Below are 228466 nucleotides of genomic sequence, written 5' to 3' on the forward strand. Positions count from 1 at the left end.
GCCAGAGAGAGTGAAAATAATCCTAAAATATTCTTTAACTACATAAATAGTAAGAAACTAAAAAATGATAGTGTTGCCCCCCTTAAAAATAGTCTGGGTGAAATGGTGGATGAGGAAAAAGCCAATATGCTAAATGACTTTTTTTCATCAGTATTTACAAAAGAATATCCCATGGCAGACAATATGATCAGTGATAACAAAAATTAAAATTCCCCATTAAATGTCACCTGCTTAACCCAGCAGGAAGTGCGGCGGCGTCTAAAAATCACTAAAATTGACAAATCTCTGGGCCCGGATGGGATACACCCTCGAGTACTGCAGGAATTAAGTGCAGTCATTGATAGACCATAATTTTTAATCTATAAAGACTCCATAATAACAGGGTCTGTACCACAGGACTGGCGTATAGCAAATGTGGTGCCAATATTCACAAAGGGGACAAAAACTGAACTCGGAAATTATCGGCCAGTATGCTTAACCTCTACTGTGGGTAAAATCCTGGAGGGCATTCTAAGGGATGATATACTGGAGTATCTGAAGAGGAATAACCTCATGACCCAGTATCAGCACGGGTTTACTAGGGACCGTTCATGTCAGACTAATTTGATCAGTTTCTATGAAGAGGTAAGTTTCGGATTGGACCAAGGGAACCCAGTGGATGTAGTGTATATGGACTTTTCAAAAGCTTTTGATACGGTGCCACACAAAAGGTTGATACATAAAATGAGAATAATGGGGATAGGGGAAAATATGTGTAAGTGGGTTAAGAGCTGGCTCAGGGACAGGAAACAAAGGGTGTTTATTAATGGAGCACACTCGGACTGGGTAGCGGTTAGCAGGGGGGTACCACAGGGGTCAGTATTGGGCCCTCTTCTTTTTAACATATTTATTAATGACCTTGTAGGGGGCATTCAGAGTAGAATTTCAATACAGTTATATGAAAAAGTTTGGGCACCCCTATTAATCTTAAGCTTAATGTGTTATAAAAATTGTTTTTTTTGCAACAGCTATTTCAGTTTCATATATCTAATAACTGTTGGACACAGTAATGTTTCTGCCTTGAAATGAGGTTTATTGTACTAACAGAAAATGTGCAATCTGCATTCAAACAAAATTTGACAGGTGCATAAGTATGGGCACCCTTATCATTTTCTTGTTTTAAATACTCCTACCTACTTTTTACTGACTTACTAAAGCACTTTTTCATATAACTGCATTTGCAGATGACACTAAACTCTGCAGGGTAATCAATACAGAGGAGGACAATTTTATATTACAGGATGATTTATGTAAACTAGAAGCTTGGGCTGATAAATGGCAAATGAGCTTTAATGTGGATAAATGTAAGGTCATGCACTTGGGTAGAAGTAATAAGATGTATAATTACGTGCTTAATTCTGATACAGGAAAGAAATATATCTTGGTACCGTGTTAGCCAGTAGATAGAAAAATATTTAGAATTGAGAGTCCACTGAGGACTCTCAATTCTAAATATTGTGCTTAATTCTAAATCTCTGGGCAAAACCGTCAATAAAAAAGACCTGGGTGTATGGGTGGATGACAAACTCATATTCAGGGGCCAGTGTCAGGCAGCTGCTACAAAGGCAAATAAAATAATGGGATGCATTAAAAGAGGCATAGATGCTCATGAGGAGAACATAATTTTACCTCTATACAAGTCACTAGTTCGACCACACTTAGAATACTGTGTACTGTTCTGGTCTCCGGTGTATAAGAAAGACATAGCTGAAGTACAGCGGGTGCAGAGAAGAGCGACCAAGGTTATTAGAGGACTGGGGGGTCTGCAATAACAAGATAGGTTATTACACTTGGGGCTATTTAGTTTGGAAAACGAAGACTAAGGAGTGATCTTATGTTAATGTATAAATATATGAGGGGACAGTACAAAGGCCTTTCTGATGATCTTTTTAATCATAGACCTGAAACAGGGACAAGGGGGCATCCTCTGCGTTTGGAGGAAAAAAGGTTTAGGCATAATAACAGACGCGGATTCTTTACTGTAAGAGCAGTGAGACTATGGAACGCTCTGACGTATGATGTTGTAATGAGTGATTCATTACTTAAATTTAAGAGGGGACAGGATACATTTCTGGAAAAGTATAATGTTACAGGGTATATACACTAGATTCCTAGATAGGGCGTTGATCCAGGGAACTAGTCTGATTGCCGTATGTGGAGTCGGGAAGGAATTTTTTTCCCCAAAGTGGAGCTTACTCTTTGCCACATGGGTTTTTTTTGCCTTCCTCTGGATCAACATGTTAGGGCATGTTAGGTTAGGCTATGGGTTGAACTAGATGGACTTACAGTCTTCCTTCAACCTTAATAACTATGTGACGTTTCTACCAGGAACGGTGTTATGAAAGGCAATTCAGTACCACAATGGACATAGCGGTCAGAGCACATACGGTGATCTGACAATAACCCAAAATCATAGAACGAGCTCTGAGACGTGGGAACTCTGCAGACCGCAATCCCTAATCCTCTCCAAACAACACTAGAGGCAGCCGTGGATTGTGCCTAACTCTGCCTATGCAACTCGGCACAGCCTGAGAAACTAACTAGCCTGAAGATAGAAAATAAGCCTACCTTGCCTCAGAGAAATACCCCAAAGGAAAAGGCAGCCCCCCACATATAATGACTGTGAGTTAAGATGAAAAGACAAACGTAGAGATGAAATAGATTCAGCAAAGTGAGGCCCGACTTTCTTAACAGAGCGAGGATAGAAAAGGTAACTTTGCGGTCTACACAAAACCCTAAAGAAAACCACGCAAAGGGGGCAAAAAGACCCTCCGTACCGAACTAACGACACGGAGGTACACCCTTTGCGTCCCAGAGCTTCCAGCAACAAATTAGACAAGCTGGACAGAAAAAATAGCAAACAAATAGCAAAGAAGAACTTAGCTATGCAGAGCAGCAGGCCACAGGTATGATCCAGGGAAAAGCAAGTCCAACACTGGAACATTGACAGGAAGCCAGGATCAAAGCATTAGGTGGAGTTAAGTAGAGAAGCACCTAACGACCTCACCAGATCACCTGAGGGAGGAAACTCAGAAGCCGCAGTACCACTTCCCTCCACCAACAGAAGCTCACAGAGAGAATCAGCCGAAGTACCACTTGTGACCACAGGAGGGAGCTCTGCCACAGAATTCACAACAGTACCCCCCCCTTGAGGAGGGGTCACCGAACCCTCACCAGAGCCCCCAGGCCGACCAGGATGAGCCACATGAAAGGCACGAACAAGATCGGGAGCATGGACATCAGAGTCAAAAACCCAGGAATTATCTTCCTGAGCATAACCCTTCCATTTAACCAGATACTGGAGTTTCCGTATAGAAACACGAGAATCCAAAATCTTCTCCACAATATACTCTAATTCCCCCTCCACCAAAACCGGGGCAGGAGGATCAACAGATGGAACCATAGGTGCCACGTATCTCCGCAACAATGACCTATGGAATACGTTATGTATGGAAAAAGAATCTGGAAGGGTCAGACGAAAAGACACAGGATTAAGAACGTCAGAAATCCTATACGGACCAATGAAACGAGGTTTAAATTTAGGAGAGGAAACCTTCATAGGAATATGACGAGAAGATAACCAAACCAGATCCCCAACACGAAGTCGGGGACCCACACGGCGTCTGCGATTAGCGAAACGTTGAGCCTTCTCCTGGGACAAGGTCAAATTGTCCACTACATGAGTCCAAATCTGCTGCAACCTGTCCACCACAGTATCCACACCAGGACAGTCCGAAGACTCAACCTGTCCTGAAGAGAAACGAGGATGGAACCCAGAATTGCAGAAAAATGGCGAAACCAAGGTAGCCGAGCTGGCCCGATTATTAAGGGTGAACTCAGCCAAAGGCAAAAAGGACACCCAGTCATCCTGATCGGCAGAAACAAAGCATCTCAGATATGTTTCCAAGGTCTGATTGGTTCGTTCGGTCTGGCCATTAGTCTGAGGATGGAAAGCCGAGGAAAAAGACAAGTCAATGCCCATCCTACCACAAAAGGCTCACCAAAACCTTGAAACAAACTGGGAACCTCTGTCAGAAACGATATTCTCTGGAATGCCATGTAAACGAACCACATGCTGGAAGAACAATGGCACCAAATCAGAGGAGGAAGGCAATTTAGACAAGGGTACCAGATGGACCATCTTAGAAAAGCGATCACAGACCACCCAAATGACTGACATCTTTTGAGAAACGGGAAGATCAGAAATAAAATCCATAGAGATATGTGTCCAAGGCCTCTTCGGGACCGGCAAGGGCAAAAGCAACCCACTGGCACGAGAAAAGCAGGGCTTAGCCCGAGCACAAATCCCACAGGACTGCACAAAAACACGCACATCCCGCGACAGAGACGGCCACCAAAAGGATCTAGCCACTAACTCTCTGGTACCAAAGATTCCAGGATGACCAGCCAACACCGAACAATGAACCTCAGAGATAACTTTATTGGTCCACCTATCAGGGACAAACAGTCTCTCCGCTGGACAACGATCAGGTTTATTAGCCTGAAATTTTTGCAGCACCCGCCGCAAATCAGGGGAGATGGCAGACACAATTACTCCTTCCTTGAGGATACCCGCCGGCTCAGACAAACCCGGAGAGTCGGGCACAAAACTCCTAGACAGAGCATCCGCCTTCACATTTTTAGAGCCCGGAAGGTACGAAATCACAAAGTCAAAACGGGCAAAAAACAGCGACCAACGAGCCTGTCTAGGATTCAACCGCTTAGCAGACTCAAGATAAGTCAAGTTCTTATGATCAGTCAATACCACCACGCGATGCTTAGCTCCTTCAAGCCAATGACGCCACTCCTCGAATGCCCACTTCATGGCCAGCAACTCTCGGTTGCCCACATCATAATTTCGCTCAGCAGGCGAAAACTTCCTGGAAAAAAAAGCGCATGGTTTCATCACTGAGCAATCAGAAGCTCTCTGCGACAAAACAGCCCCTGCTCCAATCTCAGAAGCATCAACCTCGACCTGGAACGGAAGAGAAACATCTGGTTGACACAACACAGGGGCAGAAGAAAAACGACGCTTCAACTCTTGAAAAGCTTCCACAGCAGCAGAAGACCAATTGACCAAATCAGCACCCTTCTTGGTCAAATCGGTCAATGGTTTGGCAATACTAGAAAAATTGCAGATGAAGCGACGATAAAAATTAGCAAAGCCCAGGAACTTTTGCAGACTTTTCAGAGATGTCGGCTGAGTCCAATCATGGATGGCTTGGACCTTAACAGGATCCATCTCGATAGTAGAAGGGGAAAAGATGAACCCCAAAAATGAAACCTTCTGCACACCAAAGAGACACTTTGATCCCTTCACAAACAAAGAATTAGCACGCAGGATCTGAAAAACTGTTCTGACCTGCTTCACATGAGACTCCCAATCATCCGAGAAGATCAAAATGTCATCCAAGTACACAATCAGGAATTTATCCAGGTACTCTCGGAAGATGTCATGCATAAAGGACTGAAACACTGATGGAGCATTGGCAAGTCCGAATGGCATCACTAGATACTCAAAATGACCCTCGGGCATATTAAATGCAGTTTTCCATTCATCTCCTCGCCTGATTCGCACCAGATTATACGCACCACGAAGATCTATCTTGGTGAACCAACTAGCCCCCTTAATCCGAGCAAACAAATCAGATAACAATGGCAAGGGGTACTGAAATTTAACCGTGATCTTATTTTGAAGGCGGTAATCTATACAAGGTCTCAGCGAACCATCCTTCTTGGCTACAAAAAAGAACCCTGCTCCTAATGGTGACGATGACGGGCGAATATGCCCCTTCTCCAGGGATTCCTTCACATAACTGCGCATAGCGGCGTGCTCAGGCATGGATAAATTAAACAGTCGACCTTTTGGGAATTTACTACCAGGAATCAAATTGATAGCACAATCACAATCCCTATGCGGAGGTAGGGCATCGGACTTGGGCTCATCAAATACATCCCGGTAATCAGACAAGAACTCTGGAACCTCAGAAGGGGTGGATGACGAAATTGACAGAAATGGAACATCACCATGTACCCCCTGACAACCCCAGCTGGACACCGACATGGATTTCCAATCTAATACTGGATTATGGGCTTGTAGCCATGGCAACCCCAACACGACCACATCATGTAGATTATGCAACACCAGAAAGCGAATAACCTCCTGATGTGCAGGAGCCATGCACATGGTCAGCTGGGTCCAGTATTGAGGCTTATTCTTGGCCAAAGGCGTGGCATCAATTCCTCTCAATGGAATAGGAGACTGCAAGGGCTCTAAGAGAAACCCACAACGCTTAGCATACTCCAAGTCCATCAAATTCAGGGCAGCGCCTGAATCCACAAATGCCATGACAGAATACGATGACAAAGAACAGATCAAGGTAACGGACAGAAGAAATTTTGACTGTACTGTACCAATGGTGGCAGACCTAGCGAACCGCTTAGTGCGCTTAGGACAATCAGAGATAGCATGAGTGGAATCACCACAGTAGAAACACAGCCCATTCAGACGTCTGTGTTCTTGCCGTTCAACTCTGGTCAAAGTCCTATCGCACTGCATAGGCTCAGGTTTAAGCTCAGGTAATACCGCCAAATGGTGCACAGATTTACGCTCACGCAAGCGTCGACCGATCTGAATGGCCAAAGACATAGACTCATTCAAACCAGCAGGCATAGGAAATCCCACCATGACATCCTTAAGGGCTTCAGAGAGACCCTTTCTGAACATAGCTGCCAGCGCAGATTCATTCCATTGAGTGAGCACGGACCACTTTCTAAATTTCTGACAATATACCTCTATCTCATCCTGACCCTGACAAAGAGCCAGCAAATTTTTCTCTGCCTGATCCACTGAATTAGGTTCATTGTACAGCAATCCGAGTGCCAGGAAAAACGCATCGATATTACTCAATGCAGGATCTCCTGGCGCAAGAGAAAATGCCCAGTCCTGAGGGTCGCCGCGCAAAAAAGAAATAACAATCAAAACCTGTTGAACTGGATCACCAGAGGAGCGAGGTTTCAAGGCCAGAAATAATTTACAATTATTTTTGAAACTCAGAAACTTAGTTCTATCTCCAAAAAACAAATCAGGAATAGGAATTCTTGGTTCTAACATAGCTTTCTGATCAATAGTGTCTTGAATCTTTTGTACACTTGCCGAGAGCTGATCCACAAATGAAGACAGACTTCTAATGTCCATCACCACACCTGTGTACTGAACCACCCAAATGTCTAGGGGAAAAAAAAGGCAAAACACAGTGCAAAGAAAAAAAAATGGTTTCAGAACTTCTTTTTTTCCCCTCTATTGAGAATCATTAGTACTTTTGGCTTCCTGTACTGTTATGAAAGGCAATTCAGTACCACAATGGACATAGCGGTCAGAGCACATACAGTGATCTGACAATAACCCAAAATCATAGAACGAGCCAACAGAAGCTCACAGAGAGAATCAGCCGAAGTACCACTTGTGACCACAGGAGGGAGCTCTGCCACAGAATTCACAACAGTACGGTCTTTGTCAAAACCTCACTTGCGCCAGGATGATAAATGGAGGATAGAGAGAATGTAGGGAGTGAATCCCAATAGGGCAGTTCTAGTAGAAGTTCAGGGAAATCATGTCCGCCTTGTTGGTCAATGATCTCTGAGGGTGGGAGGCAGTTCACATCAAAACAGCAGCTCTGGGAAGCTATTCCGACTTCATGCAAATAAATACAAACAGAAACTCTCCAAAAACTCACAAGTTCAATGGATGCAAGAATTGTGAAGGTGATATCAAAGAAGGGGTCCTATGTTAACATGTAACTTGACCTGTTAGGATGATTTGGAGTAAAGCTCCTTTCACACTAGCGTCGGAATCTCCCCGTCGCAATGCGTCGGGGAGAGATTCCGACGCTAGCGTTTGCTGCATTGCACAATGGGTGCAGCGGATACATTTTTCCGGCGCATCCGCTGCCCCATTGTAAGGTGCGGGGAGGTGGGGGCGGAGTTCTGGCCGCGCATACGCGGTCGGAAAAAGCGGTCCGTCAGGAGAAAAAAACGTTACATGTAGCGTTTTTTTCTCCCAACGGTCCGCAAAAGCACGACGCATCCGTCGCTCGACGGATGCGACGTGTGGCAATCCGTCGCAAATGCGTCGTCAATACAAGTCTATGGGGAAAAACGCATCCTGCAAGCACTTTTGCAGGATGCGTTTTTTCTGCAAAACGACGCATTGTGACGGATTGCAGAAAACGCTAGTGTGAAAGTAGCCTTAAATAGCTTTTTTGGTCAGTGAATGTGACCTCCTAAAGCTGCAAATCCAACAAATGAGCATTTTCAGTTCTTTAACCCCTCTGTGACCTTAGACGTACTATCCCGTCGAGGTGCCCTGGGCTTATCTGACCCTGGACGGGATAGTACGTCCAGCACGATCGGCAGCGCTCACGGGGGGAGCGCCGCCGATCGCGGCCGGGTGTCAGCTGCTTATCGCAGCTGACATCCGGCACTATGTGCCAGGAGCGGTCACGGACCGCCCCGGCACATTAACCCCTGGCACACCGCGATCAAACATGATCGCGATGTGCTGGCGGTGTAGGGAAGCATCGCGCAGGGAGGGGGCTCCCTGCGGGTTTCCCTGAGCCCCCCGCAGCAACGAGATGTGATCGCGTTGCTGCGAGGGTCTCCTCACCTCCCTCCCTGCTCGAGCCCCGGATCCAAGATGGCCGCGGATCCGGGTCCTGCAGGGAGGGAGGTGGCTTCACAGAGCCTGCTCAGAGCAGGCACTGTGAAGGCTGCAGCGCTGCTAGTCAGATCAGTGATCTGACAGAGTGCTGTGCACACTGTCAGATCACTGATCTGTGATGTCCCCACCTGGGACAAAGTAAAAAAGTTAAAAAAAATTTTTCCAAATGTGTAAAAAAAAAAAAAAAAAAAATCCAAAATAATGAAAAAAAAAAAAAATATTATTCCCATAAAAACATTTCTTCATCTAAATAAAAAAAAAACCCAATAAAAGTACACATATTTAGTATCGCCGCGTCCGTAACGACCCGACCTATAAAACTGGCCCACTAGTTAACCCCTTCAGTAAACACCGTAAGAAAAAAAAAAAGAGGCAAAAAACAACGCTTTATTATCATACCGCCGAACAAAAAGTGGAATAACACGCGATCAAAAGGACAGATATAAATAACCATGGTACCGCTGAAAACGTCATATTGTCCCGCAAAAAACGAGCCGCCACACAGCATCATCAGCAAAAAAATAAAAAAGTTATAGTCCTGAGAATAAAGCGATGCAAAAATAATTATTTTTTCTGTAAAATAGTTTTTATCGTATAAAAGCGCCAAACCATAAAAAAATGATATAAATGAGGTATCGCTGTAATCGTACTGACCCGAAGAATAAAACTGATTTATCAATTTTACCAAACGCGGAACGGTTTAAACGCCTCCCCCAATAGAAGTTCATGAATAGCTGTTTTTTGGTCATTCTTCCTCACAAAAATCGGAATAAAAAGCGATCAAAAAATGTCACGTGCCCGAAAATGTTTTCAATAAAAACGTCAACTTGTCCCGCAAAAAACAAGACCTCACATGACTCTGTGGACCAAAATATGGAAAAATTATAGCTCTCAAAATGTGGTATTGCAAAAAATATTTTTTGCAATAAAAAGGGTCTTTCAGTGTGTGACGGCTGCCAATCATAAAAATCCGCTAAAAAACTCGCTGTAAAAGTAAATCAAACCCCCCTTCATCACCCCCTTAGTTAGGGAAAAATAATTTTTTTTTTATTTATTTCCATTTTCCCATTAGGGCTAGGGTTAGGGCTAGGGTTAGGGCTAGGGTTAGGGTTAGGGCTAGGGTTAGGGTTAGGGCTAGGGTTAGGGCTAGGGTTAGGGTTAGGGCTAGGATTAGGGCTAGGGTTAGGGCTAGGGTTAGGGCTAGGGTTAGGGCTAGGGTTAGGGCTAGGGATAGGGTTAGGGCTAGGGTTAGGGTTGGGGCTACAGTTAGGGTTGGGGCTAAAGTTAGGGTTAGGGTTTAGATTACATTTACAGTTGGGAATAGGGTTGGGATTAGGGTTAGGGGTGTGTCAGGGTTAGAGGTGTGGTTAGCGTTACCATTGGAATTAGGGTTAGGGGTGTGTTTAGATTAGGGTTTCAGTTATAATTGGGGGGTTTCCACTGTTTCGGCACATCAGGGGCTCTCCAAACGCGACATGGCGTCCGATCTCAATTCCAGCCAATTCTGCGTTGAAAAAGTAAAACAGTGCTCCTTCCCTTCCGAGCTCTCCCGTGTGCCCAAACAGGGGTTTACCTCACATATAGGGTATCAGCGTACTCAGGACAAATTGGACAACAACTTTTGTGGACCAATTTCTCCTGTTACCCTTGGGAAAATACAAAACTGGGGGCTAAAAAATAATTTTTGTGAGAAAACAAAAAGATTTTTTATTTTCACGGCTCTGCGTTATAAACTGTAGTGAAACACTTGGGGGTTCAAAGTTCTCACAACACATCTAGATAAGTTCATTGAGGGGTCTAGTTTCCAATATGGGGTCACTTGTGGGGGGTTTCTACTGTTTAGGTACATTAGGGGCTCTGCAAACGCAATGTGATGCCTGCAGACCAATCCATCTAAGTCTGCATTCCAAATGATGCTCCTTCCCTTCCGAGCCCTCCCATGCGCCCAAACGGTGGTTCCCCCCCACATATCGGGTATCAGCGTACTCAGGACAAATTGGACAACAACATTTAGGGTCCAATTTCTCCTGCTAACCTTGGAAAAATACAAAACTGGGGGCTAAAATATAATTTTTGTGGAAAAAAAATATTTTTTATTTGCACGGCTCTGCGTTATAAACTGTAGTGAAATACTTGGGAGTTCAAAGCTCTCACAACACATCAAGATGAGTTCCTTAGAGGGTCTACTTTCCAAAATGGTGTCACTTGTAGGGGGTTTCTACTGTTTAGGTACATTAGGGGCTCTGCAAACGCAATGTGACGCCTGCAGACCATTCCATCTAAGTCTGCATTCCAAATGGCGCTCCTTCCCTTCCGAGCCCTCCCATGCGCCCAAACGGTGGTTCCCCCCCCACATATGGGGTATCAGCGTACTCAGGACAAACTGGACAACAACTTTTGGGGTCCAATTTCTCCTGTTACCCTAGGGAAAATACAAAACTGGGGGCTAAAAAATAATTTTTGCGGGAAAAAAAATTTGTTTTATTTTTATGGCTCTGCATTATAAACTTCTGTGAAGCCCTTGGTGGGTCAAAGTGCTCACCACACATCCAGATAAGTTCCTTAGGGGGTCTACTTTCCAAAATGGTGTCACTTGTGGGGGGTTTCAATGTTTAGGCACATCAGTGGCTCTCCAAACGCAACATGGCGTCCCATCTCAATTCCTGTCAATTTTGCATTGAAAAGTCAAACGGCGCTCCTTCCCTTCCGAGCTCTCCCATGCGCCCAAACAGTGGTTTACTGCCACATATGGGGTATCAGCGTACTCAGGACAAATTGTACAACATCTTTTGAGGTCCAATTTCTTCTCTTACCCTTGGAAAAATAAAAAATTGGGGGCAAAAATATAATTTTTGTGAAAAAATATGATTTTTTATTTTTACGGTTCTGCATTATAAACTTCTGTGAAGCACTTGGTGGGTCAAAGTGCTCACCACACATCCAGATAAGTTCCTTAGGGGGTCTACTTTCCAAAATGGTGTCACTTGTGGGGGGTTTCAATGTTTAGGCACATCAGTGGCTCTCCAAACGCAACATGGCATCCCATCTCAATTCCTGTCAATTTTGCATTGAAAAGTCAAATGGCGCTCCTTCCCTTCCGAGCTCTCCCATGCGCCCAAACAGTGGTTTACTGCCACATATGGGGTATCAGCGTACTCAGGACAAATTGGACAACAACTTTTGGGGTCCATTTTCTCCTGTTACCCTTGGTAAAATAAAACAAATTGGAGCTGAAGTAAATTTTTTGTGTAAAAAAGTTAAATGTTCATTTTTATTTAAACATTCCAAAAATTCCTATTAAACACCTGAAGGGTTAATAAACTTCTTGAATGTGGTTTTGAGCACCTTGAGGGGTGCAGTTTTTAGAATGGTGTCACACTTGGGCATTTTCTATCATATAGACCCCTCAAAATGACTTCAAATGAAACGTGGTTCCTAAAAAAAAAATGGTGTTGTAAAAATGAGAAATTGCTGGTCAACTTTTAACCCTTATAACTCCCTAACAAAAAAAAATTTGGTTCCAAAATTATGCTGATGTAAAGGAGACATGTGGGAAATGTTACTTATTAAGTATTTTGTGTGACATATCTCTGTGATTTAATTGCATAAAAATTCAAAGTTTGAAAATTGCGAAATTTTCAAAATTTTTGCCAAATTTCTGTTTTTTTCACAAATAAACGCAGGTAATATCAAAGAATTTTTACCATTGTCATGAAGTACAATATGTCACGAGAAAACAATGTCAGAATCACCAGGATCCATTGAAGCGTTCCAGCGTTATAACCTCATAAAGGGACAGTGGTCAGAATTGTAAAAATTGGCCCGTCATTAACGTGCAAACCACCCTTGGGGGTAAAGGGGTTAAAACATATCAAATGTATAGAAATTCTACTGTGGCTAATAATTTGGAACAGTGCATTTTGAGTTTTTATGCATTTTGGAGATTATTCTGTTATTATTGGGAGGTTTCTTCAATAAAATTCGATGTATACTCTAACGGGTGATGACTTTTATTAGACTGACTGTCACTTGCACCGATCATTTAGGAAAATCAGAGAAAAATATCATTTGCATAATAATTTAGAACATGGTGTATATATTTCACCCTACAACCTCTCTGACTGACAGATTTAATGTGAGTCTGATCAGTTTTTAGTGTTCTGATTGGATAGATGAGGCATTTAATATGGGTAGAAAGTGGTTAGCTATGTCTAGGTGGCCAAGATGGCGCAGCAAAGGCAGATATTACAGTCTCCCCAAGTTTGTCAATCTAGCCATGAACCTGGCAGTGGGCACAGGGCAGTTCAGGAGCTTGTAGTCGGGTCGGGTGCGTGTGACACAAATTAACCCGTGAGTAGCAACTAATCAGCTGAGACCAAGGACATATGGGGAACCATCAGAGACCTAATACTGAAGGTGTAGACTTGGGCACCAGGAGACTCCTCAATAAGATGCTGACCAGATCTGAAAGACTCGTCACAACGTGCAGGACAGAAGGTACAGTGCACTATCGCGACAGCTCTGTCGGGAGGATCGCTTACACAGCAGGTAGGAAAGGGTGGCGCACCGTTCGGCGGTCCCGTGTGCAGCCCGCAGGGGGCGCTCCCGCCCTCTCTACACATGACAGCTCGCGGTCACATCTGTGCGGGAGTCGTAGCTGGATGCAGAGAAGGAGCCGGAGCCTCTGACTTGTTGATTTCCATCAGGAACCTGCAGAAACATGAAAATCCGGGAGCAGCGAGAGCGGAGAGAGGCCTGAAGGAGCCGGAGGCAGGAGCGGCGGCAGCACCGGGAGGCGGCTGGATGCTGAGCCGGTCATCCGGAGCCCGTGCATGAGGTACAGCCGCTCATTTCAGCCTTGTAGACTTTAAAGGCGCAGGGTGTATTTATTGTGCAGGCGGCAGGGACGTGCGCGGAGCGGCAGCTTCTCCTGCACCCGGGCGGCATCGGCAGTGACAGGTGGAGGCCGGATCCGTCCGTGACTGACAGACCAGGGAGCACCGACAGCGGGACACCGCAAGATGGCCACCAACATCTACCCTCTACAGAGGGCAAAAGATGCCACTCCGACAGGTGGCCAGACAACCACCCCCATCCTCCCATCACAGGACTGGACGTGGACACCACTGCCCCCATCATATCACTGGACGTGGACACCACTGTCCCCATCATATCACTGGACGTGGACACCACTGCCCCCATCATATCACTGGACGTGGACACTACTGTCCCCATCATATCACTGGACGTGGACACCACTGCCCCCATCATATCACTGGACGTGGACACTACTGTCCCCATCATATCACTGGACGTGGACACCACTGCCCCCATCATATCACTGGACGTGGACACTACTCTCCCCATCATATCACTGGACGTGGACACTACTCTCCCCATCATATCACTGGACGTGGACACCACTGCCCCCATCATATCACTGGAAGTGGACACCACTGCCCCATCATATCACTGGAAGTGGACACCACTGCCCCCATCATAATAATAATAATAATAATCTTTATTTTTATATAGCGCTAACATATTCCGCAGCGCTTTACATTTTTTCATACATTATCATCGCTGTCCCCGATGGGGCTCACAATCTAAATTCCCTATCAGTATGTCTTTGGAATGTGGGAGGAAACCGGAGTGCCCGGAGGAAACCCACGCAAACACGGAGAGAACATACAAACTCTTTGCAGATGTTGTCCTTGGTGGGATACGAACCCAGGACTCCAGCGCTGCAAGGCTGCAGTGCTAACCACTAAGCCACCGTGCTGTCCCCATCATATCACTGGACGTGGACACCACTGTCCCCATCATATCACTGGACGTGGACACTACTCTCCCCATCATATCACTGGATTTGGACACTACACTCCCCATCATATCACTGGACGTGGACATCACTCTCCATCATATCACTGGACGTGGACACTACTCTCCCCATCATATCACTGGACGTGGACACTACTCTCCCCATCATATCACTGAACGTGGACATCACTCCCCATCATATCACTGGACGTGGACACTACTCTCTCCATCATATCACTGGACGTGGACACCACTGTCCCCATCATATCACTAGACGTGGACACCACTGTCCCCATCATATCACTGGACGTGGACACTACTCTCTCCATCATATCACTGGACGTGGACACCACTGTCCCCATCATATCACTAGACGTGGACACCACTGTCCCCATCATATCACTGGACGTGGACACTACTCTCCCCATCATATCACTGGACGTGGACACTACTCTCCCCATCATATCACTGGACGTGGACACTACTCTCCCCATCATATCACTGGACGTGGACACTACTCTCCCCATCGTATCACTGGACGTGGACACCACTGCCCCCATCATATCACTGGACGTGGACACCACTGTCCCCATCATATCACTGGACGTGGACACCACTGTCCCCATCATATCACTGGACGTGGACACTACTCTCCCCATCATATCACTGGACGTGGACACTACTCTCCCCATCATATCACTGGACGTGGACACTACTCTCCCCATCATATCACTGGACGTGGACACTACTCTCCCCATCATATCACTGGACGTGGACACCACTGTCCCCATCATATCACTGGACGTGGACACCACTGTCCCCATCATATCACTGTACGCGGACACTACACTCCCCATCATATCACTGGACGTGGACACTACTCTCCCCATCATATCACTGGACGTGGACACTACTCTCCCCATCATATCACTGGACGTGGACACTACTCTCCCCATCATATCACTGGACGTGGACACCACTGTCCCCATCATATCACTGGACGTGGACACCACTGTCCCCATCATATCACTGGACGTGGACACTACTCTCCCCATCATATCACTGGACGTGGACACTACTCTCCCCATCATATCACTGGACGTGGACACTACTCTCCCCATCATATCACTGGACGTGGACACCACTGTCCCCATCATATCACTGGACATGAACACTACTCTCCCCATCATATCACTGGACGTGGACACTACTCTCCCCATCGTATCACTGGACGTGGACACCACTGCCCCCATCATATCACTGGACGTGGACACCACTGCCCCCATCATATCACTGGACGTGGACACCACTGCCCCCATCATATCACTGGATGTGGACACCACTGCCCCCATCATATCACTGGACGTGGACACTACTCTCCCCATCATATCACTGGACGTGGACACCACTCTCCCCATCATATCACTGGACGTGGACACCACTCTCCCCATCATATCACTGGACGTGGACACCACTCTCCCCATCATATCACTGGACGTGGACACCACTGCCCCCATCATATCACTGGACGTGGACACTACTCTCCCCATCATATCACTGGACATGAACACTACTCTCCCCATCATATCACTGGACGTGGACGCCACTCTCCCCATCATATCACTGGACGTGGACACCACTCTCCCCATCATATCACTGGACGTGGACACCACTGCCCCCATCATATCACTGGACGTGGACACCACTGCCCCCATCATATCACTGGACGTGGACACCACTGCCCCCATCATATCACTGGATGTGGACACCACTGCCCCCATCATATCACTGGACGTGGACACTACTCTCCCCATCATATCACTGGACGTGGACACCACTCTCCCCATCATATCACTGGACGTGGACACCACTCTCCCCATCATATCACTGGACGTGGACACTACTGCCCCCATCATATCACTGGACGTGGACACTACTCTCCCCATCATATCACTGGACGTGGACACTACTGCCCCCATCATATCACTGGACGTGGACACTACTGCCCCCATCATATCACTGGACGTGGACACTACTGCCCCCATCATATCACTGGACGTGGACACTACTGCCCCGATCATATCACTGGACGTGGACACTACTCTCCCCATCATATCACTGGACGTGGACACCACTCTCCCCATCATATCACTGGACGTGGACACCACTGTCCCCATCATATCACTGGACGTGGACACTACTCCCCATCATATCACTGAACGTGGACACCACTGTCCCCATATCACTGGACGTGGACACTACTCTCCCCATCATATCACTGGACGTGGACACTACTGCCTCCATCATATCACTGGACGTGGACACCACTGCCCCCATCATATCACTGGACGTGGACACTACTGCCCCCATCATATCACTGGACGTGGACACTACTGTCCCCATCATATCACTGGACGTGGACACTACTCTCCCCATCATATCACTGGACGTGGACACTACTCTCCCCATCATATCACTGGACGTGGACACTACTCTCCCCATCATATCACTGGACGTGGACACCACTGCCCCCATCATATCACTGGACGTGGACACTACTCTCCCCATGATATCACTGGACGTGGACACTACTCTCCCCATGATATCACTGGACGTGGACACTACTCTCCCCATCATATCACTGGACGTGGACACTACTTTCCCCATCATATCACTGGACGTGGACACTACTCTCCCCATCATATCACTGGATGTGGACACCACTCCCCATCATATCACTGGACGTGGACACTACTCTCCCCATCATATCACTGGACGTGGACACTAATCTCCCCATCATATCACTGGACGTGGACACCACTGCCCCCATCATATCACTGAGACGTGGACACTACTCTCTCCATCATATCACTGGACGTGGACACCACTGCCCCCATCATATCACTGAGACGTGGACACTACTCTCCCCATCATATCACTGGACGTGGACACTACTCTCCCCATCATATCACTGGACGTGGACACCACTGCCCCCATCATATCACTGGACGTGGACACTACTCTCCCCATCATATCACTGGACGTGGACACTACTCTCCCCATCATATCACTGGACGTGGACACTACTCTCCCCATCATATCACTGGACGTGGACACTACTCTCCCCATCATATCACTGGACGTGGACACTACTCTCCCCATCATATCACTGGACGTGGACACTACTCTCCCCATCATATCACTGGATGTGGAAACCACTCCCCATCATATCACTGGACGTGGACACTATTCTCCCCATCATATCACTGGACGTGGACACTACTCTCCCCATCATATCACTGGATGTGGACACTACTCTCCCCATCATATCACTGGACGTGGACACTACTCTCCCCATCATATCACTGGACGTGGACACTACTCTCCCCATCATATCACTGGATGTGGACACCACTCTCCCTATCATATCACTGGATGTGGACACCACTCCCCATCATATCACTGGACGTGGACATTACTCTCCCCATCATATCACTGGAAGTGGACACTACTCTCCCCATCATACCACTGGACGTGGACACTACTCTCCCCATCATATCACTGGACGTGGACACTACTCTCCCCATCATATCACTGCATGTGGACACCACTCCCCATCATATCACTGGATGTGGACACCACTCCCCATCATATCACTGGACGTAAACACTACTCTCCCCATCATATCACTGAACATGGACACTACTCTCCCCATCATATCACTGGATGTGGACACTACTCTCCCCATCATATCACTGGACGTGGACACTACTCTCCCCATCATATCACTGGACGTGGACACTACTCTCCCCATCATATCACTGGATGTGGACACCACTCTCCCCATCATATCACTGGATGTGGACACCACTCCCCATCATATCACTGGACGTGGACATTACTCTCCCCATCATATCACTGGACGTGGACACTACTCTCCACATCATACCACTGGACGTGGACACTACTCTCCCCATCATATCACTGGACGTGGACACTACTCTCCCCATCATATCACTGGATGTGGACACCACTCCCCATCATATCACTGGACGTGGACACTACTCTCCCCATCATACCACTGGACGTGCACACTACTCTCCCCATCATATCACTGGACGTGGACCCTACTCTCCCCATCATATCACTTGATGTGGACACCACTCCCCATCATATCACTGGACGTAAACACTACTCTCCCCATCATATCACTGAACATGGACACTACTCTCCCCATCATATCACTGAATGTGGACACTACTCTCCCCATCATATCATTGGACGTGGACATCACTCCCCATCATATCACTGAACGTGGACACCACTGCCCATCATATCACTGAACGTGGACACTACTCTCCCCATCATATCACTGGACGTGGACATCACTCCCCATCATATCACTGAACGTGGACATCACTCCCCATCATATCACTGAACGTGGACACCACTGCCCATCATATCACTGAACGTGGACACTACTCTCCCCATCATATCACTGGACGTGGACATCACTCCCCATCATATCACTGAACGTGGACATCACTCCCCATCATATCACTGAACGTGGACACTACTCTCCTCATCATATCACTGAACGTGGACACCACTGTCCCCATCATATCACTGGACGTGGACACCACTGTCCCCATCATATCACTGGACGTGGACACTACACTCCCCATCATATCACTGGATATGGACATCAGTGTCCCTATCATATCACTGAACGTGGACACCACTGTCCCCATATCACTGGACGTGGACATTACTCTCCCCATCATATCACTGAACGTGGACACTACTCTCCCCATCATATCACTGAACGTGGACACAACTGTCCCCATCATATCACTGGACGTGGACACCACTGTCCCCATATCACTGGACGTGGACACTACACTCCCCATCATATCACTGGATATGGACATCAGTGTCCCCATCATATCACTGAACGTGGACACCACTGTCCCCATATCACTGGACATGGACACTACTCTCCCCATCATATCACTGAACGTGGACACTACTCTCCCCATCATATCACTGAACGTGGACACCACTGTCCCCATCATATCACTGGACGTGGACACCACTGTCCCCATCATATCACTGGACGTGGACACTACTCTCCCCATCATATCACTGGATTTGGACACTACACTCCCCATCATATCACTGGACGTGGACATCACTCTCCATCATATCACTGGACGTGGACACTACTCTCCCCATCATATCACTGGATATGGACATCACTGTCCCCATCATATCACTGAACGTGGACACCACTGTCCCCATATCACTGGACATGGACACTACTCTCCCCATCATATCACTGAACGTGGACACCACTGTCCCCATATCACTGGACGTGGACACTACTCTCCCCATCATATCACTGGATATGGACATCACTGTCCCCATATCACTGGACGTGGACACTACTCTCCCCATCATATCACTGAACGTGGACGCTACTCTCCCCATCATATCACTGAACGTGGACATCACTCCCCATCATATCACTGGACGTGGACACTACACTCCCCATCATATCACTGGACGTGGACACTACTCTCCCCATCATATCACTGGACGTGGACACTACTCTCCCCATCATATCACTGAACGTGGACATCACTCCCCATCATATCACTGGGCGTGGACACTACTCTCCCCATCATATCACTGGATATGGACACTACTCTCCCTATCATATCACTGGATGTGGACACCACTGTCCCCATCATATCACTGGATATGGACATCACTCCCCATCATATCACTGAACGTGGACACTACTCTCCCCATCATATCACTGGATATGGACATCACTCTCCCCATCATATCACTGAACGTGGACACTACTCTCCCCATCATATCACTGGATATGGACATCACTCCCCATCATATCACTGAACGTGGACACTACTCTCCCCATCATATCACTGGATATGGACATCACTCTGCCCATCATATCACTGAACGTGAACACTACTCTCCCCATCATATCACTGGATATGGCCATCACTCTCCCCATCATATCACTGAATGTGGACACTACTCTCCCCATCATATCACTGGATATGGACATCACTCCCCATCATATCACTGGACGTGGACACTACTCTCCCCATCATATCACTGGACGTGGACACTACTCTCCCCATCATATCACTGGACGTGGACACTACTCTCTCCATCATATCACTGGATGTGGACACTACTCTCCCCATCATATCACTGGACGTGGACACTACTCTCCCCATCATATCACTGGATGTGGACACTACTCTCCCCATCATATCACTGGACGTGGACTTCACTCTCCCCATCATATCACTGGACGTGGACACTACTGCCCCCATCATATCACTGAATGTGGACACTACTCTCCCCATCATATCACTGGATGTGGACACTACTCTCCCCATCATATCACTGGACGTGGACACTACTCTACCCAGCATATCACAGAACATGGACACTACTCTCCCCATCATATCACTGGACGTGGATACTACTCTCCCCATCATATCACTGGACGTGGACATCACTCTCCCCATCATATCACTAAATGTGGACACTACTCTCCCCCCCATCATATCACTGAACGTGGACACTACTCTTCCCTTCATATCACTGAACGTAGAAATCACTCTCCCCATCATGTCACTGGACACTACTCTCCCCGTCAGAATACTGGACGTGGACACTACTCTCCCCATCATATCACTGAACGTGGACACTACTCTCCCCATCATATGACATTGAACGTAGACACTACTCTCCCCATCATATCACTGAACGTGGACACTACTCCCCCATCATATCAATGGACGTGGACACAACTCTCCCCATCATATCACTGAACGTGGACACTACTCTCCCCATCATAATGCTCGATGTGGATAATAATCTCCCCATCTTATCACTGGATTTTGACACTACTCTCCCCATCATAATAATGGACATGATCACTACTCTCCCCTTTAGACCACTGGACGTGGACACTACTCTCCCCATTATATCACTGGACACTACTCTCCCCATCATATCACTGGACGTGGACATTGCTCTCCCCATCATATCACTGGACGTGGACACTACTCTCCCCATCATATCGCTGGACATGGACACTACACTCCCCATTATACCACTTGGTGTGGACACTACTCTCCCCATCATAATACTACATGTGGTCACTACTCTCCTCATCAAATCACTGGACGTGGTCACTACTCTCCCCATAATAATGGATGTGGACACTACTCTCTCCCTATCAAAATTACTAGACTTGGACACTATTTTCCCCATCATATTGCAAGACGTGAACTCTACTCTTTCCATCATACTACTGTATGTGAACACTACTTTCCTCATCATATTACTGGATGTGGACACTACTCTCCTCATCATATAACTGGACATGAACACTACTCTCCCAATTATATTACTGGACATGAACAGTACTCTCCCCATCATATTACTGGAAGTGAACCTTACTCTCATCATATTACTGGATGTGAACACTACTTCCCCCATCAAATTGCTGGACGTGGACACTCCTCTCCCTTTCATATTACTGGATATGGACACTACTCTCCCCGTCATATAACTGGACACGAGCACTACCCTCCCCATCATATTACTGGATGGGGACAGTACTCTCCCCATTGTATTACTAAATGTGGAGACTAATATCCTTAACATATTTCTCAACATGGACGGACACTACTTTCCCCATCATATTACGTGGACATATTGCTGGACAAGGACACTTCTCTGTTCATCATATTACTGGATGTGGACACTACTCTCCTCATCATGTAACTGGAAGAGGGCACTTCTCGCCCCGTCATATTTTGTGGACATATTACTGGATGTGGACACTACTCTCACCATCATATTATTGCACGTGGACATTACTTTCCCCATATTACTGGACATGGACACTACTTTTCCTAACAATTTGCTGTACGTGGACACTATCCCCATCATATTCCTGGGTGTGGACACTACTTTCCCCATCATATTGTTGGACGTGGACACTACTCTCCCATCATATTGTTGGACGTGGACACTACTCTCCCATCATATTGTTGGACATGGACACTACTCTTCTATCATATTGTTGGACACGGACACTACTCTCCCCATCATATTGTTGGACATGGACACTACTCTCCCATCCCGATACTGAACGTGGACACTACTCTCCTCATATTGCTGGATGTGGACACTACTCTCCCATCATATTTCTGGATGTGGACACTACTCTTCCCATCATATTGCTGGATGTGGACACTACGCTCCCCATCATATTGTTGGACGTGGACACTACTCTCCTATCACAATACTGGATGCGGACACTACTCTCCCCATCATATTGCTGGATGTGGACACTACGCTCCCCATCATATTGTTGGACGTGGACACTACTCTCCCATCATATTGTTGGCCGTGGACACTACTCTCCTATCACAATACTCGACGCGGACACTACTCTCCCCATCATATTGTTGGACGTGGACACTACTCTCCCATCATTTTGTTGGACGTGGACACTACTCTTCCATCACAGTACTGGACGTGGACACTACTCTCTTCATTGCTGGACATGGCCACTATCCCATCACATTACTGGATGTGGTCACTACTCTCCCCATAATATTGCTTGACGTGGACACTACTCTCCCCATCATTATTGGACGTGAGCACTACTTTTCCATCACATTACTGGATGTGGGCACTACTCTCCCATCATATTACTCGACATGGGCACTACTCTCCCATCACATTACTGGACGTGGGCACTACTCTCCCATCATATTACTCGACATGGGCACTACTCTCCCATCACATTACTGGACGTGGGCACTACTCTCCCATCATATTACTCGACATGGGCACTACTCTCCCATCACATTACTGGACTTGGGCACTACTTTCCCATCACATTACTGGACATGGGCACTACTCTACCATCACATTACTGGACTTGGGCACCACTCTCCCATCACATTACTGGACATGGGCACCACTCTCCCATCACATTACTGGATATGGGCACTACTCTCCCATCACAGTACTGGATATGGGCACTACTCTCCCATCACATTACTGGATGTGGGCACTACTCTCCCCATCATATTACTGGACGTGGACACTACTCTCCCCATCATGTTACTGGATGTGGACACTACTGTTCCCATCGCATTACTTTACATGGACACCATTTAATCACAAGACTGGATTTACCCTTCTGGTCACACAATAGTTTTACCATTAGTTCTAAACAACCCTATATAGAGACAGCACATGATTCGTTGTTGTATTAGCACCTGTTTTTTTGTTTAATTTTTAGTGTTTTGTTGTTGTTTTTTGCACCAAAGTCATCTTTCCATTTGTGTCTTCGCTGAGGTCTATTCTTTTTGTGTTCATCTGCCTTTTTTACGTTCGCCATTGTGGCCGGGGCTTTGAATTTCCAGATTTTTTTTGCCCGATTTATCATTTGCGACTTTTCAAAAAGTTGCCAAGTTTTTTGCAAATGTCCTCCATCCACCCCACGGAGTGATTTTATGTATGCCTGAATTTTTTGCAACATTTTACGAAGTGTGCGACTTTGTATTCTAAAAAGTTGCAAATACGATTAGAGACAGAAAAACAGGTATTTTTTTTACTTTGTCTAAAGTTCATGAACCATGTGAGTCATTTGGATGATCTTGGTGCAAAAAAAAAAAAATGTCAGCGAGTCTCACAGAGACCTATTGAAAAGTGACTTAAAAAATCCACAAATGATGAATCATGTTCGTAGTGTGCGGCGGTAACATCGTAAGGTTGTCTGTGGTACTGCACACCCTGATAGGTTGTAGTGGTATAGGACATCTAATATCTGTAGTAAGTTACACAATGGGTAGCAGTAATGTAGTGATGACTCCTGCTGTATCCTACAGTCTATATCCCTACTATATATACAGTAGGTCACCGGCAGAGGAATCATGTTCATAGAACCCCACTTTACAATGTATAACTATTATATAGGGCAGAAATATACCTATGAGTATAGTACCTGTAGGGCACGAGCAGACAACGACAGGTATTGTAGGCCGGAAGCCGAGTAGTAATACATGCGGTATTCTATACGGTCTGTACATACATACACACCTCTCAAATTTATCAGCTTTCTGTACAAAGCAGTTCTCGATGTTACCCTCAGTGATCCTTGGTATTACCTTCTCCCTGTACAGAGCAGGCCTCAGTGTTATCCTGTCTTCGGTGTTGCCCTCTCCCTATACAAAGCGGCCCTTAGAGTTACCCTCTCCCTATACAGAGCAGTCCTTGGTGTTGCCCTCTCCCTATACAAAGCAGCCCTTAGAGTTACCCTCTCCCTATACAGAGCAGTCCTTGGTGTTGCCCTCTCCCTATACAAAGCAGCCCTTAGAGTTACCCTCTCACTATACAGAGCAGTCCTCGCTGTTACCCTCTCCGTATATAGAGCAGCCTTTAGTGTTACCCTCTACCTGTACAGAGCAGCCTTTAGTGTTACCCTCTACCTGTACAGAGCAGTCCTCGGTGTTACCCTCTCCCTATATAGAGCGACCCTTAGTGTTACCCTCTACCTGTACAGAGCAGTCCTCGGTGTTACCCTCTCCCTGTATAGAGCGGCCCTTAGTGTTACCCTCTACCTGTACAGAGCAGTCCTTGGTGTTACCCTCTCCCTATATAGAGCAGCCTTTAGTGTTACCCTCTACCTGTACAGAGCAGTCCTCGGTGTTACCCTCTCCCTATACAGAGCAGCCTTTAGTGTTACCCTCTACCTGGTCAGAGCAGTCCTCGGTGTTACCCTCTCCCTATATAGAGCGGCCCTTAGTGTTACCCTCTACCTGTACAGAGCAGTCCTCGGTGTTACCCTCTCCCTATATAGAGCGGCCCTTAGTGTTACCCTCTACCTGTACAGAGCAGTCCTCGGTGTTACCCTCTCCCTATATAGAGCGGCCCTTAGTGTTACCCTCTACCTGTACAGAGCAGTCCTCGGTGTTACCCTCTCCCTATATAGAGCGGCCCTTAGTGTTACCCTCTACCTGTACAGAGCAGTCCTCGGTGTTACCCTCTCCGTACAGAGCGGCCTTTGGTGTTACCCTTTACCTGTACAGAGAAGTTCTCAGTGTTATCCTCTACCTGTACAGAGCAGTCCTTGGTGTTACCCTCTCCCGAAACAGAGCAGTCCTCGGTATTACCCTCTCTTTATACAGAGCGGTTCTCGGTGTTAGTATTACCCTCTACCTGTACTTAAGAGTCCTCTGTGTTACATTCTTCCTGTACAGAGCAATCCTCAATGTTATGCTTTCATTGGTATTACCCTCTACCTGTACAGAACAGTCCTTGGTGTTACCCTCTTTCTGTACAGAGCGATCCTCCGTGTTACCCTCTTCCTATTCAAAGCAGCCATTAGTGTTACCCTCTCCCTATAGAGAACAGTCCTCCGTGTTACACTCTCTCCATGCACAGAGCAGCCATTAGTGTTACCCTCTCCCTATAGAGAACAGTCCTCAGTGTTACCCTCTCCCTGTACAGAGCAGCCATTAGTGTTACCCTCTCCCTATAGAGAACAGTCCTCCGTGTTACCCTCTCCCTGTACAGAGCAGCCATTGGTGTTACCCTCTCCCTATAGAGAACAGTCCTCAGTGTTACCCTCTCCCTGTACAGAGCATACAGACGCTGTACCGTCCTTGGTGTTACCCTCTCGCTGTATTGTCCTCAGTCTTACCCTCTTGATGTACCATCCTCGGTGTTAACCTCTCCCTGTTCCGTCCTCGGTGTTACCCTTTCCCTGTACCATCCTCAGTCTTACCCTCTTGCTGTACTGTCCTCGGTGTTACCCTCTCCCTGTTCGTCCTCGGTGTTACCCTTTCCCTGTTGCGTCCTCAGTGTTACCCTTTCCCTGTTCCGTCATCTGTGTTACCCTCTCGCTGTACCGTCCTCAGTGTTATCCTCTCGCTGTACCGTCCTCGGTGTTACCCTCTCACTGTAACGTCCTTGGTGTTACCCTCTCGCTGTTCCGTCCTCGGTGTTACCCTCTCCCTGTTCCGTCCTTGGTGTTACCCTTTCCCTGTACCATCCTCAGTCTTACCCTCTTGCTGTACTGTCCTCGGTGTTACCCTCTCCCTGTTCGTCCTCGGTGTTACCCTTTCCCTGTTCCGTCCTCAGTGTTACCCTTTCCCTGTTCCGTCATCTGTGTTACCCTCTTGCTGTACCGTCCTCAGTGTTATCCTCTCGCTGTACCGTCCTCGGTGTTACCCTCTCGCTGTAACGTCCTTGGTGTTACCCTCTCGCTGTTCCGTCCTCGGTGTTACCCTCTCCCTGTTCCGTCCTTGGTGTTACCCTTTCGAGGTACCATCCTCGGTATTACCCTCTTGCGTTACCGTCCTCGGTATTACCCTCTTGCGGTACCGTCCTCGGTGTTACCCTCTTGCGGTACCGTCCTCGGTGTAACCCTCTTGCGGTACCGTCCTCGGTGTTACCCTCTTGCGGTACCGTCCTCAGTGTTACCCTTTTGCTGTACCGTCCTCGGTGTTACCCGCTCGTTGTACGGTCCTCGGTGTTACTCTCTCCTTGTACCGTCTTCGGTGTTACCGTCTCGCTGTACCATCGTCGGTGTTACCCTCTCGCTGTACCGTCCTCGGTGTTACCCTCTCGCTGTATCGTCCTCAGTCTTACCCTCTTGCTGTACCGTCCTCGGTGTTACCCTCTCCCTGTTCCGTCCTCAGTGTTACCCTTTCCCTGTACCGTCCTCAGTCTTACCTTCTTGCTGTGCTGTCCTCGGTGTTACCCTCTCCCTGTTCCATCCTCGGTGTTACCCTTTCCCTGTTCCGTCCTCGGTGTTACCCTTTCCCTGTTCCGTTGTCTGTGTTACCCTCTCGCTGTACCGTCCTCGGTGTTACCCTCTCGCTGTAACATCCTCGGTGTTACCCTCTCGCTGTACCGTCCTCGGTGTTACCCTCTCCTTGTTCCGTCCTTGGTGTTACCCTGTCAAGGTACCAACCTCGGTGTTACCCTCTTGCGGTACCGTCCTCGGTGTTACCCTCTTGCGGTACCGTCCTCATTGTTACCCTGTCACTGTACTGTCCTCGGTGTTACTTTCTCCTTGTACTGTCTTCGGTGTTACCCTCTCCCTGTTCCGTCCTCGGTGTTACCCTCTCGCTGTATGGTCCTCGGTGTTACCCTCTCCTAGTACGTCTTCGTTGTTACCCTCTCCCTGTACCGTCTTCAGTGTTAACCTCTCCCTGTACCATCCCCAGTGTTACCCTCTCCCTGTACAGGACACCACTTGTGTGTACAGATAAGCCCCCTCTCAGTGCAGGGCAGGCAGTGAGCAGTTCAGCACCTCTCGGTGTGGACAGCGCCGGGCTGCTGCTGAGCTGATTATTACTGTGGCTGGTGATTAGGGGTAAAGCTGTTCCGCTTATCTTCTAGGTCACAGCAGACAGAGATGTCCCGGCAGTCGCCCATCCTTGTGCTGCTGTCAGGATGGAGGTGAAGGGACACAGGTGACCGCACCGCCTGTACAGAACTATCAGCATGCCGGGCTGGATGAACAAGCCCAGCTCTCGCTCCACTGCCTCTCTGCCACCGGAGCCCATGGACATTGTGCGCAGCAAGGCTTGCTCTAGGAGGGTAAAGCTGAACGTTGGGGGTTTAGCCCATGAGGTTCTGTGGCGAACCCTAGACCGGTTGCCGCGCACAAGGCTGGGGAAGCTGCGGGACTGCAACAGCCACGAGGCCCTGATGGAGATCTGTGATGACTACAGCCTAGAGGAGAACGAGTATTTCTTCGATCGCCACCCAGGCGCCTTCACGTCTATCCTGAACTTCTACCGCACTGGCAAACTGCACATGATGGAGGAGATGTGCGCGTTATCCTTCAGCCAGGAGCTGGACTACTGGGGCATTGATGAGATCTACCTGGAGTCATGTTGCCAGGCACGCTACCACCAGAAGAAGGAGCAGATGAACGAGGAGCTCAAACGTGAAGCGGAAACCCTGCGAGAGCGCGAGGGTGAGGAGTTCGACAACACCTGCTGCGCCGACAAGCGCAAGAAGCTCTGGGACCTCCTGGAGAAGCCCAACTCGTCTGTAGCGGCCAAGGTAAGTGCAGCACAAGTGGGAGGTGACAAGGGTCATATCCGCGGGGTTTAAATGCAGTGTATGATCTCCAGGCCAGTCTATGATCTCTGGGATATTGCAGGTGCAGTGTTTGATCTCCAGGCCAGTACGGTGCAGTGTATGATCGCTGGGTTAGTATAGGGGCTGGGTATGGTCTCTTTGCCAGTGTATTATCTCTGGGTAGTTTGTATGCAGTGTATTATCTTTGAGATATTGTAAGGGGAATGTATGATCTCAAAGTTAGCGTAGGAGCAAAGTATGATTTCCGAGTTAGCTTAGAGACAGTGAAAATCTCAAGGTTTGTGCAAGGGCAATGATTGATTTCTGGGTTAGTGTATGGGCAATGTACGATATCTGGGTTACTGTAGGATGCTATGTATGAGCTCTGTGGCAGTATGGGCATGAAATGATCTGTGGGTTGGCGTAGTGGCTATGAATGATCTGTTTGTTAGTGTGGGGGCAGTGTATGATCTCTGGGTCACTGTATGTGCAGTGTATGCTCTCTGGTTCACTGTATGTGCAGTGTATGATCTCTGGGTCACTATGTGCAGTGTATGATCTCTGTATCACTGTATGTGCAGTGTATGATCTCTGGGTCACTGTATGTGCAGTGTATGATCTCTGGGTCACTATGTGCAGTGTATGATCTCTGGGTCACTATGTGCAGTGTATGATCTCTGGTTCACTGTATGTGCAGTGTATGATCTCTGGGTCACTGTATGTGCAGTGTATGATCTCTGGGTCACTGTATGTGCAGTGTATGATCTCTGGGTCACTGTATGTGCAGTGTATGATCTCTGGGTCACTGTATGTGCAGTGTATGATCTCTGGTTCACTGTATGTGCAGTGTATGATCTCTGGGTCACTGTATGTGCAGTGTATGATCTCTGGGTCACTGTATGTGCAGTGTATGATCTCTGGGTCACTATGTGCAGTGTATAATCTCTGGGTCACTGTATGTGCAGTTTAGTGTAGGGGCAGTGTATGATCTCTGGGTCACTGTATGTGCAGTGTATGCTCTCTGGGTCACTGTATGTTTAGTGTAGGGGCAGTGTATGATCTCTGGGTCATTGTATGTGCAGTGTATGATCTCTAGGTCACTGTATGTGCAGTGTATGATCTCTGGGTCACTGTTTGTGCAGTGTATGATCTCTGGGTCACTATGTGCAGTGTATGATCTCTGGGTCACTATGTGCAGTGTATGATCTCTGGGTCACTGTATGTGCAGTGTATGATCTCTGGGTCACTGTATGTGCAGTGTATAATCTCTAGGTTAGTGTAGGGACAGTGTATGATCTCTGGGTTACTGTATGTGCAGTGTATGATCTCTGGGTCACTGTATGTGCAGTGTATAATCTCTAGGTTAGTGTAGGGGCAGTGTATGATCTCTGGGTCACTATGTGCAGTGTATGATCTCTGGGTCACTGTATGTGCAGTTTATGATCTCTGGGTCACTGTATGTGCAGTGTATGATCTCTGGGTCACTGTATGTGCAGTGTATGATCTCTGGGTCACTGTGCAGTGTATAATCTCTAGGTTAGTGTATGTGCAGTGTATGATCTCTGGGTCACTGTATCATACAGTGACCCAGAGATCATACACTGCCCCTACACTAACCTAGAGATTATAAACTGCACATACAGTGATCTAGAGATCATAAACTGCACATACAGTCTGTATGTGCAGTTTATGATCTCTAGATCACTGTATGTGCAGTTTATAATCTCTAGGTTAGTGTAGGGGCAGTGTATGATCTCTGGGTCACTATGTGCAGTGTATGATCTCTGGGTCACTGTATGTGCAGTTTATGATCTCTGTGTCACTGTATGTGCAGTGTATGATCTCTGGGTCACTGTATGTGCAGTGTATGATCTCTGGGTCACTGTATGTGCAGTGTATAATCTCTAGGTTAGTGTAGGGGCAGTGTATAATCTCTGGGTCACTATGTGCAGTGTATGATCTCTGGGTCACTGTATGTGCAGTTTATGATCTCTGGGTCACTGTATGTGCAGTGTATAATCTCTAGGTTAGTGTAGGGGCAGTGTATGATCTCTGGGTCACTGTATGTGCAGTGTATGATCTCTGGGTCACTGTATGTGCAGTGTATAATCTCTAGGTTAGTGTAGGGGCAGTGTATGATCTCTGGGTCACTATGTGCAGTGTATGATCTCTGGGTCACTGTATGTGCAGTTTATGATCTCTGGGTCACTGTATGTGCAGTGTATGATCTCTGGGTCACTGTATGTGCAGTTTATGATCTCTGGATCACTGTATGTGCAGTTTATAATCTCTAGGTTTGTGTAGGGGCAGTGTATGTGTATGATCTCTGGGTTAGTGTAGATGTTGTGTATGATCTTTGTTGCATTGTATGATCTCCTGGTTAGTGTAGAAGTTATGTATGATCTCTGTGGCTGTGTATGGTTCATTGTATAATCTGTGGGTTGGTGTAGAGGTTATGTGTGATCTCTGGGACAGTGTATGTTTTCTGGTATAGTGTAGGATAAGTGTATTGGCAGTTTATGATCTCTGGGTTAAGTTTAGAGGCTGCGTATGATCTGAGGCCAAGTGTATGATTTATTGGTTAGTCGTAGGTAGGCAGTTCATGATCTCTGGGCTCAGTTTATGTATGAGCAATGAATGAACTATGGCATAGAGTAGGTGCTCTCTGTTATAGTGTAGGGGCAATGTATGATCTCTGTGACTGTGTATGATCTCTGACTGTGTGTGATCTCTGATTAGTAATGGGGCTATATATAATCTGTAGTGCAGTGTGTGATCTCTGGTGCAGTGGATGATCTGCGGGATGTGGTATGATATCCAGGGTAGTGTATGACTATTGAGTCAGTGTAAGATCTCTGGGGCAGGGAATGGGAATGTGTAGTATCGCTTCAACAGTGCATCTGTATGATATCATGGGCAGTGTATGATCTCCAAAGTAGTATAGGATTCTATGGGACAGTGTTTGATCTCTGCAGCAATATATGGTGTCTAGATTATGTGTGAACTATTAGGCCAGTATATGATATCTGTATGAACTCCTGGGTTAGTGTTTCATCTCTGAGTCATATGGGACCTTGGGTTAATGTATTATTGCCATAAATAATCTCTCGGATAGTTCAGGGGTAGTGAGTGATCATTGTGCCAGTGTATGATCGCTTCTGCGTTGTATAATCTTTGGGGCTATATGTGATATATGGAGCAATATATTATCTTTGAGGTAAATTCCATTCCTCATGCCATTGTATGATCTGCGGTCTGTGCAAGTTGTCGGAGGCAGCGCAGAATTTCAAGAGCTGTGTATGATTTTCAGGTAAGGTACACCTTTAAGGCTGTGTAAGATTTCTAGGCAGTGTATGATTTCCAGGGAAAGTGTATAATTTGTGAGGTTGTTTAGGATTTCCAGGCAGTGTCTGACTTCTGGGACAATGTAGGATCCATTTGCTATGTATTACCTTCAGGTCCTATCTTTAGTGTAGTATATGATCTCCGGCTGATTCTGATCTTTGAGATACTGTAATATTTTTGAGACCATGTATAATCTCCGGATCAGTGTATGAACTTCTGTGACACGGAATGATCATTAGGGCCTTGTACAATCTCCAGACAGTGGTTTACCGGGCAGTTTATGATATTTGGGACATCATATGTACTCCTGGGGCAGTGTAAAATATCCCAAGCAGTGTATGATCATCAGGCTCATGTAGGATATTGAGGTCTGATAAGACACTGATGAAAATTTAACTTGCGATACATGGTGAGAGTTCTTCTCCCTTACTAGGTTCATATTGTGTATAATATTGCATCCAGAGGAATGTGCAGGGCTCTACTGGGGTCTGATGTTGGGGTCACTATGCTGTGAATGGCTGCCAGTTGTCTGCCCACTAAGATCGGGCCTTAGAGATGGGCTGGCCATACACAGTAGATGGCTGTTGGTCGAACAATGCTTTGGGTGATAGCTCGGCTGACAGCCATCTCAGCTGACTCTCCCATACACAGGAGAACTCACTCGGTCGAGCGCTCCTGATTCTCTATGAGAAAGCCACTGGCCAACATGTATCTCGGGGATGACAAGGCGATTGGCAGTCTGAAATCAGACATGGGCAATTGACATCTCTCCCAATGATCTATCGGCTGGCACCCTCAAACACATTAGACCGTCGACTGAAGACCAAACCTGTCAATATCGGTGGGTTCAGCCAACTTTAATGTGTATGGGGGCCATCAGTAGGGGCTAAGGTCCATAGTGTCAAATCATGGGATGAATATTTTCTGTCTCCCGCTGGAGATCCTCTCACTGCAGGAATAAGCATTCACCAATGCAAGTAAGACTTGGTTTAGCTATAAGATGTGACCACCAGCACTGGTCTGAAAATCCCAGAAAAGACTGGGACAGGTTCCTTTTGCATATTGCTTGGAGTTATTGGGGGTAAAAATACGAGATCTCTGCTGGGTAGCAGAGACCAGTTCCCTATGGGGATCACTTATGAGGCAGCAGGTGAAGCTGGGGCTCCTTGGTTAGTATTGGAATATGTGGGGGGCATCTTAGGGGTTATTACAGCTACGGTCGAATTTTATCAAAACTAATCTCTGCTCTTAAGTTTCAGGAGCCTGTAGTGAATATTATTTGCAGACCAAGCACGATGACGGAAACACATGACACCTCTCTACACAAATGTAATATTATCTTGGTAATTTAAACCATCGAACAATAGCAACCAATGCAAGTGAAAGACAAGCCGCAGACCGGGTCGGGACACAGAATACAGTCACGGAACACGAAACCTCCAGCCTGACAGATATCCCCCTGGCATTGTGTCTACTGCCCTGGCAGAGCCGCTATGCTTCAATGTCACTCCTCACTCTTTATTATACAGACGAGACATAGATAGTACAGAATAGAAGACCCCTCCCATCCTGTGCCCACTCTGTTAATCTCTGAATGGTGCCATATTGTGCTGTTTATATGTGCCACCTCCACATTACATGTGCAGCATCTCCCATTCTACATCCACAGACATTGATAGGGAGTCAGCCCCTGTTTTCCCCATACCAGTTCCCACTCGTTAGGGAAGGATTTCTACAAGATTTTGGAGGTGTCTGTTGGATTATTATCCATTTATCTAGAAGAGCATTTGTGAGGACACACTGATGTTGGATGAGAGGGTCGGGCTGTTTTCCCAATACAATTGTCCAAAATATGCTGCATTCTGAAGCATTAAGATTTCCCTTCACTGGAACTATCCTAGCACCTAGCCTGACGTTCGACATTGTGCTTGGTGCTTGGCTATGAAGCTCCTGGCTGGGGCGCAGTGTTTGTGTTAATATTAATAGAAGGGGAGTTTTGGACTCTGAACTTATGGAGCCAGAACAGCGTTGGTGAGTTTTCTGCCCTCTGCCCCTCACCAAGTCGGTGACCCCGCTCTGTAGCGTTATGTAGCTGAGTTGCTGTTGTTCCTTCCACTTCTCAATAATATCCCTCAAAGGTGATGGGGGAATATTTAGGAGGGAAGACATTACATAAACTGACTTGTTACACCGGTGGCTCCTATTGCAGAACCTATTAGGTCGAGCCATGTTGTACACTGGGGTTGAGGGGCCGGATATTGTGCATCGGGGTCAAGGGGCCGGACGTTGTACATCAGGGTGAGGGAACGGACGTTATACACTGAGGGTGAGGGGCCAGATGTTGTATACTGGGTGGCAAGGGGCTGGTTGTTGTACACCAGGTTCGAGGGGATGGATTTTGTACACCGGGATCGAAGGGCCGGATGTTTTACATGTGCGTTGAGGGGCCGGATATTGTATACCTGATGGCACGCAGCCGGATTTTGAAAACCAGAGTCAAGGAGCCGGATGTTGTACACCGGAGTCGAGGGTCCAGATTTTGTACACAAGGGTCGATGGTCCGGATGTTATATACCGGTGTCGAGGGGACGGACTTTGTACACTAAGATCGAGGGAACGGACATTATACACAGCGGAAGAGGGTGCCGATGTTGTATACCGGGTGGCATGTTGTACCATGTTGTAATATCCGGTTGAGGGACCGGATATTATATACCTGATGGCAAGGGGACGGATTTTATTCACCAGGTTTATAGGGCTGGATGTTGTACACCAAGGTTGAGCAGACGGACGTTGTACACTGGGGTCAAGGGAACAGACGATATACACAGAGAATGAGAGGCCAGATGTTGTATATCGGGTGGCAAGGGGCGGGATGTTGTACATCGGGAGGCAAGGCGCCGGATGTTGTACATCGGGGGCGAGGGGCCGGATTTTGTACATTACGGGCAATGGGACTGTATGATCAATATGATGATCTCATCTAATGATGGGTAAGAATTATGTCTTATCCATGTAGTCTATATCCTCCATGTCTTGAGATGATCAAGTGACAGTGCACCATAAAACCTGTGTATGGAAAGTGGTAGACTATGAGGGCTTTACAGTGTGGTGAAGGAGTTAGTCCACTCCGCGATGGTTGGAACATGTATGGGTGACCGGAATGCTCCTTTATCACCTTATTGCGTGTGTCCCAGCCCGTGACTAAGATAGTATAGTCTGCCAATTCCACTAGTTCGTCTTTTACATGATGGATTCTACTGCGCTCACACAGGGCACTGACCCACCCATTACGGATTGGCGGTCTGTCAATCACTGAGCTGTCGTCAATCACGGTGATAATGAGCTGTGTATAATGGATCATTGTCACATCCCAGCCACAGCGAGAGATGACAGATAAAGGCAGTATCATGTCCCCCATATCCACACAGGTGGGATGTGGAACTTCAGGCCCCGCGTCTCAGCCTGCTAGGATACACATCAGGGAGATGGCACACAACAGGCCACATAGGTAGCATCATGCAGAATATTTTTTACATGGATTTTTCTGCCTTTTTTTTACCCTGCTTTGATTTTTTTTATCCTGGTTTGTGACTAATCTGTAATAATAAGATGAGGTGGAACAATAGAGTGTGGGCTTTTTTTTTCGTGTTTACACTTTAAAGAATAGTCATCAAAGATTGAGGTATAAACTGGGTGTTTACAACCCACTTGCATGTTTTGCCCCACCTACTTGTGGAAAACACGACAGAATAGCCACATTTTAATGGTTTTCTTACATCTATTGATAAACACGCTGAAAAAAATGCCACATGTGCACTATAGTTTTCGATGTGGATTTAGGCACGGAATCTGTACCAGAAACTGGGCCAGAAAACTCTGTGTGAACATTCCCTAAATGTGTGTGCAAGCGATCCATCCTGCTGTCCTCATCAGTGTGTACAGTGTTCACTGTATATACAGTATGTCCATGTCAGAGGGGAGCACTGTATACCGCATGCCTGATGTTATGTGGTCTGTCTGTCTGAAATGTGTCCCTTACATGGGGGGTGTCTGTATGACGTGTGACATTAGGTGAAGACATCCAAATCACACAGGGAACCTCTCTGATATCACACTTGTCTTTATATGTCTTTTTTACATGTGTGTTTATTACACTGGAAGCTCCTGTATTACATATATGATTTTTTACTGGCGTAACGCCTGATATTAGATGGGGAAAATCTTCACTTATATGCCTAATATTACACAAGGGAACGCCTCGATTACATTTGCACTACGGTGCGAGAGGAAGCATCAACTTTACATTTGTGATACCAGACCAAGTAGTATCTGTATTACCTGTGTGATATTACATGGCGAGCGTTTGCATTACATGTATGTTATTACACAGGGAATAACTGTAATACACAGGATTTTCGAGGTCAGGAGCTTGCATTACATGCGTGATATTTGATAGGAAGGCATCTATTACCAGTGCGATATCACTATAGTGTGCATATAACATTACATGAAATACACAGGAAATATCTCTTTACATGTGTGATAATAAATGTGGAGAGCGTATATATATATCAGATGTATGATATTACAGGTGGAGGGCATATGTATTACATTTGGAGAATGTACAGTATGTATTACATGTGTGATATTACACCTGGAGAGTGTATGTATTACATGTGAGATATTACATGTGGAGAGCATATGTATTTCACGTCAAAAACGTATGTATTACATGTGTGTGATAATACATGTGGATTGCATCTGCATGTGATGTTACATTTGGAGAACGTATGCATTGTATGTGTAATATCACATGTTACATTTTGATATTACATGTATATTACTGTACATACGTATTACATGTGGAGAACTTATATATTACATATCAAGAATATATATATAAAAAAAGATTAATGAGACCACCTTGACGATGGTTGATGGTCCCACACTATTTGGCCAAATTCTGTGCAAAGCGTCTCAAATATTTTTCCTAATGTTCAAAAAGCCATTTTGCTATTCATATTTCATGTATTTCATATTCGACATGCTTTGGCACAGTAGAGTGCAACTTTTTTTTGTATATTGTATATGCAGGTAGCTGCTCCTGATATGCACCTATTCACACTAGTTTGGATGTGCCAGTCGTTTTTCTGTCATATGAAGAATATATGTCATATGTGTGAGATTGGTTATATGTTGAGATTGCGTATGTATTATGTGTAATATTACATGAAGAGCGTGTATATAGTACATATGATGGTACATGTGGAGAGTCTGTGTTATATGTGCGATATTACATGTGGAGAACGCATGTATTACATACGGAGAGTGTATGTATTAGGTCTGTGTTATTACATTTGGACAGCGTATGTATTACATGTGTGATACTACATATGGAAATCATATATATTTCATATGTGCTATGTGTGAGCAGCATATGTATTTCATGTTTGATATTACATGTGGAGAGCACATGTATTACATGTGTGATATATGTGGACAGCATATGTATTACATTTGACAATGCATGATTACAGTTGTGGCCAAAAGTATTGACACCCCTGCAATTCTGTCAGATAATACTCAGTTTCTTCCTGAAAATGATTGCAATCACAAATTCTTTGGTATTATTATCTGCATTTAATTTGTCTTAAATGAAAAACACAAAAGAGAATGAAGCAAAAAGCAAAACATTGATCATTTCACACAAAACTCCAAAAATGGGCCAGACAAAAGTATCGGCACCCTCAGCCTAATACTTGGTTGCACAACCTTTAGCCAAAATAACTGCGACCAACCACTTCCGGTAACCATCAATGAGTTTCTTACAATGCTCTGCTGGAATTTTAGACCATTCTTCTTTGGCAAACTGCTCCAGGTCCCTGATATTTGAAGGGTGCCTTCTCCAAACTGCCATTTTTAGATCTCTCCACAGATGTTCTATGGGATTCAGGTCTGGACTCATTGCTGGCCACCTTAGAAGTCTCCAGTGCTTTCTCTCAAACCATTTTCTAGTGCTTTTGAAGTGTGTTTTGGATCATTGTCCTGCTGGAAGACCCATGACCTCTGAGGGAGACCAAGCTTTCTCACACTGGGCCCTACATTATGCTGCAAAATCTGTTGGTAGTCTTCAGACTTCATAATGCCATGCACACGGTCAAGCAGTCCAGTGCCAGAGGCAGCAAAGCAACCCCAAAACATCAGGGAACCTCCGCCATGTTTGACTGTAGGGACCGTGTTCTTTTCTTCGAATGCCTCTTTTTTTCTCCTGTAAACTATATGCTGATGCCTTTGCCCAAAAAGCTTCACTTTTGTCTCATCTGACCAGAGAACATTCTTCCAAAACGTTTTAGGCTTTTTCAGGTAAGTTTTGGCAAACTCCAGCCTGGCTTTTTTATGTCTCGGGGTAAGAAGTGGGGTCTTCCTGGGTCTCCTACCATACAGTCCCTTTTCATTCAGACGCCGACGGATAGTACGGGTTGACACTGTTGTACCCTCGGACTGCAGGGCAGCTTGAACTTGTTTGGATGTTAGTCGAGGTTCTTTATCCAACATCCGCACAATCTTGTGTTGAAATCTCTTGTCAATTTTTCTTTTCCGTCCACATCTAGGGAGGTTAGCCACAGTGCCATGGGCTTTAAACTTCTTGATGACACTGCGCACGGTAGACACAGGAACATTCAGGTCTTTGGAGATGGACTTGTAGCCTTGAGATTGCTCATGCTTCCTCACAATTTGGTTTCTCAAGTCCTCAGACAGTTCTTTGGTCTTCTTTCTTTTCTCCATGCTCAATATGGTACACACAAGGACACAGGACAGAGGTTGTCAACTTTAATCCATGTCAGCTGGCTGCAAGTGTGATTTAGTTATTGCCAACACCTGTTAGGTGCCACAGGTAAGTTACAGGTGCTGTTAATTACACAAATTAGAGAAGCATCACATGATTTTTCGAACAGTGCCAATACTTTTGTCCACCCCCTTTTTATGTTTGGTGTGGAATTATATCCAATTTGGCTTTAGGACAATACTTTTTGTGTTTTTTCATTCAAGACAAATTAAATGAACATAATAATAACAAAGAATTTGTGATTGCAATCATTTTCAGAAGAAACTGAATATTATCTGACAGAATTGCAGGGGTGTCAATACTTTTGGCCACAACTGTACATGTGAGATATGTCTATGTTGTTTGTGTGATGTTACATTTGGAGGAAGCCCATATTACATGCGTGATGTTGCGTTGGGGAGTCTGTATTACCTGTGTCATTATATAGCGAAGGAGCGTCTGTATTGCAGATGTCATATTGCAGGGAAGTGTTACATAACTGATATGGAACGGAGGAGCATCTGCATTACATGAGTGGTGTTATATGATGGACGTCTGTGTTACATGTATGATCTTCCTGTCTTACATGACTGACCTGTGACTATGGCTAATATTACTGTATATAATTTGCAAGAGTCGCACATTATCTTATGCATCATCTTTAGTCATGGAGATTATTTTTTATTAGTAAACCTGGGGCAGAGCATGGTATGTGGATAATATTCAGAGGGCTGATGTACTTTATTATAAAAATCCGAATAGGGACCAAAAAGATGAGGCGCTATATTATTATACATGGAACAGGGTCATGGAGAGTGAGTAATAGCCAGAAAGATGATCTACTATGTATGATATTGTATATGGAATGAAAGTACCATACTATCCTCCAGGGTGGATTTGATTTAAATCACGATTTAAATCACGATTTAAATCACTAGTCAGTAAGGTTTGATTTAAATCAGTGATTTAAATCAAAGTTTCTACCTAAACTAGTTCTTGCTACTTTAACATGCAAGTAGATGAAGATTTTTAGAATCACTTTTTATATTACTTTTTTCCAGCTTCTGTCCGGTATAAAAAAAGTGATCCATATTTATTCAAACAATTGAAATTCCCATGTTAGTGCAAACAGGTAGCAGGGAAACAACATGGCGACGTGTTTCGAATGCAAACAGCGTTCTTCCTCAAGGCCTGATGGGCAATTACTACCCACAAGTCTTATAAACAGACAAGGATACATCCAATAGGTCAATAATCACATAGTGTTTAAAACAGACATTTAAATGCAATAAGGACATGTACAATAAAACACATTACTGGACATATTGAATGACAAAAAATATAACAATTAGAGAAAAGCACGATGTGCATAAAAAGCCTTAATAGTGAAACTTGAGATCTCGACGCAGATTTAAACCTTCAGGGAATCTACGGTAGTCTCTAGATTAAAGATCCAGAATGCTTCTCTGGTAAGTAAAATTCTGCTTATATCTCCACCACGAGGAGGCTCCTTAACCCTTTCTATGCTAAAAACCTGGAATGAAGACAGTTGTCTCTGGTGACAGGAAGGGCTGCCACTAGAAATTTCGGGGCCCCATACTGGCAACATTTTTGGGGCCCCTTTGAGACTCCACCCAGGCTCCACCCCTCGAACTGTCACATGCAAGGGACAAATACAGCAACACCATGTCCAGACCACATATTACCACCACATAGTGACTGAATACTACATTACTGATCATTAATAAAAAAAAACAATACTATCACCATCAGTGCCATTATACACAGGAGATATGTGCTTAATATGCAGTGTCTGTGCAAAGGTAATACAGTGATCACCGGTGGTATTATACACAGTAGCTCTGTATATAATGTATTGGTAATACAGTGATCACTGGTGACATTATACACAGGAGCTCTGTGTATAGTATACAGTGTATAGGGTAAAAGCTCACCGACACAAAAAGAGGACTTAGAAATCCTCCAAAAATTGAAAAAAGAAGTGACAGAAAAATGCAGAGATGTTTACCTGCTGAAGCCTCCAACTGAATGCATTAGCAGGGTGCGGTGGACACAATTTATGATGGCAAAAACACGGGTGCAAAAAATACCGATGAAACAACCACTTTCAATCCAGTGTTGGCTGTTTGGCATTAGTGCACAAAAAGATAAACGATAATAGTCTGTTTGTGGCGTTGATCACACAGGCAATGCAAAGCATCTGGTTTACAGCCTATTACTGACGCACATATATGCGGGCCGCCCAGTGCCACAAAATGCATGCTATGTGAATAGAGGCCAACAGTTTACAGAGCCATCTTGGTCCGACCGCACCCTGCAAGATAAAGTGCAAAAAAAAACCACATGTCAATGTATGTAAGGTATTAGATTATATTGGGGCCTCAATACGTAAGCTGGCAACCCACTTCAAAGGTCCCCAATATAAACTAATACCTTACATACATTGATATGTGTTTTTTTTTGCACTTTATCTTGCAGGGTGCGGTCGGACCAAAATGGCTCTGTAAACTGTAGGCCTCTATTCACATAGCATGCATTTTGTGGCACTGGGCGGCCCGCATATATGTGCGTCAGTAATTGGCTGTAAACCAGATGCTTTGCATTGCCTGTGCGATCAACGCCACATACAGACTATTATCGTTTATCTTTTTGTGCACTAATGCCAAACAGCCAACACTGGATTGAAAGTGGTTGTTTCATTGGTATTTTTTGCACCTGTGTTTTTACCATCATAAATCGTGTCCGCCGCACCCTGCTAGTGCATTCAGTTGGAGGCTTCAGCAGGTAAACATCTCTGCATTTTTCTCTGTGACTTTTTTTATACAGTGTATAGGTAACACACTGGCTCACCAGTGACGTCTTTAGGTGAAGTCCTTCATCTTTCATCCAGCACAGACCGCCATCACTTCTTCCAGCCAGGACTTGTCTCTGCAGGAAATAACACAGTTATCTCGAGCTCCGCTTGCAGAACACATTACTTAGTTTTTCCCAACTTTTACATTACATCACATTAAGAAAAAAAGGCGACATAGTGTCACTCTACACAGTAACAGGACCGCCCTCCCATTTAAAACAGTATCCTCAAAAAATAAAATAAATACATGACTGCAGTAATATCCCTTAAATAGCCCCTATGGTAATAATATTCCCCATCCTGGCCCCTGTGTGTCTCATTCCTGGCGTCAGCCATATGTTCTCCCATCCTGCCCTCATGAGTATCCATCCTGCCCCATATGATCTCCCCATCCTGACCCATCTGTCTCCATCTTGCCCCATGATCCAATCCTGCCCCCATGTCTTTCATTCTGCCCCGTGTCTCCAATCATGCCCCGTATCTCCATTCTTGCCCCACCTGTCTCCAGTCCTGCCCCCAGTGTGTCCAGCATTCTGCCTCAGTGTGTCCAGCATTCTGCCCCCAGTGTGTCCAGCATTCTGCCTCAGTGTGTCCAGCATTCTGCCCCAGTGTCCAGCATTCTGCCTCAGTGTGTCCAGCATTCTGCCCCCAGTGCTCCAGAATTCTGCCCCCAGTATGTCCAGCATTCTGCCCCCAGTGCTCCAGCATTCTGCCCCCAGTATGTCCAGCATTCTGCCCCCAGTGTGTCCAGCATTCTACCCCCAGTGTCTCCTTCATTCTGTGTCAGTGTGTCCAGCATTCTGCCCCCTGTGCTCCAACATTCTGCCCCCAGTGTCTCCAGCATTTTACCCCCCATGTGTGTCCAGCATTCTGCCCTCAGTGTCTCCAGCATTCTACCCCCAGTGTCTCCAGCATTCTGCCCCCAGTGCTCCAGCATCTATGCCCCCAGTGTCTCCAGCATCTCTGCCCCAGTGTGTCCAGCATTCTGCCCCCAGTGCTCCAGCATTCTGCCCCCAGTGTCTCCAGCATTCTGCCCCAGTGTGTCCAGCATTCTGCCCCCAATGTCTCCAGTCCTGCCCCCAGTATGTCCAGCATTCTGCCTCAGTGTCTCCCGCATTCTCCCCCAGTGTTCCAGCATTCTGCCCCCAGTGTGTCCAGCATTCTGCCCCCAATGTCTCCAGTCCTGCCCCCAGTGTGTCCAGCATTCGGCCCCCAGTGTCTCCAGCATTCTGCCCCAGTGTCTCCAGCATTCTGCCCCAGTGTCTCCAGCATTCTGCCCCCCAGTGTCTCCAGCATTCTGCCCCCCAGTGTCTCCAGCATTCTGCCCCCAGTGTCTCCAGCATTCTGCCCCCAGTGTGTCCAGCATTCTGCCCCCAATGTCTCCAGTCCTGCCCCCAGTGTGTCCAGCATTCTTCCCCCAGTGTCTCCAGCATTCTGCCCCAGTGTCTCCAGCATTCTGCCCCAGTGTCTCCAGCATTCTGCCCCCCAGTGTCTCCAGCATTCTACCCCCAGTGTCTCCAGCATTCTGCCCCCAGTGTCTCCAGCATTCTGCCCCCAGTGTGTCCAGCATTCTGCCCCGGGCCCCTGGATTGCCGCTCTCAATAATAAAAAAAAAAAGTTCTTCTTACCTGGCCGCGCTCCTGCGGCGAAGTAGAAGCTCCCTCCACTCAGCTGAAGCGCGCACTTGCTGGCAACTGACACTGACGTCAAACACCGGCAACGTGCGCGCTGCTGCTGACGTCAGCTGCCAGCCTCCGATTGGCTGGCGGCTGTTAACTATTGATGTGCGGGCGCGTGCCCGCACCCGCACGTCAATAGTGTTGCCGCAGCGCCGCTAAGAGCCCGGTTTAGCCTGCCGGTAGGGGCCCGGTGAGCAGATGAGACGGGGTCCGATGCAGGCCCCCTCTGCCCACCGGGCCCCATACACAAGTCAGGGCAGTAATGCCCTGATGGCGACCCTGTTGATAGGTAATGAAATATCTCGCCGTAGAGGAGATATTTCTATTAGAGAGATTATTAACTTTAGAAATGTAATTTAAAATGTTTGTTAATATGGACTTTTATTTTGCGGCTGGTGGATCCAATAAAAAGCACCGTAATTGCCAAGTAATGCATTGATTACAGTATGCTATGTTTTTGGAGTTGCAATTAATACACTGCTCAAAAAAAAAAAAAAAAAAGGAAACACTAAAATACCACATTCTAGATATCACTAAATGAAATATTCCAGTTGCAAATCTTTATTCATTACATAGTAGAATGCGGTGAGAACAATAAAACATAAAAAAGATCAATATAAATCATATTTAATATCCCATGAAGGTCTGAATTTGGAATGAAACTCAAAATCAAAGTGGAAAATCAAATTACAGGCTGATCCAATTTCAATGGAAATGCCTCAAGACAAAGAAATGATGCTCAGTAGCGTGTGTGGCCTCCACGTGCCTGTATGACCTCCCTACAAAGTCTGGGCATGCTGCTTATGAGGCGGCGGATGTACTCCTGAGGGATCTGCTCCCTAACCTGGATTAACACATCAGTCAACTCCTGAACAGTCTGCGGTGCAGTGTGGCGTTGGTGGATGGAACAAAACATGATGTCCCAGATGTGCCCGATTGGATTCAGGTCTCGGGAATAGGCAGGCCAGTCTATAGCATCATTGCCTTTATCATGCAGGAACTGCTCACACACTTTAGCCACATGAGACCTAGCATTGTCATGCATCAGAAGGAATCCATGACCCACTGCATCTGCATATGCTCTCAAAATTGATCTGAGGATCTCATCCCGGTACCTAATGGCAGTCAGGGTCCCTCTGGCTAGCACATGGAGTGCAGTGCAGTCCTCCAAATAAATGCTTCCCACACCATTACTGACCTACTGCCAAAAAAGTCATACTGGAGGATGTTGCAAACAGCAGAACGTTCTCTACGGCATCTGTCACGTGCTCAATGTGTACCTATTCTCATATGTGAAGAGCACAGGGGCCAATGTCGAATCTGCCAATATTGGTGTTCTCTGGCAGATGCCAATCACCCTGCACGGTGTAGTGCTGTAAGCACAACACCCACTTGTGGACGTCAGACCCTCATACCACCCTGATGGAGTCTGTTTCTGACATTTTGTGCAGCCACATGGATGTTAGTGGCCTGTTGGAGGTCATTTTGCAGGGATCTGGCACTGCTCCTCCTTGCATAAAGAAGGAGGTAGCGGTCCTACTGCTGAGTTGTTGCCCTCCTATGGCCCCCTCCACGTCTTCGGTTGTACTGGCCTGTCTCCTGGTATCTGCTCCATGTTCTAGACACTGTGTTGACAGACACAGCTACCCTCCTTTCCACAGCTTGCATTGATGTGCCATTCTGGATGAGCTGCACTACTTGAGCATCTCCTTTGATTTGTAGACACCGCCTCATGCTACTGTACAGTACCTCTAGGGGTGTGAGCAATGACAAAATGCAATAGTGACCAAAACAACAGCCAAAACGGAGGAGAACAGAGAATTGGTCTGTGGTCACCCCTTGCAGAACCACTCCTTTATAGGGGTGGTCTAGCTAATTCCCTATAATTTCTAGCTGTTGTCTGTTCCATTTGCACAACAGCAGGAGAAATTGATTCACAATCGGTGTTGCTTCATAACTAGACAGGTTGCTTTCACAGAAGTGTGAATGACTTGGAGTTACATTGTGTTGTCGGTTTCCTTTATTTTTTGAGCACTGTATATTGTTTTATCTGATAGCTCTGAGTGTTGTTGAAGTTTGCAAATGTGTTGCTAGGACACGCGTATTTGCACATTTTGCATTGTCTCCACATCTGTAAAAACCCTTATAATTAAGCCACGTGATATTAGGTTTACTAGAACAAAAATAACTAAGTGAGAACATTACCCAAAGAAGGTACTTTTTTAGCAATAATGTTACAGCTAGACTTCAGGATGGAGGCCAGAATCTTGTATTCATATGGTATAGGGAGAAACTGTGGACTAAATTGAATAAATAGAAGATGTTTTCTGGAATTAGTAATATTATCTAAAGAATTATTACTATCATTATGTTTAATCAAATTAGTTTTATCCCTGGAGGTAGCAATATTATATCCATCCAGAATAACTCCTATCTATCAATCTAGCTTCTACATTATCTATCTCATATCTGCGATTCTAATCATTGCAATTACGAGAAACTCTGGTGTGCTCACCCACAGGTATGGATTTAAAGAGGCTTTAACATGAACAAAAGTTCATTTTAATCAATAGATCTTGGAAAAATAATAATTTCCACAATTGGATGTGTTTAAATAAAATGTTCCTGTGCTGAGATAATCTTATAAATGTGCCCCTGCTGTGTACTGTGTAAGGGCTGTGTCTGACCGTACAGGGACATGGTCTGATCATATCACAGCTCCTGGCTCCTGGGCAGGATACAGACATTACAGCACGGGATTATAGCTGATTCAGGAGCTGTGGAATGATCAGACCATGTCCCTGTACGGTCAGACACAGCCATTACACAGTACACAGCAGGGCACATTTATAAGATTATCTCAGCACAGGAACATTTTATTTAAACACATCCAGTTGTGGGAATTATTATTATTCAAAGATCTATTGATTAAAATGAACTTTAGTTTGTGGAAAAACCCATTTAAACCCCTTACCGACATCAGGCTTAAAGGGAAACTGTCACCCCGAAATTCGCAGGTGAGGTAAGCCCACCGGCATCAGGGGCTTATCTACAGCATTCTGTAATGCTGTAGATAAGCCCCCGATGTTACCTGAAAGAGGAGAAAAAGACGTTATATTATACTCACCCAGGGGCGGTCCCGCTGCTGGTCAGGTCAAACGGGCGTCTCCGGTCCGCTGCGGCGCCTCCCATCTTCATTACAAGACGTCCTCTTCTGATCTTCAGCCACGGCTCCGGCGCAGGCGTACTTTGCTCTGCCCTGTTGAGGGCAGACAAAGTACTGCAGTGCGCAGGCGCCGGGCCTCTGACCTTTCCGGCGCCTGCGCACTGCAGTACTTTGTCTGCCCTCAACAGGGCAGAGCAAAGTACGCCTGCGCCGGAGCCATGGCTGAAGATCAGAAGAGGACGTCTTGTAATGAAGATGGGAGGCGCCGCAGCGGACCGGAGACGCCCGTTTGACCTGACCAGCAGCGGGACCGCCCCTGGGTGAGAATAATATAACGTCTTTTTCTCCTCTTTCAGGTAACATCGGAGGCTTATCTACAGCATTACAGAATGCTGTAGATAAGCCCCTGATGCCGGTGGGCTTACCTCACCCGCGATTTTCGGGGTGACAGGTTCCCTTTAATAGTACGCCGATGTCGGTCTCCCTCTCTTTAATGTGTGCTTCGGCGGTGAGCCCACATCTTTCCCGGGATATGTCAGCTGTTTTGAACAGCCGACATGTGCCTGCAATAGCCGCTGGTGGAATTGCGATCCACCCGCGGCTATTAGCTAGTTAAATGCAGCTGTCAAACGCTTACAGTGGCACTTAAATGGAGCTTCTGGCAATCGAGCCGGAAATACACACACCGGTGACCTGCGTCTCGTGATCGTGGATCACCAGTGTGTCGGCATGACAACCCGAGGTCTCCCTCTATGGTTGTTAATGCCGGATTGCTGTGAGCGCCACCCAGCGGTCGGCGCTCATAGCAAGTCAGCAATTCTACTACATAGACGCGATCTGACCATCGCCTCTTTGTAGCATAGCCGATCGGGCTATGGCAGCTTCTATTCGCCTATGGATACCATTGAAGCATGCCAATAGTAAAAAACTGCTTTTAAAAATATAAAAAAATATAAAAGTTCAAATCACCCCCCTTTCACCCCATTCAAAATAAAACAATAAAAATAAAATCAAACCTACACATATTTGGTATCACCGCGTTCAGAATTGCCCGATCCAACAATGAAAAAAAGGTTAACCTGATCGCTAAATGACGTAGCGAGAAAAAAAGTTGTTGCGACATTGCATTAAAATGCAAAACCGGGCGATAAAAAGATCGGATCTGCACCAAAATAGTATAATTAAATTTTTTTCCCTTTTCTAGTACTCTGCATGATACAATCAATGGGGTCTTTCAAAAGTACAACTCGTCCTGCAAAAAATAAGCCCTCACATGGCCATATTGATGGAAAAATAAAAAAGTTTTGGCTCTGGAAAGAAGCAGAGTGAAACACGAAAACGCAAAACCGAAAAAAACTCGGGGTTAAGGGGTTAGTAGTATGTTCCGGGTGATTGTTGAAGGATTTTGTTTCCAGCAGTCGGTTTTCTGTACATGGATGTATTAACATTTTGATCAGAAGGGCCAGTAAGTTGTAGACCCAGAAAAGTAATAGTTGTAGAATGAAAATTAAAAGTAAATCTGAGATTATAATCATTAGTATTCAACAAAAGAAGAAATATCAGAACCACACCAAATGAACGAGAGACCTGGAACGCATATGGTCTCAAGAGGAGGCGGAAGTGAGGTAGGTAACATATTTCCGCTTCTGCGCTGGGACGCACGCCGTACCATCGCCACTACCTGGCAGTATGAATACATGTAAGAAACCATTTAAAACCCAGTTGTTTGCCGCCATCTAGGTTAGGGGCGGTGCTTATTATAGCAGCGTTATCAGCGGGGTATTAAACTCCACCCGTGTGTGCCCGCCAGCTATGCTTTTTATCCATTATGGCATCTGCATTATTGCCATCTTAAAGACCTCCTGATGAAACGTACAACGGCGAAACACGTTGAGGCACGTCCTGTATTTGATAATTGATCTTTTATCTATTTTCCTACTGATTGGATGCGATATAGGATGTTTTGATGTATTATTGATTTTTTGCATTTATATGTAGTGGTCTGGAGCATACCCAGCTGATTTATTGAACAAGCAAGTTATGCTATATTAAGGTCAAGGATCATATAGGCCATGTATTTATCATATACTGTGCCAACATAGAATTGAAACAACTGTGTAGGGTGACACCCAAAGGTGACTGCTCTTGTGAGGTTGTTTCTTGCTTTGGTTTTGATTGGGTTTTCATATTGTTTTTTTTTTTTGACCATTTGTTTTTTGGTTTCTTCATTTCTGTTCTTTATATCATTGTTTTCTCACCTTTAATATAGGGTGAGTGAGGGCAGTGAGGGATAGCCCACGGTGAGTGGGGGTGCCAAAATCGAATATCTAGGGTGCCAGCCTCCACAGCAAGGCAGGATACAGATAGGCCTATAATAGGGTATGTGCTAGACCTTGGTCAAATTATTTATCTTGGCTATTTTTTGACAATAATATCACTGGGAAGGTGTTTTTTAGTAATTTAATGAATAAAATGACTTTTAAGGGAATTCATGTTCGCTACCGTATATTGTATAAATTCTCGTTCAAACATTTAATTTTATATATGGAGTGTCGGTAATATCTGTAGAGGTGATATACTATGTATGATATTATATATGGAGTGTGGGTAATATCTGTAGAGATTATATATTATATATGGAATGTGAATAATATCTGGAGAGATGATATACTATGTATAATATTATATATGGACTGTGGGTAATATCCAGAGAGATGATATACTATGTATAATATTATATATGGAGTGTGGGTAATATCCAGAGAGATGATATACTATGTATAATATTATATATGGAGTGTGGGTAATATCCAGAGAGATGATATACTATGTATAATATTATATATGGAGTGTGGGTAATATCCAGAGAGATGATATACTATGTATAATATTATATATGGAGTGTGGGTAATATTCAGAGAGATAGAGAGATGATATACGAAGTATGATATTATACATGGAATGTGGTTAATATCCGGAGAAATGATATACTATATATTCTATATAGAATGTGGATAACATTCGGAGTGATAATATACAATGTCAGATATTATATATGGAGTGTGTGTAATATCAAGAGAGATTATATACTATGTATGATATTATATATGTAGTGTGGTTAATATCCGGAGAGATTATATATATTACTAGATGGTGGCCAGATTCTAACACGTCGGGTATTCTAGAATATGCATGTCCAAGTAGTATATTGCACAGCCCACGTAGTATATTGCCCAGCTATGTAGTATATTGCCCAGTCACATAGTATATTGCCCAGCTATGTAGTATATTGCCCAGTCACATAGTATATTGCCCAGCTATGTAGTATATTGCCCAGTCACGTAGTATATTGCCCAGCGACGTATATTGCCCAGCGACGTAGTATATTGCCCAGCGACGTAGTATTCAGCCCAGAGCCACGTAGTATATTGCCCAGCCACGTAGTATATTGCCCAGCCACGTAGTATATTGCCCAGCCACGTAGTATATTGCCCAGTCACGTAGTATATTGCTCAGCCACGTAGTATATTGCCCAGCCACGTAGTATATTGCCCAGCCACGTGGTATATTGCCCAGCCACGTAGTACATTGCCCAGCCACGTAGTATATTGCCCAGTCACGTAGTATAATGCCCAGTCACATAGTATATTGCCTAGTCACATAGTATATTGCCCAGTCACGTATATTGCACGGCGCGAGCAGCTCAGCGGACAACGGAGGGTGAGTATAGCAGGTTTTTTGTTTTTTTTATTATTTTTAATATTACATCTTTTTACTATTGATGCTGCCTATGCAGTATCAATAGTAAAAACTTGGTCACACAGGGTTAATAGCAGCGGTTACGGAGTGCGTTACCCGCGGCATAACGCGGTCCGTTACCGCTGCCATTAACCCTGTGTGAGCAGTGACTGGAGGGGATTATGGAGCGGGCGCTGACTGCGGGGAGTATGGAGGGAGCGCCGGGGACACTGACTGCGGGGAGCGGGGAGTATGGAGCGGAGCGCCGGGGGAAACTGACTGCGGGGAGCGGGGAGTATGGAGCGGGCGGCGGGCACTGTGACTGTAGGGGAGCGGGGAGTATGGAGTGGAGCGCTGGGGACACTGACTACGGGGAGTATGGAGCGGTGCGTCGGGAACACTGACTGCGGGGAGCGGGGAGTATGGAGCGGGCGGCGGGCACTGTGACTATAGGGGAGCGGGGAGTATGGAGCGGAGCGCCGGGGACACTGACTGCGGGGAGTATGGAGCGGAGCGCCGGGGACACTGACTGCGGGGAGCGGGGAGTATGGAGTGGAGCGCCGGGGACACTGACTGCGGGGAGCGGGGAGTATGGAGCGGGCGGCGGGCATTGTGACTGTAGGGGAGCGGGGAGTATGGAGCGGAGCGCCGGGGACACTGACTGTGGGGAGCGGGGAGTATGGAGCGGAGCACCGGGGACACTGACTGCGGGGAGCGGGGAGTATGGAGTGGAGCACCGGGGACACTGACTGAGGGGAGCGGGGAGTATGGAGTGGAGCACCGGGGACACTGACTGCGGGGAGCGGGGAGTATGGAGTGGAGCACCGGGGACACTGACTGAGGGGAGCAGGGAGTATGGAGTTGAGCGCCGGGAACACTGACTGCGGAGAGCGGGGAGTATGGAGCGGGCGGCGGGCACTGTGACTGTAGGGGAAGGACTAATCGGACTGTGCCTGTTGCTGATTGGTCGCGGCAGCCATGACCGGCAGCTGCCGAGACCAATCAGCGATGCGGGATTTACGTTACGGAAGTTGAGGACAGAAAGACGGAAGTACCCCCTAGACAATTATATATATAGATACCTGGAATGTGGATTATATCTGCAGGAATGACATATTATAATATCATACCTAGGGAAGATCAATGGAATGTGGATTACATCCGAGGAGATGATGCGTTATATTATTATACCCCTGTGTTATACGGTATGTGGTAAAGTAGTGGAATATGGATAACATCCGGAGAGATGATTTGTCAGCTTATTATACATAGGACAGAGTCATGGTGTGTGGATAATATCAGTGATGACGATGTATTATATTATTATACACACATTGTACCTGGAGCACAGTCATGGGATGATATCAGAAAAGATTGCTGTATATTTTTATACATGGAGTAGAGTCATAGAATGCCAGTAATATCCAGACAGATGATGCATCATATTATTACACTAGGGCAGAATCATGGAGTATTTCATAGATAATGTTCGGAAATATTATTTTTTATATTATTGTACAACGAGCAGAGTTATGTAGAGTTAATACCATTTGGAGACATTGTCTATTGTATTATTATTATACATGGAGCAGTGTTATCATATCCAGTGAGATTCTACTTTATATTATCTACTTTATAATTGTCTAAGGGTCACTTCCGTCTGTCCTTCTGTCTGTCTGTCTGTCACGGTTATTCATTTGCTGATTGGTCTCGCCAGCTGCCTGTCATGGCTGCCGGGACCAATCAGCGACAGGCACAGTCCGGAAGAAAATGGCCACTCCTTACTCCCCGCAGTCAGTGCCTGTCGCCTGCATAGTCCCCTCCGGTCACCGCTAACACAGGGTTAATGCCGGCGGTAACGGACCGCATTATGCCACGGGTACCGCACTCCGTTACCGCCGCTATTAACCTTGTGTGTCCCCAACTTTTTATTATTGACGCTGCCTATGCGGCATCAATAGTAAAAAATGTAATGTTAAAAATAATTTAAAAAAAAAAATAAACCTGCTATACTCACCCTCCGTAGTCCGCTGAGCCGCTCCCGCCGGCCGCCATCTTGCGCTGCACTTTCCGGTGGCAAAGATGGTATGGCAGAAGGACCTGCCATGACGTCACGGTCATGTGTGACCGCGACGTCATCACAGGCCCTGCGCGCCTGCGGTAGAAAGACCTGCCATGACGTCACTGTCATGTGATCGTGACGTCATCACAGGCCCTGCGCCCATACCAACGCTGGGACCGGAAGCTGCCATGGACTACAAGGGGCCTTCGGAAAGGTGAGTATATGTTTATTTTTTATTTTTTCACCTGTGACAAACCTGGCTGGGCAATATACTACGTAGCTGGGCAATATACTACGTGACTGGCCAATATACTACGTGGCTCTGTGCTGTATACTACGTCGCTGGCCAATATGCTACGTGGCTCTGTGCTGTATACTACGTTGCTGTGCGATATACTATGTCACTGGGCAATATACTACGTAACTGGGCAATATACTGCGTGGCTGGGCAATATACTACGTGGCTGGGCAATATACTACGTGGCTGGGCAATATACTACGTGGCTGGGCAATATACTACGTGGCTGGGCAATATACTACGTGGCTGGGCAATACACTACGTCGCTGGGCAATATACTACGTCACTGGGCAATATACAACGACACTGGGCAATATACTACGTGTCTGGGCAATATACTACGTGGCTGGACAATATACTATGTCGCTGGGCAATATACTACGTTGCTGGGCAATATACTACGTCGCTGGGCAATATACTACGTGGCTGGGCAATATACTACGTGGCTGGGCAATATACTATGTGGCTGGGCAATATACTACGTGGCTGGGCAATATACTACGTGGCTGGGCAATATACTACGTGGCTGGGCAATATACTACATGGCTGGACAATATACTACGTGGGCTGTGCAATATACTACGTGGGCTGTGCAATATACTACGTGGACATGCATATTCTAGAATACCCGATGCGTTAGAATCGGGCCACCATCTAGTTATACATAGAAGAGGGTAATAACAATTATCATTCCCTGCTTCATGTACAATAATATAATATATTGTCTTGCTGAATATTATAACCCTTCTCCATCAATAATAATATATTGTCTATCTGGGTTTTATAACCCCGCTCCGTGTGTAATATAATCTCGCTGGATACTATAACCCTGATCCATGTGTAATAACATGTTATATCGTTTCACCGGATTCTATAACTCTGATTTGTGTATAATAATATAATATGTTGTCTCACTGGGTATTATATCTCTGTTCTATCTTTAATATATCGTCTTGCTGGATATTATAACACTGCTCCATGTGTAATATTATATTATATTGTCTCGCTGGATATACGGTAACCCTGCTCCATGTATAACAATGTAATATACAGTCATGGCCAAAAGTATTGACACCCCTGCAATTCTGTCAGATAATGCTCATTTTCTTCCTGAAACTGATGGCAAACACGAATTATTTGGTTTTATTATCTTCATTTAATTTGTCTTAAATGAAAAAACACAAAAAGAATTGTCCTAAAGCCAAATTGGATATAATTCCACACCAAACATAAAAAAGGGGGTGGACAAAAGTATTGGCACTGTTCAAAAATCATGTGATGCTTCTCTAATTTGTGTAATTAACAGCACCTGTAACTTACCTGTGGCACCTAACAGGTGTTGGCAATAACTAAATCACACTTGCAGCCAGTTGACATGGATTAAAGTTGACTCAACCTCTGTCCTGTGTCCTTGTGTGTACCACATTGAGCATGGAAAAAAGAAAGAAGACCAAAGAACTGTCTGAGGACTTGAGAAACCAAATTGTGAGGAAGCATGAGCAATCTCAAGGCTACAAGTCCATCTCCAAAGACCTGAATGTTCCTGTGTCTACCGTGCGCAGTGTCATCAAGAAGTTTAAAGCCCATGGCACTGTGGCTAACCTCCCTAGATGTGGATGGAAAAGAAAAATTGACAAGAGATTTCAACGCAAGATTGTGCGGATGTTGGATAAAGAACCTTGACTAACATCCAAACAAGTACAAGCTGCCCTGCAGTCCGAGGGTACAACAGTGTCAACTTGTACTATCTGTCGGCGTCTGAATGAAAAAGGGACTGTATGGTAGGAGACCCAGGAAGACCCCACTTCTTACCCCGAGACATAAAAAAGGCAGGCTGGAGTTTGCTAAAACTTACCTGAAAAAGCCTAAAACGATTTGGAAGAATGTTCTCTGGTCAGATGAGACGAAAGTAGAGCTTTTTGGGCAAAGGCATCAACATAGAGTTTACAGGAGAAAAAGAGGCATTCAAAGAAAAGAACACGGTCCCTACAGTCAAACATGGCGGAGGTTCCCTGATGTTTTGGGGTTGCTTTGCTGCCTCTGGCACTGGACTGCTTGACCGTGTGCATGGCATTATGAAGTCTGAAGACTACCAACAAATTTTGCAGCATAATGTAGGGCCCAGTGTGAGAAAACTGGGTCTCCCTCAGAGGTCATGGGTCTTCCAGCAGGACAATGACCCAAAACACACTTCAAAAAGCACAAGAAAATGGTTTGAGAGAAAGCACTGGAGACTTCTAAGGTGGCCAGCAATGAGTCCAGACCTGAATCCCATAGAACATCTGTGGAGAGATCTAAAAATGGCAGTTTGGAGAAGGCACCCTTCAAATATCAGGGACCTGGAGCAGTTTGCCAAAGAAGAATGGTCTAAAATTCCAGCAGAGCATTGTAAGAAACTCATTGATGATTACCGGAAGCGGTTGGTCGCAGTTATTTTAGCTAAAGGTTGTGCAACCAAGTATTAGGCTGAGGGTACCGATACTTTTGTCTGGCCCATTTTTCGAGTTTTGTGTGAAATCATCAATGTTTTGCTTTTTGCTTCACTCTCTTTTGTGTTTTTTCATTTAAGACAAATTAAATGAAGATAATAATACCAAAGAATTTGTGTTTGCAATCATTTTCAGGAAGAAACTGAGTATTATCTGACAGAATTGCAGAGGTGTCAATACTTTTGGCCATGACTGTATCATCTCACTGGATATTATAACCTTGCTCCGTATACAATAATATAATATATTGTCTTTCTGGGTATTATAACCCTGCTCCATGTATAATAATATAAGATATCTTGTTGGATATTATCATCTTTCTTTATGTTTCATAATATATAGTCTCGCTGGATGTTATAGCCCTGCTCCATGTATAATAATATATCGTCTCGCTAGATATTATAACTTTTCCCCCAGTATTTATGGTCATAGAGTGTATCAGCACAGTCTTTCCATATAATCTAAGGCCATGTTCACACAGTGCGTTTTTTACCGCGGAACCGCGGCGGTTTTGCCGCTGCGGTTCCGCAGCTGTTTTCCATGCAGGGTACAGTACACTGTACCCTATGGAAAACAGGACACACTGTGCACATGGTCCGGAAATTGTAAAAAAAAAAGCCGCGCTGAATAGCTCCCGGAAAAAAGAAGGAGCATGTCAATTCTTCTTCCTGAACCGCAGCGGTTCTGCACCCATAGACCTCCATTGTGAGGTCAAAATCGCAGTAAAACCCGCAGATCAAAAATATATCTGCGGGTTTTACTGCGATTTGATGTGCAGAACCGCTGCAGCAGGAAGTGCGGGGGAGCGGGCGGAAGTGCGTGGGCGGAGTGTGGCTTCCCCCCCGTGCTCCGATCCCGCCCCCCCGTGCTCCGATGCCCCCCCCCCCGTGCTCCGATGCCCCCCCCCAGTGCTCCGATGCCCCCCGTGCCCTAATCTCCCCCCCTTATACTTACCCGGCATCCCGGTGTCCGTCCGGCCGTCTTCTCCCTGGGCGCCGCCATCTTGCAAAATGGCGGGCGCATGCGCAGTGCGCCCGCCGAATCTGCCGGCCGGCAGATTCGCTCCAAAGTGCATTTTGATCACTGAGATATAACCTATCTCAGTGATCAAAATAAAAAAATAGTAAATGACACCCCCCCCACTTTGTCACCCCCATAGGTAGGGACAATAAAAAAATTAAGAATTTTTTTTTTTTTTTCACTAAGGTTAGAATAGGGTTAGGGTTAGGGGTAGGGTTAGGGGTAGGGTTAGGGTTAGGGGTAGGGTTAGGGTTAGGGTTAGGGTTAGGGGTAGGGGTAGGGTTAGGGGTAGGGTTAGGGTTAGGGGTAGGGGTAGGGTTAGGGGTAGGGGTAGGGTTAGGGGTAGGGGTAGGGTTAGGGTTAGGGGTAGGGTTAGGGGTAGGGGTAGGGTTAGGGGTAGGGGTAGGGTTAGGGGTAGGGGTAGGGTTAGGGGTAGGGTTAGGGGTAGGGTTAGGGGTAGGGGTAGGGTTAGGGTATTTTCAGCCATTTTAGCCCTAAAAAGCTTCCTAGGAAACACACAGTAAAAAAAGGATAAAAAAACGCATCAAAAAACGCATCAAAAAACGCATCAAAAACGCATCAAAAAAGGACAAAAAAAGGACCTGCGTTTTCTGCCAAGAGCTGCAGTTTTTTAAAAAAACTGTCCTGAAAAAAAAAGGATGGAAATCCTGAACGTGTGAACATACCCTAATAAACAGAAGGGAGCTGCTATACTTGGGGCAGTGGCCCCTCAGCTCTGGGGCCCTCTTGGGCATTGCGATAATTGTGTGGATGTGGTAAGTATGGGGCGGCCATCCCCGCACACGGGGGGCCTGGTTGTGCCTCGGTGCAGAGCTCTCCTCCTTCTCCACACTGTATACATCACCAGAGGAATGTACAGTGGGCATCGGCAGGAATAATCCCTCCGTTACCATCATCCATTATCCCAGGACGGCGGCCTCATCTCACTGCTGCAGCTCAGTCTTGGCAGCCGCCTCTGTTCTGTCCCTTTGACCAAGTTCTAAAAAGGAATTATTTATGTTTCCTGCATATTTCGGGCCACGACTGCCAAAAATGGCAAGTGACAGGGGAACATGCTGATAGCACGGATGTGCAGAGCCTGGAAATCATGTGCCGGCTCCCAGAGTCAGAGGGAAACCTAGCAGAGCCCACATCACACTCCTGGGGATGTTCTCCACTGGATCCTTAACAGTTCACATGCCAGGAGCTCCAGGCGCTGGTACTGTACCCACCACTGAGGCCTTAGTAGTGTACACCCCTCTATGCAGACAGGGCGTCAACAAGTAGAAATGCAGCGCCCCAGAGATCTGGTCGTTGCAGTATGACACTCTGCCACTAAGGGGAGTGATGGTACGTCTGATGGCACTGAAGGAATCCTCCTGACCAGGTATCACCAGCACACATTACACTTCACACTCCGGCCACTAGGGGGAGCAAAAGGCTTTATTTATTGGGCCCCTCCTCACACTGGTAAAACTAGGGGTTGGATAGAAAGTTAGTCAGAAGCTGACTGGGTTGGATTCAGGCAACATCCCGTGGCAGGGGGTGTTGCAGGGAGAAGGCACAGGGGGGTCCCTGTCAGGCGTGGGAACCTGGCAGGTGCCTAGCGAACAGAACAGAACGTTACGGAGCCGCACCTGCACTACCTTGCGGCGGTATCCTAAGAAAGAGACAAGAAGCGAAGGATATTGTGGAACAGTGTAAACGAGATCAAGCAAAAAGGAGTACCAGTAGGAGTCGTGCCGTGAGACCGAGGCAACATCCTACTGAGGCGCGTAGCCGGTGACCGGAACACCGCGGGAGTAACTGACTGTAGGCCTTAAGGTACCTCCACACATAACGATATTGTTAACGATATCGTTGCTATTTGTGACGTAGCAACGATATCGTTAATGAAATCGTTCTGTGTGACAGCGACCAACGATCAGGCCCCTGCTGGGAGATCGTTGGTCGCTGAACAAAGTCCAGAACTTTATTCGTCGCTGGACTCCCTGGAGACATCGCTGGATCGGCGTGTGTGACACCGATCCAGCGATGTCTTCACTGGTAACCAGGGTAAACATCGGGTAACTAAGCGCAGGGCCGCGCTTAGTAACCTGATGTTTACCCTGGTTACCATGCTAAAAGTAAAAAAAAACAAACACTAGATACTTACCTACCACTGTCTGTCCTCCAGCGCTGTGCTCTGCACTCCTCCTGTACTGTCTGTGAGCCGGAAAGCAGAGCGGTGACGTCACCGCTCTGCTTTCCGGCTCACAGCCAGTACAGAAGGAGAGCAGAGAAGCAGAGCGCAGCGCTGGAGGACAGACAGCGGTAGGTAAGTATCTAGTGTTTGTTTTTTTTTACTTTTAGCATGGTATCCAGGGTAAACATCGGGTTACTAAGCGCGGCCCTGCGCTTAGTTACCCGATGTTTACCCTGGTTACCGGCATCGTTGGTCGCTGGAGAGCGGTCTGTGTGACAGCTCTCCAGCGACCAAACAGCGACGCTGCAGCGATCCGGATCGTTGTCGGTATCGCTGCAGCGTCGCTTAATGTGAAGGGGCCTTTACTTCAAACTCCGCAGGACAGTTAATTATAGGTTGGCTGTCTACCTTAAATTTCCTAAGAAGACATAGGGGGCAACAGTGGGAGAGGGGCGTCTCTAGGGTCTCGGAAGACCTCCAGGCCTTCCCATCATACGGGTGCGTCCTAGCCAAAACATACTGGGGAACGAGAAACTAGCAACATCTGGAACTAAAGAGAGAGAGAGCTGTAGAGAACGAACGACCGAGAACAGCAGTTGTGAGGACAATTCCGAATGCTCAGCAGGGTAGGACTACAACACACAGGCGCTAGTGGTAGGCAACGATTTCCATCTGCGAGGGAAACTCTGGAAGTGCCCATCAGGGCGGCCTGTCTCTGATAGCCCTGTTAAACGTGCTCTGGATTGAGGATCCTGAAGTCTTCAGTAAAGAGGTAAAGAGACTGCAACCTTGTGTCCTCGTTATTGCCTGCACCTCACACCATCACCATCCACCTTACTGGGAAGCCCTGGGGACATACTTCACATGTGGGAAGGTATACCATCCAGCTGCCATTCCATCACCCCAGCGGACCCCACAGCAGCGTCGGTCACCCTGACCGAACACCACAGGTGGCGTCACGAACCCCTGACAGACTGTACCACCTTTATTGGATGCCCCTTAGCAGGGTCGTGGACCGGGTCTAGCCACTGTGACAGCCTCAGAACCGAACCAGAGAGGCCCGGTACCGAGAACGCGCGGCCCTGTGTCTGGGGGCGATCCAGAAACCATCACACGAAATTACATGGAAGAATCCCAGTACTCGCTTACACTTCGGAGAGCGAACTCTCATTCTGTTCTGAGACTGGACCCCAATATACAGCCTATACTCCAGTGAGTGATACCAATACGCACCGTGTACTAATATGCACTCCAGAGTGAACCCCGATACACACCCTATACTCCAGAGACTGATTCTCGTTATGCACTCCAGAGAGTGACCCCAGATATGCACCCTATAGTCCAGAAAGTGACCCCCAATAGGTACCTTGTACTCCAGAGAGGGTATCCCTTTATGCACTCTGAATGCCAGAGAGTGAACCCCAATGTGCACCCTATACTCCAGAGAGTGAACCCCAATACATGTACTGTACTTCATAGAGAAACTGAACCCCAATATTCACCCTTTACTCCACTGAGTAAAACACAATATGCACCCTGTAGTCCAGAGAATGAACCCAATACACGCTCTGTACTCCATGGAGAGGTACTTAAAATGATGTAAGAAATGGTTTAAAACTTAATTAAAGGAGGCAGCAAGGCTCTACTGGGAGCAGATGAGGCACCAAGGGTCCGTACTGAGAGCAGAGGAGACAGCAAGTCTCTGTACCGGGAGCAGAGGAGGCAGCAAGGGTCCATACTGGGAGCAGAGGAGGCAGCAAGGGTCCGTACTGGGAGCAGAGGAGGCAGCAAGGCTCTGTACTGGGAGTAGAGGAGGCACCAAGGGTCCGTACTGGGAGCAGAGGAGGCAGCAAGGCTCTATACTGGGAGCAGAGGAGGCAGCAAGGGTCCGTACTGGGAGCAGAGGAGGCAGCAAGGGTCCGTACTGGGAGCAGAGGAGGCAGCAAGGGTCCGTACTGGGAGCAGAAGAGGCAGCAAGAGTCCGTACTGGGAGCAGAGGAGGCAGCAAGGGTCCGTACTGGGAGCAGAGGAGGCAGCAAGGGTCCGTACTGGGAGCAGAGGAGGCAGCAAGGCTCCGTACTGGGAGCAGAGGAGGCAGCAAGGGTCCGTACTGGGAGCAGAGGAGGCAGCAAGGGTCCGTACTGGAAGCAGAAGAGGCAGCAAGGGTCCGTACTGGGAGCAGAAGAGGCAGCAAGGCTCTGTAGTGGGAGAAGACGAGGCAGCAAGGCTCTGTGCTGGGATCAGAGGAGGCACCAAGGGTCTGTACTGGGAGCAGAGGAGGCAGCAAGGCTCTGTACTGGGAGCAGTGGAGACCACAAGGTTATATACTGGGATAAGTGGAGACCACAATGCTTTGACTGGATACACTTATAAATTTTATTGTGAGCCTGATCAAAAGTAAAGGTTTTTCCTTGTGACTTAAAACTAAACAGAATCTTTAAAGATAATGCACAGAGACCGCAGTAATAGTCTGGCTACAGAAAGATGACTCGACTAAGCAGCTGCATTAAATCCTATGTAGGAGCTGCAAAAGCACACACAGTCTTAGGGTGCACAATCTAATATATAAAGCTGAATGTGTGTGTGTATGTGTGCATGTCTGGGATTGGCATCTGCACCGTCGCAGCTACAGCCACAAAATTTTGCACAGTCACACGTCTGGACCCCTGAGAGCGTCATAGGCTATGTTGTGAGGCGAAATTTTAACCCCGCGCGTTCCAATTCACCAAACAATTTTGCCCCTATCTACATAATGGGGAAAAAGTGAAAGGAAAAGTGTTGGAGGCAAATTGACAGCTGCCAGATGTGAACAAGGGGGACTTGAAGAGTGAGAGCGATGGCGCCAAAGAGTATATACCGTACAGTTGCTAAGGTGGGACCCCGACATGGGATACTCACCACATACGGGGATATGAACACACACACAAAATGCGCCACGCACTACCACGTGCTTGAACACATTACCCTCAGCACACATTTCACCACACATACACCAACCTCACCACATAAAAGTCGAAACACAAAAGTCGCCACTCAAAACTCGCCACGCGCAAAACTCACCACATGCAAAACTAGGCTCACGCAAAACTCGCCACACGTGCAAAACTCACCTCATGGAAAACTCGCCACACGCAAAACTTGCACACGCGGAAAAATTGCCACATGCACAAAAGTTGCAACACATGCAAAAGTTGCCTCACACAAGACTTGCACATACTCAAAACGCACCATACATAAAACTCGCCACGCACAAAACTCGCCATGCGCAAAACTTGCTGCACACAACTTGCTACACTAACCTGTCACATGCAACTCGACACACAAAAAGTTGCTACACGCATGTCACCACACAAAACTCATCTCACAAAAGTCGCTACATGGATGTAGCCACATGCAACTCAACACACAACTTGACACATGAAACTCGCCCTAAAACACACACAAGTCTGGTATTATCCTTCAAAAATAAAAATCTGATTAATAAGCAGACAAACTACAAGAGCAACAAATGTACCATATAGGAAATACGGCAGCTGTCAGTCACATGACCTGTCTATTATGTGTATGTGTGAGCTTATATATACTGCCAGGGGGGAGGGCTTCCTGTTGGCTGGGGATTTATCAGGCCGCCAATTTAGCTTACAAATACTGAGGTAAAAATACTGACCAAATAACGTGTGAACGAGGTCTAATACAGGAGGAGATGACATGCAGGTATATACTATATACAGGAGGAGATGACACACAGGTATATACTATATACAGGAGAGATGACACAGGTATATACTATATACAGGAGGAGATGACACACAGGTATATACTATATACAGGAGAGATGACACACAGGTATATATTATATACAATACAGGAGGAGATGACACACAGGTATATACTATATACAGGGGAGATGACACACACATATATACTATATACAGGGGAGATGACACACAGGTATATACTATATACAGGAGGAGATGACACAAGTATATACTATATACAGGAGGAGATGGCATACAGGTACATACTATATACAGGAGGAGATGACACACAGGTATATACTATATACAGGAGCAGATGACACACAGGTATATACTATATACAGGAGGAGATCACTTACAGGTATATATATATACAGGAGAAGATGACACAAGTATATACTATATACAGGAGATGACATACAGGTATATACTATATAAAAGAAGAGATGACACATAGGTATATAGAGGAGGAGACATACAGCAGGTATATACTATATACAGGGGAGATGACATACAGGTATATACTATATACAGGAGATGACATACATGTTTATACTATATACTAGACTGGCCCGATTCTAACGCATCGGGTATTCTAGAATATGCATGTCCCCGTAGTATATGGACAATGATGATTCCAGAATTCGCGGCAGACTGTGCCCGTCGCTGATTGGTCGAGGCAACCTTTATGACATCATCGTCGCCATGGCAACCATTATGACATCTACGTCGATACTGTGCCCGTCGCTGAATCAGAAACGTGAGATGTGTACGTCCTTTATGACATCGTCGCTGTGCCCGTTGCTAATTGGTCGAGGCCTGGCGGCCTCGACCAATCAGAGACGCAGGATATCTACGTCCTTTATGACATCATCGTCGCTGTGCCCGTTGCTAATTGGTCGAGGCCGTACGGCCTCGACCAATCAGAGACGCAGGATTTCTACGTCGATGCTGTGCCGGTCTCTGATTGGTCGAGGCCTGGCGGCCTCGACCAATCAGAGAGCCGGGATTTCCAGGACAGACAGACAGACAGTCAATATAGAGGTATCAGGAGGACTGATCAATATAGAAGTGTCAGGAGGACTGATCAATATAGTGTTGGCGCTATATAAATAAAAATTATTATTATTATTATTATTATTATATAGAAGTGTCAGGAGGACTGATCAATATAGAAGTGTCAGGAGGACTGATCAATATAGAGGTATCAGGAGGACTGATCAATATAGAAGTGTCAGGAGGACTGATCAATATAGAAGTGTCAGGAGGACTGATCAATATAGAGGTATCAGGAGGACTGATCAATATAGAAGTGTCAGGAGGACTGATCAATATAGAATGTCAGGAGGACTGATCAATATAGAGGTATCAGGAGGACTGATCAATATAGAAGTGTCAGGAGGACTGATCAATATAGAGGTATCAGGAGGACTGATCAATATAGAAGTGTCAGGAGGACTGATCAATATAGAAGTGTCAGGAGGACTGATCAATATAGAAGTGTCAGGAGGACTGATCAATATAGAAGTGTCAGGAGGACTGATCAATATAGAAGTGTCAGGAGGACTAATCAATATTGAAGTGTCAGGAGGACTGATCAATATTGAAGTGTCAGGAGGACTGTCAGGAGGACTGATCAATATAGAGGCATCAGGAGGACTGATCAATATAGAAGTGTCAGGAGGACTGATCAATATAGAAGTGTCAGGAGGACTGATCAATATAGAAGTGTCAGGAGGACTGATCAATATAGAGGTATCAGGAGGACTGATCAATATAGAAGTGTCAGGAGGACTGATCAATATAGAAGTGTCAGGAGGACTGATCAATATAGAAGTGTCAGGAGGACTGATCAATATAGAAGTGACAGGAGGACTGATCAATATAGAAGTGTCAGGAGGACTGATCAATATAGAAGTGTCAGGAGGACTGATCAATATAGAGGTATCAGGAGGACTGTTCAATATAGAATGTCCGGAGGACTGATCAATATAGAGGTATCAGGAGGACTGATCAATATAGAAGTGTCAGGAGGACTGATCAATATAGAGGTATCAGGAGGACTGATCAATATAGAAGTGTCAGGAGGACTGATCAATATAGAGGTATCAGGAGCACTGATCAATATTGAAGTGTCAGGAGGACTGATCAATATTGAAGTGTCAGGAGGACTGATCAATATTGAAGTGTCAGGAGGACTGATCAATATAGAAGTGTCAGGAGGACTGATCAATATAGAAGTGTCAGGAGGACTGATCAATATAGAAGTGTCAGGAGGACTGATCAATATTGAAGTGTCAGGAGGACTGATCAATATAGAAGTGTCAGGAGGAATGATCAATATAGAAGTGTCAGGAGGAATGATCAATATAGAAGTGTCAGGAGGAATGATCAATATAGAAGTGTCAGGAGGAATGATCAATATTGAAGTGTCAGGAGGACTGATCAATATAGAAGTGTCAGGAGGACTGATCAATATAGAGGTATCAGGAGGACTGATCAATATAGAAGTGTCAGGAGGACTGATCAATATAGAAGTGTCAGGAGGACTGATCAATATAGAAGTGTCAGGAGGATTTATCAATATAGAGGTGTCAGGAGGACTGATCAATATAGAAGTATCAGGAGGACTGATCAATATAGAAGTGTCAGGAGGACTGATCAATATAGAAGTGTCAGGAGGACTGATCAATATAGAAGTGTCAGGAGGACTGATCAATATAGAAGTATCAGGAGGACTGATCAATATAGAAGTGTCAGGAGGACTGATCAATACAGAAGTGTCAGGAGGACTGATCAATATAGAAGTGTCAATCAGAGACGCAGGATTTCTACGTCGATGCTGTGCCCGTCGCTGATTGGTCGAGGCCTGGCGGCCTCGACTAATCAGAGACGTGGGATTTCCAACACAGACAGACAGAAAGACAGACAGATGGAAAAACCCTTAGTCAATATAGAAGTGTCAGGAGGACTGATCAATATAGAAGTGTCAGGAGGACTGATCAATATAGAGGTATCAGGAGGACTGATCAATATAGAAGTGTCAGGAGGACTGATCAATATAGATGTGTCAGGAGGACTGATCAATATAGAAGTGTCAGGAGGAATGATCAATATAGAAGTGTCAGGAGGACTGATCAATATTGAAGTGTCAGGAGGACTGATCAATATAGAAGTGTCAGGAGGACTGATCAATATAGAAGTGTCAGGAGGACTGATCAATATTGAAGTGTCAGGAGGACTGATCAATATAGAAGTGTCAGGAGGACTGATCAATATAGAAGTGTCAGGAGGACTGATCAATATAGAAGTGTCAGGAGGACTGATCAATATAGAAGTGTCAGGAGGACTGATCAATATAGAAGTGTCAGGAGGACTGTCAGGAGGACTGATCAATATAGAGGTATCAGGAAGACTAATCAATATAGAAGTGTCAGGAAGACTGATCAATATAGAGGTATCAGGAGGACTGATCAATATAGAAGTGTCAGGAGGACTGATCAATATAGAGGTATCAGGAGGACTGATCAATATAGAAGTGTCAGGAGGACTGATCAATATAGAATGTCAGGAGGACTGATCAATATAGAGGTATCAGGAGGACTGATCAATATAGAAGTGTCAGGAGGACTGATCAATATAGAGGTATCAGGAGGACTGATCAATATAGAAGTGTCAGGAAGACTGATCAATATAGAAGTGTCAGGAGGACTAATCAATATAGAAGTGTCAGGAGGACTGATCAATATTGAAGTGTCAGGAGGACTGATCAATATAGAGGTATCAGGAGGACTGATCAATATAGAAGTGTCAGGAGGACTGATCAATATAGAGGTATCAGGAGGACTGTTCAATATAGAAGTGTCAGGAGGACTGATCAATATAGAAGTGTCAGGAGGACTGATCAATATTGAAGTGTCAGGAGGACAGATCAATATAGAAGTGTCAGGAGGACTGATCAATATTGAAGTGTCAGGAGGACTGATCAATATAGAAGTGTCAGGAGGACTGATCAATATAGAAGTGTCAGGAGGACTGATCAATATAGAAGTGTCAGGAGGACTGATCAATATAGGAGTGTCAGGAGGACTGATCAATATAGAAGTGTCAGGAGGACTGATCAATATAGAAGTGTCAGGAGGACTGATCAATATAGAGGTATCAGGAGGACTGATCAATATAGAATGTCAGGAGGACTGATCAATATAGAGGTATCAGGAGGACTGATCAATATAGAAGTGTCAGGAGGACTGATCAATATAGAGGTATCAGGAGGACTGATCAATATAGAAGTGTCAGGAAGACTGATCAATATAGAAGTGTCAGGAGGACTAATCAATATAGAAGTGTCAGGAGGACTGATCAATATTGAAGTGTCAGGAGGACAGATCAATATAGAGGTATCAGGAGGACTGATCAATATAGAAGTGTCAGGAGGACTGATCAATATTGAAGTGTCAGGAGGACTGATCAATATAGAAGTGTCAGGAGGACTGATCAATATAGAGGTATCAGGAGGACTGATCAATATAGAAGTGTCAGGAGGACTGATCAATATAGAGGTATCAGGAGGACTGTTCAATATAGAAGTGTCAGGAGGACTGATCAATATAGAAGTGTCAGGAGGACTGATCAATATAGAAGTGTCAGGAGGACTGATCAATATAGAAGTGTCAGGAGGACTGATCAATATAGGAGTGTCAGGAGGACTGATCAATATAGAAGTGTCAGGAGGACTGATCAATATAGAAGTGTCAGGAGGACTGATCAATATAGAGGTATCAGGAGGACTAATCAATATAGAGGTATCAGGAGGACTGATCAATATAGAGGTATCAGGAGGACTGATCAATATAGAAGTGTCAAGGGGACTGATCAATATAGAGGTATCAGGAGGACTGATCAATATAGAAGTGTCAGGAAGACTGATCAATATAGAAGTGTCAGGAGGACTAATCAATATAGAAGTGTCAGGAGGACTGATCAATATTGAAGTGTCAGGAGGACAGATCAATAAAGAGGTATCAGGAGGACTGATCAATATAGAAGTGTCAGGAGGACTGATCAATATTGAAGTGTCAGGAGGACTGATCAATATAGAAGTGTCAGGAGGACTGATCAATATAGAGGTATCAGGAGGACTGATCAATATAGAAGTGTCAGGAGGACTGATCAATATAGAGGTATCAGGAGGACTGTTCAATATAGAAGTGTCAGGAGGACTGATCAATATAGAAGTGTCAGGAGGACTGATCAATATAGAAGTGTCAGGAGGACTGATCAATATAGAAGTGTCAGGAGGACTGATCAATATTGAAGTGTCAGGAGGACTGATCAATATAGAAGTGTCAGGAGGACTGATCAATATAGAAGTGTCAGGAGGACTGATCAATATAGAGGTATCAGGAGGACTGATCAATATAGAATGTCAGGAGGACTGATCAATATAGAGGTATCAGGAGGACTGATCAATATAGAAGTGTCAGGAGGACTGATCAATATAGAGGTATCAGGAGGACTGATCAATATAGAAGTGTCAGGAGGACTGATCAATATAGAAGTGTCAGGAGGACTGATCAATATAGAAGTGTCAGGAGGACTGATCAATATAGAAGTGTCAGGAGGACTGATCAATATAGAAGTGTCAGGAGGACTGATCAATATAGAAGTGTCAGGAGGACTGATCAATATTGAAGTGTCAGGAGGACTGATCAATATAGAAGTGTCAGGAGGACTGATCAATATAGAAGTGTCAGGAGGACTGATCAATATAGAAGTGTCAGGAGGACTGATCAATATTGAAGTGTCAGGAGGACTGATCAATATAGAAGTGTCAGGAAAACTGTCAGGAGGACTGATCAATATAGAGGTATCAGGAGGACTGATCAATATAGAAGTGTCAGGAGGACTGATCAATATAGTGTTGGCGCTATATAAATAAAAATTATTATTATTATTATTATTATTATTATATAGAAGTGTCAGGAGGACTGATCAATATAGACAACATGGAGAGGAGTCTTCTGCTCACGGAGCAGACGCTCAATGGGACAGATGAGGGGGGGGATGGTGGGATGGAGCTGCAGGACGATGAAGTAGCAAGCTGGGTGACAGTTAGGAAGCGGCGTAGAGGGAAGAGTGCCAGGGAGGCTAGTCCTGATCTGGAACACCCCAATAAGTTTGCTAAGTTGGCAGATGAGGGGGGTGCCAGTACAGGGGTAGCACTGCTGCAGCCAGGCATGTCCTCTGAAAGCCGGAGGAGTGACTGCTCCAGTAAGGAGGGAAATAGGAGAGCAGGGCAGGCCAGACAGGTGCTGGTAGTGGGCGACTCAATTATTAGGGGAACAGATAGGGCAATCTGTCACAAAGACAGGGATCGTCGAACGGTGTGCTGCCTACCTGGCGCTCGAGTCCGACACATCGCTGATCGGGTGGACAGATTATTGGGAGGGGCTGGTGAGGACCCAGCGGTCATGGTGCACATTGGCACTAATGACAAAGTTAGAGGTAGGTGGAAGGTCCTTAAAGATGATTTCAGGGAATTAGGCTGCAAGCTGAAAGCAAGGACCTCCAACGTGGTATTTTCCGAAATACTGCCGGTACCACGTGCCACGCCAGAGAGGCAACGGGAGATTAGGGAGGTTAATAAGTGGCTCAAGAATTGGTGTAGGAAAGAGGGGTTTGGGTTCCTGCAGAACTGGGCCGACTTCTCAGTTGGCTACAGGCTCTACGCTAGGGACGGGCTGCACCTCAATGGGGAGGGTGCAGCTGTGCTGGGGGAGAGAATGGCTAGAAGGTTGGAGGAGTGTTTAAACTAGGAATTGGGGGGGAGGGTATTCATTTTATAGGAGGGGAAGATAGTGCAGACAGAGTCCTGGGCACAAATAAGGAAGTTGGGGGTGGCGGTGGCATGGGGGGTGGGGTCAGAACAGTTAATAATTTAAGAAATAGAAGTACAGAGAGGAACATAAAGTGCATGTATACTAATGCCAGAAGCCTCGCCAACAAAATGGACGAATTAGAACTAATGTTGTTGGAGCATAATTATGACATGGTGGGGATATCTGAAACGTGGCTGGATGAGAGCCATGACTGGGCTGTTAACTTGCAGGGCTATAGCCTGTTCAGAAATGACCGTACAGATAAGCGAGGGGGAGGGGTGTGTCTGTATGTAAAATCATCCTTAAAACCCATCCTGCGCGATAATATAGGTGAATTTAATGAAAATGTAGAATCCCTGTGGGTGGAGATAAGGGGAGGGGGAAAAAATAATAAATTACTGATAGGGGTTTGTTATAAATCTCCAAAAATAATGGAAGCAATGGAGAATATCCTCGTAAAGCAAATAGATGAAGCTGCGACTCAAGGAGAAGTCATTATTATGGGGGACTTCAACTACCCTGAAATAGATTGGGGAACAGAAACCTGCAGTTCCAGCAAAGGTAATCGGTTATTGACAATTATGAGAGACAATTACCTTTCACAACTGGTTCAGGACCCAACAAGAAGGGGGGCACTGCTAGACCTAATATTAACCAACAGGCCAGACCGCATATCAAATATAAGGGTTGGGGGTTACTTGGGAAATAGCGATCACAAAATAATAAGTTTTCATGTATCCTTTAAAAAGATGTGTAGTAGAGGGGTTACAAGGACACTAAACTTCAGGAGGGCAAATTTCCAACGGATGAGAGAGGATCTTGGTGCAATTAACTGGGACGATATCCTGAGACACAAAAATACACAGAGAAAATGGGAGACGTTTATTAGCATCCTGGATAGGACCTGTGCACAGTATATACCGTATGGGAATAAACATACTAGAAATAGGAGGAAACCAATATGGCTAAATAGAGCTGTAAGGGGCGCAATAAGGGACAAAAAGAAAGCATTTAGAGAATTAAAGGAAGTAGGTAGTGAGGAGGCATTAAATAAATACAGAAAATTAAATAAATTCTGTAAAAAGCAAATCAAGGCAGCAAAGATTGAGACAGAGAGACTCATTGCCAGAGAGAGTAAAAATAATCCTAAAATATTCTTTAACTACATAAATAGTAAGAAACTAAAAAATGATAGTGTTGGCCCCCTTAAAAATAGTCTGGGTGAGATGGTGGATGAGGATGAGGAAAAAGCCAATATGCTAAATGACTTTTTTTCATCAGTATTTACACAAGAAAATCCCATGGCAGACAAAATGTCTAGTGATAAAAATTCCCAATTAAATGTCACCTGCTTAACCCAGCAGGAAGTGCGGCGGCGTCTAAAAATCACTAAAATTGACAAATCTCCGGGCCCGGATGGGATACACCCTCGAGTACTGCAGGAATTAAGTACAGTCATTGATAGACCATTATTTTTAATATTTAAAGACTCCATAATAACAGGGTCTGTGCTACAGGACTGGCGTATAGCAAATGTGGTGCCAATATTCAAAAAGGGAACAAAAACTGAACTCGGAAACTATAGGCCAGTAAGCTTAACCTCTACTGTGGGTAAAATCCTGGAGGGCATTCTAAGGGACGCTATACTGGAGTATCTGAAGAGGAATAACCTCATGACCCAGTATCAGCACGGGTTTACTAGGGACCGTTCATGTCAGACTAATTTGATCAGTTTCTATGAAGAGGTAAGTTCCGGATTGGACCAAGGGAACCCAGTGGATGTAGTGTATATGGACTTTTCAAAAGCTTTTGATACGGTGCCACACAAAAGGTTGATACATAAAATGAGAATAATGGGGATAGGGGAAAATATGTGCAAGTGGGTTGAGAGCTGGCTCAGGGATAGGAAACAAAGGGTGGTTATTAATGGAGCACACTCGGACTGGGTAGCGGTTAGCAGTGGGGTACCACAGGGGTCAGTATTGGGCCCTCTTCTTTTTAACATATTTATTAATGACCTTGTAGGGGGCATTCAGAGTAGAATTTCAATATTTGCAGATGACACTAAACTCTGCAGGGTAATCAATACAGAGGAGGACCATTTTATATTACAGGATGATTTATGTAAACTAGAAGCTTGGGCTGATAAATGGCAAATGAGCTTTAATGTAGATAAATGTAAGGTCATGCACTTGGGTAGAAGTAATAAGATGTATACTTATGTGCTTAATTCTAAAACTCTGGGCAAAACCGTCAATGAAAAAGACCTGGGTGTATGGGTGGATGACAAACTTAAATTCAGTGGCCAGTGTCAGGCAGCTGCTACAAAGGCAAATAAAATAATGGGATGCATTAAAAGAGGCATAGATGCTCATGAGGAGAATATAATTTTACCTCTATACAAGTCACTAGTTCGACCACACTTAGAATACTGTGCACAGTTCTGGTCTCCGGTGTATAAGAAAGACATAGCTGAACTGGAGCGGGTGCAGAGAAGAGCGACCAAGGTTATTAGAGGACTGGGGGGTCTGCAATACCAAGATAGGTTATTACACTTGGGGCTATTTAGTTTGGAAAAACGAAGACTAAGGGGTGATCTCATTTTAATGTATAAATATATGAGGGGACAGTACAAAGACCTTTCTGATGATCTTTTTAATCATAGACCTGAAACAGGGACAAGGGGGCATCCTCTGCGGTTGGAGGAAAAAAGGTTTAAGCATAATAACAGACACGGATTCTTTACTGTAAGAGCAGTGAGACTATGGAACTCTCTGCCGTATGATGTTGTAATGAGTGATTCATTACTTAAATTTAAGAGGGGACTGGATACCTTTCTGGAAAAGTATAATGTTACAGGGTATATACACTAGATTCCTTGATAGGGCGTTGATCCAGGGAACTAGTCTGATTGCCGTATGTGGAGTCGGGAAGGAATTTTTTTCCCCAATGTGGAGCTTACTCTTTGCACATGGGGTTTTTTTGCCTTCCTCTGGATCAACATGTTAGGGCATGTTAGGTTAGGCTATGGGTTGAACTAGATGGACATATAGTCTTCCTTCAACCTTAATAACTATGTAACTATGTAACTATGTAAGTGTCAGGAGGACTGATCAATATAGAGGTATCAGGAGGACTGATCAATATAGAAGTGTCAGGAGGACTGATCAATATAGAAGTGTCAGGAGGACTGATCAATATAGAAGTGTCAGGAGGACTGATCAATATAGAAGTGTCAGGAAAACTGTCAGGAGGACTGATCAATATAGAGGTATCAGGAGGACTGATCAATATAGAAGTGTCAGGAGGACTGATCAATATAGTGTTGGCGCTATATAAATAAAAATTATTATTATTATTATTATATAGAAGTGTCAGGAGGACTGATCAATATAGAAGTGTCAGGAGGACTGATCAATATAGAGGTATCAGGAGGACTGATCAATATAGAAGTGTCAGGAGGACTGATCAATATAGAAGTGTCAGGAGGACTGATCAATATAGAGGTATCAGGAGGACTGATCAATATAGAAGTGTCAGGAGGACTGATCAATATAGAATGTCAGGAGGACTGATCAATATAGAGGTATCAGGAGGACTGATCAATATAGAAGTGTCAGGAGGACTGATCAATATAGAGGTATCAGGAGGACTGATCAATATAGAAGTGTCAGGAGGACTGATCAATATAGAAGTGTCAGGAGGACTGATCAATATAGAAGTGTCAGGAGGACTGATCAATATAGAAGTGTCAGGAGGACTGATCAATATAGAAGTGTCAGGAGGACTGATCAATATTGAAGTGTCAGGAGGACTGATCAATATTGAAGTGTCAGGAGGACTGTCAGGAGGACTGATCAATATAGAGGCATCAGGAGGACTGATCAATATAGAAGTGTCAGGAGGACTGATCAATATAGAAGTGTCAGGAGGACTGATCAATATAGAAGTGTCAGGAGGACTGATCAATATAGAGGTATCAGGAGGACTGATCAATATAGAAGTGTCAGGAGGACTGATCAATATAGAAGTGTCAGGAGGACTGATCAATATAGAGGTATCAGGAGGACTGATCAACATAGAAGTGTCAGGAGGACTGATCAATATTGAATGTCAGGAGGACTGATCAATATAGAGGTATCAGGAGGACTGATCAATATAGAAGTGTCAGGAGGACTGATCAATATAGAGGTATCAGGAGGACTGATCAATATAGAAGTGTCAGGAGGACTGATCAATATAGAAGTGTCTGGAGGACTGATCAATATAGAAGTGTCAGGAGGACTGATCAATATAGAAGTGACAGGAGGACTGATCAATATAGAAGTGTCAGGAGGACTGATCAATATAGAAGTGTCAGGAGGACTGATCAATATAGAGGTATCAGGAGGACTTTTTCAATATAGAATGTCCGGAGGACTGATCAATATAGAGGTATCAGGAGGACTGATCAATATAGAAGTGTCAGGAGGACTGATCAATATAGAGGTATCAGGAGGACTGATCAATATAGAAGTGTCAGGAGGACTGATCAATATAGAGGTATCAGGAGGACTGATCAATATTGAAGTGTCAGGAGGACTGATCAATATTGAAGTGTCAGGAGGACTGATCAATATTGAAGTGTCAGGAGGACTGATCAATATAGAAGTGTCAGGAGGACTGATCAATATAGAAGTGTCAGGAGGACTGATCAATATAGAAGTGTCAGGAGGACTGATCAATATTGAAGTGTCAGGAGGACTGATCAATATAGAAGTGTCAGGAGGACTGATCAATATAGAAGTGTCAGGAGGACTGATCAATATAGAAGTGTCAGGAGGACTGATCAATATTGAAGTGTCAGGAGGACTGATCAATATAGAAGTGTCAGGAGGACTGATCAATATAGAGGTATCAGGAGGACTGATCAATATAGAAGTGTCAGGAGGACTGATCAATATAGAAGTGTCAGGAGGACTGATCAATATAGAAGTGTCAGGAGGACTGATCAATATAGAGGTATCAGGAGGACTGATCAATATAGAAGTGTCAGGAGGACTGATCAATACAGAAGTGTCAGGAGGACTGATCAATACAGAAGTGGCGGCCTCGACCAATCAGAGTCGCGGGATTTCTACGTCGATGCTGTGCCGGTCTCTGATTGGTCGAGGCCTGGCGGCCTCGACCAATCAGAGAGCCGGGATTTCCAGGACAGACAGACAGACAGACAGACAGAAAGACAGACAGACAGACAGACGGAGAAACCCTTAGGCAATTATATATATAGATAGGAGGAGATGACATACAGGTAAATAGTATATACAGATGAGATGACATACAGGTATATACTATATACAGGAGGAGATGACACATAGGTATATACAATATACAGGAGGAGATGACATACAGCAGGTATATACTATTTTCAGGGGAGATGACATACAGGTATATACTAAATACAGGAGATGACATACAGGTATATACTATATACAGGAGATGACATACATGTTTATACTATATATAGGAGGAGATGACATACAGGTAAATAGTATATACAGATGAGATGACATACAGGTATATACTATATACAGGAGGAGATGACACATAGGTATATACAATATACAGGAGGAGATGACATACAGCAGGTATATACTATTTTCAGGGGAGATTACATACAGGTATATACTAAATACAGGAGATGACATACAGGTGTATACTATATATAAGGGAGATGACAAACATATATATACTGAGGGGAAAATGGGAGGTGTGAGGTGAAAATGAGGGGTGTGAGGTGAAAATGAAAAGGTGTGAGTGCAAAATGAGAGGAGTGAGGGAAAATAGTGGAGTGATCGGAAAATGACAGATATGAGGTCAAAATGACAAGTGTTAGGGCGGAATGAGAGGAGTGAGGGGGAAAATAAGAGGAGTGAGGGGGGAAAATGTGTAAGCTAATATATACTGCCAGGGGGGAGGGCTTCCTGTTGGCTGGAGATTTATCAGGCTGCCAATTTAGCTTACAAATACTGAGGTAAAAATACTGACCAAATAACATGTGAACGAGGTCTAATACAGGAGGAGATGACACACAGGTATATACTATATACAGGAGGAGATGATACACAGGTATATACTATATACAGGAGAGATGACACACAGGTATGTATTATATATAATACAGGAGGAGATGACACACAGGTATATGCTATATACAGGAGGAGATGACACACAGGTATATACTATATACAGGGGAGATAACACACACATATATTCTATATACAGGGGAGATGACACACAGGTATATACTATATACAGGAGGAGATGACATACAGGTATATACTATATACAGGAGGAGATGACACACACATATATACTATATACAGGAGGAGATGACACAAGTATATGCTATGTACAGGAGGGGATGACATACAGGTATATACTATATAAAAGAAGAGATGACACATACAGTAGGTATATAGAGGAGGAGATGACATACAGCAGGTATCTATATATATAATTGCCTAAGGGTTTTTCCTTCTGTCTGTCTGTCTATACTGTATATAGGTATATACTATATACAGGAGATGACATACATGTATATACTATATATAGGAGGAGATGACATACAGGTATATAGTATATACAGAAGAGATGACATACAGGTATATACTATATACAGGAGATGACACAGGTATATACAATATACAGGAGGAGATGACATACAACAGGTATATACTATTTACAGGGGAGTTGACATACAGGTATATACTATATACAGGAGATGACATACAGGTGTATACTATATATAAAGGGAGTTGACAAACATGTATATACTGAGGGGAAAATGAGAGGTGTGAGGTGAAAATGAGGGGTGTGAGGTGAAAATGAAAAGGTGTGAGTGCAAAATGAGAGGAGTGAGGGAAAATAGTGGAGTGATCGGAAAATGACAGATGTGAGGTCGAAATGACAAGTGTTAGGGGGGAATGAGAGGAGTGAGGGGGAAAATGAGAGGTATAAGGGAGAAAATGAGAGATGTGAGGGAGAAAATGAGAGGCGTGATGGGAAATTAAGAGAAGTGAGGTGCTATAACTAACCACAGATATTTACTATGCCCAGGCAACGCTAGTACAAGATATAAATCAATGACCCAGTGATGGAGAAGGGTGATCAGCTTCACTGAGAGGTCAGGTTAAAGCTGCTACCCAAAGAAGTCTATATAGAGGAGATGGAATGGGAACAACTTCAGGAAATGAAAGGGACATAGATACACACAGGCTGGTACTGCTTCCCATAAGTGTTCTGCCATTTTACACAAGTGCTGGATTTACAGCAACACTGCTCATTACTGCTCTGTATCTCTTCAGCATATGTGATGGGTAGAGAGAGGAGCAAGGTCTCCTTTTCTGTATGTGTGCAGTGTAAAGCAGCCAGCTTGGAGCTGAGGAATGATAAATTAGCAATGTACACACACAAAGCCGCCTACTGAATATTTCCTGAAAACAACATTTATAGTTCAGCATAGCCACAAGTGACATTATGTATAATCGGTGCTTTAGATGTCCTTGGCCCTATTGCTGATGTTTGAGAGACAAGCCACAGGTGTCTTTCCTCTTGCACCTTGTGTGGCGTTCCTCAGTAATTGCTGCTGATGGTGGCCTTCTCTAGCAGCCTCCTCACTGAAGGTTGCCGTCACCTATAATAACCTGAAAATTGTGATCCTGCTCCCGGCTTCTGCTCCAGTATTTTACACAGATATATCGGGGCATCAGTATTCTTCATCAAGGTCGGGAATGGTCTCTAGAGAGAGAAGAAACATTGGCAGATCTACACGGTAGCTTTCAATGAAATCCAAGCTGTCGGTATAAATTATTGGCACCGCTCTCATTAGACTAATGGGGCAGGCGAGAATGTGCATCATCTGCAGCTCTTCACAGAAATATAGCGTGAATCAGACCATCTCCCATAATGCACCTCCTCTCCAGCCTACAGTACAATGCAAATATAACATGCACCTGGTGCCTTCGTAGAACATTTACATAGTAGATGCACAGGAATCTACAGCACTCAGTGTGTCTGGAAATACTGTCACAGCAATGTAACCTGACCCTGTATTAATGATCCCAGAGACCACAGACCCCAACACTGTATGTATGATCTACAGACCCCAATACTGTATGAATGAGCCTAGAGACCTCAGATTCTGACACTGTATGAATGGTCTGGAGACCACAGACCCTGACACTTTATGAACCCAGAGACCACAGACCCCGACACTGTATGATCTACAGACCCCAATACTGTATGAATGAACCCAGAGACCACAGACCCCGACACTGTATGAATGAGCCTAGAGACCTCAGATTCTGACACTGTATGAATGGTCTGGAGACCACAGACCCTGACACTTTATGAACCCAGAGACCACAGACCCCGACACTGTATGATCTACAGACCCCAATACTGTATGAATGAACCCGGAGACCACAGACCCCGACACTGTATGAATGAGCCTAGAGACCTCAGATTCTGACACTGTATGAATGGTCCGGAGACCACAAACCCTGACACTTTATGAACCCAGAGACCACAGACCCCGACACTATATGTATGATCTACAGACCCCAATCCTGTATGAATGAACCCAGACCCCGACACTGTATGAATGAGCCTAGAGACCTCAGATTCTGACACTGTATGAATGGTCTGGAGACCACCGACCCTGACACTTTATGAACCCAGACACCACAGACCCTGATACTGTATGAACCCAGAGACCCAAGACTCCAACACTGCATGAATGAACCTGAGACCACAGACCCTAATGTATGAATGATCTATAGAACACAGACCCCAACAGTTTATAAATAAACCCAGAGATAACAGACCCTGACACTGTATGAGTGAATCCAGAGACCACAGACCCTGACACTGCATGAATGTTCTAGAGCTCACGGATCCCAGCACTGTATGAATGATCTACAGACCATGGATCACGTCACTGTTTTAGTGATCCCAGAAACTACAGATGTTGACACTGTATCAAGGATCTGAGAAACCACAGACCCTGACACTGTATGAATGATCTAGAGACCACAGATCCACTGACTGTTTTAATGATCCCAGAGACTACAGACATTGACTCTACACGAATGGTCCAAGAGGCCACAGACCCAGACACTACATAAGTGAACCTGGAGACCAAAGACCCTGATGCTGTATGAATGATATATACAAACAAGCGGGGCAAACAATACACTCGGCCATATATATATATATGCAAATCCAAAAAAAGCAACTAGGCCCAAGAGCTATATAGATATAATGTAAATTTTATTAAACACAAATTTAAAAACCAGCATAAAAATATTAGATAGTATGACGACACAATTTAGAAAAGATACAGACAACAAACTAGTACCGCAAACAAGAGGCAGGATATTGCACTAAAATAATCACCACTGGAAGAATGTACAATGAATGTAACCAGAAATACAATACATATAAAACTTAATAAGTGTATGTGACAAATATAAGGAAATACAATATATAATATTACCCAGCTGGTCAAGACTCTGAATATCATATAAAAATATCAAAAGTGCATTGTGCCAAAGTGCAATCAATCAGAAATGGTATGACCCAACAGTAACTGTGCAAGCATATATAGACTAAATTATTTCCCAAGTGGGGAATACACTAATGTTATAGACTTTAAAGGTGCCAGTCAGACATGTATATATATATAATAATGCACACTAATTAGTCCAAATGGAAACAAAATTAAGTAAGATTATCTAGCATAATGGGAACTGTGATCAAATACTAATGCAGAGGAGATATAGAGAGTCATCCTGTACCTGAGTGCGGGAAGAGAAACCCCAACGTACGTTTCGCACACTTGCTTCCTCGGTTGACGCCCCCCATTATTATATATATACATGTCTGACTGGCACCTTTATAGTCTATAACATTAGTGTATTCCCCACTTGGGATAAACTTTATCCTGTGGTCAACATGATCTCCATGTCCATTTGGCACATGCCCTAATAAAGACTTCATTGTTTTACTGGGCTGGGTGAGTGCAAACCTTCTTTTTTTCTTTCTTTTTTTTTTCTGTTATAACACATGAGCCCTGCGCCGAATCAACACTAGCATCACTGTCCCCGAATTCGGACATATTGAAGATCAACAGGAAGTCAGGGCTGCGACTGCGATTGGGCGCTTGGCTCACGTGCTATGTCAACTGCACAATAGCTGCAGGAACACGAGTACCATAGCTGGAAAAGCGCCGGCATGGGAGGTGACTCTAGGTGTTTTTTTATTTTATCTGCACCAAACATTCAGATCGTGAAGTAGTGGACAACCTCTTTACCTTCTCCGTCTTTTCCACACCTGTGATACAATTCTCTCATGTGAGAGAATTGGATCACAATAAACTGACACTCGGCTGAAACTCTCTCTGATCAGAGTATGAGCCAAGTGTCATCATCACCATAATCCATCCAATTCTCTCAGAAGAGAGAATTATCCCTTGTGTGAGCGAGTCCTTAAAATGATAATATAAGGCCAGGATGAGGTCTGAAATAAATTTGAGAGGAGATAAGGACAAGGTCAACAAGAGGTTAGGAAGAGGTAGGGAGAAAGTCAGGATGAGATTGACATCGGTTTAGGACAAGATCAAGAGAAAATAAGGACATGGTCAACGGGAGGTTAGGACGAGGTTTGGAGGAAGTTGAGATGACGTTGGGAAGAAATCAGGACAAGGTCAACATTATGTTAGGACAAGCTTGTGAGGAGGTAAAAGCAAGTTGGGAGGAAGTCAGGATGAGGGTGACACGAGTTTAGGACAAGATCAGGAGGAAATAAGGACAAAGTCAACAGGAGGTTAGGACGAAATCAGGAGAAAGTCAAGACAAAGTCAACAAGAGGTCAGGACGAGATCAGGAGATTGTCAGAACACAGTCAATAAGAAGTTAGGACAAAGTCGGGAAGTGTACAGGTTGACAATGGTATGAAGTCAGGACAAGGTGGACAAGAGGTAAGGACAAGGTTAGGACCAGAGGACCAGTTTTCACTATGCAGCCATAAAGCCCTCAATATTCTTGCCTCTAGCTCACTGTAATGAGACTGTGACTTCCTTCAATACAATCGCCATAAAACTCACGATTCCTGCATGCTCTGCTGCTTGCACTGCTCCTATGTTTATGAGGAATAGTCACCAGAATAGCTAGAGGCTTCCTGCACCATGGTCACATAATGAAAGCAGAGGAATCCTCCACCTGATCTTCCTTTCACCTCATCCTAGCCTCTGGAAGTTTTCATTCATTAATATTAAGCAGAGATCTTGAAAATGGTGAGTAACTGAAATATCATGAACAAAAATGTCTTTGGTAACATCTCAAAGATGACGTCCTTTGTTATTTACACACCTGTGTATGATGTGCTTGGATCGCATATTACAGATTGCATGTCTGGATTATATCTGCTGTCATGAGATTATAAACAATGGGCCTGGTTTATGTAGTGTGTGCTGTATTATATACACTGTGCTGACTTTATGTCAGCGGTGCTTTGCTTCTATATAGTGCACTGGGGTTAGTTATGGTGTGATGGAAATATACATACAGTAGCGGGTTGCTGAGATTATGTCTAATGTACTGGGATTATTTTGGAGTACTGGTATTACGTCATTTGTACTAGAATTAGGTTGTGCTGGGATTTTTGATGTGGTGCTGGGATTGTGTGATGAGAGCTGAGATACATGGTGTACTTGTATTTTATACATGGTGCTGGAATTATATACGTAGTGTTAAGATTGTATAATTGGAGCTTGGATTATATGCATGGTTCTGAGATTGTATGATGCAAACTGAGATTATAAATGGTGTTCTAGATTTATATATGGTGTGCTGAGATTATATACATGGTGCTGGGATAATATAAAGTTGTGTGAAAAAGTGGTTGCCCACTTCCTGATTTCCAGTTCGTTTGCATATTATCACACTTAGGCCGGCGTCACACTCAACGTATGAAAATACGGTCTGTTTTTTTATGGCCGTAATACTCAGAAATGTCCCCAAAATAATGATCCGTATCTCATCCATAGGCAGGGTGTGTCAGTGTATTTTGCGCATGTCATCCTCCGTATGTAATCTGTATGGCATCTGTACTGCGAGATTTTCTCGCAGGCTTGCAAAACGGACCATGGGCTCAAATATTCATTCAACATATATACTGTCTATATATACAGACAGGCAGCTTTTTGTATCCTTCCCCTGAACAAGTATGTTGAATAATCTTTGTTTTCAGATCATTAGACAGTTGTTTTGAGGAGCCCATGATGCCACTCTTCAGAGGAGATTCAAACAGGAGAACAACTTGCAAGTGGCCACTTTAAGCCAGTCTCACACGTCCAGATAATTCCGGTACCGTAAAAATCGGTACCGGAATTATCCGTGTCCGTGTGCTCACGTGGCACATAAGTGTGGCACACGTGCGGCATCCGTGTGCGGCATCCGTGTGCCGACTGGGTACCACACGCACCGTGCAGGAGACAGCGCTACAGTTAAGCGCTGTCCCCTGCATCTGGTGCTGAAGCCGCCATTCATTTCTTCTCTCCAGCAGTGTTCGCTGGAGAGAAGATATGAAAAATCTTTTTTTTTTTGGTGTTTAAAAAAAAGATCCCTGTCCCCAACCCCCTCCCACCCCCTGTGCGCCCTCCCGCTGTTAATAAAATACTTACCCGGCTCCCTCGCTGCTTCTTCTCCTCGCCGCAGCTTCTCCTGTATGAACGGTCACTTGGTGCCGCCCATTACAGTGATGAATATGCGGCTCCACCTCCCAAAGGGATCTTTTTTTTTTAAACACCAAAAAAAAAAAAAAAGATTTTTCATATCTTCTCTCCAGCGAACGCTGCTGGAGAGAAGAAATGAATGGCGGCTTCAGCACCACGCTGGGGGGACAGCACTTACTGTAGCGCTGTCTCCTGCACGGCACACGGACTGCACACGGACAACATCCGTGTGCGGTACGTGTTTTACACGGATCCATTGACTTTAATGGGTCCGTGTAATACGTGCGCTCCCACGAACACTGACATGTCTCCGTGTTTTCCAAATGGACACACGGTCTGTGAAAACACGCTGACATGTGCAGAGACACATTGATTTTAATGTGTCTACGTGAGTCAGTTTCTCCGGTACGTGAGGAAACTGTTACCTCACGTACCGGAGCTACTGACGTGTGAAACCGGCCTTAAGTAGCTTTTCTCATGACTGCATACACCTGGCTATGAAGTTCAAAGCTCAATGAGGTTAGAAAACCAAAAAAAGTGCTTTAGTAAGTCAGTAAAAACTAGGTAGGAGTATTTAAAAAAAAAGAAAATGATAAAGGTGCTCATACTTATGCACCTGTCAAATTTTGTTTGAATGCAGATTGCACATTTTCTGTCAGTACAGTAAACCTCATTTCAAGGCAGAAACATTACTGTGTCCAACAGTTATTAGATATATGAAACTGAAATAGCTGTTGCAAAAAAACAATTTTTATAAAACATTAAGCTTAAGATTAATAGGGGTGCCCAAACTTTTTCATATAACTGTATATATACAGTTAGGGCCAGAAATATTTGGACAGTGACACAATTTTTGCGAGTTGGGCTCTGCATGCCACCACATTGGATTTGAAATGAAACCTCTACAACAGAATTCAAGTGCAGATTGTAACTTTTAATTTGAAGGGTTGAACAAAAATATCTGATAGAAAATGTAGGAATTGTACACATTTCTTTACAAACACTCCACATTTTAGGAGGTCAAAAGTAATTGGACAAATAAACATAACCCAAACAAAATATTTTTATTTTCAATATTTTGTTGCAAATCCTTTGGAGGCAATCACTGCCTTAAGTCTGGAACCCATGGACATCACCAAACGCTGGGTTTCCTCCTTCTTAATGCTTTGCCAGGCCTTTACAGCCGCAGCCTTCAGGTCTTGCTTGTTTGTGGGTCTTTCCATCTTAAGTCTGGATTTGAGCAAGTGAAATGCATGCTCAATTGGGTTTAGATCTGGAGATTGACTTGGCCATTGCAGAATGTTCCACTTTTTGGCACTCATGAACTCCTGGGTAGCTTTGGCTGTATGCTTGGGGTCATTGTCCATCTGTACTATGAAGCGCCGTCCAATCAACTTTGCAGCATTTGGCTGAATCTGGGCTGAAAGTATATCCCGGTACACTTCAGAATTCATCCGGCTACTCTTGTCTGCTCTTATGTCATCAATAAACACAAGTGACCCAGTGCCATTGAAAGCCATGCATGCCCATGCCATCACGTTGCCTCCACCATGTTTTACAGAGGATGTGGTGTGCCTTGGATCATGTGCCGTTCCCTTTCTTCTCCAAACTTTTTTCTTCCCATCATTCTGGTACAGGTTGATCTTTGTCTCATCTGTCCATAGAATACTTTTCCAGAACTGAGCTGGCTTCTTGAGGTGTTTTTCTGCAAATTTAACTCTGGCCTGTCTATTTTTGGTATTGATGAATGGTTTGCATCTAGATGTGAACCCTTTGTATTTACTGTCATGGAGTCTTCGCTTTACTGTTGACTTAGAGACAGATACACCTACTTCACTGAGAGTGTTCTGGACTTCAGTTGATGTTGTGAACGGGTTCTTCTTCACCAAATTAAGTATGCGGCGATCATCCACCACTGTTGTCATCCGTGGACGCCCAGGCCTTTTTGAGTCCCCAAGCTCACCAGTCAATTCCTTTTTTCTCAGAATGTACCCAACTGTTGATTTTGCTACTCCAAGCATGTCTGCTATCTCTCTGATGGATTTTTTCTTTTTTTTCAGCCTCAGGATGTTCTGCTTCACTTCAATTGAGAGTTCCTTTGACCGCATGTTGTCTGCTCACAGCAACAGCTTCCAAATGCAAAACCACACACCTGGAATCCACCCCTGACCTTTTAACTACTTCATTGATTACAGGTTAACGAGGGAGACGCCTTCAGAGTTAATTGCAGCCCTTAGAGTCCATTGTCCAATTACTTTTGGTCCCTTGAAAAAGAGGACGCTATGCATTACAGAGCTATGATTCCTAAACCCTTTCTCCGATTTGGATGTGGAAACTATCATACTGCAGCTGGGAGTGTGCACTTTCAGCCCATATTATATATACTGTATAATTGTATTTCTGAACATGTTTTTGTAAACAGCTAAAATAACAAAACTTGTGTCACTGTCCAAATATTTCTGGCCCTAACTGTATATATATATACATATATATATATATATGTCATTGAGACACATATATATAGATATTAATATTTCATACAGCGCTAGATAGCAGAAAAGCCGGTGATTCAATTGCCAGATTTTCCTATCTCCTTTTCAAACCCTACATGATATGAGACATGGTATTCATACAGTAAACCATCTCATATCCCTTATTGTATTACATATTCCTCTTTAGTAATGTTAGAAGTGTATGTGTGTAAAATTTGGGTGCTCTAGCTATTAAATTAAAGGGTTAAATAGAGGAAAAAACTGGCGTTGGCTCCCGCGCAATTTTCTCTGCCAGAGTGGTAAATCCAGTGAATGAGGGCAGATATTAATAGCCTGGAGAGGGTCCATGGTTATTGGCCCCCCTGGCTAAAAACATCTGCCCCCAGCCACCCCAGAAAAGGCACATCTGGAAGATGCGCTTATTCTGGCACTTGGCCTCTCTCTTCCCACTCCCATGTAGGAAGAAGCATCACGCGAAACGCGCGTCGGGGTTTGCGGACACAGCACGCCACTGCGCAGAGCACTTTAGGAGAAGGCACGGAGCAGGTAATATGTATGGGGGACGGGACGCACCGCTTATTATATTATAGCCGAACGGCATAGATTATAGGTGTTGCATATATAGCTGTTAGTGTTGTCCTAGCCTCTAGGAGTACGGGATACAGTGTGGTTTTGGCCCATACAGCCTTTATCTATTGACGGCTTTACGGTATTCATAGTGGCTGTCTTTCAGAGTTTTACAAACCTGCTGTATGGTAATTTCCCACCCTTACAGTATACTTACCTGGCTCTAGTATCCTGATTTCTGCTGACCGCAATATGGGTTGTTTTTGAGGCACCTTGTTTATGTCTATATATGTGTGTTTTGTATTTTAAGTGTTAAATAAAAGCATTTGGTTTTTAAAAAAATGTATTTAAGTGGCACTTCTTGGATCATAGTTTAGTATCTGTGCTCCTGATATGATATAACTGTTATATGAGGTGTTGCCCACTCCCCAGTAGGGGTTATGGGCTTGGGCGTTATGCTTATAATAAAAACAGGTACAGTAATCTTGAACAATACAAGTCGCAACTGGTACAGGAGGAGAGAGGACCCTGCCCGCGAGGGATCACAATCTACAAGGGATGGGTGGGGACACAGTAGGTGAGGATAGAGCTGGTCGTGCAGTGGTTTGGTCGATCGGTGGTTACTGCAGGTTGTAGGCTTGCCGGAAGAGGTAGGTTTTCAGTTTCTTTTTGAATTTTTCGATGGTAGGTGAAACTCTGATGTGTTGTGGTAGAGGGTTCCAGAGTAGGGGTGATGCGCAAGAGAACTCTTGTATGTGATTGTGGGAAGAGGAGATAAGAGGGGAGTAGAGAAGGAGATCTTGTGAGGATCGGAGGTTGCGTGCAGGAAAGTACCGGGAGACAAGGTCACAGATGTATGGAGGAGACAGGTTGTGGATGGCTTTGTATGTCATGGTTAGGCTTTTGTACTGGAGTCACTGGGTAATGGGGAGCCAGTGAAGGGATTGACAGAGGGGAGAGGCCGTGGGAATAGCGGGGGGCAGGTGGATTAGTCGGGCAGCTGAGTTTAGAATAGATTGAAGAGGTGCGAGAGTGTAAGAGGGGAGGCCACAGAGCAGGAGGTTACAGTAGTCGAGGTGGGAGATGATGAGGGCATGGACTAGGGTTTTTGCAGATTCTTGGTTTAGGAATGTACGGATCCGTGAAATATTTTTGAGTTGAAGGCGGCAGGAAGTGGAAAGGGCTTGGATATGCGGTTTGAAAGAGAGATCAGTGTCGAGGATTACCCCGAACAGCGAGCTTGTGGGACTGCGGAGAGTGGGCAGCCATTTACTGTAATGGATAGGTTCGTTGGGGGGGTCACATGAGATGGGGGAAAGACAATGAATTCTGTTTTGTCCATGTTAAGTTTTAGAAATCTAGCGGAGAAGAAGGATGAAATAGGGGATAGACATTGAGGGATTCTAGTTAGTAGGGAGGTGATATCTTGTCCAGAGATGTAGATCTGTGTATCATCAGCATAGAGATGATACTGAAAACCGTGAGATTCTATGAGCTGTCCCAGGCCAAAAGTGTAAATGGAGAAGAGCAGGGGCCCTAGAACTGAACCTTGCGGGACTCCGACAGATAGGGGGCGAGGTGAGGAGGTGGTGTGTGAATGGGAGACGCTGAATGTTCGGTCAGTTAGGTATGACGAGATCCAGGATAGGGCCAAGTCTGTGATGCTAAGGGATGAGAGGGTCTGTAGTAATAGGGAAAAATCCACTGTGTCAAAGGCAGAAGACAGGTCCAGGAGGAGGAGGAAAGAGTAGTGTCGCTTGCTCTTGGCGGTTAATAGGTCATTGGTGACCTTAGTTAGGGCAGTTTCAGTGAAGTGGTGTTACTGGAAGCCTGATTGTAAGTGGTCGAAGAGGGAGCAGGAAGATAGAAGGGAGGACAGTTCAAGATGGACGTGTTGTTCTAGTAGTTTTGAGGCATAGGGGAGAAGTGATATAGGGCGATAGCTAGATACAGAGGATGGGTCAAGAGAGGGCTTTTTGAGGATAGGTGTGATTGAGGCATGTTTAACGCTTGAGGGGAAAACACCAGTTGTTAGTGATAGGTTGAAGAGATGGGTTAGGGTTTGGATTAAGACTGTGGCGAGGTTTGGGATGAAGTGGGAAGGGATCGGGTCAAGTGTACAGGTGGGGAAATGCGATCTTAAGAGTAGAGTGGAGAGTTGATCTTCTGTATGGTGGAGAAGTTGGTTTTGGAGGTGTGGAGGGCTTGGTAGTTGGGAGGAAGGGCTCTGGGGGTTGTCGACTAAAACTGTCTCTGATGTTCTCAATCTTTTGCTTGAAAAATGAGGCAAAGTCTTCAGCTGAGATGATTGGGGAGGGAGGAGGTGCTGGGGGAGGGAGGAGAGAGTTGAAGGTGTTGAATAACTGTTTAGGGTTGTGAGATAGGGAGGATATGAGAGATGAGAAGTAGGTTTGTTTAGCTGTGGCGAGTGTGGCCTTGAAAGTAGTGAGGGACTGTTTGAATGCGATAAAGTGCTCATTGGAGTGGGATCTTTTCCATCTCCGCTCTGCAGCCCTGGAAGATTGCCTCAGTTCTTTGGTCAGGATGGTGTTCTGTTGATTTTGCGACCTTTGGTATGTTTGAGAGGGGCAAGAGATTCCAAAGCTGCAGTTATTGTGGTGTTATATAGAGCGGCAACGTCATCCGCATTGTGTAGGGAGTTAGAGTTAGAGAGGTTAGATGGGGAGCCGAGGCGGGTGAAGATGAGGTCCAGTGTGTGACCATCTTTGTAAGTGGCTACAGAAGACCATTGAGTGATGCCGAATGAGGACGTGAGAGATAGAAATTTAGTGGCAGCTGAGAGGGAAGTGTCAATGGGTATGTTGAAGTTGCCCACGATGATAATGGGGATGTCCGCAGAAAGGAAATGAAGTAGCCAGGTGGTGAAGTGGTCAAAGGAGATGGTGGCTGGCCCTGGGGGAGGTAAATGATAGCCAGTTGGAGGTTGGTGGGGCCATAGATGCGCACAGAGTGCACCTCAAAGGAAGGGAGGGTAACAGAGGTTGGCAGTGGGATTGGGGTGAAGGAGCAGTTATCTGACAGGAGAAAACCAACTCCTCCGCCATGCTTGCTGCTGGGGCGGGGTGTGTGAGAAAGGTGGAAGCCACCATATGAAAGTGCAGCGGGAGAGGCTGTGTCAGAAGGGGTGAGCCAGGTTTCGGTGATGGTGAGGAAGGAAAGTTTGGTAGTAACAAAAAGATCGTGGATGTAGGAAAGCTTGTTGCAGACAGAGCGAGCGTTCCACAGAGCTCCTGTTAGTTGGACAGGGGAAGTGGGGGCTATAAGGTTAGAGAGGTTACGGAAATTTGTGATAGAGCGTGGATGGGTGGTAGAACTGACTGGGGGGATGTGGTGAGGAGGACCAGGATTTGGAGAGATATCACCAGCAGTGAGAAGGAGCAGAGAAAGTGTTAGCAGGTGGGAGCAGGAGAGGACATGAGGTGGCTGTCTGTGCTTGGAGCCAGAGGATTGTATGTTAAGGAACAGTTCTGAGGAGGAGATGAGATGGATGGGGAGGATTGAAGAAGAGATGAACAGTTCTTTACTAGGAGAAGGGATTAGGGGCGTTTGCAGAAAGTGAAGAATTATAGGGGTGAAAGTGAAAACAGAAACATTGTTTACAGCGACTGGCCAGTTACCTTCAGTTCCAATTCTGGTTTTAATTCTAAATTAATCTTCACACTTCTAGGACACACTTATAGGAATCACACTGCAGACTAAAGTCAACGCAGACATGTTCTATGCAATATATGTACAACTAAGTACATTCAGGTGTGAAGCAGAGAGGAGTGGTCTCTGCTCATCTTGGTCAGAGAATTAAGGGTGGACCAGATGCATACAATCAAGCCTGAGTAAACAAGGTCATAGATAACACAGGGTAAGCTGGGGTTAGCTGAAAAGGCATACCATGTGAATGCTAGGAGCAGAGGAAAGTCTGTATGGAAAGTTGGGTGATGTACTATGTGCACTTCATAGACAGACAAGGCAGGAGATCAGGCTGGAGAGCTGGGTGCATGAACATACCATGTGAATGCTAGGAGCAGAGGAAAGTCTGTGTGGAAAGTTGGGTGATGTACTATTTGCACTTCATAGACAGACAAGGCAGGAGAGCAGTCTGGAGAGCTGGGTGCATGAACATACCATGTGAATGCTAGGAGCAGAGGAAAGTCTGTGTGGAAAGTTGGGTGATGTACTATGTGCACTTCATAGACAGACAAGGCAGGAGAGCAGGTTGGAGAGCTGGGTACATGAACATACCTGTAGGAAGAATAGAAATGGTGGTTAGAGTGCGATGGTGGCAGAAACTATACCCGCCTGAGATTGTGAACACCTTGGGCAATCAGAGTTAGGCCTCAGTCCAGCTTTAAATAACCTATCAGGGGATCTATATGCTCTATGAATCACGTATAGCTGCGATAACCTCCCAGGTTCACTCATAGAGATCTTAGGCACGTATTCTAAAATTGATTCCCATCTATCATCATTTATCTCTCCCAGTTCAGCTTCCCATTTCCCTCTAGCCTTAATAGGATGTTTACCGAGAAAAGCATATAGCAGGTCTCTGTAAACCTCCGATATCGCCCCCCTCGTTCCACTATTCTAAAGAATAAAATCCAACATAAGATCCACTTGTATCACTACAGGCCTCCTTCTACTTTGCGTCTGATATGCGTGATGAATCCGTTTATAATGATACAGATCTAAACATCTGAAACTGGATCCGTTATTTTCACAAAACGACGCATTGTGACGGAAAAAGAAAGACGGAAGTGTGAAAGAGGACTAACATAAAGCATTTGTGAGACAAACAGCTCTCAATTTACAAAGTGAACCACACTCGGGAGGAGATAGGTTGAACAGCCTTCTCTCCCGACTCATCAGCTGCTCACAATCAATCTGTCATGGCCAATTAACCCCTTTTCGTCCTATATGTACTAAAGCATTATTCCAAGTTTATCTCTCAACCGTTATGTGTCTGATAGCCACCTTACAATATGTAGTGCTGGGATGATATAATGGGTGCCGAGATTTTTATGGTATACAGAGATTACCATATTTTTCAGACCATAAGACGCACTTTTTTCCTCCAAATTTGTCAAGAAAGTGTGGGATGTGTCTTATGGTCCGAATGTAACATGTGGGGAGAATGTCGCCTCTGCAGGAATCTGACGCTGGGGAGACCACGTGGTCCCGATGCTTAAAGTGAAGGAACATTCATTAGCCGCTTCCCCATCTACCTGTCAGCGCCAAGTAGTGGGTGGGGAGCAGCAAATGAATATTCCTTCACTTAAACAGTGGACCCACATGGTTTCCCCTGTGCCCGCAGGATGCGTTTTTTCTCCATAGACTTGTAAAACCGACGCATTGCGACGTATGGCCACACGTCGCATCCGGAGACTGAGTTATCTCCTGTGGTCATCTACAAACTCTGCTGTGTCCTGATGTCAGGCTGAGCCAGGCATCCAGATGTAGCAGAGCTGGAGATCGTCGTGTGACACTCGTTATTTAGGACTACGTCAGACAGGAAGTATTTGTTTTTGTTTATTATTTTATTTTTATTACAGGAGATCGAGGGCATTGCATGGATTAGGAGTATAATAAAAATGGAAAACTGTGTTTAGTGTTTTATTTCAATAAAATACTTTATTCTGGCTGTGTCTTTATTTAACCTGTAACAACTATAGGCAGGGCCGGCGTCAGCACCCGGCGTACCCGGGCAATTGCCGGGGCCCTGACAAGACGGGGGGGCCCACTCATACTGTCTGGGATCAGGGCCGCCATCAGGGCATTACTGCCCTAACTGGTGTATGGGGCCCGATGAGCAGAGGAGGCCCGCATCGGGCCCCCTCTGCTCATCGGGCCCCAGCGGCAGGATTCAGTTAAACACTACAGTTAAAAGCTGAAGAAGGAACCCGGCGTTGGAAAGTGGTTTGGTCCTCATCACATCCTGTACATGCTGTGGTGTGGTCACATGGGCATCATGTGCCGACTGACGTCATGCAGGTCCTACACTTGCTCTCAGGACGCTGCACTTACACACCGTGACCGGCTCACTGCGGACCACTGGAGCGAGGCACACGGAGTAGCTGTCACCAGCGGGACAGCGCTCCCATCCATCAGTCTTATCTAGACTGCAACATCTTCTTACTATGTCAGGAATACAATTTACAGAACACAGAGGGGATTTTGCTACAAAGACAAAGGTACTGCCCCTCCTCTAACTTTTTATTGCCTTGCTAATAGTGGTTAGAGATAACCCTGACCTCTTCTTTGCTGTATACAGCTATCTATTTTTTGGAGTCTGCACCAGTGCACTTTAGAAGTGGATCTCTCATGCTAATTGCACCATCTATGGGACACTAACCCTATGTACTGAGGTCTGTGCCCGATTATTGCCTGCTACTAGCCATCTCTCTACCTGACCGCCAATCTAACCAACATTTTAATGTATTTAAGCTACTGACTGGTATTTGCCGTAACCTACATATGGTCTTATATGTTTTAACTGTTTTAACCCTATTTGCATTAAATTGTTTTAATTCCATAGGAGGATAAGCGCAAACACTCTTCATTGAATGGTTAAAAGCCGCCAGCCAATCAGCAGCTGGCAGGTGACGTTAGTGCGCACATCGCCAGTGTATGATATCATTGTCATCTGCCAGCAAGTGCGCACTTGAATTGCGTGGAGGGATCATCGCCGCAGGAGCGCGGCCATTTAAGTAGACAGTTTTTGTTTTTTTTCATTGAAAGCAGCAGGGGGCAGGATGGGAGACACAGGGGGAAGAATAGAGACACAAGGGGCAAGAATCCTGTATATATACACTGATGCAATGCAAGGCTTGTGCATCGCTCTCACATAATTGGCATATTGGGGGTTGACTTATATAAAGCCCCTCTGCTGTATGGTATTGTGGAATTTACAATAGCTATCACTCATGTAAGAAGTGAAATCTTTGGCATTGTACTATAGCTATATTTCTCTGCTGTATCTGTGCATCATGAATCGTGGTATGTGTTAAAGGGGTAGGGCCCACTGAGACTCTTTTGCCCGGGGCCCTCAAAAACCTGGAGCCGGCCCTGACTATAGGATTAGTAATGGATAGGTGTCTTATAGACGCTTCTCCATTACTAAGCCGTGGGCTTGATTTCACTGGACAATACACAGGTGACTCAGGCAATGAAATGACAGCGCTCCATCCAGGTGTATAGTCCAAACGAATAAGTTTATTGAGCCACCGAACAGCAACGTTTCGACCCAATGGGTCTTTGTCAAGCATACCACAAAGTGAACAGGTGCGGCTTTAAATAGTGTGTGTGTCACACAGGGCACAATCACCATCAAGCCGCCCTCTAACATATTTTACATGCATTAAAAAATACAAAACAAACATCAAACATATACATATTAAAAGATTCCAACCATCAATATTAGCAATATATGTGGCAGGTCGATATAACCCTGTAGTATAAATAAACACAAGTAAACAAAGGATCTCAAGCAGTCGAATTCCGGTCCCAGGATCATCATAGTAGCGTTGTCCAATCCCCAGAGATCCACATGGCTATATGTAAACAAGGCAGGGCCAATGAGCTCCAGGCTTCCATAATTTTCAAGCCCCCTACTAGCGCCAATCACTGGTTACAGGAAGTGCCTTCCGACCAATCCAATGGCTCCTATCAGGACAAAAAAACCTTCCTACGTCACTGCCAGGGAATCCCTGGCTATAATCTGAAGCCTCACGGCGCAGCACTGAGGGGACGCACGCGCACAACCGCCTGGATCAGCCCCCACACGTGACCGTGCTAGGAACCGCCCCCAAACAGAGCGCGTCATGCGCCCACCTCCAGCAGCGTCCAAAGAGACCAGAAGCGGTTGCCAAGGTGACAAAAACCAAGGAATACAGAGCCGCTATCTGGGTCTCCACAGCGCAGCATTGAGGGCGCACATGTGCCCAACTGTCCGGGACAACCCCCTACACAATACTGTGCCAGGGGCCACCCGACAGAGCGCATCATATGCCTACCCCACGCGGCTCGCAGAGCAACCAGAGGCGATAACCCCGGAAACCTGGCAACTAATAGCATCAATTTCATGGCACAAAAATGGCAGAGTAAACACATGGTTCAAGGGAGACAACATAAGAACACAGTATATCCCCAATACAGAAATATACAATATACTATAACTATATATATCAATTTAAATGCCTACATAAGACATATCACAGATTTATACAGTAACTACATATCAAAAAAGAGGGCCAGAACTACCCACTAAGCCACAGTCGAGGGACACAAGGAGGGGAGCCGGACGTGATATCATAATGTATAGTTGATCGTCCAAATATAACTCCAAGATGACCCATCCTTCTGACAGCCGACTGTAGCGAAGAATATCTAGAACAGAAACAAAAAATATCATAACAGGGAAAAAAACAAAAATTATACCCAACCTATACCACTATGTTCAGACGGAGGAAACATTAAAAACAAAAAACCAATGGTAATGCTCCACAAACCTAGCGGGCACAGGTATGTAAATTAAAATCAATATTAAGACCCTTAGGTTGCAGTGATCCCAGGGTATAGATCCACCGAAGTTCCTTTTGTTTGAGAATTTGCAATCTATTACCCCCTTTTCTTAGTACAGGGACGCTATCAATCACCCTAAACCTCAATTGGTTTACTGAGTGTCTGTTTTCCCAAAAATGCTTAGGGACTGGTAATTCTGTTAAACCCGTTCTTATCGTGCTCTTATGTTTATTGATGCGTGACCTCACCTCCATGGTTGTTTCACCAACATAGGTGAGTCCTCACGGGCACACAATCATGTATACAACATAGCTTGAAGCACAGGTATACCTTTCTTTCAAAAGAATCTTCTTCCCAGTATGGGGATGGTAAAAAAATTCTCCTTTCAGCATGTTGTTGCAACAAGAGCAGCCCAAACACGGAAAATTTCCGTAGTTGACTGCACTTAGGGTACTCTGAATCAAATTCTTAGACGTCCCTATATCAGATTTAACAAGTTTATCTCTAAAGTTGCGTCCCCTTCTGAATGACATCATGGGGTATATTTCAAAATTAGGAACAGACGGAAGACCCCGCTGCAACAAAGTCCAATGTCTCCTCAAGACATTACCAATGCGATTGCTCGCTGCATTGTATGTAGACACAAAAGGAATTCGCTCACATGTTGAACTGACCCGAGTTTTATTACAAATACTCGCCCGAGAGCAGCTAGCAGCTTTTTTCTTATATCTAGCCACCTCCCTTGCTGGGTAACCCCTTGAGACGAATTTCCTACACATTTCATCGAGTCTACCATCTACTCGCTCCTCATCAGACACAATTCTCCTCACCCTCAATAGCTGACTCCAGGGGAGGGAACTCACCATTCTCCTGGGATGATTACTGTCAAAAGCTAACAGTCCATTCCTGTCCGTCTCCTTAACAAAAATGTCAGTACCCAGTTTAGTGCCACATTTATACACTAGCGTGTCAAGGAACTGCACCTGTGTTGTTGAATGTGTCAGGGTAAACTGTAATTCAGGGTATATATGATTCAAGTCCCTATGGAAGTCCTCCAACTCCTCTACAGTCCCCTCCCATACCAGAAAAATATCATCAATATATCGCCACCAGGCTCTGACGTGGCGCCAGAGGATGGAATTGTACACGAACTCATCCTCGAGCAACGCCATGTAGATGTTAACATAAGTGGGGGCCACGTTGGACCCCATGGCGGTGCCCCTTAATTGCAAGAAAAACTCATCCCCAAACAGAAAAAAATTCCGCCTGAGAATGAATTCGAGCAATGTGAGGATGAGCCGTGCACACTCAGGGGCCACGTCAGAGCCCGATAGCATCCGTGAGACAGCATCCAGTCCCCTACACAGGTGACATCAACCCCACAAATATTACCTCACTTGCCACTGCTACAGGGCAAGTGGGAAGAGCCAGGTAAAGTGCCACAATTGGCGCATCTTTGGATGCGCCAATTGTGGGGCAGCTGCGGGCTGTTACTTTTAGGCTGATGAGGGCCAAAATCCATGGGCCTTGTCAGTCTGAGAATACCAGGCCGCAGCAGTCTGCTTTTTACTTGGCTGGTTAACAAATATAGGGGACCCCACTCTGTTTTTTTTGGCGGGGATCCCCCTATTTTTGCTAACCATCCAAGATAAGCAGACTGCTGCTGCCTGGTATTATCCAGCTGATAAGGTTCATGGATATTGGATCCCTTACAGCCTGAAATAACAGTCCGAGTAGTCTGCTTTACTCTGGCTGGTTAACAAATAAAGGGGGACCCCATGCTATTTTTTTTTTTTTTTTACATTTTTTATTTTGAAAAAAAAAAGGAAAGGACATTACATATTGCTGACATCTCTCTGCTTTCAGGAACTTCCTGTGTGGCTAATGTCACACTTGCGAGTGTGATGCGAGAAACTCGAGTGAGTCACCCGCATCAACACCCGGCACTGCCGCTGGTGCTCGGGACCGGAGTGTGCGGCTGCATGTAGTGTGCCGGCATTTGTACGCGCGGTGATTCCGCATGTGTTCATTGAACCATGCGGAATCACTGCATCCTATACATAGAACGGTGCTATTTATCTTGTGGAGATGGAGCATCTCCACAAGATAAATACTGTAGACAAGCTGCGGTCTTTAAAGACGTGCCGCATGTGCGTATACGCAGGAAAGCCGGAAGCGTCCCTGCACACATAGTGGACATGGAATTTCATAAAATCCCCTCCACTATGCTGTAACATTTGGACGCTGCAGATTGGATTCTGCGGCTGTATGCAGCGTTCAATCCGCAGCAAATACTGAACATGGAAATATACCTTAATTATAGTCTATTAGAAATAGGCCCGATGCTATTGCATCGGAAGTGCGGTGAAATGAACATCCCCCAGAGCGGCGCGGGATTCAAATCCCCTGCCGGCTGAGCCAATGAGTGGTGCCGCGTGGGATTTGAATCCCCCGCCAAGCCTCAGCCGGGGGGCGGTTCAGCCAATGAGCGGTGCCGCACGGCTTGGTTGGGGATTCTAATCCTGCGTGGCAACGCCCATTGGCTCAGCTGGCGGGGCAGCACAGCTTGGCAGGGAATATGAATCACGGCCGCCATATTGGAATACCCATAACTTGGTTGTTCCAGTATGGCGTAGTTCCGATGCTGCATCGTCGCTGAACTCCCTGCGGCGGGAGATGAGCTAGCCGCTGATCTCCAGTCGGAATAGCGGTGCCTTTTTTGTCACTTGTGGAGGCGCAGTTCGTAGTCTTCTGGCCGTGGTGGATTGTAGGATAGCGACACAATCGCCGGAAGCTGTGACAGAGCCGATTGGCAATTATATATATTCTTTTATTAAAAAACGGGAAAAAAATGGCGTGGGATCCCGCACAATTTTCTGTGTCAGAGGGGGAAAGCCGACGGCCGGGGACCAATATTTGTAGCCTGGGAAGGGGGTAATATTCATGGCCCCTTCCCAGGCTATGAATATCCGCCTGCATCTGTCTGCGTTGCCTTTACAAAATAGGTGGACCCCCTCAAAGAAATTACGAGGGGTCCACCTATATTTTATAGCCAGAAAGGCTACACAGACAGCTGCAGGCTGATATTCATAGCCTAGGAAGGGGCCATGGATATTGCCACCCCTAGCTACAAATACGAGCCCACAGCCGCCCCAGAAATGGCGCATCACTAAGATGCGCCAATTCTGGCACTTAGCCCCTCTCTTCCCACTCCCATGTAGCGGTTGGATATGGGGTAATAAGGGGTTAATGTCACCTTTGTATTGTAAGGTGATACTAAGACCGGTTAATAATGGACAGGCGTCTATAAGACGCCTATCCATTATTAATCCTATTGTAGTGAAAGAGTTAAAAAAAGACACCGCCAGAAAAAAGTATTTTAATATTCTTAATTTCACCATACTTACAACAAAGCCTAATTTCTGCGACACCCTCGATCGCCAGCAAAAAATAATAAATCAACCGTATACTCCCTGTCCAACGCAGTACAATTAATAGCGAGTGTCCCACGACGATCTCACATATAGAGCTAATCAAGAACGTGCACACGGCACTCAAGGTACTCTTAGGTGGTCCACAAGTCAGGTTTCCAGCCCATCAAATAGTAATCACAAAATACTTGGCACTTAGAAGTTTTTTTGCAGAGAAAAGTTGAACATTTCGTTTATTTGTGCATCCAGTTTAAAGATGACCGTCATAAAATCACGTGATCGCGGCTGTGCAAGCTGCACATGCTCAGTGGAAAATCTGTGCTGTACTCAGGGAGGAAAGCAGGGATACCCGGGGCAGGCGCACAAAGGATCTAGTGGGAGGTACTGCTATTGGGTGGGCCAAAGGGCATAACGTCTATCACAAGGGACATGGGCAAAATGTGTTATGGCTCGAAATAATGTAATTTTATTCTTTCTTTATCCACAATCACAGTTGATAGCTTTCCTCTGATTGGAATCTCCACGACTCACGGAGCACCAGCTTGGATTCAATCCCACCCGCCACAGTTGTCACTGTTTTTTTGTTTACTAGTTGACCTAATTTGATTTGAACGGAATTGTTGAGAACTCATGTTTATTCTGATTGTGCTTCATTCAGATTTTTTCTCTAACTCCTTGTGTAAATTTGTATATATTTCAGTTGTGATAAAGATAATTCTGATAAAGGTCTTGTGATTAGACCGAAAACGTTTAAAAATCTTTAAACTGGATGCACAAATAAACGAAATGTTCAACTTTTCTCTGCAAAAAAAACTTCTGAGTGCCAAGTATTTTGTGATCACATATAGAGCTGTCACATCAGGAGATGTGACAGCTCCATAGACCTTCAGTGACACACTGACAGGAGACAATGGCTCCTGCAGTGCATCACTGAAGAGGTTACCTGAGTTCATTGCATCTCACTTTATGGCAATGCTGTGTGGGAATTTTCCCACGCAACAGTGCCGCAAGTGAGAGTATGAACTATACTCACAGCGGCGGAGGGATACAGTACGGAAGAATACTTTCCGTCATTGTATCACAGAGCCCCCGGAGAGCGGTTGCATCAGCTGATGTGGCAGCTCTCCACGGGAGATCGTCGTGGGACACTCGTGTTAGGCTTCTTTCACACTAGCGTCGGAATCTCCCCGTCGCAATGCGTCGGGGAGAGATTCCGACGCTAGCATTTGCTGCATTGCACAATGGGTGCAGCGGATGCATTTTTCCGGCGCATCCGCTGCCCCTTTGTAAGGTGCGTGGAGGTGGGGGCGGAGTTCCGGCTGCGCATGCGCGGTCGGAAAAAGCGGTCCGTCAGGAAAAAAAACGTTACATGTAGCGTTTTTTGCTCCCGACGGTCCGCAAAAGCACGACACATCCGTCGCTCGACGGATGCGACGTGTGGCAATCCGTCGCAAATGCGTCGTCAATGCAAGTCTATGGGGAAAAAAACGCATCCTGCAAGCACTTTTGCAGGATGCGTTTTTTCTGCAAAACGACACATTGTGACGGATTGCAGAAAACGCTAGTGTGAAAGTAGCCTAAATTGGATTTCTGCAGATCAAGGAGTATATTGTTGGTTTATTATTTTAATTTTTTTTTTTACAGGAGATCGGTGGCTTCGGGATGAAGGTGATTGGTGAGTATGTACTGTATGTTGTATGTACTGTATGTGGTATGCACTGTATGTACTGAATGTTGTATGCACTGTATGTTGTATGTACTGTATGTTGTATGCACTGTATGTACTGTATGTTGTATGTACTGTATGTTGTATGCGCTGTATATTGTATGCACTGTATGTAGTATGTACTGTTTGTAGTATGTACTGTATGTACTGTATGCAGTATGTACTGTATGTAGTATGTACTGTATATGCGTGTATGTGTTTTTTTTTTTACATTCAACACATTAGCCGGATGATGGGAATACTACAGGGGCATTCAGCTAATGAGCGGTGCCGCGCGGCTTGGCGGGGGATATGAATCCCGGTCGCCATATTGGAATACCCATATCTTGGGTGTTCCAATATGGCGGTCGGCGTAGTTCCGATGCAAGCAGTCGGGAGATGAGCGGCTGGCGACGCTCATCTCCCGGCTGCGTCGCCGCTGACCTCCCTGCGGTGGGAGATGAGCCGTGGACACCTCAGGAGATCAGCGGCTAGCGCCGCTGATCTCCCAGCAGAATACCGGTGCCATTTTTGTCACAGAGCTGTGACAGAGCTAATTGAAAATTATATATTTGATGTGAAATTTACGCTGCTGGGACTGAGCGTCTCCGCATCGTAAATAGACATGATACGGTCTGGAAAGACGTGCCACATGTCTGTTTACGCAGGTCTGCCGCCTGCATCTTTGAACGCATAGTAGACATGGAATTTCTTGAAATCCCATCCACTATGCTGTAACAGCTGGAGGCTGCGGGTTGGATGCTGCAGATGTACGCAGCATCCAACCCGCAGTGTTTAATGACTGTGTGCACCTGTCCTAATATATCTGCAAACAGGAAATCACTTTTTTTTCCTTCACAGAAGCCAACTTTCAATTAGCTTTATTTCATGTGACAAAAAAGTGCATGTAATGAAAAACGCATCAAAAATGCATAAGAAATGCAGGTGACCTGCCAGTGACCTCAGATGCAGATTTGGTGCAGATTTCACCTGCATCAAATCCTGAGCCAATCCTGACTGTCGAAACATACCCTTATAGTCCAGTGCATCTTATAGTCCAAAAATACAGTATATAAATGGTACTGGGATTATGTATGGTGTGCTGAGATTATATCCATGTTACTGGGATTATATAATGGGATCTGAGATTATATATGATGTGCTGAGATTATATACGCATTGTGCTGTAATTGTATAATGGGAGTTGGGCTCATATATGGTGCTGGGGTTATTTACATTGTGATTGGATTATAAAATGGGAGCTGAGATTATATTTTGTGCGCTGGGCTTTTGCCCGATGTGCTAGGATTTTATATATTGTGATAGGATTATATACATTGGATTATATACATTATAGTGTGCTAAAATGTCTGGTGCTCTGGCTTTATATACGAAGTACTGGAATTAAAAACGGTAGGCTGAGATCATGTCTGATGTGTTGGGATTATATATGGTGGGCTGAGATTACATGTGGAATCCTGAAATTATATATGCCATGTTTAGATTATGTTTGGTTAGCTGGGATTAGTTACGATGTATTTGGATGATCTATGATGTGTGGTGTTTAGAAGATGTTGTTATTCTACCGCCGTGTATGTTATACTCTACAATACCGCAGTTTGTTATTTTGCAGCCTGTGTTATGTCGCACGCTACAGTAATCGGCCATAACATTAAATAAATGTTAATAAAGTTTATAAAAATAAAAATCTTTGCAAATAAGAAAGGCAACAATTTTCCATAAAAAAGTGTTATTATTTTGTAATGGTGTTAAAAAACACACATGCATAGTATCCCTTCAATCATCACGGCTCAAAAAAATTGGCATAAAAAAAATAAAACCACAAGATGTGCTAATATTGAGTAAAAGTAAAAAGATGTTTAAAAAAAAATGATATTAGTTACCAACTAACAAATTATACAGACCAATAAAATGGAAGAAACATTGAAATTTTGCCGCGCATCATGAATCTGTCGTGTATGCTTTAGGCCATGTTCACGCGTTCAGTATTTGGTCAGTTTTTTACCTCAGGATATGTAAGCCAAAACCAGGAGTGGGTGATAAATGCAGAAGTGGTGACGTGTCTCTATTATACCGTACTTTTCCTCTGATTCTCCCACTCCTGGTTTTGGCTCACAAATACTGAGGTAAAAAACTCACCAAATACTGAACGTGTGATGTGACCATGGCCTAACTCTGATTCGTTGAGGCATTTTAACACTAGACTGGAACTGTCCTTCTCAGAATAGTAAGGCTGCATGCCCACAATCAGGAATAGCAGCGTTTTTAATGTCACCTCACCTCAGTGGCGTATCCAGGGGGGGGGCAGCCGAGGCATGTGCCCCGGGCGCAGCTGATGGGGGGCGCCAGCGGGGCCGCCTGATGTGATGCGGCACATTGCGTCTGTCAAAGCCAGCCCAGGCTCCTCATCGGCGGCATTCTGCCGCCCCCACACACAGACCAGTGAGATAATCCCCTCCCCTGTTGCCTGCGCTAGTAGTAGTACCCGCCGGTTGGTTCCGGTTCGCTTGCTTGCGAGGAGTCCCTTCCCTTGCCTCTGTGCCTGGCCTGCGCCCCTGAGTCAACAGCTGAGAGGCGCTGACCGCCGCTGGCACTTCCGCATCAGGGAAGCGCCAGCAGCGGCTGACGTCACACTGAGCGTGACTGCGTGTGACACTGTGACAGGCTGCCGCCGGCACTGCTGCTTCCTTCGTCATTGCGCCGCAGTGCCGGACGGACGAGTCTAGTCACTCACAGACAGGAGACATGCGGGTGCCGGTGGTAAGTGCTCCAGACCGCGACCGCAGGGACCGGGTGGAGCTGAAGTTAGTTGAAGACACCGAACGAGACGTAGTCACCGAAGAGCCTGCCTGCTGCTGCATCATGCATGATGCATGATAGGGGGAGGGGAGGGACGGGGAGCAGCCGCTAGCCAGGGCAGGGGCAACAACAACAATGCAAAATGAAATGGTATGTGTGTCAGACTCACTGTTGTGAGAATGTGAGTCTGACCACTGTGAAGAGTGAAGCAAAGGCAAAGCCTTAGCCAGGGGGGCAGGCAGCTCCGCTGCTGGATCATGAAAGACTGGTCTGAAGGAACATCATGATATGGGGGGGAATGGATGCGGATGGGTTTCAGAAATCAGGACATTAAGGGGGCACAACAAATCAGGACAGTATGGGGGCACAGATCTGGACATTATGGGGGCACAGAACTGGACATTATGGGCCATACTGTCCAGATCTGTGCCCCCATAATGTCCAGATCTGTGCCCCCATAATGTCCAGATCTGTGCCCCCATATGTCCAGATCTGTGCCCCCATAATGTCCAGATCTGTGCCTCCATATGTCCAGATCTGTCCCCCCATAATGTCCAGATCTGTACCCCCATATGTCCAGATCTGTGCCACCATAATGTCCAGATCTGTGCCCCCATAATGTCCAGATCTGTGCCCCCATATGTCCAGATCTGTGCCCCCATAATGTCCAGATCTGTGCCCCCATATGTCCAGATTTGTGCCCCCATACTGTCCAGATTTGTGCCCCCATACTGTCCAGATTTGTGCCCCCCATACTGTCCAGATTTGTGCCCCCATATATCCAGATCTGTGCCCCCATATGTCCACATCTGTGCCCCCATATGTCCAGATTTGTGCCCCCATACTGTCCAGATTTGTGCCCCCATACTGTCCAGATTTGTGCCCCCATACTGTTCATATTTGTGCCCCCATACTGTCCAGATCTGTGCCCCATATGTCCAGATTTGTGCCCCCATACTGTCCAGATCTGTGCCCCCATATGTCCAGATCTGTGCCCCCATATGTCCAGATCTGTGCTCCCATACAGTTAATGTTCAAATGGGGGAGGTGGTGGGGAAGGGGGGGGGGGCCGAACTGATCCTTTGCCCCGGGTGCAGGAAAGGCTAGATACACCTCTGCCTCACCTGCTCTACGTCCAAAATGTTGCGTTCTACATTTCTGTAGCGGAGAGGTATCTCTGCTGTGGATTTTGACCAGTAGAATGTCATTTCATGCAGTAAATCTGCATGTACTGAGAAACAAGTGCGGTAATTAGAACGCAGTATTTTGGGTGCACCCCAAATACACTGCGTCCAAAACGCTACCATTCCTGATCGTGGAGACATAGCCATGAGTAAGTGAAGCAGCAGTGTAATCAAAGAACAGGCGAGGAGAAACTGGGTGGCAGTAGACAACCACCTCTCGCAGGGAGAATTGGCAGAAAAGTCTGAGGGTATGGACTTCAAAGAAGGGTAACATTAGTGAAAAGAGCATTGAGCTGGCAAAGCGTTAAGGGGAAATGCATCCTGGGAAAATGTATGCAAATGATCTCTTTTCCAGAAGCTGTCCTGATAGACTGTCTGACTCATTGAAGTCCCTGAAAGATGACTACAAATATAATATTGGTGAGACCATCTGAAGATGGCTAGTCTCTGCTACTCGTCAGTGCAGAATAGGGGACTGCAGGGATTTCTAGTCACATTTTTAGGCTCCTTAGTACATCAGCCATTGACTTACAGGGTATTGTCTTGTAATGTGGCATTAGAAAGGCTATTTTTTGTCCAGGAGACTGTTAGTTTGCATATTTAGCTAGAGAGCATTGCCTATAAGATTCCCTGCACCTCCTGGATCTCCACAAGTTGATGTGTTGTTCAAGGTATCTTAAGGTAGTACTGAGATGGCACGATAGCTGGGCAAGGAGGGTAGATTGATGGAAGCTTTGTAAGAATGAGTGTCCTGATTACGGTACTTGTTTATATGAAAAAAGGAAAGATACCTGTGATGAGTGATAGACTGATGAGATGGCTTATGGCAGGAATAGACCCATTGGCTTGGTTGGAGATTTGGTGATGGGATAGGATCCAAGCACCTTGAAGGAAATCTTTAGTTCCATAATTGTGGAGAAACAGGTCTGGAGGGAAGAGCACCATGCGTAAAGACATTGGAGATGGAGTAAGGATACATAATTTATGGCTTGTGGTGCAGACAGTATATGAGTAGCGAAGTTGTTCTTGTTGGATGAAGTGAGTGCAGACTTGAGATTGAGAATTGCTTCTAAGGTTCTTCCTTGGAGTGGGTATCTTTCAACACCACCCAGGAAGCTAGTCTTAGTTTTTTTGGGGGGCAGATTTTTATGCTACTTATTGATTCATCACGCTGTTTGTAAGAGAGATGAGGGGAAGTCATTGCTATAGAAAATTGTGGCTGCTTTGGTATCCTATACAGAGCTAGACAAGGGTCAGAAAGTGTGAGCATATCGGGAAATGTAAAGTTCTATAATGTGCCACTGTTAGGACTTGGAGAGCAGTTATAGAGAGAAGGGCAAATAATATAGGTAAATTGAGGTTAAATAGAAGGAGAGACACGTTTTGGAGGTTAGATATGGAGGGAAAAAAGGGTCCGTGTGTGACCTGCTTTGTAAGTAGTGGATCGTGTCTTTTCCAGAGTTTTTCAGGGAATGCTGACCTTTATTTTCCTGAAATGTCTTTCATATAGTTTATTGTTTCCCGAGTGTCTCTTTGGCTTTCTTGACTGCCTGTGGGTTTTTCTAGTGTGCTTTTGGGCATTTTGTGGCATCTGTTTTATTAGCGTTTTTTTGTTCTTTTTTTTTTTCTTTTAACTCCATTCAACATTGAAGAAAAAGCTAGCAGAAATTTAAGCAAAAATGCTGACAGCTCGTTGCCAGTCAACATTACTAACCAAATAGTCGAGGGATATACTAGAAGTCAGCACGCCAGCTCGACTTACAGTGATTGATCATAAGTTTCTTCCTTCAGCTCGATATATATAAATGTTTCTCAATCTCTGTCATTGGGTGTAAGTTACCCCTATTAGAGACATAGAATGAGCATTTTTTTCTACATCACTGTTTTAAATGTAATGCCCCCAAAAGTGATCTGTAGCAATACATGTGGTCTTATCCACCAAGGCTGTCTTTTTGAACAAATATCCATGCTTTTGTATCTACAGTAATCACCTGACCAATTTTGACCCCTTTGGTCCTATTTGATCCATTTTTCAATACCTGGGTACTGAAACATCTACAGTAGATGATATCCTGGTGTAAAGAAACCTTTACACATATCACTTTAAATAAAGATATAATTAGGGTCTCAAAAACACTATCATATACATTCCCTATACAAAGAACAATTTTATTGAACCAAAAATGGGTTCACACCAAACAAGTGACCAAATAAAAAACAAAAAAGTGCTCAAAAACCAGTTTAAAAACTGTTGGGGTAAACTAGATTGGGTAGAGGGTCTCCCTAGTGGCTGCAGGGTATATCAGGGCCCCAAGGGATAGCCATTGTGGAGCGGGGGCGCCAATAAGTTCCCCCCAGGGTGCCAACCTCTGCAGCCAGGTAGGTGTGAGCTTAGGCGATACACCAGGGACTTCTAGTTTACTCCAACAGTTTTTAAACTGTTTTTTGAGCACTTTTTTGTTTTTGATTTGGTCACTTGTTTGGTGTGAACCAATTTTTGGTTCTTTTAATCAATAAAATTGTTATTTGATTAGGAAAACTTTACACATAGTAGCAACAGCATTATCCAAAACAATACTTTACACATGTCTGAATCTGTTACCCCATCCATACAATACTTTTTTGGAAAAACTTGCCTTTTTGATGAAGATGGACAGGGTGGAGGCGTGCCTTCAAAAGGAACATAGAGTTCAAGATTTCTTGTACATTTGGGAGAGGTTTATAAAACTTTTACCTTACCACATTCATAAATTCTTTCCTAAATCCCCCATAATGTTACCTTAGTTTTCCACTACCTGTCTGTGATAGGGAGACACAACGCCACAGACCATTAGGATGAGATCCTCTATTTCTACTGTGTTTACCAGAAAATAAGCCCTACCCCAAAAATAGCCCTAGAGTGATTTTACAGGATTTTTGCAGTGTGCTTAAAATAGAAACCCTACTCCAAAGATAAGCCCTAGTTACAGTTAGGGCTGATGTTGGGGGATGGGGGAGTGCAAATTGCGCAATTGTCCCCTACATAACTATTCTGAGGGTAAGCTGGTTAAGGACCTTTTGGTGACATCACAGTCATGTGAACAAGATGTCACCAAAGGTCCTTTAACTGCAGGAGTCTAGAGGAACTGCAGAGAAGAAAAACTGGGTGAATTCTCAGGGGGGCCCACTCTCTTAGTTGCTCTCAGTGTTTCTATTCCGAGGTTAACCCCTTAGTGACCGAACCAATTTTGACCTTAATGACCAAGCCAATTTCTATATAATTCTGACCACTGTCACTTTATGACGTTATAGCTCTGGAACACTTCAATGGATCCCGCTGATTCTGAGACTATTCTTTCATGACATATTGCACTTCATGATAGTGGTAAAATTTCTTCAATATGACTTGCATTTATTTATGAAAAAAACTGAAATTTGGCAAAAATTTTGAACATTTAGCAATTTTCAAACTTTAAATTTTTGTGCTCTTAAATCAAAGAGATATGTCAAACAAAATAGTTGATAAATAACATTTCCCACATGTCTACTTTACATCAGCACAATTTAGGAAACATCATTTTTTTCGTTAGGACGTTATAAGGGTTAAAAGTTGACCAGCGATTTCTCATTTTTCCAACAAAATTTACAAAACCATTTTTTTATGGACCACCTCACATTTGAAATGACTTCTGGGAGTCAGTATGACAGAAAATACCAAAATGTGACACCATTTTAAAAAGTAGACCCCTCAAGGTGCGCAAAACCACATTCAATAAGTTTATTAACCCTTCAGGTGCTTCACGAGAACTGAAAGCAATGTGGAAGAAAAAAATTAACATAACTTTTTTCACCAAAAATTTACATTAAAACCAAACTTTTTTATTTTCACAAAGGTATTAGGAGAAAGTGGACCACAAAATTTGTTGTGCAATTTCTCCTGAGTACGCCGATAGCCCGTATGTGGGGAAAATCCACTGTTTGGGCGCATGGAGCACCATTTGACTTTTTAAACCAAAATTGGCTGATGTACCTTAACAGTGGAAACCCCCCAATTTTATCTCCAACCCTAACACAGCCCTAACCCCAACCCTAACCCCAACACACCGTTAACCACAACCCTAAACCCAACACCACAACCGTAACCCCAACACAACCATAGCCCAAACACAACCCTAATACAACCCTCACCCCAACACAACCGTAATCCCAACACAACCCTAATACAACTGTAACTCCAACACAACCCTAGCCCCAACCCTACCCCTAACTCCAACCCTAAACCTAGCCCCATCCCTAACCCTCGCTCTAACCCTAGCCGCAACACTAACCCTAACTGCAAAGAATGGAAAAAATATATACAGTTATAGGAAAAAGTTTGGGCACCTGTTATGATGCGGTGGTCTAGGAGCAACATGGAACGAGCTCTGAAGGAAGTGGTAACTGTACTGACCGCAGTCCCTAAGCTCAACACAACACTAGAAGTAGCCGTGGAATGCTCCTAACTCTCCCTAGGCATCTCATCACAGCCTAAGAGCTAACTACCCCTAAAGACAGAAGCAGGAAAACTATCTTGCCTCAGAGAAAATCCCCAAAGGATAGATTAGCCCCCCACAATTAATGACTGTGAGTGGAGAGGAAAAAGACATACACAGAATGAAACCAGGATGAGCACAGGAGGCCAGTCTAGCTTGATAGATAGGACAGGATGGAATACTGTGCGGTCAGTATAAAACACTACAAAAATCCACTCAGAGTTTACAAAAAAAATCTCCACACCTGACTAAAGGTGTGGAGGGTAAATCTGCTTCCCAGAGCTTCCAGCAAGACAGAATTAATTAATACTGATAACGCTGGACAAACATAGAAAGCACCGAACGGATAAGTCCACAATCTGTGAACAGAAAAGCGCAAGCAAAAACTTAGCTTTGCTGAACTGGTCAGGATAACAGGGAAATCCAAAGAGATGGGAATCCAACCAGGAACCATTTACAAGTGGCACTGGCTGAAAGAACAGCCAGGCCTAAATAGCCGAGCAGAAGAGACGATAAGTGGAGGCAGCTGATGACAGCTAACTCCAAGGAGCAGCCATACCACTTGAAACCACAAGAGGGAGCCCAAGAGCAGAACTCACAAAAGTGCCACTTACAACCACCGGAGGGAGCCCAAGAGCGGATTTCACAACAGGCACCCCTATTAATCTTAAGCTTAATGTTTTATAAAAATTGTTTTTTTTGCAACAGCTATTTCAGTTTCATATATCTAATAACTGTTGGACACAGTAATGTTTCTGCCTTGAAATGAGGTTTATTGTACTAACAGAAAATGTGCAATCTGCATTCAAACAAAATTAGACAGGTGCATAAGTATGGGCACCCTTATCATTTTCTTGTTTTAAATACTCCTACCTACTTTTTACTGACTTACTAAAGCACTTTTTTGGTTTTCTAACCTCATTGAGCTTTGAACTTCATAGCCAGGTGTATGCAATCATGAGAAAAGCTAAAAAGTGGCCACTTGCAAGTTGTTCTCCTGTTTGAATCTCCGCTGAAGAGTGGCATCATGGGCTCCTCAAAACAACTGTCTAATGATCTGAAAACAAAGATTATTCAACATAGTTGTTCAGGGGAAGGATACAAAAAGCTGTCTCAGAGATTTAACCTGTCAATTTCCACTGTGAGGAACATAGTAAGGAAATGGAAGAACACAGGTACAGTTCTTGTTAAGGCCAGAAGTGGCAGGCCAAGAAAAACATCAGAAAGGCAGAGAAGAAGAATGGTGAGATCAGTCAAGGACAATCCTCAGACCACCTCCAGAGAGCTGCAGCATCAACTTGCTGCAGATGGTGTCACTGTGCATCGGTCAACTATACAACGCACTTTGCACAAGGAGAAGCTGTATGGGAGAGTGATGCGAAAGAAGCCGTTTCTGCAAGCACACCACAAACAGAGTCGCCTAAGGTATGCAAAAGCACATTTGGAGATGCCAATTTCTTTTTGGAAGAAGGTCCTTTGGACTGATGAAACCAAGATTGAGTTGTTTGGTCATACAAAAAGGCGTTTTGCATGGCAGCCAACAAACACAGCATTCCAAGAAAAACACTTTCTACCCACAGTAAAATTTGGTGGAGGTTCCATCGTGCTTTGGGGCAGTGTGGCCAATGCCGGCACCGGGAATCTTGTTAAAGTTGAGGGACGTATGGATTCCTCTCAGTATCAGCAGATCCTTGAAAATAATGTTCATGAATCAGTGACAAAGTTGAAGTTACGCAGGGGATGGATATTTCAGCAAGACAATGATCCAAAACACCACTCCAAATCTACTCAGGCATTCATGCAGAGGAACAATTACACTGTTCAAGATTGGCCATCCCAGTCCCCAGACCGGAATATCATTGAACATCTGTGGGATCATTTGAAGAGGGCTGTCCATGCTCGGCGACCATCAAACCTAACTGAACTGGAATTGTTTTGTAAAGAGGAATGGTCAAAAATACCTTCATCCAGGGTCCAGGAACTCATTAAAACCTACAGGAAGCGACTAGAGGCTGTTATTTTTGCAAAATGAGGATCTACTAAATATTAACCCCTTAAGCCCAGAGGGTAGTTTGCACGTTAATGACCGGGCCAATTTTTACAATTCTGACCACTGTCCCTTTATGAGGTTATAACTCTGGAACGCTTCAACGGATCTTGGCTATTCTGACATTGTTTTCTCGTGATATATTGTACTTCATGATAGTTTAAAATTTCTTCGATATAACGTGCGTTTATTTGTGAAAAAAAAAAATGGAAATTTGGCGAAAATTTTGAAAATTTTGCATTTTTCCAAGTTTGAATTTTTATGCCCTTAAATCACAGAGATATGTCACACAAAATACTTAATAAGTAACATTTCCCACATGTCTACTTTACATCAGCACAATTTTGGAGCCAACATTTTTTTTTGTTAGGGAGTTATAAGGGTTAAAAGTTGACCAGCAATTTCTCATTTTTACAACACCAATATTTTTTAGGGACTACATGACATTTGAAGTCATTTTGAGGGGTCTATATGACAGAAAATAACCAAGTGTGGCACCATTCTAAAAACTGCACCCCTCAAGGTGCTCAAAACCACATTCAAGAAGTTTATTAACCCTTCAGGTGTTTTACAGGAATTTTTGGAATGTTTAAATAAAAATTAACATTTAACTTTTTTTCATAAACAATTTACTTCAGCTCCAATTTGTTTTATTTTACCAAGGGTAACAGGAGAAAATGGACCCCAAAAGTTGTTGTACAATTTGTCCTGAATACGCTGATACCCCATATGTGGGTGTAAACCACTGTTTGGGCGCATGGCAGAGCTCGGAAGGGAAGGAGCGCCATTTGACTTTTCAATGCAAAAATGACTGGAATTGAGATGGGACGCTATGTTGCGTTTGGAGAGCCCCTGATGTGCCTAAACATTGAAACCCCCCACAAGTGACACCATTTTGGAAAGTAGACCCCTTAAGGAACTTATCTAGATGTGTGGTGAGCACTTTCACCCAACCAGTGCTTCACAGAAGTTTATAATGCAGAGCCGTAAAAATAAAAAATCATATTTTTTCACAAAAATGATCTTTTCGCCCCCAATTTTTTATTTTCCCAAGGGTAAGAGAAGAAATTGGACCCCAAAAGTTGTTGTGCAATTTGTCCTGAGTACGCTGATACCCGATATGTGGGGGTAAACGACTGTTTGGGCGCATGGCAGAGCTCGGAAGGGAAGGAGCGGCGTTTTACTTTTCAATGCAAAATTGACTGGAGTTGAGATGGGACACCATGTCGCGTTTGGAGAGCCCCTGATGTACCTAAACAATAAAACTCCCCACAAGTGACACCATTTTGGAAAGTAGACCCCCTAAGGAACTTATCTATATGTGTTTTGAGAGCTTTGAACCCTCAAGTGTTTCACTACAGTTTATAACGCAGAGCCGTGAAACTAAAAATTCTTTTTTTTTCACAAAAATGATATTTTAGCCCCCAGTGTTGTATTTTAACAAGGGTAACAGGATAAATTGAACCCCAATAGTTGTTGTACAATTTGTCCTGAGTACGCTGATACCCCATATGTGGGGGGGGGGAACCACTGCTTGGGCGCATGGCAGAGCTCGGAAGGGAAGGAGCGCCATTTGGAATGCAGATTTAGATGGATTGGTCTGCAGGCGTCACGTTGCATTTGCAGAGCCCCTGATGTACCCAAACAGTAGAAACCTCCCACAAGTGACCCTATATTGGAAACTAGACCTCCCAAGGATCTTATCTAGATGTGTTGTTAGAACTTTGAACCCCCAAGTGTTTCACTACAGTTTACAACGCAGAGCCGTGAAACCGGTTTTTGGATTTTACAGAGTCCACGACAGCACCCACAACGAGAGAGGGGATCCGCCCACCTTCCGGACAGGAACCTACAGGTTAAAAAGGGGCGGTCCCCCTCGCCCTCCAGTTTGTGTTCCAGAGTACAAGGGATACCGCCAATGAATCAGTACATGATAATATTATCTTAAACACTACTAAATACCACCACCTCTATAGAGTGATCTCTAAGGCACACCTTCCAACAGAGTGCAAGAATAATTAACTAAATACGGGGGGGAATGTATGGGTGCTGTCGTGGACTCTGTAAAATCCTATTACCGGTACGTAAAAAACGGTTTTCCTATCGCCACGACAGCACCCACAACGAGAGACTTTCAAAGACTATTTAACTGGGAGGGACCACAGCACTAAGTACTGAACGGCCAAACTGTAAGCTGGAATTAGCGGATAGATCAAGGCGATAGTGCTTATAAAAGGTGGAAAGTGATGACCAAGTTGCCGCCTTACATATCATTTCAATGGGGACATCTGCCATAGCCTGAGTAGAGTGCGCTTTGATGCCTTCTGGTGGTGCTACTCCCCTGGCAGAGTAAGCAAGACATATCGCTTCTCTAATCCATCTAGCGATAGAGTTCTTCGTGACACCAGAACCCTTTTTCCGATTCTGGAAAGAAACAAACAGAGCCCTACTCTGTCTCCAGCTTTGTGTCCTATTCAATTATTCTAATATCGCCCTCTTTACATCTAGGGTATGATATTTTTTCTCCTCTTCTGAACCTGGATTTTCATAGAAAGATGGTAAATAAATCTCCTGACTTCTATGAAATTTAGTTGCTACTTTTGGCAAGTATGCAGGATCAGGTTTTAAGACAATCTTATCCTGGAGAACTATTAGATAGGGAGGATCTACTGACAACGCATGTATATCACTGACCCTCCTGGCAGATGTTAATGCTAAAAGTAGAGCTGTTTTTAAGGTTAAATTTTTTATCGAAATAGAATCTAATGGCTCGAAAGGAGGTTCAGTCAACGCCTCAAGCACCAAATTTAGATCCCAAGGGGGTATTCTTACAATATGGATTGGGTTAGAATGCTGACATGCCTTAATAAACCTAGCAACCCATCTATTACCAGCTATATCACTGTTATACAGAGCCCCCAAGGCTGAAACATGAACTCTTAGAGTGTTGACTGCTAAACCCAATTCCCAGCCTTTCTGAAGGAATTCTAAAATAGCTGAAATCGGAGCCTTATCTCCTAATGGTTGCTGATAAAACATAAGGAACTTTTTCCAAATTTTTGTATAGATTTTTGTAGTGACCTCCTTTCTGCTTTTCAATAAAGTAGCTATTAAAGCATTAGAGAACCCCCTCTCCCTCAGAAGCTCCCTCTCAAGTTCCAAGCCGTTAAGTGAAGAGTCTCCAAATTTGGATGACGAAATGGACCTTGAGAAAGGAGTTCCGGAACCACTGGCAACACCCAGGGATCGGACACAGACATTGTCCTGAGGAGAGAGAACCAAGGCCTCCTGGGCCAGAAGGGGGCGATTAAGATCACTCTGGCTCTTTCCTCCCTGATTTTTCTGAGAACTATCTGAATCAGATACATTGGAGGAAAGGCATATGCCAGCTGGAAGTCCCAACGGACACGAAGGGAATCCACTATGAATGGTTGGTCTGCTATGTGTAAAGATGCAAACCTCCTGACCTTCCTGTTCTTCCTCGTAGCAAATAGATCTATTATCGGCAACCCCCAAAGATTGACTATCTGATCGAATATCTGTTGGTTTAGGGACCATTCTCCCTGACGAAGGGAATGGCGACTGAGATAGTCCGCCTCTATATTGAGTTCCCCTTTTATATGAACTGCCGACAGGGATTGTAAGTGATTTTCGGCCAGAGACAATATCTGTGCTGTAGTGGTCATTAGGGATCGTGACCTTGTCCCCCCTGATGATTGATGTAGGCCACCACAGTCATATTGTCGGTTTGTATCTGTACATGCGAATTCCTCAGGATGGTAGTAAGCAAAGAAGAGCCTGATTGACCGCAGCAAGCTCTCTTAGATTTGAGGAATTCTGGGATTCTTGAATCGACCATCGCCCTTGGGTTAGAATGTCTCCCATATGGGCTCCCCAACCGAACGGACTGGCATCTGTTGTAACTACATTGTCCGGAGTGATGGTCCAGAGAACTCCCTTTGCTAAATGTGCTAGATTGAGCCACCATCTCAGATCGTGAAGAGTGGCGGGTGATAAATTGAACTTTCTGCTTAGAGAACCGTGAAGATCTTTCTCTGCTTGAAGAACTTCGTACTGAAGCATTCGAGTATGAGCCTGAGCCCATCTCACCGCCGGAATACATGCAGTCAATGATCCCAGTAGAGACATTGCGTCTCTTAAACTTAAGTTTGGAACTTTCCTTACGGCCGTGATCCTTTGAATGATCTTCTGCTTCTTCTCTTCTGGTAGGAAGGATGACTGATCTTCTGAGTCTAGAAGAACTCCTAGGAACATTTGACGTCTTGTAGGTTCCAGTTTTGACTTTTCCCAGTTGATTATCCATCCGAGTTCCTGTAGGGATGATATTATGGCATTTACCCTAGCCGTACACTGAGCAATTGAATTCCCAATTATTAAAAAATCGTCTAGATAGGGCACTACAAGGGTTTCCCTTTCCCTGATATGGGCCATTACTTCCGAAACAACCTTTGTAAAAACTCTAGGTGCCATAGACAGGCCAAAGGGCATTGCCAGAAATTGGAAATGTTTAATCTGATGGTTTAACCATACTGCCATCCTGAGGAATTGCTGGTGATTTCTGTAAACTGGAAGATGGTAGTACGCATCTTTTAGATCCAAGACCGACATGTAGCACCTAGGAAACAAAAGCTTAGTTGTTGATTTAATGGATTCCATCTTAAAAGCGTGGTACTGAAGATATTTATTCAATTTACGTAAATTTATGATAGTCCTAAAGGACCCATCAGGTTTAGAGATTAAGAATAGCAGAGAATAAAAGCCCGTCTTCTCCTGATGTTTTGGAACTTCTTCAATAACTCGCTTTGTAAGCAATTGTTGAATCTCTAATTCTAAGGCCTGTTGTTGGGCCGGAGTGTCCAGCGATGTTATTACAAAATGATTTGGGGGAGTTCTCAAAAATTCTAATTTTAACCCTGACTCGACTACCCCCATTATCCAGGCACTAGAAGTTATCTTTTTCCATTCCTCTGAGAAGAACCTTAGTCTTCCCCCTACTGGTAGATCTGTTCTATCTGTAGTTACGTCTACGTCTTGAGAAAGATGAAGGGTTCTTATAGTATCCACCTTTCTTCTTTTGATCCGATGTTTCCCAGTCACGATTATATCCCTGCTGATCTGACTGGAATTTTCTGAAGGGCATGCGTCTCCGGAAGGCGTTCCTAAAAGTGGGATTAAACGTTTTAGGAAATCCCTTCTTTCTATCTTCTGCCTTTGCAAGGATGTCATCCAGCACCGGGCCGAATAGGTACTCACCCCTATACGGAATGGAGCACAATTTGGCTTTAGCCTGAGCATCCCCCTTCCAGGTCCTTAGCCATAGTGCCCGTCGGGCTGCATTTGAAAGACCCGCCGATCTTGCGGCCAATTTCAGGGAATCAATCGAGGCATCCGCTAGATAAGCCGCTCTTTCTCTGACCTGAGACAGGGAATTTAACAATTTATCCCTGGGTACTTTAGCTTTAAGCTGTTCTTCCAGCTGAGTCACCCAGACCATAATTGATCTAGCAGTACAGGTGCCTGCGATTGCGGGCTTAAAGGCTCCAGATGATGACTCCCACAACTTCTTAAGGAGCATGTCAGCCTTCCTGTCTGAAGGATCCTTAAGGAGTCCTACATCCTCTAATGGTAGCGAGGCTGTTTTCGAAGTAGAGGCTACTGCCGCATCTACTTTTGGGATCTTCATCCACTGGGATAAGGTGTCATCCTCAAAGGGGTACCTTCTTTTTGCGGCCAAAGGTAAGAACCCTTTATCCAGCTTGTCCCACTCCCGTTTGACCAGATCTTTAATGGAATCTACCACCGGGAAAGCTTTGCGACTTCTCTGGCTCAGCCCTGCGAACATGATCTCCTGGGTTGTTTTCGGTTCTTTACTCTCCGCAACCCCCATAGTTGCACGGACTGCCTTAATTAAAGTCTCCATATTGTCAGCGGAAAAGCAAGGCCTTCCCTCCTCATCTGAGGAGGATGGTGAAGAACTTTCCGAGCACTCGCCCTCTTGTAACGAAGGGCTAGAATCGGATACCATCTCCATACTGCTCTTTTCATGCCGTCTAGATTTAAGGGACGATTTTATTTCTTCCCTAATTACTTCCCTCAAATCCGATACCCGGAGGGGGGCCTCTTCCTCTAACGTACGGCATATACACTTCTTTAAATAAGTGTCAGGTAGTGGCTCCGTGCATAAAGCACACTGCTTATGCTTAGATTTAGAGACCTTCTTCCCCTACAACAAAGCATAGTACAGAAAACAGTTGTATCAGCCAATGGCTCAGATATAACACTCACCACTGCTGATAAAATTAGAGTACCAGTTTCTGAGGGGGCGAGGTGCGACGTGACGTCGGGTTGCCAGGGTCCTGCTGCCCGCGTACCACATCTGTCGGTGTTCGGCGTCTCCTGTGGAAGACATGTTGCCGCACACCACTCACCAAGCGCTGCCTTCTTTTCAAAGGTCCCGCGCTCCTCCTCCCGGTCTCCTCCGGAAGTCGTTAGCTTCACTTCCGGGTCATAAGCGCCGACCTGCTCCTGCAGCATCGCGCGCGTGGACGACCCAGGGCGGCATGCCTTCCCCCGGGAACGCCACCGATCCTTGCCAGACGAGGGGGGAAGCTGGACACAGGACTTCCCCCGACGCTGCTTCCGGGCCCCCGACTCTGCCGTTCCCACCTGGACACCGCACAGAGGCTTGGCGGACCTGGGTAAGCGAAACAAAACCTGTAGGCTCCCGCCGTCCGGACAGGAACCCAAACTGGAGGGCGAGGGGGACCGCCCCTTTTTAACCTGTAGGTTCCTGTCCGGAAGGTGGGCGGATCCCCTCTCTCGTTGTGGGTGCTGTCGTGGCGATAGGAAAAATAAAAAATCTTTTTTCCCACAAAAATGATTTTTAGCCCCCCAAATTTTTATTTTCCCAAGGGTAACAAGAGAACTTGGACCGCAAAAGTTGTTGTCCAATTTGTCCCGAGTACGCTCATACCCCATATGTGGGGGTAAACCCCTGTTTGGGCGCACGGGAGAGCTCGGAAGGGAAGGAGTACTGTTTTACTTTTTCAACGCAGAATTGGCTGGAATTGAGATCAGACGCCATGCCGCGTTTGGAGAGCCCCTGATGTGCCTAAACAGTGGAAACCTCCCAATTATAACTGAAACCCTAATCCAAACATACCCCTAACCCTAATCCCAACAGTAACCCTAACCACACCCCTAGCCCTGACACACCCCTAACTCTAATCCAAACCCTAATCCCAACCGTAAATGTAATCCAAACCTTAACCCTAACTTTAGCCCCAACTCTAACCCTAACTTTAGCCCCAACCCTAACCCTAACTTTAGCTCCAACCCTAACCCTAACTTTAGCCCCAAAGTTAACCCTGACTTTAGCTCCAACCCTAGCCCCAGCCCTAACCCTAGCCCTAACCCTAGCCCTAACCCTAACGGGAAAATGGAAATAAATACATTTTTTTTAATTTTATTATTTTTCCCTAACTAAGGGGGTGATGAAGGGGGGGGGTTTGATTTACTTTTATAGCATTTTTTATACCGGATTTTTATGATTGGCAGCTGTCACACACTAAAAGACGCTTTTTATAGCAAAAATGTTTTTGCGTCTCCACATTTTGAGACATAATTTTTCCATATTTTGGTCCACAGAGTCATGTGAGGTCTTGTTTTTTGCGGGACGAGTTGACATTTTTATTCGTAACATTTTCTGACACGTGACAGTTTTTGATCGCTTTTTATTCCGATTTTTGTGAGGCAGAATGACCAAAAACCAGCTATTCATGAATTTCTTTTGGGGGAGGCATTTATACCGTTCCGCATTTGGTAAAATTGATAAAGCAGTTTTATTCTTCGGGTCAGTACGTTTACAGCGATACCCCATTTATATCATTTTTTTTATGTTTTGGCGCTTTTATACGATAAAAACTATTTTATAGAAAAAAATAATTATTTTGGCATCGCTTTATTCTCAGGACTATAACTTTTTTCTTTTTTTGCTGATGATGCTGTATGGCGGCTCGTTTTTTGCAGGACAAGATGACGTTTTCAGCTGTACCATGGTTATTTATATCTGTCTTTTTGATTGTGTGTTATTCTACTTTTTGTTCGGCGGTATGATAATAAAGCGTTGTTTTTTGCCTCGTTTTTTTTTTTTCTTACGGTGTTCACTGAAGGGGTTAACTAGTGGGACAGTTTTATAGATTGGGTCGTTACGGACGCGGCGATACTAAATCTGTGTACTTTTATAGTTTTTTTTTTTTATTTAGCTAAAGAAATGTATTTATGGGAATAATATTTTTTTTACTTCTTTATTTAGGAATTTTTTTTTTAAAATTTTTTTTAATACATGTGGACATTTTTTTTAAAACTTTTTGACTTTGCCCCAGGGGGGGACATCACAGATCACTGATCTGACAGTTTGCACAGCACTCTGTCAGATCAGTGATCTGACTTACAGCGCTGCAGGCTTACCAAGCGCCTGCTCTGAGCAGGCACTTGGTAAGCGACCTCCCTCCCTGCAGGACCCGGATGCCGCGGCCATTTTGGATCCGGGCCTGCAGCAGGGAGGGAGGTAAGGAGACCCTTGCAGCAACGCGATCACATCGCATTGCTGGGGGGGTCTCAGGGAAGCCCGCAGGGAGCCCCCCCCTGCGCGATGCTTCCCTATACCGCCGGCACATCGCGATCATGTTTGATCGCGGTGTGCCGGGGGTTAATGTGCCGGGGGCGGTCCGTGACCGCTCCTGGCACATAGTGCCGGATGTCAGCTGCGATAGGCAGCTGACACCCGGCCGCGATCGGCCCCGCTCCCCCCGTGAGCGCGGCCGATCGCATATGACGTACTATCCCGTCACTGGGAATTAAGTCACAGTGCACCTTGACGGGATAGTACGTCATATGGGATTAAGGGGTTAATGTCACTTTTCTGGTGGGGTGCCCATACTTATGCACCTGTCAAATTTTGTTTGAATGGAGATTGCACATTTTCTGTTAGTAATGTTTCTGCCTTGAAATGAGGTTTATTGTACTGTGTCCCACAGTTATTAGATATATGAAACTGAAATAGCTGTTGCAAAAAAAACAATTTTTATAAAACATTAAGCTTAAGATTAATAGGGGTGCCCAAACTTTTTAATATAACTGTATATTTTATTATTTTTACCTAACTAAGGGGAAGACAAATGGGAGTTTGATTTACTTTTTGTTTTATTTTAATTACTGTGATAGGGTCTATCACAGTGATCAAAATGAACCAATTGAAAAATCTCCCTGTTGCCGGGTACCGGCTGGCAGTTCTCGGCAGGCGCACTATGCTTTCGCCCGCCATTTTCTTCCAGGAAGATGACGTGGAGGGCCAGAGCAGGAGGGCCCGGGGATGGCGGAGACACTGGGAGTGCTCGGAGGACCCCATTTCTATGCTCTAATATGCTAGATCGTATCAGAGGAGAGAGAAATGAATGGAAAATCTGACTTTTTTTTGTGATCGCCTGTGATCACGTGACTGAGGACAGTAAAAAAGATTCAAAACATGTTCTCTGTGGTCTCAGCTACCCCCAGTAGCCGAGACCCTGGAGATTTTCCGACGCTGGGGGGCGCTATACACTTATTCCTCAGTGCTGTTACAATGCGGCGCTGAGGAATAAGTACCTTTGACTGCCACCGTTAAAAGGCTTATCGACGGTCGTTTAGGGGGTTAAGACTGCTTAAGGACATTTGGTGACATCACTGTCATTTGAACATGATGTCATCAAAGGTACTGTATCTGTGGTAGTCCAGAGAAACTAGGCTGGTTTGTACCTTATGCGCAGTGTGTGTATGTGATGAGAATTATATTTGAATAAAGTTCTTTTTTTTTCAAGAATAAATGTGGATTCGTGTGAAAATGACAACAACAAGACATCTCCTTAAAATAAGCCTTAACCCATCTTTTGGAGCAAAAAATAATATAAGAGCCTGTCTTATTTTCGGGGCAACACAGTATTTGCTCTACAATCACTACAATTTTCCTTGATGGAAAAGAGGAGGAAACCTGGCCAATTGTTATTATTGGCGCATATTTGACGCCACTGTTAAAGCTTATTTTATTGTTCCTTATCCTATTGCCCAACAATTTATATTGCTATATTGAACAATATCAAAAGGTTACATACAGTATATAGAATAGTTTTTTTTAATTGAATAAACCATTTCCCTTCCTTGTATACTTTGTTACACACCTGTCCAGGGTATCTCTTGCTCTTCTTCCTTCCCCTGTTTTAGGCTATGTTCACACTTTGCGGATTCCACTGCGGATTTTTCCGCAGCAGAATTCCAAAATCCGCAATGAAAACCCATCGCGGTTTTTACTGCGGATTTATCGCGGTTTTTTCTGCGGTTTCTTCTGCGGATTTTCATCTGCAGTTTCCTATTGGAGCAGGTGAAAATCCGCAGAAAAGAAGTGGCATGCTGCGTAATGTAATCCGCTGCGTTTCCGCGCGTTTTTTTCCGCAGCATGTGCACAGCGTTTTTTGTTTCCCATAGATTTACATTGTACTGTAAACTCATGGGAAACTGCTGCAGATCCGCAGCGGTCAAATCCGCTGCGGATCCGCAGCAAAATCCGCAAAGTGTGAACATAGCCTTACAGGTTGCTCGGCACGGATCAATCTCATCATCTCCCTAGACCTAATTAACACACCCATGTGTCTTGGGATTGAGACTCTTGTGTTCCTTGTTTGGTATGCTCCATTATCAGTAGTACTGTGTTTCAACTTGTATTGATCACTGCTGGGTTCCACTCCATCTGTTCGTGGGCTCCTGAGTCTCCAATTAGTCCTAGTTTCCACGATTCCACCACGTGTCCTTTGGAAGGTACACCAATGCCTGGGATCCATGTTTCCATCTGGACAGAGGCTTAGCAGATCCACCTCACCTGGTGAGCCCTCCCACTTGTTTTTATATTCCCAAAAATGTTAATAAAAACATTCTTTAAAAAAGAAAATGGAAAAAAAAAATGCTGTCAAAATGCTAAAAAAGAAACCACCCTGGTGTCTTTTGAGCCTTCACATTGACTTCTATTATAAAGTACTGAGTAACTTCAGAGCGGAAAACACCTGAAAATTTGTCTTCACACTTCTTTCAGTCGTTTGACATCTTTGGAAATCTGAGCAGTTAAAAGACGTTCCCATGGTGTTTTTAGATAGAAATGCATATGTTCATCCCTTGAAGCATTTAGTACTTTTTCAGGTGGTTCTGTGCACATGCCGTTAAATGGATGAAGTAAGTGATAGGCTTTTGGAAGCAGCTCCATCTTAATGTGAATATTGAAGTTACCCATGATCTATGATGCCAGGGAGCAGAAGGAAGATCACGCAGATATCCCACCGCTGCCACCAATTTGTCAGGAGAACACAGGCGGGGAATCACACAGATCTCCCGACTGGTACCAATTGTCAAGAAGCAATACTCTGCTACCTCCAATCGACACAGTTGACTGTGATAGACGAGGCTACGGCTATTTTCACTACTAGGCCAGTTATTGAGGAACTCACACTGAACATACAGTATGTGCACATCTGATTCCAATGCATGGAATATATATACTGTATATATACGCCGGTACGGTCACTGCCAAACTCCACAATATGACACCAAAATACCTTCTATACCAATATCAAAAACCCAAGGAAGGAAAAAAACTAGGATACACACAGAAAAAGAATGTCCATTCCCAAATGGGTTAAAAATAAATTTTTATTTAAGCAATTTAATAAACAATAGTAATCATATAAATAGTCAAATACGTATTGCACAAAGGGGAATACACAAAATAGGGACGGAAAATAAAAGTGGGACACCCGGAAATTGCAAAGCAATATATAAATTACAATACTGATATAAATTATCTGTTTACATGGGGATATCATGTGCCCAAGTATACCCAATATCAATGTAATTGCAAATAAAGTGCATGTGCTAAAAATATAGTAAAAATAAACCACATGGTTGATATAGACACAATGTGATATCCCTATGAATTGCATAAAGAAATAATGAAACACAGTGTCACATAATTCAGATAATAGATCTTATAAGTACTATCAAAAGCATAACCAAAAACAAGTAAAGCAATGCATATTTACCTCCAAGTGTAGGTATCCAAGTGCCCACCACACCCGACGCGCGTTTCTCCCTGAAAGCTTCATCCAGGGGTCGAAGCAGAAGGAAGATCACGCAGATATCCCACCGCTGCCACCAATTTGTCAGGAGAACACAGGCGGGGAATCACACAGATCTCCCGGCTGGTACCAGTTGTCAAGAAGCAATACTCTGCTACTTCCAATCGACAAAGTTGACTGTGATAGACGAGGCTGTGGCTTTTTTCACTACTAGGCCAGTTATTGGGGAATTCACAGTGAACATACAGTATATGCACATCTGATTCCAATGCGTTGAATATATATACTGTATATATACGCCGGTACGGTCACTGCCAAACTTCACAATAACAAAAGGAACTAGCTGCCACTACCAATCGTTTATACAGGCTGATTGGACAACCGTTACAGGTAGTGTGTGGCCTCAGGGGTGCGGTTTATAGAGTAAGAGGAATGAAGCTATATATATTTCATAAATTTAGTACGAAAAGTTTGCAGTGTTTATACAAATATAGAAATTTGTCACAAAATGGTAGCAAAATAATTCAGCATATGCAACTACATAAAATAAAAAGGCATAACAAAAGAAAAGTACGGTACTAAACCTGTGTCTCAGAAATGATGCAGATCGTAGAGGAGGGAAGCTCTCCTTTTAGGTAATTGGTACAGAACCACAGAAAACTGTCTTTTAGGTCTGACAATGACAAAAACTCAAAATCTGCTTTTATTGGATAAAAACCACGTCCCCATACTTCTCCTTGGGTGCTCATATGGGGGCTCGTCATGGGATGTGGCTAGAGTCCCAAAAATTAAGAGATCCCTAACTTTCAGGATGTTTTGGCCTGGAGGTCTAAGGCGAGAGATATTAATAAAGTAGAGGAAAAAAAAAATCAGCTCACCATGTCTTTTATCTTGACCTCCTGTGTGATCACCAAACACCTCGCACGGACCAGGGTGAAGTAGCCACAATGAATCCAACAGAAAAGCAGGTGTGTCCAGCGAGTGGTGAAGGTAAAAAATAACTTTTAATGTAAATTAATTAAAAATATATCCATATATATGGTATCCAGCACTCAGTACACACTGGCTATAGAACCTAATGACGATCTACGCATTTCGACCTGGTGGTCTTAGATGATTTTTAGGACTCTGGGAGTCAGACTCTCACAAATCTGATATGCATGGCCTATCCTAAGGATAATCTATCACTATCAAAGTCATGGGATGGGTGCTGCTTTGGTTAGTGGGATATCCTTGTCAGGCGCTGGTTGGGGCATCATTGTTGTCTTGTAACTTGGTCAGTGTTTTTGGGCTGCGGTATGATAGGTCCATGTATCAGTGAAAAGCAGACCTTGTAAAAACAAATGCATAAACATTGCATAGTGAGGAGTGAGGAGCGCTGCTGCACCCCAGTAATTGAGTAGAGATTGCTACACGGAGTTTACTGAATGATTTGCTGTAATTCTGCTGAACGTTACATCCTGTACTGATAAATCTCACAGGAAGCAAAAGTCCATCGAGGGAACCTCCACAGGTCCCAGCTCCAGGAGAACCAAGGTCACCAGAGGTGTCATGTCCTGATATGTGCTGTATCTAAGGTTAAATGGCTGCTGCACTGTATTATACCAATAACAGATAGCACTGGTGGCAGTACTTATTACTGGATGTAAGATAGCACTGTATGGTGCGAGTAATTATTACCTTATGTAAGATAGTACTTGTGGTGTAGTGACCAATGGTACAGCCAGGGGGTGCTGTGTGCGCGCTGCAAGATGCACTTGGAGACATAATTCTGATGAGACAAAGTCCGGCAGTGTTGTGAATGGCCGATATGTGTCGCAGAGGGAGTCTGCGTGGTAAGTCTGATGCAATATTGTTGTTCTGGGACCTGTAGTCCCTCAAGAGTGTGTATATGTATGGTGTAGTTGTAAGGGAGACTTACTAGGCTAGTTGTGTGAGATGGGCGGGACAAACTAGCCACACCTCCACACTCCCACCTGTGGGAGTGGTTAGTACTATATAATGTGACTGAGGTCTGGTCACATGGTCTTGGAGTGTGGACCTGAATGGTCTATGCTGGAAGGTCCTGGAAGCCTGTGTTGGAAGTCCTGGAGTATAGGATTCCTGAAGAGCACACGGCAGGGCTCTGGACCTAGCACATGCCAGTGTGTGGAACGGATGGAGGTCCGTGTTGTACTGACCGGGATCAGAGTGAGAAACGTCTGAAGGATACCTCTGTGGAGGAGAGGTATCTGAGAAACCTGTGCGGCACCAACAGGTAACGGAAAGGGATCCGTGTTATGCTGACCGGAGTTAGAAGAGAGAGACATTGTGTATGGGGCACCTCTGAGGCCAAGAGGTGTCCAGGAACCTGTGAAGGTCGCCAGCAGGTAACGGACGAGGTCCGTGTCTTATGCTGACCGGGGTCAGAGACGAACTGTGGTGAAGTTGAATATGTCCAGATGGTGTTCAAGCTGTTGCCAAGTTCCTGAGGATGTGCTTTATGTCGTGTGAAATAAACCTAGAGACTGTGTTTTATAAGAAATCCGTGCCTGAGTGCGTTAATCCCATGCCATGCGAGTGTCCCCCAAGACACGTAGTAGGCGCTATGCTACATACTGTATGGTGCGAGTAGTTATTACCGGATGTAAGATAGCACTGTATGGTGCGAGTAGTTATTACCGGATGTAAGATAGCACTGTATGGTGCGAGTAATTATTACCGGATGTAAGATAGCACTGTATGGTGCGAGTAGTTATTACCGGATGTAAGATAGCACTGTATGGTGCAAGTAATTATTGGATGTAAGATAGCACTGTATGGTGCGAGTAGTTATTACCGGATGTAAGATAGCACTGTATGGTGCGAGTAGTTATTACCGGATGTAAGATAGCACTGTATAGTGCGAGTAATTATTACCGGATGTAAGATAGCACGGTATGATGCGAGTAATTATTACCGGATGTAAGATAGCACTGTATGGTGCGAGTAGTTATTACCGGATGTAAGATAGCACTGTATGGTGCGAGTAATTATTACTGTATGTAAGATAGCACTGTATGGTGCGAGTAATTATTACTGTATGTAAGATAGCCCTGTATGGTGCGAGTAATTATTGGATGTAAGATAGCACTGTATGGTGCGAGTAATTATTACTGTATGTAAGATAGCCCTGTATGGTGCGAGTAATTATTGGATGTAAGATAGCACTGTATGGTGCAAGTAATTATTGGATGTAAGATAGCCCTGTATGGTGCGAGTAATTATTGGATGTAAGATAGTACTGTATGGTGCGAGTAATTATTGGATGTAAGATAGTACTGTATGGTGCAAGTAATTATTGGATGTAAGATAGCACTGTATGATGCGAGTAATTATTACTGTATGTAAGATAGTACTGTATGGTGCGAGTAATTATTGGATGTAAGATAGCACTGTATGGTGCAAGTAATTATTGGATGTAAGATAGCACTGTATGGTGCAAGTAATTATTGGATGTAAGATAGCCCTGTATGATGCGAGTAATTATTAGATGTAAGATAGCCCTGTATGGTGCGAGTAATTATTGGATGTAAGATAGTACTGTATGGTGCGAGTAATTATTGGATGTAAGATAGTACTGTATGGTGCGAGTAATTATTGGATGTAAGATAGCCCTGTATGGTGCGAGTAATTATTGGATGTAAGATAGCACTGTATGGTGCAAGTAATTATTGGATGTAAGATAGCCCTGTATGATGCGAGTAATTATTGGATGTAAGATAGTACTGTATGGTGCGAGTAATTATTGGATGTAAGATAGTACTGTATGGTGCGAGTAATTATTGGATGTAAGATAGCACTGTATGGTGCGAGTAATTATTAGATGTAAGATAGTACTGTATGGTGCGAGTAATTATTGGATGTAAGATAGTACTGTATGGTGCGAGTAATTATTGGATGTAAGATAGTACTGTATGGTGCGAGTAATTATTGGATGTAAGATAGTACTGTATGGTGCGAGTAATTATTGGATGTAAGATAGTACTGTATGGTGCGAGTAATTATTGGATGTAAGATAGTACTGTATGGTGCGAGTAATTATTGGATGTAAGATAGCACTGTATGGTGCGAGTAATTATTAGATGTAAGATAGCACTGTATGGTGCGAGTAATTATTGGATGTAAGATAGTACTGTATGGTGCGAGTAATTATTGGATGTAAGATAGTACTGTATGGTGCGAGTAATTATTGGATGTAAGATAGTACTGTATGGTGCGAGTAATTATTGGATGTAAGATAGTACTGTATGGTGCGAGTAATTATTGGATGTAAGATAGTACTGTATGGTGCGAGTAATTATTGGATGTAAGATAGTACTGTATGGTGCGAGTAATTATTGGATGTAAGATAGTACTGTATGGTGCGAGTAATTATTGGATGTAAGATAGCACTGTATGGTGCAAGTAATTATTGGATGTAAGATAGCACTGTATGGTGCGAGTAGTTATTACCGGATGTAAGATAGCCCTGTATGGTGCGAGTAATTATTACCGGATGTAAGATAGCACTGTATGGTGCGAGTAGTTATTACCGGATGTAAGATAGCACTGTATGGTGCGAGTAATTATTACCGGATGTAAGATAGCACTGTATGGTGCGAGTAATTATTACCGGATGTAAGATAGTACTGTATGGTGCGAGTAATTATTGGATGTAAGATAGCACTGTAAGCTGTTAATCATTTTTTTTTCTAACAGCTTTTGGCTTGATCTCGAGCCATGACGATTTGATGGATAAATGATCTGTAGAAAGATCGATCTTATGCATCCCTACATAGGACCACCAGGGCCTTCTTTGCTTTTACCTTGATGGTATCAAGCTATCAGGTTGCTGGTCTTCCTCTCTGCCTTGTTCCCTCTATTCTTCCGACCATGATGTCCTTCTCCAGTTGACGCTCTTTCTATGATGTGTCAAAAGTAGGCAAGTCATAGCTTATTAGCGGATGCAAGATAGTAATTTATGGTGTGAGTAATTATTACTGGATGTAAAATAACACCTTATAATGTTACAAAGTATTGCTGGGTGTAAGACAGCAGTGTACGTTTTTTGTAATTGTTCGCAGCTTTTTTGAGCCATGTTTTATTAATATATTAAAGGGAAGCTTTCAGGACTAGAGATGAGCAAATCTGAACTGTAACGTTTTGGGGTTTGTACCGGAGACCTAGTGGAAGTCCATTTTGCAATTCGGGGAGGAGATAGAATTTTTTTTTCCAGCTCCAAAGTTTGTGTCCTTATTGGGGTTGAAGTTTGGGTACAGTTCTGGTCGAACACTACGAATCCAAAATTTCACAGGTCCGCTCATCAGGACAATTTTGACTGTATAGACAGTAGTACAACAATAGAAATAAAATCCATGCAAAACTGGTAGGTTGTGTATTATTTGCTGCCACTGAGATATCAAGCTTTCAGGTCACATGAAAATTAGGCAAGAAGTGCATTGTGGGAGGGACGATGCGCTTAATGCACTTCCAGGCTAATTAGCATGTGGCTTCAAAGCTTGATATCTCTGGTGCACTACAGGTATATATTACTAAGTGCATGGCCATCATGAAAATTTGATTTGTTACTTTTATATCATGGATTATTGGATTTTATTTAATCTGGATTATGGGATTGTAATCTCGTGTGTGTTAGGGACGTGTGGATAATTGCCTCTTGGTAACATTATAGGTTTAATTCTCGATTTGCTTACTCGGGTGCGCGGAGCCCAAGGCACCAGACAATCTGTGCAGGAAGTGCCAACCGCATTGGCGGGAGGGCCTGGTATTGTGGGGGATTACATGGATGGGAAGGGGTCCTGTCGCCTGTGGTATGTAATGCCTGGATATGCCAGTGCTGCAGATGTGACCGTCCCGAGTCATTTGTCATTCTCAAACACCCAGGTTATAATATTGGCCTCATTTTCTCATCGAGGTCTCCTCCAGTGTCCGGGCCCGAGTGTCACCATGGTTACTCTGTGCACTGATCCACACACATTGCACATCATTGCATTATCCCGTCACTGAGAACCGCTCCCAGCCGATCATTTCGGAATGTGACTCATAGTTGCTTTTATTCCCAGACTTCCATGCTGTTTGCCATTCGCTTTCCTAGTAATATACAGAATAGGTGACTGGTAGCAACGGACTGATTGAATAATGGCGCATACGCGGCAGCTGGACGGACGATAAGCCATAGGAATAGGCGGCTATTGACGGTGAAGAAATAGTGATTACTAACAATAATAAGCATTTAAAGAGGATCTGTCACTTCTCAGAAATATTATCATTTTTACCTGTAAAAATGGGGCTGTTCTCCTTAATCTAGCATTGGTTTTTTTTTCTGCACCTTTTTGTTCCTGTAACATGTCTTCCTCTCTTCTATATGTGTATCTGGGTTTGTTAACCAAGTGAAAGTGGTTCTTTGCTCTTTTTGACAGATGAAATCTTGAGAACCACAAGCGGTTGGCTGAAAAGTCTAGATTTACCGTATATAGAAGGAAGAGGAGGCCATATCTCAGGACAGTAGAGGCGCAGAAACTAAATAAAGGCAACCCTTGATTCAGGAGAACAGCGACATTTAGTCTATGTAAAAAAAAAAAAAAAATATATATATATATATATCGTATATATATTTATGGCAAGTGTCAGGGGACTCATGTGCTTGACGCCTATGCTTACATGCATTGTTTTTGCCCCAGCGATGCTGTTGCTCTTCAAGAGTCTCATTTGCCTTTGTTGTCTTCGACATTGTGCCTTTGCTGCTTTCCTTTCATTGTTATTGGCGTACTTTTTAGGAGGAGCCATGTTGGTGTTGATATTTGCTTTTTAAAGGGGTTTTCCCACGAACTAAAGTTCATTTTAAAAATTGTATGTGTCTGACTGTGTACAGAACATACCACAGCTCCTGGGCAGGGGAGGAAGCAAAAGACAATACTGACATTACAGCAGGAGATTGCAGAGGATACATTTTGTGAGGTAAAATATTGTTTAAAAACAGTCAGTGAAATATTTTACCTCACAAAATGAATCTTCTGTGATCCCCTGCTGTAATGCCCAGGGGATGTGATATGCTCCGTACACAGTCAGACACAGACAGTTTTTAAAATGAATTTTCGTTTGTGGGAAAACCCATTTAATGTGACTGGCTTCCTCTGCCTGTAGACACGTCGCGTATCTGCGATATATATGTACCGTATATATTTATGGCAAGTGTCCGATCCTCTTTACAGAGGTTATAAGTTTCTAGAGAAAAAAAACATAAGCAAATAAAGAAAATGAGAAAGAACAATACTTGTATCTTCTTTTCCTCACCCATCCATCACTGTGCTAAGGCGATCCTACCGATTACAAACAGCCAGCATGTGACTGCTGCAGCCAATCAGTGGCTGCAATGATCACGGGCTATGCTACTTGCATTATGATTTGTTCTGAATGCGACCTCTGTCCACAAAATGGTGACACTATATAATCGTTTTTGAATTTGTCGCTTGGACATTTCTGGATAGAGCAGGGGCCAATACCTTTACATTTACATTAATATTACTATTTTCTTAAAGGTTACCTGTCACCAGGTTTATATACTACAACCACTTTTCATTTACCTTCAAAAGGACATAATGGACATTTCTGGACTGTGCTCGGCGCCTTCTCTTTCCCCAAAATCACCGTCTCTTCTGCCTTGATTGCCGCAGCTGATCCCCACAGATGGCTGCCCATGTGCAGCTCCTGTTCCCTACCGTGCAGTCGTGAGAATTGATCAAACTGTGGTTGATCTAGGAAACGTTAGTTATGTTGATCAAGGCAGGAGAGACGGTGATGGCTGGGACACAGGAGGTGTCCAGTACAATCTGGATACACCCATGGGACCAGACGGCACCGATTCTTAAGTGTGCGGTGCAGCTTAGACTCTTATGAACAGGTTGACAACTGAAAGGTGGTATAGTTTGTATAGGGAGAAGCAGGTGACAGGTTTCCCTTAAAGGGTTTGCCCAGTTTCTCTTTTTTACTTTCCAGCTGGTTCCCAGTGATAGTCCAAGTTACTTTCCAACTAGTTTTTGCCCCTATTCAGCACTGTGCCCTGCAGTCACTTGATTCTTCAAGCGTTGTCTGTGTAGCTCTCCGCTAACATAACGTCATGTAGTGTAATAGTGGACCTACAAAGCCTTGATTGCTTTGTCAATGGGACGTCAGCATCATCTATGATTGACATTCCTTTCCCGCGCTCTTTTCGATTTGGGGGGACGTGTTTTGACTGTCCAGAATCAGACGAGAAAAAGCGAAGCCCAATCAAAAGTCTAGTGGTATGCGCCAAGTTCACTCAATTCACTTGGAGTTCTTCAGCACCTGGGTTCTCGGGATCAGTGGGGCTCCCAGATGTCGGACGCCCCCAGCAATTAGGAAGTTACTCCGTATTCCATTGATAGTTGATAACTTTCATACTTGAGAATACCCATTTTACTGACTCTCCAGTGTGTCTACCATTCTCCCCCACCTTGCTTCAATGCCTGGGCAGAGTTCTATTTCCCGGTAGTGTAAGGTTTCCTGGGCAGAGTTCTATTTCCTGGGCAGAGTCCTGGTAGATAATTCAAGAAAAAGTCTGGTGTAGTAAAATAGACGGCAGATTTATGATTTGCTGACTATCCCATTAACCACCTAGAATGCTTTCCAGACATGAGCTCACCCTGCAACTAATTGAGACCTGGAGCTTAATCAACATTATCTGTTATTGAGCAGTGGCCGATGCCAGCACCGCCTCTGAATGAACCTACGAGGAGTCTGTCGATTTATTACTATGACTGCAACCCATAACATGCGATGATAATGACGTAACATTATTCTCACACATTGAACACATGTGCCTAAAACCACACACTGTACACAAATGTACCTACAACTGCACACACGATAAGCACATATAATGTACTTACAACCACATTTGTACATATCTAATGTTACGTATCTACAGTCGCACACACTTTACATACACACTTGTAACCACATTCACTGTACCCACGTACCTACAACCACACACCCGTGCGAATGTTTATCTGCAATCACACACACTGTGCACAGTTTACTTACAACCACACACTATACACACATTATGTCCTTAATCATACACTGTACACGTGTACCTACAACCACACGCTGTACAGAACCACACACTCTGCGTACATGTACTTACGACCACGCACTCTATACACATGTACTTACAATCACACAATGTACACATGTACTCACAATCACATACTGTACCCATATGCCTACAGTCACATCTTCTATAAACATATCGCATCTACGACCTACATCATTGTACACATATAACTATAACATCATATACACATACCTACAACCAACTCCTGTACACAAGTACCTGCAATCATACACAGTATACACACATTATACCTACAACTGCACACTGTACACATGTACCTTCAAGCAAACTTACGTTATAAACATGTACCTATTATCACACGCTGTACAAACGTACTACAATCACACACTGTACACACATTGTGCCTACAACCACACACATTGCATCTACAACCACACACACTGTACACACACCTACACACATACATTGTATACACCTAAACACCCCTAAAATCACATTTTTTACACACCACCTACAACCATACACACATTGTACATATGCACGAACACACTGTACACACATTGCAAACATGCCGAACACACTGTACACACATTGTAACTACAAACACACACTGAACACAATACCCTGCAACTATCTTGGATCTAGATGGGCAATCCCGAATTTGGAGGGCTGTTCCTGATTGTTGGGGATATGTTTCAAATTCAACTGTATTTGTACTGGCAGAACACAGATGCAGTTGAACACAATGGTGGAGCAGAGAGCCGACAGATACCTGCTTCACCATTCAGTCAAGGTAGAGACTAAAGCAACTGCAAGGACCTTCAGGTCATGTGACATTCTCAGGTTTTTTGGTCCACAGAGAATCTGGACACACATCCAAGTGGGATGCTTGTGTAGAGACATCATACTATGTGGGGTGGAAACTGGGGCATCATGCTGTGTACGAGAGGGGATGTAGGGGACATTACACAGTGTGTGAGTGGCAGTGAGGGAATCATACTGCGTGGAGGGGAGGGGGCTTTGGAGGCTTCATACTGTGTGTAGGGGGTATCATACTGTATGTTGAGGACACTGAAAGCATCATACTGTGTGTGGGACACTGGGACATTATGCTGTGTGGGAATATCTTTTGGTGGCTTCCTATTGTGTGTGAGGAGCAGAGGGGGCATCATACTACGTGGGTATATCATTCTATGTGTGGGGAAATCTACAGTAGAGACATTATACTATGTTGGTGGAATGTAGTGTGGTGGCTTGATACTGTTTCTGAGAACTATGAGGGTCATGAAAGGATACCATATTGTCTGGGAACACTAATGAGCTTCACAAGAATGATTATTCCTGTTTGTACATATAAAAGACTGGGTTAGATTAGAGAAGTGGCATAGCATAAAATATACATTGACTTGGCGTGCCTAGTATTTGTCCCTCTTATCTTTCAATGTTGGAAGGGATGTGCACAAACATGTACCCAACAACCACACACACTATACACACATTGTACGGAACAACCACACACACTATACACACATTGTACCTGCAACAGCGCACATTGTGCACACATTGTACTGACAACCACACACAGACCATACATTGTACATACAACCACACTGACTGTACCTATAATTTCACATACACACACTGTTCGCACACACACACACACACACACACACACACTGTACACACATTGTACTTACAATGCGACACTGTCAGAGATACCGCTGTAGCTGTTGCTGTGACCATGAAGCAGGCACAGCTAATATTCTTCACATCTTTATCATATGCGGTGACCTCTGGAAATACCATGTAATCTTCTTACTCCAATAAAAATACAAATGTATAAATTAATCTTCTTATTGTGACTGGGAGAACACCCTGAGCGCTGTTAATGCTCACTGTGCTGCACCATATGCACCAATACTGCAGAGGTGTGCAGGTCTGCAATCAATCCTGGTAACCACATTATCACATCACCAGCAGCAAAAGAGGCCTCACAAAACACATTCACCTCATCATTACTAACATAATGCTTACAAAAAGCCAGGGTTGAGCCAGCATAATTTACACTATATATACGTATAAGGAGGTTGGGTCAATAAAACATGGCATGAATCAAAAAAACGCCACACACCCAGTGTTACATGCAAGAAAATGCTAGTAAGATGCCAAAGAATTATGGACATATATAAGGTACAGTACACTATATATACGTATATAAATGTATATACAGTAGCAGGTGCCCAGGTTATACCAGTATGATCCATATCACTATATACAGATGATGTAACTTATACCTGCTGTACATATATAATTATATACAGAATATACCCGGGTTATACCAGCATTCACCATATCACTATATACAGAGGATGTATAACTTATACCTACTGTAATTATATACAGAATATACCCAGATTATACTACTAATAATAATCTTTATTTTTATAGCGCCAACATATTCCGCAGCGCTTTACAGTTTAACAGTTTCAAACACAACAGTCATAAGTAACAATGTTAACAATACAATAATTAAAGCAAACATAAGACGACTCTGCTCGTGAGAGCTTACAATCTACAATGAGGTGGGGGAGATACAAAGTACAGGTGTGTAATTACAATGATGTATTTACAATGATGGTCCAGCCATCTTCAGGGGGTGGGGGTAGATGGAGATAGTGAATGGGCTACACATAAACATAAAATGACTGATTAGGGAATGTGATAGGCCGCTCTGACCAAATGTGTTTTGAGGGAGCGCCTAAAACTATGTGAATTGTGGATGGTCCTAATATTTTGGGGTAGAGCATTCCAGAGGATTGGCGCAGCACGGGAGAAGTCTTGTAGTCAGGAGTGGGAGGTACGGATTAATGCAGAGGTTAGTCGAAAGTCATTTGCAGAGCGCAGCGGTCGGTTAGGCCGCTAGACAGAAATGAGGGAGGAGATGTAAGGGGGTGCTGCACTGTGGAGAGCTTTGTGGGTGAGAACAAGTGCTTTGAATTGGATTCTGTAATGAATGGGCTGCCAGTGTAATGACTGGCGAAGAGCGGACGCGTCCGAGTAACAATTAGCTGGATAGACAACCCTGGCTGCTGCATTAAGGATAGACTGGAGAGGGGAAAGTCGAGTAAGGGGGAGGCCAATTAATAGAGCGTTGCAGTAGTCCAGGCGGGAGTGGATCAGGGCGACAGTGAGGGTTTTTGTTGTTTCCCTAGTGAGAAAAGGGCGGATTCTAGAGATGTTCTTTAGTTGTAAGCGGCACGAGCGGGCAAGAGATTGTATATGGGATGTGAAGGAGAGATCGGAGTCGAATGTGCCTGCTGCTGGGGTGCTATTATGGTGCCACCCTTGGAGAGGGAATTGTCAGGTTTAGGGAGGTTAGTAGAGAGCAGACATGATGTCGGAGACTGCGGACAGTCAGTGGCGTTCTGTAGTACAGCGGGGGTAAGGTCAGGGGATGACATGTATAGTTGTGTGTCATCAGCATAAAGATGGTACTGAAAGCCAAATCTGCTGATGGTCTGTCCAATTGGGGCCGTGTAGAGAGAGAAGAGAAGGGGCCAAGGACTGAGCCCTGAGGTACCCCGACAGTGAGAGGAAGAGGAGACGAAGTGGAGCCAGAGAACAGAACACTGAAGGAGTGGTCAGAAAGATAGGAGGAGAACCAGGAGAGAACAGTGGCCTTAATGCCTAGTGACTGGAGCCTAGAGAGTAGGAGAGGGTGGTTAACAGTGTCGAAAGCTGCAGAAAGATCGAGAAGAATGAGCAAAGAGTGGTCACCATTACATTTTGCTGTCAGAAGGTCGTTGGTCACTTTGATGAGTGCAGTTTCTGTCGAGTGTAGGGGGCAGAAGCCGGACTGTGAAGGTTCTAGGAGGGAGGGAATGGAGAGGTAATGAATAAGGCGGGAGTTTACTAGGGGCGCCAAGAGTTTAGAGATGAAGGGGAGGTTGGAGACCGGTCTGTAGTTATTTGTGCAGGATGGGTCAAGGGTGGGTTTGTTTAGTAACGGAGTAATGATAGTGTGTTTGAAGGAGGACGGGAAAATGCCTGAGGAGAGTGAGAGATTAAAGATTGTAGTTAGGTGAGTAGTGACGACTGGAGAGAGAGACTGGAGGAGATGAGAGGGAATGGGGTCAGTAGTGCATGTAGTCGGACGAGAAGAAGAGAGGAGTCTGGAGACTTCTTCTGTGATAATAATAATAATCTTTATTTTATATAGCACTACCATATTCTGCGGCGCTTTACAGACATTATCATCGCTGTCCCCATTGGGGCTCACAATCTAAATTCCCTATCATTATGTCTTTGGAATGTGGGAGGAAACCGGAGTGCCCAGAGGAAACCCACGCAAACACGGAGAGAACCCAGGACTCCAGCGCTGCAAGGCTGCAGTGCTAACCACTGAGCCATCGTGCTGTGATGGGATTGAATGTGGAGAGTGAGCCAGGGGAGATGCAGGGAGGGATGGGAGTCACTGAACTTGGTGATTGGGAGTGGATTTCCTGACGGATAGGATCTATTTTCTCTATAAAGTGGGAGGCCAGGTCATCAGCACAAATGTCTGTGATAGGGGTTTGTGCTTTTGGCCTGAGGAGGGATTGAAAGGTGTCAAAAAGTTTCTTGGGGTTGTTGGATAGTGAGGAGATCAGGGTGGTGAAGTAGGTCTGTTTGGCGAGGTGAATGGCAGAGTTATAGGTTTTTAACATAAATTTGAAGTGTATGAAGTCTTCTGGTGTGCGAGTTTTCCTCCATAAGCGTTCAGCACTCCTAGAGCATCGCTGGAGAAATCGGATTTGCGATGTGAGCCAGGGCTGTTTCACTCTGTGTTTGGAGGTTCTGAGGGTGAGGGGAGCTACTTGGTCCAGGGTGCTTCTAAGAGTGTCGTTGTAGTGATGTACAGCCAGATCAGGACAGGAAAAAGAGGAGATTGGGGACAGTGATGAGTGTAAGGAGTCTGAAAGTGTATGAGGGTTAATGGCTTGTAGATTTCTGACTGAATGGTACTGTAGGTAGGAGGGTGCTGGGGTGAGCGAGGATTTTTGAGCATGAAGTAGAGAATGTTGTGGTCAGGAAGGGGAAGCTGTGAGTTATTTAGGTAGGAGATTGAACACAGCCGGACAAAGACGAGGTCAAGGGTGTTACCATCCTTGTGTGTCTCAGAGGTTGCGAGCTGTATACTAGCATGCTCCATATCACTATACAGTATACAGAAGATGTATAACTTATACCAGCTGTACATATATAATTATACTAGATGGTGGCCCGATTCTAACGCATCGGGTATTCTAGAATATGTATGTATGTATGTATGTACGTCGCGCTGTGAGTGGGGGTTAAATTCCGCGCCAATATCGCTGATTGGTCCGTTCGCGGTCACGAGACCGCTAAGTCATCTGGGTAATTTTGCAATGCATCTCTGGGAACGGAAGCTGCCGAGAGCATCGGGAGGAGCGGGAAAGCTGCAGAGGCGACGGAAGGTGAGAATAGCATGATTTTTTATTTTTTTATTATTTTTAACATATCTTTTTACTATTGATGCTGCATCAGGTGACTGACTTGGCCATTCAAGAATATTCCACTTCTTTGCTTTAATAAACACCTGGGTTGCTTTGGCTTTATGTTTTGGGTCATTGTCCATCTGTAGTATGAAACGACGACCAATCAGTTTGGCTGCATTTGGCTGGATCTGAGCACACAGTATGGCTCTGAATACCTCAGAATTCATTTGGATGCTTCGGTCCTGTGTCACATCATCAATAAACACTAGTGAACCAGTGCCACTGGCAGCCATGCGTGCCCAAGCCATCACACTGCCTCCGCCGTGTTTTACAGATGATGTGGTATGCTTTGGATCATGAGCTGTACCACGCTTTCGCCTTACTTTTCTCTTTCCATCATTCTGGTAGAGGTTGATCTTGGTTTCATCTGTCCAAAGAATGTTCTTCCAGAACTGTACTGGCTTTTTTAGATGTTTTTTTTAGCAAAGTCCAGTCTAGCCTTTTTATTCTTGATTCTTATGAGTGGCTTGCACCGTGCAGTGAACCCTCTGTATTTACATTCATGCAGTCTTCTCTTTATGGTAGATTTGGATATTGATACGCCGACCTCCTGGAGAGTGTTGTTTACTTGGTTGGCTGTTGTGAAGGGGTTTCTCTTCACCATGGAGATTATTCTGCGATCATCCACCACTGTTGTCTTCCGTGGGCGCCCAGCTATTTTTGCATTGATGAGTTCACCAGTGCTTTCTTTCTTTCTCAGGATGTACCAAACTGTAGATTTTGCCACTCCTAATATTGTAGCAATTTCTCAGATGGGGTTTTTTTTCCGTAGCTTAAGCAAGGCTTGGCATGGAGAGCTCCTTTGACCGCATGTTTACTTCACAGCAAAACCTTCCAAATGCAACTCCAGGCCTTTTATCTGCTTAATTGAGAATGACATAACGAAGGGATTGCCCACACCTGTCCAAGAAATAGCCTTGGAGTCAATTGTCCAATTACTTTTGGTCCCTTTAAAAACAGCGTGGCACATGTTAAGGAGCTGACACTCCTAAACCCTTCATCCAATTTTAATGTGGATACCCTCAAATGAAAGCTGAAAATCTGAACTTCAACTGCATCTCAATTGTTTTGTTTAAAATTCATTGTGGTAATGTCTATAACCAAAATTAGAAAAATGTTGTCTCTGTCCAAATATATATGGACCTAACTGTAGATGGATACAAGTCTTAAAAATAGATAAGGAGAGCCAAATCCTTAGTTTTAAGGTTGAAAGTAGACGTAATCAGTTTCAACTTATCACCTAACTTGTCGATCCAGAGCAAGGAAAAACTCCATCATTGAGATGATAATTTCTTCCCAACTATTGTCCAGAGACTCCAGTTGAAAACCCTTACTATGACATACAAATCCATCCACAACCAGTCTCCTCCATACATCCGTGACATGGTTTCCCGGTACTTACCCACACGCAACCTTTGATCCTCACAAGATATCCTTCTCTACTCACCTATTATCTCTTCTTCCCACAACTGCATCCAAGACTTCTCCCGTGCTTCCCCCATACTTTGGAACTCTCTACCCTAACACATCAGACTCTCGACCACCATAGAAACCTTCAAAAAGAACCTGAAGACTCACCTCTTCCGACAAGCCTACAGCCTGCAGTGTTCCTCAACCTACTGAACTGCCGCACAACCAGGACTACCCTCTCCTAGGATATCCTCACCCATCCCCTGCAGACTGTGAACCCTCGCGGGCAGGGTCCTCCCTCCTTATGTACCTGTTAGTGCCTTGTTTTTGTGCCTTGTATTGTAAAGTGCTGCGGAATATGTTGGCACTATATAAATAAAAATTATTATTATTTATTATTATTATTATTATTGTATTTGTCTATATTTGCCACTTTTTTCACATGTAAAGCGCCATGGAATAAATGGCGCTATAAAAAATGTATAATAATAATAGTAATAACTCCACATTTGGGAATAAGACTAGTTCCCTGGACCAACGTCTCATCACAGAATCTAATGCCCATAACCTGTAATATTATTATATTTTTCAAGAAAGGCATTCAAGCCCTCTGTATGACCCTTGTATCCATTTCAGCCCTATGTGTAAAAGCTCATTAGAAAAATCTCTGTACTGGCCCTCCATATATTTGTACATTGTTAGAAGAACGCCCCTATGCCTTTATTTTCCCAAACTGAATACCCTCAAGTGTGATAACCTGCCTTGGTTCTGTAGTTCATCCATTTCCTCAATAACCTTTGTTGCTCTTCTCTACACCCGTTTAGTTCAGTTATATCCTTCTTATACATTGGAGCCAAAAATTGTACACAATATCTATGTGTGACTAATGTAGAGACAAAACTATGTTCTTGTCATGAGCATCTGTGCCTCTTTTAATGCATCCCATCATTTTATTTGCCTAGGCAGCAGCACCTTAGTACTGGTCACTTAAGTTGAGTTTGCCGTTCACCCATACCACCAAGTATTTTAAGGATTTTACCATCTAGTACATAATTGTACATTTTATTTCCTCTGCTCAAGTGCATGACTTTACATTTATCTACATTAAACTTCAAATGCCATTTCTCAGTTTAAGCCTTCCGCTTATATAAATCCCTCTGTAATATTAAATTATCCTCCTCTGTGTTGTTTTGTATCATCTGCAAATTTTAACTCTGTATGCCCTCTACAAGGTCATCAATAAATTTGTTAAAATGAAGTATAGAAATATATATTTTCCTCTGTTGACTGTAGACAGAGGACTGAGGCTAGAGAAAAAAATTCTTTCAGCTCTGTCAGCCGAGTAAAAGAGATATTTCTTCTCCAGTCAAAGGACATCTCCAGCAGCTCCGGTATGTGCTCTTAGTATGATACAGCTACTCTGACAGTTGAGACACAGGTCTCAGGAGCTGTGTTTCCTCAAGACTAAAGCTCTTCCTTACACGTGATTAGGATATGCTGCCATTTGAATTATGTGACTGCAATTTTATTACATTTTTAAAGAACCCCTTTAATCCTCTAGAAATGTTGTGAAAGGACCTAAATTCAGTAGATCATGGGAGAAAACCCACCAACATAACAGAGTTGAAGTTGTTTTGTATTAAGGAATTAGCTAAAATTCCTCCAATCCTATGTACAGGACTAATCAACAGTTACCATAAACATTTAAATGCAGTTATTGCTGCACAAGGGAGTCACACCAGATACTGAAAGTAAAGGTTCACATACTTTTGCAACTCATAGATGGGATATTGGATAATTTCCCTCAATAAAATCTTTAATCATAATATAAAATATATAATTGTATATAGAATATGTACAGGTTATACAAGCATGCTACATATTGGTACATATATAAAGATGTGAAACTTATAGCAGCTATACATGGATAATTACATACAAAAGTTTGCCAGTTTACATGAGCATGTTTCATTATTACTATATACTAAAAGATTTTATACCACCTGTACATGTAAACACAGAAACACAGAAGATGCCCAGGTTATACCAGCATGATTTATGTCATTGTTTACAGGAAGTATAACCAGGGCATCTACTATATAATTGTGTAAGGGTCACTTCTGTCTGTCTGTCCTTCTGTCACGGTTATTCATTCGCTGATTGGTCTCTCCAGCTGCCTGTCATGGCTGCCGCGACCAATCAGCGAAGGGCACAATCCAGAAGAAAATGGCCGCTCCTTACTCCCCGCAGTCAGTGTCCCCAGCGATCCGCTCCATGCTCCCCGCAGTCAGTGTCCCCGGCGCTCCGGTCCATACTCCCCGCAGTGTCCCCGACGCTCCGCTCCATACTCCCCGCAGTCAGTGTCCCCGGCGCTCCGGTCCATACTCCCCGCAGTGTCCCTGGCGCTCCGCTCCATGCTTCCCGCAGTCACTGTCCCCGTCGCCTGCTCCATACTCCCCTCCGGTCACCGCTAACACAGGGTTAATGCTGGCGGTAATGGACCGCGTTATGCTGCGGGTAACGCACTCCGTTACCGCCGCTATTAACCCTGTGTGTCCCCAGTCTTTTACTATTGATGCTGCCTATGCGGCATCAATAGTAAAAAAAAGTCATGTTAAAAATAGTAAAAAAACAAAAAACTTGCTATACTCACCCTCCATTGTCCGCTCGCGCCTGCCGCTATCTTCCTTTCCCAGCGATGCATTGCGAAATTACCCAGAAGACCTAGCGGCCTCGCGAGACCGCTAAATCATCTAGGTAATTTCGCAATGCATCCTGGGAACGGAAGATGGCGGCAGCCGTGCGCCCATCGACACAGCGCCGTTGGATCCCAGGAGGTGGAGAGACGGCACGCTGAGGAGCAGCGACAAGAATGGTGAGTATGTTAGACTACAAGGGGCCCTCGGATCGTTAGGTGAGTATGTTTGTTTGTTTGTTCGTTAGGTGACATACGTGGCTGGGCAATATACTACGTAGCTGGGCAATATACTACGTAGCTGGGCAATATACTACGTAGCTGGGCAATATATTACGTGGCTCTGTGCTGTATACTTCGCCGCTGTGCAATATACTACGTGACTGGGCAATATACTATGTGGCTCTGTGCTGTATACTACGTCACTGGGCAATACACTACGTGACTGGGAAATATACTGCGTGGCTCTGTGCTGTATACTACGTCGCTGTGCAATGTACTACGTGGCTCTGTGCTGTATACTACGTAACTGGGCAATATACTACGTGGCTGGCTAGGCAATATACTACGTGGCTGGGCAATATACTACGTGGCTCTGTGCTGTATACTATGTAACTAGGCAATATACTATGTGGCTGGGCAATATACTACGTGGCTGGACAATATACTACGTCACTGGGCAATATACTATGTGGCTGGGCAATATACTATGTGGCTGGACAATATACTACGTCTCTGGACAATATACTACGTCACTGGGCAATATACTATGTGACTGGGCAATATACTACGTCACTGGGCAATATACTACGTGGCTCTGTGCTGTATACTACGTCGCTGTGCAATATACTACGTGGCTCTGTGCTGTATACTACGTGGGCTATGCAATATACTACGTCACTGGGCAATATACTATGTGGCTGGACAATATATGTGGCTGGGCAATATACTATGTCACTGGGCAATATACTACTTCTCTGGGCAATATACTACGTGGCTGGGCAATATATTACGTGGGCTGGCCAATATACTACGTGGCTGGGCAATATATTACGTAGCTAGCTGGGCAATATATTACGTGGACATGCATATTCTAGAATACCTGATGCGTTAGAATCGAGCCACCATCTAGTCTTCTGTATAAATGTATACACATGCCACTTGGATAACAGCAAGAAAATATCTGCAAGTTGTACAAACAGTATATAATTACTGTGATATGTATTTGTAGTGTGGAGCCCCCTGCTGGAGGAGTCTCACCAGTAGCACTTGCTGCATACAACCACTGGGGATGACCCCCCAGGAGACTCACTGCTTTTTAGTTGCAAGAAAAGACTGACAGCAGAGGTCATATGTAGGGTTGAGCAAAACGGGTCGTTCATTTTCAAAAGTCGCCGACTTTTGGCAAAGTCGGGTTTCATGAAACCCGATCCGACCCCTGTGCGGGGTCGGCCATGCGGTACGCGACTTTCGCGCCAAAGTCGCGTTTCAATGACGCGAAAAGCGCCATTTCTCAGCCAATGAAGGTAAACGCAGAGTGTGGGCAGCGTGATGACATAGGTCCTGGTCCCCACCATCTTAGAGAAGGGCATCGCAGTGATTGGCTTGCTGTCTGCGGCGTCACAGGGGCTATAAAGGGGCGTTCCCGCCGACCGCCATGTTACTGCTGCTGATCTGAGCTTAGGGAGAGGTTGCTGCCGCTTCGTCAGAAGCAGGGATAGCGTTAGGCAGGGTCCATTAACCACCAAACCGCTTGTGCTGTAGCGATTTCCACTGCCCAACACCACCTTCGGTGTGCAGGGACAGTGGAAGCTACATTTTTTTTTTTTTCCCCTCAGCGCTGTAGCTCATTGGGCTGCCCTAGAAGGCTCCCTGATAGCTGCATTGCTGTGTGTACGCCGCTGTGCAAACCAACTGCTTTTTTCAAAGCACAAATCCTCTTGTTCCTTCCTTTCTGCACAGCTATCTTTTTTGTTTGTCCACACTTTTTATTTAATTTGTACATCAGTCCACTCCTTATTGCTGCCTGCCATACCTGGCTGAGATTACTGCAGGGAGATAGTAATTGTTGGACACTCCCTGTTTTTTTTTTTTTTTTTGTGGGAGATTAAGATTGACATTTCTGCTAGAGTGCCATCCCTGTGTGTGCCATCTCTCACTCAGTGGGCCATAGAAAGCCTATTTATTTTTTTGCTTGATTTGGGTTATAAAATCTACCTGAAAAAATCACTACATCAATCAGTGGGAGAAAAATATTGGCCTCAGGGCTTGTGTGCCACTCTTGACTCCTGTGTGTGCCATCTCTCAGTCAGTGGGCCATAGAAAGCCTATTTATTTTTTTGCTTGATTTGGGTTCTAAAATCTACCTGAAAAAATCACTACATCAATCAGTGGGAGAAAAATATTGGCCTCAGGGCTTGTGTGCCACTCCTGACTCCTGTGTGCATCATCACTCACTCAGTGGGCCATAGAAAGCCTATTTTTTTTTTTTTGCTTTATTTGGGTTCTAAATTCTACCTGAAAAAATCAATAAATCAATCAGTGGGAGATTAATATTGGCCTTTGGGCTTGTGTGCCAGTCCTAAGCGTGCCATCTCTCTCTCTCAGATAGTGGGCCATAGAAAGCCTATTTATTATTTTTTTTATTGGGTTTATAAATTTTCCCTGGAACAAAAAAAAAAAAAGTGGGAGATTAATATTGGCCTCTGGGCTTGTGTGCCAGTCCTGAGCGTGCCATCTGTCTCACAAATAGTGGGCCACAGAAAGCCTATTTATTTTTTTTTTTTTTGTTTTATAAATTCTCCCTGAAAAAAAAAAGGGAGATTAATATTGGCTTTTGGGCTTGTGTGCCAGTCCTAAGCGTGCCATCTCTCTCTCTCAGATAGTGGGCCATAGAAAGCCTATTTATTATTTTTTTTATTGGGTTTATAAATTTTCCCTGAAAAAAAATAAAAAGTGGGAGATTAATATTGGCCTCTGGGCTTGTGTGCCAGTCCTGAGCGTGCCATCTCTCTCACAAATAGTGGGCCATAGAAAGCCTATTTATTTATTTTTTTTTGGTTTTATAAATTCTCCCTGAAAAAAAAAGGGAGATTAATATTGGCCTTTGGGCTTGTGTGCCAGTCCTAAGCGTGCCATCTCTCTCTCTCAGATAGTGGGCCATAGAAAGCCTATTTATTATTTTTTTTATTGGGGTTATAAATTTTCCCTGAAAAAAATAAAAAGTGGGAGATTAATATTGGCCTCTGGGCTTGTGTGCCAGTCCTGAGCGTGCCATCTCTCTCACAAATAGTGGGCCATAGAAAGCCTATTTATTTTTTTTGGTTGATTTGGGTTCTAAATTCTACCTGAAAAAATCAATAAATCAATCAGTGGGAGATAAATATTGGCCTCTGGGCTTGTGTGCCACTCCTGACTCCTGTGTGCATCATCTCTCACTCAGTGGGCCATAGAAAGCCTATTTTTTGTTTTATTTGTTTTATAAATTCTCCCTGAAAAAATCATTTTTATTTTATTTGGTTTCTAAATTCTTCCTGAAAAAATCATTTTTTTTTTATTATTTTTTTTTTCTAAAGTCTCCCTGGAAAAAAAAAAAAAAATCAAATCAGTGGGAGATTAATATTGCCCTTTCTGCTTGTGTGCCAGTCTTGACTCCTGGGTGTGCCATCTCTCTCTCTCTCCAATTGTGGGCCATAGAAAGCCTATTATTTTTTTAGCTTGATTTGGGTTCCAAAATCTACCTGAAAAAAATCACTACATCAATCAGTGGGAGATAAATATTGGCCTCTGGGCTTGTGCCACTCCTGACTCCTGTGTGCGTCATCTCTCACTCAGTGGGCCATAGAAAGCCTTTTTTTGTTTTATTTGTTTTCTAAATTCTCCCTGAAAAAATCATTTTATTTTATTTGGTTTCTATATTCTTCCTGAAAAAATCATTTTATTCTATTATTTTTTTTTCCTAACGTCTCCCTGAAAAAAAAAAAAAAATCAAATCAGTGGGAGATTAATATTTACATTTGTGCTTCAGTGACAGTCCTGCGTGTGTGGCATCTCTCTCATTTGTTGCCACCAGCAACAGAGTGTGTAACATTGTGCCTGATTTTCGTTGTGGTCTCACTCACCTGTAAAGGGGTAGCTAAATCATACTGAAGTTATAGCTCACCGTGTAAGTTGTGTGACAGCAACAAATACCGTTAGTTTGGTTACATTTTTAAAACAATGAGGAAGTCTGGTGGAAGAGGTCGTGGCCAGGGGCGTTCATTGTCAGCTGGTAATGAGGGTAGTGGTAGTGGTGGAGCATCAGCTGGTCGTGGGAAAAAAAATATTGCACCTAAGTCTGGAGCTGTGGAGCCAGGTTCGTCGTCTGGCTACACAAGGCCTCGAACGCTCCCTTTTTTGGGAGTAGGAAAACCGCTTTTAAAGCCGGAGCAGCAAGAGCAAGTTTTGGCTTATCTTGCTGACTCAGCCTCTAGCTCTTTTGCCTCCTCTCGTGAAACTGGTAAATGTCAAAGCAGCGCGTCGTTAGTGGATGTTCACAGTCAGGGACAAGTCGCTTCCTTGTCCTCTTCAGCAAAAACAACAACAGAGAAGAATGCAGCAGGCGACACAACGGGTTACTCCATGGAGCTCTTTACACATACCGTCCCTGGCTTAGAAAGTGAAGCAGTTAACAGTCCATGCCCATTACAAGTTGAATCTGACATGGAGTGCACTGATGCACAGCCACAGCCAGACTACTATGCTGGTCCTTTGACTCAGACTACAACATTGCCCTCGCAGGGTAATGATCAAGAATCAGACCCTGATGAGACTATGTTGCCCCATCACGAACGTTATACCACCGACCGACACGGTGACACAGACGAAGTTGCACACGAGCTACAAGAAGAGGTAATAGATGACCCAGTTCTTGACCCCGATTGGCAGCCATTGGGGGAACAGGGTGCAGGCGGCAGCAGTTCTGAAGCGGAGGAGGAGGGGCCGCAGCAGGCATCAACATCGCAACAGGTTCCATCTGCCGGGCCCGTATTTTGCCCAAAACGTGTGGCAAAGCCAAAACCTGTTGGAGGACAGCGTGGCCATCCGGTTAAAGCTCAGTCTGCAATGCCTGAAAAGGTATCCGATGCTAGAAAGAGTGCAGTCTGGCATTTTTTTAAACAACATCCAATTGATCAGCGCAAAGTCATCTGTCAAAAATGTTCAACTACCTTAAGCAGAGGACAGAATCTGAAAAGTCTCAATACAAGTTGCATGCATAGACATTTAACCACCATGCATTTGCAAGCCTGGACTAACTACCAAACGTCCCTTAAGGTTGTAGCACCCTCGGCCAATGAAGCTAGTCAGCAACGCAACATCCCTTCCGGCAGTGTAGGGCCACCATTTTCTGCACCACCTGCAGTATCTGTGCAGGTTTCTTTGCCAGGCCAAAGCAGTCAGGGTCAGGGAATCACCAGTTTCGTAGTAGGAAACACTGCATCTAGGGCACTGGCGGCAACAATACCATCTCCCACCATCTCTCAGTCTGCCATGTCCACCGGCACCCCCGCTAGTTCCACGATCTCCAGCTCTCCAGTCCAGCTCACCCTACATGAGACTATGGTTAGAAAAAGGAAGTACTTAGCCTCGCATCCGCGTACACAGGGTTTGAACGCCCACATAGCTAGACTAATCTCGTTAGAGATGATGCCCTACCGGTTAGTTGAAAGCGAAGCTTTCAAAGCCCTGATGGACTACGCTGTACCACGCTACGAGCTACCCAGTCGACACTTTTTTTCCAGAAAAGCCATCCCAGCCCTCCACCAGCATGTTAAAGAGCGCATCGTCCATGCACTCAGGCAATCTGTGAGCACAAAGGTGCACCTGACAACAGATGCATGGACCAGTAGGCATGGCCAGGGACGTTACGTGTCCATCACGGCACACTGGGTGAATGTTGTGGATGCAGGGTCCACAGGGGACAGCAAGTTTGGGACAGTTCTGCCTAGCCCACGGTCTAGGAAACAGTTGGCTGTAGCCGTTCGCACCCCCTCCTCCTCCTCTTCGTCCTCCTGCAGAAGCGAGAGCTCGTCCACAGACCGCAGTCGCACAACCACTCCATCCGCATCTGCCACTGTTGCACACCAGGTCTCCCATTATGGGGCAGCTACTGGCAAACGTCAGCAGGCTGTATTGGCTATGAAGTGTTTGGGCGACAACAGACACACCGCGGAAGTTCTGTCCGAGTTCTTGCAGAAAGAAACGCAGTCGTGGCTCGGCACTGTAGATCTTGAGGCAGGCAAGGTAGTGAGTGATAACGGAGGGAATTTCATGGCTGCCATCTCCCTTTCCCAACTGAAACACATTCCTTGCCTGGCTCACACCTTAAACCTGGTGGTGCAGTGCTTCCTGAAAAGTTATCCGGGGTTATCCGACCTGCTCCTCAAAGTGCGTGGACTTTGCTCACATATCCGCCGTTCACCCGTACACTCCAGCCGTATGCAGACCTATCAGCGTTCTTTGAACCTTCCCCAGCATCGCCTAATCATAGACGTTGCAACAAGGTGGAACTCAACACTGCACATGCTTCAGAGACTGTGCGAACAGAGGCGGGCTGTTATGTTTTTGTGGGAGGATACACATACACGGGCAGGCAGTAGGATGGCAGACATGGAGTTGTCAGGTGTGCAGTGGTCGAAGATTCAAGACATGTGTCAAGTCCTTCAGTGTTTTGAGGAATGCACACGGCTGGTTAGTGCAGACAACGCCATAATAAGCATGAGCATCCCCCTAATGCGTCTGCTGATGCAAAGTTTGACGCACATAAAGGATCAGGCGTCTGCAGCTGAGGAAGAGGAAAGCCTTGATGACAGTCAGCCATTGTCTGGCCAGGGCAGTGTACAGGACGAGTTAGCGGGCGAAGAGGAGGAGGAGGACGAGGAGGATGATGGGGATGATTATATTTTTAATGAGGAAGCTTTTCCGGGGCCACTGGAAATTGGTGGCGCGGCAAGGCCGGGTTCTGGTTTTTGGAGGGACACAAGTGACGTGGATTTGCCTGAAACTGCCCCTCAACCAAGCACAACCGCAGATCTGAGAACTGGAACTTTGGGCCACATGGCGGATTATGCCTTACGTATCCTCAAAAGGGACACATGCATAACTAAAATGATGAACGATGACGATTACTGGTTGGCCTGCCTCCTTGATCCTCGCTATAAAGGCAAATTGCAAAATATAATGCCACATGAGAACTTGGAACTAATATTAGCAACCAAACAATCAACTCTTGTTGACCGTTTGCTTCTGGCATTCCCTGCACACAGCGCCCGTGATCGTTCTCACACGAGCTGCAGGGGCCAGCAGACCAGAGGAGTTAGAGGGGCAGAAATCAGAAGTGGCGTTGGCCAGAGGGGTTTTCTGACCAGGTTGTGGAGTGATTTTGCTACGACCGCAGACAGGACAGGTACTGCAGCATCAATTCAAAGTGACAGGAGACAACATTTGTCCAGTATGGTTACAAACTATTTTTCATCCCTTATCGATGTTCTCCCTCAACCGTCATTCCCATTTGATTACTGGGCATCAAAATTAGACACCTGGCCAGAATTGGCAGAATATGCATTGCAGGAGCTTGCTTGCCCGGCAGCTAGTGTCCTATCAGAAAGAGTATTCAGTGCTGCAGGTTCAATACTAACAGAAAAAAGGACTCGTCTGGCTACCCAAAATGTAGATGATCTAACCTTCATTAAAATGAACCACAACTGGATTTCGAAATCTTTTGCCCCACCTTGCCCGGCTGACACCTAGCTTTCCTATGAAAAGGTCTTGCCTGTGGACTATTCTGAATGCCTTTTCCAATCTCGTAATTTTCTGCACCTGATTGTCCAGCATACGACATGTTTACACCTCACTAAATGGCCAAACTCCCCACACGGGGCCGTGGTATCGACACTTGGCGACAGCACCCGTGAGAGTGCTGTTTGTCTGAAGAGGTGGGTGTGCCCGCTTTTGGTCGACGGCACTACCACTGGGTCCCTCCTAGTACAATAAAGTGTCTCTGGCGGTGGTGGTGCGCACCCAACATCAGACACACCGTTGTAATATGAGGGGCCCTGGGCCTGTACCGCCGGCCACAAGACAGTTTCCCCCCACCCCAGCTCAAACAGTGCTCTACCACTTGCAAAATTATCTCACAGCTCCACCAATGTTTAGTCTATGCGCTGACATCCTTCAATGCCTGCCACTGACAATACCAATGTATTGACATTTTTGTTATGTTAGGCATTCGAAGCCTGTCTGCGGTCACTCCTTCCACTATGCCTCCACTGACCACACCACTGCTGCCCGTGTACCCCTGGAACCAATTTAAAATTGCCTACAGCCAGCCCAATTTTTTTATTTTAGGCCTTCGATGCCTGTCTGCGGTCCGTTCTTTCTACTACTACTACACTGACCAGGCCACTGCTGCCCGTGTACCCCTGGAACCAATTTAAAATTGCCTACAGCCATGTGTTATTATTTTAGGCCTTCGATGCCTGTCTGCGGTCACTCCTTACAATATGCCTCCACTGACCACACCACTGCTGCCCGTGTACCCCTGGAACCAATTTAAAATTGTCTACAGCCAGCCCAATTTTTTTATTTTAGGCCTTCGATGCCTGTCTGCGGTCACTCCTTCCACTAGGCCTCCACTGACCACACCACTGCTGCCCGTGTACCCCTGGAACCAATTTAAAATTGCCTACAGCCATGTGTTATTATTTTAGGCCTTCGATGCCTGTCTGCGGTCACTCCTTACAATATGCCTCCACTGACCACACCACTGCTGCCCGTGTACCCCTGGAACCAATTTAAAATTGCCTACAGCCAGCCCAATTTTTTTATTTTAGGCCTTCGATGCCTGTCTGCGGTCACTCCTTCCACTAGGCCTCCACTGACCACACCACTGCTGCCCGTGTACCCCTGGAACCAATTTAAAATTGCCTACAGCCATGTGTTATTATTTTAGGCCTTCGATGCCTGTCTGCGGTCACTCCTTACAATATGCCTCCACTGACCACACCACTGCTGCCCGTGTACCCCTGGAACCAATTTAAAATTGCCTACAGCCAGCCCAATTTTTTTATTTTAGGCCTTCGATGCCTGTCTGCGGTCCGTTCTTTCTACTACTACTACACTGACCAGGCCACTGCTGCCCGTGTACCCCTGGAACCAATTTAAAATTGCCTACAGCGATGTGTTATTATTTTAGGCCTTCGATGCCTGTCTGCGGTCACTCCTTCCACTAGGCCTCCACTGACCACACCACTGCTGCCCGTGTACCCCTAGAACCTATTTATAATTGCATAGAGCATCCTTTTTTTAATAGTAGGCGTACAAAGTCTGTCTGCGGTTCACTATTGAAATTGTTCTCCACTGCCCAGAGCACTGCAGCTTGTGTACCCCTGTAACTTTTTTCTGCTGCAGTGAGCCACATTTTTGGTTTGAGTCCTACTACCTGTGTCTGTCTGCGCCACTCAATTCAGCTGTGTTCCTTTGAAAAAAGCTGAGCGTCAATAGTCTTGTTTTCAGCCTCTAGGATTTTTAAAACTGCATTGGGTATACAACTTTGGTAGGGCCTACTAACGGTGTCTGCCTCCCCAAGGTGTTCCCCAGGTTTCCTCTCCATTGCTTCAATCTTCATGCTCTCGTTTAGTAGTTGTTGGAAACTACTCTGCATTAGGCCTACAAATTGGGTATGGGGTGTAGAGAGATCGTGTGTTCCACTCCAAGGTGTTCTCCAGGTTGCCTTTCCTGAGCTTCGATCTTCTGGCTCTCGTTTAGTAGTTGTTGGAAACTACACTGCATTAGGCCTACAAATTGGGTATGGGGTGTAGAGAGATGGTGTGTTCCACTCCAAGGTGTTCTCCAGGTTGCCTTTCCTGAGCTTCGATCTTCTGGCTCTCGTTTAGTAGTTGTTGGAAACTACACTGCATTAGGCCTACAAATTGGGTATGGGGTGTAGAGAGATGGTGTGTTCCACTCCAAGGTGTTCTCCAGGTTGCCTTTCCTGAGCTTCGATCTTCTGGCTCTCGTTTAGTAGTTGTTGGAAACTACACTGCATTAGGCCTACAAATTGGGTATGGGGTGTAGAGAGATGGTGTGTTCCACTCCAAGGTGTTCTCCAGGTTGCCTTTCCTGAGCTTCGATCTTCTGGCTCTCGTTTAGTAGTTGTTGGAAACTACACTGCATTAGGCCTACAAATTGGGTATGGGGTGTAGAGAGATGGTGTGTTCCACTCCAAGGTGTTCCCCAGGTTTCCTCTCCATTGCTTCGATCTTCATGCTCTCGTTTAGTAGTTGTTGGAAACTACGCTGCATTAGGCCTACAAATTGGGTATGGGGTGTAGAGAGATGGTGTGTTCCACTCCAAGGTGTTCTCCAGGTTGCCTTTCCTGAGCTTCAGTCTTCATGCTCTCGTTTAGTAGTTGTTGGAAACTACGCTGCATTAGGCCTACAAATTGGGTATGGGGTGTAGAGAGATGGTGTGTTCCACTCCAAGGTGTTCTCCAGGTTGCCTTTCCTGAGCTTCAATCTTCATGCTCTCGTTTAGTAGTTGTTGGAAACTACGCTGCATTAGGCCTACAAATTGGGTATGGGGTGTAGAGAGATGGTGTGTTCCACTCCAAGGTGTTCTCCAGGTTGCCTTTCCTGAGCTTCAATCTTCATGCTCTCGTTTAGTAGTTGTTGGAAACTACACTGCATTAGGCCTACAAATTGGGTATGGGGTGTAGAGAGATGGTGTGTTCCACTCCAAGGTGTTCCCCAGGTTTCGTCCACATTGCTTCGGTCTTCCGACTCTCGTTTAGTAGTTGTAGAAAACTACACTGCATTAGGCCTACAAATTGGGTATGGGGTGTAGAGAGATGGTGTGTTCCACTCCAAGGTGTTCCCCAGGTTTCCTCTCCATTGCTTCGATCTTCATGCTCTCGTTTAGTAGTTGTTGGAAACTACGCTGCATTAGGCCTACAAATTGGGTATGGGGTGTAGAGAGATCGTGTGTTCCACTCCAAGGTGTTCTCCAGGTTGCCTTTCCTGAGCTTCGATCTTCTGGCTCTCGTTTAGTAGTTGTTGGAAACTACACTGCATTAGGCCTACAAATTGGGTATGGGGTGTAGAGCGATGGTGTGTTCCACTCCAAGGTGTTCTCCAGGTTGCCTTTCCTGAGCTTCGATCTTCTGGCTCTCGTTTAGTAGTTGTTGGAAACTACACTGCATTAGGCCTACAAATTGGGTATGGGGTGTAGAGAGATCGTGTGTTCCACTCCAAGGTGTTCTCCAGGTTGCCTTTCCTGAGCTTCGATCTTCTGGCTCTCGTTTAGTAGTTGTTGGAAACTACACTGCATTAGGCCTACAAATTGGGTATGGGGTGTAGAGAGATGGTGTGTTCCACTCCAAGGTGTTCCCCAGGTTTCCTCTCCATTGCTTCGATCTTCATGCTCTCGTTTAGTAGTTGTTGGAAACTACGCTGCATTAGGCCTACAAATTGGGTATGGGGTGTAGAGAGATGGTGTGTTCCACTCCAAGGTGTTCTCCAGGTTGCCTTTCCTGAGCTTCAATCTTCATGCTCTCGTTTAGTAGTTGTTGGAAACTACGCTGCATTAGGCCTACAAATTGGGTATGGGGTGTAGAGAGATGGTGTGTTCCACTCCAAGGTGTTCTCCAGGTTGCCCTTCCTGAGCTTCAATCTTCATGCTCTCGTTTAGTAGTTGTTGGAAACTACGCTGCATTAGGCCTACAAATTGGGTATGGGGTGTAGAGAGATGGTGTGTTCCACTCCAAGGTGTTCTCCAGGTTGCCTTTCCTGAGCTTCAATCTTCATGCTCTCGTTTAGTAGTTGTTGGAAACTACACTGCATTAGGCCTACAAATTGGGTATGGGGTGTAGAGAGATGGTGTGTTCCACTCCAAGGTGTTCCCCAGGTTTCGTCCACATTGCTTCGGTCTTCCGACTCTCGTTTAGTAGTTGTAGAAAACTACACTGCATTAGGCCTACAAATTGGGTATGGGGTGTAGAGAGATGGTGTGTTCCACTCCAAGGTGTTCCCCAGGTTTCCTCTCCATTGCTTCGATCTTCATGCTCTCGTTTAGTAGTTGTTGGAAACTACGCTGCATTAGGCCTACAAATTGGGTATGGGGTGTAGAGAGATGGTGTGTTCCACTCCAAGGTGTTCCCCAGGTTTCCTCTCCATTGCTTCGATCTTCATGCTCTCGTTTAGTAGTTGTTGGAAACTACACTGCATTAGGCCTACAAATTGGGTATGGGGTGTAGATAGATGGTGTGTTCCACTCCAAGGTGTTCTCCATGTTGCCTTTCCTGAGCTTCGATCTTCTGGCTCTCGTTTAGTAGTTGTTGGAAACTACACTGCATTAGGCCTACAAATTGGGTATGGGGTGTAGAGAGATGGTGTGTTCCACTCCAAGGTGTTCTCCATGTTGCCTTTCCTGAGCTTCGATCTTCCTGCTCTCGTTTAGTAGTTGTTGGAAACTACACTGCATTAGGCCTACAAATTGGGTATGGGGTGTAGAGAGATGGTGTGTTCCACTCCAAGGTGTTCTCCAGGTTGCCTTTCCTGAGCTTCGATCTTCTGGCTCTCGTTTAGTAGTTGTTGGAAACTACACTGCATTAGGCCTACAAATTGGGTATGGGGTGTAGAGAGATGGTGTGTTCCACTCCAAGGTGTTCCCCAGGTTTCCTCTCCATTGTTTCGATCTTCATGCTCTCGTTTAGTAGTTGTTGGAAACTACGCTGCATTAGGCCTACAAATTGGGTATGGGGTGTAGAGAGATGGTGTGTTCCACTCCAAGGTGTTCTCCAGGTTGCCTTTCCTGAGCTTCTATCTTCAGGCTCTCATTAAATTGTGGTTAAATGGAACAACTGCATTTGGCGTACTAGTTGGTTTGGGGCCTACTATCGGTGTCTGCCACTCCTTGCTGTTCTCCACTGAACAAAGCTGTGCCGCCTGTTTACTACGGTTGCCAATTTTGAACTGCATTTCGACTACTTACTGATTTGGGCCTACTCTCTGTGTCAGCCTCTCATTCCAGTTGTCCTCCACTGCAATGCCCCCTGGTTAGTCCTGTGTTACCAATTTTGAACTGCATTTAGCCAACTTTATTCTTTGGGCCTATATCTGTGTTTCCTCCTCATCCTGCCCATTGCCCAGCCAGTGATAGATGAGTCTGCTGGTACATTGACCCATAACGCAAAATTCCCCGTGCACGCTACACAGCAAGATTGTGACCCTGCTGAAAGTCAGGTTCCTCTTCCCGCATACCATACCACCTTACACGGGGACAAAGAGGAAGGTGCAGATGAAAGTGCAGGTTCCTTCATCAGGTGGGGGGAGGAATACTAGTTGGCGACGTCACTGGCACAGGGCCTCTCATAGTACGCAAAAGTGTTGCTGCCGGTGGGAGGCGCCCCCGCCGTGCAAACACACCGCTGTACTTTGAGGGGCCCTGTGCCAGTGCCAATGCCAACGAGTGGGCCCCCCCCTGCTTGCTCAGGATCACAGCACTTGCAAAGTTTAAATACTTACCTCTTCCTGCTCCACTGCCGTGACGTGGTCCAGATTTACTGGGCCCACTAATTACTTGAACCAGCCCTACCCCCCACAACTTTAGCCAAATGACCCCCAATTTCAAATGCCATCCAATTATTATAAGGTAAATTACGATTGACAAGCTTCTTTAACAAGAATGGATGTTTTTGCCATTAAAATGGGCAGTGTAGGTGTTTTCCTGGCCTCCACTCACTGCCGACTATGCTCCCCCATTGACTTGCATTGGGTTTCGTGTTTCGGGCGATACCCGACTTTTCGCGATAATCGGCCGATTCCACTCGACTCGACTTCTAAGATAGTCGGGTTTCGCGAAACACGGCTCGACTCTAAAAAGGTCAAGGTCGCTCAACCCTAGTCATATGTATACGAACAGACTACCACTTGCAGCAATGTGGCTATGAGCAGAGCTTCGTACATGGCAAACACAGAGCACCCCTTCCACTAGTTTGTCAAAGCATCAGCCCTCATTTGCTAGATGACGGGGCATTTCATTCAGTAGATGACAATAGATAAATAAGGGGCAAGAGAAAGATGGAGAGAAGGTGATTATCAGGAAGGTGGAGTTTGCCTTTAAGAAGGCAGCATTTGACGATGAGTGGGGGGAGTGGGATGTCTCGGGGGGGGGGGATGGAGATGAGAAGAGGAATGTGACACAATGGCGGGTGCACATATGCTGTTATGGAAACATCGAAGCATCATCCTTCAAACAAATGTGTGGAGCAGATGATGCTCATTTCATGATGAGACAGTGATGAGATTCACCTCCAGCTTCATACTTGTGTCTGCCCAAGTGCAGGACATTGTGAGGGCATCCAAGTCGCCAAGAGCAAACACCCAGTAAAGGGTGCAATTTTTTTTCTCCTGGAATGAGAGGAGTTTGACATCCAGTCACACACACCCCAGCAGTGTGGTTGCCCACATCTATCGGCATCTGAGAACTTGAGACAATGTGCCAAGAAAGCAGCCAGAAATTGTTCCTCAAATGTCAACTCAAATGTCCATTTTACCAACTCTACTTCTTAAACCTCACTATCTATAACCTAATTAACCCCAAAGGAGAAAAGCCCTGAGATCATGTCAGAAGAGAAGTGTGTAGAACGCCAAAAGAGAGAAACATGGAGAACACCAAAGGGGAGAGAAACATGAAGAACACAAAAAGAGAGAAACCTAGAAAACAGCAAAAGAGTGAAGCCTAGAAAACAGCAAAGGAGAGAAATATTGAAACCGCCAAAATAAATTTCTTCAAAAATGCCTACAGCCTGCTATAACCCTGCTTCCACCACAATGACATATCAACAGCTCATACACAAACCTACTTTACCATTCCCCTTTCCCTTGTAGATTGTAATTCCTCATGGGCAGGGTTCTCCCACCCATTGGCTTTGTATGCCACATAGCCATGTTTAGCTAAACTTGCTTGTACCCTACTATGTGTATTTTTGTGCCCTATTTTTGTATGTATAGTGACCTAGAAGTAGGGGTGCTATAAAGCTAATAATAAAGAGACTGATGAACACCTAATGTAGAGAAACTGGAGAATATGAAAGAAGAATAACATTGTGTGCGCATGCTCACACGAGAGATGATTCTCTCTTTCGAGAGAATCAGATCGATTGGTAATGAGACATGGCTCAACCCGAGCGTCAGTTTACTGTGATCCAATTCTCTTGCATAAAAGAATCATATCACAGGTGCGGAGAAAGATGGAGAACTTTCATTTCTCCATCTTCTCCATTGTCTATGTCCACGTAAATCGGACTGCCCTCAGATGACATCCCAATGGGTGTTGTGGTCTAATTTGAGGAGCCACTCGCAGCATACTGTTATTTTTTTCTCATGCACTGCCCCATATATTATAACATTGCTCTGAGTGCTATCCGATAAAATATTGGATAACACTTGTCTGAGTTATACGCTCGTGCGAGTGAGCCCTGATACTGAGAATGCAGAAATAGTCTTGAGAACAGAGATACATTGTTGAGACTGCAGATATAATCATGGGATTGCAGATGCAATATAAAATTGAAAAATGCAATATAAAATAAACTGTAGAAATATATTGAGCAATAGAATAGTGGTTTACTAGCGCGAAAAAATAATGTGATTTGCCAAATGTCATCAATGGAGTTCAAACCATAGACTATAACATCTGGAGTGTTACCCGGAGGAAGTATGAAAATGGGCGCAGGGTTCAGCAGGAAGCACCAGGTGTATACCATGAGGATAGCAGGCATACTATACGCTTGGCAGCAGGAGGAGCCCTGCTTCATGGTTAAAGGAGTCTCAGAAGAAGAGTGGTCATTGCTAGATGTTCGATTTCATGCCTGGGCTTCTCCTGGTATAAACTCCATCATGGTGGGTTACCATACCTCAGTGTCTACAGGATACACAAATGACCGTGTACGTAGGATTTGGCTATAGAGACGTTTTCATTTGGGTCCTGTACCCGAGCATTTCATGGAGAGCTGCTAAAGGATTGAGTATCTGGAATGTGACTGCTGATGGAGATATATTGGGAAAGTCAATCAGATCTTTGTTTTGTGGTCTATTCATGAAACTGCTGAAAGTCATATTCTTAGGGTATGTGCACACGCTGCGGATTTTGCTGCGGATCCGCAGCGTTTCCGCAGCTCCGGATCCGCAGCGGTTTCCCATGAGTTTACAGTACCATGTTAAACTATGGGAAACGAAATCCGCAGTGAAAACCACATGGAAACGCAGCGGTTTACATTCCGCAGCATGTCAATTCTTTGTGCGGATTCCGCTGCGGTTTTACACCTGCTCCAATAGAAAGCTGCAGGTGTAAAGCCGCAGTGGAATCCGCAATAGAAACCGCGATAAATCCGCAGGAAAAAACGCAGCGGTTTTGCACAATCCGCTGCGGAAAAATCCGCAGTCCTCCAGAATAAGTGCGCACATACCCTTAAAGGGAACCTGTCAGCAGGATTGTATACAGTGGTTGGCACCGTTATACTGATTAAAATGATACCTTGGTTGATGAAATCCGCCTTGTGGTTGTTGTTTAATCTTTATTTTCTTGTGCTTTGGGGTGACCTGTGCGCGGGGCTTTATGTGGTGCTCTGCTTACATATTCATCTGTATAGCTTATGACAGGTCACTGATCCCTCATTGACCTGCCCCCTATTTTACATACTGCATAGAATATTGTGTGGAAAAAAAATAATTACCATTCTTTGCAACGCGATAGATGGTACTGCACAGGCGCAAGCACCATTTTGCTAGAGAAAAATAATGGTTACATCAAATTGGTGGCGGCATCGGTGCTCGTGCAGGAGATGCTGGCGCCATTTTGATGGATCCAATTTTTTTTTCTCCAACATAATGGTGCCTGGGCGGCACTTGCGCAGTACCATCTATCACGTTCCGATAGATGCTAGTGCGCAGGCGCTGCCGGCACCATCTTGACAGAGTGGTGGCGTCTGCGCAGCAGCATTTATATCGGAATGCGATAGATGCTGCTGCGCTGGCGCAGCCGCCATTTTGATGAAGATAATTTTTTTTCTCCCCACAATCTACAGTATATGACTAAATCACACCACATGTATAACATGTATATATGTGGTCATTTCCTGATGAAGAAGTAAGTATATACTGCGAAACGCCTTGAATAAACCACCATCCTTCATTTAATCACGTTTGGATTTATGTCTTATTTGGCAGCGCGGATAATATCCATAGGTTTCCTAACTCCAGTTATTCAATTTGGTCATACATGCTCAATGAGATTGGCTGAAGGACAATCAATCTTAAAGGGACACTGTCACCTGAATTTGGAGGGAACAATCTTCAGCCATGGAGGCGGGGTTTTGGGGTGTTTGATTCACCCTTTCCTTACCCGCTGGCTGCATGCTGGCTGCAATATTGGATTGAAGTTCATTCTCTGTCCTCCATAGTACATGCCTGCGCAAGGCAAGATTGCCTTGTGCAGGCATGTACTACAGAGGACAGAGCATGAACTTCAATCCAATATTGCAGCCAGCATGCAGCCAGCGGGTAAGGAAAGGGTGAATCAAACACCCCAAAACCCCGCCTCCATGGCTGAAGATTGTTACCTGAATTTGGAGGGGACAGTGTCCCTTTAAAGGGAGTGTCTCCATTTAAAAAATCCCTGTATTCAGGCACAGGTTGTTATAATAAACAAAACAAGCTTTACTCACCCTTTCCGGGTCCATTGCTGAGTCTTTGTGGCAGCTTCCACTATCTGACGTCATATTGACACCGTGGCAGCTAATAACTGACCTCAGCAACTCTGTCCGTGTAGACGGAGCATCCCGTTCAAAACCGCTGAGCTCACTGATCAGCTGCCTTGCTGTCGAAGTAACACCAGTGCTTCATTCACTATCAGATACCGGGAGCGGTGGTGGATGCTCAGCCCTGAACAAGGAAAGGGTGAGTTAAACAGGTTTACGCCAGGGAACTTAGATTTTCTAAAAAGGGACAACCCCTTTAAAGTTCTTCCACAGGACCATCATTTATTAAATGGTTGATTGGAGCATATATGTCATGCTTCCACTCCTCAGTGTGTCTGGGATGCAGTTACTGACCGGTCAGCCATCCAGTCTGGTACAGGGGCATGCTGGAGCTGTCAGTACTTTGATTGAGAGCTCAGTCGTCCAGTCTGGTGCAGGGGCATGCTGAGCTGTTAGTGTGTTGATTGACAGCTCGGCCATCCAATCTGAGACTGGGAGGTGCTGGCTGTCTCCAGATGTTCATTATCTCAGGCGATTCCCAGGCTACTTAACTAAGCTGTTACTCCCAAACCTCTGCCAGATGCACATTCATATACTGTGTGGTTTGTCTCTGTGTGCCTTGCGTTCTGTTTGTAGATCTTTTGTTGCCTGACCTTGGACCTCATTCTGACGATCCGTCTGTTTAACCTCTTCGGTTCTGATCCGCTATCACCCGGGTATTCTGACCTTTGAATGCCACCTGACTACAGCTTTGCTGTTGTGAATTCTGTGGCTGAATTCACTCCTGTGGTCACAAGTGGTACTGCAGCTTCTGAGCTTCCTTCCTCAGGTGTTCTGGTGAGCTCATTAGCTGCTTCGTTACTTAACTCCACCTGATGCTGCTATGCTTGCTCCTAGTCAATGTTCCAGTGTTGGATCTGAGCTTCTCCTGATTGTTCCTGTGACCTGCTGCTCTGTATAGCTAAGTGCTTTTTGCTATTTTGTTGCCTTTTTTCTGTCCAGCTTGTATTTTGTTTTGCTGGAAGCTCTGAGACGCAAAGGGTGTACCGCCGTGCCGTTAGTCCGGCACGGTGGGTCTTTTTTGCCCCTTTGCGTGGGTTTTGCTTTAGGGTTTTTTGTAGACTGCAAAGTTCGCTTTACTGTCCTCGCTCTGTCTAAGAATATCGGGCCCCACTTTGCTGAATCTATTTCATCCCTACGTTTTGTCTTTTCATCTTACTCACATTCATTATATGTGGGGGGCTGCCTTTTCCTTTGGGGTATTTCTCCGGGGGCAAGTCAGGCCTATTTTTCTATCTTCAGGCTAGCTAGTTTCTTAAGCTGTGCCAAGTTGCATAGGTAGTGGTTAGGCGCAATCCACAGCCACTTTTAGTTGTGTTTAGGATAGGATCAGGTGTGCAGTCTACAGAGTTTCCACGTCTCAGAGCTCGTTCTTTTGTTTTTGGGTATTTGTCAGATCACTGTGTGCGCTCTGATCGCTAGGCACACTGTGTCTCTGGATTGCCTTCATTACACCTTTCATTAGCAGACATAACAGTACTAGGAGCCAACTAATGATTCTCAATAGAGGGAAAGAAAAAGTTCTGACCTTTTTTTTTTTTTTTTTTTTTTTTCCTGCTCTGTGTTCACTTTTTTTTTTTTTCCCCTAGACATTTGGGTGTTTCTGGACACAGGTGTGGACATGGATTTTCAGGGTCTGTGCTCTTCAATGGATAATCTCGTTATAAATGTACAAAAGATTCAAGATACTATTGATCAGAAATCTATGTTAGAACCAAGAATTCCTATTCCTGATTTGTTTTTTGGAGATAGAACTAAGTTTCCAAGTTTCAAAAATAATTGTAAGCTATTTCTGGCCTTGAAACCTCATTCTTCTGGTAATCCTATTCAACAGGTTTTGATTATTATTTCTTTTTTGCGCGGCGACCCTCAAGACTGGGCATTTTCTCTTGCGCCAGGAGACCCTGCATTGAGTAGTGTCGATGCGTTTTTCCTGGCACTCGGATTACTGTACGATGAGCCTAATTCAGTGGATCAGGCTGAGAAAAATTTGCTGGCTTTGTGCCAGGGTCAGGATGATATAGAAGTATATTGTCAGAAATTGCATGGCTCCTGCACATCAGGAAGTTATTCGCTTTCTGGTGTTGCATAATCTGCATGATGTGGTCGTGTTGGGGTTGCCATGGCTACAAACCCATAATCCAGTATTGGATTGGAATTCCATGTCGGTATCCAGCTGGGGTTGTCAGGGGGTACATGGTGATGTTCCATTTTTGTCGATTTCGTCATCCACCCCTTCTGAGGTCCCAGAGTTCTTGTCTGATTATCAGGATGTATTTGAAGAGCCCAAGTCCGATGCCCTACCTCCGCATAGGGATTGTGATTGTGCTATCGATTTGATTCCTGGTAGTAAATTCCCTAAAGGTCGATTATTTAATTTATCCGTGCCCGAACACGCCGCTATGCGCAGTTATGTGAAGGAATCCCTAGAGAAGGGACATATTCGCCCATCGTCATCACCACTGGGAGCAGGGTTCTTCTTTGTAGCTAAGAAGGATGGTTCGCTGAGACCGTGTATTGATTACCGCCTTCTTAATAAGATCACTGTTAAATTTCAGTATCCCTTGCCATTGTTATCTGACTTGTTTGCTCGGATTAAGGGGGCTAGTTGGTTCACTAAGATAGATCTTCGTGGTGCGTATAATCTGGTGAGAATCAGGCAAGGAGATGAATGGAAAACTGCATTCAATACGCCCGAGGGTCATTTTGAGTATCTAGTGATGCCGTTCGGACTTGCCAATGCTCCATCAGTGTTTCAATCCTTTATGCATGACATCTTCCGTGAGTACCTGGATAAATTCCTGATTGTTTACTTGGATGACATTTTGATCTTCTCAGATGATTGGGAGTCTCATGTGAAGCAGGTCAGAATGGTTTTTCAGGTCCTGCGTGCTAACTCTTTGTTTGTGAAGGGATCAAAGTGTCTCTTCGGTGTGCAGAAGGTTTCATTTTTGGGATTCATCTTTTCCCCTTCTACTATCGAGATGGATCCAGTTAAGGTCCAAGCCATCCAGGATTGGATTCAGCCGACATCTCTGAAAAGTCTGCAAAAGTTCCTGGGCTTTGCTAATTTTTATCGTCGCTTCATCTGTAATTTTTCTAGCATTGCCAAACCATTGACCGATTTGACCAAGAAGGGTGCTGATTTGGTCAATTGGTCTTCTGCTGCTGTGGAAGCTTTTCAGGAGTTGAAGCGTCGTTTTTGTTCTGCCCCTGTGTTGTGTCAGCCAGATGTTTCTCTTCCGTTCCAGGTCGAGGTTGATGCTTCTGAGATTGGAGCAGGGGCGGTTTTGTCACAGAGAGGTTCTGATTGCTCAGTGATGAAACCATGTGCTTTCTTTTCCAGGAAGTTTTCGCCCGCTGAGCGTAATTATGATGTGGGCAACCGAGAGTTGCTGGCCATGAAGTGGGCATTCGAGGAGTGGCGTCATTGGCTTGAAGGAGCTAAGCATCGCGTGGTGGTATTGACTGATCATAAGAACTTGACTTATCTCGAGTCTGCCAAGCGCTTGAATCCTAGACAGGCCCGTTGGTCGTTATTTTTTGCCCGCTTCGACTTTGTGATTTTGTACCTTCCGGGCTCTAAAAATGTGAAGGCGGATGCTCTGTCTAGGAGTTTTGTGCCCGACTCTCCGGGTTTATCTGAGCCAGCGGGTATCCTCAAGGAAGGAGTCATTGTGTCTGCCATCTCCCCTGATTTGCGGCGGGTGCTGCAAAAATTTCAGGCGAATAAACCTGATCGTTGTCCAGCGGAGAAACTGTTCGTCCCTGATAGGTGGACTAATAAACTTATCTCTGAACTTCATTGTTCGGTGTTGGCTGGTCATCCTGGAATCTTTGGTACCAGAGAGTTAGTGGCTAGATCCTTCTGGTGGCCATCTCTGTCACGGGATGTACGTACTTTTGTGCAGTCCTGTGGGATTTGTGCTAGGGCTAAGCCCTCCTGTTCTCGTGCCAGTGGGTTGCTTTTGCCCTTGCCGGTCCCAAAGAGGCCTTGGACACATATTTCGATGGATTTCATTTCTGACCTTCCCGTTTCTCAAAAGATGTCAGTCATTTGGGTGGTCTGTGATCGCTTTTCTAAAATGGTCCATCTGGTGCCCTTGGCTAAATTGCCTTCCTCCTCTGATTTGGTACCTTTGTTCTTTCAGCATGTGGTTCGGTTGCATGGCATTCCTGAGAATATTGTTTCTGACAGAGGTTCCCAGTTTGTTTCAAGGTTCAAGGCGAGCCTTTTGTGGTAGGATGGGCATTGACCTATCCTTTTCCTCGGCTTTCCATCCTCAGACTAATGGCCAGACCGAACGAACCAATCAGACCTTGGAAACATATCTGAGATGTTTTGTTTCTGCAGACCAGGATGATTGGGTGTCCTTTTTGCCGTTGGCTGAGTTCGCCCTTAATAATCGGGCCAGCTCGGCTACCTTGGTTTCTCCATTTTTCTGCAATTCTGGGTTCCATCCTCGTTTCTCTTCAGGACAGGTTGAGTCTTCGGACTGTCCTGGTGTGGATTCTGTGGTGGACAGGTTGCAGCAGATCTGGACTCAGGTAGTGGACAATTTGACCTTGTCCCAGGAGAAGGCTCAACTTTTCGCTAATCGCAGACGCCGTGTGGGTCCCCGACTTCGTGTTGGGGATCTGGTTTGGTTATCTTCTCGTCATATTCCTATGAAGGTTTCCTCTCCTAAATTTAAACCTCGTTTTATTGGTCCGTATAGGATTTCTGAGGTTCTCAATCCTGTGTCTTTTCGTCTGACCCTCCCAGACTCCTTTTCCATACATAATGTATTCCATAGGTCATTGTTGCGGAGATACGTGGCACCTATGGTTCCATCTGTTGAGCCTCCTGCCCCGGTTTTGGTGGAGGGGGAATTGGAGTATATTGTGGAGAAGATTTTGGATTCTCGTGTTTCTAGACGGAAACTCCAGTATCTGGTTAAATGGAAGGGTTATGCTCAGGAAGATAATTCCTGGGTTTTTGCCTCTGATGTTCATGCTCCCGATCTTGTTCGTGCCTTTCATGCGGCTCATCCTGGTAGGCCTGGGGGCTCTGGTGAGGGTTCGGTGACCCCTCCTCAAGGGGGGGGTACTGTTGTGAATTCTGTGGCTGAATTCACTCCTGTGGTCACAAGTGGTACTGCAGCTTCTGAGCTTCCTTCCTCAGGTGTTCTGGTGAGCTCATTAGCTGCTTCGTTACTTAACTCCACCTGATGCTGCTATGCTTGCTCCTAGTCAATGTTCCAGTGTTGGATCTGAGCTTCTCCTGATTGTTCCTGTGACCTGCTGCTCTGTATAGCTAAGTGCTTTTTGCTATTTTGTTGCCTTTTTTCTGTCCAGCTTGTATTTTGTTTTGCTGGAAGCTCTGAGACGCAAAGGGTGTACCGCCGTGCCGTTAGTCCGGCACGGTGGGTCTTTTTTGCCCCTTTGCGTGGGTTTTGCTTTAGGGTTTTTTGTAGACTGCAAAGTTCGCTTTACTGTCCTCGCTCTGTCTAAGAATATCGGGCCCCACTTTGCTGAATCTATTTCATCCCTACGTTTTGTCTTTTCATCTTACTCACAGTCATTATATGTGGGGGGCTTCCTTTTCCTTTGGGGTATTTCTCTGGGGGCAAGTCAGGCCTATTTTTCTATCTTCAGGCTAGCTAGTTTCTTAGGCTGTGCCGAGTTGCATAGGTAGTGGTTAGGCGCAATCCACAGCCACTTTTAGTTGTGTTTAGGATAGGATCAGGTGTGCAGTCTACAGAGTTTCCACGTCTCAGAGCTCGTTCTTTTGTTTTTGGGTATTTGTCAGATCACTGTGTGCGCTCTGATCGCTAGGCACACTGTGTCTCTGGATTGCCTTCATTACACCTTTCATTAGCAGACATAACACTTTGCCTCTTCCTTCTGTTTATGCTGTACCTTCCTGGCTTTTGACCTCAGACACCTGACTATCCATTTTCATGCCTTGTCTGTGAGAAGTGACTCAGTGTCACAATATACAGCATTAACGACTCTTGGATGTAAATTTTAAACATGACTGATAACGGCATCATCAGTTTACTAAACCGATTGCTCATTGTTGATTTTTACCAATTCTTTTGGTTGAGCTTGTGCGTTTTGCTCCATTTTAGACAAATGTGTATGGCATCCATTAGACATCACAGGGTGTATAGATGAAGGATGGTGGACACGTTGTTGTCTCTTGATGTCTATTTCTCAGTCCATTCTATAGATATAACCTTCAGGGAGCTGTATAATTTATATGGTTTAGCCAATAGTTATTCTGAATCCCCCACATATGCTCAGCTCTAGCTTGCATGTATTATTAATACGGAGAAGAGAATAAATCTGCCAAACTTCTTGTTCCCTCCAGACACTGCTCTTCCCACCAGACTCCTCTAACCTCTCCAAATGCTTTGGTCTTCTCTATCTTCCATTGCTCGCTCTAAACAGATCTGTCTATCCTCTCCATACACGACTGACAGCTCTACACTTCTTTGTCTCCTGTAGACCCTTGTTCTTGTTTCTCTGCAGACATCTCTGATCTCTTTAGACTCCAATGGTCGCTCTGACTTTGTCAGAGTCCCCTGTCTTCTACAGTCAGTTACTGTATCTCCCCTGTCAATTCCTCAGGCCCTTCCAGGCTCACCCTTGTGTACCCTCCAAACCCTTCTGTCTCTTGCAGATCCTTTTGTCAACCCAAGCCTCCTTTGACTTCTGCAGACTCCTCTGTTCTCCAAAGACCACTCTGTCCACTGCAAACTTCTCTGATATAGGATGTGTAGTCTTATAAATCCTCTATACAGCTCTCTGCCCACCCCCTAGACAACTTTTTCTTCTCCAGACTCCTCTGGTTGTGTTTTTTTCTCTTGTAGGAACAAATAATTGGGCATTCTGAAATCCAGACTGTCTGATCCTTTTTCCCTCTGTCATCTACCATTAGGTGAAAATTCAGGAGTCCATATACGTTAGCTAGTTGGCTGACTTTCATCTAATGTGCCCTGGTTGTAGGGTTGAAGTTGTAAACACCTGTTGGTAGCTACTTGAACCCTATCGGTTGCTATCATTGAAACTTAACTCCTCCCGGACCTGCGCTCAGACTGATGTAGCACATGATCCGGACGTCTTAATTACATTAGCGGCGCATGTGGCGTAAGACTAAACAACCGCAATCAATTATAGACATCCATCAATTATTTACTTTATTTGTAAAGTCTTCACCTTCATTTATATTGTAAAGCCTAAGAGCACCTAGCGGGATTAACCCCTTCCTAGTTCAGGCAAATAATTTTCCGGCGCCTTTAGTGTACAGCTCACAGAGATGCGTGTGTGACGGCGCGGTCTGTGAGATTCCCTGTTTCCTAATTAGAGGAGGTTAAAATAGGTCTTCACCAAATATCATAACTCCCATGTTTTGAATGGTATTCAATCAGATCTGCGGTACATCATACAGTAAATTTGCAGAAGAGGGTTGATCTCAGATTCCTGCTAAGGACACGGCAACACCATAAAAACCATCAGCACAACCATGAGCCACAAGTCATCTCATGCACTCCACCACCTATGTACTATCTCTGCTCTCACTTGGTGGTTTTAAAGGACGGAGCATGAGCTGAGACTCAGTGACATCAGACGGTATGACATCAGACCATGTGACATAACTTTTGTTTTTATGGCTTCATAAAGGCCCTGCGTGGCTGAAATGTCACTTGAATTTTTTTTACGTACCATTAAAGTAACCTCAAGGAAGACATCTCATGCCTTCTTTTTTGGATTTTTCTGTATTGCTACACCCTTGTGGAAGGTTGCTTCACGTGGGCACGTACTACGTGGTGCACAGGACTCATGTATTACATTTTTCAGACCGCGTGACATCAGACTACGTTACATTAGATCGAGTTTGGACTCAACATATTCCTGGCCTTAAACTTTTTGTATTCTTGTTAGTAGTGTGCTTCTTAAGGTCCCATATAATATGAATCAATAAAGAGGTCACGGAGTCCCCTCTATCAGCACTGATGCAGGTCGGGACCGCTGATGCCTTATCGTAAACGTTTCATCTATTCGTCTTCATTGTATTTTATCATCTACCATCACAGCAAAAGCGAAATCCATTAATGTGCGATGAAGCAAACAGATTTCTAACGGGTGCAGCGTACAGTCTCATTGATCCTGGCACCCAGCCACAGTGACTGTTCTATGTAATCTTAGATGAGCTTCTTTCTCCAGCTGGTTATGAAGTCATAACTGCAAAGGGTAGTGGGAAAGGAGGATGCAAAATGGGTCTCACCCAGAAGGATAGAAAACAGTCTTTCTAAAGTTACCGACTCGAGAAAGCCACCATACAAGCCACCTCTATCAAATGTGAGTCTACTCCAAAAGCATGGAATTCCCTTCTATAGGCAGCTGTTTCATGGTTATTACCCCTCATCAGTACACAGCAGGGTGCATATGAGTTTGATAGCCAAAGGTCTTTGATGTAGACCCCTTAGGGTACTGTTATTTTTTGTGGCAACCATCATCTGGTATAATGATTCTTACTTTCATGACAGTAGGACCAGGAAAAAAGGTTTTGGAAGGAGAACCAAGTAGCATCCTATTTTTTTTGCCAGGGAGGATTATCTGATCTGCAAGGCTGCACAGAAGATCAGAATCTCTGAGAATGGCTGATAAACTTTACATCTTACTGAAGCATCCGCACCTCCCCCCTCCCCATGTCTGCCATATTAGTACTCCTATGAAACCCATAGTTGGCTCCCCAGAGTAACTGATGTGATCAGAACTGATCGCAGCAGTTTAACCTCTTGAATGACACTTTCAAGTGTGCCACCAGCATCTAAAAGTAGGATGTTACTGCTGACATCCATTAGTCCCTCATGCAACAAGATTTTGGATGCTGATTGGATAATGTAGCATGTGGGGCCTGCAGAAGATGCCCAGGTCTACCATGCTAGAAGACCTTTGAAGCCCAGCTGGTGGCTAAAGGTACCTTCACACTGAGCAACTTTCCAACGAGAACAACAGCGATCCGTGACGTTGCAGCGTCCTGGATAGCGATCTCGTTGTGTTTGACACGCAGCAGCGATAAGGATCCCGCTGTGACATCGCTGGTCGTAGCTAGAAGTCCGGAACTTTATTTGGTCGTCAGGTCGGCGTGATTCGTCATGTTTGACAGCAAAAGCAATGATGCCTGCAATGGTTTTTCATGGAGCTAACAACCAGCGAGAACGATAAGTACGTCCCTGGATCGCTCCTTCATCGTTCAGCTGTTGCCGGTGTTTGATGTCTCCTAGCGACCTAACCAGCGACGCTGCAGCGATCGGCTCGTTGTCTATATCGCTGCAGCGTCGCTTAATGCGACGGTACCTTAAGCTTCATAGCTTCATTTCATAGTAGATCATCAACCAGACTGTAATACATTTTACAGTGTATTGAATTGGCGATCATGTGATCACAGCAGGTCCAAGTCCTCTCAGGGGACTAAATAAAAATTTCAAAAATCTGAAAAAGTAACTTTAAAAAATATAAAAGCAAATAAAAAAGTTCAAACCTTTTTCTCATTCTTAAAGCAAACCTGTCAGCTGAATTTGGCGGGACCAGTTTTCAGTCATATGGGCGGAGTTTTCGGGTGTTTGATTCACCCTTTCCTTACCCGCTGACTGCATGCTGGCCGCAATATTGGATTGAAGTAAATTCTATGTCCTCCGTAGTACACGCCTGCGCAAGGCAATCTTGCCTTGCGCAGGCGTGTACTACGGAGGACATAGAATGAACTTCAATCCAATATTGCGGCCAGCATGCAGCCAGCGGGTAAGGAAAGGGTGAATCAAAAACACGCAAAAACTCCGCCCATATGACCAAAAACCGGTCCCGCCAAATTCAGGTGACCGGTTCCCTTTAAATGGCAAATTGTAAAAAAAAAAAACCATACAATTAGTTTTTACATATCTGCAAATGTAAAATACCGGTGTATATATATATATTTACATATCTGATATTGCTGCATGCGTAATTGTTCGAGCTACTAAAATATGAAAATATTTATTCCACATATTCAATGCCGTAAGGGAAGAAAAAAATCGAAACGTCAGAATTGGCATTTTTCGCAAAAAGTGAAAAAACAGAGTATATATACCGCAAAGTGGTTTCAATAAAAATTCCCTGTTTGATGCCCCCCCCCCCAAAAAAAAAAACAAAAAAAAAACAAGCCCTCAAACAGCTCTATCGACATAAGAATAAAAAAAGGATACGAGTCTTGTTGAATAGTGACAAAAAAAAAAACCTTTTTTTTTTAAAGTTCTGAAATATTTTTAATTATTAAACATATTTTGAAATATGTTATCAGTTTGGTATCGCCGTAATCATACTTACCTGGAGAATCGTGTTTCCAGGTTATTTTTACTGTACATAAAATGTGGTAAAAGCAAAAGCTAAGAATGCTTTTCAGTACGTTATATGGTAAAATGAACCATGTTATTCAAAATTACAACTTCACCATTGGTTTACATGTTCTGGGTGATCAGTGTGTACCACACATGTCACCGTCACAGATACCGGAGACATCCCATTGCTGGCGGCGGCTCTCGGCAGTAGGGGACTGTGTGAAGCTGCAGTAATACGTCTCAGAAGAAGCAGCTGCCGCCTTCCCGTGCAATGTGTTATTATGGATGAGCGCAGTAATGACTAGTGGCAGATTTCATGCTCTGAGCTATTTATACTGGGTAGCCGCCCTCGGAAGATATAAATAGCTGAGATCTATATATAGCTGAGGAGAAAGATGTGACAGCGCGAGCACCATCATCATCAGCAACCAAGACAGAGCAAGGTCAAAGCCAAGGGATGCACTGAGCTCACACTGAGCTCGCTTTCATCAGTATCGGGGTCTGCAAGCTGCAAGGTCAACCCTGAAGATGCCAGATTAGAACAATGGCCATAAATGAGAAGGCGAAGAGAAAAAGTGCTCAGGGTACTAATGTCTGCCCTGGTCACAAGCGCGTACAGTCTACACCTCACAATCTTATCTCACTATGCATCGCTTCCATCATCCCTCCACCAAAAAGATCACAATCTAATCACCTTCACAGTGTATCACTCATGTCGTCCCTTTCTTCAAAAGCTCACAATCTAATCACCCTCACAATTTATTACTCCCATCATTCCTCACCAAAAAGCTCACAATCTGATCACCCTTCCAAAAAAAGCTCACAATCTATTCTAATCACCCTCACCTTGTATCCCTCACATCATCCCTGACCCCAGGAGGCATATATATGTTACTATTCTCATAAAACCAGGATCCCAGCCAGTCTTTATTATACCATCAGCAGAAGTGGAGCCGTATACCGGTGACCTCCATGCGAGGAGCGCGGCTGTCCCCTCATCTCTTGTCATGGGGGGGGGGAGGAATTGTTTCCTTGTTACAAGCATTAAAATCTAGGTCACCGATCTACTGGGAGGTGATGGATTCTGCACTTCTTGTGAAGCAGCCACAGCTCCTACTTCAGTTCTCTGGGACCTTGTGGACAAATAATCCCCACAGGAGCCCCTCACTGCAGCTAAAGCAGGGGACATGAAGGAGGGGGTGAAGACGAGAAGACAGAGGTGACATTGACTGAAAACCATGAGCAAAGGAAGTGCAGGAAGAAGCACCACGTATCACACAGTCCAGAGACATAGACGGGGATCTCCTGGACCCCAATGCAGAGTCTGTAATAGCCCTCTACATACCATCAGCCATTTATAATACTGGTGTCTTGTCATGGGGCATGAATGTTACCACCTCGGCACCTATTGTGACACCACTGTACAGAAATGGCACTGGTTGACCCCTCAAAAATATAAGTCATCCCCATAAGCACTCTATGATAATATAAAGCTCTTAAATGATACATGGGACAATTGAAAGCACACACTGATCGTATAGAGACACTGAAGTGCCAGGCAGCTAAGCATCCTGGGCAATGTGGTGCACTGAGAGAAGAGAGAAGTTACTTTTTGATGAAATCACATAGAGAGGAGTTTCTTCTTGATGACATCAGAGAGGGTAGATTTGGCAGTTCATTTAGACAGGCCAATAATCCAATCGACGCTCGTTCCTGTTTATTGGTCAGCGTAAATGCACCATAACATAAAAGTCCAAAGTAAAGGTGATGATTTAGGGGGGTCCCGATCCCTTTTGGAGTAGTGTTCGCGTATTCATTCTCTCTGTTATTGCCAGAGATGGCAACGTATTGGTGCACATGCTCCATTTCCACAGGGGACAGAGCACTTCAGAGACTCATTTTTGGGAAAGGTGGAAGTCCTAGTCTTCTGCACATAGGCTGTGTTCACACTACTGTCTATCCACAGGCTCTGATCAGGACAGATGTGACATGTACTTTTTTCCCACCTGGTATTTTTCAAAACCTCTCAAAGGTATGTGCACACATCATCTTTAATCTGACAACAGATCTGCCAGAGTATTCTTTTACAAAGTCGCTTCAGAGGAAAGCCAGCGTATTTTTCCTAAAACGGCTCCGGCAGCGGGTTGTGGTCTTTTTCGCCATGGCTCAGCTGCTGGCGTCTTTCTCTTACCGAACGCGGAATCCACCGCAAGTCCCCACTTGCGGTGGATTCCGCGTCCGGTGGCACGAATACCCGACTCATACGCACAAATCAGTTTCCATGTTCTACTCGCTGCGGGCTCCCGTTACAATGGCCAGCATTTCCAGACTCTAATCTGAGAACCATGTACCCTACATGCTCAGTACAAAACGTTACTGAAGAAGGTTCTATTTGGACCGAAACTTTTTTTGGGTACTACAATAAATTTTGTCTCAACGCATTTAAGCTGAGTGCTAGGTTTATATTGATTATAATGTGGTAACTGTCACCCATAGACTCCCATATTATAAAAATTTATATCGCAATACCACCTGGTCCATGGATATGTACTGTATGTTAGGAGCTTTCCAGGATACCTACAAAACATAGACAACCATCATAATCTGAACAGGGATTGTCTCGTATCGACACTAGAATTGCTATTAATATATCTCTCTGAGGGAATGAGAAGATTGTTTCTGCAGCCTCAGTGACTCCTTAGGACGGAAACTTCTTATTTATTAGTACTTGACACCTTTAGCTATCGTCTCTCCTGTGATGGAGGAGTCAGACCTGGCCTGGTGCTGATATTTAGTGCGGTAGCATTTGGCTTCAGATCTCATGCTGGCAGGTGTGCATCCTCTGACTTTGTGCCAGACACTAGAATTGTGATTTATGTGTGGTTGTGCTGTGGAAAGTGCGGTCTCGTATCAAGAACAAAAAATCTACAGAGTTGACCACATCCGGCTGCTGGGCAAGGTTTTGTTTCCCTGGGATCACTTCCTGGCTTACATGGCTCTATATAGCAACTGCAATCCTATTACACTTACCCTTAGCTGTCCTCTGCTGAGCAGCAAAATGAGCTCTTCAGAGCAACCGGGCCAAAGGAACTGCTAAGGCTACTGGAGAAAAGGTCCCAGCGCCATCCCCTGTAGCTCATGGGTGGGAGACATAGATTATTTAGGAAAATTCAATATAGCACAAATCAACGATGGGTCTCACGCGCAGTGTGTTGTGGGGAACAGCTCCTACCTGGGACGTGTGCCTCACAACAGCCTGTTCTGACACTGACACATGTCCTGGCATAAGCGGTGTTAACAAATGACTACCATGACACTGGAAATAGTCTCTGTGTGGTGAGGATGACCCATACCTGTCAGTACTAGTCTTTGGTGACTACATTTATGAGGATGTCTGGCCCTGATTGGAGCAAATTAATGCTGGTTGTTGTGGGGATGCATTGTGAGTGACCTCTCCTTCTCCTCGTCTTCTGTACTTAGACATCATATGTACGGTGATCATGAATGGCAGGCTCATAGTCACATCTTTTTTTTTTTTTTTTTTTTGCGCGTTGGTGTCTTGACAATAGAAGAGGTGCCAGAGCCATCTGGCTGCTTCATCGGGTAAAGCAGATTATGGGCCTTGTGCGTATGTGGACAGTTCAGCGAGGTCTCGGAAAAGCCAAGTATTCAGTGATGAGGCTGGACGTCCAGCAAATGACTAGCCCACAGCATATCCTACACTTTTGTGGGGCACTTGTAAGACATTTGTGGGAGCAACATAAAGCTTTGGCAAAAATTAAGAGACCACTGCAAAATGTTCAGTTTGTCTGATTTTTCTCTTTATAGGTATATTTTTGAGTAAAATGTAAATTGTTCTTTTATTCTATAAACTTCTGACAACATGTCTCCGAATTTCCAAATAAATTTTGTATTTTTTTTTCTGAAAAGGAGAAATGGTCAAAACTACAAAAAATCACTCAGTGCTATTGGACCTCAAATAATGCAAAGAAAACAAGTTCATAATCATTTAGAAACAACAATACTTATGTTTTAACTCAGGAAGAGTTCAGAAATCAATATTTTGTGGAATAACCATGATTTTTAATCACAGCTTTCATGCGTCTTGGCATGCTTTCCACCAGTCTTTCACACTGCTTCTGGTGCACAAATGTAAGCAGTTCTTCTTTGTTTGATGGCTTTTGACTATCCATCATCCCCATTACATTCCAGAGGTTTTCAATGGGGCTCCGATCTGGAGATTGGGCTGCCCATGACAGGGTTTTGATGTGGTGGTCTCTTAATTTTTGCCAGAGCTGTATGTTTGCTGTTGGGATGAGAAGGAGCAATTTTCCTGCCTAATGTGTGATCTTTTTTGTTTTATTTACACGTACATGTATTAAGTCCCAATGACTCCTAGTCAAAAAGTGTGGAGGTCTGAGCCCCAAGAGGAGGACATTGGTTGGAATAGTATCCACAGCTGGGATGAAGTGGCATTCTCTTAGGTTTCCAGTTATTATGACTTTGCTCGAGATGGAAAATCTTAGGCTATATTTACATTGATCATTTGGCATCCCATTAACGTATATCTCAAGAGCACTCTTTGGCCTTCATCTGACTAATGAAGCCTTATGAAGACATTAATTTTCTCTCTATACACTAAACATGAACTTAAAATGTGACGTGAACATGCACCTATGGATAAATATGCCCTAGAGATTTGACACAGCAGCAGTTGCTATTTTTTGCTTGTAGCCCCTAATGAAGTAAGACTCCAGTTGACTTGTATTTGGGGGATAATCGGATCACCAAGACTGTAATACAGACCAGTGATAAATGAGATCCCCGGCACAGGAGGCAGAATATAGCAGCATTGACGCCACTCCTGAGATAAGAAGATCATTGTGATCTTTCTACTTATAGGTGTAAGTGACAATGAAGCTTTAAGGGCAGAGATTCCACAAGCTGCAGGATAATGAGGCCTTCAGTTCATGCTCATAGATCTAAGAAGTCTTCATCACACGGCTGGAGGTGACAAGTCTAGTCATGAGCAACTGATAGAGCTGAGAAACCACCTTCTATGGGGTACTGGGAGAGATCTATCTTCCAGGACAACGGGCGCATGCCTCGGACCCAATGGAAGGCTGGTTTCGCTACATTGACGATGTCCTGATGATTTGGAATGGTGACGAGACTAGCCTAACCAAATTTATGCAGAACCTAAATGATAACACCTTTAACTTGAAATTTACATATACATGGCACTCGAACCAAATTGATTTTTTGGATATTACTTTGTATGTTGCCGAGGATGGCTCCATTGAGACCGACTTATTTCGGAAAGAGGAATCTGTGAACTCTTTGTCGCATGCCTCCTCGGCACATAGCTATTCGGTGATTAAGGCCATCCCAGTTGGACAATTCTTGAGGAACAGGCAGGTGTGCTCTACTGAGACCCGTTTCGAGAGGCAGTCCGATATCCTCATGGAGCGTTTTAGGGCCAGGGGTTACAGTCGTCGGTGCATCATGGCAGGATATAGACGGGCTAAGTCATCACGAAGGGAAGTTTTGTTGATGCAATCTAAAAAATCTAAAACTGATGATGGATCTGAGGTCAGATTCATCTCCACCTCTAACTGTCGCTGGGGTCAGATCCGTGAGATACTAAATAAACATTGGTCCATTTTGCACACTGACGCAATGGTGGCACCACACCTAACCAAATTTCCTCTAATGACACAGCACAGAGGAAAAAAATTAAAAGATGATCTAGTGAGGAGCCACTATGTGGCCAAAAAGAAAAATCATTTCAATATGGGTGGTCCCAGACAGGGCTGTTATCCCTGTGGTTCCTGTGTCACGTGCCCAAACATCTTGAGATGTGGGACCTTTAGGGCATAGGATGGGAGCAGGGAGTTTAAAATCTGTGAATTTATTTAATGTAACACCACTTTTGTGGTATATTACGCTACTTGCCCCTGCTCCCTCATCTATCTGGGTCTCACCACTAGAGAACTGAAGGTTAGGACACGCGAACATGTACGGGACCTTGTGGCTGCGAAAGAAGCAACAGATATTATCTATTTTGAAAACATTGCCGAAACACTTTCGGCTGTGTCACGGTTCTGACCCCAGTGGCTTAAAGGTGCGAGGCATCGACAAAATACATGGAGGGATCAGGGGAGGCAATCTGGCTAAAATATTGGCACAACGCGAATGTAAATGGAGTGTCATCCTCGATACCATTGCCCCGAAAGGACTCAATGAAAAATTGAGCTTGTTCCCTTCTTGTGACTTGGCGTTTATGTGTGATATCTACCGTCCTTTGTAAAATAGATTGATTTTGGTCTCAATATAATATTTATAATATTTCAGTAGCCTCTCTATAAGGAGTCTTGCCTCCATCATTTTTTATTATTTTATATGTTGCTATTCTTTCTTTATGGGGGCTGCGGGGCGACGTGGGGACATTCTTCTGACTATAATGGGTAAGCATATATCCTTGGAACCATGTTGAAACTATTCTAGGGCTCACCGGGCTTATATTACTGATGTACTGTAAATTTCCCTTGATTGTTAAAAGCCAGTGGGCCTTTGTACAGATTTGGCTTTGGATGTTTGCTTCCTTGGGGTACATGGTGTTGTCCTCCCCGAGTCTCTGCTTACCTTCAGATCTCCTCCGCTTAAGTCTCTTGATGCACTTAGTATGTACATATAAATTTTGAATACCTTTTATCTGATTTTTTCAATAAATGAATTTTTTATACATTATGTTGTTTGGGACATTCGTGCTCTATTTTTCTGCGTTTGCTTCTACGGGGGAAACCTGAAAATTGCTCCATATTGTGTCAGCTTGCTTTAGTAATTGCTAGAGAGGTAGATGGGCAGCTGTGACCTTCGCTGAACATAGACCTGTGGAGAGGTGGTGGCACACCTAGGCAAGATTATAAAATGTTCTCTACTTAGGACAATCGCTACTTGTTAAAATGGTATTTCGCTGATTACAAACTATTCCCCCTGGACCTTCCCATGGTTGGCTGCAATCTTTGGGGAAAAAATGGCAACAAATGTTTTGTTTCCCTGCAGCGCCACCATAGGAAAACTGAAGTGTGCAATGAGTTGTGTGTGATGCAGAACAAGACAAGTCCACCAGAGGGGGGCCTTCACTGACCAAGGGATGAGGATCCTGACTCAAGGAACACCTCCTAATAGGGTATTTGAAAATGGGTTTTCTAATCTAGACAACCCCTTTAATGTTATAAGCTGCAGATACAGGGCTTACATAAATGGAGACTAGGAGTGCCCAGAACACACATGCTTCCCTTGCATTGAAGGCTCCACATGCTTGTTCACAAGGTTGTACAGTGACTCCCCACCCCGTTTGATTAATCACTTGCAGACATGATATACAGTAGGTGTAATATTTACTGTGTTCCTGCTGAGAGCAGAGTAGCTCACACCTGACCGCTCCATGACCTTAATATGTTAGTTTTCAGTCACATGTAGGCATTTTATAATTAATGTCCACCACGGGGAACAAAAATAACATGATCAAGTCTAAAGATCCCTGGTCTCCTATGGTGGTTCATCATGTAAGATTGATGTGGGAGAGGTAGTCCCATTAACAATAATACAGTATTAACTGAACTCTGACCAGAAAATAGCTGAGAAATTTGGTGTGTGCGTGCATGCGTGCGTGCGTACGTGCGTGTGTGTGTGTGTGTGTGTGTGCGTGGGGGGGGGGGTTGCTAGTAGAGTGATTTTACTAGCCCTGAGGCTGGTGGTGTGCTTTCCTTATAGTCCCTCTTTTCAATTGTGTAGTTATAAGTTTATACACTGATCACTTCATACACCTGTCATCAGTTAATGCACCTGTCAGTAGCAACAGTATCACCCATCGGCTGCAACAGTCATCAATTTCAAACACCCTTCAGTTTCAACTCCATTCAGTTCATACACACTTCATTTCCAGTACTCTGCAGTTCATACACCATCTAGTTTTAGTAGTCATCTCTTCATACCCCCTTTGGTTGCAACAGTCATCAGTTCATACCAGGGCTGTGGAGTCGGTAAGCCAAACCTCCAACTCCGACTCCTCAATTTCCATGACACCGACTCCACCAAAATGGGCTCCGGACTCCATGACTGCGACTCCGACTCCACAGCCCTGGTTCATACACCAATCGGTTGCAACAGTTATCACTTTATACATCCATCAGTTCATACAGTCATAACTTCATACACCTGTCAGTAGCAACAGTTATCAGTTCATACACCAATCGGTTGCAACAGTCATAATTTCCAAACACTCTTCATTTCTAACAGTCATCTATTCATACTTCCTTCTGTTCGATCAGTCATTAGTTCATAAACGCATCTGAACCAACAGATATCAGTTCATACATCCCTCAATTTCAATAGATATCAGTTCACACACCCATAACTTCTAACAATTATCGGCTCATACACCCATAAGTTCATCAGCTCATACACCCATAAGTTCCAACAATCATCAGTTCATAAACCCATAAGTTCCATTAATCATCAGTTCATACACCCATAAGTTCCAACGATCATCAGCTCATACACCCATAAGTTTCAACAATCATCAGCTCATACACGCATAAGTTCCAACAATCAGGTCATACACCCATAAGTTCCAACAATCATCAGCTCATACGCCCATAAGTTCCATTAATCATCAGCTCATACACCCATAAGTTCCAAAAATCAGCTCATACACCCATAAGTTTCAACAATCATCAGCTCATAAACCCATAAGTTCCATCAATCATCAGCTCATACACCCATAAGTTCCAATAATCATCAGCTCATACACCCATAAGTTCCAATAATCATCAGCTCATACACCCATAAGTTTCAACAATCATCAGCTCATAAACCCATAAGTTCCAACAATCATCAGCTCATACACCCATAAGTTCCAACAATCATCAGCTCATACACCCATAAGTTCCATTAATCATCAGCTCATACACCTATAAGTTCCAACAATCATCAGCTCATACACCCATAATTTTCAACAATCATCAGTTCATAAACCCATAAGTTCCATTAATCATCAGGTCATACACCCATAAGTTCCAACAATCATCAGCTCATACGCCCATAAGTTCCATTAATCATCAGCTCATACACCCATAAGTTCCAAAAATCAGCTCCTACACCCATAAGTTTCAACAATCATCAGCTCATAAACCCATAAGTTCCATCAATCATCAGCTCATACACCCATAAGTTCCAATAATCATCAGCTCATACACCCATAAGTTCCAACAATCATCAGCTCATACACCCATAAGTTTCAACAATCATCAGCTCATAAACCCATAAGTTCCAACAATCATCAGCTCATACACCCATAAGTTCCAACAATCATCAGCTCATACACCCATAAGTTCCATTAATCATCAGCTCATACACCTATAAGTTCCAACAATCATCAGCTCATACACCCATAATTTTCAACAATCATCAGTTCATAAACCCATAAGTTCCATTAATCATCAGGTCATACACCCATAAGTTCCAACAATCATCAGCTCATACGCCCATAAGTTCCATTAATCATCAGCTCATACACCCATAAGTTCCAAAAATCAGCTCCTACACCCATAAGTTTCAACAATCATCAGCTCATAAACCCATAAGTTCCATCAATCATCAGCTCATACACCCATAAGTTCCAATAATCATCAGCTCATACACCCATAAGTTCCAACAATCATCAACTCATACACCCATAAGTTTCAACAATCATCAGCTCATAAACCCATAAGTTCCATCAATCATCAGCTCATACATCCATAAGTTCCAATAATCATCAGCTCATACACCCATAAGTTCCATCAATCATCAGCTCATACACCCATAAGTTCCAACAATCATCAGCTCATACACCCATAGGTTTAAAAAATCATTAGTTCATACACCCATAAGTTTCATGTAATCCCTTAAAAGACAAAAACTTTAATTTTAGATAATTAAAAAAAAAACACCTTTACCAGTGCAGACAAAAAATAAAGTGAGATCTATAACAATAACCTAGCAATATCCCTGTGCTTAACTGCTGTCCCTTCCTAGCAGTGGAGGTTGGCACCCTGATAGAAACGTTTTTTTTGGCGCCCCCACTCCACGGCGGCTGTCCCCGACTAGCCCTAATTTAGTCCTACCATGCTTTAGGTTGGAAAACAAAAAGCAGTATAAAGAAATGAAGGGAAAGTACTTATTGCTAAAAGGTCATTGTACAAAATTAGATACCGTAGTCCAGCAGGGTGCTAGACTCTCAAAAATATAGCCACACAATAGGATCAAAATCCCACAGTATACTGTAAATATACATCAAAATTTTTTATGGCTACTGCACAATTTAAGTGGGACCTATACCCCGCCGGGAGGAATCATATTGAAAGAAAGCATATCTGGGTGTTATCCCAAAGAGAACTTAGCTTCCCGCCACAGCCTCGACGCGTTTCCCCGTCATACGGTTCATCAGGCAAAATATGGAACCAGCTTCTCCATAGATGCAGGCGTCACGATTGAGAGACAGACCTGTATAGACCTATCTGGGGCCAGTTTAAATAATCCAAGATGGATTCCAAAGACCAATCACGGCCACCTATGGGAGGCGCGCCCCTATTCCCAGAATGCACCAGTTATTATGATGATAAAGTCCTTGAAATGACTCATATAATCGTAAAATGTCCATATATCCACGCCCATCCCCAAGTGGCGCGGCCATACAGGATCACTAATCAATATATTTAAATTGGAAAGGACCAGATACCTGAAGTCTCAGTATGCGTTCCAAGCCTGGAACGCACGCCGTCTGGCGCAATTACGTAAACAGATATGACAACACTTCCTGTTTAAAGAGGCTGGATAGGCGCTATTGCGCTGAGCATTTATTGCTTACTTCAAGACGCATCTTGCGCCGAAGTCTAATGTTGTCCCTCGGCGCTGAGCGCAGATAGCTAACCCCAGGAAAAATCCTGCGCACGCGCTGGAGTCTATTATTGTTACACGGCCGGGAGTGCACAGCGCCCCATCTCAAATTGCCGGCGCTGTACACAGAAACAACCAAGAGGTGGTATAAATTAAGTGTCCACAAATACTGGCGGAGTATAGATAAATACATACCACATAATACCCATTATTATTATTATCGATTGCTAACAGAGCGATATATTTAGATATCCACATGAATATATGTCAAATAATTACCCAATTACGCACTACGTTATTAATATGTGCAGCATAATATAATTTATTGCACATTTTCTTGCATATCCGCAAGCACAGTGCAATGTCCAGAATTAAATTTAAGATGGTATATATTATAAATTGACAGGGTAGCTCCTAGAGGGGCCCTCTCCGTACTAATTACAAAGATACAATATTTTACCACAGACATCTTGTATCTGAACCTTGGCAGATTTTATGGGGAATAAGAGATAAAATGAATTCTAAAGTCATAATTGACACTTGATATAACATCAAGATCAGGGAATGGGTTCCAAGTCCAGGTCCCAGATCTGCAACCCTATAGAACAGAGGAGAGAGTATAGTCCATCCAAGATGCAATAGAGGGCATAGTGAATAGCGATTTTTACATAAACCATGTATATGTGAGGGTTTCATTCAACCCCCGCGGTGACACTGATTGTATCCTAAAAATCCATTCTGTCTCTCGTTTCAGAATGGCTTTATCAGTCTCCTCCCCTTGATTTTGGTTTCACCAATTCAATCATACAAAAGGAGATCTCCTCCTGACGTCCCCCATGTACCTGATTCATGTGACGAGGAATCGGGGTGTCCCTCTTGTTTCTAGTATCCCCAAGTGCTCGCCAATCCTGATACTAAGCTCCCTGCCAGTTTTCCCAACATAGTCCAAAGGACATGAACAGGTAGCTTTATAGACCACCCCCACAGACCTACAGTTTCCAAAGTCCCATATGTAGAATCGTTTTCTATTAGCCGCACTGGTAAACCACTTATACTGTGATACATACTGACACCTAGAGTAGTTACCGCATCTAAAGAATCCAATCGGTTTTCTATCCAGCCATGTGCCTGCTTTTTGAGGCTTTTGATAGAGACTATGCACCAGCCTATCACCAATTGATCTCCCCCTCCTGTATGTAATTCTGGGTGCTGGTGAAATAACATCTTTTAGGCCTGGATCCTCCAACAATACCCCCTCCCCCCCAGTGCTTTTTCATAATTTGATACACCCTGTCGGATTGACTGTCATAGGTCCCAATCAGTCTAACCAGGCCCGAGGCATCCCTTGGGGCAGTTTTTTCTTTAAGGAGTACACATCTATCCTCTCTAAGTTCCTTGTTATATGATTTGGCCAGAACATCAGTGGGGTAGCCTCTCTCTTTAAATCTATGGTGCAGATCTCTGGCCTGCTGTTTAAACACATCAGTATCAGAGCAGTTTCTTGTAATTTGCAAAAACTGCCCCTTAGGTATACCACACGTAAGGGGTACACCGTACAGGATGATGACTTTGCACTGTAAAAAGCTATTTGTCGCCGTAGGTTTACGGTAAGTATGGGTGCTAACCCCTCCCCCACGATTCTTTGTGATCATGAGGTCCAAGAATGCGATGCTTTGTTCCTGACATTCAGATGTGAATCTCATGCCGATGTCGTTCACATTAATCTCCAAGAAGCAGTTGAAGCCTGCCTCTGGGCCAGACCACAGAATCAATATATCATCAATGTATCTCGCCCAGAGGCAGATATAGGGCTGCCACCATCTCTCTTCCTCGGGAAATATATAGGTTTCCCCCCACAAGCCCAGGAATAGGTTGGCATACGTGGGAGCACAAGGGCTCCCCATAGCCGTACCCCTGAGCTGGTGGAAGTATTTCCTGTTAAAGATGAAGTAATTTCTAGTGAGGGTAAAGAGAAGAAGCTGTCTAATGAATTTATTATGATCAACACATTCTTCCGCTCTAGTTTTTAGAAAGTGATCCACTGTCTGCATGCCGATGTCGTGTGGGATGCTGCTGTACAGCGCCTCGACATCAATAGATGCCAGCTTGATGTGGGGCTCCACAGCAAAAACCTGCAGCAAACCCAATAAATGAGAAGTGTCCCTTACGTATGTTGGCAGTGACAGCACAAATGGTCTCAAGATTTGATCTATGTATACACCAACATTCTGGGATAAAGAATCAATACCAGCCACAATGGGGCGACCCTTTAGGAGGTTTAGGCCCTTGTGGACTTTTGGGAGGGGACAAAAAGATGGTACGACTGGAGTGACGGGAGCAAGGAAGGTATATTCATTCTGTGATGTTAGCCTTTTTTCTAGAGATAGATTAAAAATGCATAACAAATCGTCGGAAAAACTTTTTGTTGGATCCCCCGGTAGTATTTCATAAGCTTCCTTATCATTCAGGAGCAAACCACACATTTCCAGATATATTGGGTGGTCCATGATCACCAGATTACCGCCTTTATCCGATGATTTTTTTCATTTTCAGCATTTTTTTCCAGTTTCTTTAAGGCCAAGGACTCACTTGTAGTTAAGTTATTCTCCCTCCTTAGATTGTTATTAGGGATTTTGCATAAATCAGCCTCGACCAGTTTGATAAAAATATCAACACTGGCAACATCATTGCTTGGTGGCATTTTTTTACTTTTTCTCTTTAAATTGGTGAAAGGCCCTTGGCCCCTGATCCTCTCATTCTCATGTAAAAGACCAACCAGGGCTTGATAGCCTTCAAGATCATCCTCAGTAAGGCCTTGTTCCCTACATTGTTCCCAGTCATGTTTCTGAAAAAACTATTTCCATTTTAGGTTACGTCCGAATAAATTGACATCTTTTACCCAATTAAAACAGTTAAAGGGGTTTGTTGGGACAAAATTAATTTCGTTTTGCAGAACCTTATCTGACCTTGTGTTACAGGGGCCTTTTCCTCAGATCGTAATATACTGACTTTTTTTTGTCTAAAAAAGACGATGAGGAAGGTAAGGATGAAAACATTTGTGATGGTGCCACCGGTGTAGTGCCCTGGGGTCCCCTTGCCCCCCTTCCCCTCCCCCTTTCTTTTTGCCTGTGTTGGTTTTTGGGTGCACGCCATCTATTGATGGAAACTCTGTCAGGATAGGAGGTAAGACCCTGTTCCGACCGCTGAGTGTCCAATGTATCAATGTCGGATGAGGATATTTCTACAGTATTTTGGGTTTGATAATCATACGCCTTATTCTACTTGAATTCGCCCAGGTCCCTTGTAAACTGTGAATGTTTCCTCTCTTTTAATCTATTTTGGAATTTTTCTATTTATGTCTGCAGAAAATTTTCCCGTCTAGCGTAATCAGGGTCGGATTTTAATTTATGCACCTGTTCGATTAGTAGATTAACTGGACTCCTCAAAAACCTTTTTTCTCCTCTGTCAGCAAAATCTGCATAAAACGAACAGAGGAGTCAATTGACTCTTTAGTCCATGCTGCCAACACAGTGGGGTTTGCGGTCCGGGGGGAGGGTCTAATCGCAATGCGTAGACCCCTTGGTACTATTTTGTTTTTAATATAGTTTTCTAATCCTTTTATCTCCCACCAAGATTTTATGTTGTCTTTGTAGCATAAATAAATATCTCTGAAAAGATTCTTCAGAGATGGGTTCTCTGTATCCTCAAGCGGAATGTCACTAGTTGAAAAGACTATATTCGCATCCTGTGCCCATGATTCGGTGTTGATAGGGCCCGACAGGAAACCAGCCATTCCAGATTAAATCAATTAACTAGAAAAACATATAATGTAACAACAGGGAAAAATAATCTAATGTGTAACATGTAATCCCTTAAAAGACAAAAACTTAAATTTTAGATAATTAAAAAAAAAAAACACCTTTCCCAGTGCAGGCAAAAAATACATCTCTTATTCCCCATAAAATCTGCCAAGGTTCAGATACAAGATGTCTGTGGTAAAATATTGTATCTTTGTAATTAGTACAGAGAGGCTCCCTCTAGGAGCTACCCTGTCCATTTATGATATATACCATCTTAAATTTAATTCTGGACATTGCACTGTGCTTGCGGATATGCAAGAAAATGTGCAATAAATTATATTATGCTGCACATATTAATAACGTAGTGCGTAATTGGGTAATTATTTGACATATATTCATGTGGATATCTAAATATATCGCTCTGTTAGCAATCAATAATAGTGGGTATGATGTGGTATGTATTTATCTATACTCCGCCAGTATTTTTGGACACTTACCGTAATTTATACCACCTGTTGGTGGTTTCTGTGTACAGCGCCAGCAATTTGAGATGGGGCGCTGCGCACTCCCGGCCGTGTAACGATAACAGACTCCAGCGCGTGCGTAGGATGTTTCCTGGGGTTAGCTATCTGCGCTCAGCGCCATGGGACAACATTAGACTTCAGCACAAGATGCGTCTTGAAGTAAGCGATACATGCTCAGCGCAATAGCGCCTATCCAGCCTCTTTAAACAGGAAGTGTCGTCATATCTTTCCAGGCTTGGAACGCATACTGAGACTTCAGGTATCTGGTCCTTTCCAATTTAAATATATTGATTAGTGATCCTGTATGGCCGCGCCACTTGGGGATGGGCGTGGATGTATGGACATTTTACAATTATATGAGTCAATTCAGGGACTTTATTATCACAAACTGGTGCATTCTGGGAATAGGGGCGCACCTTCAATAGGTAGCCGTATTTGGTCTTTGGAATCCATCTTGGATTATTTAAACTGGCTCCAGATAGGTCTATACAGGTCTGTCTCTCAATCGTGACGCCAGCATCTGTGGAGTAGCTGGTTCCATATTTTGCCTCCTGATGAACCGTATGACGGGGAAACGCGTCGAGGCTGTGGCGGGAAGCTAAGTTCTCTTTGGGATAACACCCAGATATGCTTTCTTTCAATTGCTCATCAAAGTCCATCAAATCTGTTTATCTTTATGTCTTGATGCGAATTATGATGGACAGTTGATTATTATTTGAACCAGGCTGTTGAACCAACTATCCATTGGTTATATGATTTCTCCCGGCGGGGTATAGGTCCCACTTAAATTGTTTAGTAGCCATAAAATGTATTTGATGTATATTCATACTGTGGGATTTTGATCCTTTTGTGTGGCTATATTTTTGAGAGGCTAGCACCCTGCTGGACTATGGTATCTAATTTTGTACAATGACCTTTTAGCAATAAGTACTTTCCCTTCATTTCTTTACAGTATACTGCTTTTTGTTTACCAACCTATAGCATGGTAGGACTAAATTAGGGCTAGTTGGGGACAGCCGCCGCGGAGTGGGGGCGCCAAAAAAACGTTTCTATCAGGGTGCCAACCTCCACTGCTAGGAAGGGACAGCAGTTAAGCACAGGGATATTGCTAGGTTATTGTTATAGATCTCACTTTATTTTTTGTCTGCACTGGGAAAGGTTTTTTTTTTTTTAAATTATCTAAAATTAAAGTTTTTGTCTTTTAAGGGATTACATGTTACACATTAGATTATTTTTCCCTGTTGTTACATTATGTTTTTCTAGTTAACCAATAAGTTTCAAAAGATATTAGTTCCTACCCCCACCAGTACCAAAAGATATCATCTTGTATACCTGTCAGTTGTAACAGTCATCAGCTCATACACTTACAAGTGCCAACAGATATCAATTAATACATCAGTCACTTCCAACAGAAATAAGTTCATACACCCATCAAGTCCAACAGATATCAGTTATACACCCAGCAATTCCAACAGATTTGAGTTCATACACCCTTCAGCTCCAACAGTCTTTTGCTCATACTCCTGTCAGATCCAACAGTTAATAATTTCTTAACAATTTTCTGTTCACACAATTTGTTTATACATTAAGTTGTTCATATGCCTGACACTTCTGACATTTATCAGTACATAACCCATTTATTACTAGTTATCAGTTCATATGTTCTGCTCTTCCTACTGTCATAATAAGTTTAGACATCCATTAGTTCACACACTCATCTGCTTACTTGCTTTTCCAGTTCACATACTCGTCAGTTTATACGCTTGTTAGTTCATATGCTCTTCCATCGTCTTTAGTCATCAGTTCATACGGTGTCCAATTTACTAAAACAAATTGTGACTAATCTTCTCTTCTCTGTTTTTGTTGCAGATATTGGCAATCATTTCTATCCTATTCATCGTCTTATCTACAATTGCCTTGTCACTAAACACCCTTCCAGATCTACAAGGTATCGATGAGTTTGGGCAAACGACAGACAACCCCCAGTTGGCACATGTGGAAGCAGTCTGTATCGCTTGGTTTACAATGGAGTACTTGCTGAGATTTCTGTCGTCGCCTAACAAATGGAAGTTTTTTAAGGGACCACTTAATGTCATTGACCTTTTAGCAATCCTCCCGTACTATGTCACAATATTTCTCACAGAATCAAACAAAAGTGTACTTCAGTTCCAGAATGTGAGACGGGTGGTCCAAATTTTCCGCATCATGAGGATATTGCGAATCCTGAAACTGGCCAGACATTCAACGGGGCTACAGTCGTTAGGGTTCACATTACGAAGGAGCTACAACGAACTTGGGCTTCTCATTCTGTTCTTAGCTATGGGAATCATGATCTTTTCTAGTTTGGTTTTCTTTGCAGAAAAGGACGAGGATGATACAAAATTCAAAAGCATCCCAGCATCCTTCTGGTGGGCTACCATCACCATGACCACAGTGGGCTATGGCGACATCTACCCAAAAACTCTGCTGGGTAAGATAGTTGGTGGGTTGTGTTGCATTGCTGGTGTGCTGGTGATCGCCCTTCCAATTCCTATCATTGTAAATAATTTCTCAGAGTTCTACAAAGAACAGAAACGTCAGGAAAAAGCCATTAAACGTCGAGAAGCTCTGGAAAGGGCGAAGCGCAACGGCAGCATCGTTTCCATGAACATGAAAGATGCCTTTGCCCGCAGCATAGAACTAATGGATGTAGTGGTTGAAAAGACTGAAGATGATACAGGAAAGAAAGAGAAGGTGCAGGATAACCATTTATCCCCCAGCAAGTGGAAATGGACAAAGAGAACCCTATCCGAAACAAGTTCTAACAAGTCTTTTGATGCAAAAGAACAAGCCTCTCCAGAAAAGACCCGCTCTTGTTCCAGTCCACAACATCTCAATGTTCAGCAGTTGGAGGATATCTACAATAAAATGGCAAAAACTCAGTCCCAACCAGTCCTCAACTCCAAAGACTCCAACCAGTCTGGAAAAAAGGCAGAAGAGCTGGAAATGGGACACATCCCTTGCCCACCTATACCACTGCTCACCACTCACAAGGAGGGCATCATTGATATGAGGAGCATGTCCAGCATAGACAGCTTTATAAGTTGCACTGCTGACTTTCCAGAATCTAGCAGGTTTTCACACAGTCCAATGGCAATTTTGCCATACAAAACAAACATAAATTCAGGACAAGACACACCTAGTGATCGGCCACTGTCCATGGATATCAGTGGTGAAAGCTTCACTCAAATCAGCCCAAGGGCTGAGAGGAATCGCCATTCGGCATATATTTTAGAAAGTCCAAAAAGTCTGGTTAAAATGAAAAACCCTCTCATGCTAAGATCTTTGAAGGTCAACTTTTTGGAAGGTGACACGCGGACATTAGTACCTTCACCGAACATAATGACCCCTTCCGAGCACAGACTGGGGCAGGGAAAGTTAGATAGCACTTACTTCTCTGAGCAGTCCATTCGTAGTCCTGAAACGTCTCAGTACACAACGGCTAGTGCAAGAACGCCGTCCAGGTCTCCTGAAAAACACATGGCAATAGCTTTTACTTTTCATGATGCTAATGTAAATAAGTACATAGATGCAGACACAGATGATGAGGGTCAGCTGCTTGATGGCTTAGATTCTTGTCCCTCCAAACAGTTGCTGGGCACTATGAGCCCAAAATTTAACATAACAAATAGTGGTCATCGAAAACAAAGGGAGACCCTTCACAGAACAGAAAAGAATCACCTCGAGAGCGTCGCTCTTGCGACTTCTTCACGGTTCCTAGGACACAACTGCATTTACTCTTCAGAAGGGATTACTGGAAGTAGCCGGGGGAATAAGGAGCCTGTCAAGATGGACAACCATATTTCACCAGAGGTCCATGTGTTACCAGGTGGAGGTGGACGTTCACACACACACGAGCCCAGGATGTGACACAGGCAGGAATGTTCATACATGCACCATGAGCTTCTGCATGGCCTCCTCTCACACTGACTGATGGCTGGTCTGCACCATGCTGGAGATGGCACTGACAACTTTGACTGATTTGATCTCCTTTACTGAACTTCTTTCTTGAAAGCCATTGTGACCAAAAATACCCTAGTTAAGATGTCCTGCTCTTTATGTCATTGTATACACTGCGTTCATTCATGGTGAAGGGATCTGTTATTGAAACATCTCACTGTGGTTATTGGACACCACATTTCTGGGGAGCACATGGCTGAGCTCCTCCGCTGTCTTTCAAGCTCACTCATGGTGAGTTCCACCAGTTGTCGTCACTGGTAGGAGATTGTACTGTGCATTGCTCTTTCTCCTGCTGTTACTATCGTTCAGCATTTCTCGTGGAATGTTCTAGAGCCCGTGTGTTCTAGAGCTGAGGGTCCTCGTCACGTTTTTTTTTACATCTGTAGCTGCACGAGTCCTTCATATCTAGGGATGTTTTTCTTTTTCTCATTTTTTGCACACTGTCGGCTAGAGGAGCTGGAGCCGCAGCACTTTAAATAATAGTCCCCTTCATTTGTGCCTCTATGTTCTTTCGTAAGGAATGACTACTAAGAGTGGCCCCCAACATTCCACCCATTACGCTGGGGCCCTTGTGCTGCTATTGTACAGTGGGTTCTGCGGCTCTCAAACTAACTCCTTTAATTTTCTAAAATTTTAAATGATTCCAGTGACAAGTACAGTCCCACCTTCTCCACCTCTCGGCCCCTGCCTATGGATGTGCGGTGCTCTCTGGGTAATGATGATAGAGACTTCCTGGGAGAGACCACCTGCCTCCTTATCCACCTCTATCTCTATGTAATGAGTAGAGAGATCTCTTACACAAAGCACACAGAAATCTTCTCATTAGTTCTAGTTTTCTGAAGGATAGGCACATCCATAAGTGGCAACCACCAAGTGCCAGCAATATGAAAATCGCCCCGTGCAGTGAGCACTGCTATAGGAAATCTTGGGACATATAGACAACCGGATGTTCTAAAATTCTGGCACTTCTCAGCACCAGATATGATGACCTATATGTGGTGAAATCCTCTGCTTTACTTACCATACACTCAACTTTCACTATCCTCCAATGCTGCACTCACAATACTGGCTCATGCACATGGCCGTATTTTTGGTCCAAGTGCAATCCAACAAAACATTGGTTTGCACACTGACTAATGTTATTCTCTGGGACCGTACATATGTCCAAAAAAAATCACAGCATGCCTGAGTTTGATCCGATACTCGAATCACACTCGGCCATGCAAGTTAATGAGTCTCTGGAAAATATCAGACTGTACTCAGATGACATCTGAATGTAGTACAATTTTAATGGACTGTCAGAATGGAGAAGATGGAGAAGTTTTTGTTTCCTTATTTTCTCCTCATCCGAGAAAATTGGATCACACTATGATCACACCCTGATCAGAGTGTGATTGACATAGTCGACCTGATTCTCTCTGATGAGAGAATATACGCTCTTGTGATCCTTACCTACCATTGTTACGTCATGTCTTAAGCATTTTCACTTGCCGACCGCGGTTGTTAAATGATCGCCACCTGGCTTCAACCAAGCCGATCGGTGGTCGATTGATGGCTTATTCAGACAGGTCAACCAGACTTTATTTATTTAGGTAGAAACACCAATAAGGACAAAAATATAAAAAAAAAAACATTTGACAGAACATGATAAAAAGAAAACATATAGCAAAAACCAAGGGGAGCAAGTCAGCACATACAGCACTATTTGTGATCAGTATATATCATATATAAATATTGGAAAATAAAACTCCACAGTATGAACAAATAAGAGTGTAACCAATGAATGAAGCATAATTTCAACAGTATAAAGTGCAGTACACGGTGATATATATATATATATATATATATATATATATATATATATATGTATTATTTATTGATAATCATTAAAATATACAGTCAATAATCATTATATACAACGTTGCCGGCAAGAAAAGTGCATAGTGCAATGTACGGTAATATAAAGGTATATCTCAATAAGAGTAAAAGGAAATAGTACTAACCTGAGTTCATGCTGCATGTGCTGGCGCTGCCACCCCACACTCCAACGCGCGTTTCACATGTTGCTTCATCAGGGAGTCACTCCAGTCTTCTATGCACACAAAACAATATGTGTGCATAGAATGTCATAGGCAGCACATTCCTTGTATACACATAAAGATTTTATTGCCGGCATGAGTGATCAAATCACCCAATGAATATTTGCTCATTCATTGTGTGTTGGCATCTTGATACAAGCAGATAAATTGGCAAACAAGCATTAATTCCCGATTATCGTCTCGTCTAAATGAGCCTTTATATTAATTTATTTGCTTATACTGCGCCATTGATTCAACACTGCTGTACAGACATCGACATCAGCACTGTCCCCATTAGGGCTCACAATGTAAATTCCATATCAAAATGGCTTTTGAGTGTGAGAGGAAACCCAAGCAAACACACGGAGACCACACAAACTCTTTGCAGATGTTGTTCTTGGTGGGATTTGAACCCAGGACTCCAGCGCTGCAAAGATCCAACGCTAACCACTGAGCAACCAAGCTGCCCTACATCAGTCATATCCAGGGCTGCAATCACAGTTCTGCTCTTACATCATATATTATACTCTAGTCACATTTAGAGCTGCACTCACAATACCATTGTTATACCCTTTTTTGGTGTAGACTTCCACGGACAGATTTCTGTCCATGATGAGCAGCAATCGACAATGTAAACTGTATGGGGGCGAATGGCAGCACATTTCTATTTACTTGGGCATCAACCATAATCTTCAAAGCTGCATGTAAGACGCAATAAACCAACGAACAAACATTTTAGCAAATCGCTGGCGTCCCAGTGATCAGAATTGAGTGTTCTTGTGAATACTCCTTGGGCTCATTATCGGCCAGTTCTCACTAGCTACCCATATCTACAGCTTTACCAGCGTACAATTGGCTGTGCAAATAAAACATCCACCTAATTGCACACCTATTCCACCTACCCTTGTCTTGACCCTGACTAAGGTCAGTGCAGGGTAAGTAAAGCAGGAGGAAAGTTCCATGTTTACGGAATATGGAACTAGTCAAATGTGGCTACTTCCCAAAGGTAACCATGAAATTCTTAAAAGGAGTCTGTATCCAAGCCATAAAGTACAAAGCAACTGACCAACTCCCCAGTGTGTCCTGCACACAAAACCAAAACAAGCCAAGATAAGTAGAAAGACCAAGGGCTACTGATCATGCAGAAGAAAGAAGAGATGTCTGTGGTCTGAGAGAGTATACAAACGTTATTAATGGTCTCACACAAAGGTGACAGGGGAGGGCCAGTATTTATGCAGAAAATGAAGGGGTAGGGGCAGAATTAATGGTCACAGTGGAAGTGTCAGTGGTCAAGCAGGAAACCAGCTGAAGGTAGAGGATTTGAGACTAATAATAGGGAAGGGGAATCAGTGGTTACACAGAGGGGCCCCAGTTGTCACACAGTCAAGTCGGAACTAATGGCGGCCAAAGATCAGATATATATTGTAAGTTGCATTGTAAGTTGATTCAAAGGAAACTAAGGGGCAGTGGTCACAGGTCACAAAGAGGATGGAGAAACGGAGCCCATAGTCACCTCAAGGGCCAGAGGTCACCTAGAGGATGATGAGGTGGGGCCAACAGTCACAAAGTAGACAAGTGGTACCAAATTCCCTGAAGGTCATCGGATTTCAGTTCTCGCAGCCGAGGTAACAAAAGATTTATTTTTTTACATAGTCATTCAAATTTTATTTTACATAATCTATATATAAAGAATATAAAAACTGCGATGTGAGTCGTTACAATGTGTCGCCAACATGGCCGCAGACATATGTGGTGTTTTCTGTTTCCTTGTGAGGTGATGTTAAGAAATCGTTTAATGTCTGCAGTCACAATGCACACACAACGAAGACCAGATAGACGATATCCAATTGCTGCATTTTTCGTTGCATATCGAGGGCCCCAGGTGGAACTCGTGAATGGGGCCAAGACTTTAGTCTACAATGTAGAAGCCTGCAGTGCAGAAGTCCTGTGCTGCCTCCCAGAGGAGCCACACCGTCCCATGGCACAGGGCTCCCCATGTCGCATTGATTTCAATAGTTCCAGTGAATCACGGGCATGTGTTTGGCCACTGACACGCGAGGCACCTTGGGGCATATGTTGTGGATGTACACAGCAGTAAGTGATAACATGTGAAGTCTGGCGTCACACCAGCAACTACAGAGTGGTTTTCTGACAACAATCGAGTGAATTTCATTTCTTTAATGTGAAAAGTTCAATTTCTGATTGTTTTTAAGTCCCATGATGTGTGGTCCTACATCCTCCGAAGAATGTGGACTCGTCCTTTGGACAGCAGAGCGGAGCTGGAAATGAGGAGACCCTTGTAGCCAATAACGTGGAGGGAGAGAGCGTCTCGTGACGGGACTGTTATCATCAATATATGCAATATGTGTCACACGTGTTCGCGTTGGTCAGACGTGTTCGGGGCTCTTCGGCTGCTCTGTTTTTTATTTCCTCTTTGTGGAGAATGGAATCCATGTCCTTGTAATGTTTAATAATGAATATTAAATCACAAATGTTGCTCAGTCTGATCATTACAAAAAGACTTGTTATTGTTCTCAGGGGTAGATTCCTAATGACACCTCACTTTCTCCCCCTTGCTGCACCGTGACCAAGGTACATGATGCCAAGCATGCTCAATGTACTGTTGATGATGTAGATTAGATTGCTCACATTTTTCTCCTTTTTTGCACTTCATGACACTGAGCATGCTCTCAAGACTTACCCGTAGAAGATAAAGGTGTCCTCAAACTACACTTATATTGATGACCTATCCTAGGATACATCATCCATATATTGGTGGGATCCAGCACCCCTTGGATATTGAAAATCGGCTCATCTTAAAATATTAGGAGCTGATCTGTAGTACCCGGGAGTGGCCAATAAAAAGTATGTTCGGATGGTGGTTTTCTGCTCCGTGCACCGTTTATGGTAACGGCTGATCGGTTGGAGAGCCATGTGTTGGTTCTCCACTGATCTGATATCCTTATCATTAGAATAGGTGATCAATATCCCCTTAAAAATTCTAATATTTATTGATATGCATAAAAAAAAAGAAACACAAACAAATTACCAAAGGGTGACACCCTCAAATCATAAGCTGGCACAATGCAAATCAAAACTACTTTGATAAACAATAGGTCAATCACTTGAGGGCCATTTATCCCTATGTATTAGACCCTAATTGATATATACCTGCCTACCCACAAAGGTTGTCGCCCTAGAGTTATAGTGACAGTGGCACCCACGCTCCTCATCGACTATCCCTAGGATTGTAAATAGTTTAATATGATTAAGGACCATATAACTAACAATAGTGCAGGCGGGTACATAGGGCTAAACAGAAAAAAGGTGCTTAACCATATGACGCTATTGTCATTGCCTCAACACGTTTCTCCATAAAAAAAAATACTCGGAGGTCACCCGAGCGTGCTCAGGAAATCTCGAGTAACGAGTATATTTGTTCATAACTAGTAATGAGTGGTGAGCAGGAGGGCTTCGTAAAGAAAAACTAAGGTTATGTTTCCACGTGCTGGAATGGCCGACGCTTTGGACGCAGCGGATACCCCGCTCTGTCCAAAGCCCTGCCCCCTTTTGTACGCGCGGTGATTCTGCCTGTGTTCATTGAACACAGGCGGAATCACCGCATCCTATACATAGGACCGTGATATTTATCTTGCGCACATCCTGCTCAGGTGAGCGACCAACCCTCCAACTCACCTGTTGCCCTCGATGTAACACAGGGAGCGCCTCTTGCTTTTTATTTCTCCTAGTTCAAACAGGAGATCCTATTGGGAGAAATTATACTATGGGGTGGTAGCTGCAAATCACAGGGCTTCAGAAGAGATCATCAAGGGAAAGAAAATGTCTACTCTTCCTCAGATACAAGGGACGTGTGCATATGTGGCTGGAACACATGGTATTTTCTGGCGCAGTATCCAAGTTGTCACCAGTCATGATCATCACCTTCAAATGGAAGTGCAGGGCCTTATTTAACTTTCACTTTTCTCCTGCCATCCCTCAATGTTTCTGGTAATAAGTTACTGCGGTTCACCAGATCCATCATAGTTTTTACCTAGCCTCAGGGCCGAGGAGCCTAAAACGCATTTCATATTAACCTGTAACTTATGAGCATACAAAACTGAACATGGAGGACAATTACAGAACGAGTGGCGTAGTATGGGGTTTAACGTGAGATGGACCTCAGGACACAAATCACTGCTGACATAGCGGTGAACTCCTGAGACCTTTTAGTCATTAATACCTGTGTGGAACTTCTTCTCAATTCACCATCTCACTTCTCACAGTGGGTTAACATGTGGCCCCTGGTAATGTGATTACAGACAGAAAATAATGAAGAGGAAGTTGCACGATGACTTTCCATATGAACATCGCAGTGACATCTTTACTGACTCTGTCCAGATGCAAGGAAACTTGATTATCCTCAGGGCGAAGGGACTGATCATGTCCAGCCATCAAGGAACATTTAACAGAAGTTTCATCCAGAGAGAAGACCTAGTGGTCACCATAACACATTGAAGACTACTGCCAACAACCCAGAGTCATTCCAGTTATATAAAGTTGTCTATAATTACTGAATGCTCCCAAATCAAAGATGACAATGGTGACCGCCTCTTTTAATCACTGATGACCCCTGCTGTTTCCATGACTAGGGACATAGCTTGACCACTCAATCAGCACTGATGAAAGGAAAGGTGGGGAGAAATGATGAGAAGACCTGCGATTATCACCTATAACATTTCTGCATCTATGAGTTGTGAAGAAGGAGGAGGATCAATCACAACATGATACAAGCAGGACACCTCTATTATATCTCCATATGACATCACACCACCAAGGTACAGCAAGAATACATATATCATGTATTTATATGACATCACACCAGCATGAAACGAGCAGGGCACAGCTATTATGTCTCCATATGACACCATACCAACATGAAATAGGACACATCCATCATGTCTCCATATGACATCACACCACTAACATACAGGCACACACCAATCATGACTCCATTTGACAAAATTCCTCAATACAGGAAGGACAACTTCTTCCTATCTACATAAGATGTCACATCACCAACATAAAGGCAGGACACATCATGTCTCTGTATGACATCACACTACCATGATCTAGCAGGACCCATCCATTTATATACAGCATCAGTCCTTGTGAACGTTCACTTAAAGGAACAATTACAAGACATTTGGGGGGATATTGTCTTGTGTAAGATTAACCTCAGGGTCTCAGGCAGCTTCCATGTTTGATAAGTCACTAGTGACATAGACCTTCACCTTTAGAAATGGAAATCTGTGAGAAGCCCGATGTGTATTGGCCATTACTTTTCCCGCAGTGGTCCCTGGTAATGTGATTCTGGATAGAATATAATGAGGAGTCATACGATGACCATTTCCAGATGAGCGTCGCAGTCACATCATCTCTGCTGACTCTGTCCAGATGTAGGAAAACCTGATTAACTTCACGACAAAGAGTTGATGACGTCCGGGCATCAAAGAAACATTTCACAGAAGATTCCTCCAGAGAGAAGACCAAATGGCCACTATATCACATATATGACCATTAGCCCTCAACCCAATATTATTACAGTTATATCAGGTTGCCCTAACACTGCCGTTTCTCCCCTCCAACCCAGCCTATCACTGATGGAATGGCTGACTGCCCATCTGTTCCAAATACTGGTCACAATGGTCATCTACTATCACTGGTGACACCACTGACCTTCCCGTCAACGGTGACTATGGAGACCTCATCCATTCCAGTCACTTGAACACTGCTGCCCCCCAACAACCCCATCATTAATTAAGATGGTGATCCTTACATACTCTCTAATCACTGGTGACAATGGATTCCCCCATTCATTCCAATAACTGGTTAAACTGCTGACCTCTCAACCCCACCTTCATTAATGAAAATAGTGACAATTCCATACCTTCCAATCACTGGTGAGCCCACTGATCTTCCCATCCAATTACTGGTAAAAATAGTGATCCTCCCAAACTTTGCTAACACACCTGACCCCTCCCCCCTGTATTAACAACAGTTAACTATCGACCATCACCAGTAACAATGGTGACCCTTCCATCCTTTCCAATCAATAGTGACAATGCGGATCCCACTGCACATCCTGAGCGCTGATGACAATGGTGACCCCCTTCATCCACATCACCAGTGAAAATAGTAACCCACCTTAAGAGCTCATACTCATCTACATTTCAAACGGACAAGTGCAGTCTGATGATAAAAAGAAAAAAAAAAATCAGATTGCACTCTAATGTTAGTCAATGATTGTGTTCATCTGCAATTTTTTTCTCGGCTCGGATCGGACTGAGAAAAAAATTGCAGCATGCTACAAGTGGCCGCGTATATTGGATGAGACTCATCAATGCAAGTCAGTGCGAGGAAAAACATTGTCCGGGACACAGACCATGCATGTGAAGTGAGATTTTTACGTACCCATCTAATAGGAAACCCAACTTTTCATCAGCCGAGTACAGTAAATTTACAGCGTGTACTGTCAGAATAGAAGTAATGTATTTTGAATGAAAAAAAAGTGTTGTGGAGTTCCAAATATTATTCTTTACCAGCTGAGGAAAAGCCGACAGCTGGAGGCTGATGTTTAGTGTGGAAATGGGGTAATAAACATTGAGCTTCCCATGCTATTAATATCAGCTCCAAGCTGTCATCTAATCCTTTACTGGTTTTTAACAAGGGGTGACCCCTCAAAAAGATTATGTGGAGTTCCTCCTATAATTAATAACCAGCAAAGGCTAGGCAGACACATGTGGGCAGACATTAATGGAAGGGGCCATGGAAATTTTCTCCCTCCCAGACTAAGGACAGCTGCTCCAGAAATGGTGCATCTATTAGATGCGTCAATTCTGATGTTTAGCGTTCAATCCTTAAACTTGCCCTGGTGCGGTGGAAAGTGGGGTTATAGTTTTGGGCTTGATGTCAGCTGACCTCAAGCCCTTGGAGTTAGTAATGGAGAGGTATCTATAAGACACCCCCATTACAAACCCCGTAGTCAAATGTAATAAAGACACAAACCAAGTAAAGTCGTTTAATTTAAATAACTCCCCCACCCTTTTATTTTACCAATTTTAATGTAAAATTAAAAATAATAAAACACAGCATTCCATTTGTCTGTGAAGAGCCCAACTTAGCTACATCTGGATATATTGCTGTGCTGTGGCATGATACTACCACTCAGCCCTGCATCCAGGAGACACTGAGCTGCGTGTGCGAATGCAGTTTCAGTACGAAGTGCTGACGTCAGTAAGGTGACTGGACTTCATAGATAAACTCTGTTCACCTCAATGACGTTACTGCACGGTGCGTGGGAAAAAGGGCAAGTGTGAAGAGCTGAAGCTAAGCACTAGTACTGGTGCATTTAATGGATGCAAAATTTCTGGGGCGGCTGAGGGCTAATGTTCTTACCCTGGGAGAGAGCCAATATCCATGGCCCCTTCCTAGGCTATTAATATCAACCTGCTGCTGTCTGCCTAAACGTTGCTGGGTATTAATAGGGGGGACCGCCATGTCATTTTTTGGGGGGAAATTAACCAGTAAAGGCTAAGTAGACCGCTGGGAACTAATATTAATAGCCTGGGAAGCTACTGTTAATTACCCCCTTCCCAGACTATAAACATCAGCCCCCAGAGGTCAGCTTTCCCTCAGCGGGTTACGAAAAATGAGGGGAACCCCACGCCATTTTATTTTAAATAAATGTATAGAAAGCTACACAAGCACTGCACTGATTATATATCTCAATGACATATACAAAAGTATAGGTTGAGCGGGCACCATCCAACTCAAATAAGAGGGGGGGAGGATCACCTGATGCATGTCTATGTAAACCGACACTACATGAAGAAAAGAACCAGCATCATACAAATGGGATCACCACACCAATAGTTTAGGTACAAAAATATACCAAATTTTTTTATTATTTTAGACAACACCACACAAAGAAAACTGTAATTTAAAAACAATTAAAAACTCCCATAAACAATAGTAGGAGATAGGGGTCCATACAGTATACAAGTTAAATACTCAAAAGAACATAGTCTATACCACATTTATGAATACCATTCTTAGAGTGTGACCACATGAAAGATGGTACGGGTCAAGCATTATAAGCATGCTGTGTCTTCTATCAATACAAAACTTCAAATAGATTCAATGTCCCAATATCCTATTAAATGTACAAGTAGCATGCAAACTTATAAGGCAATCTGTCATACAAGTTGGTGGGGATATTTTAGTATCTAAAAGGGCGTAATAGACCTAAGTAAGTCTCTCAGAGTAAGCAACACCTAGAGACCCGATATCTTACCTACCCCACCATCAGACAGGGTCACCTTACTAGATGACAAGGCAGACTAGCGCAATGTGTGACCTACGCGTATCGACGCTTAAAGCGTTTTCCTCAAGGTCCACAGTCACTTTGTGGTGAAGTCATCATTTAAATACTTCATTCTAAAAATCAGTATTACATACCAGGTGTGCAGCATGATGGCGGCAAAAGCCAAAGGAAGTGTGTCAGTCCAGCGTGTTGTAATCACCAATGCACAGGCGCCAGACACCCTATCTAATGCACTGCGCATGCGTAGTCCAGCGAAATGGGTCACCATGACAACCCAAGCATATTTGTGGGTGGGCAAAATGTATAGTATAGAGTATCGTATAGTACGATAAGTCACCGCTATAAGCCACATAAGCCAACACAAATGCTATGTGGATCAGGCGGCAACATAAAGAGAATATATGTCAAAGCGGCATCTTATATTGCCCAGTGCGCAGATGCCAAGCTGACTGTCCAGCCTAACTCCAACGCACTGCGCATGCAGGCAGGTTGCTATAACAACCAGGACGCATTTACAAGTAAATAGAGAGGTGACCGAGCATTTCCACTCTGTGCAGTGCGGTAAATGTCAACCATGAACCCTATATCCCTACCTCAACTATACAAATTAGAATGTGCACAAATCTGCTCAAACGATCTTAACAAAAGTTGTAATTACAACATTCCATATTTAGGCAAGAAGTAAGATATTGCGCATGTGCAGTCTAGAGAGGCGGAGGTATGATGTGCAAAGGTACAATTGTATCCGGACAAACAAGTAGGAGTTTGACCTCCAAACAATACTAGGGCTGTAAGGTAACGTTCACACTAGCGTTATGCTAGTGTGCGTCGGGCGACGCAGCGGCGACGCACGCGTCATGCGCCCCTATATTTTACATGGGGGACGCATGCGTTTTTGTTTGTTGCGTTGTGCGACGCATGCGTCTTTTTTGCCGCAAGCGTCGGACCAAGAAAACGCAACAAGTTGCATTTTTCTTGCGTCCGATTTTCGGCAAAAAACTACGCAGCGTTTTTGCATGCGTTGCCGACGCAGCGGCGCACAACGCTAGTGTGAACGTAGCCTAAGATAATCCGCCCAATTGGGTCATTACGTATAGCACGGTAGGTCTCCGCTGCAAATCGCAAAGAACACACAAAAACTATGTGTATTGGGCGGCACCACCAAAAGGATACGTGACAGAGACGTATATTATAATCGCCAGTACGCAGATGTAAAGTTCCTTGCCAAAACGGCAACCTAACTAGCAGACTCCGCATGCGGGCGGATTGCCATGACTACCAAGATGCATTTATAAATCCATCAGGAGGAAACAAGAGGTTTCCAATATGTGCAGTGCGATGGGTATCTACTCCAAACGCTGCATACCTGCCCAGACAATATATATTAAAAAAGTGTGCCCAGTTTTACTAAAAAGATCTTCGCAAAAGTTGTGTTTGCAGCATACCATACTTGGATGTTACCAAGGGGTGCGCATGCGCAATCAAAGATAGGCGGAGAAATGACTTAAAAAAGGTACAGTTATGGCCGGACGGACATAAAGGAGGAATTTAACCTCCATACAATACTAGGTTTGTCAAAACGTACACCCAGCCGAGTCAACCAAAATGTGAACGACCATTGGTATAAACTTGTCCTGTACAATATCAGGAAAGCAACTGCTGCAGCTAGAGTGGCTATTTAAGAACCTTTTATAGGTAGATAATTATGGTGCTATACAAATACTACATATTTATAATCAGATGTTCAAATCATGATTACCAAACCCCAAGTGCATGCAATAAAGAGTAGGTAAATACATTCCCAATCATCGTATCTAAAATACAGCTCCTATCCTATTCTGTGGAGCAGGAATGGGTGCCTGCTATAACTAGAATGCAATAACACCCTCTACCCACTTGAGTACAAAAAATGTGCAAAAAAATACAGGGAGGCTGAAAGAATAAACCTCAATGATCGGAAGATCCAATCAATACCTGTGGGGGAAGACCCAGCATGCATATAAGTTAAAGGTGACCTGAGCATATATTGTTTATGCTATATCTAAAGGGATATAGAGATATAATATATGTAGCAAAAAACAAAAACAAAAAAAACACCATTTATATAAATTCCAAGCGATATTATTCAAATAGTCCAATAGATGTCCATATAAAATTAAGGCAGAGTTTTTAGCAGAATCTTTTGGAGTTAATCTTGTCGTTCTTCAGGAAGCCAGGAGATGGTGCTCCATGCACTCCGAAGACTAAGTATTCCAAGCTGATGCAAGCTCTAAAAGAAGAGGAAAAACGATAAAAAGGAAAAACGATAAAAAGGAAAAAATAACTAAACAGACAAAGTTCAGTTAGCCACCTCCCAAACCAGAAAGACTGTGTAAGTGGTGGTCAACAAATATATCAGTGGCACCAAAATCATTACAATCTTTTATAGTAGCCCGTATTCAAATGCTCTTCATTCAGCCCACCAGGTGATAAACTGTTCAGTTTGTAAATCCAACGGGATTCTCTTCTCAGGAGTTCATCCGTTAGTCTACCACCCCTGATATTCAAGGAAACCCCCTCCAAACCCATAACCCTAAGGGTTCTGGGGGTACCATTGTGGTGGTCCAAAAAATGAGGTGCCACCGAGGTAATCTGCTTACCCTTGTCTCGATCAGTCCTGGCCGTAGAGATATTAGAGACGTGTTGTTGAATCCTACGATGCAGTTCTTGAGTAGTCTGTCCAACATAAATCTTATTACAACCACAGATCAGGGCATAGACTAGATTTTGTGTACGACAATTAAAGATATCTCAGTGACATAGGTTTCTATCTGTATATAAGATTGTTTTATTAGTAAGCTAGCTTGAAATGACAGAATTACTGTATGTAAAAGCTGATGTTAAAAACGCTTTGCATACGCATGTCATCCGGATGCTAGGTGAGAAAAATCGCATTGTACTTGACACTTATCCTACTTTTCAGGAACAAAATCGATTTTATTTACGCTGATGAGCGTGAGCCCAAACCCTGAGGGTACGTGCACACGATGCGGAAAACGCTGCGTTTCCGCAGCTGCAGGTCCGCAGCAGTTTCCCATGTTTACATTACAATGTAAACCTATGGGAAACAACACGCTGTGTACATGCTGCGGAAAAAAACGCGCGGAAACGCAGAGGTTTACATTCCACAGCATGTCAATTCTTTCTGGGGATTCCGCAGCGGTTTTACAGCGGCTCCTATAGAAAACCGCAGTTGTAAAACCGCAGTGAAATTAGCAGAAAAAACGCGGTAAATCCGCAATTAATCTGCAGCAAAAACGCGTTTTTTGCCCTACAGATTTATCAAGTCCGCAGTGGACCATTATACGTGTGCACATAGCCTGATACTACTACTGATCCTCGTATACTCCCATCATTGGTGTTACGTGTTACGGAACCACTCAGCACCCAGAATATGTTGTGCAGTTATATGTATGTATAATAGGCTCCATGTGAGATGCATGTCCCTAATATATCAGCCCACAGGCTGCGCCCCTGGGCAGAGGGGACACGATATTCCCCTTTTGTCTGCCCCCCACCTTTGTAATTCCCACAGTAAGAATCGGCAGGCTCCGGCCACCTGCGGCTATTGTAATTTATGTCTGGCCTGCCGCTTTTCTATTGGCCTGCCCTCTGTATCTGTGTGATATATTCTGTGTCCTGTGAGTAAAGTGTGGTCAGACTGGAAATACGTGGAGAAGCAGTGATCTTTTATATGCGCCCATGTAACCAAGCAATTCCAGCAAGCGTCCTTCATTCAGACTCCAGCCAAAGCAGAGTGGACCTCCTGAAACACGGGGTGGTACTGAAAGAGGTACCCCAGCTTGGTAGACCCCGTTACAATTGGCGACAATGGTTATCACTATCAACTATTACTGGTGACAATGGTACCTTCCTATCTCTTCTAATCACTGATGCCACTGACTCCATTTGATCACTCAAATATAAAAAAAAAAAAAAGGGGGGGGGGGGGGGTTAGTTAAAAACGAAAAAACCAAGCCCCGTGATTATCATCGGTAACGCAGCTGCGTTTGTGATTTGTGCAGAAGAGATGCTTCCCCTTTCGCTCCCCAAGAAGGCCATATATAACAAACCACATAAGTGTTTATATATTGTGTGCAGAGGACAAAGCTTCTACATGTTAATATTTACAGCAAAGATATACATGACGCCAGCACACGACGCCCCCAATCCATGCCTCCAAACACAAAAACTATAATCTATGACAATCCTGATGGCTCTCCCTGTAACACATACACTGTATCACCCCCTTCATCTCAGTCTAATCTTTCACACAACGTACCACCCGTTAGCTCAATCTAATTTCTATGTATAGTAACGCAGTGTTTCGGTCTTTATTTAATAATTATAGGAATAGATGATGCAGAGAATGTTGGGGATCTCTTCCCATTATGCTGGTTCTTCTCTATGACTACCATTTTTCCATGAAAGGTGTGGGGCCCTGGTGTTCCTTCTTACTAGTGTTGTGACTGCGGAGTTCAGTTTCTTGTGGTTACGGTGACATGCAGGCAGTGTCTCTGGAGGGAGAAGTGGTAGTCTCATACCATGGACTGCTCCTTTAATCTGCGCTCTAAGAGGATTTCCTAAATGTGACATATGTGGCCTAAATGAATCTTCTCATAAGTAACGTATCATGAGACAGATGGGGCACAGCTGTGCAGGAAGCGCTCGGTGCCTCTCCATAACATTGTACACCACAGTACTGTAACCTTAGGTCTGTGCCTATTGGAAAATTAGTGGGGTGCACAGATATTATATTAGGAGCAGAGGCCCTATACCACACTTGCTTGGGGGTGAAGCATGACATTTCTGTAGAGATTGCATCTGAAGAGCAGATTTTGAGGCAGCGCTCGTCACTAGAGTTGAGGGAGTTTATTCGTGTCCCCACTTATTCAGCAAGCTATAGCGCTTACAAAATAAGCTGCAGAGGGAACCCGGATACATGGAGCGTGCCGGCTGATGCAATGACACATCGCAGGTGCTCGAATGACATGTTCGAGTCCCTGCATGTTTCATGGTAAGACAACGAGCAAAACATGAAGGGATCACCAGTTTGTCAGGCAATCCCTCATATTATGCGTCTTCTAACAGCCGCAAAACATGCGGCCATGGGGACTTAACAGTGTCACTCGAGCACCCACGCTACTCAGTGGATACCCAAGCACACTAGGCAAACTCGAGAGACAAGTAGTGATGAGTGCAAGTGCTCATTAGAGGCCATCAGCTTTAACTACTTTGTAATAATCCACTTTGGATATTGGGGAGTTCAACCTCTGCACCCATCGTAATTTCAGCATCATGTATAAAAATGAGAAGGCGCTAACGTAATAGTTGGACAAGACTGGTAAGTACAAACTGGTTGATAAAGTAATAGCAGGTTCACAGAACTGTGAAGATGGTAGAATTGAAAGTATTTGTGCTGTGGAGAGTGCAAGGGAATCAGTCTGTTTGCTTCTAGTGCGGTTTTTAGATCTGAGCTTGGTTCTGGTGCTGTATTTATGTACAGAACTTTGTTTTAGTGATATATTTATATGTTAAACAGTCTTAGTTACTCACCGGTTTTTCGGAGTCCATGACAGCACCACAGAGAGAGGGGATCCGCCCTTCAGGAACAGGAAACCTACAGATATATAAGGGCGGCACCTCTCCTACGCATCAGTTGGTTTACAGAGCACCACCAAGGTTAACAGCATGATTTACATACAACGATACTACTGCTAACTATTCACGAGTGGATTATAAACAAAGGAAGAGGTGTACACCCAGAAATTAAGAAGACGGGAGGTAATGTATGGGTGCGGTCATGGACTCCAAAAAACACTGTTAACCGGTAAGGCCTCTTTCACACTTGCGTAGTTTGGCCTCCGTCACAATGCGTCGTTCTGTGCAAAAAACGCATCCTGCAAAGTTGCCTGCAGGATGCGTTTTTTGCCCAGACTTGTATTGCCGACGTATCACAACGTATAGCCATATGTCACATCCGTCGTGCACTGGATGCATCATGTTTTGACGGATCGTCGTATCGAAAAAACGTTCAAGGGAATGTTTTTTCGTACATCAGATCCTGCATTTCCTATCGCGCATGCGTGGCCGGAACTCCGCCTCCTCCTCCCCGGGACTCTACAATGGGCAGCGGATGCATTGAAAAACTAACCTCTCCGCCCATGAAGCAGACATAGCTCTAGTGGAATGCACTCTTAGACCTTCAGGCGCCGGCTTGCCCTTTGAGACGTGTGCCAGCAAAATAGCCTCCCTGATCCACCTAGCTAGCGTAGATTTTGATGCTCTATGACCTTTCCTGCTACCCTGATAGGACACGAATAGGCCGTTATCTATCTTCCAAGGATCAGTCACTGCTAGATACTCTAGGATACATCTTACGTCTAAAGTGTGTAGTTTCCTTTCTTTATCATTAGTAGGATTAGATGAAATACGAATAATCTGTAGGGCATCCTGTCCTCCAGGAACAGGAAACTAACTGATGCGTGGGAGACGTGCCGCCCTTATGTATCTGTAGGTTTCCTGTTCCTGAAGGGCGGATCCCCCCTCTCTGTGGTGCTGTCATGAACGACCGATAAACATGGACCAGCAAACCAGTTAGTATAGAATATGTAGGTGAATATTCACACTATAGCCATTAACAAATATATCTTAGAATAAAAATAATAAATGTAAATAAGAAAATATCAAGTACTAAATGTTAATACAAAAAGAGTAAAAGCCATTCCACTGTGACCGGGTTTACACAATCAGGATAGTCCCCAATTCTAGTAATTCACCTTATGTGATAGCAGGCCTCAAAATAGACCGGGGCTGAGCAGGACCTGAGTGTTTTACACGTCAGAGAAAGTAAAAAATGTTATCTCATAACCTACTACCTGTCCTCGCATATTAAGCCTCTATATCTTGTAGCTCTGTTTTTCTGTGCAGACGACATCAATTTAACAGCGGGAAGAAACAAGCTTTAGGCTATGTTGACACTTTGCATTTCTGTTTTTTTGCAGTTTTATGCAAATTACAAGCTGCTTATTACAGTACTAGCAAGAGTTGAGAAATCATGTACATGCTTTTTTTCCAGAATTGAATAACTGCATTTTTTTTAAATCTGCAGCATGTCAACTGCATTTCTGCAAATAAAACTAAATTAAACATGTACTGTAGACAAAGCAAACACGTGTTCCACAACCAAGAAACGCTGCAAAAAAAAAAAAAAATGCAACAAAAACATAGAAAAACGAATGAACAGTGATAATACAAAGAACAGATTTTGGCTGTGCAAAAACAGCCTGAGTCCTTTGACACTAGATTCTGCCACCAGTTCGTTGGTTCCGACGGACTTATGCCCAAACCCCTCGCAAAACTGAATTCGGGTGTATGCAGAGCGTAGGTGTGCTCTGTTGTGCATCATTTGCGGGAGTGTACGCCTACTGGAGGAAGACACAGTCTATTACATTGGACTGTTAGTCTCCAGTAGACGCACATGTGGACTGCCTCAGCACCATTATAGCCCATGACCCAATCAGCGCATACACCTGAATTTTATTTTGCGGTATGATCAGATGCATACCCTGAATGGACCATCGAACGGGTACCAAAACGGAGTGTGAAAGCATGCTCAGGGTCAGATTGCAGCATTTTCTGCTGTATGTAAAACTTTTTTTTTTTTTACATTTTCTGGGATTTTCCACTTGACATTGCATTGTTTCTGGAGTAGGGGGGGTTCAGTTAGGATAAACCGACTCACACCCCAATAATTCTGTAATATACTTTACTGCTGGCGATTATCTGAATTTGCAGCAATATCGTCCGCCGCCAGTTTCCAGTTGTTTGGATGTATCAGCGCTGTGTACAGGGGCCTGAATTATTCACCTGGCAGCGGAGGATCATGTCTTTGAAATATTGATTCGGGAAGATGTCGTTACATGTAACCAGAGTGAGGATCAGTGAGCGTCAGATGCAGAGGATGCTCTTACAGGTCACGTGATAACGTTTACACACTGTACAGTGAGTTGAGAGCAAAGACATAGGATCCCTTGAAGCAATCACATAATATACGGATTTCACCATTTATATAAATATTAACATAAGCACAGGTCCAACGATGGCCAAATTGGGCAGCATTCACATACTGCAGCTTTAAACAGCAACAGTTCTCCCAGTTTCTTGCAGTTAAGATGCTTCATCCACAAAACCAAGCGGCCGATTGGCTGAAGAACTATGTTCCTACAAGATTCATTCAGTTTTATTAATTTCCTATACTGTCAGGAGTACCACCAACTGAAAGGACAAAGGGAAGAGGCTGTATTTGGCTTCTTTTGACTGTATAATTGATATTCATCAGCAGGTGTCGCTGTATCCATCTTGTGTAGCCTGAGCTGCACAGCACAACAGCTCTAATACACAGGTGCTAGGGAAACTTATGGAGGCAGCAACCCCTGCAGGCAGCTTGAGGATGTCCATGCACATTGGATAACAAATAGGAAAGTACGGACTAAGCATCAAATCTACAAAATTGTACCCAGCGCGCGTCACGTTACCCAAATGAGTAAGCTCAGACAAGCACCCATTGTGCTGACTGCACCCCAGTAATACAAGTGCTTTACCTGTGCAATACCTGGAAACTAACAAGTGCGACATGGAAAACATTACTGAAAATATTGTAAAAAGTTTTCCTGACAACATGCCGAGGACCTACAGACAGATAAGGAGGCAAGTACTAAGTATAAGTTTTTTATTATTTCACACATCACAGTAGAGGGCGCCTGTACCCAGATATATTGATGGCGGGAGTGTAAGAACCTCTGCTCGGTCACCGGCCTCCAGCAGATCTGCAGCGTCTCCTGTCCCCTCAGTTGGCACACACCTGCAAAACAAGCCATCAGATATCAAACATGTCCATCTGCCGCCCGCCCGCCCTGCGCTGCTCTGCGTATCAGACACATCTGGCTTAAATATCTGCAGTCACCATGATCGATCTGCTGGGGAAAAAAGCTTCAGTCATCACCTACGACAGGCAGCGCTGCACGTTCCCCTGCATCAATGACCTACCCTGATCCTCCATCACTGCGGACAGCACCACGTCTACAACTCTGCCCTTGCTGCGTGGACCTGCAGAGCAAGACACCATGAGCATCACATGCACACATCCCCCCACATGGCTGATCTGATGGGGGTTCTGCCATTATATTCACTACAAATCCCAGCAGCCTCAGAACTTACCTCCTCATGTCCAGAAAACGGAGCCCTACCTCAGCAAACGAGATGCCATGCCTGTGAATAAACAGGAAACAAGACGGTTACATTAGGTGTCACTATCCACCTATACACATTGTGGGGGGCAGCAATAACTGACAGGGCAATGTATCAGACAAGACTGGCTAATAAGCGTCATAAGTCACCAGGGTCGATCTGATGGGGAAAAAAGTTCTGTCATCATATACATCAGCGTCACTACAATTCCCAGCACACTCAGAATAGTGAAATCCAGCACTTACCAGCTCAGATCTCCGACCACAGCCGCCGAGAAGACACCATCACTGCGAATAAATCAGACAAGAGTGACCACAGGGCTATCTGTACATTTATACACTGCAGGGCGGCCATGACAGGCAAACATGGGGGAGGGGAGGGCGATGTATCAGACAAGACTGGCTAATAAGAGTCACTGGTCACCAGGGTCGATCTGATGGGGAAAAAAGTTCTGTCATCAAGTACATCAGCCCAGAGAACGACCACCCCAACCATCCCATAAAAGCGTCTCACCATTCATGGTCCCTCGTGCAGGTCAGAGGGGAAGTAAATTCCACAGGTCACAGTCCATTTTTCATATTATCCTATGAAGATGGGAAAATGTACACGTCAGAATTCAGAGACATGATTACAACCACTAGCAGCTACTAATCAGCAGTGTCCAGCACAATGAAACCACTGACCACCAGTGAGACATGGGTCAACGAGGGAAGAATTTACCGCATATCGTCACATAAGTGAATCATTGTGTCATAGGAAGCGCTACATTTCCCATCTCTGCAGTCAGGAAATGGAAACATTTACAGATGCCACCCACCAATCCAGAATGGTGCCCAGCTACAGGTGGGATTAGGCTGGCACTTGTTATGTAGTCATAAGATGGTACTGACCGCTGCAGCTACACATGGCTCTACCCTCACAGCGATGACCCGTTCTCCTGGATAGTTACACCTTAAGCTTTGCACCAGAGACAGCGACGTCTACAGCTGGAGCACATAATGCTTCTGACAGTCCTGCTCACATAGCTGAGGGGTTGTTACAGTGTGCAGACACTGCTGTGAGCTAAAGGCAAGAACAGGTCGCTCCTATTCAGATTGCTGCAACATATCAGTACACGCAGAATTAGGATGGGGACACCAGGGCTGGGGCGCGGACGGGGCCACACGGGACACCAGGGCTGGGGCGCGGACGGTGCCACACAGGACACCAGGGCTGGGGCGCGGACGGGGCCACACGGGACACCAGGGCATGGACGGGGCTACACAGACACCAGGGCTGGGGTGTTGCACCATGTCATGTGCTGCCAATGCAAGAATCATGGCACTTCTGAAGTTTTGCTTTTTACAGCAAGTTCACAGTATATATTATATTTGTCGCACATTACATTTATCTGTGAATGTCTCCAGCGCTAATGTAGTCTTCAGCCTCAGCTGTGAGAACATCAAAAGGAATATCCAGGCTAAAAGGTTTCCATTTACTGACAGCAAGCAGAGATCTTAAAAATTAATGAGGCATTATAATCTATGAACATTTCAGATCTGGGGAAACCCCAAAGCAGCGGCCATGATGGGCGGCCACCAGGCCACACACTGGGGAGGCCGATGTATCAGACAAGACTGGCTAATAAGCGTCACAAGTCACCAGGGTCGATCTGATGGGGAAAAAAGTTCTGTCATCACGCACATCAGCCTTTATCTGTGGCACTACAGCTCCCAGCAGACCCAGAAAAGTGAACTCCAGCACTTACCGGCTCAGATCTCTGACTGCGGCCTCCGAGGACAAGACGCCATCACTGCGGATAAATCAGACACAAGAGAGTGACCACAGGGCTATCTGTACATTTACACACTGCGGGGCGGCCATGACAGGCAAACATGGGGGAGGGGAGGGCGATGTATCAGACAAGACTGGCTAATAAGAGTCACTGGTCACCAGGGTCGATCTGATGGGGAAAAAAGGTCTGTCATCAAGTACATCAGCCCAGAGGACGACCACCCCCAACATCTCACATAAGGGCTCTTATAATTTAGCAAGAAAATGACGGGAGTATTACATGCCACAACCAAAAGGAAACCGAGCAGCCAAGAGTACAACTTTATAAGCTAGGCCTACACATTGAAACGGAGCGGTCACAGAACTCACCTGAGCGGTGCGGAAGAGCACATGTCCGTACAGCGTGTCTCGCAGGACAAAGAGGCCGACGGAAGCTGCGCAGGGACTTTATAGCCCCCGTCCGATAGCACGCATGCGTAGTGTGTGGAAGCACTTTCTGCGCAAGCGTGTTTCAAGCGTCTCATTTGTGCATGCGCAGTACAGATTTCAACAAACTCCGCCCTGAAGTCAAATCTCCGCCCGTTAAGTGCCTGACTGCCGTAGCCGTGCGGCAGACAGACCGGGGGGGTGTATGCCTTTTACAATTTCGCCTCCTGCTGGCTGAGATATGTTAGCGTGACGCCTTTGTTCTCTGTTATCAGCCATATTTTGTATTATTGATTTTTCTTTGCACAATGCTGTTATGGGAGGCAGACGGTGTCCAGCCCCAGCACCAATGCGTCCATACGCCATAGTAGCAGGAGTATAAGTAGTCCCATCTGGGCTTGGCTAGTGTGGCCGCCTGAGTGAGGCCTGAGGCGCTGGTCACCCCTGTAGGTCACTTCTGTTCCTCCCACACTCCAGTTTCAGACAGATAGAACAGTCAGGTTGTAATCCCCAATGGGGACAGTAACAATAACCTCTATAGCGTTGGCGAATACTTAAAAATTACCTCAAAAAGATGTCGCTAAACACAGTGTAAAATCTTTAAGTGCTCCTGAGTTTGCCACTGGTTTCCATTTTGTACTGTGCCGCTCTGTTGCAAAGATATTCCCATTTCTGTCTCCTGGAGCGCAGTATGTGAAATCTCTGTAGTCATCCTGTGCGTTTCTCTGGGGCCTGGGCTTTCTTCCCTCCCAGAGTCTGCAAATCACAGCTCAGCAGCGTCTGAGACAGACTGGCGGACTCGAGCGGAGAAAGCGCACGCACAGGATGACTACAGAGATTTCACATGCTGCGCTCTAGCAGAAGCAAACATGAACATCTCTGCACTGGAGCAGCACAGGGCAAAATGGAAGAGAGCTCAGGGAAATTTTTTTACAAGGTATTTGACTCCCTTTTTTTTTTTTTTTACAGGTCCTCTGCAAGTGAGCATGAGAAAGGCTATCCATTCCCTCCACCACTGTGGCTTCTATGGAGTAGCTAAAGACATTAGAGTGAGGCTTACAGTATTAAAATCAAACTCTTAAAGGTACGTGCACATGTTCCAACTATGTGCGATCCCAGGGAGTTTTTCAGAAGGAGGACGCTGCTGGAGACCAGTGCTGAGGAGTTGGAGTCAGGGAGGTATGGCTTTCCGACTCCACAGCCCTGCAGGATACCCCAGCGGTTTTTGTCCTCAAGTGTCTTTTTGGTCATTTTTAGCCACTGTTGGAAGTCGCTGGAAGATTGGTCATACTCCAATGCCCCAATAGAAGGAGCTGACAAATGCCCTTTGACATATTTCTCCTACACCCTCCATACTCATGCACGCTCAGCGTGTCTGTGATAGGAAGCGAGCAGTCAGCTGTGGCCAGACACCATTGTGCTCCCCAGACTTCTCTGATGGCAGTCATCTTCCCTGAAAACCAGAGGATTGAGTGTCTTCATCTAAAAACCCCCATACACAGAGGAACATTGCCAACCATCTGGGGTCTTATCAAATCCCCCTCCCAGACTGGCTGCTCGATTGCAGCTCAGTATTTCTCGGAAATGCCCCGGGATTTCAGAGCATAGTTTATCTGCTTAAAGGGAATTTTGGCCCTATAAGCAGAAGCCACCGGCATCAGGGGCTTGTCTACAGTATTCTGTAATGCTGTAGATAAGTCCCCAATGTATCCTAAACAGTGAGAAAAACAAGTTAGAGTATACTCACCCAGGGGCGGTCCAGGTCCATGGCGTAAAGTACTGCAGTGCGCCGGGCCTCCCTGACCTTTCCTGACGCTTGCGCACTGCAGTACTTTGCTCTGCCCTCAAATGGGCAAAGTACGCCGGAGCCGCGGCAGGAAGCAAAAAAGAGGACGTCATCACATGAAGATGGGAGGCACCGGACCAGGCGTACTTTTGATAGATAAGACAATTATGTGACACCAAACATGTATTTTTACATTTCTGCATTTTGAATTTGGGGGAAAAAGGGTAGACCGAATTAAAAAGATATACGGTACATATTTTTTTTACTTTGTTGGTCCCCTTTAGGGGAGTTAAACCTGTTTGCACTATATACAGAAATGCCATAGTCAGTGTCTCCCATGATGCACAGCTTATGGCTCTGCACCAAATTAAAATGATAGGCATGGGTGCCTTCAATCGGCCTACTGGCTGTCATAGCAAACCATTTGCTCCCCACGAGCGCTTTACTAAGGGGGCTAAATGGCACTGGATCACGCAATTAAATCCTGCTATTGGGGGTTGACAGCAACATTTAAGAGGTTAACAGGTAGCGCCAATCGCTGCTGTTAAAGGCAGATGTCAGTTATGTAATATAGTGACATCTGACCTGTGTGGAGCAGGTTCTGCTCCTGAGCCCGCTACAAATACCCTGACATGCTCCATGACGTAATCATACATTAAGAAGGTAAAGATCCAGCCGGGAATTTTAGGGAGAGACCTGACGAAACTGGTGTGGTCCCTGGCTGGCTTCTCCCTTGATCGCTGCAGGTGATTGACAGGTCTCTTGTAGTGATGAGCGAACGTGCTGGGATAAGGCATTATCCAAGTATGCTTGTGTGCTAACCAAGGCACTGGTGCCAACAGAGTGTTTTCGGTGTGCTTGAAAAATATGTTTGAGTCCCTGTGGCTGCTTGTCTTGCGGCTGTTCGACAGCATCAACTCATGCAGGGACTGCCTGTTTGTTATGCAATCCCTGCATGTGTTGCGGTGGACAGTCCGCTGGTCCTGCAGAAATCATCTGACATGAATATGTATCACCTTTTCATCTGTCTGAACGAGGCAGTTCAACTCAGCAAAAAAACTTTGTAATCACGATCAGTGTATAGCTAACCACACCCAGTAAAGCCATCGAAACCCGCTTGTTTCAGTCAGACAGACCAGCCTTCTACACTGTGTTCCAAATTATGCAAATTGGACTTAAGTGTCATAAAGATTTAATTGTTTTGTTTTTCAAATAAACTCGGGGATGGTATTGTCTCAGGGCTCAATGGATCACTGAAATCAATCTTAAACACATGTGAATTAGTTTTCCAGGGGATTCTAATTAAAGGAAAAGTACTTAATGATGTTCCACAATGTTAAGCAGGCCACAGGTTTCAAGCAGTATGGGGAAAAAAGAAGGATCTCTCTGCTGCTGAAAAGCGTTAAATAGTGCAATGCCTTGGACAAGGTATGAAAACATTAGATATTTCACAAAAACTTTAGAGTGATCATCATACTGTGAAGAGATTTGTGACTGAAACAGAGCACAGACAAGAGTTCATGCAGATGAAGGCATAATGAGGAAGGTTTCTGCCAGACAAATTCATTGGATTGCAGCAAACCGTTATTTGAAGCTGCTGGTGCATCAGGAGTAGAGATGAGCAGTGTTCGAGTCGAACTGTTTGCCAATTTCAAATTCGAGCTGTTTTGGGCGGTGTTCGAGTCGTTCGACAAACCCGAACAATTTGCTTAAAATTCGGCTGTTCGAGTTTCTGTTCGATAACTGGTCGTTCACCAAAAGCCTAGCTTGATTTGCACATTAAAACAGTTTATCATTGTTAATGGACTGTTTCAGTGTATAGTGGGCGGGGGATAGATCTGTGCTGAAATAACGCCGATCTCCATTTTTTTTCCCCGCATTTACAGTGGGGCGGTGCAGTCTCTCAGCCTATCAGCAGTGCACACACATAGCAATGTGCATGTGATGCACACAAGCAAGGGCATGTGTCATTGGCTGTGTATGTCACATGTCCTTGCTCTATAAGAACCAGCCATTTGCCCTGTTGCCACCATTTCCTCACTGCTGCAGCTTAGTGTTAGACGGCACCACTGCTGCTGTGGGCGCTATACAGACTAAGAATGTTTTTTTGGAGCGAATTGCCAGAGAGATAGGTTTAGGGAGTCAGGACTAGTTGTAATATCAGCCCTTTTCAGGGTAGGTTACAGCAGTTCATAGCACTGTTTGCCAGGCAGGTCTGTGCCAGTGCTGTGCAAGTGTTTGTCACAGCATTTGGTGTAATCTAGCTCAGCCAATCCTCTTGGGCTAGTAGCATTGTCTGATAGTCATCCGAGTAGCCCGCCTGTGAAGCTAGCTACTCCGCCTGTGTATCTCAATTTTTACTGCATCTAATCCAGTTAATAGTTTTGGGCCTAGGAGCAGTGTCTGCACGTCAGCAGAGTAGCCCGCCTGTGAAACTAACTACACCGCCTGTGTATCTCTATTTTCACTGCATCTAATCCAGTTAATAGTTTTGGGCCTAGTACCACAGTTTGGCCTCTCAATTCTGCTAGCTTTTCATCCATCGGTTGTTGTGCCAACAACTACAGATACAGAGTTGCCAATTAGTTAAGCACTAAAATGAGTGGCAAAAGGCTTGCTGCTGGTGGAAAGGGGAATAGGCGTGTTGGAAAGGGAAAAAAAGGTTGTGTCCGTGGGGTAGGTGGTAAAGCAACAGTAACATCTGCAGAAGAAAGACCATCTTCCAGCCAAAGTAAGATGTCTACTACTTTTTGTGGACAATCTGATATGATCCCTTTCTTACGACCATCGCTACAAGCATCGCCAAAAATTCCAGATGAGGCACAAAAACAGCAGGTGCTTGATCGGATATCAAGTGCTCGTTCAAGTGGTCTCTCCTCCATGTCAACTTCAACATCACAACTACTCCAGTCCTCAGAGTTGTCACCTCAATCGCACTTGCTTCCTCACAGCTCCCAAGTCTCCAGCTGCCCGTCTGAGCATGGGGTAACACACATGGTTGAGTCTGTGGTGCTGTTTACGCATACTATAGCCTGGGAATCAGAGGTCCGCTCCAGAGCTTCTGTGAATCCAGACGAGGAAATGATCTGCACTAATGCCCAGAATCTTTGTGAGTCAGATCCAGGCCCAGATGAAGAAGGTTCTGAGCATAATGTAGACCCTCGTTCCCAAACTGTAACTCCTGTTGGTGGAGACAATGAGGAAGATGATGATGAGACTGAGATACCTGATTGGAACGAAAACTTTACTTTTCGGTCGGGGCAGGAAGAGGTTGGCTCTGAGGACGATGGGTGTGAGAACACACAGGATGATGATGACGAGGTTGTAGACCCCACTTACTGTCAACCCCCAGTCCATGAGGTCAGCAGAGGAGGTGGAGGAGGATGCTAGTGACGAGTCTGACGACGAGGTAACGGTGCGCCTTCCTGGACAGAGACGGAGTACTGGAAGAACGTCAACAACTGTATCCTCAACCCCAACTGTACCTCAGACCAGAAGCCGTGGTGGCTCTTCAGGTCGCACGCGCTCCAAGCCTTGCATAGCCTGGGCATTTTGACATGGCAAAGGATGACCCAACTCATGTTGTCTGTAAGATTTGGCAACAAAACCTCAGTAGAGGCCAAAAAATCACTAGCTTGAGTACTTCATGCATGAACCGTCACATGGATATGAGGCATAAGTTGCAGTGGGAAGCTCACTGTGCTACAATGCGGCCTAGTGGGCCGGGTCAACCACCGTCTGCCCCATCAAGTGCATCCGCGTCCTCTTCATTCTCTGTGACTGTGGGGACAGCAGTCGCACATGGTTTTGGATGCAGACCTTCCACCTCTTTACCCGCAACAGGCAGTGTGATTGGCAGGTCGTCAGGACATTTGCAAGTGGAAACACCTTCCTCACAGACCAGCAGTTTGCCGGGGACACCCTACTCAACTCCGTCTAAGCACAGCCGCCAGCCCTCAGATGTGGACAAAAGACCATTTCCTCCTAGCCATGACAAAGCTAAAAGGTTGAATTTCTCCATCTGCAAGCTGTTGGCTACAGAAATGCTGCCTTTCTGCCTGGTGGACACAGAGGATTTTCGAGACCTTATGTCCGTCGCAGTGCCCCAGTACCAGATGCCCAGTCGCCACTACTTCTCAAAGAAAGCTGTACCTGCGCTACACCAGCATGTCGCACACAACATCACTGCTTCCTTGAGAAACTCTGTGTGTGACAGGGTGCATTTCACCACAGACACTTGGACGAGTAGACATGGGCAGGGGTGTTACATGTCGGTGACTGGGCACTGGGTAACTACGGCGACATCAGGAGAAGGGGCTGCTGTCCAAGTCTTGCCATCCCCACGAGTTGCTCGTCGATCCTCTGTATCTAGAAGTTCCTCCACTGCTTCTGCCTCCTCAACCTCCTCTCGGTCCTCCACCTGCACCCAAAGCCTGTCTGGTAATGCCACCCGCATTGTAACTGTGCAGAAGGAATCCTGCACACCTCCTCACTATGCTGTCACCAGGGCTCAACGGCATCAGGCAGTGTTTACATTTTAATGTCTGGGAAATTTGAGTCACACAGCTGAGGAGTTGTGGTCAGCTCTGGAGACCGAGTTCCATCAATGGTTGTCTCCACTCAACCTGCAGCCAGGGAAGGCGGTGTGCGACAATTCTGCAAACCTGGGTGCGGCCCTTCGCCGGGGCAATGTCACACACGTGCCTTGTGTGGCTCACGTTTTGAACCTGGTTGTCCAGCAATTTTTATCCCACTATCCCAGACTAGATGGGCTTCTGCAGAGGGCACGGTCGCTGTGTGCTCTGTTCCACCGTTCGCATCCCGCAGCTCGACGACTTGCATCTCTACAGAAGTCGTTGGGCCTGCCAGTTCACCGGCTGAAATGCGATGTGCCCACATGGTGGAATTCAACTCTGCACATGTTGCAGCGACTGTGGCAGCACCGAGAGCCCTGGTGCAATACGTTATGACGTATAGCCTGGGCCAACGAGATCAAGAGGTGGGGCAAATCACGCTGCAGTAGTGGCCTCAGATCAGGGACCTCTGCACCCTTCTGCACAGTTTTGAAATAGCAACGAAGATGTTTAGTGCTGACTATGCCATTATCAGCATGACCATTCCGGTGATTTACATGCTGGAGCACACCTTACACAGTGTTCGGAGTCAGGTGGTGGAACAAGAGGAGGAGGAGGAATAGGAATAGGAGGAGTCGTATGCGGAAGGGATCATATCTCCAAGGTCAAGAAGGTTGGCAGCACCAAGGCGGCTGGCATTGGAGGCTAGGGGAGAGGGATTACCGAATGCGCATGGTAGCAGCCAAACTGTTGAGGAAGGTGCAGGAGGCGAGGAAGAAGTGGAGGACGAACTGGCGCTGGGCATGGAAGACTCATCAGATGAGGGAGACCTTGATCAAATTTCTGTTGTGCGAGGTTGGGAGGAGAAGGCAGACGAAGGAAGCATGATTCTCTCCTCGCCACCACCAAGACAACAAGGACTTGGTCCTCCTGGATGCGCAAGACACATGAGTGCCTTCTTGCTGCACTACCTGCAACATGACCCTCGGATTGTCAGAATCCGAAGTAATGCCGACTACTGGGTTGCCACACTCTTAGATCCCCGGTACAAAAGCAAATTTGGCAAAATAATTCCTGCCATAGGGATTCACGCATGCAGGAGTATCAGCAGAGACTATTACAGAATCTAACATCTGCTTTTCCACAAAACACCAGTGGTCCACGTAGTGAATCTCTGAGTTCTAATTTGCCAACCGTGGGACTATCGAGTCATCACTCAAACCATAACAGTAACATCGTATCTGGTGGTAACAGCAATTTCTTCCAATCGTTTTTTAGACCATCCTTTGCAAGGCCACAGGAGACAAGAAGTCTGACGCACAGCCAACACCTAGAGAGGATGGTACAAGAGTATCTCCAAGTTAACATCGATGCCATGACTGTGGAACTGGACCCTTGCTCATTTTGGGCTTCCAATCTTGAAAAATGGCCTGAGCTCGCCACTCACGCCTTGGAGATCTTGTCGTGCCCCGCAGCCAGCGTTCTCTCTGAACGAGTGTTCAGCGCTGCTGGTGGTGTGTTGACAGATAAGCGCACGCGGCTGTCCAGTGACAATGTAGACAGACAAACGTTCATCAAGATGAACAAATCCTGGATCCGCAAGGACTTTTCTACCCCTGTATCATCTTGGGAAGACTAAAAGCTTGATGATTTTTGAAAATCACCTCACCAACAGTTTTAAAAAACTCTGGCGAAATTGATGGCACTTAAGTGGTGTCTGTGGCCGAATTTTTGGAAAAAATGGAGACTCTTATTTAGTCCCCTTGCTGAGTTTTACATGACGTTGCCATAGTCAATTCCAGGTGGGTGGGGTCGTCTGCAGAGTTGTTTACTCATACTATGGCCTGGGATTCAGAGGTCTGCTCCAAAGCTTCAGTGTCTGCTAGTCAGCAGAGTAGCCCAGCCACCCACCACCTGTTTGCCTAAGTACTATTTTTAACGGCATCTGGCCCAGGAAATCCTTTTGGGCCTAGTAGAATTTAGTGCTACTCAGCACAATACCCCACCCATGAAGCAAGCTACACCGCCTGTTGATCTAATTACTAATTTTTAACTGCATCTAGCCCAAGAAATCGTTTTGTACCCAATAGCATTTTATACTACTCGCCCAGGAAATCCTTTTGGACCTAGAAGCAATTTCTGCTACTCAGCAGAGTACCCCACCCATGAAGCAAGCTACACCGCCTTCTTTCTTTCTCAATCTAACCCCTCGGCTCTAGGGTGTCCACTCTCCCTCCCTCCAGCTCTCTCCTTCTCACAGGTGGACTACCGCGTGTTTTCACACTGTGGCGAATCTTTTGGGCCCAGGCATAAGAATTCGTCGAGGTAATGGATAATATGTGCCGCCTTACAAACGTCCATGACAACACATTCGAGGAAGAAACTAAGTGCCTCAAATAGTGAGCAGGATATGGAGCACCCCATGGGCAAACAGCGATCTATGTAGTATGCTCCTTCACAGAAGCAGCCCAAAGGGAGGACACTATTCAGAGGCACAGGTAGTAACCGGAACGCCCCCTCAATATCTGTTTTGGCCATTAGGGTGCCCCTTACCAACTTCTTGACGCGCCTGATTGCCTCGTTAAAGGAGGTATAGTACATAGTACTGTACTTGGTTCCCCGTCGATGTTGTCATTTACGGACCTGCCCCTTGGATATGACAAAAGGTGGATGTATTGGGTTCATTTTTTGGCACTCCCAACGGGGGTACCACTACGTCTTTTTTTTTTAAATTCAAATAAATTTTTATTAAGAATAACAAGATAAATGACATGTTACATTCTCATTTTCAATACAAAGCTTTTCCCCCCCTTCAAACATTCCCCTTCAATCCCACCACCCCCCAACCCCACCCAACAAAGCAGCTCACCTAGCTTAGCACTTCCATCATTAGACCAATATACTATCTAATCCCTCGGCCAATAATATAAGCCACATTTAACATTACCATTAATTAGGAACCTTAATTAACTCTCCCTCTATAATACCCCTATCCCATAGCAATCCACGGAGACCACATTTTATTGAACATTTCAATTTTCCCTCTTTTTTTATAAAACCCCTTTTCCAGTGTCAGGCCCTGCTTCACATACTGGAGGAACTCTCCTCTTGACGGCGGTTCTTCCCTAATCCAAATTCGAGCTATTACCTTCCTAGCCATGTATAACAATCTGGCAATAGCTATCTTTAGGTTGTTATCCACTCCAATCTCATCCACACATCCCAACAAGCACACTATAGGATCCCTTGGCACCTTACATCCATACGCACCTTCCATACGACTCAAAACTACCACCCAAAAAGCAGCCAGTCTCGGACATGTCCACATCATATGGAGTATATCAGCATCTGCAGTTTTACACCTCGGGCATTCAGAATCATCACGCAAACCAGCCTTATATAGCACCATCGGTGACTTATAAACCCTGTGTATCACATAGAGCTGTGACAGTCTATACGGTTCGCTCAGCGACAATCGTGGGACCCATTCTAGCACCGACTCCCAAGTCTCATTCTCCATTGGACCCAGATCCCTCTCCCACTTAGCTCTCGCCATTATTGGAAACCCCAATAGGAAAGTATGCAACAGATCTTTATACAAAGTAGATATGACTCCCCCAGTAGTCCCTTCATTACACACATACTCCAGTACTATATCCCTCTGAATTCCAATACCTCCGTTTCTACTCTGAGCTCCAAAAGCATGCCTCATCTGCAAATACTGAAATTCCCCCACAGTCCCAAGACCAAATTCCGCCTGTAATTGGGAAAATGATTTCAATTCACCTCGCTCAATTATTTGATACACGTATTGAATCCCTTTGACTTGCCATTCTGTCAGTACCCCCAGTGCCTCAAACTCCTGTAAGTTGCTGTTATGCCATAGCGGTGAGAATCTAGTCAAATCCATGACCCCCCCGTATATGTCTCAGCCTATCCCACAGCCTGCGTATCAACAACACAGTCGGGTATAATTTCCCCAGAGCCCCCAGGGATCCATCCTCCAAACATTGTACTACTGGCCTTCTTTTTGTCACCACTTCCATCAGCCGCTGTACCACCCCAGATGACCCTTCATGTGCCCAGCCTTTTAAATGCTGACTCTGGGCTGCAAGAAAATATATTTCAGGGTTAGGCAATGCCAGTCCCCCATCTTCCTTGGGTCGCTGAAGTGTCTCCAGTTTGATACGCGGATGCTGTCTCCTCCATATCAAATTCCTGAACAGAGAGTTAATCTGTCTAATCTCCCGCGTGGTATCCAAACTGGCGCATTATGAAGAATATACAATATTTTTGGCATCAAAATCACTTTAATAAGATTCACCCTACCTACCACAGATAAATGCAGTTTAAGCCAAGCATCCGCTTTCGCTTTAAGAACACCTAAGATTGGAGTCAGATTTCTATGTATATAGTCAGTAACAGGCATAGATACCTATATTCCAAGGTACTTAAATTGGCTAGTCACCTCCAGTCGCCCATCCTCCAGTGGCTCCCCACCATCATCATCCACCTTAAACAAGACAGACTTACTCCAGTTTATCCTAAGTCCCGATCCGAAACGCTCAATAATCCCAATGGCTCCCTCCAAGGACGTACCCGGGTCAGCCAGAAAGAGCAGAATGTCATCCGCATACAACGCCACCCTTTCTTCAATCATCCCATATTTAAACCTAGTCACCTCATCAGACCGTCGAAGCTTAGCAGCCAATGGTTCCACAGCCAGAGCAAACAAAAGAGGAGAGAGTGGACACCCCTGTCTCGTCCCTCTAGCCAGTTGTATGGTTCGTGATAACTCCCCATTTACCCTAACCATAGCCATCGGCATCGAGTACATCAGTCGAATCCAGGATATGAACTGCGGTCCAAACCCCATACTCTGGAGCACCTGCCAGAGATATCCCCACTCCACACTATCGAACGCCTTATGAGCGTCTAAAGATGCAATAACTCTCTGGCCACAGTTGTCGGATCTGAGTTGCAAATTCATATACAGCCTTCGTAAGTTGATCGCAGTGGACCGATCAGGCATAAAGCCGGACTGGTCTGAGTACACCAGGCCGGAAATAACACTTGTCAACCTCATCGCCAACACCTTAGCCAGAAGTTTAACGTCTGTAGTAAGCAAGGAGATTGGCCGATATGAATCCGGCTGTGTCGGCTCCGTCCCCTCCTTAGGAATCACCACTATTATGGCCTCCCGCATAGATGCCGGTAGACGACCGCCACTACTAGCCTCCTCCAGAAGTACCCTTAATTTAGGGATCAGCACTTCCCCAAAGTTTTTATAAATTTCAGCAGGAAATCCATCTACGCCAGGTGCCTTCCCATTAGCCATAGACTGCAGTGCCCGACCCAACTCCTCCTCCGTGATGGGAGCTTCCAAATCTTCTCTATGTCACTCAGCCTTGGGAGCTCCAATTCCTCAAGGAACGCCACCGTGTCCTCCACCGACCCATCTACCTGAGAGGAATATAGGTCCGCATAAAAATCTGCAAAAATGTCCAAAATCTCTGAAGTCTCAGAGACAGCCACACCGCTCCCCGATACCAAAGAATGAACAAAGGAAGTGTTTCTCTGGGCAGAAGCCACCATCGATAGCAAATGACCCACAGATTCGCCTTCCTGGTAAAAAGCCAGATTCATGAATTCCCTCTTCCTTTCAGCCTTACCGAGCAATACCTCCTCCAACTGACTCTGAGCTGCCTTTAGCCTCCTCCCAGCTTCCGGAGTACCCGCTATTACCATCTCATCCTCGGCTATCCTCAGCCCATCAACCGCCAACCTGTCTCTCTCGATTTCCTCTTACACCTGCTAATATCCCTGAACAGCAGTCCCCTCAAGTACGCCTTCATGGCTTCCCACACAGTAAGAACATCTACACTTCCCTCGTTGATCTCAAAAAATTCCACCAACTCCTTCTTTATCTTTTCCAAGTCCATACTGTGTAGCCAATTAGGGTGAATCTTCCACTCCTTCCTGCTCCCGATCCGTGTCCCCACCGGCCGAAATTCCACCTCAACTGGACTATGGTCTGAAAGAGCCCTAGGCAAATATCTCACCTCCCCTACCATCGTGTCCAGTAAACAGTTACCCAGCGCCAAGTCAATCCTAGACAAAGTACCATGAGCTGGCGAGTAGCATGAGTACGTCCTTTCCCCAATATGTCTAACTCTCCATAAATCAATCATACCTACTTCCCGGACATAGGTCCCAAACGTAGTGATATGTCCCCCTGTTCTATTCTGGGGATTTTTGTTTTGTCCCAAAAGTCATCACAGATATTAAGATCGCCAATAATTAGAGATTTTAACGGTCCCCAACGCTCTACCCTCTCCAGCACCTCTCTTATCTTCTTACTTGAGTATGGGGGCAGAATAGACATTGCCGCTATACACATCAACACTCCATTTATTTTACATTTCACCACCACATACTGACCATCCACATCCTCTTTTACCATTACCTCCTCATACTGCACCCCCGCAGGTATTAACACAGACACACCCCTAGAGTACGTCGAGAAAGTAGAATGATACGCCCTCTGTATCCAGCGCCTATTCAATACGTTCACCCTCTCCCGCACTAAATGTGTCTCCAGCAGACATATCATTGAGACCTTCTGTTCTCGGACATACTGCAGACTTGCCGCCCGCCGTGTTTTATCCGCCAGACCTCTCACATTCCAACTCAATATTTTAATACAATCTCCCATCATGTGGCTCATCATTTCTTAAAGTATCCAATTTCCCAAGTATGACCTGCCCCAACCCTCCCACCCCCCCTGCCCCCTCCCAACGTGCCCCCCTAACCCCCCCAATATAACGCATTCTTCCTCTCATCAAGAGTGGGGCTCCACTGCCCACTGCGAACACTCTCCCTTACTTAACCCTCTCCATTCGCGTCCCGCTGCCATAGCAATCACAATTTCCCCCCCAACTTTCACTTTATTGTATCTTAACATTTCAACTTATATGAAAAAGTACCAAACCAGTTCACAGTACCCAGCATAACCCTCCCCCGTACTTAGTAGTCGGTACTGTCCCCTCCGGCCATTCCTTCAATATGGCCCAGCAAAACCCCCAACAGTTGCTCAACTCTTTAACCATTGCTAACGAGCACAGAACTCTCCTCCATCGACAGAGAAAACAAATCCCAACTGGATCTCGCCGAAATGTCAGTCGCCCATTCCCTTAAGTTTTTTCTCATGAGTATCAAGCCACTGGGTAGCGTCCTCCGGTGTCAGGAAAAAGTGGGTCTTATTAAAAGCCACCAGTCTCAGCTTGGCGGGAAACATCAGTGAGTACTGCAGTCCCAGCTCCCTCAGTCGTTGCTTGACTCCAGTAAACTTCATCCGCTGCTTCTGAACCACAGTGGAATAATCTGGATAAATGGTGATTTTTTGACCTCCAGCCCTCAGATCCTCCATCTCTAGCCCTTCTAAGGATAATGTCTCTGTCCCTGTAGTTCAGTATTTTAGCAAGCATGGTACGGGGATTTGCTCCTGTGGCAGGGGGCTGCGGCGGGACCCTATGAGCCCGTTCAACAGCAAAAACTTTTGTTACTGTGCTCCCAATCTTCTCCATCAGCCAGTTTTCAACAAATTCTGTGGGATTTCTCCCCTCAGTCTTTTCAGGCAGCCCCACTATACGTATGTTATTCCTTCTGGATCTATTTTCCAGATCCTCATTTTTGGCCGCGAGCTCGGCTATTGCTTGGGCAAACTTCTTTTCAGCTTTTTGTAATTTCACTATATGATCTTCTGCCGTGCTCACCCTCTCCTCCACCACTCCTATACGGTTGTCCATTTTCTGCAGAGCCACATTAATCTGTGCCGTGTCCCCTTTAACTTCCTGCATCTGCTGGGCCAAGGAGTTCAGGGATTGCTGACATGAAGAGATCAGTGTGATAACATCTCTAAGAGTCGGCTCCTCTCCCTGTGATATGGCTTCAGGTCCCCCACTAGCCCCCGCCATGCTGCCTCTCTCCTTCCCCCTCTGTACCTCATGCTGCTCAGCCGTGCTTGCTTCCTCCTCCTCCTGGTCAGCTCCAGCTCCGGATCCTGGTTCTGCCTCCTCAGCAGCCTCCACTCTGGCATACTGCTGCAGCTTTGCGGCCACTTCCATGCGCCGCTGACATGCGGCGTTCTCCTTCTTGGCCGCCTCCTGCATCGCTGGTGCCAGCGTCTTTCTGCCGCCTCCTGGTCATCGCTGCCGACTCCGGACCCGCCGCTCCGCACCGCTGCACTCTCCGGACCTTCAGCCAGCCGGATTTAGGTGAGTTTACCTGAAAATCGGGGTTAAAGCAGGATTTTTGTCCTTCTGGCAGCGGGAGCACTCTTCCCTGCTTCCACTCACATGGCCAGCTAGGACACGCCCCCCGTACCACTACATCTTCGAAGGAAAGTGTTCTGAATGGACCCGCCGCCATTCTACCTAAAGATATTTATTTATTTTTGTCAAGACGTCTGGGTGTTGGTAGAGTGAGTTTAGATTTTTACTCCAGCCTTTCTTGATTTTAGAAGGGCATGGCATGACATGCCTATTTCTGTCTCCTCCTCCTTTTACTCCTCCACCTCTTTTCTTTTCGCATGACTATATGGTTTCAGTGGGGTTCAACTGTGTTCGTCGAACGTTCGACGAACTGAACCCGAACACTAGGGAGGTGGCTCAACACTACTCAGGAATCCCTCGAAATATGTGTGTGTGTATATACCTCCTAGCTCTTGAAAGAGAGATGTTAATTACGGCCTGATAGTATCTCTCTGAGAACTTTTACACAAAGGATCTCAAGAGAAAATAATATATTCATTGGGGGGGCGCGGCCGTGGTCCAATCAAAAAACAAGCAATTATGATATTAACCTGAGGGGCTTGTCTAGAAACCTGACCTCCAGACCAAAGCTATAAATTAGGGCTGCATACAGAGAATGGTGTTCACATGTGAGGGCAGCCTGAGACGCTGATGTGTTCCACCAACTCCATAACCCCCCCCCAGGGATCAGAGAGCAAACTACCAGTTAGATGTTTTCTGTAAGTTTCTCCTGTTTATTTGTATACTGTTTTGCATAAGTTGTATGTCTTTTTATTTTGTTTTTATACCTTTTCTTACTGTAAGCACTGAACCTTTTTGTATTAAGTATAAAACTTTAAAAAGTTGAACCTTGAATGTTCTAAAAGAATCCATAGCCTAAGGTGTGTGAGCCTTATGAGTGGTAGACATTATTAGTACTAATATTTCCGGGACTCATCGCCTGTGTATTCGGTGAGTGGTGGCAGGGTGTATGAGCGGGTGTGTGGCCTGGGTCGGTGTGTGATTTAGGCTCCCATTACAGCATAGGACAGAGGTTGAATGCTGGACTGAGTGTGGGGAGATAAATTAACCCTTGCAGGCACAACCCAAGTCACGTGCTGAGAGCAGCACGTAACGAATTAGTTAAACCACAGAGAAGGGATCCGTGGCAGTTTTGTTTTTCAAATAAACTCGTGGATGGTATTGTGTCTCAGGGCTTAATGGATCACTGAAATCAATCTTAAAGACGTGATAATTAGTTTTCCAGGCGATTCTAATTAAAGGAAAACTACTTAAAGGGAATCTGTCACCCCCAAAATCAAGGGTGAGGTAAGCCCACCGGCATCAGGGGCTTATCTACAGCATTCTGTGATGCTGTAGATAAGCCCCCGATGTATCCTAAAAGATGAGAAAAAGCTTAAATAATACCCAGGGGCGTTCCCACTGCTGGTCCGGTCCGGCGCCTCCTATCTTCATCAGATGACGTCCTTCTTATGTTCAGGCTGCGGCTCTGGCGCAGGCGTAGTTTGTCCTGTTGAGGGCAGAGCAAAGTACTGCAGTGCGCAGGCGCCGGGCCTCTCTGACCTTTCCTGGCGCCTGCGCACTGCAGTACTTTGCTCTGCCCTCAGCAGGACAGACAAAGTACACCTGCGCCGGAAGACAAGAAGAGGACGTCATCTGATGAAGATAGGAGGCTCCGGACTGGACCAGCAGCGGGAACGCCCCTGGGCGAGTATAATATAACCTCTTTTTCTCATCTTTTAGGATACTTCATGGGCTTATCTACAGCATTACAGAATGCTACAGATAAGCCCCTGATGCCACTGGGCTTACCTCACCCTCGATTTTGGAGGTGACAGATTCCCTTTAATGATGTTCCACATTATTTAACCCCTTCATGACCGGGGGATTTTTCGTTTTTCCGTGTTCGTTTTTCGCTCCCCTCCTTCCCAGAGCCATAACTTTTTTATTTTTCCGTCAATTTGGCCATGTGAGGGCTTATTTTTTGTGAAACAAGTTGTACTTTTGAACGACATCATTGGTTTTAGCATGTCGTGTACTAGAAAACGGGAAAAAAATTCCAAGTGGGGTGAAATTGCAAAAAAAGTGCAATCCCACATTGGTTTTTTGTTTGGCTTTTTTGCTAGGTTCACTAAATGCTAAAAATGACCTGCCATTATGATTCTCCAGGTCATTACGAGTTCATAGACACCAAACATGACTAGGTTATTTTTTATCTAAGTGGTGAAAAAAAAATCCAAACTTTGCTAAAAAATAAAAAATTGCGCCATTTTCCGATACTCGTAGCGTCTCCATTTTTCATCATCTGGGGTCGGTTGAGGGCTTATTTTTTGCGTGCCGAGATGACGTTTTTAATGATAGCATTTCGGTGCAGATACGTTCTTTTGATCGCCCGTTATTGCATTTTAATGCAATGTCGCGGCGACCAAAAAAACGTAATTCTGGCGTTTCGAGTTTTTTTCCCGCTACGCTGTTTAGCGATCAGGTTCATACTTTTTTTTATTTGATAGATCGGGCCATTCTGAGCGCGGCGATACCAAATATGCGTAGATTTGATATTTTTTTTATTGATTTATTTTGATTGGGGCGAAAGGGGGGTGATTTAAACTTTTGTTATATTTTTTTCACATTTTTTTAAACTTTTTTTTTTTAACTTTTGCCATGCTTCAATAGCCTCCATGAGAGGCTAGAAGCAGGCACAACCCGATCGGCTCTGCTACATAGCAGCGATCTGCTGATCGCTGCTATGTAGCAGAATTGCACGTGTGCTGTGAGCGCCGACCACAGGGTGGCGCTCACAGCGACGGGCAATCAGTAACCATAGAGGTCTCAAGGACCTCTATGGTTACAATATACAAGCATCGCCGACCCCCGATCATGTGACGGGGGTCGGCGATGACGTCATTTCCGGCCGCCCGGCCGGAAGCGGTAGTTAAATGCCGCTGTCTGCGTTTGACAGCGGCATTTAACTAGTTAATAGGTGCGGGCAGATCGCGATTCTGCCCGCGCCTATTACGGGCACATGTCAGCTGTTCAAAACAGCTGACATGTCCCGGCTTTGGTGCGGGCTCACCGCGGAGCCCTGCATCAAAGCAGGGGAGCCGGCATCGGACGGTATAGTACGTCCGATGCCGGTAAGGGGTTAAGCAGGCCACAGGTTTCAAGCAATATGGGAACTAAAATGGATCTCTCTGCTGCTGAAAAGCATCAAATAGTGCAATGCCTTGGTTAAGGGATGAAAACACCGGATTACTTACCGGTAATGCGCTTTTATAGAGCCACGACAGCACCCACTTGAGAGGGGATCCGCCCCTTAGGAACAGGAAACCCTATGGAGAGAATAAAAGGGGCGGTCCCCCTCGCTCCCACAGTTGGGTTACAGAGAATGAGAGGAACCGCCCACCAGTATTAGTAGGCAATCCAATATCATTGTTTATCTTTAGTTAACATAAGTATAGCTAACTACAAGAACCATTCACCCTTATCCGTGCACCTATGAAAGAATAATTATTAGGGAGGGAAGTGAAGGGGTGCTGTCGTGGCTCTATAAGAGCATTACCGGTAAGTAATCCGGTGTTTTCTCCTTGCCACGACAGCACCCTGGTAGACTTACAGAGATAGTCATTTGGGAGGGATCACCGTGTTAAGAACTGATCTACCGAAGGACAAGTCAGATGAGGAAGACAAGTCCAATCTATAGTGAGTATAGAAAGTAGTAGGAGAAGACCAGGTTGCGGCCTTACATATCAGTTCTATTGGAACCGCCGCTCTCTCAGCCCAGGAAGAAGACATCGTCCAGGTAGAGTGTGCCTTTACAGTCTCAGGAGGGTTCTCTCCTTTTGCTAGATAGGCCAAGCAAATCGCATCCCGAATTCACCGAGATAACGTGTTCTTCGTTACACCAGAACCTTTCTTATGGCCCTGGAAGGAAATAAAAAGAGCCCTGCTCTTCCTCCAGAGACTAGTCCTATCTAGGTAAGCTATTACGGCCCTTTTTACATCCAAAGTATGGTATCTTTCCTCTTCCTGATTTGTAGGGTTACTATAGAAGGAAGGAAGGAAGATTTCTTGGGATCTGTGGAATCTAGTCCCTACTTTAGATAAGTAGGAAGGGTCTGTCTTTAAAACAATCCTATCCTGGAATATTGACAGAAAAGCAGGGTCTACCGATAATGCCTGAATATCACTAAGGGTACCGTCACACTATACGATTTACCTACGATCACGACCAGCGATATGACCTGGCCGTGATCGTAGGTAAATCGTAG

The 228466-nt window shown here is 44.8% G+C and overlaps 1 protein-coding gene, 2 long non-coding RNA genes and 5 other non-coding genes across 8 annotated transcripts; 1 reads left to right on the plus strand and 7 right to left on the minus strand.

Annotated features, from left to right (window-relative positions):
* The first annotated feature begins 13193 nt into the window (after positions 1-13193).
* KCNB1 (potassium voltage-gated channel subfamily B member 1) lies at positions 13194-189190 on the plus strand. Its single transcript, XM_069750821.1, has 3 exons — positions 13194-13595; positions 28058-28729; positions 185449-189190. The coding sequence occupies exons 2-3, from the start codon at positions 28163-28165 to the stop codon at positions 187486-187488; spliced, it is 2607 nt and encodes an 868-aa protein (XP_069606922.1). The 5' UTR covers positions 13194-13595; positions 28058-28162; the 3' UTR covers positions 187489-189190.
* Positions 189191-197585: 8395 nt separating this feature from the next.
* LOC138664273 (uncharacterized) lies at positions 197586-201991 on the minus strand. The gene is made up of 2 exons (XR_011318319.1): positions 200679-201991; positions 197586-200308 (listed from the first exon to the last, which is right to left on the minus strand). It is a non-coding gene; the product is annotated as an uncharacterized lncRNA (long non-coding RNA).
* A 4804-nt stretch (positions 201992-206795) lies between these two features.
* On the minus strand, positions 206796-209585 carry LOC138664274 (uncharacterized). Its single transcript, XR_011318320.1, has 7 exons — positions 209470-209585; positions 209075-209119; positions 207841-207911; positions 207573-207614; positions 207298-207348; positions 207127-207186; positions 206796-206941 (listed from the first exon to the last, which is right to left on the minus strand). It is a non-coding gene; the product is annotated as an uncharacterized lncRNA (long non-coding RNA).
* Positions 207002-207092, minus strand: LOC138668346 (small nucleolar SNORD12/SNORD106). Its single transcript, XR_011319172.1, has one exon. It is a non-coding gene; the product is annotated as a small nucleolar SNORD12/SNORD106 (small nucleolar RNA).
* On the minus strand, positions 207433-207524 carry LOC138668342 (small nucleolar SNORD12/SNORD106). The gene has a single exon (XR_011319168.1). It is a non-coding gene; the product is annotated as a small nucleolar SNORD12/SNORD106 (small nucleolar RNA).
* LOC138668344 (small nucleolar SNORD12/SNORD106) lies at positions 207707-207798 on the minus strand. Its single transcript, XR_011319170.1, has one exon. It is a non-coding gene; the product is annotated as a small nucleolar SNORD12/SNORD106 (small nucleolar RNA).
* LOC138668341 (small nucleolar SNORD12/SNORD106) lies at positions 208925-209016 on the minus strand. The gene has a single exon (XR_011319167.1). It is a non-coding gene; the product is annotated as a small nucleolar SNORD12/SNORD106 (small nucleolar RNA).
* On the minus strand, positions 209216-209307 carry LOC138668345 (small nucleolar SNORD12/SNORD106). Its single transcript, XR_011319171.1, has one exon. It is a non-coding gene; the product is annotated as a small nucleolar SNORD12/SNORD106 (small nucleolar RNA).
* Positions 209586-228466: the final 18881 nt, after the last annotated feature.

This window comes from Ranitomeya imitator, chromosome 2 (assembly GCF_032444005.1).
Source record: "Ranitomeya imitator isolate aRanImi1 chromosome 2, aRanImi1.pri, whole genome shotgun sequence".
In the NCBI taxonomy this organism is placed as follows: domain Eukaryota; kingdom Metazoa; phylum Chordata; class Amphibia; order Anura; family Dendrobatidae; genus Ranitomeya; species Ranitomeya imitator.

Bases quoted from the DNA above. Each gene is read 5' to 3' on its own strand.
- KCNB1 (XM_069750821.1), top strand. From the start codon at position 28,163: ATGCCGGGCTGGATGAACAAGCCCAGCTCTCGCTCCACTGCCTCTCTG. The intron at 28,730-185,448 runs GTAAGTGCAGCA...TTTTTGTTGCAG, and splicing joins ACTCGTCTGTAGCGGCCAAG to ATATTGGCAATCATTTCTAT.